Source organism: Tachypleus tridentatus, chromosome 10 (genome assembly GCF_004210375.1).
Source record: "Tachypleus tridentatus isolate NWPU-2018 chromosome 10, ASM421037v1, whole genome shotgun sequence".
NCBI lineage: Eukaryota > Metazoa > Arthropoda > Merostomata > Xiphosura > Limulidae > Tachypleus > Tachypleus tridentatus.
In genome coordinates this window covers 98,057,056-98,328,216 of record NC_134834.1, presented here as the reverse complement: position 1 = coordinate 98,328,216, position 271,161 = coordinate 98,057,056, and the positions used below count along the sequence as shown (strand labels likewise).

The window sequence follows — 271,161 nt, the reverse complement described above, 5'->3', positions numbered from 1 at the left end:
GAAAGCACAGTTGGTATATTCACCCTCTAGTTGAGGTTCTCCATCGCAGAAACGACATAGTTGTCCAGCTGGTAGTTAAAATGTTATTTTGCATCACGTAGTTAATCAACAATAACACGAAGCTAATAGTTCTCCAGTAGAGCTCTCTGTTCTTATGGTCCAGTAGAGCTCTGTTCTTATGGTCCAGTAGAGCTCTCTGTTCTTATGGTCCAGTAGAGCTCTCTGTTCTTATGATTCAATAGAGCTCTCTGTTCTTATGATTCAGTAGAGCTCTCTGTTCTTATGGTCCAGTAGAGCTCTCTCTGCTCTTATGGTCCAGTAGAGCTCTCTGTTCTTATGGTCAGTAGAGCTCTCTGTTCTTATGATTCAATAGAGCTCTCTGTTCTTATGATTCAGTAGAGCTCTCTGTTCTATATGATTTAGTAGAGCTCTCTGTTCTTATGATTTGGTAGAGCTCTCTGTTCTTATGGTCCAGTAGAGCTATCTGTTCTTATGGGTCACCAGGAACTAAGTTAGTAGTTCTCCAGTAGAGCTCTCTGTTCTTATGATATAGTAGAGCTCTCTGTTCTTATGATTCAATAGAGCTCTCTGTTCTTATGATTCAGTAGAGCTCTCTGTTCTTATGGTCCAGTAGAGCTCTCTGTTCTTATGGTCCTGTAGAGATCTCTCTGTTCTTATGGTCAGTAGAGCTCTCTGTTCTTATGGTCCAGTAGAGCTCTCTGTTCTTATGATTTAGTAGAGCTCTCTGTTCTTATGGTCCAGTAGAGCTATCTGTTCTTATGGGTCACCAGGAACCAAGTTAGTAGTTCTCCAGTAGAGCTCTCTGTTCTTATGATATAGTAGAGCTCTCTGTTCTTATGGGTCACCAGGACGTAATTCAAGGACAAAATGTAGAAAATGTTGACCGAACACATTAACATTATTTTTTCACCACTTATCTTACATTTCTCTTATTATTAGAGTTCCTGTTAATCAATTGTTCGTCTTTAATTACCTTGTTTCTCTGTAACTAAGCGCAAAGCTACACAATGGGCTATCTGTTCTCTGCCAACCACAGGTATTGAAACCTGGATTTTATCGGTGTGAGTTCGCAGGCATACAACTGTGCCACTGGGAGGCAGTTTTAATAATTTAGGTAGATTAATTCATAATGGTGATCTCTTCCAAAAATGTCTGTATTTTCTCAATAATAATACTAATCTTAAGAAAAACATCTAGTCTAGTTAAACATTAAAGTGTAGTCCGTATTATTAAAGTCAAAAGTGTTTAGGTCTAAATGTGGTGGCTTAAATAAACAACATTCAACGAAATACTTTGATCAAACATTTGATGTATTAAATATTACATTAAGTTATATTACATATAATAATGTCTGAAGGAATTTAACCAAATAAATAGTTTAAAATAAAGTAGAGACATGCATTAAAGTATTGAACATTAACAGGTTTCTCTCGGGTTATTGGATTGATGTCTTAGTGGTCCACTGTGTCTGTGTGAATACATATTTTGAACCTATTTTAGATATGAGATACAGAATTTTCTCAAACTTAATTTCATTCAAAGTTTTGAAAGCAATATTAGTTTTAACTTTTACATTTTATTAAAATTAAAATATAAAGAAAAGTGGTCGTTCAAAGTTTGTAAAATCAAATTGATTGTCCAAGTGTTCTTGTACAACACGAGGATGATTGTCAAGTGTTTGTGTACAACACGAGAATGATTGTCCAAGTGTTTATGTACAACACGAGGATGATTTTAAGGCTGAGGTCCTGAAAGAGCCATGGACCAGTGATCCATAGTCTAGTTTCGATCGAATAAGAGCACGATATATCTTTAACATAGAACATCGATCCGAAGTGGTGGTAGAGAGGACACGGAGGATGTTCAGTACTCTTGTACATTTGACCCGTAGCTGCTTCATGTGTGGTATAAAGGCCAGCTTACAATCAAAGATAAGCCCCAAGAACATTGTCTTAGGGACTACAGACAACACAACTTCACCGAAAAGAATGGGAAAGTATCTAACCCATACTTACTAGAATCACCTGTACATTTTAATAAAAATTGGTAAATGGCCACGTATCCCATATATATGAAGGTATCGCAAAGTGCCATACCTCCATGTTGTATCATAAGCCTCCTTAAAGTCAAAGAATATTGATACAAGATGTTTTCGTTTGATGCTTCTCTGATTGACGTTTCAAGTCGAATCAGGTGGTCCATGGTAGAGTGCTGTCGTTGGAACTCACACTGGGTGGGCGAGAGGAGGTTGTTTGATTCGAGGAACCAAACAAGACAAGCATTGACCATCCTCTCTAAGGTCTTACAGAGACAGCTCTCTCGTCAAAGCAAGTGGACGGTAGTTTGAAAGAATTTTCGGATCCTTCCCAAGCTTAGAAAAAGTAGGGCAATAGCCTGGCGCCAGGCATCAGGAAAACATTCTCCTGCTAGATCCAGTTAAAATTAATCAGAAGAATAGCAAGAGAAGCAGGAGATAGATGGCGCAACATTTCATAGTGTACATCATCAGGTCCGACCAATGTACTGCCAGACCAATGAAGGGCCAGTTTGAGTTACACCGGTGTAAAGGACGATTATAGTCATAGAGACAATCAGCTCGAAAGGAAGAGGTGATCACTCTGCCCGATTCTTGATGGCTAAGAAGAAGCAGAAGTATTAGACACCGGCAAAAGCTTTCACCTAGAGTATCGTGATGTTCCAGGTATCAGCTACTTTCTGGCCATCAGAGAGTAAATTGAAAGAAGGACCGAATTATATTGCCCACTGACCATTTGAATCTTGTCTCACATGACTTTAGACCTGGTAGTAGAAGATATGCTGGTTGTGAACTTAATCCAAGAGTCATTTTGGCTTTCACGTCTTATCAACCGAGCATGTGCACAAGCCTGCTGGAAAGCGATGCGGTGCGAGGTGTGGGATACCTACGAAAAGTATCTCAGGCCTGTTTTAAGCCTTCCTTGCCGTGTGGCAGGCAGAATAGTACCACGGACGAGGATATCGTGGAAAACGTGTTGAGGCTTTAGGAATACATTAAGCAGCTGCCTGTAATACAGTCAGTTACTGCTGCCACAAAGTCATTTATTGATGGCCTGTATTCGATGGCAGAATCAAGTTCTGCGAGAGCAGTGAAAGAGGGCCAATTTGCCTGATCCAACTTCCACCAGGGCACGCGGGTTGGGTGGTATCAACCAAGGTCAGTCTCTCCCAAATTATAGGAAAATGATCACTGCCTCGTGGATTATTGTCAACCCTCCATAAAAATGAGAGAGAATAATGAAGGGGAGCAAACTGAGAGATCAATAGCAGTAAAGGACTGCCTAGGTGTATGAAAATAAGTATAAGAACAAGTACTGTAGAAAGAAAGGTTGTGAGTATACGCTCTGCAGAGTGATCCTTACCATCAATATCAGCACTTCTCCAGACTGGATGATGTCCATTAAAGTCTTCCAGGATTAAAAGGGAGACGGCAACTGTTCAATGAGAGCATCAAGGTCTCTCAGACGACAAATAGAGAGAAAAACAGTGATGGTACGACCCAAGGAAACGCAGATAGCTACGGCCTCCAAGGGTGTGTCGAGTGGCAAAGACAGGGTGAGCACATGCTGATCAACCAACAGTGCCATCCATTCATGCACGCGTCGATCACGCAGCTTGGCATTTCTGTACAAAGTAAACCGCCGAAGGTGACTGTATCGGCAGGTTTCAGTAATGTTTCTATTGTCCAGATTAGAACGTAAATCTCGACAGTTCCATTGTAGCAAGGTGGCCATTTTATTTATGTGTAAGCAGAATTGGGTGGAGAGCCCTTCTGTTTACGACTACATCTTCTTATTTTCTTTATTCGAGAGAGGTCTATCGATCTTCACGGATCCTGCGCTGGGTCGATTGGGCAGTTCTTTCTTGTTGGAAGAGGATTCCAGCAACTAGGATGTGAACAAATGATAATTTTGCATCCTGGGGTTGGAAAAGATGTACGAGGAAATGCCTGTACCCAGAACCAAAGGAAGTGGATCTTGGGATTTGCTGGAACGTATGATAGGAACAGAGATGGATGTTGAAGTTGATTCATCAACGTTTTTAACCATGGAGATCAAAAGACTTTCCATTTGGTTTAAGAACGATTCTTTTGGAGGCACAGAGAGATCCATCTGCACTCCCAATGTAGTAGTGGAACAAGTGCAGCAGCATATGCACGAGATGAAGTGGTGGAGATTAATTTTCGAGCCTCAGGGTAAGTAGTATTTTGAATCGTTTTCATAAGCTGCACCTCTGTTTCTTCCAACCATTTAGGACAAGAATGAAAGTAGGACGGGTGAGAGCCATTGCAATTTACGCAATAAGTATCCATTTCACACTCACAGGCATTGTGGTCCTTGCCACCACAACGAGCACACATCAAGGAACCAAGACATGAAGTCTTCAGTGACCAAACCGTTGACACTGAAAAGATCTGAGATGGTTTGGAATGTTTGGCCATATCATGCAATTAAGATAACCTGCCTTGATGGTGGTAGGTGGACGTGGTGATGTAAATGTCAGAATGAGGATATGGGTTGGTATCATAATTCAATCGTTATGAGTGGAGATACGTCTCACTGCAAAAGCTCCTTGGGTGGAGGCGAGAATCTCTGACTCGGGGATGTTCTTCAAATCCCTCTTAACAATAACTCTTCGTGATGAATTCAAAGTAGCATGAGGTGTAACCTCAACAGGTATATCCCCATAGTAGTGTGTTAGGGTTAAGCCCCTCAACCAACAGGATCCTCTCCTCCCCTTTACGGGTCGCCATGCACAGCAAACACGAAGGTGGATGTTTAGATCCCAGAGGAGGTAAACTGAAAGAACAGAACCTTCCCTAGGAGGTCCCTCACCCCTCACAAGAACCCACACCGAGGGGCACTATAAGTTGACACTGGTAGTTAATATTGGACGATACAACTGTAATTGTACAGGCTTCCATTACTATATGTTGACACTAGTAATGAATATTGGACGATACAGCTGTAATGGTACAAATTTACATTACTGTATGTTGACACTAGTAATGAATATTGGACGATACAAAATGATGCAGGTTTACATTACTGTATGTTCACTAGTAATGAATATTGGACGATACAACTGTAATGATACAGGTTTACATTACTGTATGTTCACTAGTAATGAATATTGGACGATACAAAATGATGCAGGTTTACATTACTGTATGTTCAATAGTAATGAATATTGGACGATACAACTGTAATGATACAGGTTTGCATTACTGTATGTTGACACTAGTGACGATACAACTGTAATGATACAGGTTTATATTATTATATGTTGACACTAGTAATGAATATTGGATGATACAACTGTAATGATAAAGTTCATTCTAACATTCTCACTTTGTACCATATTAAAGTATCCTGCCGGATCATGGTAAATACATGTTATCGTTTATTTTGTATATATGACCTACAACTATGTATAGGCTATTTTCTAACTTATTGAATGCTATTTTGTCTCTAATTTGAATAGTCTGTTCATGTATATCTAGATTAGGACTTCTTGTTGCTTTAGTTTTATCGAACAGTATTGCAACAACAACAACGTAGTATTGTACAACAAAGGTTTCATTCAAAAGGTCCTTTGTTTATATCTATCATCAACAATATTTTATATCGATAACCACAACATATTGTTCAGAAATCAATGTTAATACGTATTACGTAGTTTTAAAAGACCCTGTGTGTTATTTATTTATCTAATGTTTTCGAGTTCTGGTATTATCTATCACGTGTTATTTTTTTAAGAATAAAGCCTACATTTTTTTGTCTATGTGCACCAAATGTAGGTGTAAATTGTCTCTACGTCGCTTTGAAAGGCTTGTAATCCCTGGGAGCAGACGATTTTATCACACGCAGGCTAACGGCTACTGTGTTTGTGCCGCTTCTCAGATGTAGGGGACGTCTACTCAATTCGTCTTTTTCAGATTTAAAAAAAACTTAAGTTATAAAAAGATTGTTTTTATTATTTTTAAGGCTAGATTTATACGTATCGATATTTAAAGTGAATATAACACAGGTGTTTCCTTTGAAAGTAACAAAAAATAATTTATGTGTTTCTTTATAAGTATAAATGCTAAATAGATTTTCCTTTTCCTTTAACTCACGAAGAATAATTTTGTTGTTATACGGAGGTTTACACGAACCACTTACAAAAACAGTAAAATACAATAATTGGTTCTATTCTTTATTAGAGTAAATCAGGTAACATGCATAGCTTAAAGTTATAAATCTAATTAAGTCTTATAAACTAATAAGTATAAAACTTATGATAAAAGTGTAACTCTTCGGAATTATAATAATATTGTAATCCAACGTTAGAATATTGTTGTCAAGTTACAATAAACTATACGTTACGATAATGTTACTACATTGTGGGTACAGTAAGTCTACGGATTTACAACGCTAAAATTAGAGGTTCGATTCCTCTCGGGTACGCAGCAGATAAATCGATGTGGCTTTGCTATACGAAAAAACACACACACACTACATTGTGGTAAAACGTCCTGGAGCAGCTACAATGTTGTAATTCACTGCTACAATACTATTAATAAGTTATTGTAACACATGGCTGTACAACTACGTTGTTGTTACCTAATGTTACAATATTCCTCTAACACTGCAGTAACACATGACTGGAAAGCTACATTTTTGTAATCCAATACAGCAATACTATATACTGTTCTTACATTACAGTAACACATGACTGGAAAGCTACATTTTGTAATCAATATAACAATACTATATACTGTTCTTACATTACAGTAACACATGACTGGGGACTACATTTTTGTAATCAATACAGCAATACTATACACTGTTCTTATATTGCAGTAACACATGACTGGAAAGCTACTTTTGTAATCCAATATAGCAATACTATATACTGTTCTTACATTACAGTAACACATGACTGGAAAGCTACATTTTTGTAATCAATATAGCAATACTATATACTGTTTTTTACATTGCAGTAACACATGCTGTAAAATTACGTTGTTGTAATCAATGTTATAAGACTGTTCTAAATGCGTGATGACGAGAAACCCACTCAATGTATTTTCAAGACGGGTGGTAGGGTATTAACATTTTATTACAATGAAGTACAGAGCAACGTTTCGATCTTCTTGGGTCATCTTCTGGATGTCTTATATTAGAGTACACTACCATATCGAGTAAAGATGAATTATTTATTCATTTTCGCTGATATTATAACACACGAAAGTTATTACTGTTTGCTTCAATCATCATTTTTATGTGGACAGTTGAACAGAATGCTGTCTTTTAACACATTTCATTTACATTCTCAACGTTGGAAAAATTTCATTTGAGATGAAGCTGAGATGTTACCAGAGTATCTATAGGAATTAGTTTTGGCTTTTGAAACATGTTCACCCAACTCTGATATTGTATTTAAAATTAAAACTGCATCAGTAATACTATAATTAATATCGATAAAATAAACATTCTAAAAGTCAGTACAGTAAATGTGTGGTGTCTTAGGCACCTCTGACGTCACTGGATAGGTTTAATTAACTCTTCATGCAGGCGTTCGGAACATAGTTATAACAGATCGTTAATTATAGAAAGGACGTAAACGTGTTTTAACCCATTTGGTAAAGGTTATATAGGCCTAGTGATTAAAAAACCGATATAATAAAATAAAGCACACAATTATCTCTTCTTGTTTTGTGTACTTAGCTTCTGCTTCTCGTAGATTGTTGAACTTTAAGAAATTTCGTACGTGAAAGACGTGAAACGACAGAATGTTGTTTTAGGTTTTTGTACATACAAATAAACAAAATCATAAAGTGGTATGTCGATACTACAGAATTCTATTATTATAATTTGTCAACTTTAGTAAATAAGTTGTACTTGGGTCTGAAAATATTTTTCATTTCAAACAAGTTAAAGACTCAACTTACCAGCAAGTAAGTTTGTCTTTAAAGAATGAAATGTCACTATTATATATTAACATGGCTGAGAAGATCACGAGGAGAACAATCTGAGCTTTTAATTGGTTATTCACACGTCGCATATAAAACTGTGTTTACATGAGAAGTCGTTTAAAGAAATGGGAAAGAGTTGAGTTGTGTCACTATGTTTGATTCAGAACATGAGCCATATATCAGTATATAGAAAAAAAATGTTACGAATTGCTTACATTGTATTCTTAATTTTTAATTGGTACTATAGACATTTTGACAGACTAATTTGAATGCAAAAATAGCATGTGACAAACAAAATTAGATGTTTAGCTGTTTTTATATTTAGTTTTAAATTAAGTAATTAGATAACGTATAATATTAAGTTCTGTTTATAAGTTCTTTATATTTAAAGACAAACTTTAGTGTAAAACAAAGTAGTGATGAAAATAATATTAATGGTTCTTAAACGTTAGGCAACTTAATAATTTTAACAACAGGAAACTGGTATTTGGTATTAATTATTTATTTTCAGCTATAGGTATAAATACAAAGTTTAAGAATAGTGTAGAAGATAAGTGTTCACTGTTTGTTAGGTGTAGCGGGTGCAGTTAGTGAATTTTCGTGAACTTCTGACTAGCAGGCACTTTTAAAGAAACTTGTAATTAAGATGGCAGTTTCTTTAAAGAGTTTGTAGATGGATTGAAGTTGGAGGCTATCATGATTACAGTAGAGACAATAAATAAAGAGAAGTGTAGACTATGGGAAATAGCACCAGGTTTTCAGGAGGAACTTAAGCTTTTATATGCAAATAATACATCAAATAACAATAACTTCCAGGAAGTTAGAAAGAATAATATTAATTTAGTTATAATGATGTGAAAACAAATTTTAGACCTTGGCTTGTAGCTGAAGAACTGTTAGAAGAAATGAAAACAAAATGGTCATAGGAGGATGCGGATGACAAGTAGATAATAATTGTAGGTGATTCGGTCACATAGTATGTGAATAAAACAGTCTGTGAGGTTAATAAGGGGAATAAAATTAACATAGTGTGTGGATAAAACAGTCTGTGAGGTTAATAAGGAAAATAAAATCAACATAGTATGTGGACAGAACAGTCTGTGAGGTTAATAAGGAGAATAAAATTAACATAGTGTGTGGATAGAACAGTCTGTGAGGTTAATAAGGATAATAAAATCAACATAGTGTGTGGATAAAACAGTCTGTGAGGTTAATAAGGAGAATAAAATGAACATAGTGTGTGGATAAAACAGTCTGTGAGGTTAATAAGGAGAATAAAATTAACATAGTGTGTGGATAGAACAGTCTGTGAGGTTAATAAGGATAATAAAATCAACATAGTGTGTGGATAAAACAGTCTGTGAGGTTAATAAAGAGAATAAAATCAACATAGTATGTGGATAGAACAGTCTGTGAGGTTAATAAGGAGAATAAAATTAACATAGTGTGTGGATAGAACAGTGTGAGGTTAATAAGGCGAATAAAATTAGCAGTGTGGATAAAACAGTCTGTGAGGTTAATAAGGAGAATAAAATAACATAGTGTGGATAAAACAGTCTGTGAGGTTAATAAGGAGAATAAAATCAAACTATACTACCCAGAGTCACAGGTGGAGGATGTAACTGATAGAACAGGAGATATAATAAAGGGTGTATGTAGGGTTTCATGGTGTAGAAAGTTGGGTCAGAAGAACTGATTAATAAGTACAAAGTTAAAGGTACTTAAATAGAAACAGCATAATATAATATTGTTAAGAATCTGTCCAGATTTAAATGTAGGTATGAAGTTATAAGTAGATCACTAGGGTTAGATGTCAGGCTTAAGTTAGTGAATGAGCATGAGTAGATAGGCTGGTTAGATTTGTAGGAAGGGTTCAGTAGAAGAAAGGAGTTTTGTAAATGATATTTTACACTCAAATAGGTTAGGGACTGGTTTGTTTATTAACTCAGCTGTGAGAGATTTAAACTAGGACTAGATACTGGTGAGAGACAAGAAGAACTTGCATAGAAAATAAGCATAAGTAGTTATAACTATAGGCTTAAGTGTTGCTATTGCAATGCGACAAGTATAATAAATAAAATGAATTACTTTAGGGCATTAGTATGGATGTATTATTTTCATGTAAGGGGAACAGCTGAAACAAGGTTAAACATAGCTGCTTTTGATGATAGAAATGACTTTGAAATACATAGTTATAGGTTATTTAACAGAGATAGTGTAATAAAGAAAGGGAATAGCTTTATATATAAAATGTGAGTTACATCCTGTTGTAGTTGAAATAATAAAGATAATAAGGAGGTTAAATACATTAGGTTTCTATTAGTGAATGTAAAGAGAAAATAATTTTAATGGAAATGTATTACAGACCACCAAATGACACCAATCTCTACTTTTTCTATCATTTCTATATTTAAAGTTAACAATAACTCCAAAATACCATTGTTTCTAGAAGATTCCTTGATTAATTGGTGAACATCTGGATGCAAGTAATCCTTGCTCCATTAGGTTCGATGTTCAGTGCAGGGCTAAGTAATAATAATATTTTGTTTACAAATTTTAGAAAAAAATCAAAATTGAAAGAAGTAGACAAAAATTATCTGTTGTGAATTGAGCAGCTAAGATATTTGTAAACATTGATTAGATGTGTAAAGGTTTAAAGATAAATATTCCAGACAAACATATCCCTTATAGAGAGAAAATGATAGCTGAAAGTTAAATAACATGTGGGTCACGGGAGTTTAAGACATGAAATTAAAGAAAAGCATAATAAACGTAAGATATTTAAAATGATTAGCATATAGAAGATCAACGAAGTTGGTAAAACAGAAAATTAGAACATCAAAATGTATGAGAAAAGTGGGCTGAAACGTTAATAACACAGCAAGGATTTCTTAAAATACATTAAGCGTAAACAACATGTTAGAAGGTGGGTAAGACCCTTGGATGAAGATAATGAAATGATGGTAAAATCTGATTATATTGGATGGATAGGTTATTAAATTTTGGTTTTTATTCAGATTTTACTAACAGAGATTTAAGAGGTATTCCACTTTTTTTTCAGATTTTACTAACATAGATTTAAGAGGTATTCCACTTTTTTCTTCAGATTTTACTAACAAAGATTTAAGAGGTATTCCACTTTTTTCTTCAGATTTTACTAACAGATTTAAGAGGTATTCCACTTTTTCTTCAGATTTTACAAAACAGAGATTTAAGAGATATTCCTTTTTCTTCAGATTTTACTAACAAAGATTTAAGATATTCCACTTTTCTTCAGATTTTACTAACATAGATTTAAGAACATTCCACTTTTTTCTTCAGATTTTACTAACAAGAGATTTAAGAGATTATTCCACTTTTCTTCAGATTTTACTAACAAAGATTTAAGAGGTATTCCTTTTTCTTCAGATTTTACTAACAAAGAGGATTTAGGGGTATTCCACTTTTTTCTTCAGGTTTTATTAACAAAGATTTAAGGGTATTCTACCTTTTTCTTCAGATTTTACTAACAAAGATTTAAAGGTATTCCACTTTTCTTCAGATTTTACTAACAAAGATTTAAAGGTATTCCACTTTTCTTCAGATTTTACAAACAGAGATTTAAGATTATTCCACTTTTCTTCAGATTTTACTAACATAGATTTAAATTTCCACTTTTTCTTCAGATTTTACTAACAAAGATTTAAGATATTCCACTTTTCTTCAGATTTTACTAACAAAGATTTAAGAGGTATTCCACTTTTTCTTCAGATTTTACCAACATAGATTGGAGGTATTCCACTTTTCTTCAGATTTTACTAACAAAGATTTAAGAGGTATTCCACTTTTCTTCAGATTTTATAAGATTTAAGAGGTATTCCACTTTTCTCTCAGATTTTACTAACATAGATTTAAGAGGTATTCCACTTTTCTTCAGATTTTACTAACATAGATTTAAGAGGTATTCCACTTTTCTTCAGATTTTAAACATAGATTTAAGAGGTATTCCACTTTTCTTCAGATTTTACTAACAAAGATTTAAGAGGTATTCCACTTTTCTTCAGATTTTACTAACAAAGATTTAAGAGGTATTCCACTTTTCTTCAGATTTTACTAACAAAGATTTAAGAATATTCCACTTTTTCTTCAGATTTTACTAACAAAGATTTAAGAGGTATTCCACTTTTTCTTTTACTAACAAAGATTTAAGAGGTATTCCACTTTTGTTCAGATTTTACTAACAAAGATTTAAGAGGTATTCCACATCGTGAACGGTTCATAAATGGAAACGAGATTGCTGTTTTAATACTGAGTTGTTAAAACAATTGTGAAGGTTAAAATGACGAGGGTACTAGATAAGATAATATTTTCATAAAGGTTTTGAAAGAGGTTAAATATTGGATATGTGAGCCACTTGCTATTTTTTTCTCTTTGAATGGTGGGCACGTGTATGCAATGGATATGTACAAAGCTATACAACGGGATATCTGTGCTGTGTCCACCACGGGTTTCCAAGCCGTTTTCTATCGTTACAAGTCCAATAACTGCGGGCGCCTATGATGGAGGGATTGTCATATGAGGAAAGGCTGAAATCTCTCAAAGTGATAGAAGAGTTATGGGGTTTCTGATTGAGGTGTTCAAGGTTCTAAATGAAGTCGATAATGTTAATGAATCATCTTTTTTCATATTTAACAGTGGTAATGGTAGAACTAGGGAACAGAAATATATATTTGAGCAAGGTAGGAATCATCTTCAGGTAAGACAGTTTTATTTGTTGGACTTTTGAACGGGTTGCTTTCAGATGTTGTAAATAGCAGTAAATTTAAGAGAGTTTAAGAAAAAGTTTGATAATTGTGTACATGTTAAATGAAGGCTTTAAATTTTGTGTTGTTTTTTAAAGTTAATTTAGTTTGAAGTGTGAAAAAAGCCAATGGGTCAAATATTATCCCAAAACGCAATGTTAAGTTATAAAAATTTGAATTAGAATCTGCAGTTCGATACCAAAATTAATTATATAAGTTCATAAAATAATATTTTATTAAACGTTTGAATGCAATTCAACAAACGTCATGATCACAATCCGATAGGAATATGGATAATTGTCACTTGAGTTATGAATAGTTGACGTTAGGTATTTATAACACACATAGGTGGCTGAATATTGGAATTAATTATTAGTTGAGTTACTATCAATCCCTGTCTTTATCTATAATAAATATTAATGAATTAATGAGTAGTAAAGTTTGACAATTTGACCTTATTTATCTAGGATATGTATAGAAGACAGGTTTAATTAGTTAACGTAAGTTATAATAATTTACATCATTTTTCTGAAACATATGTTGATTAGATGTATTGATCAATTACTTATTGGTTGAGTTATGACAACTCGATATTAGTGACTGGTTGGTATTAATGTGAAGGGAGAGATGTGACAAGTTGATTATACTTATCATGCTGATTTGTTTAAAGTTATGCACAAAACTACACAATTGGCCATCTGTGCTCTGCTCATCACGAACATCGGAACACGGCTTCTAGCGTTGTAAGTTCGTATACATTCTTCTGTGGCATCGGAGACTTTATTTATCTCCAACAAATACTGGTTTATTACTTGAATTGTAACGAACTGGCGTCACTTATCAACGATACATTTTATTGAATGTATTCATTAATTAATGATTAGTTGACTTATAATGAGTGTATTCATTATTAATGATTAGTTGAGTTATAATGATGCATTCATTAATTAATGATTAGTTGAGTTATAATGAGTGTATTCATTAATTAATGATTAGTTGATAATGAGTGCATTATAATTAATGATTAGTTGAGTTATAATGAGTGTATTCATTAATTAATGATTAGTTGAGTTATAATGATGCATTAATTAATGATTGTTGAGTTATATTGATGTATTCATTAGTGTGATTGTTGAATTATGAGTGCATTAATTAATGATTAGTTGAGTGATATGAGTGCATTCATAAATTAATGATTGTTGAGTTATAAGAGTTAACGTTACTTACCTGTGATATATATCAATGGCTGTACTGATTAATAATTATCAGTTGAGTTATGACAAGTTGACATTGCTCGTCCAAGATACATGTTGATAGCTGGATTGATGAACTGATCGTTACTTATTATGATTAGCTGCTATTATTTAACTTCGATCTCTTTCTCAGATATCGGGCACAGGACAGGCAACCTGTCCTGTAAAGTGGGTTTTCTCGGGGCACTCCCGTTTTCCCCACAGCAAAACTTAGGCATTGGATTTTAGATCCCAGCCCAGGCAACTTTATTGCCAGACCCTGAGTCGGGTCGTTTGAGTTCATGTTCATATTTACTTTTTTTGCCTTTCGGGACGGGACCTGGCCGTTCTCTCCGGTGCTGCCTTTGCCTCGGTCTAGGATAACATTAAGAATGACCTCTTTCACCCAAAAAAGAGTCAAAAGTTATTTAATAAATAAATAAATAAAACTAAACCTAATAACCTTTCACGAAAGGGACGAAGAGGAACCACAACGTTCCTGAACACCCCAGTTGGAGAGAGAATTCTTACCATTTCTCTCTCTCTCAACTAAACCTGCCACGTTAGTTTGCGTTTGCGTTTATTTAACTTCGATAGATGTTGGTGGCTGGAGGCCTGGCATGGCCGAGCGCGTAAGGCGTGCGACTCCTAATCCGAGGGTCGCGGGTTCGTGCCCGCGTCGCGCTAAACATGCTTGCCCTCCCAGCCGTGGGGGCGTTATAATGTTACGGTCAATCCCACTATTCGTTGGTACAAGAGTAGCCCAAGAGTTGGCGGTGGGTGGTGATGACTAGCTGCCTTCCCTCTAGTCTTACTGCTAAATTATGGACGGCTAGCACAGATAGCCCTCGAGTAGCTTTGTGCGAAATTCCAAAACAAACAAACAATGTTGGTTGCTGAAATGATGAATGAATGATAAACTGAGTTATGACTAGATCACGTTATTTGTTTGTGATAGATACTAAAGGCTGGATTGTTGAATTCATATTAGTTGAGTTATGATGAAATAACATTGTTTAATTAGGAAAAACGTAGATGAATGGATTGATGAATGACTTTATTCGGTGAATTCTGGTGACTTTATTTACCTGCAGTGTTATAGATGTTTGGACTGACGAGGTAATAATTAGTTGTTCTAGTTAGATGATATAATTTATCTGCATTAGATGTAAACGGTTTATATTGATTAATTAATAATTGGTTCTGTTGTGAAGTGTTCATGATATTTATCTGTGACAGATACAAAATGGCTGTGTTGAAGAATTAATGATTAGTTGAGGTATGAAGTGTTAATGTTATTTTGGTAAACTGGACATAAATAGCTGGATAGATTAATTAATTATTATGTAAGTTATAATGAGTTAATGTTTTTAACTGGATTAATGAATTAATCGGTTGTGTTATGACAAGATGAATAAATTTTGTAAGACAGGTATAAGTGGCTGGATTTATGAACTAATTATAGGTTGAAGTTATCAATCAACAATAGAAATTGAGTTATTACAAAGTCATATTGGTCATGTATGATAGAGATTCTTTGATTAATAAATTCATTATTACTTGAGTTGTGATTAGTTTTGTTTTATGTATCCTACAATAGACGTCGATGGCTGATTAATGAAATAATGATCTGTTGATTTATATCCAGTTGATGTTTTTGTTTTCCATCTAAGACATACATAGCTGTATGGATTGAAGAATTAAGTATTAGTTGGGTTGTTAATAGCTGCGATGAATAATGAATTATTAGTTGGGTTATTAACAGCTGCGATAGATAATGAATTATTAGTTGAGTTGTTAATAGCTGCGATAGATAATGAGTTATTAGTTGAGTTGTAAGGAACTTTACTTTATCAATCAATAGATATAAAAGGTTGGATGGATGATATAATGATTCGTTGAATTGTGTGAGTTGGCATTACTCATCTAAGATAGCTAAATTGATGAATTAATTTTTATTTGAGTTATGACAAGATGATGTTATTTATCTGGGATAGATGAAGATAACTCGATGCATCAATAAATTATTAGTTGAGTTTTGAAGAATTTCGTGATATATCTACAATGTATTGATGGCTGAATTAATGATAACTTGAAGTTATTTATCTACAATAGATATTATTGGCTGTATTAAATAAATGGTTAATTTGTGATTAGTTAAAGATAAATTATATATTATTAATATTAATGACAGGGATTGACCAACAAATGATTAGTTGAGGTATAGCGATGTACATTGTTCATCTAGGAAAGCTATAGATGGCTGAATTGATAATTCATTATTAATGAATGTGAAGATATAACGATATTTATTTGTGGTAGATATTAAAGGCTTAACGTATCAATCAATGCTTAGTTGAGTTATAACAAGTAGACCTTATTTATTTGTGATATATATTAATGGCTTGATTGATGAATTAATGCTTAGTTGAGTTATGATGAGTTGATGTCATTTATCTACAATCCACCTAGATGGCTGGATAGATGAACAAATAAATATTTCAGTTCTAATGACCTGAGATTACTTACCTACGAAAAATATAGATGCCACTATTAATGAATAAATTATTTGATAAATTCTGATTTGATGACGTTATTTGTCTGCAACAGACATTGATGGCTGAATAGACGAAACAATCATTAGTTGAATGTTGATGAGTTAGCTATATTTACCTGGTATAGATGGCTTGATTGATGAAGTAATCAATATTTGAATCTTTATAAGTTCGCGATATTTATCTGCGAAATATATTAAGGTGTGGATTGATAAATTAATGATTAATTGGGTTCTGATGCGTTGATGTCTTTTATATCTGATGCATTTAATAGCTGGATTGATGAATTACTTATTAGCTCAGAATATGACGAGTTGACTTTATTTACCTATAGTAGATATAAATAACTGGATTGATGAATTACTTATTAGCTCAGAATACGACGAGTTGACTTTATTTACCTATAGTAGATATAAATAACTGGATTGATGAATAACGTATTAGCTCAATTGTAAGGAGTTGATGCTATTTATCTGCGACAGATATTGATTGATGGTTTAATGAATTAATTATTAGTGGATTCATGACGTGTTGACGTTATTGATCTGCGATAGATACTAATTACTATTGATGAATTGATTATTAGTTGAATTGGAAGGAGTTAAATACGACAGATAAAGATGGCTGGATAAGTGAATTAATGATTTGTAGAGTTTGACAAAATTATGTTTTTATCTATGATAGATAAAGTTGACTGGTTAGGTGAATAAATTATCAGTTAAGTTCTAAATATTTGAAATTATTTATCTACAACATAGATGGCTGGATAGATGAATTAATGAATAGTTAAGTTATGACTAGACGATGTTATTAAGCTATGATAGATAGTAATAGATTGAATTGATAAATTAATTATTCTATGAATTATGACGAGTTTAAATTATTTATATATGACATATATTGATGGTTTGATTGATGATATAATTACAAGTTAAGTTATTTATTAAGAAAGATATAGATAGCTGGAATTTTGAATTGATTATTATTTGAGTCATGACAAGTTGGGGTTATTTTTCCACGATAGGCTTTAGTAGCTAGATTAATGAATTAATAATTAATGTCAACTTGTCACAATTCAATCGTTAATTTATCAACTCAGCCATCTGTATCCATTGTAGGTAAGTAAGGTTAACTCGTTACAACTGAATTATTTATCTGTGATAATTATTAATAGCTCAATTGAGGAAAAAGTTGACCTTTGACAGGCTGACCTCATTCATCTATATCAAATATTAATGGCTTGATTCGTGAATTCATTTTTAGTTGAGTTTGTATTATTTGTCTGGATTATATTTAGCTGGCTGGATTTAATTAATTATTAGTTGAGTTATAATGAGTTAACGTTGCTCATATAGCTTAGTTGTAGATGGATGTTATGATTAATTAATTATTAGGTGAGTTATGACATGTTTACATTATCTATCTATGTTAAATATAGATGGCTGGGTATATGAATGAATAAATTGAGTTATGAAGAACTGACAATCTTTGTTGCCTGAAGATGACCTGAGAAGTTCGAAATGTTGTTCTCTACTTTACTTATGTTAAAGTTTTTAATACCATACCAGCTGTTTGTAGAGTACATTTTAACTTCAAGTTGTTTTCTTATTGTCATGAACTAATTATCAGTTGAATTTGGAGAGTTGACGTGATTTCTGTACAACTGATATGTGTGGCTGGATTGATAAATCACTGATTTATCTCTGATGACTTAACTATGTGTATCGACGATAGATATTAGTGGCTGGATTTATCAATTAATGATTGGTTGAGTTGTTAAAGTTGGTGCATTTATCTGCGATATATATTGATGATTGGATAGGCGAGTTAATTTTGTTAAATAAATATATACAGTATATCTATGTACTTAGATCGCTAGAAACTGGGTTTCGATACCTGTGGTGGACAGAACTCAGCCCATTTTACAGCTTTGCACTTAACAACAAACAATACCAGAGAAAAACAAAATTAGGTTTTCTTTTGGTGCATATTTAAATGAGATTCGTTTATATTGGTTGATTGATTGGATAAAGATTTCAATGTGTTTTTGTAAATAATTCAGTCTTAAATTAATTCAGTAAATAATTCAAAAACTACGTATTAAGCTGAAATAAAATACCATAAAAAATGAATAAAATTCATCGTTTTATTACGAACAAAGCAGAACTTGTTTTCATATCAGAGTATCAATGCTGTTCCTAGCAATACTGATATTCCTTTTATTGACAGGTGTAGGAAATCAACGTAACGATAAGTTTTACATCGGAACATATTAAAGTTGACTTGGAAAATGACGGAAGGTGTGACAACGAGTCACATCTCATTCGGTCAGCAAATGCACAGAAATCTGTTCTTTTTGTTTTACTTTTTTCTGGTTTGACATTTTTACGAGGTACTTAGGTCGTTCTTTTTGGTAACCTAGAAACGTGTTCACTGCGACAGGAAGTTGTTTTTTTTTATCGTTCTGTCTTACTGCCTCAATTTTTTCAACGAGTACGTTAAGGAAGTTGTGGAAGGCTATAACAACTGTTAATTAACAGTGAACTTTGACTTCGAAGAATGTTTCACTAAAGTTAATAAAGACATGAAATGAAAAATTTTCTCATTTTGCATCATTAAAACCTTTGTGTTTTTGTTCTTCTTTTCGTCAAATCGTAAAAATTAATTTCTGGCAGATACACAGCCGCAAGGGGAACATGTCCAAACATTATATACATTACACAGCCGCAAGGGACATGTCCAAACATTATATACATTACACAGCCGCAAGGGAACATGTCCAAATATTATATACATTACACAGCCGCAAGGGAACATGTCCAAACATTATATACATTACACAGCCGCAAGGGAACATGTCCAAACATTATATACATTACACAGCCGCAAGGGGAACATGTCCAAACATTATATACATTACACAGCCGCAAGGGAACATGTCCAAACATTATATACATTACACAGCCGCAAGGGAACATGTCAAACATTATATACATTACACAGCCGCAAGGGGAACGTATTACAAACAGTATATACGATACACACAGCCGCAAGGGAACATGTCCAAATATTATATATACATTACTAATGCTATACATATATAGTTCCGTTTATTCCAGAGACATTCTTAAGGGAAATGAAACAGATTATCTTTTCTCCAGACGCCACGTGCTTTGTTACACGTGTCGTTGAATGCATTTGTATATTTTAATATACACTGGGAAGAGTAAAAAGTAAGTTATGTTTCACGATTTCCTTTTTACTTTTCATGTTCATATCCATAAAGACGACCAGAACTTGTAAAACCTTCAGCATGGCTTCTCTTGTGATGTTTGAATATAGCTGCGTTACATTCAAACAGAAACTGAGGAAAACTGAAACATTTGTCATCATTTAGCAAATGACGTTCATTGCGACACAGAAACTCGTATTCTTATATGGCTAGATTTAAGATTCAGCATTTCGCTAAAAACGAAACAAAAAACACCCTTCTTAGAAGGAAGGTTAATAATTTATGGCTCGCTGTACGAAAATAACAGTTAGAAGCAAACATTTTTGGTGAGTCCATATTCTGATGTGTAAACTGGTACATTGTTACCCGATTTTGTATTTTATTTCAAACCGAATTGGAAAGTTTTAATCATCGTATCACAATTTCACCCAGGAAAATATTATAAGTTACATAATTATGAGATCATATAAGAAATTTCAATGGTTTATAATGCTAAAGTATAAACATGTTAATAATATATTACTGCTTCCACACATTTTTTCTAACGGTCATCCTAGCAAATAAAGATTATAATTCCTTCAGTCCAACTGTTAACAAACAACTGTTTTAGTCTCTCAGTCCTCAGGTTCATTGTTAGTTAACGTTGTTGTAATTCTAAATAAACTGTAAACCCACCAACTTAATAGTTTAGTGTTAACCTCATGTTTAATTTCACAAACTCACAAGTTTATTATTGCCATATACTTAGTTCCAATTCCATCGGTTCAAATCAAATATCTACAAATATTTTGAGTACAATAACACTAATAGAAGTTTACAGACAAAACATAAGGTTGTCAAATACCTAAACGTAACAGAAACAACTACAACAAAAGTTTTTAAAAACAAAACTTAAGATTAAATAAAATACGTCTAACTTATACCATATAGCAATGTGAGTTAATTAATGTAAGAAAGTGATTATTGCAAAACACATGAACACATATAGTGAGTGAAATATTAAAACTAGTTTTACTCTGTTCATATTTTTTCTAATGTTTTTAAAGTATGCATAACAGACTGGTTTAAATTTGTTAAACACTGGATCATTTAATAATGTCAATATCTGACGTAACAACAGATAACTATCAATAAGAAACCATTTCTCCTTCTCTTTCTGATTGTTGTTGTTGTTTCGTGTTTTGAAATAACAAAGACTTCAGTGATAGTAATTATTGGAATTCTAGTAATTAATTAAACACATCCAAGTTGACTAATTAGTTTCAAAGCTACTGTTTAAATTATGTCATTTCTTTTTCTTCTCTCTAATCTCAATTATTTCTAGACATAAGAAGTGTTCCACGTTTCGTCTTACCCAACATAATTTTCTGTATATAAAAAAACTACAAATGAAAACAGAAGTAAAGTTAATTACGCAGAGTATAAAACACACAGACTAATCACTTAATGAAACTTGATAAATTAAATATGTCTGATTAACCTTTGTTCAGTTTCTCAGCAGCTGCAGTTTTACACAGACAACATGATATATTTAAAACTAATAGTTTTAATCTGTGACAGCGACGTCTACATATCGCTTCGTCCTCCGCTAGTACAGCGGTATGTCTCCGGATTTACAACGCTAAAATCAGGGTTCGAGTCCCCTATGGTGGGCTCAGCAGATAGCCTGATGTGGCTTTGCTTTAAGAAAACACACACCCATATCGCTTCATACCAATCCGTTCATGTACAGTATCAATAGTGTTTTTCTGTTTATATATTATAGATATGAGGAGCGGGTCTTACAAAAGTCTTGTGATTTAACCATTATTTTTATAATTATGTACGTTTTGTTTGTTTCCCGGGTGGTTTGCGAGATACTGTTATAAGAGTCTACTTTACGCCTGAACGGTCAAGGTATCAAATTAGATCTCCGAGGGGCCTCGGTTGAAGACATGGTACTACCAAACACGCTTCGCAATTTCGGATGCAGACGTGTTATAAAAGTGGCAGTCAATTCTGTCAAGAGCTTGTCGTGTCCTATAGAGCTTCATGGGTGACATCTGGATAAAAGAGTCAATGATTTGGCCTCATATCATAATATCAATATGGAACCGCAGGGGCATTATAGTAACAACGGTCGAATCCCCATATCGAGTAAAGTTCCTCCAGAGTTATTGACCAGCTGTCTTATTTCTAATCTATTACTTACAGTTTCGAGCAAGTAGTTCTTCTCTAGAGAATCTGTAAAATCAACCAATATTTCTATGATCTTAAGCGGACGATGAAGACTTTCGCTATTCCTTTCTTATACAGTTCAATTTAAGGAAGAACTATGCCTTAGACATACGAGTCTTTGAGTTGCCCATTTCGCTCATGATAAGCATAATGTGTTTCCATGTGAAAAAAACAAACATTGTACCTTTTGATCCATTTGTTATTCATGTGAACAAACATTCTATATTTGCTTCACTTTGTTGTTTATGTGAATGAACATTGTAGTGTTTGATCCACCTTGTCGTTCATTTGAACAGACCTGATAGTTTTGATCCACTTTTTTGTTTATGTGAACAAACATTCTGTTTTTGTTCAACTTATAGTTCATGTGAACAAACATTCTATTTTGTGATCCACTTTGTTATTTATGTGAACAAACATTGTAGTGTTTGATCTACTTTGTAGGTCATGTGAACAAACATTCTTTTTTCGCTCTACCTTGTTGTTTAAGTGACCAAACATTTTTTTCCGCTCTACCTTGTTTAGGTGAGCATTGTAGTTTTTGATTCATTATGTTGTTTATGTGAACAAACATTTTAGTATTTGATCTTCTTTTTTGATTATGTGAAAAACATTGTGCGTTTTTATCCACATTATTGTTCGTGTGAATAAAATTGTAGTTTTTGATAGAGTTTATTGTTTATGTAAACAAACATTCTATTTTTTGATCTACTTTATTGTTCATGTGAACAAATATTATACTTTTAGATCCACTTTGTTGTTCGTGTAAATAAAAATTGTAATGTTTAATCCATTTTGCTTATTCATTTAATCAAACATTCTATAATGTGATCCTCCTTGTTTTTCATGCGATCATTGTATGTTTGATCCATTTTGTTATTTATGTGAACAAACATTCTATTTTTGCTCCACTTTGTTGTTTATGTTTTATCCATCTTGTCGTTCATGTGAACAGACCTTATAGTTTTGATCCATCTTGTTGTTTATGTGAACAAATATTGTGATGTTTAAACTTGTTTGTTCATTATGTGAAAAACATTGTACTTTGTGAACTTCTTTGTTGATTATGTGAAAAACATTGTACTTTTTGATCCACTTTGTTGTTCGTATGAACAAAAATTCTAGTTTTAATCTACTTTTTGGTTATGTGTACAAACATTGTTGTTTTCTATCCACTTTCGTGTTCGTGTGAACAAACCTCAGAGTTTTGATCAACTTTATTGTTAATGTAAGCAAACATTCTATTTTGTGATCCACTTTGTTTTTCATGTAATCAAACATTGTAGATTTTGATCCACTTTGGTTTTTTTAATCATATGCACTATTTTTAATGAAACCATGGAGTGGAGAATGAGCCATATAAAACAAGAAATGTATCCTCAAGTCTCATGACGACTTTGGAGTTTCCTGCAGATTTGAAGTTCTGTGATGAAACTTACATACTTTATTGTTCTTTAAATGTAATCAGAAAACAATGCTTAATATTGTAATTCACGTGCATAATTCGAACAATGGTTTAATGGTGAACTTCTTTACTCGAATATTTTTGTAAATTTTAGTTTAAAATTCTTGTATAATAACGATCGCACCAGTAGTAACTGTTATAATAACGTAAGTAAACTCAGAACTAGTTAATAATTCTATCCAAATGTATATTCACACAGGACATACGAAGGTTTATAAATACATTAAATGAATTTCTTTGGATTAAAAACATTATGACCTGGTCTATACACGTATAATAATACTGTATCGCATACGTCTATTTAACTACTTTTCAGGGTGTGAGTGGATTTTAACCAAAACTGATATGAAGGTTTGTCAGTTCCATGAAAAGCTACGTATAAATTTTCACTTTTGTATTTCACGTTTTGCTGTTTTTTCTGGATGTTTTTGCTACAACTACACCACCTGTAGATCAGTTTTTCACCAAATATGATATGGAGGTTGAATGTATCCATGAACAGATAAAACTATTGTTCAATATTGTGCATTTCAGTTTTAACGGGTTTTCTTGAGTTTCTACACAGAAGTGAAGCAACTTTCCATGTTATAAGGTAACATTTCATTAAACTTGAATTCACATAATTTCCAGAGAAAGGGTAAACTAAATATGTTTACAGTACAATACATTATAAAAAGACAGAGAAGATAACCTATTATTTAAATAACACAAGATAAGAGACAAACTAGAAGTTACACTTAAAACCTCTGTCTTTAACAAATAGAAGAAAACATTTCATATCTCGTGTTTATAGTATGAGGATAACAACCATCTGATTTCTATTTATATCCTTTTATTTGTCAAGAGAACACGATGTCGGTTTCACTGAAAGGAAGAAAGGATCCAAAGTGAGAGTTGAATAAAGGACGCTGAGTGAGAGATGAGAAATGATCACTAAGTGACCACTGAATAAAGGACGCTAAGTTAGAGATGAGAAATGATCACTAAGTGACAGTTGAACATATAATACTAAGTGACCACTGAATAATGGACGCTAAGTGAGAGATGAGAAATTATCACTAAGTGACAGTTGAACATACAATATTAAGTGACCACTGAATAAAGGACGCTAAGTGAGAGATGAGACTTGATCACTAAGTGACAGTTGAACATACAATATTAAGTGACCACTGAATAAAGGACGCTAAGTGAGAGATGAGACTTTATCACTAAGTGACAATTGAACATACAATATTAAGTGACCACTGAATAAAGGACGCTAAGTGAGAGATAAGAAATGATCACTAAGTGACAGTTGAACATACAATAATAAGTGACCACTGAATAGAGGACGCTTAGTGAAATTTGAGGAAAGGACACTAAGTCAGAGTAGAATACAGGACACTAAGTGATAATTCAATATAAGACACTAAGTGACAGCTAATTAAAAAGCTCAAAGTGACAGTTGAAGATAGAAAACAAAGTGAGAGTTGAGGAAAGGACACTAAATGAAAGTTGAAGAAAGGACGCTAAGTGGCAGTCGAAGATTGGACACTAAGTGATAGCTGAATAAATGACGCTAAGAGTGAGAGTTCAAGATTAGACGCTAAGTGAAAGTCGAAGAAAGTGATAATTTAATATAGGAAACTGAGTGACAGCTGAATAAATGACGCTAAGAGTGAGAGTTTAAGATTAGACGTTAAGTGAAAGTTGAAGAAAGTGATAATTTAATATAGGAAACTGAGTGACAGCTGAAGTAGGGATGCTGAGTGACATGTGAATAAAGGACGCTGAGTGACAGCTGAATAAAGCACGCTAAAGTGACAGCTGAAGAAAGGACGCTAAGTGACAGTTTAGGAAAGGACGATTTAGAGTAAAGTTGAAGATAGGACATTAAATGTGAGACACAGAGGAAAGGACGTTTAGAGTAAAAGATTGAAAGATAGGACATTAAATGAGAACTTAGAAGAAAAGGACGTTCAAGTAAAAGTTGAAAGATAGGACATTAAATAGAGACTTGAAAAAAGGACGTTTAAGTAAAGAATTGAAAATAGGACATTAAATGAGACTTGAAAAAAGGACGTTTAGGTAAAAATTGAAGATAGGACATTAAATGAACTTGAAAGAAAAGGACGTTTAAATAAAGTTGAAGATAGGACATTAAATGAGACTTGAGAAAAGGACGTTTAGGTAAAGTTGAAGATAGGACATTAAATGAGAGTTGAAATAGGACACTAAGTGAAAGTTGAAAATAAGACACTAAGTGAGAGTTGAAAATAAGACACTAAGTGAGAGTTGAAAATAAGACACTAAGTGAGAGTTGAAAATAAGACACTAAGTGAGAGTTGAAAATAAGACACTAAATGAGAGTTGAAATAGGACACTAAGTGAGAGTTGAAAATAAGACACTAAGTGAGAGTTGAAAATAAGACACTAAGTGAGAGTTGAAAATAAGACACTAAGTGAGAGTTGAAATAGGACACTAAGTGAGAGTTGAAATAGTACACTAAGTGAGAGTTGAAAATAAGACACTAAGTGAGAGTTGAAAATAAGACACTAAGTGAGAGTTAAGATAAGACACTAAAGTGAGAGTTGAAAATAAGACACTAAGTGAGAGTTGAAGATAAGACACTAAGTGAGAGTTGAAAATAAGACACTAAGTGAGAGCTGAAAATAAGACACTAAGTGAGAGTTGAAAATAAGACACTAAGTGAGAGTTGAAAATAAGACACTAAGTGAGAGCTGAAAATAAGACACTAAGTGAGAGTTGAAAATAAGACACTAAGTGAGAGTTGAAAATAAGACACTAAGTGAGAGTTGAAAATAAGACACCAAGTGAGAGTTGAAAATAAGACACCAAGTGAGAGTTGAAAATAAGACACTAAGTGAGAGTTGAAAATAAGACACTAAGTGAGAGTTGAAAATAAGACACTAAGTGAGAGTTGAAAATAAGACACTAAGTGAGAGTTGAAAATAAGACACTAAGTGAGAGTTGAAAATAAGACACTAAGTGAGAGCTGAAAATAAGACACTAAGTGAGAGTTGAAAATAAGACACTAAGTGAGAGTTGAAAATAAGACACTAAGTGAGAGTTGAAAATAAGACACTAAATGAGGAGTTGAAATAAGGACACCAAGTGAGAGTTGAAAATAAGACACTAAGTGAGGAGTTGAAAATAAGACACTAAGTGAGAGCTGAAAATAAGACACTAAGTGAGAGTTGAAAATAAGACACTAAGTGAGAGTTGAAATAAGACACCAAGTGAGAGTTGAAAATAAGACACCACTAAGTGAGTTGAAGAAAATAAGACACTAAGTAGACACCAAGTGAGAGTTGAAAATAAGACACCAAGTGAGAGTTGAAAATAAGACACCAAGTGAGAGTTGAAAATAAGACACTCAAGTGAGAGTTGACATAGGACACTAAGAGAGAGTTGAAAATAGTACACCCAAGTGAGAGTTGTGGAATAAGACAAATGAAAAATAAGACACTAAGTGAGAGTTGACACTAAGTGAGAGTTGAAAATAAGACACTAAGTGAGAGTTAAAATAAGACACTAAGTGAGAGTTGAAAATAAGACACTAAGTGAGCGTTGAAAATAAGACACTAAGTGAGAGTTGAAAATAAGACACTAAGTTGAGAGTTGAAAATAAGACACTAAGTGAGAGTTGGAACCAAGATACTAAGTGAGTTGAAAATAAGACACTAAGTGAGAGTTGAAGACATAAGTGACACTAAGACACTAAGTGAGAGTTGAAAATAAGACACTAAGTGAGAGTTGAAAATAAGACACTAAGTGAGAGTTGAAAATAAGCACACTAAGTGAGAGTTGAAAATAAGTGAGAGTTGAAAATAAGACACTAAGTGAGAGTTGAAAATAAGACACTAAGTGAGAGTTGAAAATAAGACACTAGTGAGAGTTGAAAATAAGACACTAAGTGAGAGTTGAAAATAAGACACTAAGTGAGAGTTGAAAATAAGACACTAAGTGAGAGTTGAAAATAAGACACTAAGTGAGAGTTGAAAATAAGACACCAAGTGAGAGTTGAAAATAAGACACTAAGTGAGAGTTGAAAATAAGACACTAAGTGAGAGTTGACAAATAAGACACTAAGTGAGAGTTGAAAATAAGACACTAAGTGAGAGTTGAAAATAAGACACTAAGTGAGAGTTGAAAATAAGACACTAAGTGAGAGTTGAAAATAAGACACTAAGTGAGAGTTGAAAATAAGACACTAAGTGAGAGTTGAAAATAAGACACTAAGTGAGAGTTGAAAATAAGACACTAAGTGAGAGTTGAAAATAAGACACTAAGTGAGAGTTGAAAATAAGACACTAAGTGAGAGTTGAAAATAAGACACTAAGTGAGAGTTGAAAATAAGACACTAAGTGAGAGTTGAAAATAAGACACTAAGTGAGAGTTGAAAATAAGACACTAAGTGAGAGTTGAAAATAAGACACTAAGTGAGAGTTGAAAATAAGACACTAAGTGAGAGTTGAAAATAAGACACTAAGTGAGAGTTGAAAATAAGACACTAAGTGAGAGTTGAAAATAAGACACTAAGTGAGAGTTGAAAATAAGACACTAAGTGAGAAAGTTGACAAATAAGACACTAAGTGAGAGTTGAAAATAAGACACTAAGTGAGAGTTGAAAATAAGACACTAAGTGAGAGTTGAAAATAAGACACTAAGTGAGAGTTGAAAATAAGACACTAAGTGAGAGTTGAAAATAAGACACTAAGTGAGAGTTGAAAATAAGACACTAAGTGAGAGTTGAAAATAAGACACTAAGAGAGTTGAAAATAAGTAAGTGAGAGTTGAAAATAAGACACTAAGTGAGAGTTGAAAATAAGACACTAAGTGAGAGTTGAAAATAAGACACTAAGTGAGAGTTGAAAATAAGACACTAAGTGAGAGTTGAAAATAAGACACTAAGTGAGAGTTGAAAATAAGACACTAAGTGAGAGTTGAAAATAAGACACTAAGTGAGAGTTGAAAATAAGACACTAAGTGAGAGTTGAAAATAAGACACTAAGTGAGAGTTGAAAATAAGACACTAAGTGAGAGTTGAAAATAAGACACTAAGTGAGAGTTGAAAATAAGACACTAAGTGAGAGTTGAAAATAAGACACTAAGTGAGAGTTGAAAATAAGACACTAAGTGAGAGTTGAAAATAAGACACTAAGTGAGAGTTGAAAATAAGACACTAAGTGAGAGTTGAAAATAAGACACTAAGTGAGAGTTGAAAAAAGAAGACACTAAGTGAGAGTTGAAAATAAGACACTAAGTGAGAGTTGAAAATAAGACACTAAGTGAGAGTTGAAAATAAGACACTAAGTGAGAGTTGAAAATAAGACACTAAGTGAGAGTTGAAAATAAGACACTAAGTGAGAGTTGAAAATAAGACACTAAGTGAGAGTTGAAAATAAGACACTAAGTGAGAGTTGAAAATAAGACACTAAATGATAGTTGAAATAAGACACTAAGTGAGAGCTGAAATAGGACGCTATGTGATAGTTGAAGATAGGACACTAAATGAGAGTTGAAAATAAGACACTAAGTGAGAGCTGAAATAGGACGCTATGTGATAGTTGAAGATAGGACACTAAATGAGAGTTGAAAATAAGACACTAAGTGAGAGCTGAAATAGGACGCTATGGATAGTTGAAGATAGGACACTAAATGATAGTTGAAATAAGACACTAAGTGAGAGCTGAAATAGGACGCTATGTGATAGTTGAAGATAGGACACTAAATGAGAGTTGAAAATAAGACACTAAGTGAGAGCTGAAATAGGACGCTATGTGATAGTTGAAATAGGACACTAAATGAGAGTTGAAAATAAGACACTAAGTGAGAGCTGAAATAGGACGCTATGTGATAGTTGAAGATAGGACACTAAATGAGAGTTGAAAATAAGACACTAAGTGAGAGCTGAAATAGGACGCTATGTGATAGTTGAAGATAGGACACTAAATGAGAGTTGAAAATAAGACACTAAGTGAGAGCTGAAATAGGACGCTATGTGATAGTTGAAATAGGACACTAAATGAGAGTTGAAAATAAGACACTAAGTGAGAGCTGAAATAGGACGCTATGTGATAGTTGAAGATAGGACACTAGGTGAGAGTTGAAAATAAGACACTAAGTGAGAGCTGAAATAGGACGCTATGTGATAGTTGAAGATAGGACACTAAATGAGAGTTGAAAATAAGACACTAAGTGAGAGCTGAAATAGGACGCTATGTGATAGTTGAAGATAGGACACTAAATGAGAGTTGAAAATAAGACACTAAGTGAGAGCTGAAATAGGACGCTATGTGATAGTTGAAGATAGGACACTAAATGAGAGTTGAAAATAAGACACTAAGTGAGAGCTGAAATAGGACGCTATGTGATAGTTGAAGATAGGACACTAAATGAGAGTTGAAAATAAGACACCAAGTGAGAGCTGAAATAGGACGCTATGTGATAGTTGAAATAGGACACCTAAATGAGAGTTGAAAATAAGACACCAAGTGAGAGCCGAAATAGGACGCTATGTGATAGTTGAAGATAGGACACTAAATGAGAGTTGAAAATAAGACACTAAGTGAGAGCTGAAATAGGACGCTATGTGATAGTTGAAGATAGGACACTAAATGAGAGTTGAAAATAAGACACTAAGTGAGAGCTGAAATAGGACGCTATGTGATAGTTGAAGATAGGACACTAAATGAGAGTTGAAAATAAGACACCAAGTGAGAGCTGAAATAGGACGCTATGTGATAGTTGAAGATAGGACACTAAATGAGAGTTGAAAATAAGACACTAAGTGAGAGCTGAAATAGGACGCTATGTGATAGTTGAAATAGGACACTAAATGAGAGTTGAAAATAAGACACTAAGTGAGAGCTGAAATAGGACGCTATGTGATAGTTGAAGATAGGACACTAAATGAGAGTTGAAAATAAGACACTAAGTGAGAGCTGAATTAGGACGCCATGTGATAGTTGAAGATAGGACACTAAATGAGAGTTGAAAATAAGACACTAAGTGAGAGCTGAAATAGGACGCTATGTGATAGTTGAAGATAGGACACTAAATGAGAGTTGAAAATAAGACACTAAGTGAGAGCTGAAATAGGACGCTATGTGATAGTTGAAGATAGGACACTAAATGTATATAAGTATTTAAATATTGTGTGTATGTAAATAAAGATTGTTCGTGTATAATTAATGGGAGATTTATTATTTGTATAATTAATTAAAGATTGAACGTGTATGGATAATTAAAGTTTGGGTCTGTATAATTAATTAAAGATTGGGTGTGAATGATTAATTAAAAATTGAGTGTGTATGATCAATGCATATTAAGATTCGTAAGCTGAAATAGCAGATGTTAGAAAGTAGTTATTCTTGTAAAGTGATATATATTGAAGCTGTAAACACGTTAATGATTTGAAAAATCTCGAATATTGAAATATTTTAGTTTAATGAAAACGTTAAGCTAGGATTTCGTTATTTTTTTCACACAGTGAGTATGAAATTTTAATAATGGAGGAAGAATTTTTTCAATTATTCTGAAGCAAATATTTTCATTACAAAATAATAACGACAACTATTTTACCATATAATAGTATAATAATAAAACAATCCTACAGAAACTACTATTGTCCTGTGGGAAAGTGTACGGTCTTATAAATAAAAGAAAAAAAAAAGTTACTTGTGGGATGTCTATTTATGACAGAATAGTGTCAATAAGAGAAAATAAACGTATTCGTCACAAATATCATTTGACGTTCGCTCTAACAGAAGTTTAAATTTAAAACTACATTAGTTAAGGAGGAAATTATACAGAACATTGTTTGTTACTCAGGGCCAGAGCCCACCGCTTGTTTACAGTGTTAAAACAAACTTTCGATAATTGTGGTGGACACAGCACATATAGCCCACTGTGTAGCTTTGTGCTTAATAGTAAACAAAATAGTACCAAAAGTATAATAATTTACCTTTAATTATAGGAAATAATATAATTATATTGAAGTCACTAGTTAGGTAATTTGTAATTAATTACAAAACTTATAAGACATTGTAATAAAACGAACTATTGTTATTTTTACGTTAAATGTCATAAAGAAAGATAAGTACTTGGTATATTAAGCTGGGGCTTTTGATCACTTATATACAAATATTAATTTGATTTATATCGTTATTGTATTTTACTGTATTTATATGTGTTATTGTAACTCTATTCGTATTTTCTAAATAAATGAGTACACAAACACAGAATGTTACTTTGTTAGAGGAACGTATTTGTTAACTATGCCGGAATGAACGTAGATGAATACAGATTGTTACTTTGTTGGAAGGACGTTCAGAAAATGATAGTATTACTTAATAAGACCGGACCTACAGGACTTTGCTCGAAATCCAGATTAGGCTATGCTGTCTATATATGTGGTACGTCTTTCCACATTAGGCTATGCTGTCTATATATGTGGTACGTCTTTTCACAGTTTGTAAGAACTCTTCGATGGTCCCCTCTCTTGTTTACCTTCGATAGCAGAGCACATCTATTGCGAAATAAGTCACTTCTTACAAACTACCGTGATACTGGTGTCCTTGATGGATGAGACGAACCAGTTCTTCAATAACTGCAAGAAAAAAAGAAGAAATTCAAAGAGAAAATGAGAAGGGCATGAAAAAACATGTTTCATAAAATAAAGAAATGTCACAAGCTTTAAGAGGGCTATTCTAAACAAACATTAAGTTATCTACACAATGCTACCCAAACAAACATTAAGTTCTCTACACAATTCTACCCAAACAAACATTAAGTTCTCTACACAATGCTACCAAAACAAACGTTAAGTTATTCACACATTGCTACCCAAACAAACGTTAAGTTATCCACACAATGCTACCCAAACAAACATTAAGTTCTCTACACAATGCTAACCAAACAAACATTAAGTTCTCTACACAATGCTACCCAAACAAACATTAAGTTCTATACACAATGCTACCCAAACAAACATTAAGTTCTATACACAATGCTACCCAAACAAACATTAAGTTCTCTACACAATGCTACCAAAACAAACGTTAAGTTATTCACACATTGCTACCCAAACAAACGTTAAGTTATCCACACAATGCTACCCAAACAAACATTAAGTTCTCTACACAATGCTAACCAAACAAACATTAAGTTCTCTACACAATGCTACCCAAACAAACGTTAAGTTCTATACACAATGCTACCCAAACAAACGTTAAGTTATCCACACAATGCTACTTAAACAAACGTTAAGTTATCCACACATTGCTACCCAAACAAACGTTAAGTTCTCTACACAATGCTAACCAAACAAACGTTAAGTTATCCACACAATGCTACCCAAACAAACGTTAAGTTCTCTACACAATGCTACCCAAACAAACATTAAGTTCTCTACACAATGCTACCCAAACAAACATTAAGTTATTCACACAATGCTACCCAAACAAACGTTAAGTTCTCTACACAATGCTACCCAAACAAACATTAAGTTATTCACACAATGCTACCCAAACAAACGTTAAGTTCTCCACACAATGCTACCCAAACAAACGTTAAGTTCTCTACACAATGCTACCCAAACAAACATTAAGTTCTCTACACAATGCTACCCAAACAAACGTTAAGTTATCCACACTATGCTACCCAAACAAACGTTAAGTTCTCTACACAATGCTAACCAAACAAACGTTAAGTTCTCTACACAATGCTACCCAAACAAACATTAAGTTCTCTACACAATGCTACCCAAACAAACATTAAGTTATTCACACAATGCTACCCAAACAAACGTTAAGTTCTCTACACAATGCTACCCAAACAAACGTTAAGTTCTCTACACAATGCTACCCAAACAAACATTAAGTTATTCACACAATGCTACCCAAACAAACGTTAAGTTCTCCACACAATGCTACCCAAACAAACGTTAAGTTCTCTACACAATGCTACCCAAACAAACATTAAGTTATTCACACAATGCTACCCAAACAAACGTTAAGTTCTCCACACAATGCTACCCAAACAAACGTTAAGTTCTCTACACAATGCTACCCAAACAAACATTAAGTTCTCTACACAATGCTACCCAAACAAACATTAAGTTATTCACACAATGCTACCCAAACAAACGTTAAGTTATCCACACAATGCTACCCAAACAAACATTAAGTTCTCTACACAATTCTACCCAAACAAACATTAAGTTCTCTACACAATGCTACCAAAACAAACTTTAGAACTTTACTGGAATATGTTTACAAACGAGAACTTACGTAAAATAGTTTCTTTGTAAAGTCAATAAATATTAAGTATTTTAACCTAAGATTCTTCCATAGTTTTCATCTCTTCCATTTTTCTTTATCACAAAAATAATGTCAAATGATTTGTTACTTTTAATATGCTCTTGATATACGATAACATGTTTTAGGAATTCCCTGTAGACATATGGCTTTAGCAGTCTGTACATATGCTAATACTTTTTGTAAACATTTCATCGCCTAATGTACAGAAAATAGTATCTATATTACTAACTAGCGAAAATACTCGGATATGAACGTTTTATATATATTTAGAAAGTGCATAAAACCTATGAAGAAAGTACAATCGTCAATTCAATTGTAAACTTAAATTCGCTCTGAACTAAGTTTCTGTTATATCGTCAACATGTTTAATAATAATAAAAAATAATCTTTAATCAATAGAGGTTCTAAATTAAGAAATGAACAAATTCGTTTTCAGTATATAGATTAACAATCACATTAAGTAATACATTTGTTGCTAAAAATTTTTGGGCGAATTGTTATTAAAACGCATTGGCTTTTCTGTATATTGGAATTTATTAAACTAATTGATATTCTACAGGGTATATTATGGGGTGCGCATACGCGCATGCACGTGGACAAGAAATATTATCCATATGCACACCCTCCGGGTCCACTAAGTGGAGAGTGCAAAATTTCAGGTTTCTAAGTTCCTTCCTTTTAAAGCAATAACACACACACAAACACGCTTTTTTTATTATTAAAGATTTATTATCACTATTACCGATTTATTATTATAAATAAAAATAGCTCTTACACGAATAAAATCAGTTGAATTTTATTACACAGCTGGAAGATAATGTATTTCATCTCACTACAATGCACTAGCTACCTCTATCCAGGTTGCTGTAGATGTTCTCTGTAGCTACAATGTACGGACTTATCTCTATTTAACAACTTGCAAACTGTAATCATATCTACCGAACGACCAGTGAACAGTACTTATATCTGTCTAATAACCAATTAACTGTACTTATATCTACCGAACAACCAGTGAACAGTACTTATATCTGTCTAATAACCAATTAACTGTACTTATATCTACCAAACAACCAGTGAACAGTACTTATATCTGTCTAATAACCAATTAACTGTACTTATATCTACCGAACAACCAGTGAACAGTACGTATATCTGTCTAATAACCAATTAAGTGTACTTATATCTACCGAACCAGTGAACAATACTTATATCTGTCTAATAACCAATTAAGTGTACTTATATCTACCGAACAACCAGTGAACAGTACTTATATCTGTCTAATAACCAATTAACTGTACTTATATCTACCAAACAACTAGTGAACAGTACTTATATCTGTCTAATAACCAATTAAGTGTACTTATATCTACCAAACAAGCAGTGAACAGTACATGTATCTGTCTAATAACCAATTAATGTATTTCTATCTACCGAACAACCAGTGAACAGTACTTATATCTGTCTAATAACCAATTAACTGTACTTATATCTACCAAACACCAGTGAACAGTACTTATATCTGTCTAATAACCAATTAACTGTACTTATATCTACCAAACAACCAGTGAACAGTACTTATATCTGTCTAATAACCAATTAACTGTACTTATATCTACCGAACAACCAGTGAACAGCACTTATATCTGCCTAATAACCAATTAACTGTACTTATATCTACCAAACAACCAGTGAACAGTACTTATATCTGTCTAATAACCAATTAACTGTAGTTATATCTACCAAAGAACCAGTGAACACTACTTATATCTGTCTAATAACCAATTAACTGTACTTATATCTACCGAACCAGTGAACAATACTTATATCTGTCTAATAACCAATTAAGTGTACTTATATCTACCGAACAACCAGTGAACAGTACTTATATCTGTCTAATAACCAATTAACTGTACTTATATCTACCAAACAACTAGTGAACAGTACTTATATCTGTCTAATAACCAATTAACTGTAGTTATATCTACCAAAGAACCAGTGAACACTACTTATATCTGTCTAATAACCAATTAACTGTACTTATATCTACCAAACAACCAGTGAACAGTACTTATATCTGTCTAATAACCAATTAACTGTACTTATATCTACCGAACAACCAGTGAACAGTACGTATATCTGTCTAATAACCAATTAAGTGTACTTATATCTACCGAACCAGTGAACAATACTTATATCTGTCTAATAACCAATTAAGTGTACTTATATCTACCGAACAACCAGTGAACAGTACTTATATCTGTCTAATAACCAATTAACTGTACTTATATCTACCAAACAACTAGTGAACAGTACTTATATCTGTCTAATAACCAATTAAGTGTACTTATATCTACCAAACAAGCAGTGAACAGTACATGTATCTGTCTAATAACCAATTAACTGTATTTCTATCTACCGAACAACCAGTGAACAGTACTTATATCTGTCTAATAACCAATTAACTGTACTTATATCTACCAAACACCAGTGAACAGTACATATATCTGTCTAATAACCAATTAACTGTACTTATATCTACCAAACAACCAGTGAACAGTACTTATATCTGTCTAATAACCAATTAACTGTACTTATATCTACCGAACAACCAGTGAACAGTACTTATATCTGTCTAATAACCAATTATCTGTACTTATATCTACCGAACAACCAGTGAACACTACTTATATCTGTCTAATAACCAATTAACTGTACTTATATCTACCGAACAACCAGTGAACAGTACTTATATCTGCCTAATAACCAATTAACTGTACTTATATCTACCAAACAACCAGTGAACAGTACTTATATCTGCCCAATAACCAATTAACTGTACTTATATCTACCGAACAACCAGTGAACAATACGTATATCTGTCTAATAACCAATTAAGTGTACTTATATCTACCAAACAACCAGTGAACAGTACTTATATCTGTCTAATAACCAATTAACTGTACTTATATCTACCAAACAACCAGTGAACAGTACTTATATCTGTCTAATAACCAATTAACTGTACTTATATCTACCAAACAACTAGTGCACAGTACTTATATCTGTCTAATAACCAATTAACTGTACTTATATCTACCAAACAACCAGTGAACAGTACTTATATCTGCCTAATAACCAATTAACTGTACTATATCTACCGAACAACCAGTGAACAGTACTTATATCTGCCTAAAAACAAATTAGCTGTACTTATATCTACCAAACAACCAGTGAACAGTACTTATATCTGCCTAATAACCAATTAACTGTATTTATATCTACCAAACAACTAGTGAACAGTACGTATATCTGTCTAATAACCAATTAAGTGTACTTATATCTACCAAACAACCAGTGAACAGAACTTATATCTGTCTAATAACCAATTAACTGTACTTATATCTACCGAACAACCAGTGAACAGTACTTATATCTGTCTAATAACCAATTAACTGTACTTATATCTACCAAACAACCAGTGAACAGTACTTATATCTGTCTAATAACCAATTAACTGTACTTATATCTACCAAACAACCAGTGAACAGCACTTATATCTGCATAATAACCAATTAACTGTACTTATATCTACCGAACAACCAGTGAACAGTAATTATATCTGTCTAATAACCAATTAACTGTACTCATATCTATCGAACAACCAGTGAACAGTACTTATATCTGTCTAATAACCAATTAACTGTACTTATATCTATCAAACAACCAGTGAACAATACGTATATCTGTCTAATAACCAATTAAGTGTACTTATATCTACCAAACAACCAGTGAACAGTACTTATATCTGTCTAATAACCAATTAACTGTACTTATATCTACCAAACAACCAGTGAACAGTACTTATATCTGTCTAATAACCAATTAACTGTACTTATATCTACCAAACAACCAGTGAACAGTACTTATATCTGTCTAATAGCCAATTAACTGTACTTATATCTACCAAACAACTAGTGAACAGTACTTATATCTGTCTAATAACCAATTAACTGTACTTATATCTACCAAACAACCAGTGAACAGTACTTATATCTGCCTAATAACCAATTAACTGTACTATATCTACCGAACAACCAGTGAACAGTACTTATATCTGCCTGAAAACAAATTAGCTGTACTTATATCTACCAAACAACCAGTGAACAGTACTTATATCTGTCTAATAACCAATTAAGTGTACTTATATCTACCAAACAAGCAGTGAACAGTACATGTATCTGTCTAATAACCAATTAATGTATTTCTATCTACCGAACAACCAGTGAACAGTACTTATATCTGTCTAATAACCAATTAACTGTACTTATATCTACCAAACACCAGTGAACAGTACTTATATCTGTCTAATAACCAATTAACTGTACTTATATCTACCAAACAACCAGTGAACAGTACTTATATCTGTCTAATAACCAATTAACTGTACTTATATCTACCGAACAACCAGTGAACAGCACTTATATCTGCCTAATAACCAATTAACTGTACTTATATCTACCAAACAACCAGTGAACAGTACTTATATCTGTCTAATAACCAATTAACTGTAGTTATATCTACCAAAGAACCAGTGAACACTACTTATATCTGTCTAATAACCAATTAACTGTACTTATATCTACCGAACCAGTGAACAATACTTATATCTGTCTAATAACCAATTAAGTGTACTTATATCTACCGAACAACCAGTGAACAGTACTTATATCTGTCTAATAACCAATTAACTGTACTTATATCTACCAAACAACTAGTGAACAGTACTTATATCTGTCTAATAACCAATTAACTGTAGTTATATCTACCAAAGAACCAGTGAACACTACTTATATCTGTCTAATAACCAATTAACTGTACTTATATCTACCAAACAACCAGTGAACAGTACTTATATCTGTCTAATAACCAATTAACTGTACTTATATCTACCGAACAACCAGTGAACAGTACGTATATCTGTCTAATAACCAATTAAGTGTACTTATATCTACCGAACCAGTGAACAATACTTATATCTGTCTAATAACCAATTAAGTGTACTTATATCTACCGAACAACCAGTGAACAGTACTTATATCTGTCTAATAACCAATTAACTGTACTTATATCTACCAAACAACTAGTGAACAGTACTTATATCTGTCTAATAACCAATTAAGTGTACTTATATCTACCAAACAAGCAGTGAACAGTACATGTATCTGTCTAATAACCAATTAACTGTATTTCTATCTACCGAACAACCAGTGAACAGTACTTATATCTGTCTAATAACCAATTAACTGTACTTATATCTACCAAACACCAGTGAACAGTACATATATCTGTCTAATAACCAATTAACTGTACTTATATCTACCAAACAACCAGTGAACAGTACTTATATCTGTCTAATAACCAATTAACTGTACTTATATCTACCGAACAACCAGTGAACAGTACTTATATCTGTCTAATAACCAATTATCTGTACTTATATCTACCGAACAACCAGTGAACACTACTTATATCTGTCTAATAACCAATTAACTGTACTTATATCTACCAAACAACCAGTGAACAGTACTTATATCTGTCTAATAACCAATTAACTGTACTTATATCTACCAAACAACCAGTGAACAGTACTTATATCTGTCTAATAGCCAATTAACTGTACTTATATCTACCAAACAACTAGTGAACAGTACTTATATCTGTCTAATAACCAATTAACTGTACTTATATCTACCAAACAACCAGTGAACAGTACTTATATCTGCCTAATAACCAATTAACTGTACTATATCTACCGAACAACCAGTGAACAGTACTTATATCTGCCTGAAAACAAATTAGCTGTACTTATATCTACCAAACAACCAGTGAACAGTACTTATATCTGTCTAATAACCAATTAAGTGTACTTATATCTACCAAACAAGCAGTGAACAGTACATGTATCTGTCTAATAACCAATTAATGTATTTCTATCTACCGAACAACCAGTGAACAGTACTTATATCTGTCTAATAACCAATTAACTGTACTTATATCTACCAAACACCAGTGAACAGTACTTATATCTGTCTAATAACCAATTAACTGTACTTATATCTACCAAACAACCAGTGAACAGTACTTATATCTGTCTAATAACCAATTAACTGTACTTATATCTACCGAACAACCAGTGAACAGCACTTATATCTGCCTAATAACCAATTAACTGTACTTATATCTACCAAACAACCAGTGAACAGTACTTATATCTGTCTAATAACCAATTAACTGTAGTTATATCTACCAAAGAACCAGTGAACACTACTTATATCTGTCTAATAACCAATTAACTGTACTTATATCTACCGAACCAGTGAACAATACTTATATCTGTCTAATAACCAATTAAGTGTACTTATATCTACCGAACAACCAGTGAACAGTACTTATATCTGTCTAATAACCAATTAACTGTACTTATATCTACCAAACAACTAGTGAACAGTACTTATATCTGTCTAATAACCAATTAACTGTAGTTATATCTACCAAAGAACCAGTGAACACTACTTATATCTGTCTAATAACCAATTAACTGTACTTATATCTACCAAACAACCAGTGAACAGTACTTATATCTGTCTAATAACCAATTAACTGTACTTATATCTACCGAACAACCAGTGAACAGTACGTATATCTGTCTAATAACCAATTAAGTGTACTTATATCTACCGAACCAGTGAACAATACTTATATCTGTCTAATAACCAATTAAGTGTACTTATATCTACCGAACAACCAGTGAACAGTACTTATATCTGTCTAATAACCAATTAACTGTACTTATATCTACCAAACAACTAGTGAACAGTACTTATATCTGTCTAATAACCAATTAAGTGTACTTATATCTACCAAACAAGCAGTGAACAGTACATGTATCTGTCTAATAACCAATTAACTGTATTTCTATCTACCGAACAACCAGTGAACAGTACTTATATCTGTCTAATAACCAATTAACTGTACTTATATCTACCAAACACCAGTGAACAGTACATATATCTGTCTAATAACCAATTAACTGTACTTATATCTACCAAACAACCAGTGAACAGTACTTATATCTGTCTAATAACCAATTAACTGTACTTATATCTACCGAACAACCAGTGAACAGTACTTATATCTGTCTAATAACCAATTATCTGTACTTATATCTACCGAACAACCAGTGAACACTACTTATATCTGTCTAATAACCAATTAACTGTACTTATATCTACCGAACAACCAGTGAACAGTACTTATATCTGCCTAATAACCAATTAACTGTACTTATATCTACCAAACAACCAGTGAACAGTACTTATATCTGCCCAATAACCAATTAACTGTACTTATATCTACCGAACAACCAGTGAACAATACGTATATCTGTCTAATAACCAATTAAGTGTACTTATATCTACCAAACAACCAGTGAACAGTACTTATATCTGTCTAATAACCAATTAACTGTACTTATATCTACCAAACAACCAGTGAACAGTACTTATATCTGTCTAATAACCAATTAACTGTACTTATATCTACCAAACAACTAGTGCACAGTACTTATATCTGTCTAATAACCAATTAACTGTACTTATATCTACCAAACAACCAGTGAACAGTACTTATATCTGCCTAATAACCAATTAACTGTACTATATCTACCGAACAACCAGTGAACAGTACTTATATCTGCCTAAAAACAAATTAGCTGTACTTATATCTACCAAACAACCAGTGAACAGTACTTATATCTGCCTAATAACCAATTAACTGTATTTATATCTACCAAACAACTAGTGAACAGTACGTATATCTGTCTAATAACCAATTAAGTGTACTTATATCTACCAAACAACCAGTGAACAGAACTTATATCTGTCTAATAACCAATTAACTGTACTTATATCTACCGAACAACCAGTGAACAGTACTTATATCTGTCTAATAACCAATTAACTGTACTTATATCTACCAAACAACCAGTGAACAGTACTTATATCTGTCTAATAACCAATTAACTGTACTTATATCTACCAAACAACCAGTGAACAGCACTTATATCTGCATAATAACCAATTAACTGTACTTATATCTACCGAACAACCAGTGAACAGTAATTATATCTGTCTAATAACCAATTAACTGTACTCATATCTATCGAACAACCAGTGAACAGTACTTATATCTGTCTAATAACCAATTAACTGTACTTATATCTATCAAACAACCAGTGAACAGTACTTATATCTGTCTAATAACCAATTAACTGTACTCATATCTACCAAAGAACTAGTGAACAGTACGTATATCTGTCTAATAACCAATTAAGTGTACTTATATCTACCAAACAACCAGTGAACAGTACTTATATCTGTCTAATAACCAATTAACTGTACTTATATCTACCGAACAACCAGTGAACAATACGTATATCTGTCTAATAACCAATTAAGTGTACTTATATCTACCAAACAACCAGTGAACAGTACTTATATCTGTCTAATAACCAATTAACTGTACTTATATCTACCAAACAACCAGTGAACAGTACTTATATCTGTCTAATAACCAATTAACTGTACTTATATCTACCAAACAACCAGTGAACAGTACTTATATCTGTCTAATAGCCAATTAACTGTACTTATATCTACCAAACAACTAGTGAACAGTACTTATATCTGTCTAATAACCAATTAACTGTACTTATATCTACCAAACAACCAGTGAACAGTACTTATATCTGCCTAATAACCAATTAACTGTACTATATCTACCGAACAACCAGTGAACAGTACTTATATCTGCCTGAAAACAAATTAGCTGTACTTATATCTACCAAACAACCAGTGAACAGTACTTATATCTGCCTAATAACCAATTAACTGTATTTATATCTACCAAACAACTAGTGAACAGTACGTATATCTGTCTAATAACCAATTAACTGTACTTATATCAACCGAACATCCAGTGAACAGTACTTATATCTGTCTAATAACCAATTAACTGTACTTATATCTACCGAACAACCAGTGAACAGTAATTATATCTGTCTAATAACCAATTAACTGTACTCATATCTATCAAACAACCAGTGAACAGTACTTATATCTGTCTAATAACCAATTAACTGTACTCATATCTACCGAACAACCAGTGAACACTACTTATATCTGTCTAATAACCAATTAACTGTACTTATATCTACCGAACAACCAGTGAACAGTACTTATATCTGTCTAATAACCAATTAACTGTACTCATATCTACCGAACAACCAGTGAACAGTACTTATATCTGTCTAATAACCAATTAAGTGTACTTATATCTACCAAACAACTAGTGAACAGTACTTATATCTGTCTAATAACCAATTAACTGTATTTATATCTACCAAACAACTAGTGAACAGTACGTATATCTGTCTAATAACCAATTAAGTGTACTTATATCTACCAAAGAACCAGTGAACAGAACTTATATCTGTCTAATAACCAATTAACTGTACTTATATCTACCGAACAACCAGTGAACAGTACTTATATCTGCCTAATAACCAATTAACTGTACTTATATCTACCAAACAACCAGTGAACAGTACTTATATCTGCCCAATAACCAATTAACTGTACATATATCTACCAAAGAACTAGTGAACAGTACGTATATCTGTCTAATAACCAATTAAGTGTACTTATATCTACCAAACAACCAGTGAACAGTACTTATATCTGTATAATAACCAATTAACTGTACTTATATCTACCGAACAACCAGTGAACAATACGTATATCTGTCTAATAACCAATTAAGTGTACTTATATCTACCAAACAACCAGTGAACAGTACTTATATCTGTCTAATAACCAATTAACTGTACTTATATCTACCAAACAACCAGTGAACAGTACTTATATCTGTCTAATAACCAATTAACTGTACTTATATCTACCAAACAACCAGTGAACAGTACTTATATCTGTCTAATAACCAATTAACTGTACTTATATCTACCAAACAACTAGTGCACAGTACTTATATCTGTCTAATAACCAATTAACTGTACTTATATCTACCAAACAACCAGTGAACAGTACTTATATCTGCCTAATAACCAATTAACTGTATTTATATCTACCAAACAACTAGTGAACAGTACGTATATTTGTCTAATAACCAATTAAGTGTACTTATATCTACCAAACAACCAGTGAACAGAACTTATATCTGTCTAATAACCAATTAACTGTACTTATATCTACCGAACAACCAGTGAACAGTACTTATATCTGTCTAATAACCAATTAACTGTACTTATATCTACCAAACAACCAGTGAACAGTACTTATATCTGTCTAATAAACAATTAACTGTACTTATATCTACCAAACAACCAGTGAACAGTACTTATATCTGCATAATAACCAATTAACTGTACTTATATCTACCGAACAACCAGTGAACAGTAATTATATCTGTCTAATAACCAATTAACTGTACTCATATCTATCGAACAACCAGTGAACAGTACTTATATCTGTCTAATAACCAATTAACTGTACTTATATCTATCAAACAACCAGTGAACAGTACTTATATCTGTCTAATAACCAATTAACTGTACTCATATCTACCAAAGAACTAGTGAACAGTACGTATATCTGTCTAATAACCAATTAAGTGTACTTATATCTACCAAACAACCAGTGAACAGTACTTATATCTGTCTAATAACCAATTAACTGTACTTATATCTACCGAACAACCAGTGAACAATACGTATATCTGTCTAATAACCAATTAAGTGTACTTATATCTACCAAACAACCAGTGAACAGTACTTATACCTGTCTAATAACCAATTAACTGTACTTATATCTACCAAACAACCAGTGAACAGTACTTATATCTGTCTAATAACCAATTAACTGTACTTATATCTACCAAACAACCAGTGAACAGTACTTATATCTGTCTAATAGCCAATTAACTGTACTTATATCTACCAAACAACTAGTGAACAGTACTTATATCTGTCTAATAACCAATTAACTGTACTTATATCTACCAAACAACCAGTGAACAGTACTTATATCTGCCTAATAACCAATTAACTGTACTATATCTACCGAACAACCAGTGAACAGTACTTATATCTGCCTGAAAACAAATTAGCTGTACTTATATCTACCAAACAACCAGTGAACAGTACTTATATCTGCCTAATAACCAATTAACTGTATTTATATCTACCAAACAACTAGTGAACAGTACGTATATCTGTCTAATAACCAATTAACTGTACTTATATCAACCGAACATCCAGTGAACAGTACTTATATCTGTCTAATAACCAATTAACTGTACTTATATCTACCGAACAACCAGTGAACAGTAATTATATCTGTCTAATAACCAATTAACTGTACTCATATCTATCAAACAACCAGTGAACAGTACTTATATCTGTCTAATAACCAATTAACTGTACTCATATCTACCGAACAACCAGTGAACAGTACTTATATCTGTCTAATAACCAATTAACTGTACTCATATCTACCGAACAACCAGTGAACAGTACTTATATCTGTCTAATAACCAATTAAGTGTACTTATATCTACCAAACAACTAGTGAACAGTACTTATATCTGTCTAATAACCAATTAACTGTATTTATATCTACCAAACAACTAGTGAACAGTACGTATATCTGTCTAATAACCAATTAAGTGTACTTATATCTACCAAAGAACCAGTGAACAGAACTTATATCTGTCTAATAACCAATTAACTGTACTTATATCTACCGAACAACCAGTGAACAGTACTTATATCTGTCTAATAACCAATTAACTGTACTTATATCTACCAAACAACCAGTGAACAGTACTTATATCTGTCTAATAACCAATTAACTGTACCTATATCTACCAAACAACCAGTGAACAGTATTTATATCTGCATAATAACCAATTAACTGTACTTATATCTACCGAACAACCAGTGAACAGTAATTATATCTGTCTAATAACCAATTAACTGTACTCATATCTATCGAACAACCAGTGAACAGTACTTATATCTGTCTAATAACCTATTAACTGTACTTATATCTATCAAACAACCAGTGAACAGTACTTATATCTGTCTAATAACCAATTAACTGTACTCATATCTACCGAACAACCAGTGAACACTACTTATATCTGTCTAATAACCAATTAACTGTACTTATATCTACCGAACAACCAGTGAACAGTACTTATATCTGTCTAATAACCAATTAACTGTACTTATATCTACCAAACAACCAGTGAACAGTACTTATATCTGTCTAGTAACCAATTAACTGTACTTATATCTACCAAACAACCAGTGAACAGTACTTATATCTGCCTAATAACCAATTAACTGTACTTATATCTACCAAACAACTAGTGAACAGTACTTATATCTGTCTAATAACCAATTAACTGTACTTATATCTACCAAACAACTAGTGAACAGTACTTATATCTGTCTAATAACCAATTAACTGTACTTATATCTACCGAACAACCAGTGAACAGTACTTATATCTGTCTAATAACCAATTAACTGTACTTATATCTACCGAACAACCAGTGAACAGTACTTATATCTGTCTAATAACCAATTAAGTGTACTTATATCTACCAAACAACTAGTGAACAGTACTTATATCTGTCTAATAACCAATTAACTGTACTTATATCAACCGAACATCCACTGAACAGTACTTATATCTGTCTAATAACCAATTAACTGTACTTATATCTACCGAACAACCAGTGAACAGTAATTATATCTGTCTAATAACCAATTAACTGTACTCCATATCTATCGAACAACCAGTGAACAGTACTTATATCTGTCTAATAACCAATTAACTTTACTTATATCTATCAAACAACCAGTGAACAGTACTTATATCTGTCTCAAAACCAATTAACTGTACTCATATCTACCGAACAACCAGTGAACACTACTTATATCTGTCTAATAACCAATTAACTGTACTTATATCTACCGAACAACCAGTGAACAGTACTTATATCTGTCTAATAACCAATTAACTGTACTCATATCTACCGAACAACCAGTGAACAGTACTTATATCTGTCTAATAACCAATTAACTGTACTTATATCTACCAAACAACTAGTGAACAGTACTTATATATGTCTAATAACCAATTAACTGTACTTATATCTTCCGAACAACCAGTGAACAGTACTTATATCTGTCTAATAACCAATTAAGTGTACTTATATCTACCGAACAACCAGTGAACAATACGTATATCTGTCTAATAACCAATTAAGTGTACTTATATCTACCAAACAACCAGTGAACAGTACTTATATCTGTCTAATAACCAATTAACTGTACTTATATCTACCAAACAACCAGTGAACAGTACTTATATCTGTCTAATAACCAATTAACTGTACTTATATCTACCAAACAACCAGTGAACAGTACTTATATCTGTCTAATAGCCAATTAACTGTACTTATATCTACCAAACAACTAGTGAACAGTACTTATATCTGTCTAATAACCAATTAACTGTACTTATATCTACCAAACAACCAGTGAACAGTACTTATATCTGCCTAATAACCAATTAACTGTACTATATCTACCGAACAACCAGTGAACAGTACTTATATCTGCCTGAAAACAAATTAGCTGTACTTATATCTACCAAACAACCAGTGAACAGTACTTATATCTGCCTAATAACCAATTAACTGTATTTATATCTACCAAACAACTAGTGAACAGTACGTATATCTGTCTAATAACCAATTAACTGTACTTATATCAACCGAACATCCAGTGAACAGTACTTATATCTGTCTAATAACCAATTAACTGTACTTATATCTACCGAACAACCAGTGAACAGTAATTATATCTGTCTAATAACCAATTAACTGTACTCATATCTATCAAACAACCAGTGAACAGTACTTATATCTGTCTAATAACCAATTAACTGTACTCATATCTACCGAACAACCAGTGAACACTACTTATATCTGTCTAATAACCAATTAACTGTACTTATATCTACCGAACAACCAGTGAACAGTACTTATATCTGTCTAATAACCAATTAACTGTACTCATATCTACCGAACAACCAGTGAACAGTACTTATATCTGTCTAATAACCAATTAAGTGTACTTATATCTACCAAACAACTAGTGAACAGTACTTATATCTGTCTAGTAACCAATTAAGTGTACTTATATCTACCAAAGAACCAGTGAACAGAACTTATATCTGTCTAATAACCAATTAACTGTACTTATATCTACCGAACAACCAGTGAACAGTACTTATATCTGCCTAATAACCAATTAACTGTACTTATATCTACCAAACAACCAGTGAACAGTACTTATATCTGCCCAATAACCAATTAACTGTACATATATCTACCAAAGAACTAGTGAACAGTACGTATATCTGTCTAATAACCAATTAAGTGTACTTATATCTACCAAACAACCAGTGAACAGTACTTATATCTGTATAATAACCAATTAACTGTACTTATATCTACCGAACAACCAGTGAACAATACGTATATCTGTCTAATAACCAATTAAGTGTACTTATATCTACCAAACAACCAGTGAACAGTACTTATATCTGTCTAATAACCAATTAACTGTACTTATATCTACCAAACAACCAGTGAACAGTACTTATATCTGTCTAATAACCAATTAACTGTACTTATATCTACCAAACAACCAGTGAACAGTACTTATATCTGTCTAATAACGAATTAACTGTACTTATATCTACCAAACAACTAGTGCACAGTACTTATATCTGTCTAATAACCAATTAACTGTACTTATATCTACCAAACAACCAGTGAACAGTACTTATATCTGCCTAATAACCAATTAACTGTATTTATATCTACCAAACAACTAGTGAACAGTACGTATATCTGTCTAATAACCAATTAAGTGTACTTATATCTACCAAACAACCAGTGAACAGAACTTATATCTGTCTAATAACCAATTAACTGTACTTATATCTACCGAACAACCAGTGAACAGTACTTATATCTGTCTAATAACCAATTAACTGTACTTATATCTACCAAACAACCAGTGAACAGTACTTATATCTGTCTAATAACCAATTAACTGTACTTATATCTACCAAACAACCAGTGAACAGTACTTATATCTGCATAATAACCAATTAACTGTACTTATATCTACCGAACAACCAGTGAACAGTAATTATATCTGTCTAATAACCAATTAACTGTACTCATATCTATCGAACAACCAGTGAACAGTACTTATATCTGTCTAATAACCAATTAACTGTACTTATATCTATCAAACAACCAGTGAACAGTACTTATATCTGTCTAATAACCAATTAACTGTACTCATATCTACCAAAGAACTAGTGAACAGTACGTATATCTGTCTAATAACCAATTAAGTGTACTTATATCTACCAAACAACCAGTGAACAGTACTTATATCTGTCTAATAACCAATTAACTGTACTTATATCTACCGAACAACCAGTGAACAATACGTATATCTGTCTAATAACCAATTAAGTGTACTTATATCGACGAAACAACCAGTGAACAGTACTTATACCTGTCTAATAACCAATTAACTGTACTTATATCTACCAAACAACCAGTGAACAGTACTTATATCTGTCTAATAACCAATTAACTGTACTTATATCTACCAAACAACCAGTGAACAGTACTTATATCTGTCTAATAGCCAATTAACTGTACTTATATCTACCAAACAACTAGTGAACAGTACTTATATCTGTCTAATAACCAATTAACTGTACTTATATCTACCAAACAACCAGTGAACAGTACTTATATCTGCCTAATAACCAATTAACTGTACTATATCTACCGAACAACCAGTGAACAGTACTTATATCTGCCTGAAAACAAATTAGCTGTACTTATATCTACCAAACAACCAGTGAACAGTACTTATATCTGCCTAATAACCAATTAACTGTATTTATATCTACCAAACAACTAGTGAACAGTACGTATATCTGTCTAATAACCAATTAACTGTACTTATATCAACCGAACATCCAGTGAACAGTACTTATATCTGTCTAATAACCAATTAACTGTACTTATATCTACCGAACAACCAGTGAACAGTAATTATATCTGTCTAATAACCAATTAACTGTACTCATATCTATCAAACAACCAGTGAACAGTACTTATATCTGTCTAATAACCAATTAACTGTACTCATATCTACCGAACAACCAGTGAACACTACTTATATCTGTCTAATAACCAATTAACTGTACTTATATCTACCGAACAACCAGTGAACAGTACTTATATCTGTCTAATAACCAATTAACTGTACTCATATCTACCGAAAAACCAGTGAACAGTACTTATATCTGTCTAATAACCAATTAAGTGTACTTATATCTACCAAACAACTAGTGAACAGTACTTATATCTGTCTAATAACCAATTAACTGTATTTATATCTACCAAACAACTAGTGAACAGTACGTATACCTGTCTAATAACCAATTAAGTGTACTTATATCTACCAAAGAACCAGTGAACAGAACTTATATCTGTCTAATAACCAATTAACTGTACTTATATCTACCGAACAACCAGTGAACAGTACTTATATCTGTCTAATAACCAATTAACTGTACTTATATCTACCAAACAACCAGTGAACAGTAGTTATATCTGTCTAATAACCAATTAACTGTACCTATATCTACCAAACAACCAGTGAACAGTATTTATATCTGCATAATAACCAATTAACTGTACTTATATCTACCGAACAACCAGTGAACAGTAATTATATCTGTCTAATAACCAATTAACTGTACTCATATCTATCGAACAACCAGTGAACAGTACTTATATCTGTCTAATAACCTATTAACTGTACTTATATCTATCAAACAACCAGTGAACAGTACTTATATCTGTCTAATAACCAATTAACTGTACTCATATCTACCGAACAACCAGTGAACACTACTTATATCTGTCTAATAACCAATTAACTGTACTTATATCTACCGAACAACCAGTGAACAGTACTTATATCTGTCTAATAACCAATTAACTGTACTTATATCTACCAAACAACCAGTGAACAGTACTTATATCTGTCTAGTAACCAATTAACTGTACTTATATCTACCAAACAACCAGTGAACAGTACTTATATCTGCCTAATAACCATTAACTGTACTTATATCTACCAAACAACTAGTGAACAGTACTTATATCTGTCTAATAACCAATTAACTGTACTTATATCTACCAAACAACTAGTGAACAGTACTTATATCTGTCTAATAACCAATTAACTGTACTTATATCTACCGAACAACCAGTGAACAGTACATATATCTGTCTAATAACCAATTAACTGTACTTATATCTACCGAACAACCAGTGAACAGTACTTATATCTGTCTAATAACCAATTAACTGTACTTATATCTACCGAACAACCAGTGAACAGTACTTATATCTGTCTAATAACCAATTAAGTGTACTTATATCTACCAAACAACTAGTGAACAGTACTTATATCTGTCTAATAACCAATTAACTGTACTTATATCAACCGAACATCCACTGAACAGTACTTATATCTGTCTAATAACCAATTAACTGTACTTATATCTACCGAACAACCAGTGAACAGTAATTATATCTGTCTAATAACCAATTAACTGTACTCATATCTATCGAACAACCAGTGAACAGTACTTATATCTGTCTAATAACCAATTAACTTTACTTATATCTATCAAACAACCAGTGAACAGTACTTATATCTGTCTAAAACCAATTAACTGTACTCATATCTACCGAACAACCAGTGAACACTACTTATATCTGTCTAATAACCAATTAACTGTACTTATATCTACCGAACAACCAGTGAACAGTACTTATATCTGTCTAATAACCAATTAACTGTACTCATATCTACCGAACAACCAGTGAACAGTACTTATATCTGTCTAATAACCAATTAACTGTACTTATATCTACCAAACAACTAGTGAACAGTACTTATATATGTCTAATAACCAATTAACTGTACTTATATCTACCGAACAACCAGTGAACAGTACTTATATCTGTCTAATAACCAATTAAGTGTACTTATATCTACCGAACAATCAGTGAACAGTAATTATATCTGTCTAATAACCAATTAACTGTACTCATATCTATCGAACAACCAGTGAACAGTACTTATATCTGTCTAATAACCAATTAACTGTACTTATATCTATCAAACAACCAGTGAACAGTACTTATATCTGTCTAATAACGAATTAACTGTACTCATATCTACCGAACAACCAGTGAACAGTACTTATATCTGTCTAATAACCAATTAACTGTACTTATATCTACCAAACAACTAGTGAACAGTACTTATATCTGTCTAATAACCAATTAAGTGTACTTATATCTACCGAACAATCAGTGAACAGTACTTATATCTGTCTAATAACCAATTAACTGTACTCATATCTACCGAACAACCAGTGAACAGTACTTATATCTGTCTAATAACCAATTAACTGTACTTATATCTACCAAACAACTAGTGAACAGTACTTATATCTGTCTAATAACCAATTAAGTGTACTTATATCTACCGAACAATCAGTGAACAGTACTTATATCTGTCTAATAACCAATTAACTGTACTTATATCTACCGAACAACCAGTGAACAGTACTTATATCTGTCTAATAACAAATTAACTGTACTTATATCTACCGAAGAACCAGTGAACAGTAGTTATATCTGTCTAATAACCAATTAGCTGTACTTATAGCTACCTAACAGCCAGTTAATAACACTCATATCTACCTAAAAACAGTAGAAAATGTTCTATCAATGTTAACATGGCATTCTTATGGATTAGAAAGCTGTTTTGTGCATGTTTGAAATGTACCACACCTATTGGTTTTGGGCCTGGCATGGCCTAGCGCGTTAAGGCGTGCGCTTCGTAAACTGAGGGTCGCGGGTTCGCGCCCGAATCGCGCCAAACATGCTCGCCCTCCCAGCCGTGGGGGCGTTATAAGTGACGGTCAATCCCACTATTCGTTGGTAAAAGAGTAGCCCAAGAGTTGGCGGTGGGTTGTGATGACTAGCTGCCTTCCCTCTAGTCTTACACTACTAAATTAGGGACGGCTAGCACAGATAGCCCTAGAGTAGCTTTGTGCGAAATTTCAAAACAAACAAACAAACCTATTGGTTTTCGATTTCGTGTAATTTTATTAGATTACTAGAAGCACGTGATGATGACGTGAAATGAAGTGGAACATTCTTTTAGAAACAAAGTTTAAGTATTCCAGGAAAAATACAACCAGGAAAATATATCTCTCTCTGTTTCTTTATTTGTGTGTCTGTTTCATTGTTTATCTACCAGTGTGTCTATCTGTTTGTATCACGATCGTGCTATACTAGAATTTTGTCTCTCTCTTCTTACGGCCCGGCATAGCCAGGTGGTTAAGGCACTCGTCTGAGGGTGCGCGAGTTCGAATCCCCGTCAAACCAGTCATGCTCTCACTTCTATCCGTGAAGGCGTTATAATGATACGGTGAATCCCACTATTCGTTAGCAAAAGAGTAGCCTAAAAGTTGGCGGTGGGTAGTGCTGACTAGTTACCTTCCCTCTGGTCCTACACTACTAAACTTGGGACCACTAGTGACGATAGCTCTCGTGTAGCTTTGCGCGAAATTCAAAACAAACCAAACTATCTTGTTAAGTCCATGAACTTTATTTAAATTGTACCTACTGGTATTGTTGTCAGAAATTGACTTATATCCATGTAAATAGAACGTATTGTTGTTTATTAAGGCTATCAATAACACATAAACTTAGAACTACGTTTTATTTCTTATTAGAAGCATATTACTTTCTTCCTTCGCTACTATAAGCATATTCGTTCTCTATCACATTTCCTCGCTTTACTCTAGTTTCTGTTGAACTCTTGTCTTTATATTATTTTCTCAGATCTACACCGAGTCACTCCCTTTCCTTCTGTATTTATATCTGTTTCCAGTACATGAGATAATCATAAAATATGGCCATAATACTCACTTACATCACTCGTTTTTAAATGAGTACTCTAATCTCATATTCTTTATCAAAATCTATCTGCTTTCTCCAATTCTCTTAGTTTCAGACAATGTTATCTTACACCTAACTTTATAACAGTTTATCTGTTTCCTGTCTACGTGTATATTTAGTAACCTACTGTCTATCTATCTGACTATCTACTTGACTTTTCGTCTGTTTCCCAGCATACCTGTCCATCTGTCCATTGCCCTATATAGCAAGTTATTTGTATGTCTGTTGATTTGTCTGCATGTCTTTACGTTTACCTGTATAATTAACTACTTATTTACTCACCTATTTTATTTATCTGTCTATCATAGAGAGGCTGATTCTGTATTTCTATCAGTAACGTTCATGTCGATATCCGGTGATTCAGCCGCCCAACTGTAAGTCCGAAAACTCACAGCGGATTCCGATATTACTGGTGGGCGAAGCACAGATAGCCTATTATGTAGCTTTACGCTTTCATAGGAAAGAAACAAAGAAAGTCGGTAATTCATCGCAGTGTCGCCAAAATATTGAGATCGAATTTCAATCGACAGAAACAGTAAATTTGTAATTGAGTAATTTATGAAGATATCGCTAACCAATAAGTCTTGAAACTTATGTACTGTAATATTCCAGGCTGTGTGGAGTTCGATACTTTAAATACATTGGTATGTTTGTAACAAAATTAAACGTTCTTCCTTGAGAAGTACTTGTATCCTCCACCGTATAAAGAAAGACATTTTGTTGTCCTAGCTAACACCGCTCTAACACAAGAATGTAACATTCCTACTTGCATTCACTATGTTGTAGTTAGAGCTTAAAAACCAGGAAAACTCGAGATATAAACCAGATTTTTTCCCCACCATACTTTCACGTCTTGCCACAAAATGTTGTAGCTGTCGGTTTTGTAGAACTGTGATTGTGCTGCTATCTATCGGAACGCTTTAAAGAAAAAAATAGCTGCATTTATCCGGGTGGTTCTCTCGATTATTTGAGGTTCTCTTGACACGTCAAATAAATTAGCGATAATTAGCTCATCAGTACCACCGTAGTTACAACATCTTATCATAGAATGGACTTGGAAGTAACGCCTGTTGTGTTAGTACCTCGATTGTAGTGTTATCTGGTTTTTACGTTCAGTAAAAGTTGGTCCTGTACATAGATAGTTAATGCCTCGACAGTTTCACCATGTTGTTGTTACGTTAAATAAACCAGCAATGAATGGTTTTGTAGCGAATCTGTACTTATTTTACCTGAGTTAAGGAAGACATGAGTAAATGGAAGTCAGTTTAATAACGCATTTCATTGATTTAACACTTCTTGTGTGTATCAGAAAAAGATAAGAGAAACTGTGTAATTCACTGAGTTGGTATAGTAATGCCTGTGGACCATAGATTTTATGTTGATTTTTTAAAGTCTACAACCATTCGTTTTTCATATCAGTAATCAATATTTCTCTTTAAAAATACAAGCTTTCTGTTTAACTCACCCGTTGATAGTCCAACACAATATGGACATTATGTTTGACTTATGATAATCCAACTTAACAGAACCATATGTTTTTGCTCGCTAACAATCTAACACAGTATAAGTATTCTGTTTAACTTGGTGATAATCTAACACAATATAGGCATTGTTTTTAATTCGGTGATACTCCAGCACACTATAAAGCATTATGTTTAACCTTGCGATAATCCAACACAATATAATTATTCTTTATTTTGTTGTATTACAGCGAGTCTAACACACTGTTTAGTGACATTGATTTATTCAGTTTGCAATAATATATGTTTTTATTACTATTATTACTCTATGATATCTTTAAACTTTGTTATGATGATAACGAAATTTACTTTTAAATTAAAATAAAATTTCGTTTTTAAGCTTTGCTTTTGACAACTTTGATGAAACTAGATCTCCAGAACGTATTTCATTCAGTGTTTTAATTAAAAACAATGACCCATGTTTCATTTCACGTTTTAATCAAAGATCAATGTTTCATATATTTTTTGTAATAAAACAAAGATCCGTGTGGATGCACACGATAATTGTCGTGTATTATGTAAATTCACAAGATCTCTTCAAAGTTGTTCTATATCTTCTGGATTGTCTTATATCATGTTTAGAGAAGACCCTGAGTTACTGAATGTCACCAACTTGAGGTAAGTTTGAGTTTTATCTGGATATCCTTCTGTTACCTACATTACTAGTGTCACGTACCCTTTTCAGAAATTCCATACATGAAATATTGCCCCAATCTGTTACATGGAGAAAATTTTGATTTCTACATGTTAAACGTTTTGGGAGACATGTATGCATTGCCACAGTATTGCTGGGAATAGTTTGACTGCTTTTACTTCTATAGGGATTATTATTGTTTATTTATGATTGGTGTAGACTATCAGAATGTATATGTACTTTGGTTCCATAAACTTACCTTTCATGACGAGAAATTTCATCATACTACGTTTATTTTTATGTTATCAAAATGAATTTTTGTTTTCATATGAAACTAGAAGAAGTAAAACAATTTTATCTATCTAAACTGCTACCACCCTCAATGGATATAGTTCTCTGTGAGACCAGTCCAGTATTTCCTATTCTCAGCATACCATCTCTTTAGCCTTCCTTTATATGTCTTCCCTGTTCTATGAGCCCGGTATAACGCTTGACTCGCAATCTGAGGTTTGCTTGTTCGAATCTCCGTCACGCCAAACATGTTGGTCTTTCCAGTCGAGGAGGCATTGTTATGTGACGGTCAGTTCCATTATTCAATGGTAAAGGACTTGACCAAGAGTTGGGAGTGGGTGGCTGCTCTCCCTCTAGTCTTACACTATTAATTTAAGGACGGCTAGCGCAGATAGCTTCTCGTCTTACACTGGTAAATTAGAGACGACCAACGCAGATAGCTCTTGTGTAGCTGTGCTTGAAATTCAAATCAAACAAAAAACAAACCTATCCTAGGTTACCATACCATTGTTCTTTATGTCAACCTATTATCGGAATACCTTGGTACGTGTCCAGCCTATTTCCATTCAGTTCCTAGAATGAACCTTACTGCATGTCTTATATCTGTTGTTTTTATTCTGTCTTCTAGTGTTATATGAACATTTATTTTCCTTATTTTTTGTTAAGGTTGACAGTAAAAATCCAAGCGGTTTTTCTTCAGACTAATGGGATATCCTCTAGAGTTTCTTCATACATTTGAAAACACCACTATGTTGTCTTTCTTCTTACGATTACAGTTGTTGAAACATTCAGTGTTTGTTATTCTCCAGTGTCATCAATTGGTTCAGACGCCAAGAAGCTGACACACTCGGCTTTATACCTTGACTACATATCTCATAACAGTTAAATATTTGTCGCATAATAAGTCCTGACTATCTTTGCAACTCTTACATCACAGGGTTATTGTAGACTCGAAAGAAATACATGCCACAACATCAAATGATAGGAAAGACCTTATCGGCGGGAAGTAAGCTTAGCATTTTGTTCTTAAGCACGAGAAACAGTAAGGGCTAGATTGCTTTTTTACTTCTTCAGCTATAAATTATAAATATTTTATTTTCGTATAAATTGAGTAAATTCTGACTATAAAAAAACAAATTGGGAAGTAAGAAAGAATTTGTGTGAAAGGAATAAAATGAATAATTAAGGTTTTAAAAGCGTTCCATATTTTCCACCATGTATTCTTGATGAATTATAATACCAGTAACTGTAAAAATAGGAAAAAGTCAAACTTAAAACAGCTTATCAAAACGTATGTTCTGTTCAGTTGAAACGATTAGAGATGACATGAAACATAATGAGCTGCCTTTAGATAGACATAAGAGTGTAGAATGTCAAGTATCCTTCAAGGGTGTTATTATTAACACAGAGGTTTCCTATTAACGAAGAAAAATAAAAAATATCCTTAGAGAAACATCAACGGGTGAAACGAAAAATTTAATTAATGGACATGAACCAAAAGCTGCTGTTAGCGACTGTTGAAGCTACTTAAACAACCAGAAACTGCTGTTAGCGACTGTTGGAGTTAATTAAACTACCAGAAACTGCTGTTAGCGACTGTTGGAGTTCATTAAACTACCAGAAACTGCTGTTAGCGACTGTTGGAGTTAATTACACTACCAGAAACTGCTGTTAGCGACTGTTGGAGTTCATTAAACTACCAGAAACTGCTGTTAGCGACTGTTGGAGTTAATTAAACTACCAGAAACTGCTATTAGCGACTGTTGGAGTTCATTAAACTATCAGAAACTGCTGTTAGCAACTGTTGGAGTTAATTACACTGCCAGAAACTGCTGTTAGCGACTGTTGGAGTTAATTAAACTACCAGAAACTGCTATTAGCGACTGTTGGAGTTCATTAAACTATCAGAAACTGCTGTTAGCGACTGTTGGAGTTAATTAAACTACTACCATTATACCTGATTCAGGATCATTCTTTAAATTTATCTGAAGGCGTACGAGATATATCTTTGACAATTTATAATATATTATTTAAAGAAAAACACTTTTGTTATAGCTAATCACAATTTAAACTTTAATCCATATAGTAACATTCATATAAACATCATCCTAAGTTCGCTCTACTGTATGATTTCTGTAGAATAGTGCCCCCTACTCAAAGACAAATTTATTAAAGTCTACCTCATTATTTATTTTAGTTAAGAGACAACTAAAGTGTTATTAATAGCCAATTAAACTTCATGGTTTAAGAACTAAAGTTTTATTAATAGCCAATCAAACTTCATGGTTTAAGAACTAAAGTGTTATTAATAGCCAATCAAACTTCATGGTTTAAGAACTAAAGTGTTATTAATAACCAATCAAACTTCATGGTTTAAGAACTAAAGTGTTATTAATAGCTAATCAAACTTCATGGTTTAAGATTCATTGCCGCAGAAATACTTCACACAGTTCTGGATTTGAGGATGCACCATAAAAGTAACTGTCAAATCCCCAGTTTGGTCAGACGAAGTTAAGCACAACACTGGTAGACGAATATGTTGACCAGCTTTTCCCCCTCTGTTCTATCAGTTTAAATATATTGATGGCTATATATCAAATGTAACCATTCAATCTTATAGCAGATGTAATAATTTAAACTCGTAACAGGTAACATCTATAGCTCTGTAGATAGATGAAATAAACGATTCAGATTAGTTTGAACTCGTAACAACAAAGGTCGGACTGATGATGGCTGAATGAAGAATAACAATATGTGAAACATGAATTTTATTCAAATTAAATAACACGTTAACAATCGTCAAGTTTCTTTTTATTCAAAGAACGTTGACATTTCAAGCTAGCACTCAACGTCAGTTAATACAGCGTACAACACTGTTTCTCGTACGATTAACTGTATATTTCTGATCAAATTTATTGTCATAATAGAAAATATAAAATCAAGGAATCATTCAAACTTTAACGTATCTTTATAAATATATATTCTGATGCTACGAGTTGTAATTAAAACATTTGGTGAAAATAGAGAGGACTAAAGATATATATATATATGTATATGTTACGTTTAGAAGCGAGACCGTGTTTTAATCTCAGTTTTGTAACGAATATATATAACACTAAACGAAAAACTTCAAATATATCTGACTTCAATTCAACCATTCCTTTCTACCACGTTATTTGTTGTTCTTTGATATTTGTATTCAATTAAACATATAAATATGATTTAAATATTTCTTACAGTTAATATGAAACAACTAATTATTCAAATTATTTTCTTATATCCCTTCTGTTACACAATGTAAGTATAGTTACGAGCCTCACATGGGAAGGTGCTCGACTGACTAAATCAGTTTATATCTACCTTTCACAGAATGTAAGTATAATTACGACCCTGAGAGGGGAAGGTGCTCGACTAACTAAATCAGTTTTTATCTATCTTTCACAGAATGTAAGTATAATTACGACCCTGAGAGGGGAAAGTGCTCGACTAACTAAATCAGTTTATATCTACCTTTCACACATTGTAAGTATAGTTACGACCCTGAGATGGGAAGGTGCTCGACTAACTAAATCAGTTTATATCTACCTTTCACACATTGTAAGTATAGTTACGACCCTGAGAGGGGAAGGTGCTCGACTAACTAAATCAGTTTATATCTACCTTTCACAGAATGTAAGTATAATTACGACCCTGAGATGGGAAGGTGCTCGACTAACTAAATCAGTTTATATCTACCTTTCACACATTGTAAGTATAGTTACGACCCTAAGAGGGGAAGGTGCTCGACTAACTAAATCAGTTTATATCTACCTTTCACACAATGTAAGTATAGTTACGACCCTGAGATGGGAAGGTGCTCGACTAACTAAATCAATTTATATCTACCTTTCTCTTAACGGTATTGTGCTTCTTTGTAGCGTCATCAAGTGTCATTTAACATAATTACGAAAATCGAATATAAAGCAGTCATTGTTAAAATTATCATTACTTTTATCTGGTTTCCGCTGGAGAAGCACGTGTCTATGTTCTGATAGTTTTAATTGATGTCAGGTGAAAAAACATGGAAAATTTACTGATAACGTACCAACGTATCATGTTTCGTTTCTTTGGAATTAATATACAGATGTGTGCAGCTGTTCCTACTTTTGAACTGATAGACTGGAAAGACGACAATTACAGGATTTCATTTCTTTGACCGAATGGTGGGTTTAGACCATCGCTTTTTAATGAAATATCCACGACCCCAAAGAGCAGAGCGAATTTTTGGGCAACAGGCGGCATAAACCACCTAGTATAGGATCCCAAAAACCACCTAGTATAGGATCCCATAAACCACCTAGTATAGGATCCCATAAACCACGTAGCATAGGAATCCCATAAACCACGTAGTATAGGATTCCCAGCCGAGCACTTTAAGGACTGGGCCACACGCCACCAACGAATTTAGTTCAGCAAACATTACAATAATTTGTCTTTAAACTTGGACAAACAAACGATACATCCAAAATCAAGTATAACACACTGTGCATGAACAGTACGTGTAGTACACAAAACAAAGAATTTAACGACATCACAATAGTTTGTTTGCTTGTTCTAAAGCATCAACACATTTGGCATGTGTGTGTTTTCTTATGGCAAAGAAGCCTCATCAGGCTATCTGTTGTGACCACCAAGGGGAATCGAATCCTTGATTTCAGCGTTGCAAATCCGAAGACTTACCGATGTCTCAGCGAGGGATACTTTGGGCAAATGCCTTATCTAAGTTGGAACCGAACCCCGAATTTTAGCGTTGTAAATCCGTAAATTTCCATCGAGGAGACACATGTCAATAATAAATAGAATATTTAAGTCAATCTTATGATTATTTGTTGAAGTAAGTGTAACTACTGCTTTAGGCTTAGCTGCTCGTATGGTCTATTTGTTCTTGGATCGCTTGATACTTAATTGGTAACTATGGAAACATCGATTGTTACAAGACAGAACTGTTATCATATAAAATATTCCTGAATAACTATCCACTTAATCGTTAATGTATCGCTCTAATGCCGTGTGTAAATCATAGTGTTGCTCAACTATAAGTATTGTGTGGCCCACAAGGGGGCAAGTAACTATGAGTAGGGGGGAAATATAAGTTATTCTGCTGTTTTAATTTCAAAAATAAAAACAGTTGTAAAAACTACCGTCCATATATTACTTTCACCGAATAATGTACTAATAACGACTGAGGTTGGAAGATCTAATGTGCAGTACTAATAACGACTAAGGTTGGAAGATCTAATGTGCAGTACCAATAACGACTGAGGTTGGAAGATCTAATGTGCAGTATGTATATACACATGTGCAGGAAACGTAATAACACTATCAGAAGGTTTCAAACCTATCGTTTTAAGCATAATCCAACATTATAATAATTCTACATCAAGGTTTTCTTTCTCCTGTTTGAGGTTGATAGCTTGGTTTATTTACTGCAAGACTTTTGCCCTATTAGAAGCTTTCTCTTATACTGTCGGTAATGGCTGTAATCAAACGAGCCCTCTCTCAGCTGTTATTTGTAGAGTAACTTCTGTTACCGGATGAATAAAGTACAATGTTGTGTTTCTTGTATTTCTTGCTTTGACAACTTTTCAATCAAACTGTGGGTTCAAAATTAAACGGCACGACAAGGCCAGGTGGGTTAAGGCGTTCTACTCGTATTCTGAGAGTCGCGAGTTCGAATCCCAGTCGCACCAAACATACTAGCCCTTTCAGTTGTGGAAGTGTTATAATGTGACGGTCAATTCCACTATTCGTTGGTAAAAAAGTAGCCTAAGAGTTGGTGGTGGGTGGTGATGACTAACTGTCTTCCCTCTAGTCTTGCACTGCTAAATTAGGGACGGCTAAGGCAGATACCCCTCGGGTATCTTTGCGCGAAATTCAGAAACAATCAAAATTAAACTATGAAGTTGATATAAAGATGGAATGTACTTTAGTTGTCGACAAACTGGTTTTATCTCATATCTGAGGACCAAACACTTCTTTACTTGTATTATTAGTCCTAACCTTTCACACCTGTTTATTTATTTGCTTGTTTGTAAAGTTTCGCATAAAGCTAATCGAATCCAATCTGAACTAGGTTTCCTTAATTTTAAAAGTGAATGGTAAGTAGCTTATCAACAACACCTGCCGCCAGATCTTGGGACACTCTTTTACCAATGAATAGTGGGATTAACCACGACATCGTAACGTCTCCAACACCTGTAAGGACAACTATGTCAGGTAACGGGATTCGAACTCGTGACACACAGATAGCAAATCGAGTGTCCTGACCATCAGTCTTTTACATTAACATGTGGAATCCCTTGTAACATAAAACCAGCTTTCGTTACATTAAAACACATTTAAAAATCATGGGTTATAATCACACTGTTGTGAGAGAATTGTCTGTTGGTTTGGTTTTAAGCATAAAGATAAACAATGGAATATCTATATCGAAACCCTGGCATTGATACCAGCATAGACATCAAGACACTATATTGACATCAAGGATATCCTGGCACTGTATTAACAACAAGGATAACTTCACACAGTATTAACAGTAAGGACTGCTTGACACTGTATTAACAACAGGATTGCCTTACACTGTATTAACAGTAAGGACTGCTTGACACTGTATTAACAGCAGGATTGCCTTACACTGTATTAACAGTAAGGACTGCCTGACACTGTATTAACAGTAAGGACTGCCTGACACTTTATAAACAGTAAGGACTGCCTTACACTGTATTAACAACAGGACTGCCTGACACTGTATTAACAATAATGACTGCCTGACACTGTATTAACAACAGGACTGCCTTACACTGTATTAACAATAAGGACTGCCTGACACTGTATTAACAACAGGACTGCCTGACACTGTATTAACAACAGGACTGCTTTAAATTTAGTTTTTACTACAGATACTATGCAGTTAGTGTACTTTGTCTTTAGTAATGAAGAATTAGATGTAATAAAATGTATTGTTGTGTGGTGAGTTCAGAAATATGTGTAAAACAGATTATTTCATTACACCAAAAGTTCAGTTGGAATATACTCTTCATTATGACAATACATGAATTGTATTTCATATCAAAAACGACAGCAAACATCAATATCTCAATAAGACATAATATTGTAGACTACAGCAGACTTCAATATATATATATATATAATATGATCGGTAGACTACAGCAGATCTAATTATACAAATAAAACATAATATTGTAGACTACAGCATACTTCAATATATATATATATAATATGATCGGTAGACTACAGCAGACTTCAATATATATATATATAATCGGTAGACTACAGCAGACTTCAATATATATATATATATAATATGATCGGTAGACTACAGCAGATTTAATTATACAAATAAAACATGATATTGCAGACAACATCAGACTTCAACATGTCAATAAGAGATAATATTGTAGCCTATGACTGACCTTTATAACGCAATAAGACATGATATTATAGACTATGGCAGACCTAAATTTGTCAACAAGATATCATATTGTAGACTATGGGAGACTTCAATATGTCGATAACTTATGATATTTTAGATTATGGCAGATTTCATTATATGAATAAGACAAGATATTGTAAGCTATGGCAGACTTAAAAATTTCATGAATACATGATAATGGTAGACTTCAATATGTCAATAAGACATGATAATGGCAGACTTCAATATGTCAATAAGACATGATAGTGTAGACTACAGCAGATTTCAATATAACAATAAGACATAATATCTTAGAGTGTGGCAGACTCAGTAGGTCAATAAGACATGATATTGTAGACTATAGCAGACTTTAGTATGTAAGTCAGTCATGCTATTGAAGACTATACCAGACTTCAATATGTATATATAAAACGTGATATAGTAGACTAAATCAGACTTCAATATGTCAATAACACATAATATTGTAGACTATGACGGACCTTTAAAATGCTATAAGACATGATATCGTAAACTAGAGCAGACTTCATTATATAGATAAGACATAATATTGTGGACTATGGCAATTTCAAAATGTCAATAACAGATTAATCAGTGATGTCGGGAAAACCCACTTGTAGAGGAATATATATGTAAAAACGGCTCGTTTGGGTTGAGAAAATATTTTACGTAGAGGAGCGAACAACCAGGCACAAAACTGAGGTCTATAGTATGTAAAATCTACACTGACAAACACCACACCAACATTATTTACAAAATACAATGTGATAACTGCCACGACTTCTATGTTGGAAAAACAAGTAGAAAAATGGAAACCAGATTCAAAGAACACAAGAAGTCACCTTCACACGTTTTCAACACTGCAAATCAAATAAACACAACATAACCATAAAAAACACTCAAATACTAAATAAAGAAACAAACATAAACAAACGCAAAATTAAAGAAGCCTTACTTACACAACAACTTAAACCCAAAATAAACCAATATAAAGGAACGCCTTTATACCTATATTAATATAATAAAATAAATAAAATTATATATTCAAACATCTAATACCGCCCTCTACATTCCGACACTCAGTTACACAACCCCTTTCAAACATGTGGTCAGCTTCCGGTCAGTTACCTCTTTCTTTGTGAACCTGACAATGACCGAAGAAGGTCGAAACGTTGTTCGCTCCTCTACGTAAAATATTTTCACAACCCAAACGAGCCGTTTTTACACATATATATCAGTAACAGATTGTATTGTAGAGAATAGCAGACTTCAATATGTCAATACGACATGATATTGTAGAATATACCAGATATCAATGTCAGTAAGACATGATATTGTAGACTATAGCAGACTTCAGTATGCCAATAAGATATCATATTGTATACTATGCCAGACTGCAAAATGTCAGTAAGACACTATATTGTAAACTATGGCATACTTCAAAATGTCCATAAGACATGGTATATATGAACTTCAAAATTTCCATAAGACATGGTATATTAGACTATAACAGACTACAATATGTCTATAAGTCATGATATTGTAGATTACAACAGACTTCAATATGTCAATCACACATGATATTGTAGACGATGGCAGATTCAATATGTGAAAAAGATATGATATTGTAGTCTATGGCAGACTTCAATATGTCAATCACACATGATATTGTAGACGATGGCAGATTCAATATGTGAAAAAGATATGATATTGTAGACTATGACAGAGTTTAATTTGTCAATAAGACACGATATTGTAGACTATTGCAGACTTTAAAATATCAAAAAGACATGATGTTGTAGACTACCGCAGACTAAATATGTCAATAAGACATGATATTTTAGATTGTGGAAGACTTCATTATATAAATAAGACATAATATAGTAGATTATGGCAGTATTTTCAATATGTGAACAAAATATGATATAGTAGATTATGGCAGTATTTTCAATTATGTGAACAAAATATGATATAGTAGATTATGGCAGTATTTTCAATATGTGAAGAAAATATGATGTAGTAGACTATGGCAGTATTTTCAATATGTGAACAAAATATGATATAGTAGATTATGGCAACCTTCAATATGCCAAAAAGACATGATATTGTAGGCTATGTGAAATTTCAATATGTTATTAAGATATGATATTGTAGACTATGGCAAAGTCAATATGTCAATATCATATCTTAATAACATGATATTGTTGACTATGGCAAAGTCAATATGTCAATAAGACACGATACTGTAGACTATGTCAGACTTCAATATGTCAATAAGATACGATATTGCAGACTATGGCAGATTCAATGTGTGAATAAGATTTGATATTGTAAAATATGACAGACTTCAATATATTAATACGATATGATATTGTAGTTTATGTCAGACTTTTATATGTCAATAAGATACGATATTGTAGACAATAGCGGAATTTAATATGTCATTAAGACATGATATTGTACACTATGACAGACCTTTAAAACGCAATAAGACATGGTATTGTAGACTATGGCAGACTCAATATGTGAATAAGATATAATTTTGTAGACTATTACAGATTCAATATGTCAATAAGATATGATATTGTAGACTACAGCACACTTCAATATATAAATAAGACAAGATATTTCAGATTATGTCAGACTTTAATGTGTCAATAATACACGATGTTGTAGATTGTGGCATACTCAATTATGTTAATAAAACAAGATATTGTAGACTACAACAGACCTTTATATATATATAACACGATATTGTGGACTGCAGCAGACTTCAATGTACGAATAAGGCATGACATTGCAGATTGTGATAGACCCACAAAATGCAATAAGACATGATATTGTAGACTCGGGCAGACTTTAATACGCCAATAAGACAGGATATTGTAGACTAAAGCAGATTTCATTATATGAATAAGACATGATACTGTTGACTCTAATAAATTTTGAAATGTCAGTAAGAGACTGTAACAGACTTCAATATGTCAATAAGACATGATATTGTAAACTAGTCTGATATTGTAGACTCAATATATCAATAAGACATCATGTTTTAAGCTAGAGAATACTTCAAAATGTCAAAAAGACATGATATTGTAGACTGTGGCAGACTTCAATGTGTCAATAATACATGATATTTTAATTGATGGCAAAATTCATTATATGAATAAGACATGATATTGTAGACTATAGCAGATTTCAATATATAAATAGGATATGATATTGTAGACTGTGGCAGGCTTCAATATGTCAATAAGACATGATATTGTAGACTGTGGCAGACTTCTATATGTCAGTAAGACATGATATTGTAGACTGTGACAGACCCTAATATGTCAATAAGGCATAGTATCGTAGACTATGGTATACTTCAATTTATCAATAAGACATGATGTTGTAGACTACGGCAGAGTTCAATATATCATTAAGAGGTAGTACTGTAAGCTATGGGAAACTTAAATATGTCAGTAGTATATGATATTCTACACTATGGCAGATATCAATATGCTATTATGCCATGATATTGTAAACTATGGCAGACTCTACTGACCAGTATTTGAATTTAAAACCACGCCACTTTCAAATAACCTGATACAAATAACAGAAACTAATTATTTTAGCTAAATCAGTTCTATAACTATTGATTTTTAACATTCGAGAGGGGAATTTTCATTATATAAATTTTATGAAAGGTGACAAGCATAGTTGACTAGATATCAGAAACTTGTGTTGTGATTGGATATTAACGTTAACAAGTGAATAATGATTTATTTAACTGTGTTATATACCTATATGAGGAACTATTAACCACAGTTAAAGTGAGACTTGAAGTATAAATCACGATTGACGTAACAAATACATATTTCATTAAAACAACAATAACTATCCATGATAAGAACATTAAAACAACAATAACTATCCATGATAAGAACATTAAAACAACAATAACTATCCATGATAAGAACATTAAAACAACAATAACTATCCATGATAAGAACATTAAAACAACGATAAATAAGAAATGTTCGATAAAAGATTGTTTTCATGTTGTAAGCTGACCCTTCTATCCCGTTTATGTGCGAAGAGCCGTTATCCCTGTAAAACTGTATTCTTTGGAATACTCCTCATGACGTAGTAAAAGTATAACATCACGCAAATATACCAGTACATCATTTAACAAGATATTATATACATGTATATATGAAGCGTTATAATACTGTGAAACTGTTTGTTTCAAGAAACTCAAATGGCACAAACTATATAATATTGTTAAACTGTTTCTGTGCCACCACGTTCACAAACTATATAATGTTGTTAAACTGTTTCTGTGCCACCACATTCGTAAATTTAAATAATTTGTTTTAACCTACAACGACCTTTCATCTATAACAAAGTTGAATAAGACGACGCATAACTGCAGTAATACATTGTTCAATAAAACAAATAAATAAATGCGTTGTATTTGGTTTGAATTATTATTACTAGTTTTGACAACTCGATAAATAAACAGGTACTCTGTTAAACACTGACAAAGTGACAACGATAACCAGTTAGTAGCGCCACAAGAGCTCTCTTGTTTACTGGGTAATATTTCCATGAGTTTAGCCTCGTTCTAGGCTCTTTGTACAGCTGGACACGAACCTTCACGTTAGTCGTGAGGTATTAATATACATGTGAACGTATCACATAAGTATGTAACTGTACTAATTGGGCGATATCAGATGCTTTATTTTTTGCTATTAATTTTTTCTAAAACATATTTTTCCAGTTTTCATTCTTTCTACACAACGAATACAATTGGCAGGTCATTGATCGTATCTAGGAGATTTCTGAGTCTGCGCCAAAGGAATGAATTGCCCAGAGACCTTTGCAGCCCAGTTGATAGCAACACGTTCATAATTTAGGCTGTTCACTTGGGTGATCCGGAAGTTGCTAGAAGTAAATAATAAATTAGGTTATGTCTGTTCTTGACTTATGAAGCTTTCATGGTTTCAAGTGACGAGAAGCCTCAAAAGAAGAGGCTGAAACCCTGACTACGAAATCTCTTTCTTTCCACAACCTAGCAACCAGTTGTTTTTGTTGTACTGAAGGTAAAGGAACCTATGATATTTTTCTTGTTAATCAATGTATATTTAATTAATAGTTCCTAAGTCATAGTACAGCTTATACCATGCAGTTTATGTTTAGTATATCAAACTTAACTTGATACCAACTAAAATATTTCTTCCCATTGTTGATTAATTTGATCTTTCTTTTGTTTTATACAAAGGTTATTCTGCATTTTGGTTGTAACAATTAAAACGATACATTGTACTTATTTAAAACGTACGAATAATGCAGCGATGCAGTTTGTTTCTTATCAGGTAAATAATTCCCGAACTGCAGAAGTTCAATGTATGGTGTGACCAGTGACAGCTGGCCAAAATAAAATATTCCATACTGTTAGTGCTAGTACATTTTCTAATTTTACACAAAATCTGTCGAAGTTGACATATCAATACGACAGAACTAAAACACTGACGAAGTCTTTTCTTTGTTTACTACGAATTTATTTAAGAAATTTAAGGATCAATCCTGAGCTAAAAAATGCATTTTATTTTATCTTATTCCAATTACTTCCCTCCCTTCAAAATTACCATCGTCCTATTTATGACCTTCTTCGTGTAGTTTGTATTTGCTAATGTTCACCTTGCGTGTCTAATGCCTCGCAGAGAAAAATAAAAAGATCATTTTTACAAGGAATTGGTTCTGAGAGCGAGACTAGGAGTTTCAAAATGCTGCTGTAATAACAAAGAATTGGTTTTGGGGACGAGGCTAGTTTGAAAAATGTTAGCCTCGAGATAAACAACTGGTTCTTAGTACGAGGCTAGAAATGTTTCAAATGTTACTTTTTTCATATAATTGTTTTTCGGACAGGGCTAGATGTTTTTAAAATGTTACTGTCATAACGATGGTTTGTATTTGGGGACGAGGCTAGATACAGAACTGGTTCTTAGTACAAGGCTAAAAACGTTAATGTCATTACATAGTTAGTTTAGCGGATGATGCTGTGAATGTTACTGTCATAATAGAGAACTGTTTTTTAGGGCAAAAGTGGATGCTTTAATAATGTTACTATCGTATCTATTAACTGGTTTGCCGGACGAGGATAAATGATTTAACAGTATTACTGTGATAACACGTAACTGATTCTGGGGCGAGGATAGATGATTTAACAATATTACTGTGATAACACGTAACTGATTCTTGGGCGAGGATAGATGATTTAACAATGTTACTGTGATAACACGTAACTGATTCTGGGGCGAGGATAGATGATTTAACAAAGTTACTGTGATAAGACGTAACTGATTCTGGGGCGAGGATAGATGATTTAACAGTATTACTGTGATAAGACGTAACTGATTCTGGGGCAAGGATAGATGATTTAACAGTATTACTGTGATAACATGTAACTGATTCTGGGACGAGGATAGATGATTTAACATTGTTACTGTGATAACACGTAACTGATTCTGGGGCGAGGATATATGATTTAACAATGTTACTGTGATAACACGTAACTGATTCTGGGGCGAGGACAGATGATTTAACAGTATTACTGTGATAACACGTAACTGATTCTTGGGCGAGGATAGATGATTTAACAGTATTACTGTGATAACATGTAACTGATTTAGGGGCGAGGATAGATGATTTAACAATGTTACTGTGATAACACGTAACTGATTTTGGGGCGAGGATATATGATTTAACAATGTGACTCCTCTCCCATTAGTTTGTACTAATTAAAATATTCCAGTTTCATTTCTTAATTTTTAAAATAACAAATGCGTGTTTAATTTGTTCTTAAATGTGATTATGAGTGATTTATGAAACTCATTAAAAATACTTTGTATTTTAATACAAATCAAAACGGTTAGGCGTCACTGCGTTTAATTTATTTGACGGTTAATTCGAAACAGTTGTTAACACGTAAGTCACACTAAAGGTCACCGAAACGCAAATAATAATTTTATACAGTTTATTGTAATTCATAAAACGTTTTATGTTCTTTTATTTCAGGGAAGTGACCCAGCCAATGATTTTCAAATTAGGCAAATAACAGTTATTAATTTATAGTTTCGTAATAAACAATGTAGTTCACTTTTGAAGAACCTTGTGACAAAATCAATTCAAATCGATATGAAGGATGTGGTAAAGTTAAAAAAAAAAATGTAGTCGATCTACTAAGTCATCGATCAAGTAATGATTAGAAAAACGACAATCAATGTTATTTATAAAACGAACTCAGAAACATCGGATGTTTCAAATAAGGTTAAACATTGATTTTACCAAAATAATTGAATAATCCTGTTGGTGCACCAATAATTCTGGCTGAAGATGCAAGAAAAGAAGCAGATCGGGATGATAATCAGTGTTTGACAGCAGATTTGAAGTAATGCAATAATATGAGTTCTTCTAACGGACGTGATCTTTCTGGTTCGGGAGACTTGATTCGTTTCGAAGATGATTCTGACAAGAAATTGAAGAGTTCAGAGATAGTTAAACCTGTAAAAAATGGTATTACTGGTTCTGGTAATCAGAAGAAAGATGACAATCATACCGTCCTTTTCTTAGAGAATAACCCTACCATTTCATTGAAACAAGTTAATAAAACTCACGAACAAAAGCATGGGCTTTCTGAGAATCACATATCAGTCGTTAGACCAAATGTTACAATTTTATGGAGTTTTAACGCAGTTCGAGGAAAGGTGACTAACCACTGTATATGGTCAGCTTGTAAAGCTCTGACCCTTGGCATATTATTTATTTTGTTAGGGACTGGAATGGCCGTTTTAGGATTTTACTCAACTCATCCAATTGAAGAAAGGAAAGAAAACAGAACGAAGATTGTAGAAAACTTTAGTCGATCGTATAAACTCACCAGTATGACGTATATAGGTCCGGCGGTTATGGGTGTTGGAGGGATTATAATTGTTGCCACGTGCGTATTGGTCTTTGAAGCGCGTGACACTGCAGCCAAAGTAATCCCTCTTTGGCTGTGGCCAACTCATGACCACAGGATTCTAGCAGTTGGAAGTCATGTGACCAAGAACACAACCTCCTGGGAAGTATTTCATGCTCGGCCGAAGAGCGTAACAGGACGAAATACAGACGCATTTGGTTTCAATACTTCATTGAAAGTATCTAGTAATGACAACCAGACGCAGGTTCTTGACCACTCCGTTCATCCGTGTCTTAATAGGTCGCTGGCTAACTGGTCAGACGATAAGAAAGCGAATTTTCAACGGCTTCAAATGTCACACCTAACTAGGTCTAATCGAAAGAACCCAAAAGGCCAGTGTTTGGACGTGATAGCTGCAAAAAATATTGATAGTGACCATTTACGTGCTCAGTTTTGGAACAGGTCAAAGATTAGATACCAATACGACACAGAGGCGAAGACACTTTCGTGTTATGTGGAGAAAAGTCCACGTAAGTGCACTTCAGAACCAAATATAAATGAAGTCTTTCAATCCACGGATGCTGTTTGGACAGATGAAAATGAAATATTTGACATTAAGAGCTCTTTCTTTCCCGGAAAGATGACTCTTCATCCGGTCAATCCCAACCAACAATGTTTGCCTAACGTTCCTCATGCAATTTTAAAAGTTCACAAAGCTAATAAAGTGTCTAATGAAACTGTTCCTATTTGGTCCAAAGGTTCAGATAGGTTCGATTTTAGGCATTTTTACAACACGTTTCAAAAATCGTCAATTGTAGGTGACGCACTCTCTCCGCAGACGAGTCGAAGAAAGTCCTCTCGTCGAAAAGGAAACCGAAGCAAAACTAACAGTGACAAAAGAAGGGAAGTAAAAGGGAAACACCAGAAAATGACGAGAGCAGAGAGCTCTTACCAGGACCACCAGTTGTGCTATAAATCAGCCGACAGGCGTCACTCATTATGGTTAACCAAAAGTCCAATATCCTCGTGCTGTGAGGACTCAAGCAGCCAATCAACGTCTACGGAATATTTGCTTCGGCGGCAGAAGGATAAATCCTCGTTATATGGAAGTTTTCTTAAGATATTTACTAAGAAAATCCGAGAATACTAATGTATTTTATAAACGCAATTTTAGTACTATGACGTATCCGTTAAATACAGTTATATCTTTTTTCCCGCTAGATGTCGTTGTTTCTGGTTTTTTAATAAAGGAAAACACTTTATATTTGCTATACCTACTATTTAATTTTTTATTCGTTTAATACTGTGAAATGTGGTGTTTGTTTTTATAAAATAAAATGCCAGATAAAAAGATAAAACAATTTTAGTAACTTAAGACTAATGGCCAACTACTGATAAAAAGTAAAGGTTAAATAAAAACAACAATCTGTGTTCTAAAGATGGCTGTTATGGATACTGAAACTTTTATTAAAATAAAGTACAGAACAATGTTTCGACCTTCTGGAGTCATCTTCTAAAGTTTTAATACCCATACCAGCCATCTTTGGAATACATTTTTACTTCAAGTGGGTTTCTCGTCATCATGAGTGTCATCGTCTGGTGAATCACTGTCGTATTATAAAACGCCAATTAAGGATGTTTTCAATATGTAATTAAGGTCACCATGACAACAAAAATAAACAACGTAGGCTTACGTGTTCAGTGATATTATTATTTTCTATGATGTGCAGTAATTTGAAAATGTTTCTTTTCGTCTTACAAATTTATCAGTTTGTGAAAGAAACGTGTTTCTTCCCGATGTAATGTCATAATATTTTCAACAAATTCTGTAATGCATAAATAACCTGGCCGTACAATGAATACTGTACACAGGAAAAGAAATGACAGAAGATAAATCATCAAGATATTTCGTATTTGCTGCCCCTCGCTAGTACAGCGGTATGTATTCGGATTTACAACGCTAAAATCAGGGGTTCGATTCCCCTTGGTGGGCTCCGCAGATAGCCCGATGTGGCTTTGTTATAAGAACACACACACTCATCCTTATTCGCTGCTGACACTGTAACTAAATCATCCTTGGCTATGACGTCAGCGGCCAGCAATAGTCAGATTATTAAACTTCATAAATTGTGTTGAAAACTGAGCTTATGTGGATTTTCTCTCAGAAAACCCCAAGTGAAGTCTTGTCTAGTATGCGTTATATCAGTCTTTCGGTCGTCCGCCAAACATGCGATAAAGTCTGTGTTCAATGAATGTTTAGATGACTTCCAATAAAGAAGGAATCCATGTTTGACAGTAGAGCGAATATTCAGTCTTTTAATGGACAAAATTTGTTTTTTTTTAAGTTATATCTCATTCGCTATTTTGTTGTTTGGACCAAAACGAATGTGTAACTGATGACTTCATAATATGTTTATTGTAGATGTTGGGGGGAGGTGTACTACAATCAATGTCTTCGTTTTTCTGCAGCGAAAATGTTTCAGTGTAAGTTTGTGCGCCCCTAGTGGTAGCTATGGTTACTAATAACGCTAAAATCCGGAGCTGAATTCATGCGGTGGGTACGATGTTAAATTATTATATATTTTTTTTTGTATTAGTACTTATAAAAATGCCAAAATACAGTCATGTGAAAAAATTAGGGCACCCTAATTGGAATTTCGCACAAAGCTACTCGAGGGCTATCTGTGCTAGCCATCCCTAATTTAGCAGTGTAAGACTAGAGGGAAGGCAGCTAGTCATCACCACCCACCGCCAACTCTTGGGCTACTCTTTTACCAACGAATAGTGGGATTGACTGTCACATTATAACGCCCCCACGGCTGGGAGGGCGAGCATGTTTGGCGCGACCCTCTGATTACGAGTCACACGTCTTACGCGCTTGGCCATGCCGGGCCGTAGATATTTAATCTCGATTTTAATAATACTGAGAGATTACTGGAATATAACTAAACAATTAAAACTGAAGAAAAGACTTTGAGATCTTTTGTAAATGTAATTCTACAAAAATGCACATTCTAACTGAGGAAAAACTTAGGACACCCCCACATTTATTCTCACTTAAAATGGCTCAACTCAAACACAGGTGTATCACACCAGGTGCACATGATTAGAAGATTGTTCCTCAGCATTGTGAATGAGGCTTGCCCAATTTAAACCTCAGACATTTAGTTTGGTGTGCTCCTGACTGTTGAAGGGAGAGTGAGCACCATGGTGAGAGCAAATGAGTTGTCTGAGGCCTTCAGAAAGAAAATTGTAGCAGCTTATGAGTCTGGTAAGGGATTTAAAAATATCCCAAAATATTTTGAAATCAGCCATTCCACTGTCCAGAAAATAGTCAACAATTGGTGGGCTTTCAAAACAACTGACAACGTGCCCAGATCTGGTCGTACAAGCAAGTTCACCGCGAGAGCAGACCGCAAGATGCTAAAAGAGATCTCCAAACACCCTAACATGTCATCACTGGACCTACAGCAGGCTCTGGCTATTGTTGATGTGAAAGTGCATGCCTCTACAATCAGAAAGAGACTGAACAAGTTTAACTTGCATGGGAGGTTTGCAAGGAGGAAACCTTTGCTCTCTATGAGACATCATGGCCAGACTGACGTTTCCCAGAGAGAATGTAGACAAAGACCAGGACTTCTGGAATAATGTTCTTTGGACCGATGAGTCCAAAATTGAATTATTTTGATACCAGAATAGAGGACATGTTTGGCGTAAACCAAATACAGCATTCCAGGGAAAGAACCTCATACCAGCTGTGAAGCATGGAGGTGGAAGTGTCACGGTTTGGGGCTGCTTTGCTGCAGCAGGACCTGGACAGCTCACAATCATAGAATCCACCATGAGTTCTACTGTGTATCAGAGGGTGCTTGAGGAACATGTGAAACCATCTGTGAGAAAATTAAAGCTGAAGCGGAACTGGTCCCTGCAACACGACAATGACCCAAAACATACTAGTAAATCCACCAAGGACTGGCTGAAAACTAAGAGATGGCGAGTCCTGGAATGGCCGAGTCAAAGCCCAGATCTCATTTCCATTGAGATGCTGTGAGGTGACTTCAAACAGACTGTACATGCAAGAAATCCCTCAAACATCTCACAGCTGAAAGAATTTTGCATTGAAAAGTAGGGCAAACTTTCTTCAGACCAATGTCAGAGACTTGTAAATGACTACAAGAAGCGTCTTACTGCAGTTATTTCAGCCAAAGGGGATAACACTAGCTATTAGGGGGTAGGGTGTTCCAACTTTTTCCTCAGTTAGAATATGCATTTTTGTAGAATTACATTTACAGAGGATCTTGAAAAGTCTTTTCTTCAGTTTTAATTGTTTAGTTATATTCCTATAATTTCTCAGTATTGTTGAAATTGAGATTAAATATCTATATATCCCATAATGTTACAAAACTACACAGGGTTTCATAGGGTGCCCTAACTTCTTCACATGACTGTATCATTGTTTCTGCTAAATTTTCGATCTAATTAACAAATAATTTTCAACACATGTACGAGGGCTTTTACTGAAGTTCTTTTGTTAAAACTGTTAACACATGTACGAGGGCTTTTACTGAAGTTGTTTTGTTCAAACTGTTAATACATGTTACGCATTTATTTCAATTGTTATATCAATTTTAAGGAGCAGAAAAACTTAATATGACCTTTAGCTGAAAATAAAATGGTTAATCGCAATTAGTCAAAACAATGGAAATTATAATGGTGGTAAAGATGGCACCAGTAAAAACATGCTTATCTACATTTGGTTTACTACAAGATCCCAATTACACTGCACAACAATGTTTTTACTAATTAGTGAATTTGTACAGGTAAACTGATTACACTGCACAACAATGTTTTTACTAATTAGTGAATTTGTACAGGTAAACTGATTACACTGCACAACAATGTTTTTACTAATTAGTGAATTTGTACAGGTAAACTGATTACACTGCACAACAATGTTTTTACTAATTAGTGAATTTGTACAGGTAAACTGATTACACTGCACAACAATGTTTTACTAATTAGTGAATTTGTACAGGTAAACTGATTACACTGCACAACAATGTTTTTACTAATTTGTGAATTTGTACAGGTAAACTGATTACACTGCACAACAATGTTTTTACTAATTAGTGAATTTGTACAGGTAAACTGATTACACTGCACAACAATGTTTTTACTAATTAGTGAATTTGTACAGGTAAACTGATTACACTGCACAACAATGTTTTTACTAATTAGTGAATCTGTACAGGTAAACTGATTACACTGCACAACAATGTTTTTACTAATTAGTGAATTTGTACAGGTAAACTGATTACACTGCACAACAATGTTTTTAATAATTAGGGAATTTGTACAGGTAAACTGATTACAATGCACAACAATGTTTTTACTAATTAGTGAATTTGTACAGGTAAACTGATTACACTGCACAACAATGTTTTTACTAATTAGTGAATTTGTACAGGTAAACTGATTACACTGCACAACAATGTTTTTACATATTTTGAATTTGTACAGGTAAACTGTTTACACTGCACAACAATGTTTTTACTAATTAGTGAATTTGTACAGGTAAACTGATTACACTGCACAACAATGTTTTTACTAATTTTGAATTTGTACAGGTAAACTGTTTACACTGCACAACAATGTTTTTACTAATTAGTGAATTTGTACAGGTAAACTGATTACACTGCACAATAATGTTTTTACTGATTAGTGAATTTGTACACGTAAAGTGATTACACTGCACAACAATGTTTTTACTAATTTGTGGATTTGTACAGGTAAACTGATTACACTGCACAATAATGTTTTTACTAATTTGTGGATTTGTACAGGTAAACTGATTACAATGCACAACAATGTTTTTACTAATTAGTGAATTTGTACAGGTAAACTGATTACACTGCACAACAATGTTTTTACTAATTTGTGGATTTGTACAGGTAAACTGTTTACACTGCACAACAATGTTTTTACTAATTTGTGGATTTGTACAGGTAAACTGATTACACTGCACAACAATGTTTTTACTGATTAGTGAATTTGTACACGTAAACTGATTACACTGCACAACAATGTTTTTACTAATTTGTGGATTTGTACAGGTAAACTGATTACACTGCACAACAATGTTTTACTAATTTTGAATTTGTACAGGTAAACTGATTACACTGCACAACAATGTTTTTACTAATTAGTGAATTTGTACAGGTAAACTGATTACACTGCACAACAATGTTTTGACTAATTTTGAATTTGTACAGGTAAACTGTTTACACTGCACAACAATGTTTTTACTAATTAGTGAATTTGTACAGGTAAACTGATTACACTGCACAATAATGTTTTTACTAATTAGTGAATTTGTACACGTAAACTGATTACACTGCACAACAATGTTTTTACTAATTTTGAATTTGTACACGTAAACTGATTACACTGCACAATAATGTTTTTACTAATTAGTGAATTTGTACACGTAAACTGATTACACTGCACAACAATGTTTTTACTAATTAGTGAATTTGTACAGGTAAACTGATTACACTGCAGAACAATGTTTTTACTAATTTTGAATTTGTACAGGTAAACTGTTTACACTGCACAACAATGTTTTTACTAATTAGTGAATTTGTACAGGTAAACTGATTACACTGCACAACAATGTTTTACTAATTAGTGAATTTGTACAGGTAAACTGATTACACTGCAGAACAATGTTTTTACTAATTTTGAATTTGTACAGGTAAACTGATTACACTGCACAACAATGTTTTTACTAATTAGTGAATTTGTACAGGTAAACTGATTACACTGCACAACAATGTTTTTACTAATTTTGAATTTGTACAGGTAAACTGATTACACTGCACAACAATGTTTTTACTAATTAGTGAATTTGTACAGGTAAACTGATTACACTGCAGAACAATGTTTTTACTAATTAGTCAATTTGTACAGGTAAACTGTTTACACTGCACAACAATGTTTTTACTAATTTTTGAATTTGTACAGGTAAACTGATTAAACTGCACAACAATGTTTTTACTAATTAGTGAATTTGTACAGGTAAACTGATTACACTGCAGAACAATGTTTTTACTAATTTTGAATTTGTACAGGTAAACTGTTTACACTGCACAACAATATTTTTACTAATTAGTGAATTTGTACAGGTAAACTGATTACACTGCAGAACAATGTTTTTACTAATTTTGAATTTGTACAGGTAAACTGTTTACACTGCACAACAATGTTTTTACTAATTAGTGAATTTGTACAGGTAAACTGATTACACTGCACAATAATGTTTTTACTAATTAGTGAATTTGTACACGTAAACTGATTACACTGCACAACAATGTTTTTACCAATTAGTCAATTTGTACAGGTAAACTGTTTACACTGCACAACAATGTTTTTACTAATTAGTGAATTTGTACAGGTAAGCTGATTACACTGCACAACAATGTTTTTACTAATTTTGAATTTGTACAAGCAAACTGATTACACTGCACAACAATGTTTTTACTAATTTTTGAATTTGTACAGGTAAACTGATTACACTGCACAACAATGTTTTAACTAATTAGTGAATTTGTACAGGTAAACTGATTACACTGCACAACAATGTTTTTACTAATTTGTGGATTTGTACAGGTAAACTGATTACACTGCACAACAATGTTTTAACTAATTAGTGAATTTGTACAGGTAAACTGATTACACTGCACAACAATGTTTTTACTAATTTGTGGATTTGTACAGGTAAACTGTTTACACTGCACAACAATGTTTTTACTAATTTGTGGATTTGTACAGGTAAACTGATTACACTGCACAACAATGTTTTTACTAATTAGTGAATTTGTACAGGTAAACTGATTACACTGCACAACAATGTTTTTACTAATTTTGAATTTGTACAGGTAAACTGATTACACTGCACAACAATGTTTTTACTAATTAGTGAATTTGTACAGGTAAACTGATTACACTGCACAACAATGTTTTGACGAATTTTGAATTTGTACAGGTAAACTGTTTACACTGCACAACAATGTTTTTACTAATTAGTGAATTTGTACAGGTAAACTGATTACACTGCACAATAATGTTTTTACTGATTAGTGAATTTGTACACGTAAAGTGATTACACTGCACAACAATGTTTTAATAATTTGTGGATTTGTACAGGTAAACTGATTACACTGCACAATAATGTTTTTACTAATTTGTGGATTTGTACAGGTAAACTGATTACACTGCACAACAATGTTTTTACTAATTAGTGAATTTGTACAGGTAAACTGATTACACTGCACAACAATGTTTTTACTAATTTGTGGATTTGTACAGGTAAACTGTTTACACTGCACAACAATGTTTTTACTAATTTGTGGATTTGTACAGGTAAACTGATTACACTGCACAACAATATTTTTACTAATTAGTGAATTTGTACAGGTAAACTGATTACACTGCAGAACAATGTTTTTACTAATTTTGAATTTGTACAGGTAAACGGTTTACACTGCACAACAATGTTTTTACTAATTAGTGAATTTGTACAGGTAAACTGATTACACTGCACAATAATGTTTTTACTAATTAGTGAATTTGTACACGTAAACTGATTACACTGCACAACAATGTTTTTACCAATTAGTCAATTTGTACAGGTAAGCTGATTACACTGCACAACAATGTTTTTACTAATTTTGAATTTGTACAAGCAAACTGATTACACTGCACAACAATGTTTTTACTAATTTTTGAATTTGTACAGGTAAACTGATTACACTGCACAACAATGTTTTAACCAATTAGTGAATTTGTACAGGTAAACTGATTACACTGCACAACAATGTTTTTACTAATTTGTGGATTTGTACAGGTAAACTGATTACACTGCACAACAATGTTTTAACTAATTAGTGAATTTGTACAGGTAAACTGATTACACTGCACAACAATGTTTTACTAATTTGTGAATTTGTACAGGTAAACTGTTTACACTGCACAACAATGTTTTTACTAATTTGTGGATTTGTACAGGTAAACTGATTACACTGCACAACAATGTTTTTACTAATTAGTGAATTTGTACAGGTAAACTGATTACACTGCACAACAATGTTTTTACTAATTTTGAATTTGTACAGGTAAACTGATTACACTGCACAACAATGTTTTTACTAATTAGTGAATTTGTACAGGTAAACTGATTACACTGCACAACAATGTTTTGACGAATTTTGAATTTGTACAGGTAAACTGTTTACACTGCACAACAATGTTTTTTACTAATTAGTGAATTTGTACAGGAAAACTGATTACACTGCACAATAATGTTTTTACTAATTTGTGGATTTGTACAGGTAAACTGATTACACTGCACAACAATGTTTTTACTAATTAGTGAATTTGTACAGGTAAACTGTTTACACTGCACAACAATGTTTTTACTAATTTGTGGATTTGTACAGGTAAACTGATTACACTGCAAAACAATGTTTTTACTAATTAGTGAATTTGTACAGGTAAACTGATTACACTGCACAACAATGTTTTTACTAATTTTGAATTTGTACAGGTAAACTGATTACACTGCACAACAATGTTTTTACTAATTAGTGAATTTGTACAGGTAAACTGATTACACTGCACAACAATGTTTTGACTAATTTTGAATTTGTACAGGTAAACTGTTTACACTGCACAACAATGTTTTTACTAATTAGTGAATTTGTACAGGTAAACTGATTACACTGCACAATAATGTTTTTACTGATTAGTGAATTTGTACACGTAAACTGATTACACTGCACAACAATGTTTTTACTAATTTGTGGATTTGTACAGGTAAACTGATTACACTGCACAATAATGTTTTTACTAATTAGTGAATTTGTACACGTAAACTGATTACACTGCACAACAATGTTTTTACTAATTTGTGGATTTGTACAGGTAAACTGATTACACAGCACAACAATGTTTTTACAAATTTTGAATTTGTACAGGTAAACTGATTACACTGCACAACAATGTTTTTACTAATTAGTGAATTTGTACAGGTAAACTGATTACACTGCACAACAATGTTTTGACTAATTTTGAATTTGTACAGGTAAACTGTTTACACTGCACAACAATGTTTTACTAATTAGTGAATTTGTACAGGTAAACTGATTACACTGCACAATAATGTTTTACTAATTAGTGAATTTGTACACGTAAACTGATTACACTGCACAACAATGTTTTACTAATTTGTGGATTTGTACACGTAAACTGATTACACTGCACAATAATGTTTTTACTAATTAGTGAATTTGTACACGTAAACTGATTACACTGCACAACAATGTGTTTTTACTAATTAGTGAATTTGTACAGGTAAACTGATTACACTGCAGAACAATGTTTTACTAATTTTGAATTTGTACAGGTAAACTGTTTACACTGCACAACAATGTTTTTACTAATTAGTGAATTTGTACAGGTAAACTGATTACACTGCACAATAATGTTTTTACTAATTAGTGAATTTGTACAGGTAAACTGATTACACTGCACAATAATGTTTTTACTAATTAGTGAATTTGTACACGTAAACTGATTACACTGCACAACAATGTTTTTACCAATTAGTGAATTTGTACAGGTAAACTGATTACACTGCACAACAATGTTTTTACCAATTAGTGAATTTGTACAGGTAAACTGATTACACTGCACAACAATGTTTTTACTAATTAGTGAATTTGTACAGGTAAACTGATTACACTGCACAACAATGTTTTTACTAATTAGTCAATTTATACAGGTAAACTGATTACACTGCACAACAATGTTTTTACCAATTAGTCAATTTGTACAGGTAAACTGATTACACTGCACAATAATGTTTTTACTAATTAGTGAATTTGTACACGTAAACTGATTACACTGCACAACAATGTTTTTACTAATTTGTGGATTTGTACAGGTAAACTGATTACACTGCACAACAATGTTTTTACTAATTAGTCAATTTGTACAGGTAAACTTATTACACTGCACAACAATGTTTTTACCAATTAGTGAATTTGTATAGGTAAACTGATTACACTGCACAACAATGTTTTTACTAATTTTTGAATTTGTACAGGTAAACTGATTACACTGCACAACAATGTTTTAACTAATTAGTGAATTTGTACAGGTAAACTGATTACACTGCACAACAATGTTTTTACTAATTTGTGGATTTGTACAGGTAAACTGATTACACTGCACAACAATGTTTTTACTAATTAGTGAATTTGTACAGGTAAACTGATTACACTGCACAACAATGTTTTTACTAATTTGTGGATTTGTACAGGTAAACTGTTTACACTGCACAACAATGTTTTTACTAATTTGTGGATTTGTACAGGTAAACTGATTACACTGCACAACAATGTTTTTACTAATTAGTGAATTTGTACAGGTAAACTGATTACACTGCACAACAATGTTTTGACGAATTTTGAATTTGTACAGGTAAACTGTTTACACTGCACAACAATGTTTTTACTAATTAGTGAATTTGTACAGGTAAACTGATTACACTGCACAACAATGTTTTTACTAATTTGTGGATTTGTACAGGTAAACTGATTACACTGCACAATAATGTTTTTACTAATTAGTGAATTTGTACACGTAAACTGATTACATTGCACAACAATGTTTTGACGAATTTTGAATTTGTACAGGTAAACTGTTTACACTGCACAACAATGTTTTTACTAATTAGTGAATTTGTACACGTAAACTGATTACACTGCACAACAATGTTTTTACTAATTTGTGGATTTGTACAGGTAAACTGATTACACTGCACAATAATGTTTTTACTAATTAGTGAATTTGTACACGTAAACTGATTACACTGCACAACAATGTTTTTACTAATTTGTGGATTTGTACAGGTAAACTGATTACACTGCACAACAATGTTTTTACAAATTTTGAATTTGTACAGGTAAACTGATTACACTGCACAACAATGTTTTTACTAATTAGTGAATTTGTACAGGTAAACTGATTACACTGCACAACAATGTTTTTACTAATTAGTGAATTTGTACAGGTAAACTGATTACACTGCACAACAATGTTTTTACTAATTTGTGGATTTGTACAGGTAAACTGTTTACACTGCAGAACAATGTTTTTACTAATTTGTGGATTTGTACAGGTAAACTGATTACACTGCACAACAATGTTTTTAGTAATTAGTGAATTTGTACAGGTAAACTGATTACACTGCACAACGTTTTTACTAATTTTGAATTTGTACAGGTAAACTGATTACACTGCACAACAATGTTTTTACTAATTAGTGAATTTGTACAGGTAAACTGATTACACTGCACAACAATGTTTTGACGAATTTTGAATTTGTACAGGTAAACTGTTTACACTGCACAACAATGTTTTACTAATTAGTGAATTTGTACAGGTAAACTGATTACACTGCACAATAATGTTTTTACTGATTAGTGAATTTGTACACGTAAACTGATTACACTGCACAACAATGTTTTTACTAATTTGTGGATTTGTACAGGTAAACTGATTACACTGCACAATAATGTTTTTACTAATTAGTGAATTTGTACACGTAAACTGATTACACTGCACAACAATGTTTTTACTAATTTGTGGATTTGTACAGGTAAACTGATTACACTGCACAACAATGTTTTTACAAATTTTGAATTTGTACAGGTAAACTGATTACACTGCACAACAATGTTTTACTAATTAGTGAATTTGTACAGGTAAACTGATTACACTGCACAACAATGTTTTGACGAATTTTGAATTTGTACAGGTAAACTGTTTACACTGCACAACAATGTTTTTACTAATTAGTGAATTTGTACAGGTAAACTGATTACACTGCACAATAATGTTTTTACTAATTAGTGAATTTGTACACGTAAACTGATTACACTGCACAACAATGTTTTTACTAATTTGTGGATTTGTACACGTAAACTGATTACACTGCACAATAATGTTTTTACTAATTAGTGAATTTGTACACGTAAACTGATTACACTGCACAACAATGTTTTTACTAATTAGTGAATTTGTACAGGTAAACTGATTACACTGCAGAACAATGTTTTTACTAATTTTGAATTTGTACAGGTAAACTGTTTACACTGCACAACAATGTTTTTACTAATTAGTGAATTTGTACAGGTAAACTGATTACACTGCACAATAATGTTTTTACTAATTAGTGAATTTGTACAGGTAAACTGATTACACTGCACAATAATGTTTTTACTAATTAGTGAATTTGTACACGTAAACTGATTACACTGCACAACAATGTTTTTACCAATTAGTGAATTTGTACAGGTAAACTGATTACACTGCACAACAATGTTTTTACCAATTAGTGAATTTGTACAGGTAAACTGATTACACTGCACAACAATGTTTTTACTAATTAGTGAATTTGTACAGGTAAACTGATTACACTGCACAACAATGTTTTTACTAATTAGTCAATTTGTACAGGTAAACTGATTACACTGCACAACAATGTTTTTACCAATTAGTCAATTTGTACAGGTAAACTGATTACACTGCACAACAATGTTTTTACTAATTAGTGAATTTGTACAGGTAAACTGATTACACTGCACAACAATGTTTTTACTAATTTTGAATTTGTACAGGTAAACTGTTTACACTGCACAACAATGTTTTTACTAATTAGTGAATTTGTACAGGTAAACTGATTACACTGCACAATAATGTTTTTACTGATTAGTGAATTTGTACACGTAAACTGATTACACTGCACAACAATGTTTTTACTAATTTGTGGATTTGTACAGGTAAACTGATTACACTGCACAATAATGTTTTTACTAATTAGTGAATTTGTACACGTAAACTGATTACACTGCACAACAATGTTTTACTAATTTGTGGATTTGTACAGGTAAACTGATTACACAGCACAACAATGTTTTTACCAATTAGTGAATTTGTACAGGTAAACTGATTACACTGCACAACAATGTTTTTACCAATTAGTGAATTTGTACAGGTAAACTGATTACACTGCACAACAATGTTTTTACTAATTAGTGAATTTGTACAGGTAAACTGATTACACTGCACAACAATGTTTTTACTAATTAGTCAATTTGTACAGGTAAACTGATTACACTGCACAATAATGTTTTTACTAATTAGTGAATTTGTACACGTAAACTGATTACACTGCACAACAATGTTTTTACTAATTTGTGGATTTGTACAGGTAAACTGATTACACTGCACAACAATGTTTTTACCAATTAGTGAATTTGTATAGGTAAACTGATTACACTGCACAACAATGTTTTTACTAATTTTTGAATTTGTACAGGTAAACTGATTACACTGCACAACAATGTTTTAACTAATTAGTGAATTTGTACAGGTAAACTGATTACACTGCACAACAATGTTTTTACTAATTTGTGGATTTGTACAGGTAAACTGATTACACTGCACAACAATGTTTTTACTAATTAGTGAATTTGTACAGGTAAACTGATTACACTGCACAACAATGTTTTTACTAATTTGTGGATTTGTACAGGTAAACTGATTACACTGCACAACAATGTTTTTTACTAATTAGTGAATTTGTACAGGTAAACTGATTACACTGCACAACAATGTTTTACTAATTTTGAATTTGTACAGGTAAACTGATTACACTGCACAACAATGTTTTTTACTAATTAGTGAATTTGTACAGGTAAACTGATTACACTGCACAACAATGTTTTGACGAATTTTGAATTTGTACAGGTAAACTGTTTACACTGCACAACAATGTTTTACTAATTAGTGAATTTGTACAGGTAAACTGATTACACTGCACAATAATGTTTTTACTGATTAGTGAATTTGTACACGTAAAGTGATTACACTGCACAACAATGTTTTTACTAATTTGTGGATTTGTACAGGTAAACTGATTACACTGCACAACAATGTTTTTACTAATTAGTGAATTTGTACAGGTAAACTGATTACACTGCACAACAATGTTTTACTAATTAGTGAATTTGTACAGGTAAACTGATTACACTGCACAACAATGTTTTTACTAATTAGTCAATTTGTACAGGTAAACTGATTACACTGCACAATAATGTTTTACTAATTAGTGAATTTGTACACGTAAACTGATTACACTGCACAACAATGTTTTACTAATTTGTGGATTTGTACAGGTAAACTGATTACACTGCACAACAATGTTTTTACTAATTAGTCAATTTGTACAGGTAAACTGATTACACTGCACAACAATGTTTTTACCAATTAGTGAATTTGTATAGGTAAACTGATTACACTGCACAACAATGTTTTTACTAATTTTTGAATTTGTACAGGTAAACTGATTACACTGCACAACAATGTTTTAACTAATTAGTGAATTTGTACAGGTAAACTGATTACACTGCACAACAATGTTTTTACTAATTTGTGGATTTGTACAGGTAAACTGATTACACTGCACAACAATGTGTTTTACTAATTAGTGAATTTGTACAGGTAAACTGATTACACTGCACAACAATGTTTTACTAATTTGTGGATTTGTACAGGTAAACTGTTTACACTGCACAACAATGTTTTTACTAATTTGTGGATTTGTACAGGTAAACTGATTACACTGCACAACAATGTTTTACTAATTAGTGAATTTGTACAGGTAAACTGATTACACTGCACAACAATGTTTTTACTAATTAGTGAATTTGTACAGGTAAACTGATTACACTGCACAACAATGTTTTTACTAATTTGTGGATTTGTACAGGTAAACTGATTACACTGCAGAACAATGTTTTTACTAATTAGTGAATTTGTACAGGTAAACTGATTACACTGCACAACAATGTTTTTACTAATTTGTGGATTTGTACAGGTAAACTGTTTACACTGCACAACAATGTTTTTTACTAATTTGTGGATTTGTACAGGTAAACTGATTACACTGCACAACAATGTTTTACTAATTAGTGAATTTGTACAGGTAAACTGATTACACTGCACAACAATGTTTTTACTAATTTTGAATTTGTACAGGTAAACTGATTACACTGCACAACAATGTTTTTACTAATTAGTGAATTTGTACAGGTAAACTGATTACACTGCACAACAATGTTTTGACGAATTTTGAATTTGTACAGGTAAACTGTTTACACTGCACAACAATGTTTTACTAATTAGTGAATTTGTACAGGTAAACTGATTACACTGCACAATAATGTTTTTACTGATTAGTGAATTTGTACACGTAAACTGATTACACTGCACAACAATGTTTTTACTAATTTGTGGATTTGTACAGGTAAACTGATTACACTGCACAATAATGTTTTTACTAATTAGTGAATTTGTACACGTAAACTGATTACACTGCACAACAATGTTTTTACTAATTTGTGGATTTGTACAGGTAAACTGATTACACTGCACAACAATGTTTTTACAAATTTTGAATTTGTACAGGTAAACTGATTACACTGCACAACAATGTTTTTACTAATTAGTGAATTTGTACAGGTAAACTGATTACACTGCACAACAATGTTTTTACTAATTAGTGAATTTGTACAGGTAAACTGATTACACTGCACAACAATGTTTTTACTAATTTGTGGATTTGTACAGGTAAACTGTTTACACTGCACAACAATGTTTTTACTAATTTGTGGATTTGTACAGGTAAACTGATTACACTGCACAACAATGTTTTTACTAATTAGTGAATTTGTACAGGTAAACTGATTACACTGCACAACGTTTTTACTAATTTTGAATTTGTACAGGTAAACTGATTACACTGCACAACAATGTTTTTACTAATTAGTGAATTTGTACAGGTAAACTGATTACACTGCACAACAATGTTTTGACGAATTTTGAATTTGTACAGGTAAACTGTTTACACTGCACAACAATGTTTTTACTAATTAGTGAATTTGTACAGGTAAACTGATTACACTGCACAATAATGTTTTTACTGATTAGTGAATTTGTACACGTAAACTGATTACACTGCACAACAATGTTTTTACTAATTTGTGGATTTGTACAGGTAAACTGATTACACTGCACAATAATGTTTTTACTAATTAGTGAATTTGTACACGTAAACTGATTACACTGCACAACAATGTTTTTACTAATTTGTGGATTTGTACAGGTAAACTGATTACACTGCACAACAATGTTTTTACAAATTTTGAATTTGTACAGGAAAACTGATTACACTGCACAACAATGTTTTACTAATAAGTGAATTTGTACAGGTAAACTGATTACACTGCACAACAATGTTTTGACAATTTTGAATTTGTACAGGTAAACTGTTTACACTGCACAACAATGTTTTACTAATTAGTGAATTTGTACAGGTAAACTGATTACACTGCACAATAATGTTTTTTACTAATTAGTGAATTTGTACACGTAAACTGATTACACTGCACAACAATGTTTTACTAATTTGTGGATTTGTACACGTAAACTGATTACACTGCACAATAATGTTTTTACTAATTAGTGAATTTGTACACGTAAACTGATTACACTGCACAACAATGTTTTTACTAATTAGTGAATTTGTACAGGTAAACTGATTACACTGCAGAACAATGTTTTTACTAATTTTGAATTTGTACAGGTAAACTGTTTACACTGCACAACAATGTTTTTACTAATTAGTGAATTTGTACAGGTAAACTGATTACACTGCACAATAATGTTTTTACTAATTAGTGAATTTGTACAGGTAAACTGATTACACTGCACAATAATGTTTTTACTAATTAGTGAATTTGTACACGTAAACTGATTACACTGCACAACAATGTTTTTACCAATTAGTGAATTTGTACAGGTAAACTGATTACACTGCACAACAATGTTTTTACTAATTAGTGAATTTGTACAGGTAAACTGATTACACTGCACAACAATGTTTTTACTAATTAGTGAATTTGTACAGGTAAACTGATTACACTGCACAACAATGTTTTTACTAATTAGTCAATTTGTACAGGTAAACTGATTACACTGCACAACAATGTTTTTACCAATTAGTCAATTTGTACAGGTAAACTGATTACACTGCACAACAATGTTTTTACTAATTAGTGAATTTGTACAGGTAAACTGATTACACTGCACAACAATGTTTTTACTAATTTTGAATTTGTACAGGTAAACTGATTACACTGCACAACAATGTTTTTACTAATTAGTGAATTTGTACAGGTAAACTGATTACACTGCACAACAATGTTTTGACTAATTTTGAATTTGTACAGGTAAACTGTTTACACTGCACAACAATGTTTTTACTAATTAGTGAATTTGTACAGGTAAACTGATTACACTGCACAATAATGTTTTTACTGATTAGTGAATTTGTACACGTAAACTGATTACACTGCACAACAATGTTTTACTAATTTGTGGATTTGTACAGGTAAACTGATTACACTGCACAATAATGTTTTTACTAAATTAGTGAATTTGTACACGTAAACTGATTACACTGCACAACAATGTTTTTACTAATTTGTGGATTTGTACAGGTAAACTGATTACACTGCACAACAATGTTTTTACCAATTAGTGAATTTGTACAGGTAAACTGATTACACTGCACAACAATGTTTTTACTAATTAGTGAATTTGTACAGGTAAACTGATTACACTGCACAACAATGTTTTTACTAATTAGTGAATTTGTACAGGTAAACTGATTACACTGCACAACAATGTTTTTACTAATTAGTCAATTTGTACAGGTAAACTGATTACACTGCACAACAATGTTTTTACCAATTAGTCAATTTGTACAGGTAAACTGATTACACTGCACAATGATGTTTTTACTAATTAGTGAATTTATACACGTAAACTGATTACACTGCACAACAATGTTTTTACTAATTTGTGGATTTGTACAGGTAAACTGATTACACTGCACAACAATGTTTTTACTAATTAGTCAATTTGTACAGGTAAACTTATTACACTGCACAACAATGTGTTTACCAATTAGTGAATTTGTATAGGTAAACTGATTACACTGCACAACAATGTTTTTACTAATTTTTGAATTTGTACAGGTAAACTGATTACACTGCACAACAATGTTTTAACTAATTAGTGAATTTGTACAGGTAAACTGATTACACTGCACAACAATGTTTTTACTAATTTGTGGATTTGTACAGGTAAACTGATTACACTGCACAACAATGTTTTTACTAATTAGTGAATTTGTACAGGTAAACTGATTACACTGCACAACAATGTTTTTACTAATTTGTGGATTTGTACAGGTAAACTGATTACACTGCACAACAATGTTTTTACTAATTAGTGAATTTGTACAGGTAAACTGATTGCACTGCACAACAATGTTTTTACTAATTTTGAATTTGTACAGGTAAACTGATTACACTGCACAACAATGTTTTTACTAATTAGTGAATTTGTACAGGTAAACTGATTACACTGCACAACAATGTTTTGACGAATTTTGAATTTGTACAGGTAAACTGTTTACACTGCACAACAATGTTTTTACTAATTAGTGAATTTGTACAGGTAAACTGATTACACTGCACAATAATGTTTTTACTGATTAGTGAATTTGTACACGTAAAGTGATTACACTGCACAACAATGTTTTTACTAATTTCTGGATTTGTACAGGTAAACTGATTACACTGCACAACAATGTTTTTACTAATTAGTGAATTTGTACAGGTAAAGTGATTACACTGCACAACAATGTTTTTACTAATTTGTGGATTTGTACAGGTAAACTGTTTACACTGCACAACAATGTTTTTACTAATTTGTGGATTTGTACAGGTAAACTGATTACACTGCACAACAATGTTTTTACTAATTAGTGAATTTGTACAGGTAAACTGATTACACTGCACAACAATGTTTTTACTAATTTTGAATTTGTACAGGTAAACTGATTACACTGCACAACAATGTTTTTACTAATTAGTGAATTTGTACAGGTAAACTGATTACACTGCACAACAATGTTTTGACGAATTTTGAATTTGTACAGGTAAACTGTTTACACTGCACAACAATGTTTTTACTAATTAGTGAATTTGTACAGGTAAACTGATTACACTGCACAATAATGTTTTTACTGATTAGTGAATTTGTACACGTAAACTGATTACACTGCACAACAATGTTTTTACTAATTTGTGGATTTGTACAGGTAAACTGATTACACTGCACAATAATGTTTTTACTAATTAGTGAATTTGTACACGTAAACTGATTACACTGCACAACAATGTTTTTACTAATTTGTGGATTTGTACAGGTAAACTGATTACACTGCACAACAATGTTTTTACAAATTTTGAATTTGTACAGGTAAACTGATTACAGTGCACAACAATGTTTTTACTAATTAGTGAATTTGTACAGGTAAACTGATTACACTGCACAACAATGTTTTGACGAATTTTGAATTTGTACAGGTAAACTGTTTACACTGCACAACAATGTTTTTACTAATTTGTGGATTTGTACAGGTAAACTGATTACACTGCACAATAATGTTTTTACTAATTAGTGAATTTGTACACGTAAACTGATTACACTGCACAACAATGTTTTTACTAATTTGTGGATTTGTACAGGTAAACTGATTACACTGCACAACAATGTTTTTACAAATTTTGAATTTGTACAGGTAAACTGATTACACTGCACAACAATGTTTTTACTAATTAGTGAATTTGTACAGGTAAACTGATTACACTGCACAACAATGTTTTGACGAATTTTGAATTTGTACAGGTAAACTGATTACACTGCACAATAATGTTTTTACTAATTAGTGAATTTGTACACGTAAACTGATTACACTGCACAACAATGTTTTTACTAATTAGTGAATTTGTACAGGTAAACTGATTACACTGCACAACAATGTTTTTACTAATTTGTGGATTTCGACAGGTAAACTGATTACACTGCACAACAATGTTTTTACTAATTAGTCAATTTGTACAGGTAAACTGATTACACTGCACAACAATGTTTTTACCAATTAGTGAATTTGTATAGGTAAACTGATTACACTGCACAATAATGTTTTTACCAATTAGTCAATTTGTACAGGTAAACTGATTACACTGCACAATAATGTTTTTACTAATTAGTGAATTTGTACACGTAAACTGATTACACTGCACAACAATGTTTTTACTAATTTGTGGATTTCGACAGGTAAACTGATTACACTGCACAACAATGTTTTTTCTAATTAGTCAATTTGTACAGGTAAACTGATTACACTGCACAACAATGTTTTTACCAATTAGTGAATTTGTATAGGTAAACTGATTACACTGCACAATAATGTTTTTACTAATTAGTGAATTTGTATAGGTAAACTGATTACACTGCTCAACAATGTTTTTACTAATTAGTGAATTTTTACAGGTAAACTGATTACACTGCACAATAACATTTTTGAAATGTTTTGCTTCCTGAAAAGTCTTTGCTAATTGTGAAGGTACCTGGTGAGTGTGCACAAATGTAGTTTTGGATTTGCTTCATCACGTAGGAACTCTGAGAAATAGACAGTTAACTGTTTAACAGCAATAACATATTTAATTGCGTTTATGTTTCTAATACGCTATTATGTTCAACATAATTAAAAGTGTTTTGTTCCTGATTTTCGTTTGTATTCAATGACCGGTGCATCACGTTGCAGTGTTCAACAGTAGTCAGCAAGCATTGACGGAATCCAGTTGCCCTGATATCATTTTCCATTGCAGCAATGTCCTGGTGAAACTGAATATTTCGATAAAACTGTACGTGATTGGCAAATTTGTATGTGATTTTCCTGATCAGCAGCCAATAATCTATAAGAAACACCCAACAGTGTTCAAGAAGCAAAACCTTTATTGTGCAGTGTTATCGGTAGTAACATTTCTGTTAGAATGACTTATAACTTATAGAAAAAAACCATAGTCATTCTTACAGAGAAGCGAGCAGGAAAGAAATACACCAACTCCAAATAAATAAATAAATCATTCACGAAGTTAAGGTTATATTTAGGAAAATACCTCTCATTGGCACAGCAGTATGTTTGCGAACTTATAACTCTAAATATCAGGTTTCAATACCTGTGGTTATCACATCACAAATAGCTCAGAATTCATTATGTAGCTTTGTACTTATATTTACATATATAAGTAGATATATTTACGAAAGAGAATCCTCCGACTCTTAAACTCATAGTAACGGGCCAGAACATATATCTTGGTAACGTTAATGAGAATTTCAAGTTGACATAGAAATCCCATTCGATCTTACATTTGGCAAGTCCTCCTAATGTCTTCACATCAAATGTTTTGGGATCCTTAGATGTGTTTTTCTTTTTCCTTGGAAACTGATGTAGTACCTTTGTACTCTAACAACAACCTCAACACACTTTCAAAAATGAAGTTTGTCACAATGGAAACTGGGATGTTAGAAAGCAATATGTAATAATATCTATCATGGTCATGGAAGAAACAAATCCAATAACTACAACAACATCTTATACACTCGATATAAGCCTTGCTTATAAATCAATGGTTCTTACATTTGTGAGAGTAGTATAGTAATTGTTTATCTGTAACATTGGTAAATGCAATGTGAAAAGTGACTGTATTTGAAACCCAGATGATTCAGCCTTATATATGGCTCGTATGATTGCTTTCATAAGCAGCAAAAGCAGATGGTTTGGTTTGTTTTGAATTCTGCGCAAAGTTACTCGAGGGCTATCTGTGCTAGCCGTCCCTAATTTAGCAGTGTAAGGCTAGAGAGAAGAAAGCTAGTCATCGCCACCCAACGCCAACGCATGGGCTACTCTTTTACCAACGAATAGTGGGATTGACCGTCACATTATAACGCTCCCATGTCTGAAAGGGTGAGCAAGTTTGGTGTGACGGGGATCGATCCCACGACCTTCAAATTGTGAGTCGATTGCCCCAATCACGTGAGTATGCTGGGCCTAACGCAGATGGTAAAGATGGAAGCAGTTCTTCGGGGGATATATGGACATTTTCTGTCATCACTATAATTATCTTTATAATTATTATTATAATTTAACACTGTTCATAACATGACATTATCTAACGGTAAAGACTGTACTAGCGTCGTAGCAATATTTTATAATCAAACAAATGAAAGGTTTGTTCCTTTGTTTAAACAAAAAGTTCTACAAAAGGTTTTCAGCATCAATCCATCACACAGAATAGAACCCTGAATTTCAGAGTTGATAGACAATCCTTATTGGAATTAGGAGACTGATATATCTGCTTGGTAGATTTATGTTTAAGCAACAAAGCAGTTATTATAAGCGGAAAATGTAATTCCGTGTAAATTACTTTCTTCAAACAATCTATGAAACTAATTAGAACAAAAATCACCTTTATAAAGTGAACGATATTTTCCGGTTGATTGTCTGCTGTAAAAATAACGTTTGGACAATAAAAATGTTGAAAACATTAATCTTCATATTCGTAAATAACACAAAAAGCAAGTTTCTTGTTCTTTATCAAATCTAAAAAGTATCTTGCAGAGTTCTTCCTTTAAAAATCAAAATACATTCCATGAAAAACGCACTTATTTAATATGTTCAAGGTTGTTCCTTCGGCTGACATTTAAATCAAAAGATGGTATAACGTCTCGCTATTATTTAGATGGTATAACGTCTCGCTATTATTTAGATGGTATAACGTCTCGCTATTATTTACATGGTATAACGTCTTGCTATTATTTAGATGGTATAACGTCTTGCATTTATTTACATGGTGTAACATCTTGCTATTATTTAGATGTTATAACGTCTTGCTATTATTTAGATGTTATAATGTCTTGCTATTATTTACATGGTATAACGTCTTGCTATTATTCAAATGGTATAACGTCTTGCATTTATTTACATGGTGTAACGTTTTGCTATTATGTAGATGGTATAACGTATTACTATTATTTAGATGTTATAACGTCTTGCTATTATTCACATGGTATAACGTCTTGCATTTATTTACATGGTGTAACGTCTTGCTATTATTTAGATGTTATAACGTCTTGCTATTATTTACATGGTGTAACGTCTTGCTATTATTTAGATGGTATAACGTCTTGCTATTATTTACATGATATAACGTCTTGCTATTATTTAGATGGTGTAACGTCTTGCTATTATTTAGATGGTATAACGTCTTGCTATTATTTAGATGGTATAACGTCTTGCTATTATTTAGATGGTATAACGTCTTGCTATTATTTAGATGTTATAACGTCTTGCTATTATTTACATGGTATAACGTCTTGCTATTATTTAGATGGTATAACGTCTTGCTATTATTTAGATGGTATAACGTCTTGCTATTATTTACATGATATAACGTCTTGCTATTATTTAGATGGTATAACGTCTTGCTATTATTTACATGATATAACGTCTTCCTATTATTTAGATGGTATAACGTCTTGCATTTATTTACATGGTATAACGTCTTGCTATTATTTACATGATATAACGTCTTGCTATTATTTAGATGGTATAACGTCTTCCTATTATTTAGATGGTATAACGTCTTGCATTTATTTACATGGTGTAACGTCTTGCTATTATGTAGATGGTATAACGTCTTGCTATTATTTACATGGTATAACAACTTGCTATTATTATATTGGTATAACGTCTTGCTATTATTCAGATGGTATAGCGTCTTGCTATTATTCACATGGTATAACGTCTTGCATTTATTTAAATGGTATAACGTCTTGCATTTATTTACATGGTGTAACGTCTTGCTATTATGTAGATGGTATAACGTCTTGCTATTATTTACATGGTATAACGCCTTGCTATTATTTACATGGTATAACGCCTTGCTATTATTTAGATGGTATAACAACTTGCTATTATTTACATGGTATAACGTCTTGCTATTATTCAGATGGTATAGCGTCTTGCTATTATTTAAATGGTATAACGTATTGCTATCATTTACATGGTATAACGTCTTGCTATTATTTAGATGGTATAAGGTCTTGCTTATTTAATAACATAACTAATCCTATTCCAACACTTTATTTAATAAGATAACTAATCCTATTCCAACACTTTATTTAATAAGATAACTAATCCTATTCCAACACTATATTTAATAGCATAACTAATCCTATCCCAACACTATATTTAATAAGATAACTAATCCTATCCCAACACTATATTTAATAAGATAACTAATCCTATCCCAACACTTTATTGAATAAGATAACTAATCCTATCCCAACACCTTATTTAATAAGTTAACTAATCCTATCCCAACACTTTATTTAATAAGACAACTTATCCTATCCCAACACTATATTTAATAAGACAACTAATCCTATTCCAACACTTTATTTAATAAGATAACTAATCCTATTCCAACACTTTATTTAATAAGATAACTAATCCTATTCCAACACTATATTTAATAACATAACTAATCCTATCCCAACACTATATTTAATAAGATAACTAATCCTATCCCAACACCTTATTTAATAAGTTAACTAATCCTATCCCAACAATTTATTTAATAAGACAACTTATCCTATCCCAACACTATATTTAATAAGACAACTTATCCTATCCCAACACTTTATTTAATAACATAACTAATCCTATCCCAACACTATATTTTATAAGATAACTAATCCTATTCCAACACTTTATTGAATAAGATAACTAATCCTATCCCAACACCTTATTTAATAAGATATGTAATCCTATCCCAACACTATATTTAATAAGATAAGTAATCCTATTCCAACACTATATTTAATAAGATAACTAATCCTATCCCAACACTATATTTAATAAGATAGTAATCCTATCTTCATCATTATTTTCTTCCGTTTCAAGAAAAATACCTTTTTTTTTAAAACTGATTCATTTGTAATAATTTTTCGGCAGTTCAAGAATTTATTCTTTAAATCAGAATTCATAAAAAGTTGAATTATGAGTCTTATTAAACACCCTTCGTCATGTTTCAATGTCTTTCTTACTGAAATGTTAACAACAGCTCTAAAGCTTCGTGATTGAAACTCTCCTGTGTTTTCCTCCTTTAGCTATTTATTTTAACACCTTTGTATTTTCAAAAATATGTCGAAGTTTGAAAAATTTTTAATTTTTAGATTATATATTTTTCTCTGTGTTACGAGTCGTTAATGTGTCATTCATGGAATGTTTGAAAATGAATATATATATATTTTATCTGATGTGTTTAAATACTCTCTATAGTATATAAGTTAACACCGTCTTATTATTCAATAAAAATAACCAATAGTAGTCTAAACATTGAACAACAAGTACCATTATTGTAATACTCAAAATAATAGTAAGCCACTGTTATCAACAACAATAATAATCTATCATTGTCTTAATATTCAACAATAAGTATAAAATCATTGTATAAATATTAAAATAGATGAATAACTTACCATTCTGTAATGATTCAAGAAAGTGAAGCAACCTACAATTGTTTTAATATTCAACTACAATAATAACTTACCATTCTGTAATGATTCAAGAAAGTGAAGCAACCTACAAATGTTTTAATATTCAACTACAATAATAACTTACCATTCTGTAATGATTCAAGAAAGTGAAGCAAACCAGAATTATTTTAATATTCAACTACAATAATAACTTACCATTCTGTAATGATTCAAGAAAGTGAAGCAACCTACAATTGTTTTAATATTCAACTACAATAATAACTTACCATTCTGTAATGATTCAAGAAAGTGAAGCAACCTACAAATGTTTTAATATTCAACTACAATAATAACTTACCATTCTGTAATGATTCAAGAAAGTGAAGCAACCTACAATTGTTTTAATATTCAACTACAATAATAACTTACGACTCTGTTAAGATAAAACAAGAAAAGTAACTTAATTTTGTCTTAAGACATGAAATATTTAACATATTATTTATTTAATAATTAACCACATTGACAATTCACCTGATTCTTAAGATTCGACAACAGTAATAACTAACAATTACTTTATAAAAATGATGTATAATTTAATATTTTATAATAAGTCAACAAACATATTTCATTCTTAATTTTGTAGTATTGAACATTTCCAGGATACCCTTCCTTGAAAAGTTCAAAACATATCTATTCATACTATTTTTTGTGCGATCAGAATGTTCCTAAATGTACAGTTGTGTCTAAGTTCACTAACTTCATGTAGCACTATCGATTTCAAAATTATACAAGTTTTGTCAGTCGCTACTTACAACTGTACAGGTGTTGGAGATTAGAAACAAAAGATAATATGTACAGGTGTTGGAGATTAGAAACAAAAGTTAATAGTAATAAAGGGCTTATCTCACTCCAATACCTATATGTAAGTTTTTGTTGATTTATTCACAGCAGACACATCTCACTATTCTGGTACTCATCCTACCCCGCTCATGAGGTTTGCTCTCATTGCATCAACGATGTTAGAAGTGCAAACCTAGATACTGCCAAGTGGTTACGTGAAACCTGTAAACTGGCAACTAAAAATAAGTTGTTCGAAGTTTATTCTAAACGTGTTGTGAGCTAACATCGTCGAAAGTAAACTTAGAAACCTCTCACAGCTGCTTTGTAGGAGTTAACAAAATTAGAGCCCATACATTCGTGGCTCACGTCAGAGCCTTAAGTTCTCTTAGATCTGACTAAATATTGTACCACTAACACTTTCTATATGTACTAGCTCCCTTCTTTAATACGTGTATGACCGAAGCCTTTGTATGATTGTGTGTAACAGTACTACTCTTATCCAATAAGCTTTACTTTCTGATGGTCATCGAGAGTTCATTGTTCGCGACTTGTTTCCATAAAGTTGTGAACTTTCGAGCCTAGTCCAACATAACATATTTTGTTTCCCCAAGTTCGTTACAAAATAGCATTTGGTTCGTCACTTTTGTTCCTGAAAAGTAGTATTTATTTATATAAAACATGATCACAGCATCTCGAGGGCTCAGTGGTAAACATATCTTCTTATAACGATAAAGTTTTTTTTTTTTAAATGGAATTTTTATTCTCATGATGTAGTAAAGATACTATATAATATAATATAATATAACATTTCGATGTCTTCTAGAGTTCAATAATATTTTTAAAAGTGCGATTTCCTATCTACAAAAGAAATTGCAATAACTTTTAATTCACCAACAATATCAACTAGAACGAAACTTGTTAATTTTTGTATAATAATAGTTTGGGTACAATGTCAAAATACGAACTTTGTTCTGGCCTCTGAAAGTTATAGATTACTTACTGTTCATGGGTGATACTCTCGGAGAAGTCTTTCCTGTCGCGTGATTCTCTACCTCAACCAAAACGCAGAACTTTAAACTGTGCAGTCTCTCTGAAAGGCGTGTGTATATTTTCTTCTAGCAAAGCCACATCGGGCTATCTGCTGAGCCAACCGAGGGGAATTGAATCCCTGATTTTAGCGTTGTAAATCCGTAGACATATCGCTGTACTAGCGGGGGGTAAAGTCAGTCAGGTAACATAAACATTGTAGTTATTAGAAAGTTGTAAAATTTACAGTACAACAAGTATATGAAAACAGAACCTCAAGTGGATATCTACATTCGTAACAGTAGGCTGGAATGATTTCAACATTAATTATGCATCTGATGTCAGTGATGTCGAGAAACCCACTTGTTGAGAAAATATTTTACATAGAGGAGCGAACAACATTTCGACCTTCTTCGGTCATCGTCAGGTTCACAAAGAAAGAGGTAACTGACCGGAAGCTGACCACATGTTTGAAAGGGGTTGTGTAACTGTGTGTCGAAATGTAGAGGGCGATATTAGATGTTTGAATATATAATTTTATTTATTTTATTATATTAATAAAGGTATAAAGGCGTTCCTTTATATTGGTTTATTTTGGGTTCAAGCTAAACAAACATAAACGAACGCAAAATTAAAGAAGCCTTACTTATACAACAACTTAAACGAGTTTCAAAATATCTTTATAAACCAACAGTGTTGTTATAGTGATGGTTATCTTGATAAATCAACAGTGTTGTTATAGTGATGGTTGTCTTGATAAATCAACAGTGTCATTATAAGGACTGTTATCTTTATAAACCAACAGTGTTGTTATAGTGATTGTTATCTTGATAAACCATCACTATAACGACACTGTTGACTTAAAAAGATATTCGTCCTTATAATGATGGTTATCTTGATAAATCAACAGTGTCATTATAAGAACAAATATCTTTATAAATCAACAGTGTCGTTATAGTAATGGTTATCTTTATAAATCAACAGTGTCATAATAAGAACGAATATCTTTATAAATCAACAGTGTCATTATAAGAACGAATATCTTTATAAATCAACAGTGTCGTTATAAGAACGAATATCTTTATAAATCAACAGTGTCATTATAAAAACAAATATCTTTATAAAGCAACAGTGTCATTATAGTAATGGTTATCTTTATAAAGCAACAGTGTCATTATAAGAACAAATATCTTTATAAAGCAACAGTGTCGTTATAGTGATGGTTATCTTAATAAATCAACAGTGTGTCTACGCTTGTCAACACTTGTATCTACACTTTTTTATCTAATACAACAGCTTACATGACTAATAATTTTGTGCGTGTTATAATTTATGATTTCTTTAGTACCTCGCTTTACCTGTTTATAACACTTGAAACAACGCGGTTTTTATTAATACAACACCTTAACTATTTATTACAATACTTTGTATTTTTCGTATGGTTTATTTTCTATTTAGTATCCCACTTCAATTCTTTACGGTAATATATGACACAACGCTTTCTTGTCTAATACGACACTTTATCTGTTTAATACAAACATTTTGTGGCTTTGTATAGCATGTTTCTGTTTAGAACTAATTTTTTCTCTTCAGTATAACACTTGAAACAATAATTTCTTGTTTAATACAATACTTCGTTTCTTTGAAAGAATAATTGGTTGTTTGATAATGCATGTTTTTTGTTTACTAGCATTCCACACAATACTTTCCTGTTTAACACAATAGTTCGTTTTTTGATGGGTAATTAGTTTGTTTTATAATGCATGTTTTTGTTTACTAAAACTCCACATAATACATTGTTGTTTAACACAATACTTTATTTATTTGATCGAATAATTGGTTGTTTTATAATTCATGTTTTTTGTTTACTTACATCCCACATAATAATTTCTTGCATAATAGCATACTTCGTTTGTCTAATAGAATAATTGGGTATTTTTAGTAATGCATGTGTTTCCTTTACTAACACTCCAAACAATACTTCGTTTGTTTGATAGAGAAATTGGGTTGTTTTATAATGCATAATATTTGTTTACTAACACTCCACATAATAATTTCTTGTATAACACAAAACTTCGTTTATTTCATACAATAATTGGTTTATTATATAATGTATGTTTTTGTTTACTAAAACTCCACATAATACATTGTTGTTTAACACAATACTCCGTTTGTTTTATAATGAATGCTTTTTGTTTACTAATACTTCAGATAATACTTTGTTGTTTAACACAAAACTTCGTTTGTTTGATAGAATGTTAAGGTGGTTTTATAATGAATGCTTTTTGTTTACTAACACTTCAGATAATACTTTGTTGTTTAACACAATACTCCGTTTGTTTGATAGAATAATTGGTTGTTTTATAATGAATGTTTTTTGTTTACTAACACTTCAGATAATACTTTGTTGTTTAACACAAAACTTCGTTTGTTTGATAGAATGTTAAGGTGGTTTTATAATGAATGCTTTTTGTTTACTAACACTTCAGATAATAATTTCTTGTATAACACAAAACTTCGTTTGTTTGATAGAATGTTAAGGTGGTTTTATAATGAATGCTTTTTGTTTACTAACACTTCAGATAATACTTTGTTGTTTAACACAAAACTTCGTTTGTTTGATAGAATAATTGGTTGTTTTATAATAAATGTTTTTTGTTTACTAACGCTTCAGATAATACTTTGTTGTTTAACACAAAACTTCGTTTGTTTGATAGAATGTTAAGGTGGTTTTATAATGAATGGATTTTGTTTACTAACACTTCAGATAATACTTTGTTGTTTAACACAATACTCCGTTTGTTTGATAGAATAATTGGTTGTTTTATAATGAATGTTTTTTGTTTACTAACACTTCAGATAATACTTTGTTGTTTAACACAAAACTTCGTTTGTTTGATAGAATGTTAAGGTGGTTTTATAATGAATGCTTTTTGTTTACTAACACTTCAGATAATAATTTCTTGTATGACACAAAACTTCGTTTGTTTGATAGAATGTTAAGGTGGTTTTATAATGAATGCTTTTTTGTTTACTAACACTTCAGATAATACTTTGTTGTTTAACACAAAACTTCGTTTGTTTGATAGAATGTTAAGGTGGTTTTATAATAAATGCTTTTTGTTTACTAACACTTCAGATAATACTTTGTTGTTTAACACAAAACTTCGTTTGTTTGATAGAATAATTGGTTGTTTTATAATGAATGTTTTTTTGCTTACTAACACTTCAGATAATACTTTGTTGTTTAACACAAAACTTCGTTTGTTTAAAAGAATGTTAAGGTGGTTTTATAATGAATGCTTTTTGTGTACTAACACTTCAGATAATACTTTGTTGTTTAACACAATACTCCGTTTGTTTGATAGAATAATTGGTTGTTTTATAATGAATGTTTTTTGTTTACTAACACTTCAGATAATACTTTGTTGTTTAACACAAAACTTCGTTTGTTTAATAGAATGTTAAGGTGGTTTTATAATGAATGCTTTTGTTTACTAACACTTCAGATAATACTTTGTTGTTTAACACAATACTCCGTTTGTTTGATAAAATAATTGGTTGCTTTATAATGAATGTTTTTTGTTTACTAACACTTCAGATAATACTTTGTTGTTTAACACAAAACTTCGTTTGTTTGATAGAATGTTAAGGTGGTTTTATAATGAATGCTTTTTTTTTACTAACACTTCAGATAATACTTTGTTGTTTAACACAAAACTTCGTTTGTTTGATAGAATAATTGGTTGTTTTATATTGAATGTTTTTTTGTTTACTAACACTTCAGATAATACTTTGTTGTTTAACACAAAACTTCGTTTGTTTGATAGAATGTTAAGGTGGTTTTATAATGAATGCTTTTTGTTTACTAACACTTCAGATAATAATTTCTTGTATGACACAAAACTTCGTTTGTTTGATAGAATGTTAAGGTGATTTTATAATGAATGTTTTTTGTTTACTAACACTTCAGATAATACTTTGTTGTTTAACACAAAACTTCTTTTGTTTGATAGAATGTTAAGGTGGTTTTATAATGAATACTTTTTGTTTACTAACACTTCAGATAATAATTTCTTGTATGACACAAAACTTCGTTTGTTTGATAGAATGTTAAGGTGGTTTTATAATGAATGTTTTTTGTTTACTAACACTTCAGATAATACTTTGTTGTTTAACACAAAACTTCGTTTGTTTGATAGAATAATTGTTTGTTTTATAATGAATGTTTTTTGTTTACTAACACTTCAGATAATACTTTGTTGTTTAACACAAAACTTCGTTTGTTTGATAGAATGTTAAGGTGGTTTTATAATGAATGGTTTTTGTTTACTAACACTTCAGATAATACTTTGTTGTTTAACACAAAACTTCGTTTGTTTGATAGAATAATTGGTTGTTTTATAATGAATGTTTTTTTTGTTTACTAACACTTCAGATAATACTTTGTTGTTTAACACAAAACTTCGTTTGTTTGATAGAATGTGAAGGTGGTTTTATAATGAATGGTTTTTGTTTACTAACACTTCAGATAATACTTTGTTGTTTAACACAATACTCCGTTTGTTTGATAGAATAATTGGTTGTTTTATAATGAATGTTTTTTGTTTACTAACACTTCAGATAATACTTTGTTGTTTAACACAAAACTTCGTTTGTTTGATAGAATGTTAAGGTGGTTTTATAATGAATGCTTTTTGTTTACTAACACTTCAGATAATAATTTCTTGTATGACACAAAACTTCGTTTGTTTGATAGAATGTTAAGGTGGTTTTATAATGAATGCTTTTTGTTTACTAACACTTCAGATAATACTTTGTTGTTTAACACAAAACTTCGTTTGTTTGATAGAATGTTAAGGTGGTTTTATAATGAATTCTTTTTGTTTACCAACACTTCAGATAATACTTTGTTGTTTAACACAAAACTTCGTTTGTTTGATAGAATGTTAAGGTGGTTTTATAATGAATGGTTTTTGTTTACTAACACTTCAGATAATACTTTGTTGTTTAACACAAAACTTCGTTTGTTTGATAGAATGTTAAGGTGGTTTTATAATGAATACTTTTTGTTTACTAACACTTCAGATAATAATTTCTTGTATGACACAAAACTTCGTTTGTTTGATAGAATGTTAAGGTGGTTTTATAATGAATGCTTTTTTGTTTACTAACACTTCAGATAATACTTTGTTGTTTAACACAAAACTTCGTTTGTTTGATAGAATGTTAAGGTGGTTTTATAATGAATGCTTTTTGTTTACTAACACTTCAGATAATACTTTGTTGTTTAACACAAAACTTCGTTTGTTTGATAGAATGTTAAGGTGGTTTTATAATAAATGCTTTTTTTGTTTACTAACACTTCAGATAATACTTTGTTGTTTAACACAAAACTTCGTTTGTTTGATAGAATAATTGGTTGTTTTATAATGAATGTTTTTTGTTTACTAACACTTCAGATAATACTTTGTTGTTTAACACAAAACTTCGTTTGTTTGATAGAATGTTAAAGTGGTTTTATAATGAATGCTTTTTGTTTACTAACACTTCAGATAATACTTTGTTGTTTAACACAAAACTTCGTTTGTTTGATAGAATGTTAAGGTGGTTTTATAATGAAAGATTTTTGTGTACTAACACTTCAGATAATACTTTGTTGTTTAACACAAAACTTCGTTTGTTTGATAGAATGTTAAGGTGGTTTTATAATGAATACTTTTGTTTACTAACACTTCAGATAATAATTTCTTGTATGACACAAAACTTCGTTTGTTTGATAGAATGTTAAGGTGGTTTTATAATGAATGCTTTTGTTTACTAACACTTCATATAATACTTTGTTGTTTAACACAAAACTTCGTTTGTTTGATAGAATGTTAAGGTGGTTTTATAATGAATGCTTTTTGTTTACTAACACTTCAGATAATACTTTGTTGTTTAACACAAAACTTCGTTTGTTTGATAGAATAATTGGTTGTTTTATAATGAATGTTTTTTGTTTACTAACACTTCAGATAATACTTTGTTGTTTAACACAAAACTTCGTTTGTTTGATAGAATGTTAAGGTGGTTTTATAATGAATGCTTTTTGTTTACTAACACTTCAGATAATAATTTCATGTATGACACAAAACTTCGTTTGTTTGATAGAATAATTGTTTGTTTTATAATGAATGTTTTTTGTTTACTAACACTTCAGATAATACTTTGTTGTTTAACACAAAACTTCGTTTGTTTGATAGAATGTTAAAGTGGTTTTATAATGAATACTTTTTGTTTACTAACACTTCAGATAATAATTTCTTGTATGACACAAAACTTCGTTTGTTTGATAGAATGTTAAGGTGGTTTTATAGTGAATTCTTTTGTTTACTAACACTTCAGATAATACTTTGTTATTTAACACAAAACTTCGTTTGTTTGATAGAATGTTAAGGTGGTTTTATAATGAATGGTTTTTGTTTACTAACACTTCAGATAATACTTTGTTGTTTAACACAAAACTTCGTTTGTTTGATAGAATAATTGGTTGTTTTATAATGAATGTTTTTGTTTACTAACACTTCAGATAATACTTTGTTGTTTAACACAAAACTTCGTTTGTTTGATAGAATGTTAAGGTGGTTTTATAATGAATGCTTTTGTTTACTAACACTTCAGATAATAATTTCTTGTATGACACAAAACTTCGTTTGTTTGATAGAATGTTAAGGTGGTTTTATAATGAATGCTTTTTGTTTACTAACACTTCAGATAATACTTTGTTGTTTAACACAAAACTTCGTTTGTTTGATAGAATGTTAAGGTGGTTTTATAATAAATGCTTTTTGTTTACTAACACTTCAGATAATACTTTGTTGTTTAACACAAGACTTCGTTTGTTTGATAGAATAATTGGTTGTTTTATAATAAATGTTTTTTGTTTACTAACACTTCAGATAATACTTTGTTGTTTAACACAAAACTTCGTTTGTTTGATAGAATGTTAAGGTGGTTTTATAATGAATGCTTTTTGTTTACTAACACTTCAGATAATACTTTGTTGTTTAACACAAAACTTCGTTTGTTTGATAGAATGTTAAGGTGGTTTTATAATGAATGGTTTTTGTTTACTAACACTTCAGATAATACTTTGTTGTTTAACACAAAACTTCGTTTGTTTGATAGAATGTTAAGGTGGTTTTATAATGAATACTTTTTGTTTACTAACACTTCAGATAATAATTTCTTGTATGACACAAAACTTCGTTTGTTTGATAGAATGTTAAGGTGGTTTTATAATGAATGCTTTTGTTTACTAACACTTCAGATAATACTTTGTTGTTTAACACAAAACTTCGTTTGTTTGATAGAATGTTAAGGTGGTTTTATAATGAATGCTTTTTGTTTACTAACACTTCAGATAATACTTTGTTGTTTAACACAAAACTTCGTTTGTTTGATAGAATGTTAAGGTGGTTTTATAATAAATGCTTTTTTGTTTACTAACACTTCAGATAATACTTTGTTGTTTAACACAAAACTTCGTTTGTTTGATAGAATAATTGGTTGTTTTATAATGAATGTTTTTTGTTTACTAACACTTCAGATAATACTTTGTTGTTTAACACAAAACTTCGTTTGTTTGATAGAATGTTAAAGTGGTTTTATAATGAATGCTTTTTGTTTACTAACACTTCAGATAATACTTTGTTGTTTAACACAAAACTTCGTTTGTTTGATAGAATGTTAAGGTGGTTTTATAATGAATGATTTTTGTGTACTAACACTTCAGATAATACTTTGTTGTTTAACACAAAACTTCGTTTGTTTGATAGAATGTTAAGGTGGTTTTATAATGAATACTTTTTGTTTACTAACACTTCAGATAATAATTTCTTGTATGACACAAAACTTCGTTTGTTTGATAGAATGTTAAGGTGGTTTTATAATGAATGCTTTTTGTTTACTAACACTTCATATAATACTTTGTTGTTTAACACAAAACTTCGTTTGTTTGATAGAATGTTAAGGTGGTTTTATAATGAATGCTTTTTGTTTACTAACACTTCAGATAATACTTTGTTGTTTAACACAAAACTTCGTTTGTTTGATAGAATAATTGGTTGTTTTATAATGAATGTTTTTTGTTTACTAACACTTCAGATAATACTTTGTTGTTTAACACAAAACTTCGTTTGTTTGATAGAATGTTAAGGTGGTTTTATAATGAATGCTTTTGTTTACTAACACTTCAGATAATAATTTCTTGTATGACACAAAACTTCGTTTGTTTGATAGAATAATTGTTTGTTTTATAATGAATGTTTTTTGTTTACTAACACTTCAGATAATACTTTGTTGTTTAACACAAAACTTCGTTTGTTTGATAGAATGTTAAGGTGGTTTTATAGTGAATTCTTTTTGTTTACTAACACTTCAGATAATACTTTGTTATTTAACACAAAACTTCGTTTGTTTGATAGAATGTTAAGGTGGTTTTATAATGAATGGTTTTTGTTTACTAACACTTCAGATAATACTTTGTTGTTTAACACAAAACTTCGTTTGTTTGATAGAATAATTGGTTGTTTTATAATGAATGTTTTTTGTTTACTAACACTTCAGATAATACTTTGTTGTTTAACACAAAACTTCGTTTGTTTGATAGAATGTTAAGGTGGTTTTATAATGAATGCTTTTTGTTTACTAACACTTCAGATAATAATTTCTTGTATGACACAAAACTTCGTTTGTTTGATAGAATGTTAAGGTGGTTTTATAATGAATGCTTTTTGTTTACTAACACTTCAGATAATACTTTGTTGTTTAACACAAAACTTCGTTTGTTTGATAGAATGTTAAGGTGGTTTTATAATAAATGCTTTTTGTTTACTAACACTTCAGATAATACTTTGTTGTTTAACACAAGACTTCGTTTGTTTGATAGAATAATTGGTTGTTTTATAATAAATGTTTTTGTTTACTAACACTTCAGATAATACTTTGTTGTTTAACACAAAACTTCGTTTGTTTGATAGAATGTTAAGGTGGTTTTATAATGAATGCTTTTTGTTTACTAACACTTCAGATAATACTTTGTTGTTTAACACAAAACTTCGTTTGTTTGATAGAATGTTAAGGTGGTTTTATAATGAATGCTTTTTTGTGTACTAACACTTCAGATAATACTTTGTTGTTTAACACAATACTCCGTTTGTTTGATAGAATAATTGGTTGTTTTATAATGAATGTTTTTGTTTACTAACACTTCAGATAATACTTTGTTGTTTAACACAAAACTTCGTTTGTTTGATAGAATGTTAAGGTGGTTTTATAATGAATACTTTTTGTTTACTAACACTTCAGATAATAATTTCTTGTATGACACAAAACTTCGTTTGTTTGATAGAATGTTAAGGTGGTTTTATAATGAATGTTTTTGTTTACTAACACTTCAGATAATACTTTGTTGTTTAACACAAAACTTCGTTTGTTTGATAGAATAATTGTTTGTTTTATAATGAATGTTTTTGTTTACTAACACTTCAGATAATACTTTGTTGTTTAACACAAAACTTCGTTTGTTTGATAGAATGTTGGGTGGTTTTATAATGAATACTTTTTGTTTACTAACACTTCAGATAATAATTTCTTGTATGACACAAAACTTCGTTTGTTTGATAGAATGTTAAGGTGGTTTTATAATGAATGCTTTTGTTTACTAACACTTCAGATAATACTTTGTTGTTTAACACAAAACTTCGTTTGTTTGATAGAATGTTAAGGTGGTTTTATAATAAATGCTTTTGTTTACTAACACTTCAGATAATACTTTGTTGTTTAACACAAAACTTCGTTTGTTTGATAGAATGTTAAGGTTGTTTTATAATGAATGCTTTTGTTTACTAACACTTCAGATAATACTTTGTTGTTTAACACAATACTCCGTTTGTTTGATAGAATAATTGGTTGTTTTATAATGAATGTTTTTGTTTACTAACACTTCAGATAATAATTTGTTGTTTAACACAAAAATTCGTTTGTTTGATAGAATAATTGTTTGTTCTATAATGAATGTTTTTTTTTACTAACACTTCAGATAATAATTTGTTGTTTAACACAAAACTTCGTTTGTTTGATAGAATGTTAAGGTGGTCTTATAATGAATGCTTTTTGTTTACTAACACTTCAGATAATAATTTCTTGTATGACACAAAACTTCGTTTGTTTGATAGAATGTTAAGGTGGTTTTATAATGAATGTTTTTTTACTAAAACTTCAGATAATACTTTGTTGTTTAACACAAAACTTCGTTTGTTTGATAGAATAATTGTTTGTTTTATAATGAATGTTTTTTGTTTACTAACACTTCAGATAATACTTTGTTGTTTAACGCAAAACTTCGTTTGTTTGATAGAATGTTAAGGTGGTTTTATAATGAATACTTTTTTGTTTACTAACACTTCAGATAATAAGTTCTTGTATGACACAAAACTTCGTTTGTTTGATAGAATGTTAAGGTGGTTTTATAATGAATGGTTTTTGTTTACTAACACTTCAGATAATACTTTGTTGTTTAACACAATACTCCGTTTGTTTGATAGAATAATTGGTTGTTTTATAATGAATGGTTTTTGTTTACTAACACTTCAAATAATACTTTGTTGTTTAACACAAAACTTCGTTTGTTTGATAGAATGTTAAGGTGGTTTTATAATGAATGGTTTTTGTTTACTAACACTTCAGATAATACTTTGTTGTTTAACACAAAACTTCGTTTGTTTGATAGAATAATTGGTTGTTTTATAATGAATGTTTTTTTGTTTACTAACACTTCAGATAATACTTTGTTGTTTAACACAAAACTTCGTTTGTTTGATAGAATGTGAAGCTGGTTTTATAATGAATGGTTTTTGTTTACTAACACTTCAGATAATACTTTGTTGTTTAACACAATACTCCGTTTGTTTGATAGAATAATTGGTTGTTTTATAATGAATGTTTTTTGTTTACTAACACTTCAGATAATACTTTGTTGTATGACACAAAACTTCGTTTGTTTGATAGAATGTTAAGGTGGTTTTATAATGAATGCTTTTTGTTTACTAACACTTCAGATAATACTTTGTTGTTTAACACAAAACTTCGTTTGTTTGATAGAATGTTAAGGTGGTTTTATAATGAATGCTTTTTGTTTACTAACACTTCAGATAATAATTTCTTGTATGACACAAAACTTCGTTTGTTTGATAGAATGTTAAGGTGGTTTTATAATGAATGCTTTTTGTTTACTAACACTTCAGATAATACTTTGTTGTTTAACACAAAACTTCGTTTGTTTGATAGAATGTTAAGGTGGTTTTATAATAAATGCTTTTTGTTTACTAACACTTCAGATAATACTTTGTTGTTTAACACAAAACTTCGTTTGTTTGATAGAATAATTGGTTGTTTTATAATGAATGTTTTGTTTACTAACACTTCAGATAATACTTTGTTGTTTAACACAAAACTTCGTTTGTTTGATAGAATGTTAAGGTGGTTTTATAATGAATGCTTTTTGTGTACTAACATTTCAGATAATACTTTGTTGTTTAACACAATACTCCGTTTGTTTGATAGAATAATTGGTTGTTTTATAATGAATGTTTTTTGTTTACTAACACTTCAGATAATACTTTGTTGTTTAACACAAAACTTCGTTTGTTTGATAGAATGTTAAGGTGGTTTTATAATGAATGCTTTGTGTTTACTAACACTTCAGATAATACTTTGTTGTTTAACACAATACTCCGTTTGTTTGATAGAATAATTGGTTGTTTTATAATTAATGTTTTTTGTTTACTAACACTTCAGATAATACTTTGTTGTTTAACACAAAACTTCGTTTGTTTGATACAATGTTAAGGTGGTTTTATAATAAATGCTTTTTTTTACTAACACTTCAGATAATACTTTGTTGTTTAACACAATACTCCGTTTGTTTGATAGAATAATTGGTTGTTTTATAATGAATGTTTTTTGTTTACTAACACTTCAGATAATACTTTGTTGTTTAACACAAAACTTCGTTTGTTTGATAGAATAATTGTTTGTTTTATAATGAATGTTTTTTGTTTACTAACACTTCAGATAATACTTTGTTGTTTAACACAAAACTTCGTTTGTTTGATAGAATGTTAAGGTGGTTTTATAATGAATGCTTTTTGTTTACTAACACTTCAGATAATAATTTCTTGTATGACACAAAACTTCGTTTGTTTGATAGAATGTTAAGGTGGTTTTATAATGAATGTTTTTGTTTACTAAAACTTCAGATAATACTTTGTTGTTTAACACAAAACTTCGTTTGTTTGATAGAATAATTGTTTGTTTTATAATGAATGTTTTTGTTTACTAACACTTCAGATAATACTTTGTTGTTTAACACAAAACTTCGTTTGTTTGATAGAATGTTAAGGTGGTTTTATAATGAATACTTTTTTGTTTACTAACACTTCAGATAATAAGTTCTTGTATGACACAAAACTTCGTTTGTTTGATAGAATGTTAAGGTGGTTTTATAATGAATGGTTTTTGTTTACTAACACTTCAGATAATACTTTGTTGTTTAACACAATACTCCGTTTGTTTGATAGAATAATTGGTTGTTTTATAATGAATGTTTTTTGTTTACTAACACTTCAGATAATACTTTGTTGTTTAACACAAAACTTCGTTTGTTTGATAGAATGTTAAGGTGGTTTTATAATGAATACTTTTTGTTTACTAACACTTCAGATAATAATTTCTTGTATGACACAAAACTTCGTTTGTTTGATAGAATGTTAAGGTGGTTTTATAATGAATGTTTTTTGTTTACTAACACTTCAGATAATACTTTGTTGTTTAACACAAAACTTCGTTTGTTTGATAGAATAATTGTTTGTTTTATAATGAATGTTTTTTGTTTACTAACACTTCAGATAATACTTTGTTGTTTAACACAAAACTTCGTTTGTTTGATAGAATGTTGGGTGGTTTTATAATGAATACTTTTTGTTTACTAACACTTCAGATAATAATTTCTTGTATGACACAAAACTTCGTTTGTTTGATAGAATGTTAAGGTGGTTTTATAATGAATGCTTTTTGTTTACTAACACTTCAGATAATACTTTGTTGTTTAACACAAAACTTCGTTTGTTTGATAGAATGTTAAGGTGGTTTTATAATAAATGCTTTTTGTTTACTAACACTTCAGATAATACTTTGTTGTTTAACACAAAACTTCGTTTGTTTGATAGAATGTTAAGGTTGTTTTATAATGAATGCTTTTTGTGTACTAACACTTCAGATAATACTTTGTTGTTTAACACAATACTCCGTTTGTTTGATAGAATAATTGGTTGTTTTATAATGAATGTTTTTTGTTTACTAACACTTCAGATAATAATTTGTTGTTTAACACAAAAATTCGTTTGTTTGATAGAATAATTGTTTGTTCTATAATGAATGTTTTTTTTTACTAACACTTCAGATAATAATTTGTTGTTTAACACAAAAATTCGTTTGTTTGATAGAATAATTGTTTGTTCTATAATGAATGTTTTTTGTTTACTAACACTTCAGATAATACTTTGTTGTTTAACACAAAACTTCGTTTGTTTGATAGAATGTTAAGGTGGTCTTATAATGAATGCTTTTTGTTTACTAACACTTCAGATAATAATTTCTTGTATGACACAAAACTTCGTTTGTTTGATAGAATGTTAAGGTGGTTTTATAATGAATGTTTTTTTACTAAAACTTCAGATAATACTTTGTTGTTTAACACAAAACTTCGTTTGTTTGATAGAATAATTGTTTGTTTTATAATGAATGTTTTTTGTTTACTAACACTTCAGATAATACTTTGTTGTTTAACGCAAAACTTCGTTTGTTTGATAGAATGTTAAGGTGGTTTTATAATGAATACTTTTTGTTTACTAACACTTCAGATAATAAGTTCTTGTATGACACAAAACTTCGTTTGTTTGATAGAATGTTAAGGTGGTTTTATAATGAATGGTTTTTGTTTACTAACACTTCAGATAATACTTTGTTGTTTAACACAATACTCCGTTTGTTTGATAGAATAATTGGTTGTTTTATAATGAATGGTTTTTGTTTACTAACACTTCAAATAATACTTTGTTGTTTAACACAAAACTTCGTTTGTTTGATAGAATGTTAAGGTGGTTTTATAATGAATGGTTTTTGTTTACTAACACTTCAGATAATACTTTGTTGTTTAACACAAAACTTCGTTTGTTTGATAGAATAATTGGTTGTTTTATAATGAATGTTTTTTTGTTTACTAACACTTCAGATAATACTTTGTTGTTTAACACAAAACTTCGTTTGTTTGATAGAATGTGAAGGTGGTTTTATAATGAATGGTTTTTGTTTACTAACACTTCAGATAATACTTTGTTGTTTAACACAATACTCGTTTGTTTGATAGAATAATTGGTTGTTTTATAATGAATGTTTTTTGTTTACTAACACTTCAGATAATACTTTGTTGTTTAACACAAAACTTCGTTTGTTTGATAGAATGTTAAGGTGGTTTTATAATGAATGCTTTTTGTTTACTAACACTTCAGATAATAATTTCTTGTATGACACAAAACTTCGTTTGTTTGATAGAATGTTAAGGTGGTTTTATAATGAATGCTTTTTGTTTACTAACACTTCAGATAATACTTTGTTGTTTAACACAAAACTTCGTTTGTTTGATAGAATGTTAAGGTGGTTTTATAATAAATGCTTTTTGTTTACTAACACTTCAGATAATACTTTGTTGTTTAACACAAAACTTCGTTTGTTTGATAGAATAATTGGTTGTTTTATAATGAATGTTTTTGTTTACTAACACTTCAGATAATACTTTGTTGTTTAACACAAAACTTCGTTTGTTTGATAGAATGTTAAGGTGGTTTTATAATGAATGCTTTTGTGTACTAACACTTCAGATAATACTTTGTTGTTTAACACAATACTCCGTTTGTTTGATAGAATAATTGGTTGTTTTATAATGAATGTTTTTGTTTACTAACACTTCAGATAATACTTTGTTGTTTAACACAAAACTTCGTTTGTTTGATAGAATGTTAAGGTGGTTTTATAATGAATGCTTTGTGTTTACTAACACTTCAGATAATACTTTGTTGTTTAACACAATACTCCGTTTGTTTGATAGAATAATTGGTTGTTTTATAATTAATGTTTTTTGTTTACTAACACTTCAGATAATACTTTGTTGTTTAACACAAAACTTCGTTTGTTTGATACAATGTTAAGGTGGTTTTATAATAAATGCTTTTTTTACTAACACTTCAGATAATACTTTGTTGTTTAACACAATACTCCGTTTGTTTGATAGAATAATTGGTTGTTTTATAATGAATGTTTTTTGTTTACTAACACTTCAGATAATACTTTGTTGTTTAACACAAAACTTCGTTTGTTTGATAGAATAATTGTTTGTTTTATAATGAATGTTTTTTGTTTACTAACACTTCAGATAATACTTTGTTGTTTAACACAAAACTTCGTTTGTTTGATAGAATGTTAAGGTGGTTTTATAATGAATGCTTTTTGTTTACTAACACTTCAGATAATAATTTCTTGTATGACACAAAACTTCGTTTGTTTGATAGAATGTTAAGGTGGTTTTATAATGAATGTTTTTTGTTTACTAAAACTTCAGATAATACTTTGTTGTTTAACACAAAACTTCGTTTGTTTGATAGAATAATTGTTTGTTTTATAATGAATGTTTTTGTTTACTAACACTTCAGATAATACTTTGTTGTTTAACACAAAACTTCGTTTGTTTGATAGAATGTTAAGGTGGTTTTATAATGAATACTTTTTGTTTACTAACACTTCAGATAATAAGTTCTTGTATGACACAAAATTTCGTTTGTTTGATAGAATGTTAAGGTGGTTTTATAATGAATGGTTTTTGTTTACTAACACTTCAGATAATACTTTGTTGTTTAACACAATACTCCGTTTGTTTGATAGAATAATTGGTTGTTTTATAATGAATGTTTTTGTTTACTAACACTTCAGATAATACTTTGTTGTTTAACACAAAACTTCGTTTGTTTGATAGAATGTTAAGGTGGTTTTATAATGAATGCTTTTTGTTTATTAACACTTCAGATAATACTTTGTTGTTTAACACAAAACTTCGTTTGTTTGATAGAATGTTAAGGTGGTTTTATAATGAATACTTTTTGTTTACTAACACTTCAGATAATACTTTGTTGTTTAACACAATACTCCGTTTGTTTGATAGAATAATTGGTTGTTTTATAATGAATGTTTTTTGTTTACTAACACTTCAGATAATACTTTTTTGTTTAACACAAAACTTCGTTTGTTTGATAGAATGTTAAGGTGGTTTTATAATGAATGCTTTTTGTTTACTAACACTTCAGATAATAATTTCTTGTATGACACAAAACTTCGTTTGTTTGATAGAATGTTAAGGTGGGTTTATAATGAATGCTTTTTGTTTACTAACACTTCAGATAATACTTTGTTGTTTAACACAAAACTTCGTTTGTTTGATAGAATGTTAAGGTGGTTTTATAATAAATGCTTTTTGTTTACTAACACTTCAGATAATACTTTGTTGTTTAACACAAAACTTCGTTTGTTTGATAGAATAATTGGTTGTTTTATAATGAATGTTTTTTGTTTACTAACACTTCAGATAATACTTTGTTGTTTAACACAAAACTTCGTTTGTTTGATAGAATGTTAAGGTGGTTTTATAATGAATGCTTTTTGTGTACTAACACTTCAGATAATACTTTGTTGTTTAACACAATACCCGTTTGTTTGATAGAATAATTGGTTGTTTTATAATGAATGTTTTTTGTTTACTAACACTTCAGATAATACTTTGTTGTTTAACACAAAACTTCGTTTGTTTGATAGAATGTTAAGGTGGTTTTATAATGAATGCTTTTTGTTTACTAACACTTCAGGTAATACTTTGTTGTTTAACACAAAACTTCGTTTGTTTGATAGAATGTTAAGGTGGTTTTATAATGAATGCTTTTTGTTTACTAACACTGCAGATAATACTTTGTTGTTTAACACAATACTCCGTTTGTTTGATAGAATAATTGGTTGTTTTATAATGAATGTTTTTTGTTTACTAACACTTCAGATAATACTTTGTTGTTTAACACAAAACTTCGTTTGTTTGATAGAATGTTAAGGTGGTTTTATAATGAATGCTTTTTGTTTACTAACACTTCAGATAATACTTTGTTGTTTAACACAATACTCCGTTTGTTTGATAGAATAATTGGTTGTTTTATAATGAATGTTTTTTTTTACTAACACTTCAGATAATACTTTGTTGTTTAACACAAAACTTCGTTTGTTTGATAGAATGTTAAGGTGGTTTTATAATGAATGCTTTTTGTTTACTAACACTTCAGGTAATACTTTGTTGTTTAACACAAAACTTCGTTTGTTTGATAGAATGTTAAGGTGGTTTTATAATGAATGCTTTTTGTTTACTAACACTGCAGATAATACTTTGTTGTTTAACACAATACTCCGTTTGTTTGATAGAATAATTGGTTGTTTTATAGTGAATGTTTTTGTTTACTAACACTTCAGATAATACTTTGTTGTTTAACACAAAACTTCGTTTGTTTGATAGAATGTTAAGGTGGTTTTATAATGAATACTTTTTGTTTACTAACACTTCAGATAATAAGTTCTTGTATGACACAAAACTTCGTTTGTTTGATAGAATGTTAAGGTGGTTTTATAATGAATGGTTTTGTTTACTAACACTTCAGATAATACTTTGTTGTTTAACCCAATACCCGTTTGTTTGATAGAATAATTGGTTGTTTTATAATGAATGCTTTTTGTTTACTAACACTTCAGATAATACTTTGTTGTTTAACACAAAACTTCGTTTGTTTGATAGAATGTTAAGGTGGTTTTATAATGAATGCTTTTTGTTTACTAACACTTCAGATAATACTTTGTTGTTTAACACAAAACTTCGTTTGTTTGATAGAATGTTAAGGTGGTTTTATAATGAATGGTTTTTGTTTACTAACACTTCAGATAATACTTTGTTGTTTAACACAATACTCCGTTTGTTTGATAGAATAATTGGTTGTTTTATAATGAATGTTTTTTGTTTACTAACACTTCAGATAATACTTTGTTGTTTAACACAAAACTTCGTTTGTTTGATAGAATGTTAAGGTGGTTTTATAATGAATGCTTTTTGTTTACTAACACTTCAGATAATAATTTCTTGTATGACACAAAACTTCGTTTGTTTGATAGAATGTTAAGGTGGGTTTATAATGAACGCTTTTTGTTTACTAACACTTCAGATAATACTTTGTTGTTTAACACAAAACTTCGTTTGTTTGATAGAATAATTGTTTGTTTTATAATGAATGTTTTTTGTTTACTAACACTTCAGATAATACTTTGTTGTTTAACACAAAACTTCGTTTGTTTGATAGAATGTTAAGGTGGTTTTATAATGAATGCTTTTTGTTTACTAACACTTCAGATAATAATTTCTTGTATGACACAAAACTTCGTTTGTTTGATAGAATGTTAAGGTGGTTTTATAATGAATGTTTTTTGTTTACTAAAACTTCAGATAATACTTTGTTGTTTAACACAAAACTTCGTTTGTTTGATAGAATAATTGTTTGTTTTATAATGAATGTTTTTTGTTTACTAACACTTCAGATAATACTTTGTTGTTTAACACAAAACTTCGTTTGTTTGATAGAATGTTAAGGTGGTTTTATAATGAATACTTTTTGTTTAATAACACTTCAGATAATAAGTTCTTGTATGACACAAAACTTCGTTTGTTTGATAGAATGTTAAGGTGGTTTTATAATGAATGGTTTTTGTTTACTAACACTTCAGATAATACTTTGTTGTTTAACACAATACTCCGTTTGTTTGATAGAATAATTGGTTGTTTTATAATGAATGTTTTTGTTTACTAACACTTCAGATAATACTTTGTTGTTTAACACAAAACTTCGTTTGTTTGATAGAATGTTAAGGTGGTTTTATAATGAATGCTTTTTGTTTACTAACACTTCAGATAATACTTTGTTGTTTAACACAAAACTTCGTTTGTTTGATAGAATGTTAAGGTGGTTTTATAATGAATGGTTTTTGGTTACTAACACTTCAGATAATACTTTGTTGTTTAACACAATACTCCGTTTGTTTGATAGAATAATTGGTTGTTTTATAATGAATGTTTTTTTGTTTACTAACACTTCAGATAATACTTTGTTGTTTAACACAAAACTTCGTTTGTTTGATAGAATGTTAAGGTGGTTTTATAATGAATGCTTTTGTTTACTAACACTTCAGATAATAATTTCTTGTATGACACAAAACTTCGTTTGTTTGATAGAATGTTAAGGTGGGTTTATAATGAATGCTTTTTGTTTACTAACACTTCAGATAATACTTTGTTGTTTAACACAAAACTTCGTTTGTTTGATAGAATGTTAAGGTGGTTTTATAATAAATGCTTTTTGTTTACTAACACTTCAGATAATACTTTGTTGTTTAACACAAAACTTCGTTTGTTTGATAGAATAATTGGTTGTTTTATAATGAATGTTTTTTTGTTTACTAACACTTCAGATAATACTTTGTTGTTTAACACAAAACTTCGTTTGTTTGATAGAATGTTAAGGTGGTTTTATAATGAATGCTTTTTGTGTACCAACACTTCAGATAATACTTTGTTGTTTAACACAATACTCCGTTTGTTTGATAGAATAATTGGTTGTTTTATAATGAATGTTTTTGTTTACTAACACTTCAGATAATACTTTGTTGTTTAACACAAAACTTCGTTTGTTTGATAGAATGTTAAGGTGGTTTTATAATGAATGCTTTTTGTTTACTAACACTTCAGGTAATACTTTGTTGTTTAACACAAAACTTCGTTTCTTTGATAGAATGTTAAGGTGGTTTTATAATGAATGCTTTTTGTTTACTAACACTGCAGATAATACTTTGTTGTTTAACACAATACTCCGTTTGTTTGATAGAATAATTGGTTGTTTTATAGTGAATGTTTTTTGTTTACTAACACTTCAGATAATACTTTGTTGTTTAACACAAAACTTCGTTTGTTTGATAGAATGTTAAGGTGGTTTTATAATGAATGCTTTTTGTTTACTAACACTTCAGATAATACTTTGTTGTTTAACACAATACTCCGTTTGTTTGATAGAATAATTGGTTGTTTTATAATGAATGTTTTTTTTTACTAACACTCCAGACAATAATTCGTGATGTCAATAAAACCCACTTGGAGAGAAAAATATATGTTTAAAAACGGCTCGTTTGGGTTGAGAATTTGTTTTTTGTGAACCTGACGATGACCGAAAAAAGTCGAAACGTTGTTCGTTCCTCTACGTAAAAAAGTTTCTAAACCAAATGAGCCGTTTTTACATATATATTTTTACTACACACAATACTTTGTTTGTTTGATAGAATAATTGGTTGTTTTATAATTTATGTTTTTTGTTTACTAATACTCCATGGAAAACTTTCTTGTTTAACACAATACTTGATTTATTTGATAGAATAATTGGGTTGTTTTATAATGTATGTTTTTGTTTAGCCCCTCACTTTACCTCTCTATTATAACATTTGAACTAACACTAACTTTATTAATATAACAGTTTAACTCTTTAACACAACAGTATGATTGTTTTATTTTTATGTTTCTGTTTATTACTACACTTTACCTGTTTATTGTAACACCTTACACAACACTTCCTTCTCAAATACAACAGGTTCCGTGGTTAAATTTTAATTTTATTTTATGTAGTAAGTTTTTGTTTGGTACCATACCTTACGTATTTATTGTAACACCTTACACAACACTTCCTTCTCAAATACAACAGGTTCCGTGGTTAAATTTTAATTTTATATTATGTAGTAAGTTTTTGTTTGGTACCATACCTTACGTATTTATTGTAACACTTGAAACAACACTTCCTTCTCAAATACAACAGGTTCCGTGGTTAAATTTTAATTTTATTTTATGTAGTAAGTTTTTGTTTGGTACCATACCTTACGTATTTATTGTAACACTTGAAACAACACTTCCTTCTCAAGTACAACAGGTTCCGTGGTTAAATTTTAATTTTATTTTATGTAGTAAGTTTTTGTTTAGTACCATACCTTACGTATTTATTGTAACACTTGAAACAACACTTCCTTCTCAAATACAACAGGTTCCGTGGTTAAATTTTAATTTTATTTTATGTAGTAAGTTTTTGTTTAGTACCATACCTTACGTATTTATTGTAACACTTGAAACAACACTTCCTTCTCAAATACAACAGGTTCCGTGGTTAAATTTTAATTTTATTTTATGTAGTAAGTTTTTGTTTAGTACCATACCTTACGTATTTATTGTAACACTTGAAACAACACTTCCTTTTCTAATATAACAGCTTGTCTCAGTAATAAAATAATTTGTTTGTTTTCTTTACCACCAAACTTAATCTGTTTATTTCGATACTTCAGACAGTACTTTGTCTGTTTAATACACGATTTTGGTTATTTTGTATTGTTTATTTTTGTTTAGAATCACACTTTATCTGATTATTGTAACATTTAACACAATTGTTTACTATCAAACACAACAGCTTCTGTGAGTAATAACATATTTTACTTAATTTAGTATGTTTTTGTTAAGTACTATAAACTACTCTTTAATAACTCTTTATTGTATTACACGTTCATGTCTAATGCAAGAGCTACCCTGAGTAATAAATTATTTTATATAGAATGTTTTTTTCATCACACATTACATGTTTATTATGATACTTCACACAACATTTCTTGTTTAATACTAAAACTAATATGTCTAAAATATTAATTTGGTTATTTTATTTAGCATCAGACTTTACTTATTTATTGTCATACCTTACAACACTTTCGTGATCCATTTGTTTAATACATTAACTGTGTGATTTTATTTAGTATGTTTGGGTTTAGTAATACATTTTACTTGTTTATTATAACACTTGACACAATACTTTCTTGTTTAATACAAAACTTTATTTGTTTAATAGAATAATTTGGTTATTTTGTATAGTACGTTTTTATCACAATACTTTAATTGTTTATTATAATAAACAATAATAAAACAGTAAAGTAATGTGTCATAAAAGAGGGTGTTTTGACATATAGTTATTATAGGCAGATGAATTGTCAGTCGACAAGAAAATTTCGTTCCAGGATATTATAATTAACAAATTAAGTGCTGTGCTAAATTATTGTACAATCGAATATTGTTGTTTTAGACAAGTGATTGTTATTATAGATTGGTAAAATGTAATAATGAAAAATTTAGTGCTAATCATGAAATTATTAAACAAAAGAAAGGAATTTTAATTTCATGTTCTTTTGTACTGCATAGAAAATAATTAGTTAGCTATTATGAAACCAAATTTCGTGTTGTAACCACAAATGTTTAAATATTTCTACTGTCTGTATATTATGTAATTGTTAGAATTTAAATTTGTGATCCTGTAAAGCTTTATACACAGGCCCGGCATGGCCTAGCGCGTAAGGCGTGCGACTCGTAATCCGAGGGTCGTGGGTTCGCGCCCGCGTCGCGCTAAACATCCTCGCCCTCCCAGCTGTGGGGGTGTATAATGTTACGGTCAATCCCACTATTGGTAAAGAGTAGCCCAAGAATTGGTGGTGATGACTAGCTGCCTTCCCTCTAGTCTTACACTGCTAAATTAGGGACGGTTAGCACAGATAGCCCTCGAGTAGCTTTGTGCGAAATTTCCAAACAAACAAACAAAAGCTTTATACACTGTATACAGTTGGTGAGCCTGTTTATACATTGTAGTATTTCATGTTAATAATTTATACACGAGTAATTTATTTTTGTTTTTCTCGTTAGAAAATGATTTTGCAACTTGAAGCCTGTCGGTATTTGAACTTTTGTTATTAACAATTGCAAAGAAAATAACAATTCTATTAACCTTAAGGTTTTAGAAAGTTAACTGTTTTATTAGGTTTAGCGGTGAGATATTTTATACATCTGGCGTTTCAGAAACTAAGAACAAAATTATACTATTTTCGGAAATAATGAAATCAAATTCACCTAAAACGTTGAGAAACTTTTGTTTGTCTAATGTGACAGTAGGCCTTTTTTCCTAGAAAGAAAGCTTTTAAATATTTTTGTTTTCATACCACTGTGCATAAAATCTTAGTTCAGTGCCATCTATACACACAGTAATTTTTGGTTTTATTTATATCCTGGCAGGGATTTAGTTTCAAAAAATAGTAGAACTTTGCTCAACTAAAGTGTTCAGGGATGTTGGTATTTCTCTTCGCCCCGCCAGTAAGTGAATAGAGTAATATTATTATGGAAGTTTAAGTTTTGCATTAAATTGTTTAATTTGTGAGTGCAAGTCGATTTATAATTTTATAGATGGACTCACAAAAAAGTTGTCAGCTGCAGAGGAGGCAAAGTGTTGCAGACGACAAGATTCTACTATGACATGTAGGCCTCCTTTCAGGTGCAACATGGCGGGATTCTATAAATTCAATGCCTCAAAATTAGCTGCCGAGAGAAATGGGAATACCCTGAGAAAACCCGCATTCACAAAGCAAGCGTCTAATGGTCTTCCCTGACTCATGAGTTTGTAAGTGATGTTAAGTTGGGTCGTGTTATCTAACAAAAATTATACGGAAATCACGTTTGTCATTTAAATTGTTTAAATGAAAAATTCCTGGACGAGAAATAAACAAAGACAACATTTCTATCTAGTTCTGTATAATCTCAGAAATCAAAGACTGTAGGCCTAAAACTCGTCGTTAAGAGTGTGTTGATTCTCACGTCAAGAATTTCAAAAATTAAAGTATATTGCCTAATTACTCACCATGCTTGTCTTTCATAGTATGTGTAACTTTCGCCATTTTGTACTTTTTCTTACATAATTTTTTGTAGTATATTATTCAATGGAATTCAATTATATAATTACAGTCCACTACGAAAAGGCCCAAAGATTTCTTGTGTTATTTCCGTGCGGAAAGGTTTTAACAGAATAGCGCTGTTTCAAAGGCATTCATTTATCACATACGAGGAGCAAAGAATGAAGGCTCAGAAATCGGTTGTCACGTTTTGATGAACAAGAAACAACACCAGTGGTTATTTTCGATCTCCGATAGTAATTACTGAACCTACAGCAGGAACTCCCGAACTTGAATTAACGATTTCCTTTCTTCGTTTATCATTTCGTGAAATGTTTTTCGGTGAATACTCTAATCAACTATTCACTGGTAAGTATCAACGTGGAATAATCTGAGAATTCGGGAAATTTTGTCACGTACTTTCTGATAAAGTACCACAACATTCTCTATCGCGTACACGCAGGCTTAACTGATTACCGTCGACGAACATTAGGCTTACATTTATTTGATATTACTTTGTCTTTCGTAGAAATCCATTTGAAATTGTTTTCCTGTTTTATTGTTGTTTTTATCGGTGCTGAAACGTACGACAAAACGAAAAGAGATCTAGAATTTAAAAAAAACGCGAGTAACTTCCCTTAGTAGAACCCAAATATTCTGCCCCAAACAACCTAACACGACAATTTTATTTACATTGAAACATAAAGTTAGCTGAAATACTCATTTCAAAAATATAACAACAGCCGGTTGAGGAGTTCTTACTCTTTGTAGCAAGTCCATTAAGGGTTTCGATTTAGAGTATACTTCGCATAATAACTGAATTAACATAAATTATAAAAACTTTATTTGGAAGGTTAGTGGTCTAGAAAGCGTGGACTGTAGAGAAACGTAATATTGCTACGCTCATAACAAGCTTGTCGGAACCATAATAATCAAAACAGATAAGGAAAAGAAAGTTATAATAAGATTGTTTGAAATTACCTATACTTTGAGCTTCTTTCAATCACAGCAAGTTGAAGGGCACAGGACATACCAAGCGTAGGAACTAGCTATTGGTAAACTTTCTGTGGCACAGCATTTCTAAAACAAAATTTATCTCTGAAAATTTCATCAGAGCCAATTTTTGTCGGTTTTGAGGCTGAAGGATGATTTTGTTAGTATTTTGAAATTCGTGTAAAGCAGCATGAATGCCATCTGTGCTAGCCGTCCCTAATTTAGCAGTGTAAGACCAGAGGGAAGGCAGCAACTAATAACAACCCACTGCCAACTCTTGGACAACTCTTTTACCAACGAATAGTGGGATTGACCGTAACATAATAACGCTATCACTGCTGAAAGAGCGAGCATGTTTGGTATAACGGGGATTCGAACCTGCGCCTCTCAGATTATCTGGTCATGCCAGGTGATGAAGAATAATTGTGTTGGGATGCCACAAAAGTAAACATTGTGTTTCTTTTGTGTAATTATCTTATCATCACCATATATCTCTCTCCCCCTTTAATGTATGTTTATATCTTCTATTACACCTATGTTTCGGTTTTCAATGACATTAAGGTTTCTTGTTTCTATTACACCTGTGTTTCGGTTTTCAATGACACTTAGATTTCTGGTTTCTATTAGACCTATGATTCAGCTTTCAATTACACTTAGATTTCTGGTTTCTATTACACCAATGTTTCGGTTTTCAATGACATTTAGATTTCGGGTTTCTATTACACCTATGTTTCAGCTTTCAATGACACTAGATTTCTGGTTTCTTTACAACTATGTTTCGGTTTTCAATGACACTTATATTTCTGGTTTCTTTACACCCATGTTTCGGTTTTCAATGACATTTAGATTTCTGGTTTCTATTACACCTATGTTTCAGCTTTCAACGACACTTAATTTCTGGTTTCTATTACACATATGATTCTGCTTTCAATGACATTTAGATTTCTGGTTTCAATTACACCTATGATTCTGCTTTCAATGACATTTAGATTTCTGGTTTCTTTACACCTATGTTTCAGCTTTCAATGACACTTAGATTTCTGGTTTCTATTACACCTGTGTTTCGGTTTTCAATGACACTTAGATTTCTGGTTTCTATTAGACCTATGATTCAGCTTTCAATTACACTTAGATTTCTGGTTTCCATTAGACCTATGATTCAGCTTTCAATGACACTGAGATTTCTGGTTTCTATTACACCAATGTTTCGGTTTTCAATGACATTTAGATTTCGGGTTTCTATTACACCTGAATCAGTTTTCAATGACACTTAGATTTCTGGTTTCTATTACACCTATGTTTCGGTTTTCAATGACACTTAGATTTCTGGTTTCTATTAGACCTATGATTCAGCTTTCAATTACACTTAGATTTCTGGTTTCCATTAGACCTATGATTCAGCTTTCAATGACACTGAGATTTCTGGTTTCTATTACACCAATGTTTCGGTTTTCAATGACATTTAGATTTCGGGTTTCTATTACACCTGAATCAGTTTTCAATGACACTTAGATTTCTGGTTTCTATTACACCTATGTTTCGGTTTTCAATGACACTTAGATTTCTGGTTTCTCTACACCTATGATTCAGCTTTCAATGACACTTAGATTTCTGGTTTCTTTACACCTGTGTCTCAGGTTTTCAATGACATTTAGATTTCTGGTTTCTTTACACCTATGCTTCGATTTTCAATGACACTTAGATTTCTGGTTTCTATTACACCTGAATCAGTTTTCAATGACACTTAGATTTCTGGTTTCTTTACACCTATGATTCAGATTTCAATGTCACTTTCATTTCTGGTTGCTATTACACTTATAATTCAGCTTTCAATGACACTTAGATTTCTGGTTTCTATTACACCTGTGTTTCGGTTTTCAATGACACTTAGATTTCTGGTTTCTATTAGACCTATGATTCAGCTTTCAATTACACTTAGATTTCTGGTTTCTATTAGACCTATGATTCAGCTTTCAATGACACTGAGATTTCTGGTTTCTATTACACCAATGTTTCGGTTTTCAATGACATTTAGATTTCGGGTTTCTATTACACCTATGTTTCAGCTTTCAATGACACTGAGATTTCTGGTTTCTTTACAACTATGTTTCGGTTTTCAATGACACTTATATTTCTGGTTTCTTTACACCTATGTTTCGGTTTTCAATGACATTTAGATTTCTGGTTTCTATTACACCTATGTTTCAGCTTTCAACGACACTTAATTTCTGGTTTCTACTACACATATGATTCTGCTTTCAATGACATTTAGATTTCTGGTTTCAATTACACCTATGATTCTGCTTTCATTGACATTTAGATTTCTGGTTTCTTTACACCTATGTTTCAGCTTTCAATGACACTTAGATTTCTGGTTTCTATTACACCTATGTTTCGGTTTTCAATGACACTTAGATTTCTGGTTTCTCTACACCTATGATTCAGCTTTCAATGACACTTAGATTTCTGGTTTCTTTACACCTATGTTTCGATTTTCAATGACACTTAGATTTCTGGTTTCTATTACACCTGAATCAGTTTTCAATGACACTTAGATTTCTGGTTTCTTTACACCTATGCTTCAGATTTCAATGTCACTTTCATTTCTGGTTGCTATTACACTTATAATTCAGCTTTCAATGACTTTTAGATTTCTGGTTTTTTTACACCTATGTTTCGGTTTTCAATGACACTTAGATTTCTAGTTTCTTGACATCTATGTTTTGGTTTTCAATGACATTTGTATTTCTGGTTTCTTTACACCTATGTTTCGGTTGTCAATGACATTTAGATTTCTGGTTTCTTTACACCTATGTTTCGGTTTTCAATGACACTTAGATTTCTACTTTCTTTACACCTATGTTTTCTGGTTTTGTTACACCTATGATCCAGCTTTCAATGACACTTAGATTTCTTGTCATTTTACACCTATGATTCAGCTTTCAATGACACTTAGATTTCTGGTTTCTCTACACCTATGATTCAGCTTCCAATGACAGTTAGATTTCTGGTTTTTTTCCACTTATGATTCAGCTTTCAATGACACTTAGATTTCTGGTTTCTGTACACCTATGTTTCGGTTTTCAATGACATTTAGATTTCTGGTTTCTCTACACCTATGATTCAACTTCCAATGACAGTTAGATTTCTGGTTTCTTTCCAATTATGATTCAGCTTTCAATGACACTTAGATTTCTGGTTTCTATTACACTTATGTTTCGGTTTTCAATGACACTTAGATTTCTAGTTTCTTTACACCTATGTTTCGGTTTTCAATGACATTTGTATTTCTGGTTTCTTTACACCTATGTTTCGGTTGTCAATGACATTTAGATTTCTGGTTTCTTTACACCTATGTTTCGGTTTTCAATGACATTTAGATTTCTGGTTTCTTTACACCTATGTTTTCTGGTTTTTTTACACCTATGATCCAGCTTTCAATGACACTTAGATTTCTTGTTTCTTTACACCTATGATTCAGCTTTCAATGACACTTAGATTTCTAATTTCTTTACACCTATGATTCAGCTTTCAATGACACTTAGATTTCTGTTTTCTCTTCACCTTTGATTCAGCTTCCAATGACACTTAGATTTCTGGTTTCTTTCCACTTATGATTCAGCTTTCAATGACACTTAGATTTCTGGTTTTTTTACACCTATGATTCAGCTTTCAATGACATTTAGATTTCTGGTTTCTTTAGACCTATGTTTCGGTTTTCAATGAAATTTAGATTTCTGGTTTCTTTACACCTATGTTTCGGTTTTCAATGACACTTAGATTTCTACTTTCTTTACACCTATGTTTCGGTTTTCAATGACACTTAGATTTCTGGTTTCTTTACACCTATGTTTCGGTTTTCAATGACATTTAGATTTCTGGTTTCTTCACACCTATGTTTCGGTTTTCAGTGACACTTAGATTTCTGGTTTCTTTACACCTATGTTTCGGTTTTCAATGACATTTAGATTTCTGGTTTCTTTACACCTATGTTTCGGTTTTCAATGACTATTAGATTTCTAGTTTCTTTACACCTATGTTTCGGTTTTCAATGACACTAAGATTTCTGGTTTCTTCACACCTATGTTTCGGTTTTCAGTGACACTTAGATTTCAAGTTTCGTAACACTTATGTTTCGGTTGTCAATGACATTTAGATTTCTGGTTTCTTTACACCTATGTTTTCTGGTTTTTTTACACCTATGATCCAGCTTTCAATGATACTTAGATTTCTTGTTTCTTTACACCTATGATTCAGCTTTCAATGACACTTAGATTTCTGGTTTATTTACACCTATGATTCAGCTTTCAATGACACTTCGATTTCTGGTTTCTTTACACCTATGATTCAGCTTTCAATGACACTTAGATATTTGGTTTCTCTACACCTAGGATTGAGCTTTCAATGACACTTAGATATTTGGTTTCTCTACACTTAGGATTGAGCTTGCAATGACACTTAGATTTCTGGTTTCTTTACACCTATGATTCAGCTTTCAATGACACTTAGATTTCTGGTTTCTTTACACCTATGTTTCGGTTTTCAATGACATTTAGATTTCTGGTTTCTTTACAACTATGTTTCGGTTTTCAATGACATTTAGATTTCTGGTTTCTTTACACTTATGATTCAGCTTTCAATGTCATTTAGATTCCTACTTTAAGGTAGTTCTTTATTCCTGTTTTAAGTTACAGTTATTTTTGTGCTTCCTCTATTGGTCCTTGATTTCAACTATATTGTATTTTGTTTTCAAGTTTTCGTCACAAGTCAAACTAAGTTTATTTTTCATTAACTCTTATAACTAAGTATGTTTGTCTGTGAAAAGTAGCGTCCAAACTTAAAGCTACACTCACAACATTGACAATCAAAAGTAGTGTCCAAACTGACAGCTACACTCGCAACATTGACAATCAAAAGTAGCGTCCAAACTAACAGCTACACTCGCAACATTGACAATCAAAAGTAGCGTCCAAACTGACAGCCACAATCACAACATTGACAATCAAAAGTAGCGTCAAAACTAACAGCTACACTCACAACATTGACAATCAAAAGTAGCGTCCAAACTGACAGCCACAATCACAACATCGACAATTAAAAGTAGTGTCCAAACTGAGAGCTACACTCGCAACATTGACAATCAAAAGTAGCGTCCAAACTAACAGCTACACTCACTACATTGACAATCAAAATTAACGTCCAAACTAACAGCCACAATCACAACATCGACAATTAAAAGTAGTGTCCAAACTGAGAGCTACACTCGCAACATTGACAATCAAAAGTAGCGTCCAAACTAACAGCTACACTCGCAACATTGACAATCAAAAGTAGCGTCCAAACTAACAGCTACACTCACAACATTGACAATCAAAAGTAGTGTCCAAACTGAGAGCTACACTCGCAACATTGACAATCAAAAGTAGCGTCCAAACTAACAGCTACACTCACAACATCGACAATTAAAAGTAGTGTCCAAACTGAGAGCTACACTCGCAACATTGACAATCAAAAGTAGCGTCCAAACTAACAGCTACACTCACTACATTGACAATCAATAGTAGCGTCCAAACTAACAGCTATATTCACAGCATTGACACTTTTTTTACTGCAAATATTCACTCATTATGTACTCAAGCCGATTTTGTTTTTCAACTCTTGGTGTTATGAACTCTTGGTTCACCTAAAAGTGGGTTATTTTTATTTTTTGTCATTCGGATCAGACATGGATGATTTAGAGCAACAAAACCACAAGGAAAAAGAATATCTAAGTACACAAGTATTCGTTAGGCCAAGCAAACTAGATTATCAGTTCTTAACTAAAGTTTCCAAGAAGAGAAAAAAAAAAAGGAAAAAATCGATCAAAATTGTTTTGATATTTGTTGAGTGAACATAAGGTTCCAGCAGAGTACATCCAGTGAACATAAGGTTCCAGCAGAGCACATCCAGTGAACATAAGGTTCCAGCAGAGCAGATCCAGTGATCATAAGGTTCCAGCAGAGTACATCCAGTGAACATAAGGTTCCTGCAGAGCACATCCAGTGAACATAAGGTTCCAGCAGAGCTCATCCAGTGAACATAAGGTTCAAGCAGAGAACATCCAGTGAACATAAGGTTCAAGCAGAGAACATCCAGTGAACATGAGGTTCCAGCAGAGCACATCCAGTAAACGTAATTTTCCAACAGAGCACATCCAGTGAACATAAGGTTCCAGCAGAGTTCATCCAGTGAACATAAGGTTCCAGCAGAGCACATGCAATGAACATAAGGTTCCAACAGAGCACATCCAGTGAACATAAGGTTCCAGCAGAGCAGATCCAGTGAACATAAGGTTTTAGTAGAACAGATCCAGTGAACATAAGGTTCCAGCAGAAGAGATACAGTGGACATAAGGTTCCAGCGGAGCTCATCCAGTGAACATAAGGTTCCAGCAGAGCACATCCAGTGAACATAAGGTTCCAGCAGAGCACATCTAATGAACATAAGGTTCCAACAGAGCACATCCAGTGAACGTAAGGTTCCAGCAGAGCAGATCCAGTGAACATAAAGTTCCAGCAGAGCTCATCCAGTGAACATAAGGTTCCAGCAGAGCACATCCAGTGAACATAAGGTTCCAGCAGAGCAGATCCAGTGAACATAAGGTTCCAGCAGAGCAGATCCAGTGAACATAAGGTTCCAGCAGAGTACATCCAGTGAACATAAGGTTCCAGCAGAACTCATCCAGTGAACATAAGGTTCCAGCAGACCAGATCCAGTGAACATACGTTTCCAGCAGAGCACATGCAATGAACATAAGGTTCCAACAGAGAACATCCAGTGAACATAAGGTTCCAGCAGAGCAGATCCAGTGAACATAAGGTTCCAGCAGAGCTCATCCAGTGAACATAAGGTTCCAGCAGAGCTCATCCAGTGAACATAAGGTTCCAGCAGACCAGATCCAGTGAACATACGTTTCCAGCAGAGCACATGCAATGAACATAAGGTTCCAACAGAGAACATCCAGTGAACATAAGGTTCCAGCAGAGCAGATCCAGTGAACATAAGGTTCCAGCAGAGCTCATCCAGTGAACATAAGGTTCCAGCAGAGCTCATCCAGTGAACATAAGGTTCCAGCAGAGCACATCCAGTGAACATGAGGTTCCAGCAGAGTAGATCCAGTGAACATAAGGTTCCAGCAGAGCACATCCAGTGGACATAAGGTTCCAGCGGAGCTCATCCAGTGAACATAAGGTTCCAACAGAGCACATCCAGTGAACGTAAGGTTCCAGCAGAGCAGATCCAGTGAACATAAAGTTCCAGCAGAGCTCATCCAGTGAACATAAGGTTCCAGCAGAGCACATCCAGTGAACATAAGGTTCCAGCAGAGCACATCCAGTGAACATAAGGTTCCAGCAGAGCACATCTAATGAACATAAGGTTCCAACAGAGCACATCCAGTGAACGTAAGGTTCCAGCAGAGCAGATCCAGTGAACATAAAGTTCCAGCAGAGCTCATCCAGTGAACATAAGGTTCCAGCAGAGCACATCCAGTGAACATAAGGTTCCAGCAGAGTACATCCAGTGAACATAAGGTTCCAGCAGAGCAGATCCAGTGAACATAAAGTTCCAGCAGAGCTCATCCAGTGAACATAAGGTTCCAGCAGAGCACATCCAGTGAACATAAGGTTCCAGCAGAGCACATCCAGTGAACATAAGGTTCCAGCAGAGCACATCTAATGAACATAAGGTTCCAACAGAGCACATCCAGTGAACGTAAGGTTCCAGCAGAGCAGATCCAGTGAACATAAAGTTCCAGCAGAGCTCATCCAGTGAACATAAGGTTCCAGCAGAGCACATCCAGTGAACATAAGGTTCCAGCAGAGCACATCCAGTGAACATAAGGTTCCAGCAGAGCACATCTAATGAACATAAGGTTCCAACAGAGCACATCCAGTGAACGTAAGGTTCCAGCAGAGCAGATCCAGTGAACATAAAGTTCCAGCAGAGCTCATCCAGTGAACATAAGGTTCCAGCAGAGCACATCCAGTGAACATAAGGTTCCAGCAGAGTACATCCAGTGAACATAAGGTTCCAGCAGAGCAGATCCAGTGAACATAAAGTTCCAGCAGAGCTCATCCAGTGAACATAAGGTTCCAGCAGAGCACATCCAGTGAACATAAGGTTCCAGCAGAGCACATCCAGTGAACATAAGGTTCCAGCAGAGCACATCCAGTGAACATAAGGTTCCAGCAGAGCAGATCCAGTGAACATAAAGTTCCAGCAGAGCTCATCCAGTGAACATAAGGTTCCAACAGAGCACATCCAGTGAACGTAAGGTTCCAGCAGAGCAGATCCAGTGAACATAAAGTTCCAGCAGAGCTCATCCAGTGAACATAAGGTTCCAGCAGAGCACATCCAGTGAACATAAGGTTCCAGCAGAGCACATCCAGTGAACATAAGGTTCCAGCAGAGCACATCCAGTGAACATAAGGTTCCAGCAGAGCACATCTAATGAACATAAGGTTCCAACAGAGCACATCCAGTGAACGTAAGGTTCCAGCAGAGCAGATCCAGTGAACATAAAGTTCCAGCAGAGCTCATCCAGTGAACATAAGGTTCCAGCAGAGCACATCCAGTGAACATAAGGTTCCAGCAGAGTACATCCAGTGAACATAAGGTTCCAGCAGAGCAGATCCAGTGAACATAAAGTTCCAGCAGAGCTCATCCAGTGAACATAAGGTTCCAGCAGAGCACATCCAGTGAACATAAGGTTCCAGCAGAGCACATCCAGTGAACATAAGGTTCCAGCAGAGCACATCTAATGAACATAAGGTTCCAACAGAGCACATCCAGTGAACATAAGGTTCCAGCAGAGCACATCTAATGAACATAAGGTTCCAACAGAGCACATCCAGTGAACATAAGGTTCCAACAGAGCACATCTAATGAACATAAGGTTCCAACAGAGCACATCCAGTGAACGTAAGGTTCCAACAGAGCACATCCAGTGAACATAAAGTTCCAGCAGAGCTCATCCAGTGAACATAAGGTTCCAACAGAGCACATCCAGTGAACATAAGGTTCCAACAGAGCACATCTAATGAACATAAGGTTCCAACAGAGCACATCCAGTGAACGTAAGGTTCCAACAGAGCACATCCAGTGAACATAAAGTTCCAGCAGAGCTCATCCAGTGAACATAAGGTTCCAGCAGAGCTCATCCAGTGAACATAAGGTTCCAACAGAGCACATCCAGTGAACATGAGGTTCCAGCAGAGCACATCCAGTAAACATGAGGTTCCAGCAGAGCACATCCAGTGAACATAAGGTTCCAGCAGAGCAGATCCAGTGAACATAAAGTTCCAGCAGAGTACATCCAGTGAACATAAGGTTCCAGCAGAGCACATCCAGTGAACATAAGGTTCCAGCAGAGCACATCCAGTGAACATAAGTTTCCAGCAGAGCTCATCCAGTGAACATAAGGTTCCAACAGAGCACATCCAGTGAACATGAGGTTCCAGCAGAGCACATCCAGTGAACATGAGGTTCCAGCAGAGTACATCCAGTGAACATAAGGTTCCAGCAGAGTACATCCAGTGAACATAAGGTTAAAATTAGGATTTGAGATCATATTTGAACAGATCTCGTCGAGTGTGTATTTTAAATATGTAGCTTTACGTGTCTTTCTGTTATCTAATAAAATATACGACAACTTAACATTTTCAAGTGGGGGTATTTTTGTTCACTCCTTGTAAGTGAGTTTTTCTCAGATTGTATAGTCAGAAACAAAGTAGATAAAAATAATTCGTCTTGTCAATCGGGTTTCAAAGTAATTGAACCAACCCTTGTGGACATTTAACAAAAAGATAATTATTCACAGTTTTAGACACAACTGTGATATCCTATTGTGTTACGAATTTTTGTATATACATTTGACTTATTTTAAATAAATTATTTTAAAACAAGTGGTTTCTGTGCTACCCGTTTATTGTTCGAATTTATTACCAACAAGTCAGAGACACCTACTGTAAAATAATCCTATCACATTGACATACATGTAAGTCCTGACAGTGGAAACTCTAGTTTGTGGATTATCAGTGAAGCAGGTTTTAAATGTTATGTATGGTTCGGTAGCACGAAAGGCTTAGTTCTAGTCCGATAGTACACGTCCCTTCACATTTCTTTTTACGTCTATCAGGATCAAGAATTTATCTTTCCATAGGCCTAGCATGGCCAAGCGTGTTAAGGCGTGCGACTCGTAATCTGAGTTTGTTTGTTTGTTTTAGAATTTCGCACAAAGCTACTCGAGGGCTATCTGTGCTAGCCGTCCCTAATTTAGAAGTGTAAGACTAGAGGGAAGGCAGCTAGTCATCACCACCCACCGCCAACTCTTGGGCTACTCTTTTACCAACGAATAGTGGGATTGACCGTCACATTATACACCCCCACGGCTGGGAGGGCGAGCATGTTTAGCGCGACGCGGGCGCGAACCCGCGACCCTCGGATTACGAGTCGCACGCCTTACGCGCTTGGCCATGCCAGGCCCGTAATCTGAGGGTCACAGGTTCGAATCTCCCATCGCACCAAACATGCTCGCCCTTTCAGCCGTCGGGGCGCTATAAAATGACGATCAATCCCACTATTCGTTGGTAAAAGAGTAGCCCAAGAGTTGGCGGTGGGTGGTGATGACTAGCTGCCTTCCCTTTAGTCTTACACTGCTAAATTAGAGACGGCTAGCGCAGATAGCCCTCGAGTAGCTTTGCGCGAAATTTAAAAACAACCAAAGAAACTTTCCACGTTTTCAATCCGAAATAATAAAAAAAAGTAATATATTGTTGTATATACAATACTATTTAGTGTGGGTGTTATTATTTATTACATGATTGGATATTTAATTGTTACTTACGTTTTATAACAATAGAGTTAAAAATAATAATTTTAAAAGAGATAGTTGTGACAAGTTTGGTTATGTAACTCGGTAGGAGTTACGTCGTGTCTGCAACTAAATTGTTGTCTAGGTTTTACTGATATTGTTGTCGTCAAGTCACTCGAATCTTCGGAATTTTTCCCCTAACGTTAGCTATGTATTGTTAAGTCGTCGCGTCTTGTAGTTTATCGTAAATTCAATGCCTCAGTGAAAAACAGATATATATATATGCACAAATACGTGACTAGTCAACGCAAGTTAAGTAAATTAAAGTGAAGTTCAGCCAGCGTGTAAGTGATTTGCTGTAACAGGCGATATTTTAAAGTGAGTTTCACAGTTTAATAAAAATAAAGTAACTTGTCAGAGTGTTCTAAAGTAACTGAAGCCGTCTGTGAGTACTTTGGCTAAAAGAGGACAATTATTTTAATTAAGAGATACAAATGTGGTAACTTACGGAGTAACGTAAGTAAAGTTATCGCAAATTGTACAGTAAGAAAAAACGTAGAGTTAAAATAATTTGTCTTGTCAATCGGGTTCCAAAGTAATTGAATCAGCCGGAGTGGACTTCCAACGAGAATTATTTAGAGTTTTGATACAACTGCAATATCCTAGAGTGTAATTGATGTTTATACATACATTTGAATTGTTTTGAATATATCATTTTAAAACAAATGGATTTTGTGTTGTCCGTTTATCGTTCTAATTTATCACCAAGTCACAGCCACCAACTGTAGAATACTAGGTCGAACTTACATACTTAAACCCTGACATGTATGAAGTTTTTAAAATGTTAAACATGAAAGAATTATAAATCAGACCTACTCAAGATTTTGCTTTACGGCTATTCTTCAAGTGTTGATAAAATATAGAATAGGACAGCTAAGAGTAATGTTCAAATAAATTACAGTTTGTTTTATGAAAATTTAGGCTTAATCTTAAAGCAGTTTCAAAACGTTCGTGCGCGTGTTTAAGTTTTGTTTTAACCGTTATAATGTTGGTATTCGTATTGGATACGAACAGTTCAGTGCGATATCTGTATACTATTCACAACAAGAAACCGTAGACTAACTTACGTGGTGGTTATAAAACAAACTCCTCAAAAACGTGTTATCGAATATGTACTTTTCCTGTCTTCAAAGATGCATACTCTCGTTCTCCAGGGTCTGTGCTGTTTGAGGGGCGCCGTTCACACTGCCTTTCATAGATCCTTGAAGAATATAAAAATAAATTGATATATACATTTGTGTGTGTGTATGTGCAATGCTTTTCGAAAAGCTGTAAAGCGAAACGTTAAAATTCTGTCTTGACTTCAGACGTTTCTTTTTCTACTGTTGATTATGTCCTCTATACTCCAGTTAGTTGTAAGATAAACAGTGTAAAATAAAGAGGTTAGTTGATGAACGTATCTTCCCTTCAAGTTTTTTGTTCACGTGACTTCGCGTGATTAACATATGACGCTATCGCGTTTTTTTTTTTAAGAACACTGATAACAAAAGATTAGGAACACATTCGACCGATCTATCATAATAATACTCGGTTTCTGCCTGTCTTGAAAAATATGTACGAATCTTACATTTTAAGGTCGCATTTGCGCGCATTTCATTTCAGCGAGCCCTCCCTGTGGCACAGCGGCACCTCTGCTGACTCACAATTGGCTATCTGTGATCTACCCGCCACGGATATCGAAACCCGGTTTTTTAGCGGTTTTCTTGGTAGCAGTCGAATATTTCCTGGTATCCGGAACATTTTAACATAGATTATTATGACGCAGTGAAGGATTTCATATTCAACCTTTCAGAATTATTAAGCTGTCGCTCTTAAACTATCCTCCCTTAAATTCTATTTCCTGACGTCGATAACTGTTCTTTTAATACTGAGAGCCAACGAGGTTCATGCAAACGAGATAATTCATTTGTTCTTAGCAAGAAATAGTTGGAAAAACAAAAAATCCAGAAAAATAACTAAGAAAAGGAAAAGAGTGGATATACAATGCACACCATGCTTTCGTCGGTTCCTTAAAAATGTAGCACAGAATGTTGAGAGTTTTAATAACTATTTTATATTTGTATATGTTGTTGAGTCCAAATATTTTGGTGTCTCAAGAGAAGCGACTAGAGGGAGGACGTTAAAAAGTTAATCTCTTACAGATTTCTTAAATTAATATAATATTTATATTATAATTTGTAGTAGTCTGGGTTAAATAACAAAATAATAACTAGTTATAGTAATTTTGAAAAATAAAAGTAAGGTTAAATGTTTTAACTTGGAATTTAGAGATGTAAATTTGACTGCTACATTAAAATAGGCTTAGTATGTGTAACGGTACTTTAGGCTTAATTACCTTTCAACTTAATGGTAAATCGTATAATAGAATAGATATATTGCTTTATTAAATACAGTCTAAAACTAGTGTATTGGCTCTTAATGTTTTAAATTCAGAGCATACTGCTATATCTTACAGATGTAGACAGGTTATACATCTGGCTAAATACAATTGATTGTTAACGTTACGTATGTTGCTAGTTCTAATAAATTATTAAGTTTTGTTTCTAAGTCTTTGTAATTAAAGATGAAGTTTGCTGTCAAAATACAGTGTCCAAAAATGTTATCTTATCATAAGTGTTAGGCTCAATAATTACAGTGTTAACAATAGGCTAGTATTTACTATTAAGTATTTATTCTCAGACTATAAGTATAAATATAATTATAAGTGTAGGAGTTAAGAATTCACAGTTTGCTAGGTGTAATGGGTGCAAAGAGTGGCTTTTATTATTTGGTGACCCGGGACCGGCATGTACTTTTAAGATATAGTTATGAATATTACAATTTTCACGTTGTGTTTGTGCATTTGAGTATAAATTGGAGACTATCATAATTAAAATAGAGGCAATAGATAAAGATAAATGTAGGCTGTGGGAAATAGTAGTAGGATTTCAAGAGGATATTAAACTTTTACATGTAAATAATACTTCAGTTAAGAACGACTTTCAGGGAGTTAGAAAGAATAATACTATGGTAAGAAGCAGTGAATTTAGTTATAATGAGCCTATTATGTTGAACAACAAAGGGCAGCCCTTGACTCCTGGAAATGAAGAACTGTTGGAGGGTAGAAAAACAAAATGGTCAGAGAAGGATGTGGCGATTCCTTGACAAGGTATGTGGGTAGAATAATCTGTGAGATAAATAAGGAGAAAATAATCAGATTGTGCTACAGAGTAGCATAGAAGGAGAATATAACTGATAGCGCAGGAGATATAATAAAGGGGCTAACAGAGATGAAGCTTTTGGGGTGCATGTAGGGGCTAATGATGTAGGAAAATGTAGGTCAGAGTAGCTAATTAATAAGTACAAGGGATTAATAAAGGCATTTAAAGAAGAATGACATAACTTAATTTTGTCAGGGATAATGCCCAAATTTAACTGTTGGTATGAAATTATAAGTAAGGTCACTCGGGTTAATTGCTAGGCTTAGATTAGCATATAAAGAAGAGCAGATAGACTGATTGGATCTGTGGTATCTGTTAAGTAAAAAGAAGCATTTTGGAATAGATGGCTCACATGTAAATAGGACAAGGGCTGGTTTATTTGCTAAGGATATTAACTTAGTTGTCAGGAAGGTTTAAACTAGGTCTAGACAGTGGTGAGGACCAGGAAAATTAAATGCAAATAGAAGAGGTAGAGAAAAGTTTAGCATAGGAAACGATTATAGAAGTTATAAGAAAATAATTAATTGTTACTACTGTAATGCTAGAAGTATAACAAATAAAAATATTACTTTAGCATTAAAAGGAATGGAGGATTTTGAGGTATTGGAAATAACTGAAACATCTAGGATCGATGAGGAGTAGCCTTATATGTAAAATGTAAGTTACATCCTGAATATATCAAATAACAAGTATACTGAATCTATTTGAGTTTCTATTAGTGGTAATTTGTTACAAATCATGAAATAATGCTGATAGAATTAGTGAGAAACATTATGTTGAAATTAATAGTTCAGCTATCAATAAAGTTATGGGTGATTCTAATTTCACATATATTGATTGGGAAATAATCCTAGACACAAACCATGAGAATTTAGAGACTTCTGCAAACTGTTCAGGATGGATTTCTTCCCCAGTTGGTCAACACATCTACTAGATATAATACTATTTTAGATTATTGTTAACTTCAAACATAGAAATGATCTGAAGGGTAGAAACTGGAGGACATTTGGGTGTAAGTGATCATTGCTCCATTAGGTTTGATGTTTTGCTACATATGGAGAAAATGAATAATGGTATTTGGGCTACAAATTTAAAAAAAAGCAAATTTTGAATGGACGCGACAAGAATTATCTTATAATTTAGGTAGCTGAGTTATTTAAGAGTCACTGATTGGATATGGAAAAAAATTTAATGATAAATTTTTAAAGATTCAAGGTAAAGATATTCCTCATAGAAAGAAATCTGTAGCTGCAAGTAAAGAAAACAGGTTGGATCACAAAGAACGTAACAGAAAAAATTAAAGTTACGTATTATAATTGATCTCGGACGAGTCTGATTTATTATGTTACGTATTATAATTTTAAATAACCAAACATTTTAATTTTAATTTAAAAGTTAATTAATTGTTAATATTTATCAAATTTATGATATTTGCCTACAAGATTGATACACACAATTTCTTTCTTAACACAAATATATTTTAATATACAAATAGCAATACAACAATTTATAATAATGGCTATTGAAATAATGGTTTATAGAATAGTTTCACAAACTTACAATCAATATTAAGACTTCTATCTGGTCTGACACTCAATCTTTTATCGACGTTCACGGAGAGCGAATTAATTCTATGTTTATTAACAGGTACACTTACGGCTAACTAGCTTAAAGTGCGTGTAAGTTTTCACCGACGACAATATCTAATGTCCTTGTAGTAATAGTAACGTCCGAAGTTAATTCATGGAAGTTTACTATGTTTTAAATCTATAAATATTCCTGGTCAAATATCTAATTTTCCGATTAATAACCGTTTGTATTAATTGTAGCTTTCGAAGCTTATTGAATACTAACTGTAATATACTAACAATATTTTGCTGTCTCATTATACATCGATTTATAATCTTTAGGTCTCGAAATTTCGGTTGGCCCAACAATATTGAAAGGTATGCTAGTGATTTCGTAAAACATATATTAATTATTACACTCGAAAATCTAAGAAATTAGAGAATAGGTAAAACAATACACATTTAACAATATCCATTACATACATTTCTAAATGTATATTAAACTGAAACAAATAACTGTATAACAGTAAATCCGTTTCAATCATAAATTTAAATTAACTGGTATGAGAGGAGGCATAGAAGATTTTTGGATATCAAGAAACTTGGTGAAACAGGAAATTAGGTTGATTGAGTGTTTGGAATTAAGCACAAAGCTACATAACGGGCTATCTGTACTCTGCCCACCAAAGGTATCGAAACTCGGTTTTTCGCGAGTTGAGTCTGCAGACATACTGCTGTGCCAGTAGGAGGCCAGGAAATTAGGACGACAAGTGTTAGAATGGTGGTATGACCCCTAGAGATGATAAAATAAGGTTGGTATGTGATGATAGTGAGATTGCTGGGCTGGTAATTTCATTCTTCAGTTTTTACTAACAAAGGTTTAAGCAGTAATCCACATCTTGAACAATTGGTAGATAGAAACAAGATGACTACATTAATTCTAAGCTGATTTTGTTTGTTTGTTTTTAATTTCGCGCAAAGCTACTCGAGGGCTATCTGCACTAGCCGTCCCTAGTTTAGCAGTATAAGACTGGAGAGAAAGACGCTAGCTAGTTATCATCACCCACCGCCAACTCTTGGGCTATAAAATATTCATTATGGTTAACAATAATGCTCTGTTTTCTCTATAGCCTGCTCTCTAACAGTAATGACGAAAAGGTCATAGCTCTTGTAACATAGTTAACAGCCTATGACGTCAGTCAACTAAATGGCACGTGCCTCATAAATCACGTTATAAAGTTAATGTTGTGTGATATTTCTATGTTAAAAAGAAACTTATAAAAATCATTTCGTTGTTTTCTAATCATAGAAGATGCGACTAAAGACCTATTATTATTTCATTATAAATCGTTAGAAAGTTACGAGCTTAATTTGTTCTTAGTTGAGTTGAACATAAAAAGTAATTATATTATCTGACCATGAGAAAGTACTGTAATCACAAAACGGAAATCATTTCTTAGTGCTCTGGTTCAGCTTCAACCTACAATCTGTATAATAAGAGTTAATTACATAAAAGTCACTGTCATTGATTGTAACAGTTGTAGTGGTTTCTACTTTTGGACTTATTAATCTATCTCGGATTACCAGCTCATGAATATTAGGCCTTTCTTACAGTCAAATCTTCTGAAACACCTGTATGAAATTAACAATTTAAAATTTTGAATTTTGTAATTAAATAATTTGAACCAACAATATAAATACATCTCAGTTATCTGAATATCTATTTCTACTAAACATTTAATTGTATAGCACTATTGTAGCAAATTTTAAATATTATATTTTTTACACTACTATAATTAATTCTTTAAATACTTAATGATCAATTTTTATTTTTTGTCCCATTTTGTTTTTCCAAATAAAAGTATAATGGGAGAAGAAAAATAATTAATTTTAGAAGTAAAACTTTTACGAGATACACTGATAAAAATGCCCATTATTCAATTTTAAATATCTGAAATAAATAATCAAATTAATGGAGACAGAATGTACACCATTAGCAATGATATTCTAAACGTCTGTTACAATTTACCGCTATAACTTTATTTTCATACATACGTTTGTTTCGGTTTGATGTGTGTGTATTGCGCAAGTCCCTCTCGTTATCTAAATTTGTAGAAGATTCTCGAGAGCAAGAATCAACAATATGTGATTTACGAAAACACTAGCGTGAATTGAAACATTGTTGAAAGTTTGAGAATCTCACACGATTGGTACATAAAAATCAACATGCCGAGAGACAGATTATTATGGGTCAGCTACAGCCTGTACACATTAAGCCACAAAAAGCTACAGTTGTGATTAATGCATATTAATCGGAAAAACTACAGAATTTGATTAAGAACGTTTACGGATTTCGAACAAGCTGTTCAATTTCAATGAAGTAATTTCGGACGTTAGCATTTCTATGAGGACATTAAATATCTTCATCAGTAAAACGTTTGCGACGTGAGGCCAACCAAGCTAGCTAGCTTAAGCGTTAACAATATGAACTCAGAATTAATTTGCTCACCGTGGACTTGGATCGTCTGTAAAATACTGTTATAGACCGGATGAACGATTCAGTATTGTCTGTAAATTTGTAAAACTGTTGTACGTAAACCATCATTAGTAATAACCGTTATCATAAATTGTATCGTTGTTTGTATATTAAAATATACTTGTATTGAGAAAGAAAATTGTGTGTATCAGTTTTGTTGGTAAATATAATAAACTTAGTACTATCAATACTTAATTAATTTCTAAATTAAAATTAAAAATACAGGTAACCTATAATGTAATGCTGCACAGAATTAATATATATATATATTAAGTACATTAATATTCCACTAGGAAATAACGTGCAACTAAATTAATGTAGAATCCTGCAAGTATTCAGTATTTAGTTAACAGTTTTAAAACCTTAACTGATTTTAATAAAGTTAAACCTCGACGTACTCTTCCTGCTATCTGGCAGAGAAAATATGTAACCAAATCGTTCTGTATCTGTGTGTTTTAAATAAACAAGGTACTAAAAATATAAGTGAAAGAAGTGAAAATTTTAACATTAATGATAATGTTTAGATAAAAATAGTAGTTTAACCATTTTATTAATATTACACGACTTAGTATATTCAGTCTTTTGATAATACATTAAACCTTGCAGTGAGGAACACATATCTATTATTTTAAAAAATGGCCCTAGGTGATGCTCTTGCTGCCATCTAGTAGCAGAAATACGAAACGAAACTATTCTCTATCTCTCCGTTAAATGAGCAACAGCATAGTAATAAACATGAGGGGCTTCAATTTGGTAAGATAAAGTATCAAATCTGTTTATGACTGTCCTCTGAAGAGCCGTGTGTATTCAGTTTACACTCTGACCCATCCAACTTCACTCTCTCTAGCGGCTTAAAAATCATATTATTACTTTAAAAAAACCGTACAAATCGCTAAAAAACAGCTACCGTTGGTGAGTTGTTGTTGTTTTAATTAAGCACAAAGCTACATAATGGGTTATCTGTGCTCTGCCCACCATAGGTATCGAAACCCAGTTTTTAGCGTTGTAAGTCTGCAGACATACCGCTGAGCCACTGGTGAGAGTAACGTGTTTGCTTATCTATATGCAAAAACGGCTCGTTTGGGCTTATCCTTCTTATAAACCAGCATTTCCCAAACTTTTCCAACTAGGGACCGGTTTATTTTTGTAATTTTTCATGAGGCCCGGTCTTCTTAAATACTCAGTTAGATAACCTGTTAAGACAAGGATGGCTAAGTCTTAACATTAAGTTGGAAGCACTAGTTCTATTAATACATTATCGATCATAAAGTATACAGGTATTTTATAATACTACTGTTTAAAAAATATATAATTCATCGTTATTTAATCTTTACATCACCTGTGTATTTATTAATGCTCTTTTAAAAAATAAACTTACCTAACAAGTAGGAAAAGAAGTCAGTTTGATCCTGAAATCTGGCTCGACATCTGATCTGTTGCTGTACTCGTTTTTTAAGAAAACTAATATTGAGAAGCCTGACAAAGAGTATAAGAAATCTCACTTCTTATGAAGTTAAGTTAAGCCTTTAGTTAAGTTCTTTAGTTAAGCCTTTAGTTAAGCCTCGTTAATTAAAATGTTCTTTCAGTGCAGTGTCACAGAACAGTACAACAATAAAAAATAAATTTATGATTCACTGAGTTGTAATCCTTACTCATGTTCAGTAAAAGGGTTTCTGGATCCACATTTTACTTCTATCAGTTAGAGAAATTTGATAGACGAAGAGTTCTCATCTGGAATATTACCTTCTTCACCTTGGTTTTGTAGTTCTGTTAAAGAAGATAAAAATAATTTTTCTTCTTAACTCAATGTACCCACAAGTTAATTTTTTCACTAACTTCAGTTTCACTAGAACTAGGCTGCATTTGCGCATTTTTTGAGGTTTTCTTCTGTGATGCATGTTTCTTCTCCATCTATCCATATAGAGGAGGGGATTTGTTAAAGATGAACAACTTTAAAAAATTTAGTTAGTATAAACTAAGTTACAAAGAATTCTCTCTCTTCTCATAACAAATTAACGCTTCTAGCACTAGCCACCCGCAACTTGTCTGCTGCCACTTTGTTTAAATTTATGACATTTCACAATAATCTTAAGTTGCACTTTTAGTTTCTCAGGGGCTGAAGGTATAAAGACAACCGTCAACTTGTGAATTCTATAGTTTTGTAGCCTTAAATACAAACTGTCACTTTTCTTTACCTTAACATTTGTTTAGTTGAAATCCAAGTTAGATTAAATGAAAATTTAAATTATAATGTATTTCAAAATATTAATTTTATTATAATATATTTATATTAACTGGTTTAATAACATTTTTATATAATATCCAACGAGGGCTTGGAGAAAGTTTTAAAATAGCGGTTGGTTGTGAAGGGTTAAAGTTAATTTTTATTAACTTTTTTAAGTTTTCTGCGGACTGGCATGTTTTTTACATGGACCAGTACCGGGTCATGAACCACACTTTAGGAAATGCTGCTATGAATGGTGGCTCCTCGAGTGAGAGGAAATGGAACTGATCTTGGAGTCTGTACAATTTTACTGCTGTTTTTTGTTAAAGTATGCTAATAACTTGTTGATTAAACTTGCAAACCATAATATATTAACCAATTAATCATTTGCTAACAAACAAGTAAACCAGAACATGATCTGGTTTTGCTCTATCTCAAAACGACTGGTATGGGTAACCACTTTTATTGACAAGCAGGGGGCAAGGTTTTGACCTTCCTAGGTTAACCTGCTTATCAATAAAAGTTTCAATATCCATACCAGTCGGTTTGAGATACATTTTAATTTCAGGTGGGTTTCTCGTCATCAAGAATAGCCGTCTATTGATTAAATATTGGCAAGCTATTAAACCTCATTGCATTAACTAATAGATAACGAATTACTGTCAGAAACACTAAACCAGAGAGGATAAGGTAGAAAAAACCATGTGTATAATTTTAACAACACCTTTAGCCTCAGCCTCCATTATCTGTTCTCACCTTTATGCCGTGATCTTTAACAACAAAATAATGTATAAAAAACTGCATTGGGATATCTAAATGTGACATTTAGCTCAAATAAAGAATTATTTTCTCATCTTTATACAAAGTTATAGCTTTTTCTTTAAAATAGGTCTTCCAACAATTTATTTCATAACTGCTGTTATTGGTTCATGGTCTGTTTCCACAAAGAGTTACACATGATTTACAATTTTAACTTTCCTCAAAACTGAATGAACATATATGTATTTTATTTTATGTTTAGGTTTCATTACAAACTGGCTGTCCACATTGTATATATGTATTTATATTTTATGTTTAAGTTTTATCATAAACTGGCCCTCTACATTGTTTTGTCACTGGCTAGCATTAATATAAATTATTGTCTATAAATGTTCAGAATTTTCAGTAGCTTGCAAAGTAGAATTTAATTTGTCCATGATCAATATGTTATTATTGAAAATAATTAAATATCTTTCTGTCACTATTTGGTAGAATGTATGTTTGTATGTTTTCTTATAGCAAAGTTACATTGGGCTATCTCCGGAGCCCACCGAGGGGAATCGAACCCCTGATTTTCGCATTGTAAGTCCATAGACATACTGCCGTACTAGTGGGGGCCCATTTGGTAGAAAATAATATAGATAAAAGTTTAGAAACAAAGTTTTCAAATATTGTGTTTCAATTTTAATACAGTAGTCAGGAGCTCACTTGACAAAAATATATTATATATATATATATATTATACATGTATTTGAATAGAAGTTCTTTATAAAAACATGAGAGAAATGCTTGTTAATACATAGTTTTACTAGAAACTTTATAATTTCATTATTTAATCTAACAAATATAACTAACAAACATACAGTGAATATAATTCACTTTTCTGACCATCACACACACACACACAAACGTTCATATATGTATATATACTGTCATGGAGATAATCACTTGAGTTAAATGTATGGAACACCACCTTTATTAAATATCTGCAGTGTATATCATTCTTTGTCACATAATGAAGACAGTATGCAGTGATTAATTTTTTAAACAAATGCTATATGTAGAAAATAAAACATGTTATTAAATGATCTGGAAAGTGTAGAAAAATTTATGTTTCCCATCGACTTAAATAAAAATATTTACTGTTTTACTGTCTTCAGTTTGGTTGAAATTAGTTTAACATGCTGGTTGTAGCTTATTTATTGACAAGCAAACTTCTCAGTGGCTACATCATCATATGATATATATATATATAAAAGTAAATGACCTTTATGGAACTTGGTCAGATATTGTACTATTCCCTACACCACTATTTAAAAACAAAAATATTCAGATAATCTGTGATTCTAGAAAACATTCTGAAATAAACACAGTTTGTATAAATCACTTTATAACACCTAAAACCTTACAAAAATATATTATGATTCTTTGAGAAGACAGATGTAAGTTTCTGCTTAAAGAATGCATTTTAATATTATGGGTTAGATAAAAATATATTCACAGCTTCCATTATTCGAACTATAAAACATAAAATCTAAGACTGCTTCACATTTAAAAAGTATTTGCAAAATTTACAACTTTCTGAATATTTAATTTTGAAAATAACACAACCAAATTAGTTCTTAGTTATTTTTGTTACATACATAATGTTAAAGATATGTATCTATATATATATATATGATATTAAAGATATGTATCTATATATATATATAAGATATTAAAGATATGTATCTATATATATAAGATATTAAAGATATGTATGTATATATATATAAGATGGATGTACAAAAAAAATTTTCCTTTTCTTTAATTAGAAAAGCAGCACCATATGATATTCCAAGATAAATATTTAAGTATTTAACAACAACAAGCTAGCAATGGTGCATTGTTACACAAAGGTTAGTGAGTTTGATACTGAATACATTCAGAATTTGCAATACTAGAGATTTAACAAAAAATAAAACATTTTAAATCTTTAGAAAGTTACAATCAAACCAATTTTACCAACAGCTGTAGAAATGAACTATATTTTACTTGTGGCTACACCAGAAATAAATTTATATTATGTTGTAGTAGTATTAGTCTATAGTTACATTCACCAGTTAAGCTGACCTGTCATATATTATATTTAACTTCTTTAGTAAAAAAGTAAGTTGTCTGATTATTGAGAAGTGACATCTTTACTGAAATAAGGGTTGTCCCAGTCTGTATATCTACAGTAATCAGTTAAGCTGTCTGATTATTGTGAGGTAACATATTTACTGAAGGTAGGTCTGCAGCAGTCTACACATCTACAATAATCAGCTAAGCTGTCTGATTATTGTGAGGTAACATATTTACTGAAGGTAGGTCTGCAGCAGTCTACACATCTACATTAATCAGCTAAGCTGTCTGATTATTGTGAGGTAACATGTTTACTGAAGGTAGGTCTGTACCAGTCTACACATCTACAGTAATCAGCTAAGCTGTCTGATTATTGTGAGGTAACATGTTTACTGAAGGTAGGTCTGTACCAGTCTACACATCTACAGTAATCAGTTAAGCTGTCTGATTATTGTGAGGTAACATATTTACTGAAGGTAGGTTTGTAGCAGTCTACACATCTACATTAATCAGCTAAGCTGTCTGATTATTGTGAGGTAACATATTTACTGAAGGTAGGTTTGTACCAGTCTACACATCTACAGTAATCAGTTAAGCTGTCTGATTATTGTGAGGTAACATATTTACTGAAGGTAGGTTTGTAGCAGTCTACACATCTACAGTAATCAGTTAAGCTGTCTGATTATTGTGAGGTAACATATTTACTGAAGGTAGGTCTGCAGCAGTCTACACATCTACATTAATCAGCTAAGCTGTCTGATTATTGTGAGGTAACATGTTTACTGAAGGTAGGTCTGTACCAGTCTACACATCTACATTAATCAGCTAAGCTGTCTGATTATTGTGAGGTAACATATTTACTGAAGGTAGGTCTGCAGCAGTCTACACATCTACATTAATCAGCTAAGCTGTCTGATTATTGTGAGGTAACATGTTTACTGAAGGTAGGTCTGTACCAGTCTACACATCTACAGTAATCAGTTAAGCTGTCTGATTATTGTGAGGTAACATGTTTACTGAAGGTAGGTCTGTACCAGTCTACACATCTACAGTAATCAGTTAAGCTGTCTGATTATTGTGAGGTAACATATTTAATGAAGGTAGGTTTGTAGCAGTCTACACATCTACAGTAATCAGTTAAGCTGTCTGATTATTGTGAGGTAACATATTTACTGAAGGTAGGTCTGGAGCATTCTACACATCTACAGTAATCAGATAAGCTGTCTGATTATTGTGAGGTAACATATTTACTGAAGGTAGGTCTGTAGCAGTCTACACATCTACAGTAATCAGTTAAGCTGTCTGATTATTGTGAGGTCACATATTTACTGAAGGTAGGTCTGTAGCAGTCTACACATCTACAGTAATCAGTTAAGCTGTCTGATTATTGTGAGGTAACATATTTACTGAAGGTAGGTCTGTAGCAGTCTACACATCTACAGTAATCAGTTAAGCTGTCTGATTATTGTGAGGTAACATATTTACTGAAGGTAGGTTTGTACCAATCTACACATCTACAGTAATCAGCTAAGCTGTCTGATTACTGATAAATTAATGTTTAGTCAAGGTACAACTATCAGACTGTACACTCAGCAATACAGTTTGACAGCTGCTACAGTAATTGACAGTTGAAATAATGTTTGTTTGTTGTTGTTATTATTAACTACAAAGCTAAATAAAGACTATCTGTGCTATTACCTCCAGGAGTATCAAAATCTGGTTTCTAGCCATACAAATCCACAGATATACCATTGTGCCACTTGGGACTAGTTAAAATGAAGCATGCCTATTAAAATTAGCAAGAAATATATGTACTTCCTAGTTTGTTTTTTCCTGCTGGAAACAAGACAGACCAATGAGAAGCTTCATATACCATCACATTTTCAATTACTTCATTTCTGCACTGTCTTGGCTGCAACAACTATCATTAATATTAATATCTTGTAGTTTTGTTTTCTTTGTCTTCTCTGCTTGAAGGGATATTTTAGTGTTGTAAGAAACATCTGGGTTATGGATTGACACTGTAATACACTTTTCTGGTCAATTATGATGCTCACTAAACTTGGCTGCTGTCATGCAATGAGATGGCAAGGTAGCGCCATCTACTGGACAAAGGAAGCAAATATATAGGTTAAATTTCAGTAAACATGATTAATCCAATTTTCTGTTAGATGATATAAAAGGAGAACTTACATTTTGGTGATCAGTGTGTTTAGTTTAATGAAAATGAATGTTGGGACTATACACGTTTTCATGGACAAAGAATGTCAGTATATCTGAGGGAAATAAAGATGGTCATTCTTTTTAACTGTCCAATATTTTGATTTTGCACTTAATAAAAATGACTTCTATCCAATTACCTCATACAGAAACTATCCTTAATTCTTGGAAAATCTGTTGTTATCTGGAGGTCTATCTCATACTTTTAGTTATTCCAGAATATCACGGTAGAATAGCTACCTTTGTTAACATCAAGAATATTCAAACAGTATGTTGTATTCTGAATATTACAAGTGTGTGACTTCTCGAAACTTTCCAGTATAAAAATGTGGACAAATTTAAGAACAATTTCTATTTTTTTAGCAGAACATTTAAAATAAATGTAAATTTGTGGTCAAGAACTTCCTCTTCTTACTTTATTTTGTCTTTGGATAATCTGAAAGATATACCAATATAAGTTTCTGTAACTAGGAGTGCTAGATTCCGTCTGATGTATCAAACGTTTAAATTTAATAAAAACGTTTTTATTATATTCATTTAGTAAACATTGATTGTTTGTTTTGAATTTCGCACAGAGCTACTCGAAGGCTATCTGTGCTAGCCATCCCTAATTTGGGAGTATAAGACTAGAGGGAAGACTGCTAGCCATCACCACCCACCGCCAACTGTTGGGCTACTCTTTTACCAACAAATAGTGAGATTGACCGTCACTTTATAACGCCCCCACGGCTGAAATGGCGAGCATGTTTGGCACGACAGGGATGCGAATCCGCGACCCTCAGATTACGAGTCACATGCCTTAACACGCTTGGCTATGCCGGGCCAGTAGTAAACATTGAGAAAGTACCAATACTTTCTTGTATAAACAGCTATGTTCATATATATATATATATATATAACAAATATTACAGTAGAACTAAGTTTATACAATTAATTTCCATTAATAGTCTAAGTTGTTAATATTATGTCATAATTCACAATGAAACGCATTAGGGATATGCCATTTATCAGGCAATATATATATATAAATTCTGTACATATGTAAAAATAGTCAAGTGATAACAAAAATAATTGCATAACGGGTCTGATACTGATCTGTTTTGATTAGACATCTATCCTTTCATTGCAGAAATAGTATTCTATCATTTCTAGAACATGTCTGCATAATTTTATATAGAGCTCTCTCCCCTGTCCTCTGTGCTAGATCCAGCAGGGTGCTTGATTTTGTATCTTTTCACAGTTCGAAATTATGACAGTGATGTATAAAAATAGTTCCAATTAAATACAATTACGTTATCCTTTCTTACATCAATTACCATATTTTGGAAAACACGAGAACTGTTTCTGGGTGTTTTGTTTTATGTAGATCTACAAATATCCATAATTTCATGTATTTTCTTGTCAGTTACTGTTTTATAGTCATTTTAGTAGTCATATCTATTTGTTAAATATATAAACTGTTAGTAATTTTACCAATTATAGTGCAAGGTTAAGGTGAAACATGAACACCGTCATGCATCAGCAGCGCCACGTAACAAATTCAGGAACTAAACAATAAAAGATCTTCTGAGCTGGTCCGTAGGTTTTTAGTATTTAACTTTTTACGTGTAATATTTTAAACAGAATTCAAAACGTTTGACACGTGGCTACAGTTTAAACTCTTGGTATCCCTATCTATGACTATATTAACTTTATAAATAAGTTTCAATACTGAGCCACTTACCAGTGGTTAATTATCACCAAAATTCTTTTTTCAACTTGGTATTTTTTTTATTTGTAGCACTTCATTAAACTTTATGTTAGAAAGGAACTTTCATTTTATCGGAGAGAACCGAAATTTCTATTTACAGGATGTCCAAGAAGTCTGGACCAATGTCGCTCAAAGATACATGATATTTAATTGCATTAGCCGTTCCTAATGTAGTAGTGTTAGACTAGAGGGAAGGTAGCTAGTCATTACCAACCACCACAAACTGTTGGGCTGGTCTTTTACTAACGAATATTGGAATTGACCATTACATTGTAATGTCCCCACAGCTGAATGGACAAGCATGTTTGGTGCGACGGGGATTTGAACCTGTGACCTTTAGATTACGAGTTGAGTGCCCCAACGACCTTATTTTTAATTTCTTTATTATTTAACTTGCATGCCATTAACAGCCAAACACATACCAATTCTTGATATACTGAGCCATCAGAATATTGTCTTCCTTCAAATGTCTTTAGAAATGTGTCTGTTTAAAATTAAGAATATAATATCTATTTTTCCCTATGGATCCAGAGTTCTGGAACATCCTGTACAAAATGATAAGGACCAAAAGCATCACATTAGAACACCTTAAATAGCTTCATATCCTTTTGCAGAAGTTGAAAACAGTCCAGCATCTCTCTTCTGCATCACAGGTGCAAAGAGTTTAACAAGTCTACTTTTCAGTCCATGATTGATGGCCTTCTGCTGCTCACTGCTTTGAGAAAGATTGGTAAGTTCACAAGGAGCTAAAATAGACACTTCCATGTCTGCTTCACTGGAGTTGATCATGGCAAACACTTGAAACTCACTTTTCCCATGAAGAGACCTTCCATTGATGTGAGTAACCACCAGGCCTTCCTTTAATCCAGCTTTAGCTGCTGAGCTGCCCTTTGTGACACTCTGGAAATTATACTAGGAAGCTTTAAACACAACATGATTTAAATAGTGTACTGTATGAAGGCTTAAACTAGTTATAATACTAATTTGTTTTCTCAGCAACTTATACTCTAACAAACTAACGAGGTAGATTTAAAAGTTACATTATCTATAGTTACTTAGAAGTTACACTATAACATTTACAACCTTTGAAACATACAACTGGTCAATATATTTTTAATATCCTTAAATTATACAGGGGTATTTTTATTTCATGTTTGTTTAATCTATGCTCTTTCTTTGCTGTTTTTTAAATTAAATTCAACGTTCCCTCTACTTAATAATCACAGGCTAGTTTATTTTTTCCTACAACTTAAACACATAAAATAAACCAACTGACTCAATAAGCTTGACAAGAAAGTACAGAATAAAATATGTCACCATTTTGTTCAACAGCCTATCTTGGTAATAACTCTCCACACCATCTCGCATTTATAACCTAACTTGAAATAGGCTAGAAAAACTTGACATTACATCATTAGGACTTTCTAGGCCTACTCTCTCCAATTAACAAATTACAGAAAGATAGTTTACAATTATACCTAAATTATGAACAATTAACAAATTACAGAAAGATAGTTTACAGTTATACCTAAATTTTAAACAATCTTTATAGACACATAAACACACACAAGCAAACAAAACAAAACCAAATTATCCATTAATTAAAGGCGTTTTTGGTGGTTTTATGAAACCCGGGGTATGCATAAAGCAACTTTTCTCTAGTTGCTGGCCATCCTAGATAGATGGTTAGATGAAACCAATTTTAATGATCTTGTGGTCTTGGAAGGATATACAACCTCATCCACAGATTGAGTTCACTAAAAAGCCTTCTCTGAAGTTATCCAGTTGGCTGTTCTCTCACTGACATACTTTCAAAGGTGATCATGACAGATGAACTTTGGCTTGGATCATCTGCAATTCTAGATTCCATAAATCAAACACTAATTTTTTTCAGAACAATATATGGCCCCTTGAAGCACCTGCTTAACTTTGTAATTTGTCCTTTCTTGTTATAAGAATTGTACAGCCATACCATATGACACTGGAATACTTCTTGTATTGGGATTAACATGATATAATTTTTATTACTAGTTGAGTAAAGTCTCAACTGAGCAAATTAATTAGTGTCACTTATGATGTTCATTAATCTCTTTATATGTCCTTTGCGAGACTCTTCTGATAAACTGTTCTCCAGACAGTAGGTACTATGGCACTTTCAGTTCTCTTCTAAACATCAGTGATGATGGTTTGTTGCCAGTACTTTCATGTTCTGCTGTATGATAACAGTGGAAGATCTCAATCCTACACTTTCTGATGTTCATCCGCATACATGACTATTTGATTTAACATTGTACTGCTGTATCACTCCAATATATTGTCAGAAAATGGATGAAAGGCTACTATCCTATTCTTTTTAAGTTCTGGGATCCATACATCTCTGCAAATAAGTTTGATTCACACCTTCGTTCCAGAATTGAGTGAAGGACGATTCATGGCACATAATATCTTGAAACAAAATCATTGGCATGTTTCTTCACAAACGTTATTTCTTCTAGGTTAAAAACTACATGTACTTTTGGCCATTTAGTGAATTAGTCCATCATACCCTTGATTATCTCTTTCCACTGTTATTTTGTAAAAGAGGGTTAATGTTACTGTAGCTGCATGTGCTGTCTCTTTTGTGGACCTTTCTACTCACAGAAGAGTTTAATGGTTTACACATATTCTCTGCAGGACCATAGCATCCAAATCAATAGATGCATCATTTTTATTTTTCCAGTGTCTACTTATTACCCAAGTATCCAGCTATTGGAAAGTTGTGTAGCCAATATAGAACTTTATAATGTAGAGTGGGGAGGCACCAACTCTAGTTGTCATTTCTGTCCACTAGTATCTTCTCACTTCTGACGTAATAAGCCCTCTTGTAAACAACATCAGGTATCCAACTGTGTCAAACACATCTTTATTTTTGGACTGCATGATGTGACCGTTTGCCTCAGTACCTTCCAACCAGGTGTTGTATCATATTAGATTTTAATATCACTACCAACATCTTAACATTATATTCTGCTAAACTTTTAATTTACTTGTTTTCTAGCACTTCCCTCTTCTTACAGTGTTTGTACTCATCATTTAAATATTGTTTTCGGATAACTGATTAGATGATATATGATGTTTATGTTGTACTCCTCAAGTTTTGAAGACATACTGGTATTTGGCCTTCTACATTACAAGCAGCAATTTGATAGCAACATAATCTGTTCAAACCATAAACTTTTGTGCATAAACATAATGATGAAAGTTAGTAAAGGTTGGAACAACACTTATTAAATCCTTTTAGAAATCTAAAACATATTCTTTCTGCAGCATTCATCACCTTCCTATAATAGGAAATTTGATATCTTTTTCTATGTTGTGCTTGTTATAATTCTGCTACCAGTGCAAAACTATTGGAATTTGTATCTAAAATGGCTGTATCTCCAAGTTGGTTACATACATAGTGGTCAGTTTTCCTTCAGCCTGTTGAATACTTCTTCACATTAAGACCAAAAGAAATATTCTTGCTTCATGCAGGTTCCTTGGTGTTGACCAATTCCAAATGGCGTCAGATTACTGGTCAAGTATCCCAGGGAAATCACCTGTTGACGGAATTCTCTGGATTCAACTTCATGTTCTTTTTCCTTAACTGTTCCAGGACATTTCTTAGTCCTTAAGTACTGTTCATCCTATGAAGTTAGCCTAATCTCCCATATGTCTCGGCATGAGGACAGTTCCTGATATGTTTTATCTATTGATGTCAGAAATTCAGGTGTTGTGGTATTGTTAGATAAAGAGAAGTCTCCAAAAGACTCCTTTTATCTACTTACTGTTTGCATTAATCTTTCTACATGACCGAGAGATAGATTATTACCTTTCATTAACAAATCAGATCAAACCAGTACAGCTGTAGAGACAGTGTTCATCAACACATGGCAAATATTCCTATCAGTAAATCTGTGAACCGGTTTCTTCAAACTTCTTATTTCATTTCGGGCAGATGTTGTATTCTTAAATGAACTTTGCTCCCAAAGTACACAGGTAGCCCTTTGTGTAGCTTTGTGCTTAGTTCCAAAACAATCAACCCTAAGTACATACTTTCTGCTTTTCAGTGTTTGGTTAGTCCTTTGTTGTTCCTTTTATTGTCTTCTTAGTCTCTAAAGAGCTATGAATTTCTCAAGCTTGGGTTGTAAGGGTCTGGTTTTCCACAACTATAACAGTGACCTTTTTTGGTACTCTCTGGGAGGAGTGTCCATTCTCTATATGTTTTTGTTTGGAATAATTCGCAAGTCCTTTAATGTAACACATAACATTTATTGTCTCATGGTTTAGTCCATCCTTTGAATGTAATTAGCTGTTTCACACATTCTACAAAAGTGTTTTCATAGTGGTCAAAATCTCTTTTTATATGTGCCACATCACTGTAATAATAATGAACAAAGATTTTTTATATATATCATAACAGCGTAATGACAGTGGTCAAAGTATATTTTTATATGTACCTCAACAATGTAATGAACACTGTGATTACACTGTTCAAAGTTTTTATACATACCACAACAGTGCAATTATAGTGGTCAAAGTCTCTTTTATACATACCACAACAATGTAATTATAGTGGTCAAATTCTGTTTTATACATACCACAACAGTGTAATCATAGTGGTCAAATTCTGTTTTATACATACCACAACAGTGTAATCATAGTGGTCAAATTCTGTTTTATACATACCACAACACTGTAATCACAGTGGTCAAATTCTGTTTTATACGTACCACAATAGTGTAATCATAGTGGTCAAATTCTGTTTTATACATACCACAATAGTGTAATCATAGTGGTCAAATTCTGTTTTATACATACCACAACACTGTAATCATAGTGGTCAAATTCTGTTTTATACATACCACAACAGTGTAATCATAGTGGTCAAATTCTGTTTTATACATACCACAATAGTGTAATCATAGTGGTCAAATTCTGTTTTATACATACCACAACAGTGTAATCATAGTGGTCAAATTCTGTTTTATACATACCACAACAGTGTAATCATAGTGGTCAAATTCTGTTTTATACATACCACAACAGTGTAATCATAGTGGTCAAATTCTGTTTTATACATACCACAACACTGTAATCACAGTGGTCAAATTCTGTTTTATACGTACCACAATAGTGTAATCATAGTGGTCAAATTCTGTTTTATACATACCACAATAGTGTAATCATAGTGGTCAAATTCTGTTTTATACATACCACAACACTGTAATCATAGTGGTCAAATTCTGTTTTATACATACCACAACAGTGTAATCATAGTGGTCAAATTCTGTTTTATACATACCACAATAGTGTAATCATAGTGGTCAAATTCTGTTTTATACATATCACAACAGTGTAATCATAGTGGTCAAATTCTGTTTTATACATACCACAACAGTGTAATCATAGTGGTCAAATTCTGTTTTATACATACCACAACAGTGTAATCATAGTGGTCAAATTCTGTTTTATACATACCACAACACTGTAATCATAGTGGTCAAATTCTGTTTTATACATACCACAACAGTGTAATCATAGTGGTCAAATTCTGTTTTATACATACCACAATAGTGTAATCATAGTGGTCAAATTCTGTTTTATACATACCACAACAGTGTAATCATAGTGGTCAAATTCTGTTTTATACATACCACAACAGTGTAATCATAGTGGTCAAATTCTGTTTTATACATACCACAACAATGTAATCATAGGGGTCAAAGTATGTTCTTATACGTACCACAACAATGTATCATAATGGTCAAATTCTGTATTATACGTACCACAAAAGTGTAATCATAATGGTCAAATTCTCTTTTATACATACCACAACAGTGTCATCAAAGGGTCAAAGTGTATTTTTTTTATTCATACCACAACAATGCACCACATGGTCAAATTCTGCTTTATACATATCATAACAGTGTAGTCATAATGGTCAGTCTTTTTTATATGTACCACAACAGTGTAATCACATGGTCAAATTTGTTTTATACATACAATAACAGTGTAATCATAGTGGTCAAATTCTGGTTTATACATACCACAACAGTGTCATCATAGGGTCAAAGTATATTTTTTTATTCATACCACAACAATGTAATCATAACAGTCAAACTCTCTTTTATACATACCACAACAATGTAATCACATGGTCAAATTTGTTTTATAATACAACAAAAGTGTAATCACAATGTTGAAAGTATGTTTTTATATGTACCACAACAATGTAATCATATGGTGAAATTCTATTTTATACATACCACAAGAATGTAATCATATGGTGAAATTCTATTTTATACATACCACAACAATGTAATCATATGGTGAAATTCTATTTTATACATACCACAACAATGTAATCATAGTGGTCAACGTCTCCTTTTGCATCCTCTCTTCTCTGCTGTAAGGCCAAACCAAATCCATTCTTACCTCTGTGTAGGGTCACTACGGTTTCTTCTAGTGTCGGTTTGTGATTTTCTTGGAAAGTAGAAAAGTGAAAAATTAAAAGTTAGAATATTCCCATATGAACATCCAACATTTTAAAAAGTCCGAACGGGGTTCATGCTTTACGTGCGGCAGTTCAAACTCATATCATTAGGCTAACGGTGGACCGAGATACCTCATGTCTATAATAATTTTAGCACGCTCCTCTGGTGTCCTTATATTGCGTTAATTTGGCACGAGGGCTAAACTGCCAGTTCAGCGTTATCCTGGGATTGGAGGATGGCCCGTAAGTCCCTACCCATTTAAATGTTATTATGTTATATTCAATTACGCATGTATTACACATTTGTTTCTTTTTTTTCAGAGAAATATGGCCGATGTAAGCCCATTTACACTTGAAGAGCGTATTGTGCATAATATTATGCAGCGAGAATGAGGGATAGCACACAAATACACTGGATACATAAGATATATAGATGGGTAGGGACTTACGAGCCACCCTGTAGATGCCATAAGTTTTCATGTTACAACAAAATGTAGGCCCAAGATTCAAATATTTTTTTATAAAATAATTAGATAGTTACACAGGAAATACGTATTAGCAGATAGTATTATCAGTTCTCGGCTGAAGCTTAGTACAATCCGAGGGTCGCGGGTTCGAATCCCCGTCACACCAAACATGCTCGCGTTTTCAGCCGTTGGGACGTTATAATATGACGGTCAATCCCACTATTCGTTGGTAAAAGAGTAGCTCAATAGATGGCAATGGGTGGTGATGACTAGCTGCCTTTCCTCTTGTCTTATAATGATAAATAATGGATGGCTAATGCTGATAAACTTCGGGTAGATTTGCGCGAAATTCAAAAACAAAAAAACAAACTTAGTACACAGAAAAAATATTAAACGATTTTGAAAACTTTGATTATATCGAAACGTAATTACAAAATATGCTTATAAGTAAACTAATAACTTCAATGATAAAGTTAATGTATTGCTTTCAACAATAAACAAAACAAGCTTAAAAAGGAAAGCGTACACTTATTCTTGTAAAAAGACAAAACTACAGTACAGTAGTTTTGGTTTGGTCCAGTTAGCGTGTCAAACTAACGGTCAAATCAAATTAAGATAATGTTTACTACTTGCCTTCTCTCTAATATTCAAAATTAGGGACGACTATCGCATCTAGTCTTCAACTGTCTTTGCGCAAAATTCAACAAAGAACAATAGTTTTGATATATTAGATAACAATAGTAAATGGTTAATTAAACAATACATCAGTCGTGTCGCTACCAAGATTTGTTCAATAACTGTACTCGTGCCGCCAATCATATAAACCAAAATTTCGCTCGTATTCAGATTAAGCCTTAATATCATATATGATGCAGATAATACGATATGTAGTGTTATACCTGGTCTGGAAGGAGGATTCAAGGCTTGAGCACCACTCCCCCGAAAAACAGTTTTGGCTATGTTAGTGTGTGATTTATATCTAAACTGGTAATAACCAATCTCCGAACAATTTCAACAGTTTTCTTTAAACTCTTTCAGCAATGGTTATCACGTTGACAAGTTTCAGCCAACCGTCATGTGGTGAAATTATGAACTAAACACAACGTGATATTCGAGTATCAAGGCATGTGCAAGCTAGCGTTTTTTCAAACTTTACGTAATATAAGAAAAACACAAAACACACATACACTACGTGCTGAAACATGAATTGGTAGGAAAAATAAATTCAAACAAACAGGTGCAATCGAGACGTGTCTTTTAATTACTTATTTATAAATTAGAATAACTTATATATAGGTCAATAAACGCTACACAAGTGGTACCGAAACCACCATCCAACACGTTTAAGTCTAAAAATACAACATGAAGTTCCAAAACTCACTGGTCGTTATCCACTATATCCTCTCTCTGTACGAACCTTATACTCAAAGAAGACCATATAATTTGTTTCTTTCCGACGTAGCAGTTTGAAGTTCATGGTTCTCATCCTATTGCGTCTAAAACGCTTCACCTATTTTGTGCTGAGACTACATTATAAGGATGACAGACAAACCCAAATGTACCATTACATAAGTTGATGGTGGAATTTGCTGATTAGCCGTTTGCGTATCAGTGAAAAACTAGTGACCAATAGAGCAGGTTGCACTTTTCTGAGCAAACGTGGCTTTAGTATAATAAAAACAAAGTTACTCTGAAAGACATCAGTCTTTTTATTCTAAAAAGGTCACTTCACTCGAAATAAAACTGTGTTGAAACCTGATCATTTGATTTCACATTCTTACGATACTTGAAGTATTTAAACTAAACAATACACACGTATGAGGCCCGGCATGGCCAAGCGTGTTAAGGCGTTCGATTTGTAATCTGAATGTCGCGGGTTCGAATCCCCGTCACATCAAACATGCTCGTCCTTTCAGCCGTGGGGGCGGTATAATGTCACGGTCAATCCCACTATTCGTTGGTAAAAGAGTAGCCCAAGAGTTGGCGGTGGGTGGTGATGACTAGCTGCCTTCCTTCTAGTCTTACATTACTAAATTAGGAACGGCTTGCACAGATAGCCATCGTGTACCTTTGCACGAAATTCAAAAACAAACAAACAAACACACGTATGATACTTGAGGTATAGAAACTAAACAATACATACGTATGATACTTGAGGTATAGAAACTAAACAATACATACGTATGATGCTTGAGGTATTGAAGCTGGAAAACAATACATACGTATGACACTTGAGGTATTGAAGCTGGAAAACAATACGTATGACACTTGAGGTATAGAAACTAAACAATACATACGTATGACACTTGAGGTATAGAAACTAAACAATACATACGTATGACACTTGAGGTATAGAAACTAAACAATACATACGTATGACACTTGAGGTATAGAAACTAAACAATACATACGTATGACACTTGAGGTATAGAAACTAAACAATACATACGTATGACACTTGAGGTATAGAAACTAAACATTACATACGTATGACACTTGAGGTATAGAAACTAAACAATACATACGTATGACACTTGAGGTATAGAAACTAAACAATACATACGTATGAGACTTGAGGTACAGAAACTAAACAATACATACGTATGAGACTTGAGGTACAGAAACTAAACAATACATACGTATGAGACTTGAGGTACAGAAACTAAACAATACATACGTATGATACTTGAGGTATAGAAACTAAACAATACATACGTATGATACTTGAGGAATAGAAACTAAACAATACATACGTATGATGCTTGAGGTATTGAAGCTGGAAAACAATACATACGTATGACACTTGAGGTATTGAAGCTGGAAAACAATACACACGTATGACACTTGAGGTATAGAAACTAAACAATACATACGTATGACACTTGAGGTATAGAAACTAAACAATACATACGTATGACACTTGAGGTATAGAAACTAAACATTACATACGTATGACACTTGAGGTATAGAAACTAAACAATACATACGTATGACACTTGAGGTATAGAAACTAAACAATACATACGTATGAGACTTGAGGTACAGAAACTAAACAATACATACGTATGAGACTTGAGGTACAGAAACTAAACAATACATACGTATGAGACTTGAGGTACAGAAACTAAACAATACATACGTATGATACTTGAGGTATAGAAACTAAACAATACATACGTTTGATACTTGAGGTATAGAAACTAAACAATACATACGTTTGATACTTGAGGTATAGGAACTAAACATTACATACATATGACACTTGAGGTATAGAAACTAAACAATACATACGTATGAGACTTGAGGTACAGAAACTAAACAATACATACGTATGATATTGAGGTATAGAAACTAAACAATACATACGTTTGATACTTGAGGTATAGAAACTAAACAATACATACGTTTGATACTTGAGGTATAGAAACTAAACAATACATACGTTTGATACTTGAGGTATAGAAACTAAACAATACATATGTTTGATACTTGAGGTATAGAAACTAAACAATATGTATGATACTTGACGTATTGAAGCTGGAAAACAATACATACGTATGATACTTGAGGTATTGAAACTGTAAACATTCATATCAAGAAAACTAAACCTATGTTATAAACCAGTTACACATAAAATTATTTAGTGTATTAATGTTCTTCAACTACAATGTTGTATTAACATTAAGATTATTATCTTTATATAATAGTTTGGAAATGGTGTTGTAACATTGTTCTTCTGATAAAATATTACTGTGGTGGAGGTTATACATGTATCCATATTCCAATATTTAACTCTGCTCTGTACTATCCATATAACAAGATTCTAGTATTTTACTCTGCTGTATATAGTCCATGTATCCATATTCCAATATTTAACTCTGCTCTGTACTATCCATATAACCAGATTCTAGTATTTTACTCTGCTGTATATAGTCCATGTATCCACATTCCAATATTTAACTCTGCTCTGTATTTTCCATATAACAAGATTCTAGTATTTTACTCTGCTGTATATAGTCCATGTATCCACATTCCAATATTTAACTCTGCTCTCTACTATCCACATAACAAGATTCTAGTATTTTACTCTGCTGTATATAGTCCATGTATCCATATTCCAATATTTAACTCTGCTCTGTACTATCCATATAACAAGATTCTAATATTTAATTCTATTCTGTACTATCCATGTATTGAGATTCTAATATTTAATTTTATTCTGTACTATCCAGGTATCTAGATTCTAGTATTTTATTCTGCTGTATATGGTCCATGTATCCATATTCCAATATTTAAATCTGCTCTGTACTATCCATATAACAAGATTCTATTATTTAATTCTATTCTGTACTATCCATGTAACTAGATTCTAGTATTAAATTCTGCTCTATACCATCCAGAAATTCAGATTCTATTATATAAATCTGCTCTGTATTATCCATGTATCTACATTCCAATATTTAACACTCCCATACACTATTAAGGTATCTCCATTGTAGTATTTAACTCTGCTTTATATAATCCATATATTCATATTACAGTAATTAACTTTGTTTGCATTATCCATGTTTCCAATTTCTAATATTTAATTCTGCTCTATACCATCCACGTATCTAGATTCTAGTATTTTACTCTGCCCTACATCATCCATGTACCTAGATTCTAGTATTTAATTACAATCTGTACTATCCACGAATCTAGATTCTAGTATTTAATTCTGCTCTGTACAATCCATGTATCTAGATTCTAGAATTTAACAGTGCCCTGTACTATCCATGTATCAAGATTATAGTATTTAACTCTGCTCTCTACAATTAATGTATGCAAATTCCAGAGATGCCATCCATTACGAGTTGAGCGTAATCATTACGATTTTGGTGTATACATTACAACTATACGCTCATACAGACAAATATTACGACTTGTTGCAACTCCCAAATTATTATATATAAAATAGGCCTATACAATAAAGTGATAAATTGTTCCCCCAGGGCTTGAAAGGGATGAAAAGAAAATTTTTAGCGAGATACAAATAAATTTTGATAATAAATAAAAGACATAGTCCAAATGGCTACTTGTGATAATCATGTTTGTGCTTGAAATAATAAAAGATATTTATATCTCCGACGTCTACCAATAGTTTGAGTGCGGTGCTTCTCCATACTGGGTACGTGGGGGAATCCATAGTTACGTCATCACTGCTTGTCAGCCAATCAGCGCTCGCGGAGATGGGTATTTCTCGTTTTCTAAGCGGCATAGAAACACCAATGCGATCGTTTACAAGTTGGAAAAAAAGAGGCCTCGTTCACCAGATCTAAAAGTTCTAAAACTGTGAATCAAAAATTTAGGAAAAAGTATAGTGCAAAATATCCGGTCATAGCATCAAAAGTCAGTGACAGTCATGCGTTTTGTACAGTTTGGCACATCGATTTTTCTGTGGCGCATGGCAAGATAAACGATTGTTCCAGACATACAAAATCGGCATCTCACCAACCAAAGGCTGAGGCGAAGATAAAAACGATGCAGATAACGACATTTATGAGTAAGAATTCAGAATATGAAACCATAAATGCAGAAGTGATGTTCACGTAATTCATCATTGCTCATAATTTACCCCTAGCTGTAGCCGATCATGCAGGACATCTATTCAGAAAAATGTTCCCAGATTCTGATATAGCGAAAAAATATGGCTGTGCTAGAACCAAAACTACAGCCATTGTACAAATGTTGGGTTGTGAAGATGACAAAATGATTTCAAGCATACTTACTAACAGTGTTTACAGTTTAGCTACAGAAGGATCCACAGACATGGATGACTCAAAACTGTATCCAGTGCTTGTACGATGTCTTGACCCTTTGCTTGGAAAAATTGTTTGTTCTCTTTTGACAATGGTGGAATGGAAAGTAGCTTCAACAGGAGAGAATATTTTCAAGCTTTTGGACCACGAATTGACAAAGAGGAAAATTTCATGGGAAAACTGTCTTAGTTTTTCTTCAGACAATGTCTCAGTTATGTCTGGTATAGGTAAAGGTGTGATAGGACACATTTCAAGATGACAACCTAGCATTTACTTCATGGGCTGTGCCTGTCACTTCATGATTATTGCTGTCCAGAAAGCTTCCAGAGAACTGCTCTGCCCAGTTTGTGATATATTGATAGATATCTACTATTTTCTGGACAAAAGTGTTAGCAGAAAACAACATTTCAAAGAGTTTCAAGGATTGTGTGACAAAGAAACAAGAAAAATTCTACAACTTGTTAACATAAGATGGCTATCATTTGGGGTGTACCTCAACAGAATATTGTACATGTGGAAACCATTGAAGTATTTTTACTGTGAAAAGGAAAAACTAGATTCAAAAGGATCTAAATGTGCAGCTCAGTCAGGCAGCAAGACTTTAACGGTTAGGATATCCTCTCAACAACACAGGGACACAGTCAAGACATCCTCTCAGCCACACAGGGACACAAGACAACAGTTTCCAAAAGCAGACAAAGAAACATTTGATATAACTCAATATATGTTTAGGCAGTCTGACCTTGAACTAAAGAAGAGACAACCAATGAAAAAAGAGAAGAAAACGAAAGCTAGCAAGGAAGTAACCAAGAAAAGTTATGTACAGAACAAGTTAGATAAGTTAACAGTTTTCTTGGACAACAAAATGAACTTATTATTTTGTCTTTTTCTTCAGTCTGCGATTCCTCTATTGGAGCAAGTCAATTTGATATTCAAAGAGAAGAACCTAGCGTACACATTATGCATAGAACTCTGATTACACAAGTTAAAAATTTACTTGTCAGATACATCAAGCCAGAATATCTTGAAGGCAACATCACTGAACTTGACTACAATAATGATTCCTTACATGAATCTGATGAGGCAGTTTCTATTGGAAATGCTGCCAAGGAATACATTGTTAAATATGAAAAGGACCTGGACCTGATCAGCTTCTACACCAGTGTCAAGAAATACTATATTGCAGCTACAAATTACATGATGAAACATTTCCCTCTAAATGATGAACTTCTGATTCACGCAGAGGTTGCTGATCCAAAACTAAAAGTCAGCAAAGATTTCTCTTCTCTACGTTTCTTCACAGACAGGTATCCTGTTCTTGTCAATACACATGACCACGACACTATTGACAAGTTGGAAGGGTAATATTTGAACTATCAAATTGATACTTTCTCAGAAACTGTCCTTCAGTTAAATGTTGACAAGTTTTGGGTTCAGCTGTCTACAGTTAAGGATGGAAATGGTAACCAGAAGTATGGCATTCTGTGTAGGGTTATGCTTGGAATTCTTACAATCTTCCATTCTAATGCTGACAGTAAAGGATGTTTAGTTTAGTGACTAAAAACAAAAGCAAGTTCAGACCAAACTTGAGCACCTCAGGTTTGAGCAGTATTATAATGCACAAGATGTGTATGTAGTCAAATGGACAATGTTGTTATAACTCCCAACCATCCAGAGACATTCTTATGAAAGCAAAGGCTGCAACAGCTGCAAAACTATTACAATAAGTGTTATAAACATGATATAAACTAGTCCTTACACAAAGGCTTTTTCTGCTTAGTGTTTGTACATGTTCAATGTTGTTTTACCAGTATGTTTGTTACTCTGAACTAAATAAAAAGACATAATTTCCAAAGAATTTTTTAAAATTTATTTGTTAAATACACAAAACACAGTCATAAATTAGCAATCTATACATGCACTTAACTATACATGGATCTAGATTCTAGAATTCACTACTGCTCTGTACCATTCACGTATCAAGATTCTACTATATAACTACATTTTCTACTATCCATGCACCTAAATTCTAGTATTTAACTCTGCTCTCTACTATCCATGCACCTAAATTCTAGTATTTAACTCTGCTCTCTACTATCCATGTATCTAAATTCTAGTATTTATCTCTGCTCTCTACTATCCATGTGTCTAAATTCTAGTATTTATCTCTGCTCTCTACAATCCATGTATCTAAATTCTAGTATTTATCTCTGCTCTCTACAATCCATGTGTCTAAATTCTAGTATTTATCTCTGCTCTCTACGATCCATGTGTCTAAATTCTAGTATTTATCTCTGCTCTCTACTATCCATGTATCTAAATTCTAGTATTTATCTCTGCTCTCTACTATCCATGTATCTAAATTCTGGTATTTATCTCTGCTCTCTACTATCCATGTATCTAAATTCTAGTATTTATCTCTGCTCTCTACTATCCATGTATCTAAATTCTGGTATTTATCTCTGCTCTCTACTATCCATGTATCTAAATTCTAGTATTTATCTCTGCTCTCTACTATCCATGTGTCTAAATTCTAGTATTTATCTCTGCTCTCTACAATCCATGTATCTAAATTCTAGTATTTATCTCTGCTCTCTACAATCCATGTGTCTAAATTCTAGTATTTATCTCTGCTCTCTACAATCCATGTGTCTAAATTCTAGTATTTATCTCTGCTCTCTACTATCCATGTGTCTAAATTCTAGTATTTATCTCTGCTCTCTACAATCCATGTGTCTAAATTCTAGTATTTATCTCTGCTCTCTACAATCCATGTGTCTAAATTCTAGTATTTATCTCTGCTCTCTACTATCCATGAATCTAAATTCTAGTATTTATCTCTGCTCTCTACTATCCATGTATCTAAATTCTAGTATTTATCTCTGCTCTCTACTATCCATGTATCTAAATTCTGGTATTTATCTCTGCTCTCTACTATCCATGTATCTAAATTCTAGTATTTATCTCTGCTCTCTACTATCCATGTATCTAAATTCTGGTATTTATCTCTGCTCTCTACTATCCATGTATCTAAATTCTAGTATTTATCTCTGCTCTCTACTATCCATGTATCTAAATTCTGGTATTTATCTCTGCTCTACTATCCATGTATCTAAATTCTAGTATTTATCTCTGCTCTCTACTATCCATGTATCTAAATTCTGGTATTTATCTCTGCTCTCTACTATCCATGTATCTAAATTCTAGTATTTATCTCTGCTCTCTACAATCCATGTGTCTAAATTCTAGTATTTATCTCTGCTCTCTACTATCCATGTATCTAAATTCTAGTATTTATCTCTGCTCTCTACTATCCATGTATCTAAATTCTAGTATTTATCTCTGCTCTCTACAATCCATGTGTCTAAATTCTAGTATTTATCTCTGCTCTCTATGATCCATGTGTCTAAATTCTAGTATTTATCTCTGCTCTCTATGATCCATGTGTCTAAATTCTAGTATTTATCTCTGCTCTCTACTATCCATGTATCTAAATTCTAGTATTTATCTCTGCTCTCTACGATCCATGTATCTAAATTCTAGTATTTATCTTTGCTCTCTACAATCCATGTATCTAAATTCTAGTATTTATCTCTGCTCTCTACAATCCATGTGTCTAAATTCTAGTATTTATCTCTGCTCTCTACAATCCATGTATCTAAATTCTAGTATTTATCTCTGCTCTCTACAATCCTTGTGTCTAAATTCTAGTACTTATCTCTGCTCTCTACGATCCATGTGTCTAAATTCTAGTACTTATCTCTGCTCTCTACGATCCATGTGTCTAAATTTTAGTATTTATCTCTGCTCTCTACTATCCATGTATCTAAATTCTAGTATTTATCTCTGCTCTCTACGATCCATGTGTCTAAATTCTAGTATTTATCTCTGCTCTCTACAATCCATGTGTCTAAATTCTAGTATTTATCTTTGCTCTGTACTCTCCATGTATATAAATTCTAGTATTTTATCTCTGCTCTCTACTACCCATGTATCTAAATTCTAGTATTTATCTTTGCTCTGTACTCTCCATGTATCTAGATTCTAGTATTTAATTCTGCTCTGAACTATCCATGCATTTACATTCGGGTATTTAAGTCTACTCTGTACCATCCAGGTATCGAATTTCTAATATATATTGATAAATCCGTTTTGTACCATCCAGGTATCGACATTCTATTATATATTTATAACTCCGTTTTGTACCATCCAGGTATTGACATTCTATTATATATTTATAACTCTGCTTTATACCATCCATGTATCCAGGTTCTAGTATTTATCAGTGTTCTGTACTATCCATGTATCAAGATTCTTATACTCAACTCTGCTCTATATTATCATTAGTGTATCCAAATTCTAGTATTTAACTGTGTTCTGTACCATCATTAGTGTATCCAGATTCTAGTATTTAACTGTGTTCTGTACCATCATTAGTGTATCCAGATTCTAGTATTTAACTCTGCTCTGTACCATCATGATACAGTAAGATACAGTAACTTTATGCAAGATTTCGTTTTTTGTGGTGGTATTTAGTTATACAAAAGTAATTTAGTTGTTTATGATTTGTACTAATCACAACCTAACAGCAAAATATGATTTTCATTATTATTATTCACTATTATTCATTATTATTATTCACCATTATTATTATTATTATTATTCATTATTATTATTATTATTTATTATTATTATTCACCATTATTATTATTATTATTCATTATTATTATTATTATTATTTATTATTATTATGCATTGTTATTATTATTATTATTTATTATTATTATTATTATTATTATTCATTATTATTATTATTATTCATTATTATTATTTATTATTATTATGCATTGTTATTATTATTATTATTCATTATTATTATTATTATTATTATTGTGCATTGTTTTTATTATTATTATTCATTATTTTTATTATTATTATTATTCATTATTATTATTATTTATTATTATTATGCATTGTTATTATTATTATTATTCATTATTTTTATTATTATTATTATTCATTATTTTTATTATTATTATTATTCATTATTTTTATTATTATTATTATTCTGTTTTGTCACAACATCTCCCACACTAATTCTGCCACCAGCAACAATTATCTGTTATGCCTGAAATCACCTGTTATTACTGAGCAAATGAACGTCAGATCTTCATACACAACCTGATTTCTAGGAATAGAAACCGTCAACAGAACTTGTTAGTTCATTGTTTATTTATAACGTAGAGTTCAGACAGTGCACTCAAACAAACGTAACTACGTCAGAAAGCAGTTTCCATGCCAACTGTACTACGTAGAAAAACTTGTTGATTGAAATTTGTGATCAAACTGCCGATAAGACAGTCGAGTTCAGTAAACAATATCTTCAGTGTATTTTTATATATTCCGAAAAGAAAACTGTAATTATAACTTCCGTCACATCTGTTACACTTGTAGTAATTTTCAATCCCAAGGAAAAGACAATGCAGGTTTTGCCACTTAAGACCTGACGATTTTAGTTACAATCAAATTATTTGTTGTTAATATTACTGATTTGATACGAGAACCGGTCTCGAGGAGAAAACACCAGAAGAGATAAAAATGTAAATGATACGAAACGCTTTCAACATTATCTGTTGACTATTTATCCAAACATTTGGTCAAGAACCATTTTTTTTATTTATTTAGTATCAAGTCTAGAGGTTTTTTCAACATTTTATTTTTAAGCAAAACCCAGTTGAAGCAAGCGAGTAGATAAGTTCACTTTTGTGCAACTAGTAAACTATAAGAACTGAGTAATGGTAATATGTGTATTAAGATTAGATACCTAGATGTTTGTACAAGGATTGAGTAATGGTAATATGTGTATTAAGATTAGATACCTAGATGTTTGTACAAGGATTGAGTAATGGTAATATGTGTATTACGACTAGATACCTAGATGTTTGTACAAGGATTGAGTAATGGTAATATGTGTATTAAGACTAGATAACTAGAGGTTTGTACAAGGATTGAGTAATGGTAATATGTGTATTAAGACTAGATAACTAGAGGTTTGTACAAGGATTGAGTAATGGTAATGTGTGTATCAAGAATAGATAACTAGAGGTTTGTACAAGGATTGAGTAATGGTAATGTGTGTATCAAGAATAGATAACTAGAGGTTTGTACAAGGATTGAGTAATGGTAATATGTGTATTAAGACTAGATACCTAGAGGTTTGTATAAGGATTGAGTAATGGTAATGTGTGTATCAAGAATAGATAACTAGAGGTTTGTACAAGGATTGAGTAATGGTAATATGTGTATTAAGACTAGATAACTAGAGGTTTGTACAAGGATTGAGTAATGGTAATATGTGTATTAAGACTAGATAACTAGAGGTTTGTACAAGGATTGAGTAATGGTAATATGTGTATCAAGACTAGATAAGTAGAGGTTTGTACAAGGATTGAGTAATGGTAGTATGTGTATCAAGACTAGATAACAAGAGGTTTGTACAAGGATTGAGTAATGGTAATATGTGTATTAAGACTAGATAACAAGAGGTTTGTATAAGGATTGAGTAATGGTAATATGTGTATCAAGACTAGATAAGTATAGGTTTGTACAAGGATTGAGTAATGGTAATATGTGTATCAAGACTAGATAAGTAGAGGTTTGTACAAAGATTGAGTAATGGTAATATGTGTATTAAGATTAGATACCTAGATGTTTGTACAAGGATTGAGTAATGGTAATATGTGTATCAAGACTAGATAAGTAGAGGTTTGTACAAAGATTGAGTAATGGTAATATGTGTATTAAGATTAGATACCTAGATGTTTGTACAAGGATTGAGTAATGGTAATATGTGTATTAAGACTAGGTAACTAGAGGTTTGTACAAGGACTGAGTAATGGTAATATGTGTATTAAGACTAGATAACGAGAAGTTTGTACAAGGATTGAGTAATGGTAATATGTGTATTAAGACTAGATAACGAGAAGTTTGTACAAGGATTGAGTAATGGTAATGTGTGTATCAAGACTAGATAAGTAGAGGTTTGTACAAAGATTGAGTAATGGTAATATGTGTATTAAGACTAGATAACTGGAGGTTTGTACAAGGATTGAGTAATGGTAATATGTGTATTAAGACTAGATAACTAGATGTTTGTACAAGGATTGAGTAATGGTAATATGTGTATCAAGACTAGATAAGTAGAGGTTTGTACAAGGATTGAGTAATGGTAATATGTGTATTAAGACTAGATAACTAGATGTTTGTACAAGGATTGAGTAATGGTAATATGTGTATCAAGACTAGATAAGTAGAGGTTTGTACAAGGATTGAGTAATGGTAGTATGTGTATCAAGACTAGATAACTAGAGGTTTGTACAAGGATTGAGTAATGGTAATATGTGTATCAAGACTAGATAACTAGAGGTTTGTATAAGGATTGAGTAATGGTAATATGTGTATCAAGACTAGATAACTAGAGGTTTGTATAAGGATTGAGTAATGGTAATATGTGTATCAAGACTAGATAACTAGAGGTTTGTATAAGGATTGAGTAATGGTAATATGTGTATCAAGACTAGATAACTAGAGGTTTGTATAAGGATTGAGTAATGGTAATATGTGTATTAAGATTAGATAACTAGAGGTTTGTATAAGGATTGAGTAATGGTAATATGTGTATCAAGACTAGATAACTAGAGGTTTGTATAAGGATTGAGTAATGGTAATATGTGTATCAAGACTAGATAACTAGAGGTTTGTATAAGGATTGAGTAATGGTAATATGTGTATTAAGATTAGATAACTAGAGGTTTTTACAAGGATTGAGTAATGGTAATATGTGTATCAAGACTAGATAACTAGAGGTTTGTATAAGGATCGAGTAATGGTAATATGTGTATCAAGACTAGATAACTAGAAGTTTGTACAAGAACCGAGTAATGGTAACATATTATTGTTATTACGAGTGAATAATTATGCGACTGTTAAAGGGAGATAAAAATATAATATACTTCTCAGACTGCAGTGTTTTCACTCAGTGAAGTAACACCTTGCGACTTTTTCCTCTTTATATTCAACTAACAAGAGACACAAAACACCTGTTTCAGCTGAGCTCGCCATCATAGCCCACCTTTGTTAATTACACGTTCAAGTTACTGCGCAGACTCGTCTCTGCCACGACAGCAAACGTTTGCTCAGTGTGAACGTTATCACCACGTGTGGTAAAAGTCGAAAGAAAGTTTTGAAATAGTATAAAAGTTCTGATAATGAGTATTAGAAACAAAACTAGCCTGATGTGCACATCAGTAAAAATATAAACAGACAAAACTTACCCATTATAGAGCCAGGAAAACTGTATTTCAGTACTAACTCGTACCGTCCCAAACACAGTTCAAGGCGCTGTTTATACGTCGAATATATTGCACGAGTGAACGATCATCGAATCGACGTAGGGAGGGTAACATAGTCCCTCAAAAATAATGGCAATCCAACGCTTAAGCGCCACCTACTGTTACGAAATATTCAAGTGTATTAATTTCGTTTTATAAGAAAAGACAATTTCATTTTCTTTGCAAGTACTTTAACTTTTGTTGATTTAGAGTGAGCTGCCAAAAATACACATGAGTTATATGTAAATATTGAGAACAGTTGAGCCTTTGTTAAGGACACAAATTACATCTGATTTGTTGAGCCATAATAAGAAACGACCCGACTGCAAAGTAACGCATCAGCACAACAAACACGATACCTGTTTGTGAACAGCTTTCGTGATACATGTGTAGTTTGGCTTCCGGATTACCATGAAAGATTTAGACGTGAATGCCTGATGTATCTAACCACTTTGTCACAGGCTACAAACAATACATGTCTTACAACAATTAGAACATATTTCAGTTTGAAACCACAAATATACCACAGAATCATTCTCCCTTATCTCGATTTGACCAATGGCCACTAATTTAATATTCCTCTCATATGGTTAAAACAAAACAGATAACCGATCACATATCAACAAACACGTAAAGCCCCGAGGTTTAGATGTCATTGTCTTACAGAACAGTGCTACTACCGTATCGAAGTCTGTCTTTTTTCATCATGTTCGACATACCCGGTTTCTATAGGTAATGGCCCGGCATGGCCAAGCGTGTTAAGGTTTGCGACTCGTAATCCGAGGGTTGCGGGTTCGCATCCCCGTCGCGCCAAACATGCTCGCCCTTTCAGCCGTGGGGGCGTTATTAATGTATCGGTCAATCCCACTATTCGTTGGTAAAAGAGTAGCCCAAGAGTTGGCGGTGGGTGGTGATGGCTAGCTGCCTTCCCTCTAGTCTTACACTGCTAAATTAGGGACGGCTAGCGCAGATAGCCCTCGAGCAGCTTCGCGCGAAATTCAAAAACAAACAAACAAACAATCTATTTGTAATTTTCTTACTAAATATGTAGGTAGTATTATTTATTAGTGTATAAGAAACAAAGCGATAAACTTATATTTATTGTTAAGGAAGAAATTGTCTGAATGATAAATAAGAGGTGATACTTACCTCTGAATATTACAAACACATTTGTCTGTTGAACTGGGTTCTTTATTGGTTGCATTATCAAACAGATTTGGTAAATTTCTTAACTAATATGAAATTATTAAACTCAGTGAACATTTGAAAACATAAATATAATTCCATAGAAGCTCCAAATGCAGATATATAAAACACTAATAAGTTATCGGACGTGTGGTATCATAGGTATCTTTTTTTACCGTTTGTTGGGGTTCAAAGTACCAGTTTAACCTTCTTGTTAGACTCACGCTTTGACATCTGATTGAGTAGCTTCGAAAATTTTGTAACTCTCACCACGATTGGATGTAAAAACAACAGAACCAACCAGAGATTGGATCAGGTTTCGTTGGGCGGGGTTTCCTTGTGTAGGGTCGTCTAATAACTGAGTGGAAGAATCCAATTGCTGGTACATAATTTTATCATTGGCACGTGCTTGATTAAAGTCATTTTTTTTCTTATCGTTCTGTGTTTCTTTGAATATTTTATTCAAATACAATTAAATCTTTTTATGGCATATTATTTGAAGCAAGATCAGTAAGCAACTAATGATACACATACCTCCTGAAGAAAAATAAATAAATAAGCAACTCTTTGAATCTTTCATTTATACGTAAAAATTCATTTCTAGTGGTAGCAAACAAAACCACACTTAGTCATGTTTATTTGGTTGCTATAGCACTGATTGCAACATCGTTTTCTGAGTGTTACTATGGGAAATAGCGGTAAATGTATTGATTTTTTTAGACGTGAACACCCGAAGCAGTTGTGTGAACACCAGAAGCAGTTGTGTAAACACCCGAAGCAGTTGTGTGAAAGTTTCTTTCTTATCTGAATAGTAGCAAGCGAAGAAATGGCTACATCACCCTAAGGTTATTCTTTATACTTAAAGTGAGTGTTTCACCGGTTTTAATATCATGATTCTTACGTGAGGTCACCAATTTGTTGTTTCTAACAGTCGCGTGCAGCGATCTATCAATGACGTGATGTAATGTCATTGTTCTTTATATTTCCGGAATCTAATACAATGAAAGATTTTTGTACAGATTAAACACGGCTATCAAACACACCTGTAGAACATTCTTTGTGTCGCTAGTTATCTGGAACGTCCACGTTTGCTGGAACTTGTTTAGACATAGCAAATTACCTCACGTTCGAAGGTGAAATATGGGATGTACACCAAGTCGAAAAAGACCTGGAAACCAAATAGTAAAACGCACCAGACCCGCCTCGTCACCTCTTCAAGAAGACATGAGAAATGAAACCCACTATTCGCCTGATGAGGAAGGAAAAGACAAGGGTGATCCTCCTAAATGGGTACACAATATAGAGGAATGTGTTACGGACAGCGATGTCGAAAGAACAAACACGCTGGAGGTAAGCGTTTTAGTTCGTAGATATTCATGGCCCGACTTTTGAAGAAAACATAATTAGTCTTTTTTCAAAAGGATCTTGCTTACTCTTTACGTGTGTCTTTGTTTGTGAGTCCGTTTTAAGGAAAACAAGTTTATCTAAAATATTTATTTAAAATATTTATTGCTCATTAATCAGTTATCTTTAATTTAAGCTCGTGTACTTGAAGCACTTTGACGCCTATTTCTGACACTGCACTTATTCTATAGGCACGAACACCTTATTGTCAACATTGTTGAGTAATGTCAGACAATGACCGTAGTACAAAGTTATTGACAATAATATACACATATCTCTGTGTACAAAAATTTTAAAATAAGCAATCTTCATGGTTACTGGTCTAGAACATTAGTATTCATGCTCTAGGAGTTACACCTTGTGGAACACAAAATTTATTATGTAATCTATTTTAATTTGATTTCTTCATTGTAAACCGGCATAAAAAAGTGGTATTTGTTTATTTTTAAGTTTGAGGCACGATGTAAATAGTTACTTTTGAATTTATATTTTTTAAAATAATAGGTTGTTTGGAAAACCTTAGATCTTTAAGCTGTTCAGTTTTTGCCGGCTTTGAAAATATAACATAAAGATAACAATTTAAAATGTGTGGTTAATAAATAACCTGTAAAACTACATTACACAAGCATAATCAAGTGTGTAAAAATAACCTGTAAAACTACATTACACAAGCATAATCAAGTGTATATTTATTTTATGATACATATCGTGTATTTATAATTAGTTTACCAAATTTATGTCCACAAAAGTATACTAATTCCTTAACGCATCACACTTTGTTCATACAAATATTAGTACGCTTTTCTTGGTGACAGAACCATCAAACCTTTCAACTGTATGTGACAAAAAAAATGGTATATGTACACTTTATCCACGTGACTAAAGTAGGTCACCCTTTGTTAAGTGTGAAGCGTAAACTACTGCGTTTGTTTATTCTTTTTTGAATATTTTGCGTTTAACATAACCAGTGATATATAACATTTTTAAGTAAGAAGTAGTTTCAGTTTTGATATACATGACATAACTTCGTATATGATGTACAGAACACACAGCTTTGTTTTAACTGTTACACTATTTTTGACCAGGAATGAGTACTGTTTCCAAGAACCACCGTATCTATCCTCTATCCTCAGTACAACCATATTGTATTCAGATACATTAACTTGCGAGCTATCTCTCTCTTCGTTCAAGACCAAGTTAATCAGAATGTTAAATTTGTAATTACTTATAAGCCCGCAGTGGTCATGTCTCTTCTTTTCTAATAATGTAAAATTTGTAATTACCTATAAGCCCGCAGTGGTCATGTCTCTTCTTTTCTAATAATGCAAAATTTATAATTACCTATAAGCCCGCAGTGGTCATGTCTCTTCTTTTCTAATAATGTAAAATTTGTAATTACCTATAAGCCCGCAGTGGTCATGTCTCTTCTTTTCTAATAATGCAAAATTTATAATTACCTATAAGCCCGCAGTGGTCATGTCTCTTCTTTTCTAATAATGCAAAATTTGTAATTACCTATAAGCCCGCAGTAGTCATGACTCTTCTTTTCTATTAATGTAAAATTTGTAATTACCTATAAGCCCGCAGTGGTCATGTCTCTTCTTTTCTAATAATGCAAAATTTGTAATTACCTATAAGCCCGCAGTAGTCATGACTCTTCTTTTCTATTAATGTAAAATTTGTAATCACCTATAAGCCCGCAGTGGTCATGTCTCTTCTTTTCTAATAACCTTCTTGCTTTATTTTTAAGTCACAAACTATAATTGATTTCGTAAAATGTTGGTTAAAGCTGTAAAATCTCATTGTAAAATATGACTGTAGAGAAAGTCCGAAGATTTGAAGTTCCCTTAGGACTCATGAGGTTTGAGTTCAAGTTTCTCTTCAGTACAGTGTAAATAGTCAAGTACAAATGCTACATCACCTGGTGGTTAAGTGCGACTCCAATCTCTAGGTCCTGGATTCGAATCCATTCTCGCTCTTTCAGCCGTGGGGTTCATATAATGTGACGGTCAATTGCACTATTCGTTGGTAAAACAGTATTTTAAGAGCTAGCACTGAATGGTGTTTATTACTTGCCTTTCCATAGTCTATCACTGCTAAATTAGGGAAGGCTAGCACAGATAGCCCTCATGTAGCTTTGTAAGAAATTCAGAGTGAATCAAATTCTTTAGAACCATTGAAGGTCCAGATAGTACCATGAAAGGTAGAGGATGGTAGCTATACTAGTAACCATGGAAGGTGGATGATGGTTGCTATACTAGTACCATTGAAAGTGGAGGATGAAACCTATACCAGTACCGTGGAAGGTGGAGGATGATACCTATACTATTCCCATTGAAGGTGGATAATGGTTGTTATAGTAGTACCATGGAATGTAGAGTATGGTACCTATACTATTCCCATTGAAGGTGGAGGATGGTACCCATACTAGTACAATGTATAATGAAAGATTGTAGATATTCTAGTACCGTGGAAGGTGCAGAGCGGTTGCTATACTATACTAGTACTATGGAAGGTATTATGGTAACTATACTAGTACTATGGAAGGTTGAGGATGGTAACTATACTAGTACTATGGAAGGTGGAGAGTGGTTGCTATACTATACTAGTACTATGGAAGGTATTATGGTAGCTATACTAGTACCATGGAAGGTTGAGGATGGTAACTATACTAGTACTATGGAAGGTAGAGAATGGTAACTATACTAGTACCATGGAAGGTGGAGGATGGTAGCTATACTAGTAACAGGGAAATTGTTGTGTTTTGGTGATAAAAGCCTTTGATATGTCGTTACTTTAATTTATTCTGGTGTGAAAATTCGCATTAAGTTAAAACAATATTTGTTTCCGTTGTTTAGTACGATCAAAAGAAGTTATTGTTAAAAATATAAACAAAACAGATGTAATGTACTGATTCAGCAGGCTTACTTTCTATTGTTGTTGAAACAAGTAAAGACTACTTTCTCATGTTTCTTTCAATTTCATAAATATTTAACAATAAATCAGTAAACACTCGATATGAAAGTAGAAACAACTACGTGAAACTAACTGTATTTACTCCTGCAGGGTCCTCCATAGTGTTCTGTTCCAAAAGAAATGAAACCAAAATCAAGAACAAGTATTTACTCCTGCAGGGTCCTCCATAGTGTTCTGTTCCAAGAGTAATGAAACCAAAATCAAGAACAAGTATTCACTCTTGCAGGGTCCTCCATAGTGTTCTGTTCCAAAAGAAATGAAACCAAAATCAAGAACAAGTATTTACTCCTGCAGGGTTCTCCATAGTGTTCTGTTCCAAAAGAAATGAAACCAAAATCAAGAACAAGTATTTACTCCTGCGCACGTTTTACTGACGTCACCACAGTACAAATTTCAATGTTAAGCATCTCGTATGCAAGATTTCTTAGTGTGTACTAACTTACAACAACTGATGATGGTGTAGACATACAAGTCAGTATCTATTTATATATTACTCCTGATGATGCAGACGTATTAGATGATGAACATCTAATACCGCCCTCTACATTCCGACACTCAGTTACACAACCCCTTTCAAACATGTGGTCAGCTTCCGGTCAGTTACCTCTTTCTTTGTGAACCTGACGATGACCGAAGAAGGTCGAAACGTTGTTCGCTCTTCTATGTAAAATATTTTCTCAGTAGCTATTTATATATTATATCTCACAACGGCTGGTATAGGTATTAACACTTTTACCGATAAGGAGAGATCAACGTTTTGACTTTCCTAGGTCAACCTCAGGTTAAGAAAGCGAGAGTGTTTGAATGTGACCGTTAACAGACACGTCTTATGGACGAGAATATAAACCAATATAAACAACTCCTTTATACCTACACTAATTAATAATCTAATTTCCACCTGCAACGCCCCCTACCCGTTTATACTCTCGTTTGTAAAATATGTGTCTGTCAACGGTTACATTCAAACACTCTCTCTTTCTTAACCTAAGGATGACCTAGGAAGGTCGAAACGTTGTTCTCTCCTTATCAGTAAAAGTGTTAATATCCATACCAGCCATTCTGAGATACATTTTTATTTTAAGTAGGTTTCTCGTCATCAAGAACTATTTACATATTATTTCTGATGATGTAGACGTACAAGTCAGTATTTATTTATCAATTACTCCTGATGATGTAGACGTACAAGTCAGTATTTATTTATCTATTATTCCTGATGATGTAGACGTACAAGTCAGTATTTATTTAGCTATTACTCCTGATGATGTAGACGTACAAGTCAGTAGCTATTTATATATTACTCCTGATGATGTAGAGGTACAAGTCAGTATTTATTTATCTATTACTCCTGATGATGTAGACGTACAAGTCAGTATTTCTTTATCTATTACTCCTGATGATGTAGAGGTATTAGTCAGTATTTATTTACATATTACTTCTGATGATGTAGAGGTACAAGTCAGTATTTATTTATCTATTACTCCTGATGATGTAGACGTACAAGTCAGTATTTTATTTATCTATTACTCCTGATGATGTAGTGGTACTAATCAGTATTTATTTATATATTACTCCTGATGATGCAGACGTACACGTCAGTATTTATTTATATATTACTCCTGATGCTGTAGAGGTACAAGTCATTATTTATTTATTTATATATTACTCCTGATGATGTAGAGGTACAAGTCAGTATTTATTTATCTATTACTCCTGATGATGAAGAGGTATTAGTCAGTATTTATTTACATATTACTTCTGATGATGTAGAGGTACAAGTCAGTATTTTATTTATCTATTACTCCTGATGATGTAGTGGTACTAGTCAGTATTTATTTATATATTACTCCTGATGTTGTAGAGGTACAAGTCATTATTTATTTATTTATATATTACTCCTGATGATGTAGACGTACAAGTCAGTATTTATTTATTTATTACTCCTGATGATGTAGAGGTACAAGTCAGTATTTATTTATCTATTACTCCTGATGATGTAGACGTACAAGTCAGTATTTATTTATCTATTACTCCTGATGATGTAGAGGTACAAGTCAGTATTTATTTATCTATTACTCCTGATGATGTAGAGGTATTAGTCAGTATTTATTTACATATTATTTCTGATGATGTAGACGTACAAGTCAGTATTTATTTATCTATTACTCCTGATGATGTAGACGTACAAGTCAGTATTTATTTATCTATTATTCCTGATGATGTAGACGTACAAGTCAGTATTTATTTATCTATTACTCCTGATGATGTAGACGTACAAGTCAGTATTTATTTATCTATTACTCCTGATGATGTAGACGTACAAGTCAGTATTTATTTATCTATTACTCCTGATGATGTAGAGGTGCAAGTCAGTATTTATTTATCTATTACTCCTGATGATGTAGAGGTATTAGTCAGTATTTATTTACATATTACTTCTGATGATGTAGAGGTACAAATCAGTATTTATTTATCTATTACTCCTGATGATGTAGACGTACAAGTCAGTATTTATTTATCTATTACTCCTGATGATGTAGAGGTACAAGTCAGTATTTATTTATCTATTACTCCTGATGATGTAGAGGTATTAGTCAGTATTTATTTACATATTACTTCTGATGATGTAGAGGTACAAGTCAGTATTTATTTATATATTACTCCTGATGATGTAGACGTACAAGTCAGTAGCTATTTATATATTACTCCTGATGATGTAGACGTACAAGTCAGTATTTATTTATATATTACTCCTGATGATGTGGATTTAGAAGTCAGTATCTTTTTACTCTTCCTGATGATGATGATGACGTGGAACGTCACTAAGCCTATTTTGTTTCCTGTTTTTAATATAGCTCATTTAATATACAATTACTTAATGTTGTGTGTGTTTTTAATATGTTACGTGTGCACAAGTGTCGTTTAATGTAGTTATGTACATATCATGATGTTGCGTATGAAATGTCGGATCTTCATGTGCAAATTTGAAATTTGATTTTCAGTCGTGAAACAGAAGTATCACCATAAATTTGTCAGAATAATAGAGTACATTGTATGTAGTATATTTTATATAGTATACTGTATATAGTATATTGTATATAGTAAATTGTATACAGTATATTGTATATAGTATATTGTATATAGTATATACTATATAGTACATTGTATATAGTATATTGTATATAGTGTATTGTATATAGTATATAGTATCTTGTATATAGTACATTGTATATAGTATATTGTATATGGTATATACTATATAGTATATTGTATATAGTATATTGTATATTGTGTATTGTATATAGTATATAATATATTGTATATAGTACATTGTATACAGTATATTGTATATAGTGTATTGTATATAGTATATTGTATATAGTACATTCTATACAGTATATTGTATATAGTGTATTGTATATAGTAATATAATATATTGTATATAGTACATTGTATATAGTGTATTGTATATAGTGTATTGTATATACTATATAGTATATTATGTATATAGTGTATTGTATATACCATATAATTATATTGTATTATAGTGTATTGTATATATACTATATAGTCTTTACGTATATAGTGTATTGTATATACTATATAGTATATTGTATATAGTGTATTGTATATAGTGTATTGTATATACTATATAGTTTTATGTATATAGTGTATTGTATATACTATATAGTTTTATGTATATAGTGTATTGTATATACTATATAGTATATTGTATATAGTGTATTGTATATACTATATAGTTTTATGTATATAGTGTATTGTATATACTATATAGTATATTGTATATAGTGTATTGTATATAGTGTATTGTATATAGTACATTGTATAAAGTACATTGTATATAGTGTATTGTTATATAGTATATTGTATATAGTACATTGTATACAGTATATTATATATAGTATATTGTATATAGTGTATTGTATATACTATATAGTATATACTATATAGTACATTGTATATAATATTTTGTGTATTGTATATTGGATGTTTCATTTCAAGCTCGCTTTATTTCCTTATTTGAGAATCTGACTCATATTTATATTGATTTTTGTAACCCATGATAAAATGAATATTCGTGTAATTATCTAGTACTTGTTCAGACATGGTCATAATTGGGTGACACCAGCTTGTAATATTCATCGTGCATTTGGTGATGGAACAGCTAATGATTGCACGACACAAAGTTGTTTTCGGAGTTTTCACTCTTGTGACACCAACCTTGAAAATGAGTCTCGGGGCCGCTATTAATGACAAAGAATTGAGTCATTAGTTGAATCGGATTGCTGCCAAACCGTGGAGAACTTCCCAAGAAACGTGACACTCGTTATTCAACAGTTTCGCAACATCTTGAAGCAAACAATAACAATAAAACGCTCAATAAATGAGTAGATCACGAATTGAAAACATCAAACAAGAAGAGTTGAAATTTGTTCCTAACTTGCAACCAAAATGACCTGTTTCTCCAAATAATTATCACCTGTGATAAACAATAAACACTTTACGACGACCCAAACAGCGGTTCACTATAAAGAATCAAATAAAAATATGCCAAAATCAGATGTCCACCTCAAGAAGCTTATGGTCAGTATTTTGAGGTCGTCAGTTTGATACCTTATTCATTCTTAAACGAAGGAGAAACGTTCACAGCAGAGAAATATTATTCTGAACTTGAAATAACACTGGGGAACACTCATTTTGTTGCATTTAAGAAAAGACCTTTCTATAGTCAATTTGAGTGTGTTGATTTCAAATCTGAAGTCGGATTTTGTCTGCAAGCTACAGATTTTATGCAATTTGAAATGAAATGAAACCAAAATCAAGAACAAGTATTTACTCCTGCAGGGTTCTCCATAGTGTTCTGTTCCAAAAGAAATGAAACCAAAATCAAGAACAACTATTTACTCCTGCAGGGTTCTCCATAGTGTTCTGTTCCAAGAGTAATGAAACCAAAATCAAGAATTCAACAAGTATTCACTCTTGCAGGGTCCTCCATAGTGTTCTGTTCCAAAAGAAATGAAACCAAAATCAAGAACAAGTATTTACTCCTGCAGGGTTCTCCATAGTGTTCTGTTCCAAAAGAAATGAAACCAAAATCAAGAACAAGTATTTACTCCTGCGCACGTTTTACTGACGTCACCACAGTACAAATTTCAATGTTAAGCATCTCGTATGCAAGATTTCTTAGTGTGTACTAACTTACAACAACTGATGATGGTGCAGACATACAAGTCAGTATCTATTTATATATTACTCCTGATGATGCAGACGTATTAGATGATGAACATCTAATACCGCCCTCTACATTCCGACACTCAGTTACACAACCCCTTTCAAACATGTGGTCAGCTTCCGGTCAGTTACCTCTTTCTTTGTGAACCTGACGATGACCGAAGAAGGTCGAAACGTTGTTCGCTCTTCTATGTAAAATATTTTCTCAGTAGCTATTTATATATTATATCTCACAACGGCTGGTATAGGTATTAACACTTTTACTGATAAGGAGAGATCAACGTTTTGACTTTCCTAGGTCAACCTCAGGTTAAGAAAGCGAGAGTGTTTGAATGTGACCGTTAACAGACACGTCTTATGGACGAGAATATAAACCAATATAAACAACACCTTTATACCTACACTCATTAATAATCTAATTTCCACCTGCAACGCCCCCTACCCGTTTATACTCTCGTTTGTAAAATATGTGTCTGTCAACGGTTACATTCAAACACTCTCTCTTTCTTAACCTAAGGATGACCTAGGAAGGTCGAAACGTTGTTCTCTCCTTGTCAGTAAAAGTGTTAATATCCATACCAGCCATTCTGGGATACATTTTTATTTTAAGTAGGTTTCTCGTCATCAAGAACTATTTACATATTATTTCTGATGATGTAGACGTACAAGTCAGTATTTATTTATCTATTACTCCTGATGATGTAGACGTACAAGTCAGTATTTATTTATCTATTATTCCTGATGATGTAGACGTACAAGTCAGTATTTATTTATCTATTACTCCTGATGATGTAGACGTACAAGTCAGTAGCTATTTATATATTACTCCTGATGATGTAGAGGTACAAGTCAGTATTTATTTATCTATTACTCCTGATGATGTAGACGTACAAGTCAGTATTTATTTATCTATTACTCCTGATGATGTAGAGGTACAAGTCAGTATTTATTTATCTATTACTCCTGATGATGTAGAGGTATTAGTCAGTATTTATTTACATATTACTTCTGATGATGTAGAGGTACAAGTCAGTATTTATTTATCTATTACTCCTGATGATGTAGACGTACAAGTCAGTATTTATTTATATATAACTCCTGATGATGTAGACGTACAAGTCAGTATTTATTTATATATTACTTCTGATGATGTGGATTTAGAAGTCAGTATCTTTTTACTCTTCCTGATGATGATGATGACGTGGAACGTCACTAAGCCTATTTTGTTTCCTGTTTTTAATATAGCTCATTTAATATACAATTACTTAATGTTGTGTGTGTTTTTAATATGTTACGTGTGCACAAGTGTCGTTTAATGTAGTTATGTACATATTATGATGTTGCGTATGAAATGTCGGATCTTCATGTGCAAATTTGAAACTTGATTTTTAGTCGTGAAAGAGAAGTATCACCATAAATTTGTCAGAATAATAGAGTACATTGTATATAGTATATTGTATATAGTATACTGTATATAGTATATTGTATATAGTATATTGTATATAGTATACTGTATATAGTATATTGTATATAGTATATTGTATACAGTATATTGTATATAGTATATTGTATACAGTATATTGTATATAGTATATTTTATATAGTATTACTGTATATAGTATATTATTATATAATTATATTGTATACATTATATTGTATATAATTATATTTTATAGCATATACTGTATATAGGTATATTTTTATTATAGTTATACTGTATATAATTACAGGTATATAAATATGTATTGTATTGCAGTTACATTGTATTAGTATACATTATTATATAATTATATTGTACATAGCATATTGTATATAAAGTATATTGGTATATAGCACATTGTATATAATTATATTGTATATAGTATATTAGTATATAGTATATTGTATATATAGTATATTGTATATAGTATATCAGGTATTATAGTATATACATTGATATAGTATATTATTATATATTAGTATATCTTATATAGCATATGTTATATATTATTATATTATTATATAGTAAATTGTACTATAAAGCACATGCAGGTGTATATATTATATTGTAATATAGTATATTGTATATAATTATATTGTACATAGCACATTATTATATAGTATTATATTGTATATAGCATATTGTATATAGTATATTGTATATAATTATATCTTTATATAGTACAACTGTATACTTAGTACAACTGTATATAGTATATCTTTATATAGTATACTGTATATAATTATTTTACGGTATAGTGTATTGTATATATGTATACTGTATATAGTGTAGTGTTGTATATAGTATATTTTATATAGTATACTGTATATTGTATATAGTGTATGTATTATAATTATATTGTATATAAGTATATTGTATATAGTAATACAGTATTATATAGTATATTTTATATAGCATACTGTATATTGTAGTACGATATTATATAGTATATAGTGTATTGTATATGGTATATTTTTATATATAGCATAACTGTATATAGTATATATTGTATATAGTAAATTATATACAGTTATATTGTTATAAGTATTATATTGTATTATATAGTATATACTATATGCATAAGTTACATTGTATATAATTATATTGTATATAGTGTATTGTATATAGCATATAGCATCTGGTATATATTGGTATATTGTATACGTGTATACATACCATATTGTATATTGTATATATTGTATATGTGTATCATATATTACATATATCTTTATATAGTATACTGTATATTGTATATATAGTATATTGTATATAATTATATTGGTATACAGTATATTGTATATAGTGTATTTATATATATAGCATATTGTATATAGTATTATTAGTATATATTATATTATTATATATAGTATATACTGTATATATGTATATAATTATATTATTATATAATTATATTGTATACAGCATATATTGTATTGTATAGTGTATTTGTATATATAGTATATTTATTATATGATGTACTGTATAGTATAGTATATTGTATACAGTAAACATTGTATACAGTATATATTGTATATAATTATATTGTATATAGTATTATATACTATATAATGCATTTATATATAAAGTATATTGTATATATAGTGTATTGTATATAGTATATAGTATCCTTGTATATATAATTATATTGTATATGGCATATACTATATAATTATATTGTGTTATTGTGTATTGTTATATATAGTACATATAATATATATTCATATAGTACATTGGTATACAGTATATTGTATATAGTATTATTATTGTATATAGTATATTGTATATAGTACATTCTATACAGTATATTGTATATAGTGTATTGTATATAGTATATTGTATATAGTGTATTGTATATAGTGTATTGTATATAGTATATTGTATATAATATATTGTATATAGTACATTGTATATAGCGTATTGTAAAATGGTGTATTAGTATATATACTATATAGTATATTGTATATAGCGTATTGTATATAGTGCATCATTGTATATACTATATAGTTTATGTATATATAGTGTATTGTATATACCATATATAGTCTTTATGTATATAGTGTATTGTATATACTATATAGTATATTGTATATAGTGTATTGTATATAGTACATTGTATATAGTGTATTATTGTATATAGTGTATTGTATATAGTATATTGTATATAGTATATTGTATATAGTGTATTGTATATAGTGTATTATTGTATATAGTATATACTATATAGTATATTGTATATAGTGTATTATTGTATATAGTATATTGTATATAGTACATTGTATAAAGTACATTGTATATAGTGTATTGTTATATAGTATATTGTATATAGTACATTGTATACAGTATATTATATATAGTATATTGTATATAGTGTATTGTATATACTATATAGTATATTGTATATAGTGTATTGTATATACTATATAGTATATACTATATAGTACATTGTATATAATATTTTGTGTATTGTATATTGGATGTTTCATTTCAAGCTCGCTTTATTTCTTTATTTGAGAATCTGACTCATATTTATATTGATTTTTGTAACCCATGATAAAATGAATATTCGTGTAATTATCTAGTACTTGTTCAGACATGGTCATAATTGGGTGACACCAGCTTGTAATATTCATCGTGCATTTGGTGATGGAATAGCTAATGAGTGCACGACACAAAGTTGTTTTCGGAGTTTTCGTTCTTGTGACACCAATCTTGAAAATGAGTCTCGGGGCCGCTATTAATGACAAAGAATTGAGTCATTAGTTGAATCGGATTGCTGCCAAACCGTGGAGAACTTCCCAAGAAACGTGACACTCGTTATTCAACAGTTTCGCAACATCTTGAAGCAAACGATAACAATAAAACGCTCAATAAATGAGTAGATCACGAACTGAAAACATCAAACAAGAAGAGTTGAAATTTGTTCCTAACTTGCAACAAAAATTACCTGTTTCTCCAAATAATTATCACCTGTGATAAACAATAAACACTTTACGACGACCCAAACAGCGGTTGATTATAAAGAATAAAAAAAAAATATGCCAAAATCACATGTCCACCTCAAGAAGCTTATGGTCAGTATTTTGAGGTCGTCAGTTTGATCCCTTATTCATTCTTAAACGAAGGAGAAACGATCACAGCAGAGAAATATTATTCTGAACTTGAAATAACACTGGGGAACACTCATTTTGTTGCATTTTAAAAAAGACCTTTCTATAGTCAATTTGAGTGTGTTGATTTCAAATCTGAAGTCGGTTTTTGTCTGCAAGCTACAGATTTTATGCAATTTGAAATGAAATGAAACCAAAATCAAGAACAAGTATTTACTCCTGCAGGGTTCTCCATAGTGTTCTATTCCAAGAGTAATGAAACCAAAATCAAGAACAAGTATTTACTCCTGCGCACGTTTTACTGACGTCACCCTAGTACAAATTTCAATGTTAAGCATCTCGTATGCAAGATTTCTTAGTGTGTACTAACTTACAATAACTGATGATGGTGTAGACGTACATGTCAGTAGCTATTTATATATTACTCCTGATGATGTAGACGTACAAGTCAGTATCTATTTATATATTACTCCTGATGATGCAGACGTACAAGTCAGTAGCTATTTATATATTACTCCTGATGATGTAGACGTACAAGTCAGTAGCTATTTATATATTACTCCTGATGATGTAGACGTACAAGTCAGTATTTATTTATCTATTACTCCTGATGCTGTAGAGGTACTAGTCAGTATTTATTTACATATTACTTCTGATGATGTAGACGTACAAGTCAGTATTTTATTTATCTATTACTCCTGATGATGTAGAGGTACTAGTCAGTATTTATTTATATATTACTCCTGTGATGTAGACGTACACGTCAGTATTGATTTATATATTACTCCTGATGCTATAGAGGTACAAGTCGTTATTTATTTATTTATATATTACTCTTGATGATGTAGACGTACAAGTCAGTATTTATTTATATATTACTCATGATGTAGAGGTACAAGTCAGTATTTATTTATCTATTACTCCTGATGATGTAGACGTACAAGTCAGTATTTTATTTATCTATTACTCCTGATGATGTAAAGGTACTAGTCAGTATTTATTTATATATTACTCATGATGTAGACGTACACGTCAGTATTTATTTATATATTACTCCTGATGCTGTAGAGGTACAAGTCATTATTTATTTATTTATATATTACTCCTGATGGTGTAGACGTACAAGTCGGTATTTATTTATATATTACTCCTGATGATGTTGAGGTACTAGTCAGTATTTATTTATATATTACTCCTGATGATGTAGACGTACAAGTCAGTATTTATTTATATATTACTCCTGATGATGTAGACGTACAAGTCAGTATTTATTTATATATTACTTCTGATGATGTGGATTTAGAAGTCAGTATCTTTTTACTCTTCCTGATGATGATGATGACGTGGAACGTCACTAAGCCTATTTTGTTTCCTGTTTTTAATATAGCTCATTTAATATACAATTACTTAATGTTGTGTGTGTTTTTAATATGTTACGTGTGCACAAGTGTCGTTTAATGTAGTTATGTACATATCATGATGTTGCGTATGAAATGTCGGATCTTCATGTGCAAATTTGAAACTTGATTTTCAGTCGTGAAACAGAAGTATCACCATAAATTTGTCAGAATAATAGAGTACATTGTATATAGTATATTTTATATAGTATACTGTATATAGTATATTGTATATAGTAAATTGTATACAGTACATTGTATATAGTATATTGTATATAGTATATTTTATATAGTATACTGTATATAGTATATTTTATATAGTATACTGTATATAGTATATTGTATATAGTGTATTGTATACAGTATATTGTATATAGTATATTGTATATAGTATATTGTATACAGTATATTGTATATAGTGTATTGTATATAGTATATTTTATATAGTATACTGTATATAGTATATTGTATATAGTAAATTGTATACAGTATATTGTATATAGTATATTGTATATAGTATATTGTATATAGTATATTGTATATATAGTGTATTATTATATATAGTATATTTTATATAGTATTATATAGTATAGCATATATAGTAAAGTAAATTAGTATACAGGAACTGTGTATACAGTATATATAGTATATGAAGTATATTGTATATAGTATATTATTTATATAGCATATATACTATATAAGTACATATATATAGGTATTATATTGTATATGGTTAGTATTGTATATATTATATAGTATCTTTATATATTATATATTGTATATGGTATATACTATATAATTATATTGTATATTATATATTTGCATGTATATAATTATATATAATATATCATATATAGGTACATTGTATACAAGTATATTGTATATAGTGCATAATATATATAGTATATTGTATATAGTACATTCTATACAGTTATATTGTTATATAGTGTATGCATTGTATATAATTATTATTATATAGTGTATTGTATATAGTGTATTGTATATAGTATATTGTATATAATATATTGTATATAGTACATTGTATATAGTGTATTGTAAATAGTGTATTGTATATACTATATAGTATATTGTATATAGTGTATTGTATATACTATATAGTTTTATGTATATAGTGTATTGTATATACTATATAGTATATTGTATATAGTGTATAGTTTACAGTGTATTGTATATACTATATAGTTTTATGTATATAGTGTATTGTATATACTATATAGTATATTGTATATAGTGTATTGTATATACTATATAGTATATTGTATATAGTGTATTGTATATAGTGTATTGTATATAGTACATTGTATATAGTGTATTGTATATAGTGTATTATTGTATATAGTGTATTGTATATAGTATATTGTATATAGTGTATTGTATATAGTGTATTATTCTATATAGTATATACTATATAGTATATTGTATATAGTGTATTATTGTATATAGTATATTGTATATAGTACATTGTATAAAGTACATTGTATATAGTGTATTGTTATATAGTACATTGTATACAGTATATTATATATAGTATATTGTATATAGTGTATTGTATATACTATATAGTATATTGTATATAGTGTATTGTATATACTATATAGTATATACTATATAGTACATTGTATATAATATTTTGTGTATTGTATATTGGATGTTTCATTTCAAGCTCGCTTTATTTCCTTATTTGAGAATCTGACTCATATTTATATTGATTTTTGTAACCCATGATAAAATGAATATTCGTGTAATTATCTAGTACTTTTTCAGACATGGTCATAATTGGGTGACACCAGCTTGTAATATTCATCGTGCATTTGGTGATGGAATAGCTAATAAGTGCACGACACAAAGTTGTTTTCGGAGTTTTCGTTCTTGTGACACCAATCTTGAAAATGAGTCTCGGGGCCGCTATTAATGACAAAGAATTGAGGCATTAGTTGAATCGGATTGCTGCCAAACCGTGGAGAACTTCCCAAGAAACGTGACACTCGTTATTCAACAGTTTCGGAACATCTTGAAGCAAACGATAACAATAAAACGCTCAATAAATGAGTAGATCACGAACTGAAAACATCAAACAAGAAGAGTTGAAATTTGTTCCTAACTTGCAACAAAAATTACCTGTTTCTCCAAATAATTATCACCTGTGATAAACAATAAACACTTTACGACGACCCAAACAGCGGTTGATTATAAAGAATAAAAAAAAAATATGCCAAAATCACATGTCCACCTCAAGAAGCTTATGGTCAGTATTTTGAGGTCGTCAGTTTGATCCCTTATGCATTCTTAAACGAAGGAGAAACGATCACAGCAGAGAAATATTATTCTGAACTTGAAATAACACTGGGGAACACTCATTTTGTTGCATTTTAAAAAGACCTTTCTATAGTCAATTTGAGTGTGTTGATTTCAAATCTGAAGTCGGTTTTTGTCTGCAAGCTACAGATTTTATGCAATTTGAAATGAAATGAAACCAAAATCAAGAACAAGTATTTACTCCTGCAGGGTTCTCCATAGTGTTCTATTCCAAGAGTAATGAAACCAAAATCAAGAACAAGTATTTACTCCTGCGCACGTTTTACTGACGTCACCCTAGTACAAATTTCAATTTTAAGCATCTCGTATGCAAGATTTCTTAGTGTGTACTAACTTACAATAACTGATGATGGTGTAGACGTACATGTCAGTAGCTATTTATATATTACTCCTGATGATGTAGACGTACAAGTCAGTATCTATTTATATATTACTCCTGATGATGCAGACGTACAAGTCAGTAGCTATTTATATATTACTCCTGATGATGTAGACGTACAAGTCAGTAGCTATTTATATATTACTCCTGATGATGTAGACGTACAAGTCAGTATTTATTTATCTATTACTCCTGATGCTGTAGAGGTACTAGTCAGTATTTATTTACATATTACTTCTGATGATGTAGACGTACAAGTCAGTATTTTATTTATCTATTACTCCTGATGATGTAGAGGTACTAGTCAGTATTTATTTATATATTACTCCTGTGATGTAGACGTACACGTCAGTATTGATTTATATATTACTCCTGATGCTATGAGGTACAAGTCGTTATTTATTTATTTATATATTACTCTTGATGATGTAGACGTACAAGTCAGTATTTATTTATATATTACTCATGATGTAGAGGTACAAGTCAGTATTTATTTATCTATTACTCCTGATGATGTAGACGTACAAGTCAGTATTTTATTTATCTATTACTCCTGATGATGTAAAGGTACTAGTCAGTATTTATTTATATATTACTCATGATGTAGACGTACACGTCAGTATTTATTTATATATTACTCCTGATGCTGTAGAGGTACAAGTCATTATTTATTTATTTATATATTACTCCTGATGATGTAGACGTACAAGTCGGTATTTATTTATATATTACTCCTGATGATGTTGAGGTACTAGTCAGTATTTATTTATATATTACTCCTGATGATGTAGACGTACAAGTCAGTATTTATTTATATATTACTCCTGATGATGTAGACGTACAAGTCAGTATTTATTTATATATTACTCCTGATGATGTGGAATTAGAAGTCAGTATCTTTTTACTCTTTTTGATGATGATGATGACGTGGAACGTCACTAAGCCTATTTTGTTTCCTGTTTTCAATATAGCTCATTTAATATACAATTACTTAATGTTGTGTGTGTTTTTAATATGTTACGTGTGCACAAGTGTCGTTTAATGTAGTTATGTACATATCATGATGTTGCGTATGAAATGTCGGATCTTCATGTGCAAATTTGAAACTTGATTTTTAGTCGTGAAAGAGAAGTATCACCATAAATTTGTCAGAATAATAGAGTACATTGTATGTAGTACATTGTATATAGTATATTTTATATAGTATACTGTTTATAGTATACTGTATATAGTATATTGTATACAGTATATTGTATATAGTGTATTGTATATAGTATACTGTATATAGTATATTGTATATAGTAAATTGTATACAGTATATTGTATATAGTGTATTGTGTATAGTATATAGTATATTTTATATAGTATACTTTTATATAGTATACTGTATATAGTATATTGTATATAGTAAATTGTATACAGTATATTGTATATAGTGTATTGTATATAGTATATTGTATATAGTATATACTATATAGTACATTGTATATAGTATATTGTGTATAGTGTATTGTATATAGTATATAGTATCTTGTATATAGTACATTGTATACAGTATATTGTATATAGTGTATTGTATATAGTATATTGTATATAGTATATAGTATATACTATATAGTATATTGTATATAGTGTATTGTATATAGTGTATTGTATATAGTATATAGTATATTGTATATAGTACATTGTATACAGTATATTGTATATAGTGTATTGTATATAGTGTATTGTATATAGTATATTGTATATAGTATATTGTATATAGTGTATTGTATATAGTGTATTGTATATACTATATAGTATATTGTATATTGTGTATTGTATATACTATATAGTACATTGTATATAATATTTTGTGTATTGTATATTGGATGTTTCATTTCAAGCTCACTTTATTACCTTATTTGAGAATCTGACTCATATTTATATTGATTTTTGTAACCCATGATAAAATGAATATTCGTGTAATTATCTAGTACTTGTTCAGACATGGTCATGATTGGGTGACACCAGCTTGTAATATTCATCGTGCATTTGGTGATGGAACAGCTAATGATTGCACGACACAAAGTTGTTTTCGGAGTTTTCACTCTTGTGACACCAACCTTGAAAATGAGTCTCGGGGCCGCTATTAATGACAAAGAATTGAGTCATTAGTTGAATCGGATTGCTGCCAAACCGTGGAGAACTTCCCAATAAACGTGACACTCGTTATTCAACAGTTTCGCAACATCTTGAAGGAAACAATAACAATAAAACGCTCAATAAATGAGTAGATCACGAATTGAAAACATCAAACAAGAAGAGTTGAAATTTGTTCCTAACTTGCAACCAAAATGACCTGTTTCTCCAAATAATTAATACCAGTGATAAACAATAAACACTTTACGACGACCCAAACAGCGGTTCACTATAAAGAATCAAATAAAAATATGCCAAAATCAGATGTCCACCTCAAGAAGCTTATGGTCAGTATTTTGATGTCGTCAGTTTGATACCTTATTCATTCTTAAACGAAGGAGAAACGATCACAGCAGAGAAATATTATTCTGAACTTGAAATAACACTGGGGAACACTCATTTTGTTGCATTTAAGAAAAGACCTTTCTATAGTCAATTTGAGTGTGTTGATTTCAAATCTGAAGTCGGTTTTTGTCTGCAAGCTACAGATTTTATGCAATTTGAAATGAAATGAAACCAAAATCAAGAACAAGTATTTACTCCTGCAGGGTTCTCCATAGTGTTCTGTTCCAAGAGGAATGAAACCAAAATCAAGAACAAGTATTTACTCCTGCAGAGTCCTCCATAGTGTTCTGTTCCAAAAGAAATGAAACCAAAATCAAGAACAAGTATTTACTCCTGCAGGGTCCTCCATAGTGTTCTGTTCCAAGAGTAATGAAACCAAAATCAAGAACAAGTATTCACTCTTGCAGGGTCCTCCATAGTGTTCTGTTCCAAAAGAAATGAAACCAAAATCAAGAACAAGTATTTACTCCTGCGCACGTTTTACTGACGTCACCACAGTACAAATTTCAATGTTAAGCATCTCGTATGCAAGATTTCTTAGTGTGTACTAACTTACAACAACTGATGATGGTGTAGACGTACAAGTCAGTATCCATTTATATATTACTCCTGATGATGCAGACGTATTAGATGATGAACATCTAATACCGCCCTCTACATTCCGACACTCAGTTACACAACCCCTTTCAAACATGTGGTCAGCTTCCGGTCAGTTACCTCTTTCTTTGTGAACCTGACGATGACCGAAGAAGGTCGAAACGTTGTTCGCTCTTCTATGTAAAATATTTTCTCAGTAGCTATTTATATATTATATCTCACAACGGCTGGTATAGGTATTAACACTTTTACTGATAAGGAGAGATCAACGTTTTGACTTTCCTAGGTCAACCTCAGGTTAAGAAAGCGAGAGTGTTTGAATGTGACCGTTAACAGACACATGTCTTATGGACGAGAATATAAACCAATATAAACAACACCTTTATACCTACACTAATTAATAATCTAATTTCCACCTGCAACGCCCCCTACCCGTTTATACTCTCGTTTGTGAAATATGTGTCTGTCAACGGTTACATTCAAACACTCTCTGTTTCTTAACCTAAGGATGACCTAGGAAGGTCGAAACGTTGTTCTCTCCTTATCAGTAAAAGTGTTAATATCCATACCAGCCATTCTGAGATACATTTTTATTTTAAGTAGGTTTCTCGTCATCAAGAACTTTTTACATATTATTTCTGATGATGTAGACGTACAAGTCAGTATTTATTTATCTATTACTCTTGATGATGTAGACGTACAAGTCAGTATTTATTTATCTATTATACCTGATGATGTAGACGTACATGTCAGTATTTATTTATCTATTACTTCTGATGATGTAGACGTACAAGTCAGTAGCTATTTATATATTACTCCTGATGATGTAGAGGTACAAGTCAGTATTTATTTATATATTACTCCTGATGATGTAGACGTACAAGTCAGTATTTATTTATTTATTACTCCTGATGATGTAGAGGTACTAGTCAGTATTTATTTATATATTACTCCTGATGATGTAGACGTACAAGTCAGTATTTATTTATATATTACTCCTGATGATGTAGACGTACAAGTCAGTATTTATTTATATATTACTCCTGATGATGTGGATTTAGAAGTCAGTATCTTTTTACTCTTCCTGATGATGATGATGACGTGGAACGTCACTAAGCCTATTTTGTTTCCTGTTTTTAATATAGCTCATTTAATATACAATTACTTAATGTTGTGTGTGTTTTTAATATGTTACGTGTGCACAAGTGTCGTTTAATGTAGTTATGTACATATCATGATGTTGCGTATGAAATGTCGGATCTTCATGTGCAAATTTGAAACTTGATTTTTAGTCGTGAAAGAGAAGTATCACCATAAATTTGTCAGAATAATAGAGTACATTGTATATAGTATATTGTATATAGTATACTGTATATAGTATATTTTATATAGTATACTGTATATAGTATATTGTATATAGTATATTTTATATAGTATATTGTATATAGTATATTGTATATAGTACATTGTATATAGTATATTGTATATAGTATACTGTATATAGTATACTGTATATAGTATATTTTATATAGTATATGGTACTATTATATAATTATATTGTATATAATTACATTATTATATAAGTATATTGTATATATAAGTATACTGTATATAGTATACTGTATATAGTATATTGTATACAGTATATTGTATATAGTGTATTGTATATAGTATATAGTATATAGTATATTTTATATAGTATACTGTATATAGTATATTGTATATAGTAAATTGTATACAGTACATTGTATATAGTATATTTTATATAGTAAATTGTATACAGTATATTGTATATAGTGTATTGTGTATAGTATATAGTATATTTTTATATAATTATACTGTATATAATTATATTATATATAGTAAATAGGTATATACAGTACATTGAATATAGTATATTTTATATAGTAAAATTGTATACAATTATATTGTATATATAGTATTATTGTGTATAATTATATAGTATATTTTTATATAAGTATACTGTATATAATTATATTATTATATAGTCAAAGTGTATACAGTACATTGTATATAGTATATTTTATATAGTAAATTGTATACAGTATATTGTATATAGTGTATTGTGTATAGTATATAGTATATTTTATATAGTATACTGTATATAGTATATTGTATATAGTAAATTGTATACAGTATATTGTATATAGTATATTGTATATAGTATATTGTATATAGTGTATTGTATACAGTATATTGTATATAGTGTATTGTGTATAGTATATAGTATATAGTACATTGTATACAGTATATTGTATATAGTGTATTGTATATAGTATATTGTATATAGTACATTGTATACAGTATATTGTATATAGTGTATTGTTATATAGTATATTTTATATAGTATACTGTATATAGTATATTGTATATAGTAAATTGTATACAGTATATTGTATATAGTGTATTGTATATAGTATATTGTATATAGTATATACTATATAGTACATTGTATATAGTATATTGTATATGGTGTATTGTATATAGTATATAGTATCTAGTATATAGTACATTGTATACAGTATATTGTATTTAGTGTATTGTATATAGTATATTGTATATAGTATATACTATATAGTATATTGTATATAGTACATTGTATATAGTATATTGTATATAGTGTATTGTATATAGTATATAGTATATTGTATATAGTATATTGTATATAGTGTATTGTATATAGTATATAGTATATTGTATATAGTACATTGTGTACAGTATATTGTATATAGTGTATTGTATATAGTATATTGTATATAGTGCATTGTATATAGTGTATTGTATATACTATATAGTGTATTGTATATACTATATAGTATATTGTATATAGTGTATTGTGTATACTATATAGTATATTGTATATAGTATATTTTATATAATATTTTGTGTATTGTATATTGGATGTTTCATTTCAAGCTCACTTTATTTCCTTATTTGAGAATCTGACTCATATTTATATTGATTTTTGTAACCCATGATAAAATGAATATTCGTGTAATTATCTAGTACTTGTTCAGACATGGTCATAATTGGGTGACACCAGCTTGTAATATTCATCGTGCATTTGGTGATGGAACAGCTAATGATTGCACGACACAAAGTTGTTTTCCGAGTTTTCACTCTTGTGACACCAACCTTGAAAATGAGTCTCGGGGCCGCTATTAATGACAAAGAATTGAGTCATTAGTTGAATCGGATTGCTGCCAAACCGTGGAGAACTTCCCAATAAACGTGACACTCGTTATTCAACAGTTTCGCAACATCTTGAAGCAAACGATAACAATAAAACGCTCAATAAATGAGTAGATCACGAATTGAAAACATCAAACAAGAAGAGTTGAAATTTGTTCCTAACTTGCAACCAAAATGACCTGTTTTTCTAAGTAATTATCACCTATGATAAACAATAAACACTTTACGACGATCCAAACAGCGGTTGACTATAAAGAATCAAATAAAAATATGCCAAAGTCAGATGACCACCTCAAGAAGCTTATGGTCAGTATTTTGAGGCCGTCAGTTTGATCCCTTATTCATTCTTAAACGAAGGAGAAACGACCACAGCAGAGAAATATTATTCTGAACTTGAAATAATGGATCAAAAGTTGTCATAAAACGTCCAGTAATAGTCAGTCACAGCGGATCACTACTGGTTGATGTCAATGCTTGATCTCATGTCTCACGCATTACTGTCCAAAAACTAAACATCGGTATGAAACTTTACCTGATCAAACAGATTCACCAGATCTTTACCCTATATATGATCACTTTTTAAACATTTAGACGTTTTTTAAAGAAAAACAATTTGCAAATCAAAGGTTAATTCAAAGTGTCTTCGAAGACTTCACTGCTACAAAGGACGTTCAGTTATTTAAAGATGGCATTTATGTGCTTACAACTCGTTAGTAGCAGTGTATTGAGGTTAAAGGAGTTTATTTTGATTAAATAAAGTAAACAACATAAAGATGTTCTTGTTTCACACCTTAAGAAATCCGACGTTTCATATTCAACAGTCTGATACATATCACCAGTTGTACTTATACAGACCACCCTTTACTGTAAGTTGATCACGACACTAAAGAGCTGTAGAACTGAGTAAACTGTTGTTGAACAATTCCAACTTTGATTCATGCAGTCGACCAGCTAGTTGTGGTTATATTCCTGTTTTAACATTTTTGATTTGGTTTATATCTTCGTAATAGCGATTCGAATAGCTACAGGTCCGTTAAAACACGTCAAGTGAAACATACAAAAAGCTCTGTACTGAACTATCATGTGTCACCAGCATATTCGAAGCCACTTAACATCACCGTTAAAGAGTTTTGGTTTTCTCTTTAAAACAACAGTCAACGTTAGACTCCACGTTTCAGTAGGAGCCGTAAGCAAGTCTAAAGTGTAGTTAACTTGTATTTGATTGTTTCAACAGGAGTCTTACGATCATTGTTCTCTTTGATTTATGTCAATGACATAGATGAAGGATTAGCCAATAAAGTACTTAAATCTGATGATGATATCAAGGTCTTGGACATTGCTGGCTATGAAGAGGATGCTGCTAATTTACAAAAGGATTTACATCATTTAGTGATTTGGGCAAATAAATGGTAAATTAGTTTTAGTTATGTGATAAGGCTGTAATAACTTTATATAGGTCACTGGGCAGATGGTGTTTGGAATATTATGTTCAGTCTTGGTTTCTTTACTTTAAGGACATTGAATTGTTAGACAGAATTCAGAAACTAAACTTGTATCTGTGATGGATGGGTTGTCATATGCGGAGAGGTTAAGATCCTTAAAACAGTTTGTTTTCTTGGAAAAATTAAGAGTTAGAGAGGATCTTATTGAAGTGTTTAAACTTGTAAAAGCAATTGATAATGTTGATGTGTCAACAATTTTCGTAATTAACAGCAATAATGAAAGAACAAGAGAACGCAAATACAGATTTAGACAAGGTACAAACTGTTTTCAGCTAAAGCTATTTCATTTTCAAATATGATGGATGTCTTTGGGAATTGGTTTGGCTTAAAAGATGAGACAGCTGAAGTGGACCAACAGGTTCCTTGTTGTCCCTAAACATTATGCTATGATATAAACTAAATGTTTAAAGTTCAGACAGACATGACTGTAACTCACTAGTTTAACTGGGAATATACTTGATTACAAATAGCATTTTCCTTTTTTAGTTTTAACCAGAGTCTTTGAAGTTTATTTTCTCTCTGTTTGGTGATATTTCTATCTACAACTTTAAACTTGCTGGAGTCATTTAAGATGTCATAAACTTTATCAAGGTAGTGTCGTTGTTTGAGAATGACAACAGCAGTTGTTTTAATATGTCATAGACTTTATCAAGGTAGTGTCGTTGTTTGAGAATGACAACAGCAGTTGTTTTAAGATGTCATAAACTTTATCAAGGTAGTGTCGTTGTTTGAGAATGACAACAGCAGTTTTTTAAGATGTCATAAACTTTATCAAGTTAGTGTCGTTGTTTGAGAATGACAACAGCAGTTGTTTTAAGATGTCATAAACTTTATCAAGGTAGTGTCGTTGTTTGAGAATGACAACAGCAGTTGTTTTAAGATGTCATAGACTTTATCAAGGTAGTGTCGTTGTTTGAGAATGACAACATCAGTTGTTTTAAGATGTCATAGACTTTATCAAGGTAGTGTCGTTGTTTGAGAATGACAACAGCAGTTGTTTTAAGATGTCATAAACTTTATCAAGGTAGTGTCGTTGTTTGAGAATGACAACAGCAGTTTTTTTAAGATGTCATAAACTATCAAGGTAGTGTTGTTGTTTGAGAATGACAACAGCAGTTTTTTAAGATGTCAAACTTTATCAAGATAGTGTCGTTGTCTGAGAATGACAACAGCAGTTGTTTTAAGATGTCATAAACTTTATCAAGGTAGTGTCGTTGTTTGAGAATGACAACAGCAGTTGTTTTAAGATGTCATAAACCTTAACAAGGTAATGTCGTTGTTTGAGAATGACAACAGCAGTTGTTTTAGCGAATTACAGAACATTGTTTTGTTTTGTTTTAAAGTTGGATGCATTTTTTATTAACAAGCTTGTTTTCAATTAGAGAAACAAATCTTTAAATTAATGTGCAGATAAAATAAAATAAATTATTTACTTTTCAATCAAAACTAATAAGATATTCAGATTTTCAAATTTGGGTTTTAAAATATTACATAAAGAATTCAAGCAACAAAATCAATACTTCAAATTCTTGTTTTAACTTCTGTCCTCGTTTCAAGAATAAATTGATTACACTATAATTCAATAGATAATAACACAAGGTTTAATTTCAAGAATAAGTTGGTTACACTATCATTCAATACATAAAAAAACAGGGTTTAATTTCAAGAATAAGTTGATTACACTATGATTCAGTACATAATAAAACAAGGTTAAATTTTAAGAATAAATTGATTACATTATCATTCAATAACTAATAAAACAAGGTTTAATTTCAAGAATAAGTTGATTACATTATCATTCAATACATAATAAAACAAGGTTTAGCTCTTACATTATGTAAAACCTTATTTCAGAATTCCACAGATAGCCTTATCTCGAACTGTTCGTTCACGTCGTGGCAGACCACAGTCAGCTGTGACTCGGGTGTCTATGAACTAGACGAAGAATACGCTTTTGTTATCACAGAATATTCGACACCGGATAAGATTGATGTTGTAGAACAAGAGTTTAAACCTGTTGACCTGGGTAAGTAAAGACGTAAGTCATCAGACAGTGTACCATTAGGATGTGATTATTGTTGATAAATCCAGGTTGTGGGACAATAGTTTAAGTCTGTTGTGTACGTAGGTAGGAAAAGTAGCGTTCTATGAGACAATATACCATTTTGTCCATATTTGGTTACATCGTGTAAGTGGTATTTAATTATAATTTCTTTTTATGTTGAATATCAGGTTTGAATCACCGTCGTACCAGATATGCTTGTCTTTTCAATGTGGGAGAACTCTGATATAACAGTGCATTATTCACTGGCAGAAGAGTTGTTCAAAAGGTGGTGGTTGGTGGTGTTGACTAGCTGTTTTGTCTCTCCTTTATTACTGCTAATTTATGTGCGTCTAGAGGAGATATCCCTCGTGTATCATTAGGAGAAATTAGGAAGGAGAAACAACTCAGATCTTCTGTGTTACAAAGTTTATAAGTTGAAGGAAATGTGTTCACAAAGAAATGTTTCTACAATCTCAAATTTCTGAACATTTGTCAATTTTAATGACAAAGAAAACGAATTTTCTGAAGAATGGCAAATACACGATTGTATAACATTTCTTAAATACACGATTGTATAACATTTAGTAAATACACGATTGTATAACATTTCTTAAATACACGATTTATAACATTTCGTAAATACACGATTGAATAACATTTCTTAAATACACGATTGTATAACATTTCGTAAATACACGATTGTATAACATTTCGTAAATACACGATTGAATAACATTTAAATACACGATTGTATAACATTTCGTAAATACACGATTGTATAACATTTCTTAAATACACGATTGTATAACATTTCGTAAATACACGATTGTATAACATTTCATAAATACACGATTGAATAACATTTCTTAAATACACGATTGTATAACATTTCGTAAATACACGATTGTATAACATTTCTTAAATACACGATTGTATAACATTTCGTAAATACACGATTGACTAACATTTCTTAAATACACGATTGTATAACATTTCTTAAATACACGATTGTATAACATTTCGTAAACACACGATTTTATAACATTTCGTAAATACACGATTGTATAACATTTCGTAAATACACGATTGAATAACATTTCTTAAATACACGATTGTATAACATTTCGTAAATACACGATTGTATAACATTTCTTAAATGGTTAGAGACAGCCCTCGAATAGCTTTGTGCGAAATTCAGAAACAAACAAACTATCTACAGCACCACCATCGTGTTTTTTTTGGTAAATATATTCATTTTATTTGTCACACAGTCACTGGTGTTTATCGTGGTGTTGTCCCTGCTCTACTCTTTAAATGTATTCGTGTAATTTCAAATATTCAAAGATCGTGTTACAAATATGGTAAAATATGCAAAACAATTAACATAATAATAAATTCACATAACTCATCAGTTCGACAAGGATGTGAACTCAACATTTCCACCTGATAATATAAAACTGTGCTATGTCCAGTTTTTGGAATTGAATTCCTTGCTCAAACTGTCATGTTATTGTTATCTTTCCTAGTATTGTAATATCGTCCTCTATACGTAATGAGCTAATAATAAAATACATTTTATGTGTATAAGAATCTCATCTCTACTGGAATTGAAACCTAATATTTCCACTTCAGACAAACCTGTGAACCCATTGGAATGTTACTAACAGAGTTGAACCGACAAACAGGGAATTATGAACGGATAGCGAGTTTGTAAAATAATTTACATGTTACTGTGTAAAGTAAACGTTATATTTCATTATTAAAATATCACTTTTTAAAGAGTGACTTTTAACTTTAAACGACTACCCCCCGCAGTGAGACAGTGATATGTTCGCGGACTCATACTGCTAGAAACCGGGTTTCGATGTCCGTGGTGTTCAGAGCACTTTGTGTACCTTTCTGTTTAACTACAAAAAACAAAACAACTTTACACCCAAATAATTATCACGTGAACATTGTTTAACTGCAGCGATGAACTTTATACGGTAGTGGATATCACGTGATCTGTCCAACGGTGACAGTCAATTTTATACGCCAATGGTTGTCACGTGATCAGTGTATAATTATAGCAGTGAACTTTTTATCATTGTGATGATCAAGTTATGATCCTATAAATATGACATTGTATGCTATTTAACCTTATACACCGGTATTTACATGGAATGTCTTTTCTGAATATGATACTGAACTTGAAACACCCTTTGTTATCAAGTGATCTTTATCAAAGTGTGGTGTTGACGTTTATGCCCGTTGATGTCTTTCAGGGTAAAATGTGAACTAACAACTTTTATTTAGTTATAACTTGTCTCAGCTCAATTTCTCTTTGACCTTTATAACTATTTATTAAATATTTATGTGAAAGATATCACATTATACTTTGTTAAAGTGTTAAGCAGAGTAATATGCTGGATATTTTGTCTTAACTATAATTTGCGTTTGAATAGATGCGAGTTTTAACTCTATAGGTGAATATATCATGTCTACGGAAGCCGAAGTTGACACTGAACCACGAGTTTAATTATTGTGTCTTATTGGACAAGAAGGGACACTCAACCACGAGTTTAATTACTATGTCTTATTGGACAAGAAGGGACACTGAACCACCTGTTTAATTATCATGTCTCACAGGACAAAAAGGCACACTGAACCACCTGTTTAATTATCATGTCTTACAGGACAAAAAGGCACACTGAACCACCTGTTTAATTATCATGTCTCACAGGACAAGAAGGCACACTGAACCACCTGTTTAATTATCATGTCTTACAGGACAAGAAGGCACACTAAACCATCTGTTTAATTATCATGTCTCACAGGACAAGAAGGCACACTGAACCACCTGTTTAATTATCATGTCATACAGGACAAGAAGGGACACTGAACCATCTGTTTAATTATCATGTCTTAAAGGACAAGAAGGCACACTGAACCACCTGTTTAATACTCATGTCTCACAGGAAAAGAAGGTACACTGAACCACGTGTTTTATTATTATATCTTACAAGACAAGAAGGTACACTGAACCACGTGTTTTATTATTATATCTTACAGGACAAGAAGGTACACTGAACCACGTGTTTTATTATTATATCTTACAGGACAAGAAGGTACACTGAACCACGTGTTTTATTATTATATCTTACTGGATAAGGAGGTACACTGATCCACGTGTTTTATTATTATATCTTACTGGACAAGATATTTCAGTGAACCACGTGTTTTATTATTATATCTTACTGGACAAGAAGATACACTGAACCACGTATTTTATTGTATTTTACTGGATAAGGAGGTAAACTGAACCACGTGTTTTATTACTGTATCTTACTGGACAAGAAGGTACACTGAACCACGTGTTTTATTATTATATCTCACTAGACAAGAAGGTACACTGATCCACGTATTTTATTATTATATCTTACTGGATAAGTAGGTACACTGAACCACGTGTTTTATTATTTTATCTTACTGGATAAGGAGGTACACTGAACTACTTGTTTTATTATTATATCTTACTGGATAAGGAGGTACACTGAACCAGGTGTTTATTATTATATCTTACTGGAGAAGATATTTGAATGAACCACGTGTTTTATTATTATATCTTACTGGACAAGAAGTTACACTGAACCACGTGTTTTCTTAGTATATGTTACTGGTAAGGAGGTACACTGAACCACGTGCTTTATTATTATATCTTACTGGACAAGATATTTCAGTGAACCATGTGTTTTATTATTATATCTTACTGGACAAGAAGTTACACTGAACCACGTGTTTTATTATTGTATTTTACTGGATAAGGAGGTAAACTGAACCACGTGTTTTATTATTTTATCTTACTCGACAAGAAGGTACACCGAACCACGTGTTTAATTATTATATCTTACTGGATAAGGAGGTACACTGAACCACGTGTTTTATTATTATGTCATACTGGATAAGGAGGTACACTGAACCAGATGTTTTATTATTATATCTGGTACACAGACCCACGTGTTTTATTATTATATCTTACTGGATAAGGAGGTACACTGAACCACGTGTTTTGTTATTATATCTTACAAGACAAGAAGGTACAATGAACCACGTGTTTTATTATTAAATCTTTCTGGATAAGGAGGTACTCTGAACTAGGTGTTCTTTTATTATATTTTACTGGATAAGGAGGTAAACTGAACCACGTGTTTTATTACTGTATCTTACTGGACAAGAAGGTACACTGAACCTCGTGTTTTATTATTATATCTCACTAGACAAGAAGGTACACTGAACCACGTATTTTATTATTATATCTTACTGGATAAGTAGGTACACTGAACCACGTGTTTTATTATTTTATCTTACTGGATAAGGAGGTACACTGAACTACATGTTTTATTATTATATCTTACTGGATAAGGAGGTACACTGAACCAGGTGTTTTATTATTATATCTTACTGGAGAAGATATTTGAATGAACCACGTGTTTTATTATTATATGTTACTGGACAAGAAGTTACACTGAACCACGTGTTTTCTTAGTATATGTTACTGGACAAGAAGTTACACTGACCCACGTGTTTTATTATTATATTTTACTGGATAAGGAGGTACACTGAACCATGTGCTTTATTATTATGTCTTACTGGACAAGATATTTCAATGAACCACGTGTTTTATTATTATATCTTACTGGACAAGATATTTCAATGAACCACGTGTTTTATTATTATATCTTACTGGACAAGAAGGTATACTGAACCACGTGTTTTATTATAATATCTTACTGGACAAGAAGGTACACTGAACCACGTGTTTTATTATTATAACTTACTGGATAAGTAGGTACACTGAACCACGTGTTTTATTATTTTATCTTACTGGATAAGGAGGTACACTGACCCACGTGTTTTATTATTATATCTTACTGGACAAGAAGGTATACTGAACTACGTGTTTTATTATAATATCTTACTGGACAAGAAGGTACACTGAACTACGTGTTTTATTATTATATCTTACTGGATAAGGAGGTACACTGAACCACGTGCTTTATTATTATGTCTTACTGGACAAGATATTTGAATGAACCACGTGTTTTATTATTATATGTTACTGGACAAGAAGTTACACTGACCCACGTATTTTATTATTATATCTTACTGGACAAGATATTTCAATGAACCACGTGTTTTATTATTATATCTTACTGGACAAGAAGGTATACTGAAACACGTGTTTTATTATAATATCTTACTGGACAAGAAGGTATACTGAAACACGTGTTTTATTATAATATCTTACTGGATAAGTAGGTACACTGAACCACGTGTTTTATTATTTTATCTTACTGGATAAGGAGGTACACTGACCCACGTGTTTTATTATTATATCTTACTGGACAAGAAGGTATACTGAACCACGTGTTTTATTATTATATTTTACAGGATAAGGAGGTACACTGAACCACGTGCTTTATTATTATGTCTTACTGGACAAGATGGTACACTGAACCACGTGCTTTATTATTATATCTTACTGGAAAAGATATTTCAATGAAACACGTGTTTTATTATTATATCTTCCTGGACAAGAAGGTACACTGAACCACGTATTTTGTTATTATATCTTACTGGATAAGAAGGTACACTGAACCACATGTTTTATTATTTTATCTTACTGGACATGAAGGTACACTGACCACGTGTTTTATTATTATATCTTACAGGATAAGGAGGTACACTGAACCACGTGCTTTATTATTATGTCTTACTGGACAAGATGGTACACTGAACCACGTCCTTTATTATTATATCTTACTGGTCAAGAAGGTATACTGAACCACGTGTTTTATTATAATATCTTACTGGACAAGAAGGTACACTGAACCACGTGTTTTATTATTATATCTTACTGGACAAGAAGTTACACTGAACCACGTGTTTTGTTATTATATGTTACTGGACAAGAAGTTACACTGAACCACGTGTTTTCTTATTATACGTTACTGGACAAGAAGTTACACTGAACCACGTGTTTTGTTATCATATCTTACTTGATAAGGAGGTACACTGAAACACGTGTTTTATTATTATATCTTACTGGACAATATGGTACACTGATCCACGTGTTTTATTATTATATCTTACTGGACAAGATATTTCAGTGAACCATGTGTTTTATTATTATATCTTACTGGACAAGAAGTTACACTGAACCACGTGTTTTATTATTGTATTTTACTGGATAAGGAGGTAAACTGAACCACGTATTTTATTATTTTATCTTACTGGACAAGAAGGTACACTGAACCACGTGTTTAATTATTTTATCTTACTGGATAAGGAGGTACACTGAACCACGTGTTTTATTATTATGTCATACTGGATAAGGAGGTACACTGAACCAGATGTTTTATTATTATATCTGGTACACAGACCCACGTGTTTTATTATTATATCTTACTGGATAAGGAGGTACACTGAACCACGTGTTTTGTTATTATATCTTACAAGACAAGAAGGTACAATGAACCACGTGTTTTATTATTAAATCTTACTGGATAAGGAGGTACTTTGAACTAGGTGTTCTTTTATTATATTTTACTGGATAAGGAGGTAAACTGAACCACGTGTTTTATTACTGTATCTTACTGGACAAGAAGGTACACTGAACCACGTGTTTTATTATTATATCTCACTAGACAAGAAGGTACACTGAACCACGTATTTTATTATTATATCTTACTGGATAAGTAGGTACACTGAACCACGTGTTTTATTATTTTATCTTACTGGATAAGGAGGTACACTGAACTACGTGTTTTATTATTATATCTTACTGGATAAGGAGGTACACTGAACCTCGTGCTTTATTATTATATCTTACTGGACAAGATATTTCAATGAACCACGTGTTTTATTATTATATCTTACTGGAGAAGATATTTGAATGAACCACGTGTTTTATTATTATATTTTACTGGACAAGAAGTTACACTGAACCACGTGTTTTGTTATTTTTTGTTACTGGACAAGAAGTTACACTGAACCACGTGTTTTCTTATTATACGTTTCTGGACAAGAAGTTACACTGAACCACGTGTTTTGTTATCATATCTTACTTGATAAGGAGGTACACTGAAACACGTGTTTTATTATTATATCTTACTGGATAAGGAGGTACTCTGAACGATATGTTTAATTATTATATCTTACTGGATAAAGAGGTACACTGAACCACGTACTTTATTATTATATCTTACTGGATAAGGAGGTACACTGAACCTCGTGCTTTATTATTATATCTTACTGGACAAGATGGTACACTGAAGCACGTGTTTTATGACTATATCTTACTGGACAAGATGGTACAATGGACGACATGTTTAATTATTTGTTTTACTGTATAAGAAATGGCATTGAAAATTGTGTTTATCTTAGAATTTAGTATTAAAATACAAATTGAACAGTTTCTGTTATTTGTAACTTGCTGCAGATACTTTAGGTACAAATTGGTTTAATGTTTCTTCTAACTTATAGAGTTAATCGTAGTAGGGAAAGCGTGCCCGAAGAAACTGAATTGTAAAGAACGGGACAGATATGAGAACGAACAGATACTGGAGATGCTGCGTGTAGAAGGCTTAGTGTTGAAACGAGAATCTAGAGCAACAGGAGGAATTAGGTATGGATGAAGATTTGGTTCTCAGGAGGAATTAGGTATGGATGATGATTTGGGTCTCAGGAAGAATTATGTATGAATGAAGATTTGGTTTTCAGGAGGAATGAATTATGGATGAAGATTTGGTTCTCAAGAGGAATTAGGTATGGATGTAGATTTGGTTCTCAGGAGGAATTAGGTATGGATGATGATTTGGGTCTCAGGAAGAATTATGTATGAATGAAGATTTGGTTTTCAGGAGGAATGAATTATGGATGAAGATTTGGTTCTCAAGAGGAATTAGGTATGGATGTAGATTTGGTTCTCAGGAGGAATTAGGTACGGATGAAGATTTGGTTCTCAAGAGGAATTACGTATGGATGTAGATTTGGTTCTCAGGTGGAATTAGGTATGGAAAAAGATTTGCTTCTCAGGGGAAATTATGTATGGATGTAGATTTGGCTCTTAGGAGAAATTAGGTATGGGTGAAGATTTGGTTCTCAGGAGAGATTAGGTATGAATGAAGATTTGGTTCTCAGGAGGAATTAGTTATTGATGAAGATTTGGTTCTCAGGAGGAATTTGGTACGGATAAAAATTTGGTTCTCAGGAGGAATTAGTTATGAATGAAGATTTGGTTTTCAGAAGGAATTAGGTATGGATGAAGATTTGGTTTTCAGGATGAATTAGGTATGGATGATGATTTGGTTCTCAGGAGGAATTAGGTATGGATGAAGATTTGGTTCTCAGGAAGAATTAGTTATGGATGAAGATTTGGTTCTCAGGAGGAATCAGGTATGGATGTAGATTTGGTTCTCAGGAGGAATTAGGCATGGATGTAGAATTGGTTCTCAGGAGAAATTAACCATGGATGAAGATTTGGCTCTTAGGAGAAATTAGGTATGGGTGAAGATTTGGTTCTCAGGAGAGATTAGGTATGAATGAAGATTTGGTTCTCAGGAGGAATTAGTTATTGATGAAGATTTGGTTCTCAGGAGGAATTTGGTACGGATAAAAATTTGGTTCTCAGGAGGAATTAGTTATGAATGAAGATTTGGTTTTCAGAAGGAATTAGGTATGGATGAAGATTTGGTTTTCAGGATGAATTAGGTATGGATGATGATTTGGTTCTCAGGAGGAATTAGGTATGGATGAAGATTTGGTTCTCAGGAAGAATTAGTTATGGATGAAGATTTGGTTCTCAGGAGGAATCAGGTATGGATGTAGATTTGGTTCTCAGGAGGAATTAGGCATGGATGTAGAATTGGTTCTCAGGAGAAATTAACCATGGATGAAGATTTGGTTCTCAGGAGAAATTAGGTATGGATGAAGATTCGGTTCTCAGGATGAATTAGGTATGGATGTAGATTTGGTTCTCAGGAGGAATTAGGTATGGATGTAGATTTAGTTCTCAGGAGGAATTAGGTATGGATGTAGGTGTGGTTCTCTAACTGTTAACTAAATGGAAAAATACTAGTAATATTTGAAACACCTTTGTTGGAGCATTTACAATAAAAGATGCTTGATCTCTTCTGTCGTTATTTAATAATTATTTAAACCAGATTTGACGTCGTCTCGTCGGATGTTGACGGAGTTCCATTCACAAGCTCAAAGGTTCGTCGTCTTCCTCCAATTAGGCTTCAACGTCAACAAAAACAAAGAAAACGTAAAGACGTCACTTATGAAGAAATAAACGAGAAACTACAAAGAGCTGAAGAAAGAAGAAAAGTAAGACATAACCCTAGGTGTTAAATCAACTAGTCTGTTCATTATACATCAACTAGTCTGTTCATTATACATCACCTAGTCTGTTCTTTATACATCAACTAGGCTGTTCATTATACATCAACTAGTCTGTTCTTTATAAACCAACTAGACTGTTCATTATAAATCAACTAGTCTGTTAATTATAAACCAACTAGTCTGTTCTTTATAAACCAACTAGTCTGTTCATTATAAACCAACTAGTATATTCATTATAAACCAACTAGTATATTCATTATAAATCAACTAGTCTGTTCTTTATCAACCAACTAGTCTGTTCATTATAAATCAACTAGTCTGTTCATTATAAATCAACTAGTCTGTTCATTATAAATCAACTAGTCTCTTCATTATAAATCAACTAGTTTGTTCTTTATAAACCAACTAGTCTGTTCATTATAAATCAACTAGTTTGTTCTTTATAAACCAACTAGTCTGTTCATTATAAATCAACTAGTCAGTTCTTTATAAACCAACTAGTATATTCATTATAAATCAACTAGTCTGTTCTTTATAAACCAACTAGTATGTTCATTACCAATCAACTAGTCTGTTCATTATACATCAACTAGTCTGTTCATTATACATCAACTAGTCTGTTTATTACAAATCAACTAGTCTGTTCATTATAAATCAACTAGTCTGTTCTTTATAAATCAACTAGTCTGTTCTTTATAAACCAACTAGTCTGTTCATTATACATCAACTAGTCTGTTCGTTACAAATCAACTAGTCTGTTTGTTACAAATCAACTAGTCTGTTTGTTACAAATCAACTAGTCTGTTTATTACAAATCAACTAGTCTGTTCATTATAAATCAACTAGTCTGTTCTTTATAAATTAACTAGTCTGTTCTTTATAAACCAACTAGTCTGTTCATTATAAATCAACTATTCTGTTCTTTATAAATCAACTAGTCTGTTCATTATAAATCAACTAGTCTGTTCATTATAAATCAACTAGTCTGTTCATTATAAATCAACTAGTCTGTTCTTTATAAACCAACTAGTCTGTTCACTATAAATCAACTAGTCTGTTCACTATAAATCAACTAGTCTGTTCTTTATAAACCAACTAGTCTGTTCATTATAAACCAACTAGTATATTCATTATAAATCAACTAGTCTGTTCTTTATAAACCAACTAGTATGTTCATTACAAATCAACTAGTCTGTTCATTATACATCAACTAGTCTGTTCGTTATAAATCAACTAGTCTGTTCATTACAAATCAACTAGTCTGTTTATTACAAATCAACTAGTCTGTTCATTATAAATCAACTAGTCTGTTCTTTATAAATCAACTAGTCTGTTCTTTATAAACCAACTAGTCTGTTCATTATAAATCAACTAGTCTGTTCTTTATAAATCAACTTGACTGTTCATTATAAATCAACTAGTCTGTTCATTATAAATCAACTAGTCTGTTCTTTATAAACCAACTAGTCTGTTCATTATAAATCAACTAGTCTGTTCATTATAAATCAACTAGTTTGTTCTTTATAAACCAACTAGACTGTTCGTTACAAATCAACTAGTCTGTTTGTTACAAATCAACTAGTCTGTTTATTACAAATCAACTAGTCTGTTCATTATAAATCAACTAGTATGTTCTTTATAAACCAACTAGTCTGTTCACTATAAATCAACTAGTCTGTTCTTTATAAACCAACTAGTCTGTTCATTATAAACCAACTAGTATATTCATTATAAATCAACTAGTCTGTTCTTTATAAATCAACTAGTATGTTCATTATACATCAACTAGTCTGTTCGTTATAAATCAACTAGTCTGTTCATTATAAATCAACTAGTCTGTTCATTATAAATCAACTAGTTTGTTCTTTATAAACCAACTAGACTGTTCATTATAAATCAACTAGTCTGTTCTTTATAAACCAACTAGTATGTTCATTATAAATCAACTAGTATGTTCTTTATAAACCAACTAGTCTATTCATTATAAATCAACTAGTCTGTTCTTTATAAACCAACTAGTCTGTTCATTATACATCAACTAGTCTGTTCATTATAAATCAACTAGTCTCTTCTTTATAAACCAACTAGTCTGTTCATTATAAATCAACTAGTCTGTTCATTATAATTCAACTAGTCTGTTCTTTATAAATCAACTAGTCTGTTAATAATAAACCAACTACTGTTCATTATAAATCAACTAGTCTGTTCATTATAAATCAACTAGTCTGTTCTTTATAAACCAACTAGTCTGTTCATTATAAACCAACTAGTCTGTTCACTATAAATCAACTAGTCTGTTCTTTATAAACCAACTAGTCTGTTCATTATAAACCAACTAGTATATTCATTATAAATCAACTAGTCTGTTCTTTATAAACTAACTAGTATGTTCATTACAAATCAACTAGTCTGTTCATTATACATCAACTAGTCTGTTCGTTATAAATCAACTAGTCTGTTCATTACAAATCAACTAGTCTGTTTATTACAAATCAACTAGTCTGTTCATTATAAATCAACTAGTCTGTTCTTTATAAATCAACTAGTCTGTTCTTTATAAACCAACTAGTCTGTTCATTATAAATCAACTACTCTGTTCTTTATAAATCAACTAGTCTGTTCATTATAAATCAACTAGTCTGTTCATTATAAATCAACTAGTCTGTTCTTTATAAACCAACTAGTCTGTTCACTATAAATCAACTAGTCTGTTCTTTATAAACCAACTAGTCTGTTCATTATAAACCAACTAGTATATTCATTATAAATCAACTAGTCTGTTCTTTATAAACCAACTAGTATGTTCATTACCAATCAACTAGTCTGTTCATTATACATCAACTAGTCTGTTCGTTATAAATCAACTAGTCTGTTCGTTACAAATCAACTAGTCTGTTTATTACAAATCAACTAGTCTGTTTATTACAAATCAACTAGTCTGTTCATTATAAATCAACTAGTCTGTTCTTTACAAATCAACTAGTCTCTTCTTTATAAACCAACTAGTCTGTTCATTATACATCAACTAGTCTGTTCGTTACAAATCAACTAGTCTGTTTGTTACAAATCAACTAGTCTTTTTATTACAAATCAACTAGTCTGTTCATTATAAATCAACTAGTCTGTTCTTTATAAACCAACTAGTCTGTTCACTATAAATCAACTAGTCTGTTCTTTATAAACCAACTAGTCTGTTCATTATAAACCAACTAGTATATTCATTATAAATCAACTAGTCTGTTCTTTATAAATCAACTAGTATGTTCATTATACATCAACTAGTCTGTTCGTTATAAATCAACTAGACTGTTCATTATAAATCAACTAGTCTGTTCATTATAAATCAACTAGTCTGTTCTTTATAAACCAACCAGTCTGTTCATTATAAATCAACTAGTCTGTTCATTATAAATCAACTAGTTTGTTCTTTATAAACCAACTAGACTGTTCATTATAAATCAACTAGTCTGTTCTTTATAAACCAACTAGTATGTTCATTATAAATCAACTAGTATGTTCTTTATAAACCAACTAGTCTATTCATTATAAATCAACTAGTCTGTTCTTTTATTAACCAACTAGTCTGTTCATTATAAATCAACTAGTCTGTTAATAATAAACCAACTAGTCTGTTCTTTATAACCCAACTAGTCTGTTCATTATAAATCAACTAGTGTGTTCTTTATAAATCATCTAGTCTGTTCATTATAAATCAACTGATCTGTTAATAATAAATCAACTAGTCTGTTCTTTATAAACCAACTAGTCTGTTCATTATAAATCAACTAGTCTGTTCTTTATAAATCAACTAGTCTCTTCTTTATAAACCAACTAGTCTGTTCATTGTAAATCAACTAGTCTGTTCTTTATAAATCAACTAGTCTGTTCTTTATAAACCAACTAGTCTGTTCATTATACATCAACTAGTCTGTTCATTATAAATCAACTAGTCTGTTCTTTATAAACCAACTAGTCTGTTCATTATAAATCAACTAGTCTGTTCATTATAATTCAACTAGTCTGTTCTTTATAAATCAACTAGTCTGTTAATAATAAACCAACTAGTCTGTTCATTATAAATCAACTAGTCTGTTCTTTATAAACCAACTAGTCTGTTCATTATAAACCAACTATAAATTTGGATTTCATATCACTAAGCTGGTAATTTAAATTTGGATTTCATATCACTAAGCTGGTAATTTAATGTATTGGTGTGCGTATTTTATTCATAGCAAAGCTATTTGGGCTATCTGTTGAATCCCCCGAGGGAAATCGAACCCCTGATTTTAGAGTTGTAAACACATAGATCAGCGGGGACAATGATTTAATTCTTTTGTAGTTTTAGACATCACTGTATGTTGATAAAATAATTATAATTTATACTCTCAATCTATGTTTCCTATATTACTTTCCAACAGATAATTGTCCCATATGTCCCAAGTGCTATATAGTTATATTAATTAAACTGTTTCATTACTCTACGAAAAGTCGATATGTTCTTGCTGTTGTTATACGTTACGTATATTTCAACAGTGTATTATATATTTGACCTAGAGTGTGGTTAAATATCACGTGATTCATACGAGGCTTAATGTAGATAATTTTCACGAATGTTTGGAAAATTATTTGACTGACTTGAGAATCTTTAAGACAACAATATTTGATCTGATTATTCACTTAACAAGTTTAATAGCCAAACTGTCTTCTCCTTCAGTCTGTAAATATTTAGTTTGTATGTCAAACAGTTAACGAGTTTATTAGCCAAAGTGTCTTCTACTTCAATGTGTAAATATTTAGTTTGTATGTCAAACAGTTATTAGTTTATTAACCAAACTGTCTTCTACAAACAGACTAGTTTGACATACAAACTAAATATTTACACACTAAAGTAGAAGACAGTTTGGTTAATAAACTAATAACTGTTTGACATACAAACTAAATATTACATTAGTAAGAAGACAGTTTGTTTAATAAACTAATAACTGTTTGACATACAAACTAAATATTTACACACTGAAATAGAAGACAGTTTGGTTAATAAACTAATAACTGTTTGACATACAAACTAAATATTTAGACATTGAAGTAGAAGACAGTTTGGTTAATAAACTAATAACTGTTTGACATACAAACTAATAACTGTTTGACATACAAAATACATATTTACACACTGAAGTAAAAGACAGTTTGGCTAATAAACTAATAACTGTTTGACATACAAACTAAATATTTACACACTGAAGTAGAAGACAGTCCGGTTAATAAACTAATAACTGTTTGACATACAAACTAAATATTTACACACTGAAGTAGAAGACAGTTCTGTTAATAAACTAATAACTATTTGACATACAAACTAAATATTTACACATTGAAGTAGAAGACAGTTTGGCTAATAACCTAATAACTGTTTGACATACAAACTAAATATTTACACATTGAAGTAGAAGACAGTTTGGCTAATAAACTAATAACTGTTTGACAAACAAACTAAATATTTACACACTGAAGTAGAAGACAATTTTACTAATAAACTAATAACTGTGTGAGATACAAACTAAATATTTACACACTGAAGTAGAACACAGTTTGGTTAATAAACTAATAACTGTTTGACATACAAACTAAATATTTACACACTGAAGTAGAAGACAGTCCGGTTAATAAACTAATAACTGTTTGACATACAAACTAAATATTTACACACTGAAGTAGAAGACAGTTTGGTTAATAAACTAATAACTGTTTGACATACAAACTAAATATTTACACACTGAAGTAGAAGAGAGTTCAGTTAATAAACTAATAACTCTTTGACATACAAACTAAATATTTACACACTGAAGTAGAAGACAGTTTGGTTAATAAACTAATAACTGTTTGACATACAAACTAAATACTTACACATTAAAGTAGAAGACAGTTTGGTTAATAAACTAATAACTTTTCGACATACAAACGAAATATGTACACACTGAAGTAAAAGACAATTTGGTTAATAAACTGATAACTGTTTCAGATACAAATTAAATATTTACACACTAAAGTAGAAGACAATTTGGTTAATAAACTAATAACTCTTTGACATACAAACTAAATATTTACACACTGAAGTAAAAGACAGTTTGGTTAATAAACTAATAACTGTTTGACAAACAAACTAAATATTTACACACTAAAGTAGAAGACAGTTTGGTTAATAAACTAATAACTGTTTGACATACAAACTAAATATTTACGCATTGAAGTAGAAGACAGTTTGGTTAATAAACTAATAACTGTTTGACATACAAAATAAATATTTACACACTGAAGTAGAAGACAGTTTGGTTAATAAACTAATAACTCTTTAACATACAAACTAAATATTTACACATTAAAGTAGAAGACAGTTTGGTTAATAAACTAATAACTGTTTGACATACAAACTAAATATTTACACATTGAAGTAGAAGACAGTTTGGTTAATAAACTAATAACTGTTTGACATACAAAATAAATATTTACACACTGAAGTAGAAGACAGTTTGGTTAATAAACTAATAACTCTTTAACATACAAACTAAATATTTACACATTAAAGTAGAAGACAGTTTGGTTAATAAACTAATAACTGTTTCAGATACAAACTAAATATTTACACACTAAAGTAGAAGACAGTTTGGTTAATAAACTAATAACTATTTGACATACAAACTAAATATATACACACTGAAGTAGAAGACTGTGTTCTACTTCAGTGTGTAAATATTTAGTTTGTATCTCACACAGTTATTAGTTTATTAACCAAATTGTGTTTTACTTCAGTGTGTAAATATTTAGTTTGTATGTCAAACAGTTATTAGTTTATTAACCAAACTGTCTTCTACTTCAGTGTGTAAATATTTATTTGTATGTCAAACAGTTATTAGTTTATTAACCGGACTGTCTTCTACTTCAGTGTGTAAATATTTAGTTTGTATGTCAAACAGTTATTAGTTTTTAGCCAAACTTACTTCAAGTTCAGTCTGTAAATATTTAGTTTGTATGTCAAAGAGTTATTAGTTTATTAACCAAACTGTCTTCTACTTCAGTGTGTAAATATTTAGTTTGTATGTCAAACAGTTATTAGTTTATCAACCAAACTGTCTTCTATTTCAGTGTGTAAATATTTAGTTTGTATGTCAAACAGTTATTAGTTTATTAGCCAAACTGTCTTCTACTTTAGTGTGTAAATATTTAGTTTGTATGTCAAACAGTTATTAGTTTATTAACCGAACTGTCTTCTACTTCAGTGTGTAAATATTTAGTTTGTATGTCAAACAGTTATTAGTTTATTAACCGAACTGTCTTCTACTTCAGTGTGTAAATATTTAGTTTGTATATCAAACAGTTATTAGTTTATAAACCAAATTGTCTTCTACTTCAGTGTGTAAATATTTAGTTTGTATGTCAAACAGTTATTAGTTTATTAGCCAAACTGTCTTCAACTTCAGTGTGTAAATATTTAGCTTGTATGTCGAAAAGTTATTAGTTTTTAGCCAAACTTACTTCCAGTTCAGTCTGTAAATATTTAGTTTGTATGTCAAAGAGTTATTAGTTTATTAACCAAACTGTCTTCTACTTCAGTGTGTAAATATTTAGTTTGTATGTCAAATAGTTATTAGTTTATTAACCAAACTGTCTTCTACTTTAGTGTGTAAATATTTAGTTTGTATCTCAAACAGTTATTAGTTTATTAACCAAACTGTCATCTACTTCAGTGTGTAAATATTTAGTTTGTATGTCAAACAGTTATTAGTTTATTAACCAAACTGTATTCTACTTTAGTGTGTAAATATTTAGTTTGTATGTCAAACAGTTATTAGTTTATTAAACAAACTGTCTTCTACTTCAATGTGTAAATATTTAGTTTGTATGTCAAACAGTTATTAGTTTATTAACCAAACTGTCTTCTACTTCAGTGTGTAAATATTTAGTTTGTATGTCAAACAGTTATTAGTTTATTAACCAAACTGTCTTCTACTTCAGTGTGTAAATATTTAGTTTGTATGTCAAACAGTTATTAGTTTATTAACCAAACTGTCTTCTACTTTAGTGTGTAAATATTTAGTTTGTATCTCAAACAGTTATTAGTTTACTAACCAAAATGTCTTCTTCTTCACTGTGTAAATATTTAGTTTGTATGTCAAAGAGTTATTAGTTTATTAACCAAACTGTCTTCTACTTTAGTGTGTAAATATTTAGTTTGTATGTCAAACAGTTATTAGTTTATTAACCAAACTGTCTTCTACTTCAGTGTGTATATATTTAGTTTGTATGTCAAAGAGTTATTAGTTTATTAACCAAACTGTCTTCTACTTTAGTGTGTAAATATTTAGTTTGTATCTGAAACAGTTATTAGTTTATTAACCAAACTGTCTTCTACTTTAATGTGTAAATATTTAGTTTGTATGTTAAAGAGTTATTAGTTTATTAACCAAACTGTCTTCTACTTCAGTGTGAAAATATTTATTTTGTATGTCAAACAGTTATTAGTTTATTAACCAAACTGTCTTCTACTTTAGTGTGTAAATATTTAGTTTGTTTGTCAAACAGTTATTAGTTTATTAACCAAACTGTCTTTTACTTCAGTGTGTAAATATTTAGTTTGAATGTCAAACAGTTATTAGTTTATTAACCAAACTGTCTTCTACTTCAGTGTGTAAATATTTAGTTTGTATGTCAAACAGTTATTAGTTTATTAACCAAACTGTCTTCTACTTCAGTGTGTAAATATTTAGTTTGTATGTCAAACAGTTATTAGTTTATTAACCAAACTGTCTTCTACTTTAGTGTGTAAATATTTAGTTTGTATCTGAAACAGTTATTAGTTTATTAACCAAATTGTCTTTTACTTCAGTGTGTACATATTTAGTTTGTATGTCAAAAGTTATTAGTTTATTAACCAAACTGTCTTCTACTTTAATGTGTAAGTATTTAGTTTGTATGTCAAACAGTTATTAGTTTATTAACCAAACTGTCTTCTACTTCAGTGTGTAAATATTTAGTTTGTATGTCAAAGAGTTATTAGTTTATTAACCAAACTGTCTTCTACTTCAGTGTGTAAATATTTAGTTTGTAAGTCAAACAGTTATTAGTTTATTAACCAAACTGTTTTCTACTTCAGTGTGTAAATATTTAGTTTGTATGTCAAACAGTTATTAGTTTATTAACCGAACTGTCTTCTACTTCAGTGTGTAAATATTTAGTTTGTATGTCAAACAGTTATTAGTTTATTAACCAAACTGTCTTCTACTTCAGTGTGTAAATATTTAGTTTGTATGTCAAACAGTTATTAGTTTATTAACCGAACTGTCTTCTACTTCAGTGTGTAAATATTTAGTTTGTATGTCAAACAGTTATTAGTTTATTAGCCAAACTGTCTTCAACTTCAGTGTGTAAATATTTAGCTTGTATGTCGAAAAGTTATTAGTTTTTAGCCAAACTGTCTTCTACTTCAGTCTGTAAATATTTAGTTTGTATGTCAAAGAGTTATTAGTTTATTAACCAAACTGTCTTCTACTTCAGTGTGTAAATATTTAGTTTGTATGTCAAACAGTTATTAGTTTATCAACCAAACTGTCTTCTATTTCAGTGTGTAAATATTTAGTTTGTATGTCAAATAGTTATTAGTTTATTAACCAAACTGTCTTCTACTTTAGTGTGTAAATATTTAGTTTGTATCTCAAACAGTTATTAGTTTATTAACCAAACTGTCATCTACTTCAGTGTGTAAATATTTAGTTTGTATGTCAAACAGTTATTAGTTTATTAACCAAACTGTATTCTACTTTAGTGTGTAAATATTTAGTTTGTATGTCAAACAGTTATTAGCTTATTAACCAAACTGTCTTCTACTTTAGTGTGTAAATATTTAGTTTGTATCTCAAACAGTTATTAGTTTACTAACCAAACTGTCTTCTTCTTCACTGTGTAAATATTTAGTTTGTATGTCAAACAGTTATTAGTTTATTAGCCAAACTGTCTTTTACTTCAGTGTGTATATATTTAGTTTGTATGTCAAAGAGTTATTAGTTTATTAACCAAACTGTCTTCTACTTTAGTGTGTAAATATTTAGTTTGTATCTCAAACAGTTATTAGTTTATTAACCAAATTATCTTCTACTTCAGAGTGTAAATATTTAGTTTGTATGTCAAACAGTTATTAGTTTATTAACCAAACTGTCTTCTACTTCAGTGTGTAAATATTTAGTTTGTATGTCAAACAGTTATTAATTTATTAACCAAACTGTCTTCTACTTTAGTGTGTAAATATTTAGTTTGTATGTCAAAGAGTTATTAGTTTATTAACCAAACTGTCTTCTACTTCAATGTGTAAATATTTAGTTTGTATGTCAAAGAGTTATTAGTTTATTAACCAAACTGTCTTCTACTTTAGTGTGTAAATATTTAGTTTGTATGTCAAACAGTTATTAGTTTATTAACCAAACTGTCTTCTACTTCAGTGTGTAAATATTTAGTTTGTATGTCAAACAGTTATTAGTTTATTAACCAAACTGTCTTCTACTTTAGTGTGTAAATATTTAGTTTGTATGTCAAACAGTTATTAGTTTATTAACCAAACTGTCTTCTACTTTAATGTGTAAATATTTAGTTTGTATGTCAAACAGTTATTAGTTTATTAACCAAACTGTCTTCTACTTCAGTGTGTAAATATTTATTTTGTATGTCAAACAGTTATTAGTTTATTAACCAAACTGTCTTCTACTTCAATGTGTAAATATTTAGTTTGTATGTCAAACAGTTATTAGTTTATTAACCAAACTGTCTTCTACTTTAGTGTGTAAATATTTAGTTTGTTTGTCAAACAGTTATTAGTTTATTAACCAAACTGTCTTTTACTTCAGTGTGTAAATATTTAGTTTGTATGTCAAACAGTTATTAGTTTATTAACCAAATTGTCTTCTACTTTAGTGTGTAAATATTTAGTTTGTATCTGAAACAGTTATTAGTTTATTAACCAAATTGTCTTTTACTTCAGTGTGTACATATTTCGTTTGTATGTCGAAAAGTTATTAGTTTATTAACCAAACTGTCTTCTACTTTAATGTGTAAATATTTAGTTTGTATGTCAAACAGTTATTAGTTTATTAACCAAACTGTCTTCTACTTCAGTGTGTAAATATTTAGTTTGTATGTCAAAGAGTTATTAGTTTATTAACCAAACTGTCTTCTACTTCAGTGTGTAAATATTTAGTTTGTATGTCAAACAGTTATTAGTTTATTAACCAAACTGTCTTCTACTTCAGTGTGTAAATATTTAGTTTGTATGTCAAACAGTTATTAGTTTATTAACCAAACTGTCTTCTACTTCAGTGTGTAAATATTTAGTTTGTATGTCAAACAGTTATTAGTTTATTAACCAAACTGTCTTCTACTTCAGTGTGTAAATATTTAGTTTGTATGTCAAACAGTTATTAGTTTATTAGTAAAATTGTCTTCTACTTCAGTGTGTAAATATTTAGTTTGTTTGTCAAACAGTTATTAGTTTATTAGCCAAACTGTCTTCTACTTCAATGTGTAAATATTTAGTTTGTATGTCAAACAGTTATTAGGTTATTAGCCAAACTGTCTTCTACTTCAATGTGTAAATATTTAGTTTGTATGTCAAACAGTTATTAGTTTATTAACAGAACTGTCTTCTACTTCAGTGTGTAAATATTTAGTTTGTATGTCAAACAGTTATTTGTTTATTAACCGGACTGTCTTCTACTTCAGTGTGTAAATATTTAGTTTGTATGTCAAACAGTTATTAGTTTATTAACCAAACTGTGTTCTACTTCAGTGTGTAAATATTTAGTTTGTATCTCACACAGTTATTAGTTTATTAGCCAAACTGTCTTTTACTTCAGTGTGTAAATATTTAGTTTGTATGTCAAACAGTTATTTGTTTAATCGACAAACTATCTTCTACTTCAGTGTGTAAATATTTAGTTTGTATCTCAAACAGTTATTAGTTTATTAACCAAACTGTCTTCTACTTCAGTGTGTAAATATTTAGTTTGTATGTCAAACAGTTATTAGTTTATTAACCAAACTGTCTTCTACTTTAATGTGTAAATATTTAGTTTGTATGTCAAACAGTTATTAGTTTATTAACCGAACTGTCTTCTACTTCAGTGTGTAAATATTTAATCTGTATGTCAAACAGTTATTAGTTTATTAACAGAACTGTCTTCTACTTCAGTGTGTAAATATTTAGTGTTTATGTCAAACAGTTATTAGTTTATTAACGAACTGTCTTCTACTTCAGTGTGTAAATATTTAGTTTGTATGTGAAACAGATATTAGTTTATTAGCCAAACTGTCTTTTACTTCAGTGTGTAAATATTTAGTTTGTATGTCAAACAGTTATTAATTTATTAACCAAACTGTTTTCTACTTCAGTGTGTAAATATTTAGTTTGTATGTCAAACAGTTATTAGTTTATTAACTGAACTGTCTTCTACTTAAGTGTGTAAATATTTAGTTTGTATGTCAAACAGTTATTAGTTTATTAACCAAACTGTTTTCTACTTCAGTGTGTAAATATTTAGTTTGTATCTCACACAGTTATTAGTTTATTAGTAAAATTGTCTTCTACTTCAGTGTGTAAATATTTAGTTTGTTTGTCAAACAGTTATTAGGTTATTAGCCAAACTGTCTTCTACTTCAATGTGTAAATATTTAGTTTGTATGTCAAACAGATATTATTTTATTAGCCAAACTGTCTTTTACTTCAGTGTGTAAATATTTAGTTTGTATGTCAAACAGTTATTTGTTTAATCGACAAACTATCTTCTACTTTAGTGTGTAAATATTTAGTTTGTATGTCAAACAGTTATTTGTTTATTAACCGAACTGTCTCCTACTTCAGTGTGTAAATATTTAGTTTGTATGTCAAACAGTTATTAGTTTATTAACCAAACTGTCTTCTACTTCAGTGTGTAAATATTTAGTTTGTATGTCAAACAGTTATTAGTTTATTAACAGAACTGTTTTCTACTTCAGTGTGTAAATATTTGGTTTGTATGTCAAACAGTTATTAGTTTATTAACCGAACTGTCTTCTACTTCAGTGTGTAAATATTTAGTTTGTATGTGAAACAGATATTAGTTTATTAGCCAAATTGTCTTTTACTTCAGTGTGTAAATATTTAGTTTGTATGTCAAACAGTAATTAGTTTAATAGACAAACTGTCTTCTACTTCAGTGTGTAAATATTTAGTTTGTATCTCAAACAGTTATTAGTTTATTAACCAAACTGTCTTCTACTTCAATGTGTAAGTATTTAGTTTGTATGTCAAACAGTTATTAGTTTATTAACCAAACTGTTTTCTACTTCAGTGTGTAAATATTTAGTTTGTATGTCAAACAGTTATTAGTTGATTTGCCAAACTGTCTTCTACTTCAGTGTGTAAATATGTATTTTGTATGTCAAACAGTTATTAGTTTGTATGTCAAACAGTTATTAGTTTATTAACCAAACTGTCTTCTACTTCAGTGTGTAAATATTTAGCTTGTATGTCAAACAGTTATTAGTTTATTAACCAAACTGTCTTCTACTTGAATGTGTAAATATTTAGTTTGTATGTCAAACAGTTATTATTTTATTAACCAAACTGTCTTCTACTTCAGTGTGTAAATATTTAGTTTGTATGTCAAACAGTTATTAGTTTATTAACCAAACTGTCTTCTACTTCAGTGTGTAAATATTTAGTTTGTATGTCAAACAGTTATTAGTTTATTAACCAAACTGTCTTCTACTTTAGTGGATAAATATTTAGTTTGTTTGTCAAACAGTTATTATTTTATTAACCAAACTGTCTTCTACTTCAGTGTGTAAATATTTAGTTTGTATGTCAAAGAGTTATTAGTTTATTAACCAAACTGTCTTCTACTTTAATGTGTAAATATTTAGTTTGTATGTTAAAGAGTTATTAGTTTATTAACCAAACTGTCTTCTACTTCAATGTGTAAGTATTTAGTTTGTATGTCAAACAGTTATTAGTTTATTAACCAAACTGTTTTCTACTTCAGTGTGTAAATATTAAGTTTGTATGTCAAAGAGTTATTAGTTTATTAACAGAACTGTCTTCTACTTCAGTGTGTAAATATTTAGTTTGTATGTCAAACAGTTATTAGTTTATTAACAGAACTGTCTTCTACTTCAGTGTGTAAATATTTAGTTTGTATGTCAAACAGTTATTAGTTTATTAACCAAACTGTCTTCTACTTCAGTGTGTAAATATTTAGTTTGTATGTCAAACAGTTATTAGTTTATTAACCAAACTGTCTTCTACTTCAGTGTGTAAATATTTAGTTTGTATCTCACACAGTTATTAGTTTATTAGCCAAACTGTCTTTTACTTTAGTGTGTAAATATTTAGTTTGTATGTCAAACAGTTATTAGTTTATTAACAAACTGTCTTCTACTTCAGTGTGTAAATATTTAGTTTGTATGTCAAACAGTTATTAGTTTATTAACCAAACTGTCTTCTACTTCAGTGTGTAAATATTTAGTTTGTATGTCAAACAGTTATTAGTTTATTAACCAAACTGTCTTCTACTTTAAGTGTGTAAATATTTAGTTTGTATGTCAAACAGTTATTAGTTTATTAACCAAACTGTCTTCTACTTCAGTGTGTAAATATTTAGTTTGTATGTCAAACAGTTATTAGTTTATTAACCAAACTGTCTTCTACTTCAGTGTGTAAATATTTAGTTTGTATGTCAAACAGTTATTAGTTTATTAACCAAACTGTCTTCTACTTCAGTGTGTAAATATTTAGTTTGTATGTCAAACAGATATTAGTTTATTAGCCAAACTGTCTTTTACTTCAGTGTGTAAATATTTAGTTTGTATGTCAAACAGTAATTAGTTTATTAACCAAACTGTCTTCTACTTTAGTGTGTAAATATTTAGTTTGTATGTCAAACAGTTATTAGTTTATTAACCAAACTGTCTTCTACTTCAGTGTGTAAATATTTAGTTTGTATGTCAAACAGTTATTAGTTTATTAACCAAACTGTCTTCTACTTCAATGTGTAAATATTTAGTTTGTATGTCAAACAGATATTATTTTATTAGCCAAACTGTCTTTTACTTCAGTGTGTAAATATTTAGTTTGTATGTCAAACAGTTATTAGTTTATTAACCAAACTGTCTTCTACTTTAGTGTGTAAATATTTAGTTTGTATGTCAAACAGTTATTAGTTTATTAACCAAACTGTCTTCTACTTCAGTGTGTAAATATTTAGTTTGTATGTCAAACAGTTATTAGTTTATTAACCAAACTGTCTTCTACTTCAGTGTGTAAATATTTAGTTTGTATGTCAAACAGTTATTAGTTTATTAACAGAACTGTCTTCTACTTCAGTGTGTAAATATTTAGTTTGTATGTCAAACAGTTATTAGTTTATTAACCAAACTGTCTTCTACTTCAGTGTGTAAATATTTAGTTTGTATGTCAAACAGTTATTAGTTTATTAACCAAACTGTCTTTTACTTCAGTGTGTAAATATTTAGTTTGTATGTCAAACAGTTATTAGTTTATTAACCAAACTGTCTTCTACTTCAGTGTGTAAATATTTAGTTTGTATGTCAAACAGTTATTAGTTTATTAACCAAACTGTCTTCTACTTCAGTGTGTAAATATTTAGTTTGTATGTCAAACAGTTATTAGTTTATTAACCAAACTGTCTTCTACTTCAGTGTGTAAATATTTAGTTTGTATGTCAAACAGTTATTAGTTTATTAACCAAACTGTCTTCTACTTCAGTGTGTAAATATGTATTTTGTATGTATTTAGTTTGTATGTCAAACAGTTATTAGTTTATTAACCAAACTGTCTTCTACTTCAGTGTGTAAATATTTAGTTTGTATGTCAAACAGTTATTAGTTTATTAACCAAACTGTCTTCTACTTCAATGTGTAAATATTTAGTTTGTATGTCAAACAGTTATTAGTTTATTAACCAAACTGTCTTCTACTTCAGTGTGTAAATATTTAGTTTGTATGTCAAACAGTTATTAGTTTATTAACCAAACTGTCTTCTACTTCACTGTGTGTAAATATTTAGTTTGTATGTCAAACAGTTATTAGTTTATTAACCAAACTGTCTTCTACTTCAGTGTGTAAATATTTAGTTTGTATGTCAAACAGTTATTAGTTTATTAACCAAACTGTCTTCTACTTCAGTGTGTAAATATTTAGTTTGTATGTCAAACAGTTATTAGTTTATTAACCAAACTGTCTTCTACTTCAATGTGTAAATATTTAGTTTGTATGTCAAACAGTTATTAGTTTATTAACCAAACTGTCTTCTACTTCAGTGTGTAAATATTTAGTTTGTATGTCAAACAGTTATTAGTTTATTAACCAAACTGTCTTCTACTTCAGTGTGTAAATATTTAGTTTGTATGTCAAACAGTTATTAGTTTATTAACCAAACTGTCTTCTACTTTAGTGTGTAAATATTTAGTTTGTATGTCAAACAGTTATTAGTTTATTAACCAAACTGTCTTCTACTTCAGTGTGTAAATATTTAGTTTGTATGTCAAACAGTTATTAGTTTATTAACCAAACTGTCTTCTACTTCAGTGTGTAAATATTTAGTTTGTATGTCAAACAGTTATTAGTTTATTAACCAAACTGTCTTCTACTTTAGTGTGTAAATATTTAGTTTGTATGTCAAACAGTTATTAGTTTATTAACCAAACTGTCTTCTACTTCAGTGTGTAAATATTTAGTTTGTATGTCAAACAGTTATTAGTTTATTAACCAAACTGTCTTCTACTTCAGTGTGTAAATATTTAGTTTGTATGTCAAACAGTTATTAGTTTATTAACCAAACTGTCTTCTACTTCAGTGTGTAAATATTTAGTTTGTATGTCAAACAGTTATTAGTTTATTAACCAAACTGTCTTCTACTTCAGTGTGTAAATATTTAGTTTGTATGTCAAACAGTTATTAGTTTATTAACCAAACTGTCTTCTACTTCAGTGTGTAAATATTTAGTTTGTATGTCAAACAGTTATTAGTTTATTAACCAAACTGTCTTCTACTTCAGTGTGTAAATATTTAGTTTGTATGTCAAACAGTTATTAGTTTATTAACCAAACTGTCTTCTACTTCAGTGTGTAAATATTTAGTTTGTATGTCAAACAGTTATTAGTTTATTAACCAAACTGTCTTCTACTTCAGTGTGTAAATATTTAGTTTGTATGTCAAACAGTTATTAGTTTATTAACCAAACTGTCTTCTACTTCAGTGTGTAAATATTTAGTTTGTATGTCAAACAGTTATTAGTTTATTACCAAACTGTCTTCTACTTCAGTGTGTAAATATTTAGTTTGTATGTCAAACAGTTATTAGTTTATTAACCAAACTGTCTTCTACTTCAGTGTGTAAATATTTAGTTTGTATGTCAAACAGTTATTAGTTTATTAACCAAACTGTCTTCTACTTCAGTGTGTAAATATTTAGTTTGTATGTCAAACAGTTATTAGTTTATTAACCAAACTGTCTTCTACTTCAGTGTGTAAATATTTAGTTTGTATGTCAAACAGTTATTAGTTTATTAACCAAACTGTCTTCTACTTCAGTGTGTAAATATTTAGTTTGTATGTCAAACAGTTATTAGTTTATTAACCAAACTGTCTTCTACTTCAGTGTGTAAATATTTAGTTTGTATGTCAAACAGTTATTAGTTTATTAACCAAACTGTCTTCTACTTCAGTGTGTAAATATTTAGTTTGTATGTCAAACAGTTATTAGTTTATTAACCAAACTGTCTTCTACTTCAGTGTGTAAATATTTAGTTTGTATGTCAAACAGTTATTAGTTTATTAACCAAACTGTCTTCTACTTCAGTGTGTAAATATTTAGTTTGTATGTCAAACAGTTATTAGTTTATTAACCAAACTGTCTTCTACTTCAATGTGTAAATATTTAGTTTGTATGTCAAACAGTTATTAGTTTATTAACCAAACTGTCTTCTACTTCAGTGTGTAAATATTTAGTTTGTATGTCAAACAGTTATTAGTTTATTAACCAAACTGTCTTCTACTTCAGTGTGTAAATATTTAGTTTGTATGTCAAACAGTTATTAGTTTATTAACCAAACTGTCTTCTACTTCAGTGTGTAAATATTTAGTTTGTATGTCAAACAGTTATTAGTTTATTAACCAAACTGTCTTCTACTTCAGTGTGTAAATATTTAGTTTGTATGTCAAACAGTTATTAGTTTATTAACCAAACTGTCTTCTACTTCAGTGTGTAAATATTTAGTTTGTATGTCAAACAGTTATTAGTTTATTAACCAAACTGTCTTCTACTTCAGTGTGTAAATATTTAGTTTGTATGTCAAACAGTTATTAGTTTATTAACCAAACTGTCTTCTACTTCAGTGTGTAAATATTTAGTTTGTATGTCAAACAGTTATTAGTTTATTAACCAAACTGTCTTCTACTTCAGTGTGTAAATATTTAGTTTGTATGTCAAACAGTTATTAGTTTATTAACCAAACTGTCTTCTACTTCAGTGTGTAAATATTTAGTTTGTATGTCAAACAGTTATTAGTTTATTAACCAAACTGTCTTCTACTTCAGTGTGTAAATATTTAGTTTGTATGTCAAACAGTTATTAGTTTATTAACCAAACTGTCTTCTACTTCAGTGTGTAAATATTTAGTTTGTATGTCAAACAGTTATTAGTTTATTAACCGAACTGTCTTCTACTTCAGTGTGTAAATATTTAGTTTGTATGTCAAACAGTTATTAGTTTATTAACCAAACTGTCTTCTACTTCAGTGTGTAAATATTTAGTTTGTATGTCAAACAGTTATTAGTTTATTAACCAAACTGTCTTCTACTTCAGTGTGTAAATATTTAGTTTGTATGTCAAACAGTTATTAGTTTATTAACCAAACTGTCTTCTACTTCAGTGTGTAAATATTTAGTTTGTATGTCAAACAGTTATTAGTTTATTAACCAAACTGTCTTCTACTTCAGTGTGTAAATATTTAGTTTGTATGTCAAACAGTTATTAGTTTATTAACCAAACTGTCTTCTACTTTAGTGTGTAAATATTTAGTTTGTATGTCAAACAGTTATTAGTTTATTAACCAAACTGTCTTCTACTTCAGTGTGTAAATATTTAGTTTGTATGTCAAACAGTTATTAGTTTATTAACCAAACTGTCTTCTACTTCAGTGTGTAAATATTTAGTTTGTATGTCAAACAGTTATTAGTTTATTAACCAAACTGTCTTCTACTTCAGTGTGTAAATATTTAGTTTGTATGTCAAACAGTTATTAGTTTATTAACCAAACTGTTTTCTACTTCAGTGTGTAAATATTTAGTTTGTATGTCAAACAGTTATTAGTTTATTAACCAAACTGTCTTCTACTTCAATGTGTAAATATTTAGTTTGTATGTCAAACAGTTATTAGTTTATTAACCAAACTGTCTTCTACTTCAGTGTGTAAATATTTAGTTTGTATGTCAAACAGTTATTAGTTTATTAACCAAACTGTCTTCTACTTCAGTGTGTAAATATTTAGTTTGTATGTCAAACAGTTATTAGTTTATTAACCAAACTGTCTTCTACTTCAGTGTGTAAATATTTAGTTTGTATGTCAAACAGTTATTAGTTTATTAACCAAACTGTCTTCTACTTCAGTGTGTAAATATTTAGTTTGTATGTCAAACAGTTATTAGTTTATTAACCAAACTGTCTTCTACTTCAATGTGTAAATATTTAGTTTGTATGTCAAACAGTTATTAGTTTATTAACCAAAGTGTCTTCTACTTCAGTGTGTAAATATTTAGTTTGTATGTCAAACAGTTATTAGTTTATTAACCAAACTGTCTTCTACTTCAGTGTGTAAATATTTAGTTTGTATGTCAAACAGTTATTAGTTTATTAACCAAACTGTCTTCTACTTCAGTGTGTAAATATTTAGTTTGTATGTCAAACAGTTATTAGTTTATTAACCAAACTGTCTTCTACTTCAGTGTGTAAATATTTAGTTTGTATGTCAAACAGTTATTAGTTTATTAACCAAACTGTCTTCTACTTCAGTGTGTAAATATTTAGTTTGTATGTCAAACAGTTATTAGTTTATTAACCAAACTGTCTTCTACTTCAGTGTGTAAATATTTAGTTTGTATGTCAAACAGTTATTAGTTTATTAACCAAACTGTCTTCTACTTCAGTGTGTAAATATTTAGTTTGTATGTCAAACAGTTATTAGTTTATTAACCAAACTGTCTTCTACTTCAGTGTGTAAATATTTAGTTTGTATGTCAAACAGTTATTAGTTTATTAACCAAACTGTCTTCTACTTCAGTGTGTAAATATTTAGTTTGTATGTCAAACAGTTATTAGTTTATTAACCAAACTGTCTTCTACTTTAGTTTGTGTGTAAATATTTAGTTTGTATGTCAAACAGTTATTAGTTTATTAACCAAACTGTCTTCTACTTCAGTGTGTAAATATTTAGTTTGTATGTCAAACAGTTATTAGTTTATTAACCAAACTGTCTTCTACTTCAGTGTGTAAATATTTAGTTTGTATGTCAAACAGTTATTAGTTTATTAACCAAACTGTCTTCTACTTCAGTGTGTAAATATTTAGTTTGTATGTCAAACAGTTATTAGTTTATTAACCAAACTGTCTTCTACTTCAGTGTGTAAATATTTAGTTTGTATGTCAAACAGTTATTAGTTTATTAACCAAACTGTCTTCTACTTCAGTGTGTAAATATTTAGTTTGTATGTCAAACAGTTATTAGTTTATTAACCAAACTGTCTTCTACTTCAGTGTGTAAATATTTAGTTTGTATGTCAAACAGTTATTAGTTTATTAACCAAACTGTCTTCTACTTCAGTGTGTAAATATTTAGTTTGTATGTCAAACAGTTATTAGTTTATTAACCAAACTGTCTTCTACTTCAGTGTGTAAATATTTAGTTTGTATGTCAAACAGTTATTAGTTTATTAACCAAACTGTCTTCTACTTCAGTGTGTAAATATTTAGTTTGTATGTCAAACAGTTATTAGTTTATTAACCAAACTGTCTTCTACTTCAGTGTGTAAATATTTAGTTTGTATGTCAAACAGTTATTAGTTTATTAACCAAACTGTCTTCTACTTCAGTGTGTAAATATTTAGTTTGTATGTCAAACAGTTATTAGTTTATTAACCAAACTGTCTTCTACTTTAGTGTGTAAATATTTAGTTTGTATGTCAAACAGTTATTAGTTTATTAACCAAACTGTCTTTTACTTCAGTGTGTAAATATTTAGTTTGTATGTCAAACAGTTATTAGTTTATTAACCAAACTGTCTTCTACTCAGTGTGTAAATATTTAGTTTGTATGTCAAACAGTTATTAGTTTATTAACCAAACTGTCTTCTACTTCAGTGTGTAAATATTTAGTTTGTATGTCAAACAGTTATTAGTTTATTAACCAAACTGTCTTCTACTTCAGTGTGTAAATATTTAGTTTGTATGTCAAACAGTTATTAGTTTATTAACCAAACTGTCTTCTACTTCAGTGTGTAAATATTTAGTTTGTATGTCAAACAGTTATTAGTTTATTAACCAAACTGTCTTCTACTTCAGTGTGTAAATATTTAGTTTGTATGTCAAACAGTTATTAGTTTATTAACCAAACTGTCTTCTACTTCAGTGTGTAAATATTTAGTTTGTATGTCAAACAGTTATTAGTTTATTAACCAAACTGTCTTCTACTTCAGTGTGTAAATATTTAGTTTGTATGTCAAACAGTTATTAGTTTATTAACCAAACTGTCTTCTACTTCAGTGTGTAAATATTTAGTTTGTATGTCAAACAGTTATTAGTTTATTAACCAAACTGTCTTCTACTTCAGTGTGTAAATATTTAGTTTGTATGTCAAACAGTTATTAGTTTATTAACCAAACTGTCTTCTACTTCAGTGTGTAAATATTTAGTTTGTATGTCAAACAGTTATTAGTTTATTAACCAAACTGTCTTCTACTTCAGTGTGTAAATATTTAGTTTGTATGTCAAACAGTTATTAGTTTATTAACCAAACTGTCTTCTACTTCAGTGTGTAAATATTTAGTTTGTATGTCAAACAGTTATTAGTTTATTAGTTTGTATGTCAAACAGTTATTAGTTTATTAACCAACTGTCTTCTACTTCAGTGTGTAAATATTTAGTTTGTATGTCAAACAGTTATTAGTTTATTAACCAAACTGTCTTCTACTTCAGTGTGTAAATATTTAGTTTGTATGTCAAACAGTTATTAGTTTATTAACCAAACTGTCTTCTACTTCAATGTGTAAATATTTAGTTTGTATGTCAAACAGTTATTAGTTTATTAACCAAACTGTCTTCTACTTCAGTGTGTAAATATTTAGTTTGTATGTCAAACAGTTATTAGTTTATTAACCAAACTGTCTTCTACTTCAGTGTGTAAATATTTAGTTTGTATGTCAAACAGTTATTAGTTTATTAACCAAACTGTCTTCTACTTCAGTGTGTAAATATTTAGTTTGTATGTCAAACAGTTATTAGTTTATTAACCAAACTGTCTTCTACTTCAGTGTGTAAATATTTAGTTTGTATGTCAAACAGTTATTAGTTTATTAACCAAACTGTCTTCTACTTCAGTGTGTAAATATTTAGTTTGTATGTCAAACAGTTATTAGTTTATTAACCAAACTGTCTTCTACTTCAGTGTGTAAATATTTAGTTTGTATGTCAAACAGTTATTAGTTTATTAACCAAACTGTCTTCTACTTCAGTGTGTAAATATTTAGTTTGTATGTCAAACAGTTATTAGTTTATTAACCAAACTGTCTTCTACTTCAGTGTGTAAATATTTAGTTTGTATGTCAAACAGTTATTAGTTTATTAACCAAACTGTCTTCTACTTCAGTGTGTAAATATTTAGTTTGTATGTCAAACAGTTATTAGTTTATTAACCAAACTGTCTTCTACTTCAGTGTGTAAATATTTAGTTTGTATGTCAAACAGTTATTAGTTTATTAACCAAACTGTCTTCTACTTCAGTGTGTAAATATTTAGTTTGTATGTCAAACAGTTATTAGTTTATTAACCAAACTGTCTTCTACTTCAGTGTGTAAATATTTAGTTTGTATGTCAAACAGTTATTAGTTTATTAACCAAACTGTCTTCTACTTCAGTGTGTAAATATTTAGTTTGTATGTCAAACAGTTATTAGTTTATTAACCAAACTGTCTTCTACTTCAGTGTGTAAATATTTAGTTTGTATGTCAAACAGTTATTAGTTTATTAACCAAACTGTCTTCTACTTCAGTGTGTAAATATTTAGTTTGTATGTCAAACAGTTATTAGTTTATTAACCAAACTGTCTTCTACTTCAGTGTGTAAATATTTAGTTTGTATGTCAAACAGTTATTAGTTTATTAACCAAACTGTCTTCTACTTCAGTGTGTAAATATTTAGTTTGTATGTCAAACAGTTATTAGTTTATTAACCAAACTGTCTTCTACTTCAGTGTGTAAATATTTAGTTTGTATGTCAAACAGTTATTAGTTTATTAACCAAACTGTCTTCTACTTCAGTGTGTAAATATTTAGTTTGTATGTCAAACAGTTATTAGTTTATTAACCAAACTGTCTTCTACTTCAGTGTGTAAATATTTAGTTTGTATGTCAAACAGTTATTAGTTTATTAACCAAACTGTCAAACAGTTATTAGTTTATTAACCAAACTGTCTTCTACTTCAGTGTGTAAATATTTAGTTTGTATGTCAAACAGTTATTAGTTTATTAACCAAACTGTCTTCTACTTCAGTGTGTAAATATTTAGTTTGTATGTCAAACAGTTATTAGTTTATTAACCAAACTGTCTTCTACTTCAGTGTAAATATTTAGTTTGTATGTCAAACAGTTATTAGTTTATTAACCAAACTGTCTTCTACTTCAGTGTGTAAATATTTAGTTTGTATGTCAAACAGTTATTAGTTTATTAACCAAACTGTCTTCTACTTTAGTGTGTAAATATTTAGTTTGTATGTCAAAGAGTTATTAGTTTATTAACCAAACTGTCTTCTACTTCAATGTGTAAATATTTAGTTTGTATGTCAAACAGTTATTAGTTTATTAACCAAACTGTCTTCTACTTCAGTGTGTAAATATTTAGTTTGTATGTCAAACAGTTATTAGTTTATTAACCAAACTGTCTTCTACTTCAGTGTGTAAATATTTAGTGTGTAAATATTTAGTTTGTATGTCAAACAGTTATTAGTTTATTAACCAAACTGTCTTCTACTTCAGTGTGTAAATATTTAGTTTGTATGTCAAACAGTTATTAGTTTATTAACCAAACTGTCTTCTACTTCAGTGTGTAAATATTTAGTTTGTATGTCAAACAGTTATTAGTTTATTAACCAAACTGTCTTCTACTTCAGTGTGTAAATATTTAGTTTGTATGTCAAACAGTTATTAGTTTATTAACCAAACTGTCTTCTACTTCAATGTGTAAATATTTAGTTTGTATGTCAAACAGTTATTAGTTTATTAACCAAACTGTCTTCTACTTCAATGTGTAAGTATTTAGTTTGTATGTCAAACAGTTATTAGTTTATTAACCAAACTGTCTTCTACTTCAGTGTGTAAATATTTAGTTTGTATGTCAAACAGTTATTAGTTTATTAACCAAACTGTCTTCTACTTCAGTGTGTAAATATTTAGTTTGTATGTCAAACAGTTATTAGTTTATTAACCAAACTGTCTTCTACTTCAATGTGTAAATATTTAGTTTGTATGTCAAACAGTTATTAGTTTATTAACCAAACTGTCTTCTACTTTAGTGTGTAAATATTTAGTTTGTATGTCAAACAGTTATTAGTTTATTAACCAAACTGTCTTTTACTTCAGTGTGTAAATATTTAGTTTGTATGTCAAACAGTTATTAGTTTATTAACCAAACTGTCTTCTACTTCAGTGTGTAAATATTTAGTTTGTATGTCAAAGAGTTATTAGTTTATTAACCAAACTGTCTTCTACTTTAGTGTGTAAATATTTAGTTTGTATGTCAAACAGTTATTAGTTTATTAACCAAACTGTCTTTTACTTCAGTGTGTAAATATTTAGTTTGTATGTCAAACAGTTATTAGTTTATTAACCAAACTGTCTTCTACTTTAATGTGTAAATATTTAGTTTGTATGTCAAACAGTTATTAGTTTATTAACCAAACTGTCTTCTACTTCAGTGTGTAAATATTTAGTTTGTATGTCAAACAGTTATTAGTTTATTAACCAAACTGTCTTCTACTTCAGTGTGTAAATATTTAGTTTGTATGTCAAACAGTTATTAGTTTATTAACCAAACTGTCTTCTACTTCAGTGTGTAAATATTTAGTTTGTATGTCAAACAGTTATTAGTTTATTAACCAAACTGTCTTCTACTTCAGTGTGTAAATATTTAGTTTGTATGTCAAACAGTTATTAGTTTATTAACCAAACTGTCTTCTACTTCAGTGTGTAAATATTTAGTTTGTATGTCAAACAGTTATTAGTTTATTAACCAAACTGTCTTCTACTTCAGTGTGTAAATATTTAGTTTGTATGTCAAACAGTTATTAGTTTATTAACCAAACTGTCTTCTACTTCAGTGTGTAAATATTTAGTTTGTATGTCAAACAGTTATTAGTTTATTAGCCAAACTGTCTTCTACTTCAATGTGTAAATATTTAGTTTGTATGTCAAACAGTTATTAGTTTATTAGCCAAACTGTCTTCTACTTCAATGTGTAAATATTTAGTTTGTATGTCAAACAGTTATTAGTTTATTAACCAAACTGTCTTCTACTTCAGTGTGTAAATATTTAGTTTGTATGTCAAACAGTTATTAGTTTATTAACCAAACTGTCTTCTACTTCAGTGTGTAAATATTTAGTTTGTATGTCAAACAGTTATTAGTTTATTAACCAAACTGTCTTCTACTTCAGTGTGTAAATATTTAGTTTGTATGTCAAACAGTTATTAGTTTATTAACCAAACTGTCTTCTACTTTAATGTGTAAATATTTAGTTTGTATGTCAAACAGTTATTAGTTTATTAACCAAACTGTCTTCTACTTCAGTGTGTAAATATTTAGTTTGTATGTCAAACAGTTATTAGTTTATTAACCAAACTGTCTTCTACTTCAGTGTGTAAATATTTAGTTTGTATGTCAAACAGTTATTAGTTTATTAACCAAACTGTCTTCTACTTCAGTGTGTAAATATTTAGTTTGTATGTCAAACAGTTATTAGTTTATTAACCAAACTGTCTTCTACTTCAGTGTGTAAATATTTAGTTTGTATGTCAAACAGTTATTAGTTTATTAACCAAACTGTCTTCTACTTCAGTGTGTAAATATTTAGTTTGTATGTCAAACAGTTATTAGTTTATTAACCAAACTGTCTTCTACTTCAGTGTGTAAATATTTAGTTTGTATGTCAAACAGTTATTAGTTTATTAACCAAACTGTCTTCTACTTCAGTGTGTAAATATTTAGTTTGTATGTCAAACAGTTATTAGTTTATTAACCAAACTGTCTTCTACTTTAGTGTGTAAATATTTAGTTTGTATGTCAAACAGTTATTAGTTTATTAACCAAACTGTCTTCTACTTCAGTGTGTAAATATTTAGTTTGTATGTCAAACAGTTATTAGTTTATTAACCAAACTGTCTTCTACTTTAATGTGTAAATATTTAGTTTGTATGTCAAACAGTTATTAGTTTATTAACCGAACTGTCTTCTACTTCAATGTGTAAATATTTAGTTTGTATGTCAAACAGTTATTAGTTTATTAACCAAACTGTCTTCTACTTCAATGTGTAAATATTTAGTTTGTATGTGAAACAGATATTAGTTTATTAGCCAAACTGTCTTTTACTTCAGTGTGTAAATATTTAGTTTGTATGTCAAACAGTAATTAGTTTAATAGACAAACTATCTTCTACTTTAGTGTGTAAATATTTAGTTTGTATGTCAAACAGTTATTAGTTTATTAACCAAACTGTCTTCTACTTCAGTGTGTAAATATTTAGTTTGTATGTCAAACAGTTATTAGTTTATTAACCAAACTGTCTTCTACTTCAGTGTGTAAATATTTAGTTTGTATGTCAAACAGTTATTAGTTTATTAACAAACTGTCTTCTACTTCAGTGTGTAAATATTTAGTTTGTATGTCAAACAGTTATTAGTTTATTAACCAAACTGTCTTCTACTTTAGTGTGTAAATATTTAGTTTGTATGTCAAACAGTTATTAGTTTATTAACCAAACTGTCTTTTACTTCAGTGTGTAAATATTTAGTTTGTATGTCAAACAGTTATTAGTTTATTAACCAAACTGTCTTCTACTTTAATGTGTAAATATTTAGTTTGTATGTCAAACAGTTATTAGTTTATTAACCAAACTGTCTTCTACTTCAGTGTGTAAATATTTAGTTTGTATGTCAAACAGTTATTAGTTTATTAACCAAACTGTCTTCTACTTCAGTGTGTAAATATTTAGTTTGTATGTCAAACAGTTATTAGTTTATTAACCAAACTGTCTTCTACTTCAGTGTGTAAATATTTAGTTTGTATGTCAAACAGTTATTAGTTTATTAACCAAACTGTCTTCTACTTCAGTGTGTAAATATTTAGTTTGTATGTCAAACAGTTATTAGTTTATTAACCAAACTGTCTTCTACTTCAGTGTGTAAATATTTAGTTTGTATGTCAAACAGTTATTAGTTTATTAACCAAACTGTCTTCTACTTCAGTGTGTAAATATTTAGTTTGTATGTCAAACAGTTATTAGTTTATTACCAAACTGTCTTCTACTTCAGTGTGTAAATATTTAGTTTGTATGTCAAACAGTTATTAGTTTATTAACCAAACTGTCTTCTACTTCAGTGTGTAAATATTTAGTTTGTATGTCAAACAGTTATTAGTTTATTAACCAAACTGTCTTCTACTTCAGTGTGTAAATATTTAGTTTGTATGTCAAACAGTTATTAGTTTATTAACCAAACTGTGTTCTACTTAAGTGTGTAAATATTTAGTTTGTATGTCAAACAGTTATTAGTTTATTAACCAAACTGTCTTCTACTTCAGTGTGTAAATATTTAGTTTGTATGTCAAACAGTTATTAGTTTATTAACCAAACTGTCTTCTACTTCAGTGTGTAAATATTTAGTTTGTATGTCAAACAGTTATTAGTTTATTAACCAAACTGTCTTCTACTTCAATGTGTAAATATTTAATTTGTATGTCAAACAGTTATTAGTTTATTAACGAAACTGTCTTCTACTTCAGTGTGTAAATATTTAGTTTGTATGTCAAACAGTTATTAGTTTATTAACCAAACTGTCTTCTACTTCAGTGTGTAAATATTTAGTTTGTATGTCAAACAGTTATTAGTTTATTAACAGAACTGTCTTCTACTTCAGTGTGTAAATATTTAGTTTGTATGTCAAACAGTTATTAGTTTATTAACCAAACTGTCTTCTACTTCAGTGTGTAAATATTTAGTTTGTATGTCAAACAGTTATTAGTTTATTAACCAAACTGTTTTCTACTTCAGTGTGTAAATATGTAGTTTGTATGTCAAACAGTTATAAGTTTACTAGCCAAACTGTCTTCTACTTCAATGTGTAAATATTTAGTTTGTATGTCAAACAGTTATTAGTTGATTTGCCAAACTGTCTTCTACTTCAGTGTGTAAATATGTATTTTGTATGTCAAACAGTTATTAGTTTATTAACCAAACTGTCTTCTACTTCAGTGTGTAAATATTTAGTTTGTATGTCAAACAGTTATTAGTTTATTAACCAAACTGTCTTCTACTTCAATGTGTAAATATTTAGTTTGTATGTCAAACAGTTATTAGTTTATTAACCAAACTGTCTTCTACTTCAGTGTGTAAATATTTAGTTTGTATGTCAAACAGTTATTAGTTTATTAACCAAACTGTCTTCTACTTCAGTGTGTATATATTTAGTTTGTATGTCAAAGAGTTATTAGTTTATTAACCAAACTGTCTTCTACTTTAGTGTGTAAATATTTAGTTTGTATCTGAAACAGTTATTAGTTTATTAACCAAATTGTCTTCTACTTTAGTGTGTACATATTTCGTTTGTATTTCAAAAAGTTATTAGTTTATTAACCAAACTGTCTTCTACTTTAATGTGTAAATATTTAGTTTGTATGTTAAAGAGTTATTAGTTTATTAACCAAACTGTCTTCCACTTCAATGTGTAAGTATTTAGTTTGTATGTCAAACAGTTATTAGTTTATTAACCAAACTGTCTTCTACTTCAGTGTGTAAATATTTAGTTTGTATGTCAAACAGTTATTAGTTTATTAACCAAACTGTCTTCTACTTTAGTGGATAAATATTTAGTTTGTTTGTCAAACAGTTATTATTTTATTAACCAAACTGTCTTCTACTTCAGTGTGTAAATATTTAGTTTGTATGTCAAAGAGTTATTAGTTTATTAACCAAACTGTCTTCTACTTTAATGTGTAAATATTTAGTTTGTATGTTAAAGAGTTATTAGTTTATTAACCAAACTGTCTTCTACTTCAATGTGTAAGTATTTAGTTTGTATGTCAAACAGTTATTAGTTTATTAACCAAACTGTTTTCTACTTCAGTGTGTAAATATTAAGTTTGTATGTCAAAGAGTTATTAGTTTATTAACCAAACTGTCTTCTACTTCAATGTGTAAATATTTAGTTTGTATGTCAAACAGTTATTAGTTTATTAACCAAACTGTCTTCTACTTTAGTGTGTAAATATTTAGTTTGTATGTCAAACAGTTATTAGTTTATTAACCAAACTGTCTTCTACTTCAGTGTGTAAATATTTAGTTTGTATGTCAAACAGTTATTAGTTTATTAACCAAACTGTGTTCTACTTTAATGTGTAAATATTTAGTTTCTATGTCAAAGAGTTATTAGTTTATTAACCAAACTGTCTTCTACTTCAATGTGTAAATATTTAGTTTGTATGTCAAACAGTTATTAGTTTATTAACCAAACTGTCTTCTACTTTAGTGTGTAAATATTTAGTTTGTATGTCAAACAGTTATTAGTTTATTAACCAAACTGTCTTCTACTTCAGTGTGTAAATATTTAGTTTGTATGTGAAACAGTTATTAGTTTATTAACCCCACTGTCTTCTACTTCAGTGTGTAAATATTTATTTTGTATGTCAAACAGTTATTAGTTTATTAACCAAACTGTCTTCTGCTTGAATGTGTAAATATTTAGTTTGTATGTCAAACAGTTATTAGTTTATTAACCAAACTGTCTTTTACTTTAGTGTGTAAATATTTAGTTTGTTTGTCAATCAGTTATTAGTTTATTAACCAAACTGTCTTTTACTTCAGTGTGTAAATATTTAGTTTGTATGTCAAACAGTTATTAGTTTATTAACCAAACTGTCTTCTACTTCAGTGTGTAAATATTTAGTTTGTATGTCAAAGATTTATTTGTATATTAACGAAATTGTCTTCTACTTTAGTGTGTAAATATTTAGTTTGTATCTGAAACAGTTATTAGTTTATTAACAAATTGTCTTTTACTTCAGTGTGTACATATTTCGTTTGTATGTCGAAAAGTTATTAGTTTATTAACCAAACTGTCTTCTACTTTAATGTGTAAATATTTAGTTTGTAAGTCAAACAGTTATTTGTTTTTTAACCAAACTGTCTTCTACTTCAGTGTGTAAATATTTAGTTTGTATGTGAAACAGTTATTAGTTTATTAACCGAACTGTCTTCTACTTCAGTGTGTAAATATTTAGTTTGTATGTCAAACAGTTATTAGTTTATTAACCAAACTGTCTTCTACTTCAGTGTGTAAATATTTATTTGTATGTCAAACAGTTATTAGTTTATTAACCGGACTGTCTTCTACTTCAGTGTGTAAATATTTAGTTTGTATGTCAAACAGTTTTTAGTTTATTAACCGAAATGTCTTCTACTTCAGTGTGTAAATATTTATTTTGTATGTCAAACAGTTATTAGTTTATTAACCAAACTGTGTTCTACTTCAGTGTGTAAATATTTAGTTTGTTTGTCAAACAGTTATTAGTTTATTAGCCAAACTGTCTTCTACTTAAATGTGTAAATATTTAGTTTGTATGTCAAACAGTTATTAGGTTATTAGCCAAACTGTCTTCTACTTCAATGTTTAAATATTTAATTTGTATGTCAAACAGATATTATTTTATTAGCCAAACTGTCTTCTACTTCAGTGTGTAAATATTTAGTTTGTATGTCAAAGATTTATTTGTATATTAACCAAATTGTCTTCTACTTTAGTGTGTAAATATTTAGTTTGTATCTGAAACAGTTATTAGTTTATTAACCAAATTGTCTTTTACTTCAGTGTGTACATATTTCGTTTGTATGTCGAAAAGTTATTAGTTTATTAACCAAACTGTCTTCTACTTTAATGTGTAAATATTTAGTTTGTAAGTCAAACAGTTATTAGTTTATTAACCAAACTGTCTTCTACTTCAGTGTGTAAATATTTAGTTTGTATGTCAAACAGTTATTAGTTTATTAACCGAACTGTCTTCTACTTCAGTGTGTAAATATTTAGTTTGTATGTCAAACAGTTATTAGTTTATTAACCAAACTGTCTTCTACTTCAGTGTGTAAATATTTAGTTTGTATGTCAAACAGTTATTAGTTTATTAACCAAACTGTCTTCTACTTCAGTGTGTAAATATTTAGTTTGTATGTCAAACAGTTATTAGTTTATTAACCAAACTGTCTTCTACTTCAGTGTGTAAATATTTAGTTTGTATGTCAAACAGTTATTAGTTTATTAACCAAACTGTCTTCTACTTTAGTGTGTAAATATTTAGTTTGTATGTCAAACAGTTATTAGTTTATTAACCGAACTGTCTTCTACTTCAGTGTGTAAATATTTAGTTTGTATGTCAAACAGTTATTAGTTTATTAACCAAACTGTCTTCTACTTCAGTGTGTAAATATTTAGTTTGTATGTCAAACAGTTATTAGTTTATTAACAGAACTGTCTTCTACTTCAGTGTGTAAATAATTAGTTTGTATGTCAAACAGTTATTAGTTTATTAACCGAACTGTCTTCTACTTTAGTGTGTAAATATTTAGTTTGTATCTGAAACAGTTATTAGTTTATTAACCAAATTGTGTTTTAATTCAGTGTGTACATTTTTCGTTTGTATGTCGAAAAGTTATTAGTTTATTAACCAAACTGTCTTCTACTTTAATGTGTAAGTATTTAGTTTGTATGTCAAACAGTTATTAGTTTATTAGCCAAACTGTCTTCTACTTCAATGTGTAAATATTTAGTTTGTATGTCAAACAGTTATTAGGTTATTAGCCAAACTGTCTTCTACTTCAATGTTTAAATATTTAGTTTGTATGTCAAACAGATATTATTTTATTAGCCAAACTGTCTTTTACTTCAGTGTGTAAATATTTAGTTTGTATGTCAAACAGTTATTTGTTTAATCGACAAACTATCTTCTACTTCAGTGTGTAAATATTTAGTTTGTATGTCAAACAGTTATTAGTTTATTAACCGAACTGTCTTCTACTTCAGTGTGTAAATATTTAGTTTGTATGTCAAACAGTTATTAGTTTATTAACCAAACTGTCTTCTACTTCAGTGTGTAAATATTTAGTTTGTATGTCAAACAGTTATTAGTTTATTAACAGAACTGTCTTCTACTTCAGTGTGTAAATATTTAGTTTGTATGTCAAACAGTTATTAGTTTATTAACCGAACTGTCTTCTACTTTAGTGTGTAAATATTTAGTTTGTATCTGAAACAGTTATTAGTTTATTAACCAAATTGTGTTTTACTTCAGTGTGTACATATTTCGTTTGTATGTCGAAAAGTTATTAGTTTATTAACCAAACTGTCTTCTACTTTAATGTGTAAGTATTTAGTTTGTATGTCAAACAGTTATTAGTTTATTAACTGAATTGCTTTTACTTCAGTGTGTAAATATTTAGTTTGTATGTCAAAGAGTTATTAGTTTATTAACCAAACTGTCTTCTACTTCAGTGTGTAAATATTTAGTTTGTATGTCAAACAGTTATTAGTTTATTAACCAGACTGTCTTCTACTTCAGTGTGTAAATATTTAGTTTGTATGTCAAATAGTTATTAGTTTATTAACCGAACTGTATTCTACTTCAGTGTGTAAATATTTATTTTGTATGTCAAACAGTTATTAGTTTATTAACCAAACTGTGTTCTACTTCAGTGTGTAAATATTTAGTTTGTATGTCAAACAGTTATTAGTTTATTAACCAAACTGTGTTCTACTTCAGTGTGTAAATATTTAGTTTGTATCTCACACAGTTATTAGTTTATTAGTAAAATTGTCTTCTACTTCAGTGTGTAAATATTTAGTTTGTATGTCAAACAGTTATTAGTTTATTAGCCAAACTGTCTTCTACTTCAATGTGTAAATATTTAGTTTGTATGTCAAACAGTTATTAGTTTATTAACCAAACTGTGTTCTACTTAAGTGTGTAAATATTTAGTTTGTATCTCACACAGTTATTAGTTTATTAGTAAAATTGTCTTCTACTTCAGTGTGTAAATATTTAGTTTGTATGTTAAACAGTTATTAGTTTATTAACCGGACTGTCTTCTAATTCAGTGTGTAAATATTTAGTTTGTATGTCAAACAGTTATTAGTTTATTAACGAAACTGTCTTCTACTTCAATGTGTAAATATTTAATTTGTATGTCAAACAGTTATTAGTTTATTAACGAAACTGTCTTCTACTTCAGTGTGTAAATATTTAGTTTGTATGTCAAACAGTTATTAGTTTATTAACCAAACTGTCTTCTACTTCAATATGTAAATATTTAGTTTGTTTGTCAAACAGTTATTAGTTTATTAACCAAACTGTTTTCTACTTCAATGTGTAAATATTTAGTTTGTATGTCAAACAGTTATTAGTTTATTAACCAAACTGTCTTCTACTTCAGTGTGTAAATATTTAGTTTGTATGTCAAACAGTTATTAGTTTATTAACCAAACTGTGTTCTACTTCAGTCTGTAAATATTTAGTTTGTATGTCAAACAGTTATTAGTTTATTAACCAAACTGTCTTCTTCTTCAATGTGTAAATATAGAGTTTGTATGTCAAACAGTTATTAGTTTATTAACCAATCTGTCTTCTTCTTCAATGTGTAAATATTTAGTTTGTATGTTAAACAGTTATTAGTTTATTAACCGAACTGTCTTCTACTTCAATGTGTAAATATTTAGTTTGTATGTCAAACAGTTATTACTTTGTATGTCAAACAGTTATTAGTTTATTAACCAAACTGTCTTCTACTGTAATGTCTAAATATTTAGTTTGTATGTCAAACAGTTATTAGTTTATTAACCAAACTGTCTTCTACTTCAATGTGTAAATATTTAGTTTGTATGTCAAACAGTTATTAGTTTATTTGCCAAACCTAAATATTTATTTATCATTATATTTCTCAGCAACAAGAAGTGGAAAAGTTAAGGAAAATCTCTACAAAAGATAAAATCGTTGAGGCGATGTCGGCTGCCGCGCAACAAGCAGAAGAAAGAAAACATAAACATGATGAAAAAATGGAAGCAGTCAGCAGGGGAAGGTCAGCGAAAGCTCGTGCTAGATATATATACATATATACATACAAATAATTTTAGGTAAAAAAACCAGCAGAAGAGTTTTCTTAAAGTTGGTTACAGTAATCATACTTTGTTTTAAAATAATTTGATATATTAATCCTTCAAACTTCGTCCAACTTTTCCAATTTAGTCTCAAAGATGAGGTTTATTGAACAGTAACGCGTATGTGGCTCACGGTGAACATCGTAGTTCCTAAACTATACATAAACGTATAGCATTTAAAATAATTACCACGTGCTGACAGTGAAAGGTTTCCCCGTAACAATGGTTTTCTACTTCAATAATTGTATTAATATTCGGTTCGTTACGAGACACACCCTTCTGTTGATCACGTGACCTTCTGTGCTAGTGAGTTAGAGTACTTTCCCTGGTCGGATATTCTTCCTTGAACAAGAAATCACTTTTCGCAGCCGGTTAGTAATAGGTACTTTATAAATGTATTGGTCAAACGTCACCTGTTTGATCGAGTCAGGAGTTGCCCAAGAACTGACGATTGGTGTTGTTGACCAGCTACTTTTTTCTCTGGTTTAGATTCACGAAATTAGAGACAGCTGTAATCTAACAGCCCTTGTTTAGCGCTGCACGATGTTCAGACACAAACATCCTCACTGTTTAATACCCTTTGATTCTCCATTAAAGTGATATCTTGTGCCATATGTTACATTCTTTGTACTTCGACATACAACATTTTATTTGCTATTTATAACACCTTTCTACCTGTCCATAGTGGATGTGTGTTCCTTGGTCGCTTATAAAGCTTAGATTCAAAGGTCGAACCCCGCTACTGATAGAGAACAAAAGGTTTATTGCACAGTTTTGCCCTTGAAAATAACAATCAAACAGACTGAAGTGAATGTATCTTAACTGAAACATAATTATTTTGTAGATGTTTATAACTGAGAAGGACCCACAGTGACAACAGTATATGTGCAGACTTACAATGCTAGAAACTAAGTTTCGATACCCATGATGAGAGGCTTTGTGCATAACTTTAAACAAACAAACGTTACTGAGAAGTATATATATACCTATTTTTCTAGGTATTTCTTACCTGAGAGATGTATAAATATATATATATATAATTTTAAGCCAAAATAAAACACATTAAAATTAAACAAAATACGCTGCATATTTTTGAAAAGATCGTAGGATACAAGCTACATGGAATTATAAAATGTACCTAGGTTTTGTAGGTGAATGTGGGCGTAGGACCCACATTGCGATGGGGATACACCGTCTATCAGTCTTAACCTCCAATTCGGTAGTCTCACATAAGACTGTTTCTTACGCAGTCCTTCCACATGATTTTGTTCCCTTATTTAACTTCATTTAAATGTATTTATTTCGTTTCACTAATATATATATATATATATGACTATTTTTTCTATATATTTTTTAACTGAGAGGTAAATACTTATTTTGTTCATCGTTTCAGAGAAAAATATTTACAGAATCTTCAGGAGAAAGTAAGAGCCCATGAAGAGAAGGCCAGGAAAGTTCGGCAGCGGAAAGAAATGTCTAACCAACTTCCATCCACCCCTGAAAGAAATGAGTGTCTAACCGACTTTTATGGGTCATGTGACGAATAAACCTATCTGATTGGTGATTCACAAAGAAACTATCATGTAAAAAAAAATGTTGAATCTTTCGAAACACGTAACTATATATAACTGATTCAACATTTAGAATATTTTAATATCTGTGAGTTTGTTATTTGTAGAGTATAAAGTAAAATATCTATATATAAAACCATGATTTGCATACATACGTTGTGTGTGCGTACAGAGCAACATTAAGGTATAGCACTGCCTTGGGATATTCACGTGATCGCTCCAGAGAAGAGACCATCGTATTAGTTACTACGTCATTAAACACGCAATCAGTCACCTGATCGCTCATTGCTCTGGAATAATTCTGTCCGTTGCAGCGATCTCTGCGTTACAAAATTAAAATAAAAACATATTTTACCAAATCATCTTCACCCAGGTTGTTCGATATGTCTTAAAGTTGCTGACTGTGTATAAGCGTGGCAATATATGTGTGTGTATGTATACATAGACATTCTGTCTGTTTTTATATAAAAGTAAAAGAAACTGAGAAAAATTGAACTTATTTCCGAAAACTTTCAATAAATAGGCTAATTTTCTAATTAATTACTTCATTTATTCATCTCCAACTTTTAAAAAACCGCAATCGTTTTGTTTATAACTCCTCTTGTGAGTTTTAGAGAGGAAAGTTTTCATTTCTTTTCTAAATGAACCCTCTGGCCTGGCATGGCCTAGCGCGTAAGGCGTGCGACTCGTAATCCGAGGGTCGCGGGTTCGTGCCCGCGTCGCGCCAAACATGCTCGCCCTCCCAGCCGTGGGGGCGTTATAATGTGACAGTCAATCCCAATATTCGTTGGTAAAAGTAGTAGCCTAAGAGTTGGCGGTGGGTGGTGATGACAAGCTGCTTTCCCTCTAGTCTAACACTGCAAAATTAGGGATGGCTAGCACAGATAGCCCTCGAGTAGCTTTGTGCGAAATCCCAAAACAAATGAACCCTCTACTGGTTATTTTACGTTATTTACAAAAAAATAAATAATTATTTGGAAATTACCCCCTCTTTAGGGCTGAGTTCTCTGTGATGTGGAAGGTGTGAATATAACTACATACGATTGTAGATATTACATGCAAAAACAAATCACTCCTTTATGACGAAAACAAAATAATAAACTTAATATATTAAAAGTTAAGCCTAGTTAACAATAGATACTGTTCAATATGAATTGGTACTTACATAATCATTTTTAAAACTAAAGACACTTCTTGTACAAATTATTATGATTTTAATTTACATTCTTTACTATTTATATAATTTCTTTAATATAGGTTTAGTTATTGTTTTTTATTTATAGTTATTTACCATAAATATTTATGTACTTATCTCCAGTTTTTTACCCACTTCTCGGTTTTCATTCAAGTCAATAAAATACTTATTTAGACCGATTTTAATTGTTCTGCTATATTAATTCTACGTATTTCTTCTTTCACGTGGCCCCCACTGGCATAGCGGTATGTCTGTTTCGATACCCGTGGTGGGCAGAACACAGATAGCCCATTGTGTAGTTTTGTGCACAACTACAATCAACTCTTCCAGGTAACTCATACAGAACCTTAACTACTCCTTGTGTGTTGCCACAACAATCTAGCCTCGTTACCGGATGTCTCTCACTATTTAATCTAATCAATGTACATTAAGAACATTTCCATAATACTTAATATAGACAACTGCTTTAATCTAGACGGTTCCATTGATTTCTTTCTAAGCCTAATTATATTTTTGTACAATATGGCTAACTCAATTTGTATAGAGTCAGCAACCGATGTGATTCAGTACCATAAAACATAATCAACTGATCCATAGTATAATATTTTTAACTTATCTATCGGCAAAAGATATCTGATTGTTACAAATATGTATGTTAACTTCCATATTTTTTTAGTTATATATAATATTCACTTCGGAACAGTTACATTGTTAGATATACGATTAATACAGCTCTTTTCATAAATATTGAGAGCTACAGAGATTGGCTGGCCTATATTATAGGGTGACAATTTCATATAATTTGAGTATCTGACGTTACGTGATGGTGTATTTATATTTAACTAGTATTTAGTGGTAGTGTATTTATATCTAACCAGTATTTCATGCTAGTGTGTTTATATCTAACAAGTATTTAGTGCTAGTGTGTTTACATCTAACAAGTATTTAGTGATAGTGTATTTATATCTAACAAGTATTTAGTGATAGTGTATTTATATCTAACCAGTATTTCGTGCTAGTGTGTTTATATCTAACAAGTATTTAGTGCTAGTGTGTTTACATCTAACAAGTATTTAGTGATAGTGTATTTATATCTAACAAGTATTTAGTGATAGTGTATTTATATCTAACCAGTATTTCGTGCTAGTGTGTTTATATCTAACAAGTATTTAGTGCTAGTGTGTTTACATCTAACAAGTATTTAGTGATAGTGTATTTATATCTAACAAGTATTTAGTGATAGTGTATTTATATCTAACCAGTATTTCGTGCTAGTGTGTTTATATCTAACAAGTATTTAGTGCTAGTGTGTTTACATCTAACAAGTATTTAGTGATAGTGTATTTATATCTAACAAGTATTTAGTGATAGTGTATTTATATCTAACCAGTATTTCGTGCTAGTGTGTTTATATCTAACAAGTATTTAGTGCTAGTGTGTTTACATCTGACAAGTATTTAGTGATAGTGTATTTATATCTAACCAATATTTAGTGTTAGTGTGTTCATATTTAACCAGTATTTAGTGTTAGTGTTTATATCTAACCCGTTTTTAATGTTAGTGTGTTTATATCTAACCCGTTTTTAATGTTAGTGTGTTTATATCTAACAAGTATTTTGTGCTAGTGTGTTTATATCTAACAAGTATTTAGTGATAGTGTGTTTACATCTAACCAATATTTAGTGGTAGTGTGTTCATATCAAACCAGTATTTGGTGTTAATGTGTTTATATCTAACCAAAATTTAGTGGTAGTGTGTTTATATCTAACAAGTATTTAGTGAGAGTGTGTTTATATCTAACCAGTATTATTGTTAGAGTGTTTATATCTAACACGAATTTAGTGGTAGTGTATTTATATCTAACCAGTATTTAGTGCTAGTGTGTTTACATCTAACAAGTATTTAGTGATAGTGTATTTATATCTAACCAATATTTATTGTTAGTGTGTTTATATTTAATCAGTATTTAGTGTTAGAGTGTTTATATCTAACAAGTCTCTTATTATTATAACATTAAGTGTCTCTTACTATTATATCATTAAGTGTCTCTTATTATTATAACATTAAGTTTCTTTTATTATTTTAATATTAAGTGTCTCTTATTATTATAACATTAAGTTTCTCTTATTATTTTAATATTAACTGTCTCTTATTATTATAACATTAAGTGTCTCTTATTATTATAATATTAAGTGTCTCCTGTCATAACAACATTGTCTGTTATTATTATAACATTAAGTGTCTCTTATTCTTATAACATTAAGTGTCTCTTACTATTATAACATAAAGTGACTCTCATTATTATAACATTAAGTGTCTCTTATTATTATAACATTAAGTGTCTCTTATGATTATAACATTTAGTGTCTCTTATTATTATAACATTAAGTGTGTCTTATTATTATAACATTAAGTGTCTCTTCTTATTATAACATTAAGTGTATCTTATTATTATAACATTAAGTGTCTCTTATTATAACATTAAGGGTCTCCTGTTATAATAACATTGTCTCTTATTATTATAACATTAAGTGTCTCCTGTTATAATAACATTAAGTGTCTTCTATAATTATAACATTAAATGTCTTCTATGATTATAACTTTAAGTGTCTTCTATAATTATAACATTAAGTGTCTCCTATAATTATAACATTAAGTGTTTTCTCTTGTTATAACATTAAGTGATTTCTATTATTATAACATTAAGTGTTTTCTATTATTATAATATTAAGTGTTTCCTACAATTATAATATTGTCTTCTATTATTATAACATTGAGTGTCTCCTGTTATAATAACATTGTCTCTTATTATTATAACATTAAGTGTCTCTTACTATTATAACATTAAGTGTCTCCTGCTATAATAACATTGCCTCTTATTATTATAACATTAAGTGTCTCTTATTATTATAACATTAAGTGTCTCTTATTATTATAACATTAAGTGTCTCCTGTTATAATAACATTGTCTTTTACTATTATAACATTAAGTGACTCTTATTATTATAACATTAAGTGTCTTTTACTATTATAACATTAAGTGTCTTTTACTATTATAACATTAAGTGTCTCTTATTATTATAATATTAAGTGTCTCCTGTCATAATAACATTGTCTGTTATTATTATAACATTAAGTGTCTTATTATTATAACATTAAGTGGCTCTTATTATTATAACATTAAGTATCTCTTACTATTATAACATTAAGTGTCTCTTATTATTATAATATTAAGTGTCTCCTGTCATAATAACATTGTCTGTTATTATTATAACATTAAGTGTCTTATTATTATAACATTAAGTGTCTCTTACTATTATAACATTAAGTGTCTCTTATTATTATAACATTAAGTGTCTCTAATTATTATAATATTAAGTGTTTCCTGTTATAGTAACATTAAGTGCCTCTTATTATTGTAACATTAAGTGTCTCCTGTTATAATAACATTGTCTCTTATTATTATAACATTAAATTTCTCTGATTATTATAATATTAAGTGTCTCTTATTATTATAACATTAAGTGTCTCTAATTATTGTAACATTAAGTGTCTCCTGTTATAATAACATTGTCTCTTATTATTATAACATTAAATTTCTCTGATTATTATAATATTAAGTGTCTCTTATTATTATAACATTAAGTGTCTCTAATTATTATAATATTAAGTGTTTCCTGTTATAGTAACATTAAGTGTCTCTTACTATTATAACATTAAGTGTCTCTTATTATTATAACATTAAGTGTCTCTAATTATTATAATATTAAGTGTTTCCTGTTATAGTAACATTAAGTGCCTCTTATTATTGTAACATTAAGTGTCTCCTGTTATAATAACATTGTCTCTTATTATTATAACATTAAATTTCTCTGATTATTATAATATTAAGTGTCTCTTATTATTATAACATTAAGTGTCTCTAATTATTATAATATTAAGTGTTTCCTGTTATAGTAACATTAAGTGTCTCTTATTATTGTAACATTAAGTGTCTCCTGTTATAATAACCTTGTCTCTTATTATTATAACATTAAGTGTCTCTTATTATTATAATATTAAGTGTCTCCTGTAATAATAACATTAAGTGTCTTCTATAATTATAACATTAAATGTCTTCTATGATTCTAACTTTAAGTGTCTTCTATAATTATAACATTAAGTGTTTTCTCTTGTTATAACATTAAGTGATTTCTATTATTATAACATTAAGTGTTTTCTATTATTATAATATTAAGTGTTTCCTACAATTATAATATTGTCTTCTATTATTATAACATTGAGTGTCCTCTATTATTATAACATTAAGTGTCTTCTATAATTATAACATTAAGTGTCTCCTATTATTATAACCTTAAGTGTTTCCTACAATTATAATATTGTCTTCTATTATTATAATATTAAGTGTTTTTTATTATTATATATTGGGAACTCATATATTTTTAACAAATTTATTTTCTGTTCCTGTGGGGACAATGAATTGCTACTATTTTTGGTTGCTGTACTTTTACTTATACAATCAAACAGTTCGTATATCTTGTCTTATGGTTTAACTTTATTTTATCACATAACCTGTCTGATAATACATAACTTTATTGCAGTCATTCTCAAGTACGGTTCTCTTTTGGACAAGCCAATTCATGTAGACGTACATCAACAAAATATAAAAGTATGGATAACTAAGTAAATATGGATAACTAGTAAATATGGAAAACTAAAAAAATACGGATATCTAAATAAATATGGATAACTAAGTAAATATGGATAACTAGTAAATATGGATAACTAAAAAATACGGATATCTAAATAAATATGGATAACTAAGTAAATATGGATAACTAAAAAAATACGGATAATAAAATACATGGATAAGAAGTAAATATGTATAACTAAATAAATATGGATAACTAAGTAAGTATGGATAATTAATAAATATGGATAACTAGTAAATATGGATAACTAAGTAAATATGGATGAATAAGTAAGTATGGATAACTAGTAAATATGTATAACAAAATAAATATGGATAACTAAGAAAATATAGATAACTAAATATACATGGATAACAAGTAAATATGTATAACTAAATAAATATGGATAACTAAGTAAGTATGGATAATTAATAAATATGGATAACTAGTAAATATGGATGAATAAGTAAGTATGGATAACTAGTAAATATAGAAAACCAAGAAAATATGGATAACTAAATATACATGGATAACAAGTAAATATGTATAACTAAATAAATATGGATAATTACGTAAGTATGGATAATTAATAGATCCGGATAACTAGTAAATATGGATAAGTAAGTAAATAAGTATGGATAATTAATAAATATGGATAACTAGTAAATATGGATAGCTAAGTAAGTATGGATAATTAATAAATATGGATAACTGGTAAACATGGATAACTAAGTAAGTATGGATAATTAATAAATATGGATAACTAGTAAATATGAATAAGTAAGTCAGTAAGTATGGATAACTAGTAAATATGAAGAAGTAAGTAAGTAAGTATGAATAACTAGTAAATATGGATAACTAGTAAATATGAATAAGTAAGTAAGTAAATATGGATAACCAGTAAATATGGGTAAATATGGATAAGCAAGTAAATATGGATAACTAGTAAATATGGAAAGCTAAGTAAGTATGGGTAATTAATAAATATGGATAACTAGTAAATATGGAAAGCTAAGTAAGTATGGATAATTAACAAATATGGATAACTAGTAAATATGGATAACTAGTAAACATGGATAACTAAGTAAGTATGGATAATTAATAAATATGGATAACTAGTAAATATGAATAAGTAAGTTAGTAAGTATGGATAACTAGTAAATATGAATAAGTAAGTAAATAAATATGGATAACTAGTAAATATGGATAACTAAGTAAGTATGGATAATTAATAAATATGGATAACTAGTAAATATGGATAACTAAGTAAATATGGATAACTAAAAAATACGGATAAGTAAATAAATATGGATAACTAAGTAAGTATGGATAACTAAATATACATGGATAAGAAGTAAATATGTATAACTAAATAAATATGGATAACTAAGTAAGTATGGATAATTAATAAATATGGATAACTAGTAAATATGGATGCTTAATAAATATGGATAACTAAGTAAGTATGGATAATTAAGTAAATATATACAGTTTTTATTACTTTGTTTGATGAGTAATATATTGTGTTAGGATTCTTTTTATGGTTATGGTGTATTTAATATTAGTACATATTCCAAAAATATTAAATGACATCCAGTTCTAAACCAAACAATGACATCTAGTTCTAAACGAGACAATGACATCTGGTTCTAAACGAGAGAGAAGCGACACGTTGCCTACACATGTATTATTTAACAATCTAGTGTTTCATTGATTGTAGAAAAAATAAATTTTAATTTAAAAATACTTGTTTCGTATTGTATCAACCTAGAATTAGGTATAGTTATTTTAACACTCAGAGTCGAGAGTGTTTTATTGGTATTCATTGTTGAGTGGTACAATATATTTTTCCAACTGACTACTCTTTACAAACCACGTTAGGTAAATTCCTAGAAGTCACTGAATACATTTATGACCGACTGGCTTCCTGAGTAACTTCAATTTATAAACTGTTAAACAGTAGTTGTCTACCGGTGACTCAGCGGTAAGTCTGCAGATTTACCACAATAAAAATCAGGTTTCGATACCCTTGATAGGCAGAGCATATATAGCCCAAAGAAACTGTAGTTACTTTAGTTCGAAGTTTCGTGATACGGTAACAGTTGAACGGTGAAGAAGGTCGATTGTAAAATGAAATTGTTTTATTAACATGTGAAGTTACGAAGATGTTACAAAATATGAAACGCTGTTTATTCAAACCGCTGACCATTGGTCATCGTATTACTTTGATCTTTTGCTTGTTTATCACAAGATTTGTAACATTTTCCTTCTTTAAATAAAGTACCCTAGTGGGCTTAGGAAGTTACAACATTAAAATCCAGGATACGTATACCAACGATGAAAAGACTGTTCAATGAATAGCTTTTTGTCAAACTTTAAATAAAACATATCTTAGGTTTGGAACAGTGAGTTCCGTGTTAAACAATTGATATTGTGTTACTTTTCTATCGATAGTTAACGAAGATTCGCTCTGTCGTGTTGTGCATATATCGTTGTTATTGTCAACGGTTTCATGTGGCTATTGTTGCCTGTTTCAGGTTGTTGTCATTGTCAACGGTTTCATGTGGTTATTGTTGTCTGTTTCAGGTTGTTGTCATTGTCAACGGTTTCATGTGGTTATTGTTGTCTGTTTCAGGTTGTTGTCATTGTCAACGGTTTCATGTGGTTATTGTCTGTTTCAGGTTGTTGTCATTGTCAACGGTTTCATGTGGTTATTCTTGTCTGTTTCAGGTTGTTGTCATTGTCAACGGTTTCATGTGGCTATTGTTGTCTGTTTCAGGTTGTTGTCATTGTCAACGGTTTCATGTGGTTATTGTTGTCTGCTTCATGTGGTTATTTTTGTCTGTTTCAGGTTGTTGTTGTTGTTATCTTCTTAGGTAGTTGTTGTTATTTTTGCTTTAAGGAACATATACAATCCTGGAAACCATAAGCATTTAATGCAATGGAATAATTTTATTTCACAATATTTCTTTAACAGTCTGCTTTTCATTGTTTAATTATTTTAATTTAGAGCACATAAACAACAAATTATTTTCTTCAGGCACCGTGTTAACTATAAAAAACGACTAATTACAGAATAATGCGGCCTTCAATTTACTTTTACAGAACTAAGTTTGGAACTATGGACTTACCAGAACAAGTCATTAGGAAGTAAGACAAAATATAAATATCGTTAAGCCTTTAAAATAAATGTTGAAATATAATATAAGGAAAGATATGAAATGTGAAATTAAAACTGAAACCCAAGATAAAACTTTAGATTTAGTGTTGGAAACTGCAAAAAGTACCAGAGTATTTAAAAACTTTCACGAAAAACATTAGGTTATGTAATCCTTCTGAGCCACCGTAGTTATAAATTAGTCGCACCTTGTGGTAAATAATGGAAACTCATTATTTCAAGTTTGCAGTTTAGCACATCCGTGTTGACAAATTATTTATTTAAGTATTCAATAAAGGTGTGTATAAAATGAAAAGAAAGACAACACAAAATATATGAAATCTACCACTATCAACTGGAAAACTTCTACTTGTGGTGTGAAATTTATTGTACGTAGCCATTACGTAAAGTCGAGAGAAGCTGGGCCAACTCACTTATTTAAAACATGTTATTATAGTGTGTGTGATAAGTAGGGTATTTTATATGTACCGACAGGTATCATAAGGCAGTACAGAAAAGATATCATAGTCAAGCAAGACGTATCACAAAGGTATCACAACACCCAGATTATAGTTAAAGCATGGGTATTCAACACAATAGAAAACTACTGACCACACAAACGTGATGACACACTGGCAAAATGAAAAATTTACACATATAGTATCGGATACGATCTCTCTGAAACATAACACTACACTGGTAGCGTCTGGATGTACTACGTCAGTATCAATACGTGGTCCGGAAATGTTAATAGTTCCGTATTTTCTTGCTGAGGATCAGAAATATGAATGATTATCCTATATAAATATTTTTAGAAATTACTCCTTAATGGTTCGTCAAATAATATGAAATAGTATGATTTGCATCTGCTAGATGGCGGTACATGCATGCCTAAAGCGCAAATATTGTTTTGTTTGAATTGAGCATAAAGCTACACAATGGGCTATATGTGCTCTGCCCACCACGGTTATTAAAACAAGGTTTCTAGGAATGGGAGCCCATAAACATAACACTGTGCCACTAGGAGGCAAAGCATAGGGAAGAAACAGAACAGAATCAACATGTAGAAATGTGTTTGTAATCACAATAAGAACGAACAGTATCAACATGTAGAAATGTGTTTGTAATCACAATAAGAACGAACAGAATCAACATGTAGAAATGTGTTTGTAATCACAATAAGAACGAACAGAATCAACATGTAGAAATGTGTTTGTAAACACAATAAGAACGAACAGAATCAACATGTACAAATGTGTTTGTAATCACAATAAGAACGAACAGAATCAACATGTAGAAATGTGTTTGTAATCACAATAAGAACGAACAGAATCAACATGTAGAAATGTGTTTGTAATCACAATAAGAACGAACAGAATCAACATGTACAAATGTGTTTGTAATCACAATAAGAACGAACAGAATCAACATGTAGAAATGTGTTTGTAATCACAATAAGAACGAACAGAATCAACATGTAGAAATGTGTTTGTAATCACAATAAGAACGAACAGAATCAACATGTACAAATGTGTTTGTAATCACAATAAGAACGAACAGAATCAACATGTACAAATGTGTTTGTAATCACAATAAGAACGAACAGAATCAACATGTAGAAATGTGTTTGTAATCACAATAAGAACGAACAGAATCAACATGTACAAATGTGTTTGTAATCACAATAAGAACGAACAGAATCAACATGTACAAATGTGTTTGTAATCACAATAAAAACGAACAGAATCAACATGTAGAAATGTGTTTGTAATCACAATAAGAACGAACAGAATCAACATGTACAAATGTGTTTGTAAAATGAAATATCGTCAAAAAACTTCATCTTTAATGTAATATTCTTTACACACAGATCTTTTAGTCAGGCTACTAGTATAAGTTCAAACAATTTTTCTGACTAGTCACCATTATATTGTGTTGTAATCTTATCAGACTATACTTTACATATAACTTATGTTTTGGACCCCTTTCCTTGGTCTAATAATCCGACTGTGTTACTATAATTCCATAGAATTGCAAGCTTATTTCAACATGCCCCAACTTACGTTTATAGTTTTACTTATGTATTTAGCTTTATTACATATTGTTTTATTTTAAAAGGGAGGGGATACTGATTCTATACGTAAAGAGTGTTATCATAATCTAGTATGACGGTATACAGATGATGTTTATAGAGAAATACACGAACTTACATCACTAATACACTGAGGAACACATCCTCAAGATGTATGTTAATACCATCCACATCCTTTGTTATCATAATCAAGTTAGACGGTGTACAGATGATATTTATAGACAAATATACGAACTTACATCACTAATACACTGAGGAACACATCCTCAAGGTGTATGTTAATACCATCCACATCCTTTGTTATCATAATCCAGTAAGACGGTGTACAGATGATGTTTATAGAGAAATACACGAACTTACATCACTAATATACTGGGGAACACATCCTCAAGATGTATGTTAATACCATCCACATTCTTTGTTATCATAATCCAGTAAGACGGTATACAGATGATGTTTATAGAGAAATACACGAACTTACATAACTAATATACTGAGGAACACATCCTCAAGATGTATGTTAATATCATCCACATCCTTTGTTATCATAATCCAGTAAGACGGTGTACAGATGATATTTATAGACAAATATACGAACTTACATCACTAATACACTGAGGAACACATCCTCAAGTTGTATGTTAATACCATCCACATCCTTTGTTATCATAATCAAGTTAGACGGTGTACAGATGATATTTATAGACAAATATACGAACTTACATCACTAATACACTGAGGAACACATCCTCAAGGTGTATGTTAATACCATCCACATCCTTTGTTATCATAATCCAGTAAGACGGTATACAGATGATGTTTATAGAGAAATACACGAACTTACATAACTAATATACTGAGGAACACATCCTCAAGATGTATGTTAATACCATCCACATCCTTTGTTATCATAATCAAGTTAGATGGTGTACAGATGATATATATAGACAAATATACGAACTTACATCACTAATACACTGAGGAACACATCCTCAAGGTGTATGTTAATACCATCCACATCCTTTGTTATCATAATCCAGTAAGACGGTGTACAGATGATGTTTATAGAGAAATACACGAACTTACATCACTAATATACTGGGGAACACATCCTCAAGATGTATGTTAATACCATCCACATCCTTTGTTATCATAATCCAGTAAGACGGTATACAGATGATGTTTATAGAGAAATACACGAACTTACATCACTAATACACTGAGGAACACATCCTCAAGGTGTATGTTAATACCATCCACATCCTTTGTTATCATAATCCAGTAAGACGGTGTACAGATGATGTTTATAGAGAAATACACGAACTTACATCACTAATACACTGAGGAACACATCCTCAAGGTGTATGTTAATACCATCCACATCCTTTGTTATCATAATCCAGTAAGACGGTGTACAGATGATGTTTATAGAGAAATACACGAACTTACATCACTAATATACTGGGGAACACATCTTCAAGATGTATGTTAATACCATCCACATCCTTTGTTATCATAATCCAGTAAGACGGTATACAGATTATGTTTATAGAGAAATATACGAACTTACATCACTAATACACTGAGAAACACATCCTCAAGATGTATATTAATACCATCCACATCCTTTCCTCTCAAACATCGTAGCGGCCCCCTTATTATTCCCCCAAACCGCCAGTTTCCCATAATATATTTTGTACACTCAGAACAATGACGAAAATCGTCAACAGTCTCTTATATTTCTAGCTATTAAATAAGAAATTAGATACATCCGTGCAACGCACACAACGTCGTTTGTTTAGTTGCTTATTTGTATCAAAGTACAAAGCTACACAACGGGCTATCTATGATATCCCAATCATTTGAGTCGAAACCCGGTTTTATGTGTCATAAGTTCGTAGATTTATCGCTGTGTCACTGACGAGCGACTTGTTTAAAGAGAAGATGTTTTACTGAAATCTAGTTTGATAAAGTGGTCAAGCTGTTGATCACTTTAAAGTGTACATTACTGATTGTGTTAACTGGTGACCTATCTCCTTGAAGAGACATAGTGATTGTGTTAACTATGGTGAACTATCTCCTGAATAGATAGATATTACTGATTAGCTATGGTGACTTATCTCGTTAATAGAAATATTGTGTTAGCTATAATGGTCTATCTCCTGAGCAGACACATTAATTGTGTTAACTATAATGGTCTGTCTCCTGAACAGTCATATTGAGTGTTCTAACTATAATGGTCTGTCTCCTGAGCAGACATATTAATTGTGTTAACTATAATGGTCTGTCTCCTGAACAGTCATATTGAGTGTTCTAACTATAATGGTCTGTCTTTTAAACAGTGATATTGATTGTGTTAACTATAATGGTCTGTCTCCTGAACAGTCATATTGATTGTGTTAACTATAATGGTCTGTCTCCTGAACAGTCATATTAATTGTGTTAACTATAATGGTCTGTCTCCTGAGCAGACATATTAATTTTGTTAACTATAACGGTCTGTCTCCTGAACAGTCATATTGAGTGTTCTAACTATAATGGTCTGTCTTTTAAACAGTGATATTGATTGTGTTAACTATAATGGTCTGTCTCCTGAGCAGACATATTGAGTGTTCTAACTATAATAGTCTGTCTCCTGAAGAGTCATATTAATTTTGTTAACTATAATGGTCTGTCTCCTCAACAGTCATATTGAGTGTTCTAACTATAATGGTCTGTCTTTTAAACAGTGATATTGATTGTGTTAACTATAATGGTCTGTCTCCTGAACAGTCATATTGAGTGTTCTAACTATAATAGTCTGTCTCCTGAGCAGACATATTAATTTTGTTAACTATAATGGTCTGTCTCCTGAAGAGTCATACTGATTGTGTCATCACATTGGTGGCGTACCTTCTTAAGTTTCACCTTGATTGTATTAATTGATATAAACTTTACCAACGGATCTGAACCGTTCAGACTTGTCCAGCTAGAAATAATAGTTTGCATTACTGTCTTAGTTAATATTTCAAAGGCTTGTTGGTTGGTAAAAGTGGATTGGTTTAATTGAGCACAATAAATACGGAAACTGACACTCTTTGTCTTTACGTGTTAAATATTATCAGAAGAAAATTACTATTTGTTTGTGGTGTGTGTTCCAATTGAAAATTCAGTTAAAATAATCGGGGTATTTCATTGAGTGAAACTTGTATGAGTGTGAAGAACAAGCTCGGGGTATTTCATGGAGTGAAACTTGCATGAATGTGAAGAACAAGCTCGGGGTATTTCATGGAGTGAAACTTGTATGAGTGTGAAGAACAAGCTCGGGGTATTTCATGGAGTGAAACTTGTATGAGTGTGAAGAACAAGCTGGGGGTATTTCATGGAGTGAAACTTGTATGAGTGTGAAGAACAAGCTCGGGGTATTTCATGGAGTGAAACTTGCATGAGTGTGAAGAACAAGCTCGGGATATTTCATGGAGTGAAACTTGTATGAGTGTGAAGAACAAGCTGGGGGTATTTCATGGAGTGAAACTTCCATGAGTGTGAAGAACAAGCTGGGGGTATTTCATGGAGTGAAACTTGTATGAGTGTGAAGAACAAGCTCGGGGTATTTCATGGAGTGAAACTTGTATGAGTGTGAAGAACAAGCTCGGGGTATTTCATGGAGTGAAACTTGTATGAGTGTGAAGAACAAGCTCGGGGCATTTCATTGAGTGAAACTTGTATGAGTGTGAAGAACAAGCTCGGGGTATTTCATTGAGTGAACTTGTATGAGTGTGAAGAACAAGCTCGGGGTATTTCATGGAGTGAAACTTGTATGAGTGCGAAGAACAAGCTCGGGGTATTTCATGGAGTGAAACTTGTATGAGTGTGAAGAACAAGCTCGGGGTATTTCATGGAGTGAAACTTGTATGAGTGTGAAGAACAAGCTCGGGGCATTTCATTGAGTGAAACTTGTATGAGTGTGAAGAACAAGCTCGGGGTATTTCATGGAGTGAAACTTGCATGAATGTGAAGAACAAGCTCGGGGTATTTCATGGAGTGAAACTTGTATGAGTGTGAAGAACAAGCTCAGGGGTATTTCATGGAGTGAAACTTGTATGAGTGTGAAGAACAAGCTGGGGTATTTCATGGAGTGAAACTTGTATGAGTGTGAAGAACAAGCTCGGGGTATTTCATGGAGTGAAACTTGTAATGAGTGTGAAGAACAAGCTCGGGATATTTCATGGAGTGAAACTTGTATGAGTGTGAAGAACAAGCTGGGGGTATTTCATGGAGTGAAACTCCATGAGTGTGAAGAACAAGCTGGGGTATTTCATGGAGTGAAACTTGTATGAGTGTGAAGAACAAGCTCGGGGTATTTCATGGAGTGAAACTTGTATGAGTGTGAAGAACAAGCTCGGGGTATTTCATGGAGTGAAACTTGTATGAGTGTGAAGAACAAGCTGGGGGTATTTCATGGAGTGAAACTTGTATGAGTGTGAAGAACAAGCTCGGGGTATTTCATGGAGTGAAACTTGCATGAGTGTGAAGAACAAGCTGGGATATTTCATGGAGTGAAACTTGTATGAGTGTGAAGAACAAGCTGGGGTATTTCATGGAGTGAAACTTCCATGAGTGTGAAGAACAAGCTGGGGGTATTTCATGGAGTGAAACTTGTATGAGTGTGAAGAACAAGCTCGGGATATTTCATGGAGTGAAACTTGCATGAGTGTGAAGAACAAGCTGGGGGTATTTCATGGAGTGAAACTTGCATGAGTGTGAAGAACAAGCTCGGGGTATTTCATGGAGTGAAACTTGTATGAATGTGAAGAACAAGCTGGGGGTATTTCATGGAGTGAAACTTGTATGAGTGTGAAGAACAAGCTCGGGGTATTTCATGGAGTGAAACTTGTATGAGTGTGAAGAACAAGCTCGGGGTATTTCATGGAGTGAAACTTGTATGAATGTGAAGATCAAGCTCGGGGTATTTCATTGAGTGAAACTTGTATGAGTGTGAAGAACAAGCTGGGGGTATTTTATGGAGTGAAACTTGCATGAGTGTGAAGAACAAGCTGGGGGTATTTTATGGAGTGAAACTTGCATGAGTGTGAAGAACAAGCTCGGGATATTTCATGGAGTGAAACTTCTATGAGTGTGAAGAACAAGCTCGGGGTATTTCATGGAGTGAAAGTTGTATGAACGTGAAGAACAAGCTGGGGGTATTTTATGGAGTGAAACTTGCATGAGTGTGAAGAACAAGCTCGGGATATTTCATGGAGTGAAACTTCTATGAGTGTGAAGAACAAGCTCGGGGTATTTCATGGAGTGAAAGTTGCATGAACGTGAAGAACAAGCTGGGGGTATTTCATGGAGTGAAACTTGTATGAGTGTGAAGAACAAGCTCGGGGTATTTCATGGAGTGAAACTTGTATGAGTGTGAAGAACAAGCTCGGGGTATTTCATGGAGTGAAACTTGTATGAGTGTGAAGAACAAGCTCGGGATATTTCATGGAGTGAAACTTGTATGAGTGTGAAGAACAAGCTGGGGGTATTTCATGGAGTGAAACTTCCATGAGTGTGAAGAACAAGCTGGGGGTATTTCATGGAGTGAAACTTGTATGAGTGTGAAGAACAAGCTCGGGATATTTCATGGAGTGAAACTTGCATGAGTGTGAAGAACAAGCTGGGGGTATTTCATGGAGTGAAACTTGCATGAGTGTGAAGAACAAGCTCGGGGTATTTCATGGAGTGAAACTTGTATGAATGTGAAGAACAAGCTGGGGGTATTTCATGGAGTGAAACTTGTATGAGTGTGAAGAACAAGCTCGGGGTATTTCATGGAGTGAAACTTGCATGAGTGTGAAGAACAAGCTCGGGGTATTTCATGGAGTGAAACTTGTATGAATGTGAAGAACAAGCTCGGGGTATTTCATTGAGTGAAACTTGTATGAGTGTGAAGAACAAGCTGGGGGTATTTTATGGAGTGAAACTTGCATGAGTGTGAAGAACAAGCTGGGGGTATTTTATGGAGTGAAACTTGCATGAGTGTGAAGAACAAGCTCGGGATATTTCATGGAGTGAAACTTCTATGAGTGTGAAGAACAAGCTCGGGGTATTTCATGGAGTGAAAGTTGTATGAACGTGAAGAACAAGCTGGGGGTATTTTATGGAGTGAAACTTGCATGAGTGTGAAGAACAAGCTCGGGATATTTCATGGAGTGAAACTTCTATGAGTGTGAAGAACAAGCTCGGGGTATTTCATGGAGTGAAAGTTGTATGAACGTGAAGAACAAGCTGGGGGTATTTCATGGAGTGAAACTTGTATGAGTGTGAAGAACAAGCTCGGGGTATTTCATGGAGTGAAACTTGTATGAGTGTGAAGAACAAGCTCGGGGTATTTCATGGAGTGAAACTTGTATGAGTGTGAAGAACAAGCTCGGGGTATTTCATGGAGTGAAACTTGTATGAACGTGAAGAACAAGCTGAGGGTATTTCATGGAGTGAAAGTTGTATGAACGTGAAGAACAAGCTGGGGGTATTTCATTGAGTGAAACTTGCATGAGTGTGAAGAACAAGCTCGGGGTATTTCATGGAGTGAAACTTGTATGAGTGTGAAGAACAAGCTCGGGGTATTTCATGGAGTGAAACTTGCATGAGTGTGAAGAACAAGCTCGGGGTATTTCATGGAGTGAAACTTGTATGAACGTGAAGAACAAGCTGGAAGTTATTCACACACAGGAATGTGACTGTAGAACTCTTCGCTGTCAACTGACACACTATAACACATTTAATATTTATAAATCTATTCATCTATCCATCTGATGTCTATGGCAAACCATTTCCCATGAAACGAAGTTACACAGAATCCAAGTTTAGTTATTTATAAACTTTACTTACTTGCATACACAGACGCCTTGACAACACAGGTTGGTTCACAACATTATACCCTAATTCTAAGTCTATATGCTGTACACAAAGTCCTCAATAGCCATTACATATACGTCTTTTAAAGTTGCATGCAGCGAAGCCTGAACTATAATTATTATACAATTTTACACAATGTATGAATGTGTTTTTTGTATTTATATTTTCAGTAGCATCGCCAAATAGTTATGAACTTCTCCATTTATTCTCAAGAAGTTGAACAGTTATATGAAACACACTGTGAGAATGAATTATACTGATTACAATATTATCTCAAGATGTATTGAAACCTTTGAGTTACGTTAGTCTTAAGTAATACAGTTATCCATAGTCATGCAATAGAAAGTTTCATAAACAACAGTGAACGTAACTTGGAACCATAATTATTCATGTTAACATTCTCATATCCAACATTACATAAACATCCTTAGTTCTGACTCTACAGTCAGTTATTATAGCGTTTATTTCTCAGAAAGACTAAAAACACTGTGACAGAATATATTTACTGATAACCAAGATAAATGAGTTAATTTTAAAGTATTGGTTCAGATGTTTTAATATTTCTTTGTCTATTCTTTATCTACTTTTGGATTAATTCAGTGGAACATTATCGGTTCGGTTAACCCACGACCGTTATGTAGATATTGGTATACATAGCTAAAGCCATTTCCTTATGTGATTGTTTTTCACGAGAAAACCGTTACATGCATATGAAAAAGGAAAGTGAAAACCGGAGCTAAACACTTCTTATATGTTAAGCCTAATCAGTATATCCACACAACAAGAAAAACAAACATCAAACTTGAACTAAACACATCACACATTCAGCACAATGTAACTCAGTATTTATAATTAATATTTTTCGCTTATTAGAGTAAATATCAACTTCCGTTGCCTGGTTTCTTATTCATTTTTAGCATGTTTTGAAGGTAGAAAATAAGTAACAGATGTGATTTTAAGTAATAAAAACAACAGTCGTTGATAGCAACACATTAAATATATGAACACAACCATCTTATCCCTCGACATTATAACAACATTGTCAAGCTGAGATAGTGTTAATTTTATTTCAGTCTTAACTTTAACATTATTTACACAAATTCTCAGTTCAACATAAGCCTAACAGCAGATTTTCATAAGTTTAGATTTTTCAGTATGGTACTCATGTAAAAATAAATTAAAAACCGACAATTGCACTACTTTAAAAGTGTTATTTTTTAACTTTATATTATATTTAACTGCACACTAGTTTAATAAACTTTAAACATTAAAAAAACGAATAAATCGTAGTAAAAAATAGTTTGACCAATTGAAAAATCCAACACATTACTGACAGCATACAATTGCCAAGATTATGACGTCTTCAACTCACGTCAAACTGTCTTGAGCAACACCAGACAAGGAATCAAGTGTCACACAAAATGTGCAGTTCTTCGAAGTGTTTATCTACGTTACTATGTAACAGCTGTTTTATTTTTTTACTGCTTCTGTAAATGTTTCTCTGGCACTATCCTGGAAACACTTATCGTGTATTATTTTATTTTTATAGTCCTGTATATATTTTGTAAAGATATATTTATTTCTATAGTTCTGTATATATTTTGTAAAGATATATTTACTGTTATTAAAGGTTTCTGTACCAGTGGTACTTCTATCTGATAGTTAACAATGGATTATACGGCAACAGAATGAGTAAATATTTCTCCCTCGAATTTCATGGGGGAAGGGGTTATGGTTTATCTAAACAAAAGAAAGAACGACATAGTATTACTTAATTAACTAGTCTTCAGACGAATCTTTCTGTGTCTTTTTAAAACCAGATGGTGCTATGGTTCTTGTAAACACAGATGTCATATTTACCCAATATCCAGACTTACGTCACTCTTGCTTATACAACTAATGACTAAACAATGTTCATAGATATGGAACCCTATATCTTAGGAAAATAAAGTTAATTTGTTTAGAAGTAAACAGAACTAATATACAGAAAGATCGAATGTTTGCTTAATCTGTTGGGCTCAGCTTTAACATAATCTGTTAAAATACTAGAAAAATCTGTATCTCAAGACAGCTGGTAGATATAACGCCCCCTTCAGTCTCTTACCCGTTTATACTCTTATCCCTAAGATACGTGCCCAGCAATGGTCAGTTGCAAACGTTCTCTTTGTTAACCTGAAGATGTCCTAAGAAGGTCGAAACGTTGTCCTTCGCTTCATTTTAGTAAAAGCGCTAATACCCATACCAGCCATCATGAGATACATTTTTACTTCAAGTTTGTTCCTCGTCATCACGAATCTAGAAAAATCTGTTTTAGTCCACTGTAAGTGAAAATCATTATTAATCATACACTATTTGGTTCTCAATCCAGGAAGTGTGAAGACTTTCATAAGATCAAACTATTAACTAAAATATAATAGTCTGTCAGTAGGAAATAACTGCTGTATATATGTATTACATATTTTTGTCTAGCACAAATAGTAAACAATAAAAATGTTTATTCATGTCCCGTTGTTGTTGTTTTCTCTCCCTCTTTGGCCAGCTATCTCTCTGACTATCTTTCTCCTTGGACAACTTTCGCTCTCCCTCTCTCTCTGGTCAGGTTTCTCTCTCTAATAAAACTCTATGTATATCTAATGGAGAGTAATGTATGGTGAGTAAAACTCTATCTATATCTAATAGAGATTAGTGTATGGTGAATAAAACGCTATGTATATCTAATAGAGACTAGTGCATGAAGAGTAAAACTCTATGTATATCTAATAGAGATTACTGCATAATGAGTAAAACTCTATGTATATCTAATATAGATTAGTGTATGGTGAGTAAAACTCTCTATACAGTGCGTAGAGATTAGTATATGGTGAGTAAAACACTATGTATAGAGAAAAGAGATTAGTGTATGGTGAGTAAGACTCTCTGTATAGTGCGTAGAGATTAGTATATGGTGAGTAAAACTCTATGTATATCTAATAGAGATTAGTGTATGGTGAGTAAAACTCTATGTATATCTAATAGAGATTAGTGTATGGTGAGTAAAACTCTATCTATATCTAATAGAGATTAGTGTATGGTGAATAAAACGCTATGTATATCTAATAGAGACTAGTGCATGAAGAGTAAAACTCTATATAGTAGTGTATAGTAATATACACTAGTGTATATTAAAACATTAATAAACATTAAATATCTAAACATTAATATAGATAGTAAAACTCTATCTATATCTAATAGAGATTAGTGTATGGTGAATAAAACGCTATGTATATCTAATAGAGACTAGTGCATGAAGAGTAAAACTCTATATAGTAGTGCATCTAATCTCTATTAGATACACATAGAGTTTTACTCACCATACACTAATCTCTATTAGTGCATTGGGAGTTAATCTCTATGTATATCTAATAGAGATTAGTGCATTGGGAGTTAAACTCCATGTACATCTAATAGAGATTAGTGCATGGGGAGTAAAACACTATGTATATCTAATAGAGATTAGTGCATGGGGAGTAAAACTCTATGTATATCTAATAGAGATTGTTGCATGGGGAGTAAAACTCTATATATATTTATTAGAGATTAGTGCATGGTGAGTAAAACTCTATTTATAACTAATAGAGATTAGTGCATGGGGAGTTAAACTCTATGTATATCTAATAAAGATTAGTGTATAGTGAGTAAAACTCTATATATATCTAATAGAGATTAGTGCATGGTGTGTATATCTCTATGTATATGTAATAGAGATTAGTGTATGGTGAGTAAAACTCAATGTATAGTGAGTAGAGATTAGTATATGGTGAGTAAAATTTATGTATATCTAATAGAGATTAGTGCATGGTGAGTAAAGCTCTATGTATATGTAATAGAGATTAGTGTATGGTTAGTAAATCTCTATGTATATCTTATAGAGATTAGTGCATGGGGAGTTAAACTCTATGTATATCTAATAGAGATTAGTGCATTGGGAGTTAAACTCTATATATATCTCATAGAGATTAGTGCATGAAGAGTAAAACTCTATGTATATCTAATAGAGATTAGTGCATAATGAGTAA

General features: G+C 31.3%; 3 protein-coding genes and 1 long non-coding RNA gene across 7 annotated transcripts; 2 read left to right on the top strand and 2 right to left on the bottom strand.

Annotated features, from left to right (window-relative positions):
* Positions 1–31,166: 31,166 nt before the first annotated feature.
* On the bottom strand, positions 31,167–145,514 carry LOC143229929 (uncharacterized). Its single transcript, XR_013016128.1, has 3 exons — positions 145,391–145,514; positions 137,502–137,635; positions 31,167–32,114 (listed from the first exon to the last, which is right to left on the bottom strand). It is a non-coding gene; the product is annotated as an uncharacterized LOC143229929 (long non-coding RNA).
* Positions 68,772–73,217, top strand: LOC143229925 (uncharacterized). The gene is made up of 2 exons (XM_076462795.1): positions 68,772–69,150; positions 71,126–73,217. The coding sequence occupies exon 2, from the start codon at positions 71,512–71,514 to the stop codon at positions 73,156–73,158; it is 1,647 nt and encodes a 548-aa protein (XP_076318910.1). The 5' UTR covers positions 68,772–69,150; positions 71,126–71,511; the 3' UTR covers positions 73,159–73,217.
* LOC143229926 (uncharacterized) lies at positions 139,176–250,407 on the top strand. 2 transcript variants are annotated; one of them, XM_076462796.1, is made up of 7 exons: positions 139,176–139,582; positions 175,869–176,498; positions 203,171–203,342; positions 210,885–211,026; positions 212,564–212,729; positions 247,300–247,433; positions 248,906–250,407. In XM_076462796.1, the coding sequence occupies exons 2-7, from the start codon at positions 176,289–176,291 to the stop codon at positions 249,057–249,059; spliced, it is 978 nt and encodes a 325-aa protein (XP_076318911.1). In that variant the 5' UTR covers positions 139,176–139,582; positions 175,869–176,288; the 3' UTR covers positions 249,060–250,407. The 2 variants fall into 2 exon arrangements, with proteins under 2 accessions (XP_076318911.1, XP_076318912.1); XM_076462797.1 differs by having other exon boundaries at positions 247,300–247,488; positions 248,906–249,041.
* LOC143229928 (microtubule-associated serine/threonine-protein kinase 2-like) lies at positions 147,426–175,262 on the bottom strand. 3 transcript variants are annotated; one of them, XM_076462799.1, is made up of 4 exons: positions 175,113–175,262; positions 159,168–159,298; positions 153,382–153,694; positions 147,426–150,929 (listed from the first exon to the last, which is right to left on the bottom strand). In XM_076462799.1, exons 1-3 carry the CDS (start codon positions 175,165–175,167, stop codon positions 153,383–153,385), a joined length of 498 nt encoding a protein of 165 aa, XP_076318914.1. In that variant the 5' UTR covers positions 175,168–175,262; the 3' UTR covers positions 147,426–150,929; position 153,382. The 3 variants fall into 3 exon arrangements, with proteins under 3 accessions (XP_076318914.1, XP_076318913.1, XP_076318915.1); XM_076462798.1 differs by having other exon boundaries at positions 147,426–150,926; positions 175,113–175,261; XM_076462800.1 differs by lacking the exons at positions 147,426–150,929; positions 175,113–175,262 and adding an exon at positions 173,907–174,073 and having other exon boundaries at positions 152,793–153,694.
* Positions 250,408–271,161: the final 20,754 nt, after the last annotated feature.

What these genes read in the sequence shown, in the direction of transcription:
- LOC143229925 (XM_076462795.1), top strand. Translation starts at nt 71,512, where the DNA reads ATGAGTTCTTCTAACGGACGTGATCTTTCTGGTTCGGGAGACTTGATT.
- LOC143229926 (XM_076462796.1), top strand. Translation starts at nt 176,289, where the DNA reads ATGGGATGTACACCAAGTCGAAAAAGACCTGGAAACCAAATAGTAAAA. An exon ending in AGAGCAACAGGAGGAATTAG is followed by an intron (nt 211,027 to 212,563) that starts GTATGGATGAAG and finishes TATTTAAACCAG; the next exon opens with ATTTGACGTCGTCTCGTCGG. An exon ending in GAAGCAGTCAGCAGGGGAAG is followed by an intron (nt 247,434 to 248,905) that starts GTCAGCGAAAGC and finishes TCATCGTTTCAG; the next exon opens with AGAAAAATATTTACAGAATC.
- LOC143229928 (XM_076462799.1), bottom strand. Translation starts at nt 175,167, where the DNA reads ATGCAACCAATAAAGAACCCAGTTCAACAGACAAATGTGTTTGTAATA. An exon ending in TGTGTTTGTAATATTCAGAG is followed by an intron (nt 159,299 to 175,112) that starts GTAAGTATCACC and finishes CTACTTTCCAAG; the next exon opens with AAAATCACAAACCGACACTA. An exon ending in ACTATGATTACATTGTTGTG is followed by an intron (nt 153,695 to 159,167) that starts GTATGTATAAAA and finishes TATAATTTCCAG; the next exon opens with AGTGTCACAAAGGGCAGCTC.